The 288,358-nt window shown below is 39.5% G+C and overlaps 2 protein-coding genes and 1 pseudogene across 4 annotated transcripts in view; 1 reads left to right on the plus strand and 2 right to left on the minus strand.

Annotated features, from left to right (window-relative positions):
- Nucleotides 1–5,509: 5,509 nt before the first annotated feature.
- Nucleotides 5,510–5,928, plus strand: LOC150012936 (large ribosomal subunit protein uL14 pseudogene; annotated as a pseudogene).
- Nucleotides 5,929–37,291: 31,363 nt separating this feature from the next.
- Nucleotides 37,292–233,018, minus strand: SH3GL2 (SH3 domain containing GRB2 like 2, endophilin A1). Its single transcript, XM_090274076.1, has 9 exons — nucleotides 232,798–233,018; nucleotides 80,664–80,732; nucleotides 71,062–71,134; nucleotides 47,228–47,371; nucleotides 46,260–46,393; nucleotides 44,305–44,463; nucleotides 42,696–42,799; nucleotides 40,772–40,902; nucleotides 37,292–38,873 (listed from the first exon to the last, which is right to left on the minus strand). The coding sequence occupies exons 1-9, from the start codon at nucleotides 232,840–232,842 to the stop codon at nucleotides 38,674–38,676; spliced, it is 1,059 nt and encodes a 352-aa protein (XP_090130202.1). The 5' UTR covers nucleotides 232,843–233,018; the 3' UTR covers nucleotides 37,292–38,673.
- A 53,267-nt stretch (nucleotides 233,019–286,285) lies between these two features.
- CNTLN (centlein) overlaps nucleotides 286,286–288,358 on the minus strand; it is a 284,539-nt gene continuing 282,466 nt past the window's right edge. For all 3 annotated transcript variants that reach the window (XM_090274078.1, XM_090274077.1, XM_090274079.1), the window contains one exon: nucleotides 286,286–287,082. In XM_090274078.1, coding sequence (XP_090130204.1) covers nucleotides 286,981–287,082 — 102 coding nt within the window. In that variant the 3' untranslated portion in view covers nucleotides 286,286–286,980. The remainder of the gene's footprint in view (nucleotides 287,083–288,358) is intronic.

The following is a 288,358-nucleotide window of genomic DNA, read 5'->3' on the forward strand; positions in this document are numbered from 1 at the left end:
TCCAGCAATGCCTAGGTCATGAAAAAGACTGAGGGATTTAACAGAAACTATAGAGGCACGACAACAGAATGCATAATGTGAACCTAGATTGCAATCCACACCAGAGAAATATATTTCTCCTTTCTTATAAAGCACATTAGTGTGACAATTGATGAGATGTGACTGTCCATGGATTAGATAACAGCTGAATGAATGTTAATTTCCTGGTTTTGATAACTGCCCTGTGGTTATGTAAAAGAATGTCTGTCTGTTTTATGAAATACACCTTTAAGAATCTAGGCATAAAGAGGCATTGTATTGTTGTCAATGTACTTTCAAGTGACTCTGAAAGAGAGAATGATAAAGCAAATTGGTAAAATGTTAACATGTTGGGCATCTGGATGAAGGGTACATGGGAATATTTCACAATGATTTTGCAACTTTTCTGCATTTTTAAATTATTTCAAAATAGAAGTTTTTAAAAGATTAAAAATAAATAAACAAACATAAATATAGTTTTCCATGGAATTTGTACTGGGGGGAAATACACAGGATGGTCTGGAGTAAGGCTGAAGGCAGTAACAGATTTCTTCTACTTGTACCCAGTGTGGGTCCAAAGCCACATTTCCTATTTCACAATGGTTGCTGGTCTACTCACATAATGCATACAGCCAGGAAATACTGGCTCTCCACCCGCACACAGGCACCCACGCGTTCAACACCCAGGTAGCTCTTTAGATGGCACATCTGGAATCATCTCTGAGTGTCCCCTGAGATTAGACCACTTAAAGAGCAACACCTGCCTCTAACTAGAGGCTCTGATTATCTTGCTGACTGTGTCCCTACAATCTGCCAAGTAAAGTTTTCTCTCCATCTCGAAGAACCTAATCAAAGTTTTACAAGGTTTCAATTAGACAAATGCACAATCTTCTTAGTTTTAATCATATTTTATTTGTGTTCATGTTTAATCATAATCCAGAGGGAAAGAATCCTAAATCAAGAGAAACCACATGCTATGGTAGGAAAAGCACCCCACTGTGAGTCTGACCTCTACCACCAACTATATATGTGAGTTTGGGCAAATTACTTCAATAGCCCTCATCCATAAAATTGAGAATCTGAACTGAATCATAATAGTGGTCTCTTCCTCTCTTTAGAAAAGATGATTGTTATTAAAGTTTGCATACCCATGAGAATGAACTTTTCCCCCTGAATTAAAGAGATGAGAGCTTGCACTTGATTTTCAAGGTTGACCTTGGTTTGAGTTCATAGCACTGACATCGTTTCACCCAGGGAAAGGAATTCAGCTAAGAGCAGTATCCCCACACCCAAGTTCTATTTTATAACAACCTCTGTCAGCTCTGCTATGTTTAGCTTAAACTATTTTTGGATGTACAACAGTTAATCACCTCTCCCAGTGAAAAATTAAGGGAGAAAAATAACACACCCAAAAAGTCCTATAATCACTCCTAAGTACACCTAACTCTTCTGGATCCCCTTCCCTGTGCTCTTTATCTCTGAGATTTCTCTGTGTTCCCTCCAACAGCACGCAGGGGAGCTGTCCCCCCGGACTGGTATGCTCAGGTATCTGTTTCCTTCAGGCTTGGCTCAGATTCAGCAGCTCCACGCTGATGAGGAGCTGGGAGAGAGACTAGCTGTGTCAGTTTTGCATGAAAGCAGGCCTCAGGAACACACTTCTACAACCACTCTCCCAGCTCTGCCTTCCCCCTTGGGCTGCTCCCCTGCGCTCAAGTCTTTGCTAAAGGCATAGAGCACTTTCCCCTAAGTCCCAAACCTCCAGAACACTGTCTCTTCAGCACAATGCCACAGACTCTCAGATTTTGTTCTGATCTGATTGTTCCTTTTCTCAAAGGAAAGAAAAATAAATAAATAAGAGAGAAAAAGTTATGCTAAATTACCCTTGTGGGGCCAGACAAGGCAATACAATGGGAGTCTTATGTCCTGAAGGAATGCAAGGAATCCCGAAGATGGGCCCAGGCCACCTGAGCTGAGAGTTTTTATAATAGAAGACACAGGGCAATGAGAGAGTGGGCTCTGTCCACTGGTGTAGGCAGAATAAATTGAGATCTAGAGGGACCCCTGAAGTCATGGATTTTCTGTAAATCAGGGCAGGTGAAAACTATTGTAATTCTTTTTACCTGCCAATTTTGTCAAATTATAAAAATAGAATATGAAAAATGTCAAACACACAGAAAGTAAAAAAGTGTAATGAACATCCGTAACATTTTGCCATATTTGCTTTCTTATATTTTCTTATGTATTTCCATATACATGTATTTATATATGTGTGTGTATATATACATTTTACACACATACACACACACACACACACATACACACATAAATTGCCAAAACATTTTAAAGGAATTACAGACATCAGGTAATTTCACCTCTAAATATAAGCTTTTATATCCTCCAAATAAGGACATTTTGTGATTTAATAGCGATAACATTATTACTCTTAAAATAAACAGTAGCTTCATAATATCATGTAATACTGTGTCTCTAGTAAATTGCCCCAGTGCTACCAAAAATATATTTTATACTTATTTTCTTCAAAATAGAATTTAATCACACCAAGTCAATTATCTAGCTAACTTGAACATTTTGCATTTATCTAATAGTTTCCTTGCAATGTCACTTAAATTATTACTCTCTCTTCTGTTTTTCTTTACCCTCAAGGTTTGATTGAAATGTTTGATTAGTTTCAGGTTCAGGATGTTTGGTAGGAAGTCTCCCTAGGTGAACAGCTGTATAGTTCATATCCCAACATATCGGGAGGCACATTATCTGGTTATGCTATTAGGGACATTAAATTTACTTTACCCATTTAAGTACAGTCAATTTTGCTATAAGGCTACATTGGTAGCCTTAAAATCACAGCCTATGCAAAATTACATAGTAAAAATCACAAGGCTTATAGGAAAAATGGAGATAAGGGTCCTACAATATTCAAAATTTTTGATTTAAAAAATGGAACCTATTAAAAACAATAGCACGTGTGAAATGGTTAAAAATACATAAATACTACAACAAATAAGATACTTTACCTTGGGTTGGGGGAACCCTAACACTTGCTTGTAGAAGTGGGCATCAAAATCGTTGCTGCTTATAAATTATTATGAAGGTATGGAAGAAGATTATCTAAAATTGGACAGAGTTCCAACACCAGATGTGAATGAGTGTGGCTTATCACACACGTGGTGAAATCAGGTAGCTGGTAGATGTTTGAAATGTGCACATGTCCGCATGGTGTGTTTTCCTAGGCAGTTCGGTTCAGCTGGGATCATTTTTCCACATTCACCGTGGGTTTTTGTGGACAGAATTACACACAAATAAACATGAAAATGCATTACACTCAAAATGTTCCTTAGTATATTAATCGTGTTGGAAAGGAATCACAATTCAAAACAAGTATGTGTTAGAACTGACTGCATTGGTAATTTACTTCTGTCTCTTTTTCTTAGTTTACCTAGAGGTTCATCAATTTTATTAATTTCATCAAAGAGCGAGCTGTTGGTCTCAATACATTTTTTTATTCTTCTATTCTCTCCTTCATTCTCTGCTCTTAACTTTATTATTTCCTTCTTCTAGTTAAACTTTGAGTTTAATTTGTTCTTCTTTTTCTAGCTTTTTAAGGTGGAGGTTTAGATCATCAATTGTAGATCATTTTTATTTTCTAATATGTGTTTAGAGTTATATATTTCTCAATAAATACTATTTTAGCTGCATCTCACAAATTCTCATTTATTTTCATTGTCATTACAGAAATATTTTCTAAGATTTCCACATCTGTAGAGACAGAGTAGACATACTTTTTCCTATTCATTCTATTAAATACAGTTAAAAATCTTGGGCATCATATAAAAAAAATAAGAAGACTCTGAAAGGTAGAGAACAAATAGCAGACAGGTTAGGGACCCCAAAACTAGAGTAATGACAAGGTGCCATGGTGATAACCAAGGCTTACTGGGGGTTGTAAACTCCTAGACTTCGCCCATCAATAAAGAGAAGTCACCCCACCACCACCACTGAATGTCATTGGAGGCTACTTGGGTAACCTGGTCTTCCAATTAAGCCACGCTTTCGTTCTCTAAACAGAAAGAAATTATTAAAGTAAAAATGAAATCTTAGAACATAAAGATGGAAGACAGAACAATACAAAGAACAAATACAAGCTTGACTATTGAAGAAAAAATTTACAACTCTGATTTTATTCTCAAATGTATGGAGAGGAACTTTTGAAATTTAATATTAATTTAATATAATTATATTATAAATGGGAGAGGGCAAAAGAATGTAAAGTAAGATAAGGTTCCCATATTTCATTCTTACTAGTAAATGTTGACACCAGTAGACTATGTATAGTATGTACATACACATATATACAAGGTCTGTCCGGAAGGTATCAAGCCATGTAATATAAAAAATAGAGACATTTATTGATGATACAAGATACAAGAAACATTGTACATAGGACAATGGCACCTGACTCCCCTTCAAAGTAGGCACCTTGGGATCTCACATAGTTCTCCTAGCATCTCTTCCACTGTTCAAAACACTTTATAAAATCCTTTGTTGGAATTGCCATCAGCTGTCATGTCATATTTTCCTGAATTTTATCTGAAATTTCTTCCCTTTCAAAGCTGATTTTAGTTTTGGGAAAAGTCAGTAGTTGCAGGACACCAAATCTGGGCTGTGGCAGGGAGGAGGCAGCGTGAGACACCTGGGTGATTTGATGTGTCATCAAAAAACTATGCACATGATGCATAAGTGGGCATGTTGTTGTGATAAAATTGCCTATCACCAGTTGCCCATAGCTGTCACCCCTCTGAATCATCTGAATAGTTTCTGTGGAGGAATGTTCAAGCTTAACACAAAATTTGATGCAAATTCATTGCTCTACTTGATCAGTCATTTTAAATGTGATGGCCACACAGTACACATGCCCACTCAGTGGTGTCTACTGCCCCCACTGACTATTACAGTGAAGTCATCATTGTTCATGCATGCACACTCCAGTCCACCCTCCTTGGCTGCCAGGTTACATTGATGTTGCACAAACTGTTCTCATTATATTAACACTGGCTGTACTTATTCTGGACAGATCTCATATATAAATATGCATAATACCTGAAGTTGTCAATTAAGAAGTTGTAAATCCAGGTAACCCATATATATATACATATATATACATTAATGTATAAATACATTAATATATAGTAATGGTTTTTCTTCGTGAAAGCAAAAATTTTCTGGATTTCTTTCAGTTCACAAAAATGTACGAATGTAGGTCTTTTGTAGGCCAGGTGGCATAACACAAACTTTCAGAAAGTAGTAAATACTCTTTGCTTTATGCCATTTTGGCTTATGAAAGGTTTCAAAGGAATGCTCTACTTTTGAATAGTGGGGGTAACCTGTATAAAGTGATACACTCAAAAACACTAGAGACAATAAGTAAAAATAATAAACAAAAATGGGTTTTTTCTATCCCTTTATGATATTCAAGATGTCGAAGCAAGGATGTGGTATGTCCTCCGGTGTGAAATTCCAGATTTCCCTGGGTCTTCCAGTAGTAGCCATGATCAACTGTGCTGATAACACAGGAGCCCAAAAACGAGATCATCTTGTGAAGAGGAATAATGGACAACTTAACAGACTTCTCACTGCTGATGTGGGAGACAGGGTGATGGCCACAGTTGAAAAGGCAAGCAGACCTCAGAGAAAAGGTACATTCCATGGTGGTAATTTGACAATGAAAGTCTTACTGGAGAAAAGATGACGTGTTTCTTTATTTTGAAGACAATGAGGGGTCATACTATAAAAACAATAAAGGTGAGATGACAGGTCTGCCATCACAGGACCAGCCACAGAGGAGCATACAGACTGTGGCCCAGGGCTGCATTCAATGTCGGCAGCATTGCATGATTCTCCAGTATGTTTGTAAAGAAATAAACTCAATAAAAATTATTTTCTCCCCCACCCAGAAAACAAAAATGGAATTCAAAAAAATGTTAAAGTAACCTACAAAGAAGTAGGGAAAAAGAAAACTAAAATCAGAACAAATAGAAAACAAAAAATAAATAGCAGACTTCAGTCCTAACATTAGCTAATAAATTATATAGCTAGAGATACATCAATTGAAAGACAGAGATTGGCAGAGTGGATTTAAAAAATTGGGAAAATTTTGAAGATACTTTATATGCCATCTGGAAAAACAAAGCCAAAGCAACTTGACCTAATTGTTCCTCTCATAGCTAACTCTTTTGATGATTTGTCACCTAAACCACAGCCAGGTGCTCTTTGAATGAATTCAAATGCCATCGCTCCTATGAGCCTAATGGTGGCATGTTACAATGTTCAGAATAGACCAATGGGGTGGGGACTATTTATGACAGTTCTCAAGAATGTATATAAGATAATTCAAATTACTGAACCCAAACACAAAATATGCTCATAAAAATTTTCTAAAAATTTAGTTATTGTCTTATGTATTACCCGTAATGTTATTTATCTCTGATTGTAGTCAGAGAAGATACTGTGCAATATTTCAATCTTCTGAAATGTAATGTTCTAGTATATGGTGTATTTTGGTGGAAGTGCCATAGGCACTAGAAAAGAACTTATATTCTGTAGAAGCGTGGGTAGTGTCCTGGAAAAGTTAGGTCAAGTCTTGATCTGTACTAAATTTGACTAAAAATTCTACCAATTACTGAGAAAGAGATATCAAAATTTCTAATGATGATTGCTGATTTTACTATTTATCCCTTTATTCCATAAGTTTTTATTTGACATATTTTGAAATTGTTGAATATGTACACATTTATAAGTTTTGTCTTCTTGATGAATTAATCCTTTTTAATCATTATGAAGTGTCCCTCATCATCTCTGTATTTTTAATATCATGAAATATGTCTGAGAGTTCCTACAATATAAAATTCTTAGCCCGATTTCTGCACTCCACGGTATCTTCATCCTCTTTGTCAAAATTACTTCCCTTAACTTAGAGTCATAACTCACCTTTCCCAAGTTTCTCCAGCTGCATGTCTAGAATCACGCAAATAGCAGTAGTGTCAAGGTTTCCACAGTCAACAATTCTGTAACTCCATTTATTTTTTTCATTTAAATTATACTTTTAGGCTTATTCACTTTTTATTTCTTTGTTAGCCTTCCATCTTTTGGGCCAATTTCCTCTTCCAATAATCCACGTTTGTGAAATGTCACGTGGGTTTATGACGGGGAAACAAGACGGCAGCACAACTGCATGCTGTGCCGACGGTGCGAACTCAGACACAGGTGACTGACCAGTTACTGGTGGACTTAGAAATAAGTGACATGATTGGTTACTCATCTTGATGTGCATGTTATTTATATAGTGATTTGCAGCCTGAAGAGCTAGCAGCAGATTATATATTATGCACTTACAGTTCAAATGGTGATGACATTTAAACCATATTTTCAGGGGACTTGTGTTATTTAACTAAATTTTAGTAACTGGAATTCATGCCTATTGAAACCATACACAGGGACAACTGCCTGTATTGTACTACTTTGTGTAAAATGTAACAATCTTAATATGAAACTTTTCATTCAGCCCTTTAATTTATTTAACTATCCCAGAGATTGACTTACCTTTGAGATCTCTGCACAGAGCAAGCCTACAATGCCTGGGGTTTGGGACGGACTCTTTTATGAAAAGTCTGAATCCCCATTACTGCCACTTGGACCATCAGTTTCCCTGTATTTTCATGTTCTTCTTAGCAACAGACACATTTCTAAGTAGACTCATAGTTGAAGTATTTCACATTGATCAATTTAGGTTTGGAATTTTTTTTTAATTATCAGGTATATATTAAGCATCTGTTTGTGTGAGCATTAATCTCTTGGAGATCTTAAAGAGTTACACACTTGATTGCCCCCACATCTGAAGGAATCAAATTTATAGATATCAAAAGATGAGCATGTATATAAGGTGAGAAATAGATTCTCTAAGTATTCAGACAATAGAGTACTTTGCTTAATCAGGGATTCAGAGTAGGTCTCATCAAAGATAAGAGACACGAGCTGGGTCTAAACAACAGTTGGAATTTAGAAGAACACAGAGAAAGGCACTTAAATGACAGTTTAAACAAAACACCCATTTGGGCAAGCAGCAGCACATGGCACAGTGCAGTTCTCAGACCCGGCTGACCATGAGAAAGACCTGATAATTTTGAAAATTACAGATTCTAAGGACCAACCAGAAAGCTCCCCAGTGTTTCCAGTGATTAGCCAGGTTTGAGGCAGCTACAGTTAAAAACATGTAACATATGTTCACTGCTTCAATAACTGTGAAACAACATTTGGCTGTCTCTATATAACTATTTGTTTCCTATAGAGCAGTTTTAGTCCAGGCCTTACAAAGTCCATCATGAATATCACATTAATTTTGGAAGAATTACTTAGATGATATGAATCATTTCTCCACTTACAGGAAAGCAAGCCCAGCAACAACACCATGGTTATAACAAAGTCTTAAGTGAAAACACACTTCCACTTTTTGTTTGTTTGTTTGTTTGATTTGCTTGTTTGATTTCTGGTGGCAGCTTTGACTCCCTTTTTGGGTGCCATTAGCTCTCACAGCCCTGGCAGCCCTGTGGCCTTCCTAGACTGTGGAGTGACTCAGTGACTCAGCAGGCCTCCTCAGGTGAGTGAGGATCTCCTGCTTAGAAAGCTTCCTGCAGCCTTCAGCCTTTCTCTTTCTTACAATACTTTTCCTTGGGCTTGCCCTTCTTCTGCCTAAAAGTAAGCTTATGGACCTGAGATTTCAGTGTGGACTAGGGAAAAGAGAGCCCAGGAAATTTCCTTTTCTGCTCTGAAGCTGGACCTTAGGTCACTGCCCTCCAAGAGAGAGACCCTCTGAGTCCATGAGCTGGCCAGGCCCGACACCAGGCCAGGCCCCAGCAGACCCTTCGCCAGTCATCCCATTCTGCTTCAGGTTTCAGGGGAGTTACAGGACGAGGCAATAGGTTCTGAATTTCCTGGGTCACCTGACCACAAGATGCAAGTACCACAGTATCTTACAGAAACTTAAATGTTAGAGACTTGTAAACCTTACAGAAATCTTAATGACTATAATCAAATCATTCAAATCTAGTTACTTTGAAAGTAATTTAGCACAGTGGGGTAATTTTAAAGTGCCAAAAAAAAAGCTGTGGACCAAAACAATTCCACCCTAGCACATGTTAAAATAACTGTAGCATGATAAAATGTTCGCATCATTTGAGATTCACAAAGACTTGTCAATGAATTCATAATTATCCTAGAAACAAGACTGGGTTTTTTGTTTGTTTGTTTTACTAACAGAGGCCCTGTTCAGGGATCCTCCAGCACCCATTCATAAGGGTATGTTATCTCTAAGTTCCTCATGAAATACAAAGATGTTCATCATAAAAAGATGCATCTCCCAAACCCTCTTCATTTAGTGTCCATCCGCACAGAGACCACATCCAAGAGTATAAACTATTTCCACCAAATTTCTGTTCTTGAACACTCTTATGTGCTTGCTAGTATTTGTAGTTTGCTTATCTGAAACCTAAATTGCCCTCACAGGTTTTTTTCCTTTTTTTATCCTCATCTGAAAACATGCTTATTGATTTTAGAAAAAGAAGAAGGGAGAGAGAAGAGAGAAACATCGATGCAAGAGAGAAACATTGATCAGCTGCCTCTCACATGCGCCCAGACTGAAGACCAAACCCACAACCTAAGCACGTGCCCTGACCGTGAATTGAACCCATGACCTTTTGGTTTATGGGACGATGCGCCAACCAACTGAGCCACCTGGTCAGGGCCTCACAGGTGTTCTGATGATGATGATGATGATGATGATGATGACAGCAAGGACGATGATAACAAGCTTATAATAAAACAAAGCAAACAAAAAATACACTGGCAACTTACTACTTTGTACTTTCATATAGGTGCCCATGGTTTCACACAGGAAGTTGTTGTACATACCATCTCTGTCCATGCATTCCTTCACTGCTCCCTTTGTCCCACCTAGTCCCATAGCCTGAAAATCGTGTGAGCTATTGGATGGAAAAGTTGAATTAGAGGTGGGCGGTGCTTTGGTCCAATATCAGAGTTGTGGGATGCTGAGCTAAGTCTGCACAGAGCAGTTGGAGCCACAAGTCAGAAACAGTCTTTGTCTTGTGCACACTGAAAGGGACTGTTAATGAGGAATCAGTATTTCCAGCTCCATCTGCATAGATAAGCAACTGTTCTCACTTGTGCACCTTTAAAATACAAAGGTTTGAAAAAAAAACAATAATAAAATGCAAAGGTTTGTGCTAGTGGTAAACTTTTTAAAAAGCAGTACACAGAGTCAGGCTTCAGAGGCAGAGGAAGGACCAAACCCTATCCTCATCCATTCACCCACTGATTGATTCATACATTCATTCATTCATTCATTCATTCATCAGAATTTGTTGGTCAACCAGCAGTCTAGGTTTTGAGTTAGGCTCTAAAGATATAAGAATGAATAATGCTTGTTTCTTTCTCCCTAACAAACAACAAATCATAGTACAACATAGCAAGAACTACAAGGAAATGCTTCTAAAGTGCACTTCGTGCAATGCAGGTATACACATTAGTCAATATGAACTAAGCCTGGGCAGCACACCTGATAGGGAACTTTTTCAGTAGTTTGTGTTTTTCCACATTTCTTATGCTTCCTTAATCCTTAAATAAGAACCCTAATTCAGCTTCGCTGGGACACCAAGAAGGAGTGCAAATCTCAAGTCCTTCGAAGTGTCTCTCATCCCAGTTTAAGCACATGTTTCATGTCCCCTAAAGTGGCCATGCGACACGGACCATGCCCTCGTGGTAAGCAAGGTGCGCATAATGCCGAAGAGGTTGCACCACTCCAAGATGAAGGGTCGCCCACGCATCAACACCAGTTGTGCCAGCAACCCAGTTAAGACCCAGCAATTCATCAACAAGATGGAAGATGCACTCGGCGAGGGAGTGGCGGCAGATGACATTATCGAATCCAATTGGCCACGTCTCCGCGACGCCATATACAACTCCGCCATTATTGCTTACGGGAAGAAAGAGCGGAAGAACGCTGACTGGTACGAGGCTCACTGGGAAGAAATGGAACCCGTGATCGAGGCTAAGAGGAAGGCCCTACTGGCTTACAAGGTCACGCCCACTCCCAGTACACTTCAAGCTCTACGGGCTGCCAGGAACAAAGTCCAGAAGACCGCCCGCCACTGTGCCAACACCTATTGGCTAAACCTGTGCAGAAGCATTCAGGAAGCCGCCGATATAGGCAACGCACGAGGAATGTATGAGGGTATCAAGAAGGCAACAGGCCCAATCCCCTCCAAGATCGCCCCCCTTAAGTCCAAGACAGGTGAGGTCATCACTGACCAGGAACAGCAAATGCGGCGGTGGACCGAGCACTACCTCGAGCTGTACGCAACGAAGAACACCGTAACAGACACTGCTCTTAACGCCATCCCAGGCCTACCAGTCATGGAGGAGCTAGACACCCCACCTACTGCGGCAGAGCTCGGCAAAGCCATCGACCGCCTCGCTTGCGGGAAAGCACCAGGAAGCGACGGAATCCCTCCAGAAATCCTAAAGAGCGGGAAACCAGTCCTGCTACAGCCGCTCCACCATCTACTCTGTCTCTGCTGGAAGGAGGGTTACATCCCCCAGGATATGAGAGACGCCAACATTATCACCATGTACAAGAACAAAGGAGACCGCAGCGACTGCAACAACTACCGGGGCATCTCTCTCCTCAGCGTCGTCGGCAAAGTATTCGCCCGGGTCGCTCTTGCCCGCCTGCAGACCCTTGCTTCCCGCGTCTACCCAGAGTCCCAGTGTGGCTTCAGAGCTGGCCGATCAACAGTGGACATGATCTTCTCCCTACGCCAGCTGCAGGAGAAGTGTCACGAGCAGCATAAACCACTCTACCTCGCCTTTATTGACCTCACGAAGGCGTTTGATCTGGTCAGTTGAAGCGGACTCTTCAGCTTGCTACGGAAGATTGGCTGTCCACCACATCTGCTTGCTGTGGTCATGTCCTTTCACGACAACATGCACAGCACGGTGTCCTACAACGGCGCAACCTCTGAGGCCTTCCCAGTCAGCAGCGGAGTAAAGCAGGGCTGCGTCCTCGCGCCTACGCTGTTCGGAATCTTCTTCTCCATGCTCCTCCAATACGCCTTTAAGGACTGCAGCGAGGGTGTCTTCATTCACACCAGATTCGATGGCAAGCTCTACAACCTGGCCCGTCTACGAGCCAAGACCAAAGTCAAAGAGGTGCTCATCCGTGAGATGCTCTTCGCCGACGACGCAGCTTTGACATCACACTCCGAAGAGGGACTCCAGCAGCTAGTCACTTGCCTTTCCCACGCATGCAAGGAGTTCGGACTAGCCATCAGCCTGACGAAGACGAATGTTATGGCTCAAGGCACGGGGACTCCCCCATGCATCACCATCGACGGATACACCCTGGAGGTTGTCAACGACTTCACTTACCTCGGGTCCACCATCTCGAGCTCTCTGTCAGTCGACTTGGAGGTCAACCGGAGAATCACCAGGGCAGCCACAGTTATGGCCAGACTGAACCGGCGAGCGTGGAACAATTCCAGCCTCACTGAGAAAACCAGACTGCGCATCTACCAAGCCTGCGTACTCAGCACTCTCCTCTATGGCAGCGAGACGTGGACCACCTACGCAAGGCACGAAAGGAAACTCAACAGCTTCCACATGAGGTGCCTGCGACGCGTCCTGCATGTCGCCTGGCAGGATAAGGTCCCCAACACCGAGGTGCTGAAGCGAGCCAATATGAGCAGTTTGCATGCAGTTCTTAGCGAGAGACGCCTCAGGTGGCTCGGCCATGTCAAAAGAATGGATGCAGGCCGTATCCCCAAAGACCTCCTCTACGGCGAGCTAGCAGGAGGCAAGAGGATGACAGGGCGCCCAAAACTGCGGTTCAAAGACATCTGCAAAAAGGACATGACACAATGCTCCATCAATCTCAACACATGGGAAGTTCAAGCAGACGACCGCCTAGCCTGGAGGCTCGCGGTCAGGCAAGGTACGTCACGCGCGGAGGCTGCGCGCAACGAGGAGGCGGTCCAGAAAAGATCGAGGCGGAAGCAGCGTCAGCAGCAGCAACAACAGCCATCTGCCTTCACCTGTACCAAGTGCGGCAGGGATTGTCACTCCCGAGTCGGACTGCACAGCCATTCTCGGCGGTGCAGATAGACTCTCAGGAAGCTACACCATCGTCTCTCGAGACGGACGGCTGCCGACGACGAAAGTGGCCATTGAGGTTCTCCCACCACAATTAATGATACTCTCCTTGCTGACTGGGGCTTCCATTGGTAGCTGCTGCTGACTCTCTTCCGCCACTATTTCCTTTTCTGGAGTTGATTTGGAAGGCTTCACTTCACAAAAGTATTTGGAGCTCCTTTTTCAGCTACAGGACAGGAACAAGACTTGATGGTATTTTAGTCTCCTGTCTAGAGGAATTTAGGTCCAAGATTCCTGGGATTTGTTTTGAAGACATTTGAATGGTCCTACCTAGATTTACACTAACAATTACTTTTCCCCTCTGACCCTGAACTAGATCATACCTTGGTGGTTCTCAGCAGGACATCTCTGCATAGTCAAGGCACTCAGCCCCGAACCAGGCATTAATTTTGGTATCCCTACATTCTCTTAATCCAGGTATTGAAGGGTCTGACTACACATCTAACAATTAGTCTATCATCTAACTATCTCTGTACTTTTTTTGCCCTCTCTTTCTCTCTTGGAGAGACTACTCCTTCACACCCCGAAGTTTCCATGGTCAGCGTTAGATTCACCTCTTCCCTGTGCAGTTACAAGAGCGAGCAGGTATCTGCAGATGTTCCACCCTTCTGGCTCCGAAGATGCAGGAACAGAAAGCTGAATTCACATAATTTCCTGTATTTGTGATATTCGTAATTCCAACAAACTATAGAAACTCCTAGGGACCCTTGCAACGTTTCAGAGTGAAGAGAAAAATTTTTACTTGCTCTCTATGTTTATACCAGAACCCCCCAAACATCTAAAATTGCACAAGGAAGAGGGGAAGGGAAGACAATAACTGAGTTACTTATTTAGCACATGTGAGAATAGAAGCGCACACACATTGGGTAACTTAATTAATTTGTTCTTATTATCCAAAACAGGTTAAATCTACAATGAATGCCAGAAGGTAGGAAATGTTCTTAGTAGGAGAGAAGAGTGACTGGTTTTCCGTCTGAGGTAAATTGCCACACGGCCCATGATTTATAAAGTGAGGCACTCCCCAACCTCACCCCAGTCAAAGGGGCATGTTATAGTCTTTTCAGAATTTTTGCACCATACAGGAATTTTTTTCAGTCATCAATTGATGATTGGTTATGGTCAAAACCGAAATCTGTGGATCTTCACTCCGTGGACAAATTCATTAGCATTCACTATGCCTTTGGCAGAATGCAACCAAAACTTGACCCTCAAGTAGTCTGGTATGGGAAACACATACTCATATCACTGGAAAGAGAAAGGGCCTAAGGAGTCCCTGGCACACGGAAGACCCTAGCAAATGGTAGCTTTGGTTATTAGCTTTGAGCTATAATGCAGGCACGCGCGGTTTTAAAAACGGCCGTGGCCGCACTGCGTCCAGACGACCGACACAGGGAAGCTGCGTAGGATCGTACAGAGAAGGTGATCCCAGCATTGGAGGGTCAGTACAGGGCTTCCCGGGGAAAATGAAAGTGCATTCCAGTCAGAAGGAACGGCACAGAGAAAACAGAGTTGATTTACCTTTTGTAAAGGAACCCAAAGTGTAGCCACTGAGAAGGTGAGGTAGAAGGAGGTGCAAATGTAAAGGCAAATTGGGCCCAGATGACAGAGGACCTTATAGTTGAGAATTTATTCTATAGACAATGCGAGGGGGGATTTCTAAGGGAGAGAGTGATGTAATCAAACTTGCGATTTAGAAAAATCACTGTTGGTGAAAAGAAAAAAGAAAAAGACTGGGTGGGATTGCTGAGAGGCAGAAAATGCAAGCTTGTGTTAGGAGGCTGTGTTGTGGGAAGGAGGAGGTATGAGGGGGAGGGGACCTAAGACAGGCAGTGCCCTGCAGAGAAGGTGTGAGATGGGAATGTTTAAAAGATGGGCTTTTTCATTGTGAATTACTGTGCCATCATTCTTTCCAAGTTTGTGGGTTTAGTTTTCAGTGACATTCATCTCTATAAACAGCAAATTCTTTGGGAAAATTTTTAAAAGACAAGACTAGATTTTTGCCAGCTCTGTACCTTGCTTGCGGAAGACTAGCCTGTTAGACTTGCAGGTGCCACTTGGTGGCAGCTCTCTGAATTACCAGCCCCAGGAACCAAGGTGTTTTGCCAACCTGTCTTGAAGGAATGACAAATACCACACTGAGTTTCACTGTACTTTTTAAGAGAGATTAGGACATTTTCTTCCTTGGGTTATAGGGATGAACATTTAAAAGGTGGCTTGTTTCAGCTAACAAAATGAAATGCTGCATTCTAGAGAAAAGAGCAGGAAGAGGATGGGGAGAAACAGAGGCCACTAAGGGCAAGTCCCCTGGTGCTCCTGTTGCATCTTGCAGATCATCCAAACCTAACAAACAGTCTGTTGTTGGTCACAGAACAACGAAGACAGCACCCACGCTGTGGTCCCGCTATGTTATGTAAAAGCAGAGGTCCTCGTTGTTAACAGCAGCATAAACAACAGTTGTTTGGTGCTAGGTTTGATGTCTGATGGATGACTAGTTTGGCTTCAGTTTAAATCACATCCTCAGAAAATAAAGGGAAGAAAGAGACCCTGAATCTGGCAGTTCTCTCTCTTACACACCCTTCCTATAATCAGTCCATCCAAGTACCAGGAACTTTATCTGTAAATTCCTTCAGATATAGCCTAATTTGACCACTACATGCCGTTCTGCACTGCCTTCATGGGCCAGCCCTCAGCCCCACTTGCTGGATTCTATGTTAACATCTCTCTGTGTTCACTGTTGACTGTTCCCACCACAGGCAGCCAGCATTTTCCTTTTAAAGAGTAAATCAGATCAAGTCATCCCCCTGCTCAAGGCCCCCTCAGGGCTGCTCATCACCCCGAGAGTAAAACCCCCACCCTCACCATGCCCACCCAGCCCTTCCCTGCCCCAGCCCTGCTACTTCTCCAACCTCATCTCTCAGCACCTTCCCCTCATTCCCTGCTCCAGCTCCTCTGGTTTCCTTCAAATCCCTTGAACACATGAGGCACTCTCCTGCTTTCAGGCTCTGCACTTGCTGAACCCTCTGTCTAGAATGTTCTCTCTATGGCATGTACCCAGAACAGCCCTTCTCCCTCTCTCTCACCCCTTACCATGCTTTATTTTTTTCTCATAGGATTTTTCCTGACATTTTACCATACAATTGTTTATTTATCTCCCACTCTGGGATGTAATCTCCACAAGATCAAGGACTTGATATTTCATTAGCTGCTGTATTTCAGTGACTAGAATAATGTTAGGCACATAGTAGGTTCTCAAATATTTATTAAATACATGAAAGACTGACTGAATGAATAAATGATACACTAGCCTCACTTCCTAACCCAGACTTGAAATAAGTATTCACCTTTACTCTCACAACTAACTGATCAAAACTACCTGAAGCCAACCTGGCCTAAGTGATTTCCCACAAAATGAGAGGATGGAGCAGGCTTTGGAGCTGTGAAAGGTCGTACATTTTCAAGACACTAGATTAAGCTCTCAGAACACTTCAGCTACTGACAAGAACCCAAGAGCTGTGCCCACTCTGCCTAAGGAGGGGGATTTGGAGTGCGTATCATTTTAACAATAAACTTTGAACAATTAAATGAAGGTATGCCATAACTCTGAAGGATCTCAACATACTCCATAAATGCATTATACAAACAAAATATAACCTTAAATAACTCATACATGATTTCAGTCTTTTGATTAAAAATTCAATCAGTGCCTGTTTGGGAGAAAATAAAAATAAAAGCTAGCTTAATGCTACAAGAATCAAACTCCTTCAAAAGGGCACATTAGTCAAAGACCAGAGCGCCCTCTACTGGCCATTGGCAGCTAATAAAACCATGGCAGGGAATCACAAAGAGGAAGCAGCTTTACTTTCAAATCCATAAATGAGATTATTAAGAATACCTTAATTACTTCAAAGAAAATGAACTGTGGTTATTATAAAGGGAAAGACTCAGTCGCTGTTTTCAAGGGGGTTGAAGATTGCTATAAGGAACAGAAATTCGGAATTACAAGAGTAGGATAAATGATGCCGTCTAGACAGAACACACTGGAGGGTGCCTGAGATGAGGTTTGCAGAGAGAGTAGGAGTCATCCAGGTGGAGGGAGTAATGTGTAAGTGGGAAGCTACATCCAGGTGATGGGTCCATGGATGTGGAGGTGAGAGAGAACACATTCAAGGGCTCCAGGAGCTGAAAGCTGTGACAATTACCCTTGGTTGCCTACTCCCCAGCCATTTCCCAATTTGCTCCTCCTTGCTGGTCTGCTTTCATTTTGGTGGCAAAAACGATGCTGATTTTTCTAACTGCTCTTACGGCTAGAGATGGTTAGGTGACCCAATCCTGGCCCATGAGATACAAGGGACCATGTGCCTGAAGAATGGTTCAGACACCCATGAAGAAGGCCCAGTGTTCTCAATCTGCTTGTTGAAGTTGTGAAGATGGGATCTTTGGAGCTATCGTGGGGATCCGGTGGTTATGAATGGAGGCATCACCAGCACAGTGAGGGTGTGGTCTTTGATGACACTATAGAGCTGCTGAACCACTCCTGAGACGCAGCTCTGGACTTTCTTGTTATGAGGGAAAAATATAATCCTTATGGCATAAGCCACTCTTGGTTAAATATTCTGTTATTTATAGCCAACACGCACTCATTGGTAATGCTCTTATTCTATGACATGAGGAATGGTGGAAGGTTTTAAGAAGGGTTGTAATAATGAAACTCGCATTTCAGAAAATTCAGACTAATAAGAATGGAAGAGGTCAGCAGGATAGGTCAGAGGCCAATTAAAATACTTACAAAAGTTTAAATGTAGATAAAGGGAGTTATGTGGAGATTAGGGTCTGATTTCTGAACTGCTGGGAATGGAACAGAAGGGAGATATAAAAAATATATAAAAAGTAAAATAAACAGGACTGGGTCATTCATTGAAGGAGCTAGAAGATAAGATGAAGGGAGTGAATCCCAAGTTTGGAGCTTGGATAATCAGGAGGTGAACAGGTCACTGTTTGTTTTGATATGCAGTCTTTAGGAGAAGAAGCTGGTCAGAATGGATGCTACTCATGAATTCTGGTTTAAGGAGCCAAGTGGAGTCCAGTGAGCAGTTGAATTTTATATCAGGAGCTCAGAAAATCTGGACTTAAGATGAAGATGTTTGACATATCCACATGGTCATGGAAAGTGAAGCCATAGTAGATTCAGTCTTTTGGGGCGGGGGGGGGGGGGTTGCGGTGCATACATAGCACGAAGAAAACAGAGAAGAGGCTCCGGGAAAAGCCTTCACCATGACGAACACTCAGAGAGAGGCAGGAAGAAACGCCACGTTGAGTCTAAGAAACAACAAAGAGAGAAAACAAAGAGAATGAAGTGTTTACAGTGACAAAGAGACAGAAAGGCTCCAGGAAGAAATTCCCAACTTCGTAAGAAGTGAACGAAATAAGGACAGAAAAGGACACCCTCAATGACCTTAACCAGATTGGATCTGTGGAGTGCTGAGCGTTCCAGGAAGCAAGAGCTAGTGAAGTTGAAGAGATGAAATGGATATGACCCAAGTAGACTTTTCTTTCAAGAAGATGCCTATGAAAAGAAGGAGAGGGATGGAAGGATAGTTAGGGAAGGCATGGGGCCTGGGAAAGGGCAAATCTTTAAGATGTGGAGGTTGGAATGTGTTTACATATTGAGGGGAAAAGCAGCAGAGGAGGTGGGGCAGAGGTGTGAGAAGGAGGAGAGAGGTGATGATCCCAGGAATGAGGTTCCTGAGGTCTGGGGTATAGGGGAGGCATGAACCTTGCAAACAAAGTCAGATCAGACTTCCTTCTAAAATAAATGAACTATTTGGTGGAAAATTCGATCCCAGTCAAAACCAGGGACCTCCCACATCCCAACAATCATGCAAGAATCCCAGCACAATATCAAAACACCTGAATGGCCACTGGTTGTTAATCACAGTAGTTAGCACAGTGATGATCACTTTTCAAACCTGCAGGGCCCAGTCTGCTTTGAGTGAGACTGTGAGCTCAGAGGCCTGGGGGCAGCATTCTTAGATTTATCACAAGGATAACCCACATCCCCCAGGTCACCACCACAGAGTCCCCATTACTGGGGGGAATTTCCGTCTCCTCTCCACTTCCAGGCTCCTTCTGATGTGCCAGAAATTATTCTTTACTCGTCTTACCTTTATAGACATCCCTTTCATTACCTGCCCTCTTTTCAATAAGCCTGGGTATTTATACAGAACAGGACTTCCAGGAACCCGATTTTCACCTTGCCACAAACCATCTCTGTGGTGAAGGGTGACGGGGTTGAGGGTGGGTGAGGAACACAATGCAAGCACAAGTTAATGTTACAATAAATTATTCTGCCACGGGGGTAGAATCCAAAATTGAGGTGGAGAACTGAATCCTTGACAAGAGGAGAAAATCTCTTCTCCTGGATATAGCTAAGTTGTCAGTTGTCAGTAGGGGGAGGGCAGTAAGTTAATAATTTTCCAACTTGAGGGAAAGGTTGTCTGCTGAAATTGATAGAGATGGTATAATGGAAGAACAGATACCCCAGGAATTGTTGTTGTCAGAATGGGGGGGAGGGAATGCAGAAATATTGCTAGGCAATGGTAAGTCCTTGGCTGGAGTTTTAAAAACACACATCTTATGGCATGCATTTGCATCACTGTGTGATTTTCTCCAGCATGCTTGGCAGCCCTAGGGTGGGAAAGAAGAAAGCGCATAGTTGGTTGGCTGCCTCATGGAATGGGGTGGGGTGGGGTGGGGTGGGAGGGATGAGGTGGGGTGGGGTGGAGTATGATAGATGAGATGTTGCCAAATATATGGCAGAAAGGCAAATGGAAAAAGAGACCAGGGGACTGGCTAGAGACTAGTTAGAGCAGGGAACCACGTTGGCAGAGAGCAGACTGCTGCAGTTTAAGGTCTCTGAGGCAAAGCAGTTATGGGTGGTGGTTGCAGACTAGAAGTGAACATTATTGGAGGTGAAAATACTGAGGACCCAGAAGACCAGGCAGTTGAAGTGACCATTCATGCCGTGAAAGTAACAGGATGGCAATGAGATGGGGAAAGAAAGAAGTCTCTGCGCCACTGGAAGAAGTCGTCAGTGAATGTGGTGGGTGGTGGAGGCAGGAAGGAACAATACAGAAGGGTAGGGCCTCCCTCGCGGTAGGAGCGCTGGTTTGGAAGCGGCCGTAGAACTTGCATGGCGCTGCCCTCCCCACTCTCAGTAAGCAGTTCTCAACACGGCCTCTCACTCAGCCAGCATCGACAAAAGGTTTTAGGACCACACCCCAGGGATTCTGAATGGGACTCCAGTCCAGCCTAACCCATACTTTTAGATGAGAAAACCGAGATCCAAGAAAAAGAAAGTGTCTTATGCAAGGATTCATCTCCCCAGACCCCCATCCAGTGGTCTTTTCACTACACTTCCCTGGCGCTCAGTTTGGGCTCTCTTGCTTTATAGCTGCATTAACACTAAGCAGCAAAAAAAAAGAACATACCATTTATTTGAAAATGTTACTTGGGTATAAAATGTCAGAAGCCATGCAGGCTTTTGGGTTCCGTGGGATTTGAAAGGGATTGTTGAGGGGAAATTAATTGTCAGTGGAGCCTGAACATGGAAGTGGGTTTCCCACATGCCCCACCCCCACCCCCAGGCAACTGTAAGTGCGCTCTCTCAGCCACTGGGGACCTGAGGACTCTGTCTAGGCTGGAGGCAGACGCAAGAGAGGTGCTGAGTTTTGCTCTTTTTGCCCTGAAGCCCACTTCTGTTTTATATGGCCTTTTTAAAGATGATGCCCCTTCTTTTAAAACATAGTTTAAGTACTGTTACTGGAGATAAATTCTCAAAGGCTGAAACAAAGCCAAGAACAACAGGGCCCTTTAACAGAGCTGCACTAAGGTACAAATTTTAGCTGTTACTCACTGTTGTGTGATTGTAGGGAATTTATTAAGCCTCTGTGCCTCAGCTTCCTCATACTTCAAATCAGGATTTCTAATAGGTCTTACCTCAATGAGTCATTGTAAGGGATTATGTGAAATAATCCAAGAAAAATGCTCAGCACAACTTCTGGCACACAACATGTCCCCAACATAAATTAATCTCCCTGGGCCTCAGTTTTATCATCTGTCAAGTGGGGATTGTTCGAATTAAAAAAAAAAAATTATTGTATGCTTTCCATTACCATTTAGTGCCTTATACCCCTCCCCCCTCCCCTCCAATCACCACACCGTTGTCCATGTCCAGGAGTCCTTTTTCCTTTTTGCTCAGTCTCTCCACTTCCTACCCTCATCTGTCATCCTCCTCTCTATGTCTTTATTTTGCTTAGTTCAGTTTGTTCATTAGATTCCACTTAAGAATGAAATCATATACTTGTCTTCCTCTGACTGGCTTATCTCATTTAGCACAATGTTCTCCAGGTCCATCCATACAATCACAAAGGGTAAAATTTTCTTTTTTATGGCCAAATAGTATTCCATTGTGTAAATGTCCCATTGTTGTTTTATCTACTCATCTACTGATGGACACTTGGGCTGCTTCCATTTCGTGGCAATTCTAAATAACACTGCAGTGAAGATGGGGGTGTTTGTTTCTTTGAATTAGTGTTATGGGTTCCTTCAGATATAGTCCCAGAAGTGGGTTCACTGGGTCAAAAGGCAGATCCATGTTTAATTTTTTTAAGGTATCTTGATACTGCTTGCCACAGAGGCTACACCAGTCTGCATTCCAACCAACAGGGCAAAAGGGTTCCTCTTTCTCCACATCTTCACCAGCACTTGTTGTTTGGTGATTTATTGATAGAGATGGTATAATGGGGTTACAGGTGCCCTAAAGATTGTGCTGAAAGGTGTGAGATGATATTTCATTGTGGTTTTAATTTGCATTTCTCTGGTGATTAGTGACATTGAGCATCTTTTCATATGTCCTCTTTGGATAAGTGTCTATTCAGGTCATTCGCCCATTTTTTAAAGTTGGTTTTTTTAGTGTTGAGTGTTGTAAGTTCTTTATAATTTTTGGATATTAACCCCTTATCAGGTATATCAGCAAATATATTCTTCCATTCTGTGGGCTATATTTTTATTTTGTTGATGTTTTCCTTTGCTGTGAAAAAAGTTTTTAGTTTGGTGTAGTTGCATTTGTATATTTTTTCCTTTACTTCCCTTGCCTGAGGAGATACATCTGATAAAATATTGCTATGAGCAATGTCCAAGATTTTGCTACCTGTTTTTTTTTTTTTTCCATCCCTTTACTTTTAGTCTTTTTTTTTTTTTTTTTTAAATCTGAGGTGGGTCTCTTGGAGGCAGCATATATATGAGTCTTGTGTTCTTATCCATTCAGCTACCCTATGTCTTTCGGTTGGAGCGTTTAAACCATTTACATTTAAGGTGATTATTGATAGATAAGTACTTAGTGCCATTTTATTGTTAGACTATATACCTCTGGTTTTTTTGTTGTTGTTGTTGTTGTTCTCTCCCCCTCCTCCTTCCCCTCCTCCTCTCCTTCTTCTCCTTCAACTAAGCCCTTTCACATTTGCTGCAGTACTGGTTTAGTGTTAACTAACTCCTTTAGCTTTTTCTTATCTAGGAAGCTCCTTATTTCTCCTTTGATTTTAAATGATAGACTTGTTGGGTAAAGTAGCCTTAGTTGTAGGTCCTTGCTTTTCATCACCTTGAATATTTCATGCCACTCCCTTGTGGCCTAAAATGTTTCTGTTGAGAAATCAGATGACAGTCTAATTGGTGCTCCTATATAGCTATCTGCTCTTCTCTTATGGCTGTTAAGATTCTCTCCTTATCTTTAAGTCTTGCTGTTTTAATTATGATATATCTTGGTGTAGGCCTTTTTGCTGCTCTGCTTGGGTTTTTTGTTTGTTTGTTTTTTACCTAGTCTTTCAAATCACTGATTTGATCTGCTTCATCTAACCTACAGTTTATTCTTCCAGTGTATTATTTCTTTCTTTATTTCTGACTGGTCCTTTTTTTATGGTTTCTATGTCTTTTTTATTATTTTTTTTTATGCTGTTGAGTAACCTTATAATCATTACTCTAAACTCTATTTGATAAATTGCTTGCCTCCATTTCATCTTATTCTTCTAGAGAATTCTCCTGTTCTTTCACTTGTGGCCTGTTTCTTTTTCTTCCCATTTGGGCTGCCTCTTTGTGTTTGTTTCTATGTATTTGGTATGTCTGCAAAGGCTCTGGTTCAGACCGTTGTCAGATGCTGCTTGTGACTGGATCTGGGCAGCCTGTCTGGAGCTATCAATGACCCACAGCTTGTGGCTCCCTCTGCTGGGCCTGGGTGTGTGCAGAAAGAACCAGGCTGTACAAGGCCAGCTTTACCAGCACTGAGCCTGGGGGAGGTCAGCTAAAGTCTCAGAGCTCCCAGAGATCCACTTTAGTTGATAATCAGTTTTACAGCCTCAAGCTGTACTCAGCTGCCTGCTTGTGGGGCTATTGCTTCCCCTCAGGATGATGCCATTTGAGAAAGATGGCCTCTGCAGTATGTGGAATGACTCAGTACAGGGATCCTGGTGGCTGTTCCTTTAGTTCTCTTCCCTGATCTACCAGCCCCAGACTCTGATGCATTTCTAGTCCACTCTACCCTCCCTCTACCGGAGCCCAGGATAAATGACTGCAAACAGAATTCTGTGCATTGGCCCTTTAAGAGGCTCTTTGCATCTCCAGCTGTCTCTCCTTGGCAGACAGAAATCCCGATGCTTTTCACAGCTGGTTATTATCTGGGTTTCTTTCCCAGCTCTGGTGCTGTAGGCTGGGGAGCCAAGCTTGGGAATTAAACACCAACACTTCTCAGGGAAAATCCCCCCCAGCTACTGAAATTTCCCACCTGTGGGAGCCCAGCCAACCCTCTCACCCTTCCTCTGCACACCCTACCTGTCTTATAGTGGTGAAGTGGTTTCTTCTGTCTGTCCATGGTTATAAGACTTCTCTCCAGCTAGTGTTCAGTTGGTTATTCAGGATGATTTCTCTACAACTTAGTTGTAATTCCAGATTGGTCCTGGAAGAGGTTAGTGTAGCTTTCACTTACTCTTCCACCATCTTGGGTCTCTGATTGAATTTTTATGTTCCCAAAATTCATATGTCAAAATCCCAACTTTTAATGTGATGGTTTGCAGAGGTGAGGCCTTTGGAGAGTGATTAGGTCATAATGGTGGAATGCTCCTGAATGGATTAGTGCCTTTACAAAAGAGACTCCAAAGAGCTCTCTTGTCCCTTTTACCACGTGAGGACACAGTGAGAAGATGACTGCCTATTAACCATGAAGCAGGCCTCACCAGACACCAAATCTGCTGGCAACTTGATCTTGGACCCCAACCTCTAAAACTGTAATAAATAAATCTTTGTTGCTTAAGCCATCCAGTCTATGTTATCATTCTTATAACAGCCTGAATAAACTAAGATAGGGATCAATAACAGTTCTTAACTAATTGAGTTTTTATGAGGAACTGTGATAAACCATCCATGTAGAATGTTTAGCACTGTTCTTGGCACATATCATGTACTTAATTAATGCTATTTATATTTCATTTATTTCTGCCATTTGTTTTTGGGTTTTGTTTTTGTTTTTTTGTTTTTTTTTGATCCAAACATACTCCCTATTCTCCATCCACTGATGTTAAGTGAAGGTAAAAGGAAGATCTGTATTTCCCCAGAAGTAAAAGCATGTAGCCAACCTCGTTGATAAAAAATACTATAGGGATATTCTTTCTCATGGTGGTATTAGTTAGAGAGACTTTAAAAATGGCACAGCACCACTTAACAATTGCATTGCTTTACTATTAGCTGGAACACATGTTGCCACATGGTCTTAGGGTCTGAGCATCAATTGGATTTAATCACTGCCTTCTTTAGTCTGTTCTTGGTAATAGTCCCAAACAGGCAAATGGGATATGGCTTTCTCACCCAGCAGACAATCAGCTCTGTGAATTAGATGTTCCTTCTGAAGATTCCACTGTTCACTTTAAGGTCAGAAGAATGAAGTGAATCACGTTTGGAAAGAAAAGTCAATGACCCTCTTCAGATGCGTGGTAAGGGCCAAAGTATTCATGCACTTCAATAAATGCTAAAGGCAAGGCCTAGAATTCCCCCAGCTAATAATTCTAGAATTCTTTAGCTGACTGTATCAGAAAACACATTCAATGTCATATTTTTAAGGAAAAAGGGTGATGTTAATTCATTTATAGAAGAGAGTCTTGCATTTTACACGCCTTGAGCAGTCTCCAGCAATGTCCAGGGAAGGGGAACTTGACCAGTAAAAAGGTGCATTCCAGACCTCCTGTAGGAATGGCCCCATGGAGGAAATAATTGCATCAGGCTACTAGAGCATGGCAGAGCCAAACATTATGAGCAAGAATTAAGTGAACTCAGATTAAGCACAACTGAGATTAAATTTCAGCTTTGTGTACAGCTCACCGATGGGGCAGGGGCGGGGAACCATGTAGATTGGATGATATGGTCTTTTCAGCCTATGTGATAGTTTTCCCACCAGCTAGCATCCCACGTTGTTTGGGTGAATGTTTAACCATTGTTAAATAAATAACTCCTAGTCCTCCTGAGACCCATTACATAGGACTGCTCATGTGAGAAACAGTTTGCTCACACAAATCAGTGCTGGAAATTTGAAGCATCTGGTCCAGTGACTTCAATCTTAGGCTTACATCTGTAACCAGTTTGATTTCTCTGTTCACTGATAGCATGTCTCATCTGATCAGCAGTCCCACTGGTCTCTCATCACACCTCAGCTTCAGCCCCTCTGGAAGATACCAGCCTGTTTCTTTAAGAAGAGCATTAGAGAACATTCCCTAAAACCATACAAACATACCAGTATCGTCACTATAACCTCTGTGATGCTAATTCTATGGAACTTGACTGGGTCACAGGGCCACTTGAAACATCATTTCTGAGTGTGTCTGTGAAGGTGGTCCCAGATGAGATTAGCATTTGAATATGTGCATTTGTACAGTAGATAGCCCTCCCCAACATGGATGGGCATCATCCAATCCATGGTGGTCCTGAATAGAAGAAAAAGCAGAGGAAGGAGGATTCATTTCCTTCCTGCTTGCCTCCTTAAACTGGGACGTCACTCTTCTCCTGCCCTTAGACTTAAATTTACACCATCAGCCCCTCTGGTTCTCAGGACTTCAGACTTGGACTAGAATTACATCGCTGGGTTTCCTGGGTTTCCAGTGTGTGGATTCAGATTGTGGGACTTCTCGGCCTCCATAACTGCATGAGCCAATTCCTCATAAAATATCTCCTTTATATATAGGAATAGATAGATGATAGATAAATAGAAAATATAGATGAATAAATACAGACAGACACACAAACTATTACTTCTATTTCTCTGGAGAACCTTGATTAATATACCTTTCAAACTTTCTGAAAATCGATAGCATCTTTTCATGGAATTAGTAACTATCAGAGCCTATGTATTACTTTGTAAATTATAATTGAATAACTTAGAATTCTTAATTCAGAAGATGAAATAACTCCCTAGCACCTAGGCTGTGGTCTTGAGATTCTATTTCCTGCTACAGGAACCAGAGCTCCTTGAATAAATGGTTAATTTCAGTTTTGAGGCAAGAAACCTACCAGATGAGCCTCTATGCCAGCAGACAAGGCATCTAAGAGAGACTTTTATGGTTGTACCTAAACGACTCAGACAAACACAAACTCATAGACACATAAACCCTAAATATACCCTGATGTCACACAAGATCTCTGGTTCTGAGAAGCTCATGGAGATCAAAAAGATGAAACTGGTGCTAGTAGTTGGATGCCATAGGATCTTCCAAATAAGGAAATCTTAAATTAGTTGTCCAAAGTAGAAAGAGGGTAAGCTTGTCTGAGCCATCATTCTTGAGATGCAAACAAGAGTCAGGAGTCAGAGGGATCAAATGCAAACATTAAACCTAAGGGCAGGTGAGATTATAAAAGGTGAATAAAACCAAGAGCCAGAAACCTGTTGGGAACTAAACTGGAAGGGAAAGAGGAAGAGAATGACTGAGAGAGCCTGGGACTGGATATCAGGGGCAGGGCGAACACTGAATGATGTGTGTTTATCAAGCATTTCCCTTCCAGTTGGAGAACAGTATCTTCCCCAACCCAAAGCTTTGTGTCTCCTACTCTGCAAGGGAGGGAAGTGACCAAGGCTGGGACTCTCGTGGGACCCTACTCACCTAACCATAGTGATTAAACCACAGTGACTGGTCCAAGGATTGACACAGATCTCAGCAGGGCCAATTGGATTCCTCCCATGAGCTTTTTCTGTTTGGATATTGGAGAGAAGGGGCCTGTATTCCTGTGAGGATGAAGATGTGGATCTGTCAGCAATCACCTTCCTTGCTGTACTGCCAATACATTAATAATAGAAATAAGTAGAGCTGAGAAATTAAATTTTTAAAAGAGGGTTATAAGCCCCAATAACAATGCTTGAGCCCCTCAATCTAGTCTTTCCTGAAGTGCCATCCTTAAAATTACTAATTACATAGAAGTAATTACATATACCAATTCATCCTTTTTTTTTTCTTTTTTCTTTTTAGTGCATTCAGGTTCTTGTCACTTTCAACCAAGAGTTTCATTATTAGAATGCATAGAATAAGTATGAGCTATATCCATTCCAAAGACTCAGGGGGCATGGCTTGCCCTGCCTGCTCAGCCTCCACTTGGTCTCCCCAATCTGCCACCTTCATTCTTTAGAGACCCATGGGCTCCAACCTTTCAAGCACCTGCTCTCTCTTGGCATAAACAACAAATGGTCTCATAGTGAATGTATTTGAATTACAGTATTTCCTCACTTATCGTGGGTATTACATTCTAGACTCCCCTGCGAAGTAGGAACTTTACGTTTATTCTATACTCTTAAACCTACATAACTTTAACAACATACGGATACAGTACCACAAAATCCCACGATACAGCAAAAGATCCGCGATAAATAATAATATTTTTTAAAATTCCGTGATACAGTGAGGCTGCAATAAGTGAATCATGATATAGAGAGGGACTACTGTATTCTATATTGGATGCCATCTCCAAATGACCAAACTCATAATCTGTCACTGTTTAATGCTGTAACAATTCACTGAAAAGAGGCATGTACAACATTTGGAAAGTACAATTCATCTTCCCATTGACTTTACCATTTCAGAAATGTTTCATAGAGGGAGGCTTTGGAGCAGGAGTCAGAAATCTATTACTAGCCTCAGAATATGTAAACTTTGGTTTGGTTTGATTAACCTATATGGCATCCCACTCTGTCAACACTATTTTAAACACCACATATGTTAACTCATTTAATCCCCAACAATTTACTATAAAAATGAGGTAGGTGGCTTTATATCCCTATTTTACAAAGAAACGAAAGCACAGAGAGTTTAAGTAGTCTACCCAACATAACAAAGCTTGCGAAAAGGGGGGTGGGGGTGTGTCACATGCTTTGAATTTGGGAATTTGTGTTCTTCATCCACATAATCCAAGTTATTTGGAATGCTCTGTGCTATGACGCAAGGAGACAATGGGCTTTGTAGTCAGAAAAATTTGAGTTCAAATTCTGAGCCTTGGGTACTTCTTATATAAAACTGACTAACACCACCTTTCTCTTGGGTTTGTTGTGTGGACTAAATTAGAGAATACATGTCAGCAGCCATGGGGAACCCATGGGAAATCTTCCTGTGAAACAGAGACTTGAACATATTTTTAAACAAGACACTTGAAGCACCTGAGTCCTTTCCTAGGCAACAGGCCTTTCACGTGTAGCAATGGAAGAAAAAAATGTTAAAAAGTCCCCTTTGCTTAGAAATAAATCATGCTTGCTTGATTTTTATGTTTCTATAAAAGCCCAGGGAGTTATCTGCCACAAATGAGGTAAGAGAGCTGCAATTAGATATCATCATGGGCCTACAATTTCTACCCTGAGGAAAATGATTAAATGTGCTAGAACATGTACGCACTCCCCCAGGGAAGACTCACCTCGTGGCCTCCAGAGGCTTGGCTGTGTGTGCAGCCAAAACCCCTCTCCACCCAGCCATCACCAAGGGAGCCTTGCGGGCTCTGGGGCAGGACTGTGAAGACAGTTGAAACATCCTGCCTTCAGTAGGGACTGAAAACAATGTTAGTATCTGGATAGTGTTTGGCCCTGCAAGGACAGGAACGCAGGAGACATTGAGACCCTCTGACTTGTTTCTCACCCAGGAACCTGACATATCCATCACCTTGTGAATAAAAAAATCAGAGTAGAAATTTCAGTATAAACATGACAGTGAGAGACAGAAATTTCCCAGTTCTCCTGCAGGATGGTATACAAAGAAAAAATAGTGGAAACAATAGCAGTATGAATAATGCCATGTTCAACAAAGCTAGCAAATATATATAATTCTGAGCCTCAAAAAAAAAAAAAAAAAGAAAGAAAAAGTCTAACAAATGTGCAGAATAGCCACGCCAGGTGCAGGAGCTACTTAGGAAGAAGCTATGCAGCAGGGGATTGCTTAATGAGCTGGCCCAGGGGCTCAAAAAATGTCAGCAAGAACCTATTTCCTCTAGTTACTGGGCTTACACCAACGTGATAAATAAATATCCTGAGTATAAGAAGAGTTGTAAGATCTGGGGAGAGAAGGGCATAAATAGACTAAGCAGAAGACACATGGGGGGGGGGGGGTCTAGTGTGCACTACTTCAAAATTATCTTGGCCCCACTTCTTACTCCAGCCAAAGCTGCAGCACCCACCTCCAGAGAAGCTTTCACTGGTTTTGCACAGATGGGCGTGGACAGAGCCTTACCTTAAAGGCTGCCTACCTCACACTTGCTGGGAACTCTTGTATTCAGCCATGCAAAACCCACGGGTGGGGGTGGCTAGGAGCCAATAAATAAATGCTTCCCCCTTTCATTCCCCAAGTGAATATTTCTCCTTTGTAAATCCCAGTGGGATCAAATACTAGTTGCCAACGGAGGGACACCTCAATCATGCACCTTTACATGGGCCTTCTCTGACTCAATTTCCTGTTTCCTGGTACCTCCGTTCCCCGCAAATGCACTCACATGCAAGCCTTGGTCTCAGGCTCTGCCTGTTGGGTACCAAGCTAAGAACGTTAGTATCAGAAATTGCCTTAGGAAGCAAACTCGCAGAATGGAATTTTGAAGATGAAAATGCCCCCATCAGATGGCAAAGACCCCGTTTATGGTGGCTGTTGAGAAACAAGGTATCACGATGACCTCTGATGTGTGGGGAGCAGGTGCAGGGAGAAGGGGAAGCGCAGCACCTGAACAGTACAGGAAAATGGTAATTATGAGGACCGGTAGTCACTGGCTTTGGTAACTGTTTTGAGTATCCTGGAGAGAAAAAGACAGCTACAGGTCAGCCAACCACAAACTGTTAAAACTAGGGGGCCTCTAGAAAAGCATCCAGAGGACCCTTATCTCCTGCAGCTGTACGGCAGACCTGAAGTCAACCTCAAAGCTACAAAGAAAATTGAACACAGTCTCGACAGTTCCCTTACGTCACAGTGAGGAAGAGCGGGAACCCAGAGGTCTGGAAGGAGCAGTCTATCTGGACAGGCTCAGAATCCTGAACGCCCAGGCCCCCTAAATCATCCCATCTGAGAGAGGCCCGTCTTGCCTACATTTCACCAGAGGAGAGCAGCCTCCCTTTCTTGGAGACCCTGCAAAGACTTCACCTGAGGCTGCTGCTTCGCGAGCTCTGCTCTGCTGTCTTTTACTGACTCGGCTGATAGTGTCACCCAGAGCAGATAAATGCAGTTTCAGCTCCGTGAGAAAGTCCACGCATTGCGGGAGGACGCTAACGCCTACTGGCAGGAACTAGGGGAAGACATGGGGGAGTGTATTTCCAGAGTGTTGAACTGGGGGTGGGTGTGTGGAATATAAGGCCGGATGAGGGAGCAACTGTTAAGTATGGGAGGACTGTCCTATGACCCAGCCTTCAACATCTGGAGGACCCCTCCCCGCCAGTGTCACTGAAGCTTGGATAAGGTGATGGCCTACAGCGACTGAGGTGGAGCTGTTGGAACTGCTTTGTTTGCAGTTCATTAAGGAAGACATGCGCAGATTCATGGAAGTGAGTGTGTCAGATGGAATATTTTTCCAGATAGGTAGTCAGTTATGACAGTACCGATGATCACTTAAACCAGCAATTTTCAACTGGTGCGACACAAGAATTTTCAAAACATGCAATACCTGAATGACAAGAGTTAACACAATAATAGCTGTTCAGTGTGAATGAATTAAAATATTTTTTGTCAGATTCACAAAAAACAATTGTTTTTGGTGTGCTGAATTTTAGTAGTTTATGTGTGCCACGAGGTGAAAAAGGTTGAAAATCTCTGACTTAAACCACTATCCTTTTCACTTAACTAAATTAATTAAATTAAATAATTTTTATACTTTTAAACAACACTACCCACAGATTAGGGAAAACTTAAGATCTGCTTATACACATCAATGATATAAAACAGCCAGGGAAATGTGTCAGATATTGAACAGATTACAATTCTTTATTTATTTTGGGTTTTGTTTTGTTTTTTCCAGCAGAGGGCAACCGAAGTCACATTAAACTACTTTGAAGGGGGAAAAGAACAGAAAAGGAAAAAGAGCCTAAAAAACAGTAAGGGGAGGGCAAAAGTAGGTTTATAGTTGCGAGTACATGAAACACAGTTTATTCTTGTATTATTATTGTATGATTTAGCTGTTTTACAATATAATAATGTATAATAATACCTTATTATATCCACATAATAATCAGATAGCACAATAATTGTGGTGACTGGATGTGTTAAGTCAGTCAGAAACCATTTTCCTCCTTCCCATTTGCCATCCTCCTACTCCCATCTTGATTTTCTACATAATACATTCCAATCCTTTGATGTTTCTCAAATAAAACCAAGGCAAGGGAAAGACTGTGTTACTGCTAATGTCAGGGACTGACTCTTGCACTGTGCAATACTTGCAACGGTCTCTCTTCATGGGAAGCAGTGGCCTTACAAGAGGAGAGGAAGCTGGTTCCTCCTTTCCCCTTCTAGTTGCCCACCCACATCTATTAACTAATCCACTCCCAGAGTCTGCACAAATCTAAGCATTCCCGAGTCTGACGCAGGGTTTCTCAGAGTGTGGCCTGCAGACTGCTGACCTAGAACTACAGGGTCAGGCAGGATGGCTGTTAACCCTGTGGATACTGGGCCCCATTCCAGACAACTGCATCAGAATTTCTGGCATCAGAACCCAGGAATCTACATCTCTTACTTTTTTTTTTTTTTTAATCTATATCTTAGCATGCATCCCCTTGTGACTCTGATAGAACCAGAAGTGTGTGATCCACTGACCCAAGTAAGAAAAGCAAGAGACCTGACACTAGCCCCATCTGAGGCACCCAAGTCTAACTTTAGACACACCACTCTGGTTCCTTCACATGATGTGAAGTGGACGGCAAAGCACGAAGGAACAGCCAGGAAGAAGTGGGGGACTCTAAGTCAACACACACTCAGACCCAGCATCATCAGTATATCAGATCTAGTCACCAACATATACGAAAACACACTCAGGTGCTGTGGGTTTGTAAGATCACTCTGAGTGATGGTAGAAATGCATGAATAAAATGTTAAAAAATGTGAATGTCTTTTATAAAAAATCAAACCAAAATGGAAAATAAGAAAAGTCCGCCAACAGCGAGCTGCTTATCTAAAACGTTCGTACAGAGACTAGAGCTTTCCAAACGTGCCTGAATCTGAGCATCTCGTGGGCAGCCTGCTGAGACACTGACAGACTCTCTGGGGCATGGTTAAGCAGCCTCCATGACATAGCTGAGGAGGGACTCCGCAGTCATGCAAGACCAAACAGAAAAACAAACAGCAAAAACACACCAAAGCTTGGAATCCTATTCAGTGTATGAGCACAAAGAACAATTGGAAAAATAAGATAAATGCATCTCTGTGTTGTGATTATTCTCAAACCAAAGGCAGTGCCTAAGTATCAGGAAGCAGCTGGCTCTTCCCTGAGAAGTTTGCCTAATGGAGCACCACTCCCCCAAGTGTAGTCCAGGGGTCAGCAAATACATCACTGTGGGACTTAGGAGACACACAGACTCTCGGGCTCCACCTCAGACCTACTGAATCAGGATCTCTGGGAGTGGGGCTCTGGGTGATTTTGATGCATCTTAGTTTTAGAAACACTTAGTAAATTGTTTCCAAAACCTTTCTAATGGGAAATATACCTTCCTAGTCCCTCAGTGGGTAATTCTGATTCTGAGAAGCTGAAATGAGAACCTGAAAATCCAGCTTGTGCATGTGCCCACAGAAGACCCTTAACAATCGGTAGGTTTAGGGGACTTGAGACACCTCCCAGTTTTCTTCACGAGTCCTAATGGTGGAAGTGCTTTGACAAGAGATGCAAGTAAGAATCATTAATGGACCTTTTTTAAAAAGATTCTCTGGCATTTTTCCAAACTCTAACCAATCACTGTCTAGAATCAGTGGTAGAGCAATAATGGGTCTTGTTCTCCTGCAATAAGTGACTTAAACGAAGAAGGGGTACTTTTTCAATGGGGATGGCTCTGTGCCTAGGGATGCTGGGTGCTGCTGGTGCTACAGCTTGAGATCCCCAGCAAAGGACCAGCACCGAGCTTGGGCACAGACGGCTGGAGCAGTGCCTTCTGCTAGACTGCAAGCACCTGGGAGAGAAAACCTGGCAGCAAGGTGGCTCAGAACCAGAGACCCTTCCCCACAGACAGAACCAAGAGAGAATTGCCTGCCGATCCTAGTGGAAGTGGAAGAGCAGCCATACTTCATCTGGTTTGGAAAAATAAAGAAACGTGACATTTCTTTTATCAGTCACACATGGAAAGATTTTAAGGAAACCAAAATACTAGGAAGGAAATAAAGTGTGAAAAATGTTGCTTTTAAAACTCATCTCCTACATCTGAAATTCTATAAAGTCAGCCTTGTATAAAAACTTATTGTCTCTTTATTTCACCACCAAGAAGCTCACCATTTCTTTGTCTTGCTACTAAGATATTTCATAATGTTGGTGAATTCCCTCTAAATCAACATCAGACACTACACTGGGTAATCAACCCTTGTATAAAGCTTTCTTTTCTTCCAGTATATCAACCCCAGAAAGCTGAGTGTTTAAGATTTAACACTTTAGTCTTCAATCAAAATCACAAAGCTTAACAAAGTGCTTGATACACGGTGATAAATAATGCTGATTCTCATTTTTTCTCCCTTCAATTATAAGTATCATCTTATAAAACTGCTGGATGTATCTGACTCCTAGGCATGAAAAAAAAAATCATACAGGAAACTCAAACACAGCTGTAACATACATCTATTTTTATTGCTTACAGGCCACTAAAAGCCTGTAACCAGGCTACACCCTGCCAGGTGAAGAAATCTACATTTTGCCTGCCTGGAATTATAGAGAAAACTCCTGATGTAGTGAATGCTGGGCCTAGAAATTGCTGGTGTGGCCCATAAAGTCTTCACCACCATCACCCAGAATTTCAAATGCAGGCTTCAGGCTGCCTCGTTTCTTCACATTAACTCCTTCCTATAACACCATTCCCATCCCTAAGGGAAGAAAGGCTGTTCTTAACCTGGATGTGAGCCTTAAAAGTAGCCACATGGTTACATCCAGAACATTGGAGGCTGTCTTAAAAATAGAGTCTTGGAATAAATCTGATTTACTTGCCAAGTATATGGAGAACAGGACTTGGCACAGTCCAGGATATGTGCTATATACTGTACAGAGTCTTAGGAAATTTTCAATTCTTAGTCACATCATTCTTACTGCCTTACTTACTCATAGCAAAGAGAAACTAAAGGAAAATAATTATTTTTCATTCTGTGACCAGTCTTAGAAGAACAAGTGTTTGGGGGTAGGTTCAATTTTCCCAGTGGTGGTCCCCTGTTCCCTCCTCTTTTCCATAAAATTCTGTAAAAAGAAATGTATTGTACTTCAATAAAAATAAGGAACTCAGTTCTGAATCTGGTGAGTGTATTATTAATTATCTCCAAGACTCCCTTAAATAAATATTAAAATATTAAGTTCTTGCTGGAAAGTGTGGCTATGGCATTTTTTATTTCATTTGATGTTGACTCATAATGAGATTCCTCCCTTTCATGCAACGGAACGCTTTGCTAGTTCAAATGTGGCTGAATACATATATGTCTCTTTCTGGGCTTACACTTCTGTACAGATTTTCTTTTTTGCTACCATTGCATCAATGCCAAGCTCTATCTTAATTACTGTAACTTTATTGTTCAAGAAGAAACATCCTTTTGCATTTCCACATACATTTTATAATATACTTGTTTATTTTCCCACACCGAAAAACTTCCTGATAGTTTGATTGAAACTGTGCTACATCTGTAAGTCAATTTGTGGAGGAATAACATCTTTAAAATGCCATGTTTTCCAGTCCATAAACACAGACTATCTCTTTCCTTATTAAAACCTTCATTTTTCTCAAACATGTTTCATAATTTTCTATGTAGAAATCATATATGATGGGGGACCCCCTCCAAAAAAACAGAATTATCTTCTGGAGGGCAGGCCTGTTGCAGTACAAGCTTCCCCCACTAGGTGAGTGTTCTAGGAATCCATCTGTATCAGGGTACCAGCTGGCATTGTTATGAGAGGCTGTGTTTGGCTGCAGAGAATTTTTTTTTGAAGACTCTTTCAATGAGTTTGCTCATTTCATGATGGGTGATTTATGAGTGCACCTGCCCACACCACTCTGAGTGTTCAGCAGTTTTTGACCAAAAATGGCCTGACCCCCATACCCCACCCTCCTTATTCACCCAATCTCATCCCAAGTGATTTTTTTTCTGTTTGTTTCCCCAGATAAAAAAAAAGTCCTCAAAGGGAAATATTTTGCCAATGTGGAAGAGGTGAAACAAAAAATGGCAGAAGCACTAAAAGGCATCAAACCTGACAAGTTCAGAAACTGTTTGAGCAGGAGGAAAAAATCTCAGTAGGTGTATTGCCTCAAATGGAGAGTACTTCGAAGGTGACTAAAGTTTAAACATGTAAGAATAAGTAAACAATTTTTTAATAAATAAATTCCAGTTTTGTGGGGTTCCCCCTCATATAATCATTAGATTTAGATCTATGAGTTTGATTTTTGATACCTCTGTAAATGATGTTTTTTAAGTTCCAATTTTCTAATTGATTGTTATTGGCCTACAGAATATTTTTGGACATTGATTTTAAATCCAATAATCCTATTAAATTCACTTATTGATTCGAATAGTTTGTGATTCTTCTGGATTTTCTTCATTCATGATAATGCCATTGGTAATGCCTTTTTAAAATTGGTTTAGAATTGATTTGTGATACTATAACTCATGTAGCTAGAAAAAATATTATTTTCATGTTAGAGTAGTTCACATATAGAATTTAATATATGAGATTAAAATTACACATCTGGACTATTGGCCTCAGCATGGAAGAATACAAAGGGCACTCAATATATAAAGAACATCTTTATTTTCTTAGGAACTCTGGAAATACATATTCTGTGTGTACTGCTTCCCTATCCCCATCCACACACATACACCCCCACTCCCACGTATACACAAAGAGGAAAAAATGTCAATTTGCGTTTCCATGTGTATTTCTTTCTCTTTAAGCATTAAAAACACACACACACAAAATACTGGTTGAAATGATATATTTTATTTGCCCCTCTGAATATTATGTTTTTCTGTTATTACGACTGATGATAACTCACTTCTAAAAGAACTCCTGCTCCCACTTTCACATCCTCTCTGCAAAATCTCCTGCTTCTTGGGCTTCCCAAGAAGTTACAAGTGTCTAGGCTAACTCGCTCCTTGATGACGGAACTTTCCCCGCTCCCCCAGAAGTAGATTGAGGCTGGAACCAGGTCTGGTTTGCTTGTATCAGAAAGCACTGGAGAGTGAAGTGAGCCTGAGTCCACCCACTGTCGGACCCAAGGAACTGACACAAAATAAAGGGCTGAGCCTTTGGTTTTGTCTTCAGCAATATTTATTGGAAACAGCGATGCTTCCCATGGTAGGATTTTATACATTAAGCAGTAAGAGTTGCCTTTCACTCCACATGATCCACTACCGCAGGTGGCACATCCGAAGCAGCACATTAAACCTCTGAAAGAATCTGTACAGCTAGATAAATAGAACTCTGTATAGAACTTAACAGGACTTTAATGGCTGATACAAAAGAAAACACTCATAAACTTACACACAGCACTGTACACACAGATGAGGATGAGATAGAAGGAACAGATGAAAGTAATGGCTGAACTGGGAAAGAGTTTTGCATTTGCAGCCAGGTACTCTTAAACTGCTAAGCACAAAAATCATCTTTATTTGGTCCTCATTGAGGGCAGCATATGCACAAATGATGTTCAAAGAACACAAGGTGAAAGTGGAAAGACAAGGTATTTACTGTTTCTTGGTCTATGAACTAGTGGAAAAATGGTTTCTAGTGTTTTTCTCCTTATGTCTCTGTGCCAAATGGATTCATGAAACACATAAGTCATAAATAAAACTGAAACGAAAGCATTTGTTCCCCTTCTCTTACCTTCAGAAATGCCCTAAATACACACATTGTTTCTTTACAGCAGGAGCTGTAAGCTTGGAAACCAGATCTTTTCCCAATCCCTCATAATGAAGAATCTCCTCTTGTCTGCCCCTCTCACAATATGCTGATTGCTCACTGTCTTAGAAATAAAAGGAGGTCCCCTCTGGCTTTAATGGCAGGGAGGGAGGAAAACTGGCTGTACCTTAGAAATGGACAGAAGTGGGAGGAACAATGGTAAATATTTTCAGAAAAGGGTTTGAATCCACACTCAACACTTTTCTACTAATAGCATCAAAGGACTCTTTCAGACCAGAAGACAATTGCTGGTGAGGGAGGCTTTCTTCAACAAGTTTGTGGCTCACATATTTGGGAGGGGCAATATGAAAGCAAAAACTTTCTCCTGTTTAAATGGAGAACCTGAGACCTGGAGAAGGCCCCAGGTGACAGATAATATCTTCAGAAGATGGTTTTTTTTTTGTGATGTGGTTCGTGGTCCTTACTTTAAGAAGCCACAGCCTCCTGCGAACTGTATGAACAGCAGTTCTCTGACTACTGGCTGGCCTCAGATGGTATTTATAAAGCACATGCCATGCCCACCAGGCTGAGAAGATATCATCCATCACCATGACTCTTGTGGGATCACACAAGTCAACCAAAGTTACTCCGTGGGGTTTGATGACCTGGACCACTGCGGCCTGCATCTGGGATGTGTTGTAAGCAGCATTACCAAAGCAGTGGTTAAACGTAACTATCTGGGTCAAGAGGAGGCGCACCAGCCAGCATGACATACTAATGGGGCAGAGCAACCAGAATTTCCACATAATTGATAGGGAAGAAGCCTGACTGACCATGAAGCATCCCCTCATACCAGTTCTCATCAATCTGGTTAGTGAGTGTGATGATATCACCCTCTTTAAAACCCAACTCCCCTTCATTTTCAGGTTCAAAGTCGTACAGAGCTCGGCAGCAGGGCTGGTCCATTGGGGCACCTGGGAGTCGGAGCAGGAGAGAAGAACACAGAAAGACAAGGGGAATTTAACGCACGGATCTACTGCCTGCTGCCCCTGCCTGCTGTTCCCCTTGGCTCCTTCCTCACTCCTCTTCCTGCTGAAGCAGCACCTTTTCTACAGTCTTCAGAAGCGTTTCCAGATTCCTGGAAGTTGTCAGGTTCCTGTTTCTGTTCCCAGTATGAAAAATGATCATATCTAACTCTTGAGATGTGTAAAACAGAATTTATCAAGGCTTTCCTTTAACAATGCTCAGGGAGAGGAGACCCAATGATTTAAGGAGCTTAATGAGATTTAGGTTCATAATACAGCATGGCCAGAATTCTTTCCACATTAGCACTTTAAAATCTTTGCATGTGTAAAACAGTACAGTTAATTGCATGAATGATGTCTTGCAATCTCAAAATAACAGTGCAGTTCTCAGTTTTTAAAAGGAAAGACTCCAACCTCTGGAAAACTAAAATGTGGTGAAAACACAACCACATAAAACACTGGGTTCAAGTTCTAACTCTGTGTGATCTTGCACAAGGCACTCCACTCTGTTTTCTTTCTTTCTTTCTTTTTTTGTATAAAAACTCACTTCATAGTATTAGTATGTCTATTAAATGAGATTATGTAAAAATTATATAATTTAAACTTTGTAAACTATTGTATATATAAATATGAGGAGTGTATCAGAACTATGGCATATCAAAATGTACTATATCTTGAGTAAAATAATAAAGGATGGAGTCAGATCTTACAAAGGACTTATGCTAAATGACCAAATACGATTTTTCACCTAAACCCACATATACTTCTATAAGAGTGTGGCTTTTAATGAAGAGTTGAAGGAAAAAAATGACCAACTATATTAATATAGCACACATATACATATGCATATAAACTCAGACAAGTGCATACAGCACCCATGCCACCCACATGGCTTTGAAGGGAAACAATGTAATATATTGTCTTACTTAAAGAAAGCAGAAAATTAACAAGTCTCTGAAAGAAGAGTAAAATATGTGGTTGGTTTCTGAGAAGCAAGAAGCAAGTTGGTTTCTGAGCAGGAAGAAGCAAGATACACATAACATATATGACGAGTCCTTGTAGCCAGCTAACTTCTAAGAGTCACTGCTGTTTATACCCCACCCTGGGCTCTGAGTGGTGGAAGGGACTCAAGTCACAGAGCTCCACTGTCACCCCAGACCTCACTTCTTCCTTCACAGTCTCCCAAAAGCATCACATAACAAGTGTCTTACTATAAAACATCAAGCACTAGAGATAAAGGGAAAATAGGAGAAAGCTACATAACTTTAAAATCCACATCCAGTGTAAGATAGTTTCCTCTTCTTCAACCAAATAAATGTTAAGGTTGAAAATATCTCAAGCACTATGTTCACCCATAAGCTCCTGGGACTCAAGAAATCCAACTCGGCATGTTCCTGGAGCTGCTGCCTGCGGGTTTATGTGCGCGTACAGGGCGCACGCTGCCCGGGGCATCGCTGTCACGCGTGCTGGGCCACAGAAGGGCAGAAACAGAAAAGAAGATGCAGTCCCAGCATAACACTCACATGTTAAGCTGGTTTTACAACCACAAGGGAAGTAAAAATCAAATGTGATCATTACCAGTAGGTTAAGAACTAATGATGGAGAGTAAAAGAAGATGCAAAAGTTTTATAGAGGAGAGAAGAGGGGAAGAAGGAAAAGAAATGATCAATGAGAGGAGGATGAGTCCTTTTAAAAGAGTTTCTACTGGACAAAAGCATCCTGTAAGAAACATAGTACCATCTACTTCTAATGCAGTGAGGTTAGATTGTTCCTAGAATTTCTGGAAAAGTGTCAACAGGATATGCCCAAGGCCTTTATAAGCGGGCCTGTAGGTTCCAGCCCCTTACCTGCAGGTTTGGGAGTGCCCGTGTGGGAGAGGCCTCCATTTGGCTGTGTACTGTCTCCAGTTGCAAACTCCAGGCTCATCCGCGGTTTAGGCTGATATTCCCTTCTCGGCTGAGATGAAGCTTGTCTTATTCTGCGTTGAAAAAGGACAGAGAAGAGAGAGTATGTAGCCAATTAAGAAGCAAAAAGAAAAGCAACAAAATGTAGGAAATGCTCACGCACCAATCTGCCATTGTGGAGCTGGGGAAATCTGAAAGGGGCCCTCAGTTTTCTTATGTGTGCATGTCTCTGCTTTTGGTGATGTCCCTCTGTGGTCACACCCTCCCTTGTCTTCATCCTCTCTCCCCATCCCGCACATCCTCTCTCACTTATTCAGAGCTCACTCTGCACTGTGCTAGGTGCCAAAATCAAAGGTGAATAAGGCACAGTTTCTGCCCTCAAGTGACTTCTGGTCTGTAGGGGAGACATAAAGAGTAGGAAGTGCTGCTACGAAGACGTGCAAAATGCTACAGTAACACGGGACTGGGTGGCCCGTCTACTGTCCATGGGGAAGCTGGAGAAGGTTTAAGGGAGAAGCTAAAAGATAAGTAGCAGTCGTTTCCAGATGAAGAGTTGTTTGCAGAAGAAAGTTATTCCATGCAGAGCTGGAGAAGGTTAGAAGGGAGGAAAGGAGGAACCATGTGCATTAAGAGCGGTAGAAGAAGGGGGAAAGAAATGCAGGAAAACAGGAGGATGGGGAAAAGGTAGAGCCATTAAATGCATTCTGCACACCCTCACGTTTTTCCCCCAGGTTCAGTTATTCACTGAGAAAAGTATAGAACAGATCTGCAGAGGTGGGGAGAGTTTCGGGTATGGTGAGAGCAGAAGGATAGAGACTTTGTACATATTTCAGAGGAAAAAAAGAGAACCCCATGCTCAACAGATGTCACAAAGACATATATTTCTTTAGTGTGTTGAAGTACACAGTTTTAAATCTTTCTGGAGGCTTCAGACTGCTCCCCACATTTCCACCAGGGTGCACTGTGGGAAGACGCACAGTCAAAGCACTGGTCAGGGAGGACACTGAGGACAGGAAGAGGCAGCCAGAAGGCAACAACGGGAACAGGTGAGGAGGTTTCCCACAGTGCAGCACAATGCTTGGAGGCGTCATTGTGTATTTAGCCGTCTCAGCAGCTATGAGTGTCTAATCTGGCCACGAGCTGAGAATAAAGGCTGCTGAGGTGACTCTTTGACGTACACACATTTAGCAAAATCATCCTGCTTAATCTACCTAAATAAAGTAACACATTTTAAAGTGCAGGGCTGTGCAGGCTGCCCTCTGACTCCAGGAAGCCCTGTTCTCAAAGGAAACCACCAGAGCTCTGCTGTGCATGCATCAGAGGAGGTGGAACAGGCGTAAGAAAGCAGCCCTCTGCTGGACTTTGTCACCATTCAGAGAAACACAAGGTGTGAAAAGATACAAGCTCTCCAATAGGTTATGCTTGATCATGAATCCCCTTTGGACCACTGTGTGACCCAGGGTTAGTGACTCCAGCTCCCTGAACCTCTGTTTGCTCATCTGTTAGACAAGGCTAACAATCCTTGGCCTACAGGGCTGTATGATTGATGGCAATATGCCTTCAGTACCCAAACAGTAAGTTGTACCCGTTATCACCGGTGGATGCTCCTGTCCCATCTGGGCAGCCAAAATATAGTCCAAGTATTGACCTCTCGTAAGCATGAGATCAGAGTCAATGCAACAAAGTAAAACAAAGCATAAGATTAAATAAAATCAAAACAAAGGATCCACATGGTGCCTATATAGGATCAGCAGGAATTTTGGTAGACATTTTCCTTTAAATGTATTCTTGCTATCACTTCCATTTCTTTACACACCATTTTATAGCAAGAAAATGGAAGTGTAAAATGCAGGGAGCTGTAAAATACCTTTCTTCCAGTCTGACGGTGACTTGCTGCAGGATCTGGACTGCCTGCTTATGGTACTCCAGCTGGGCTTGGACGAGTGCAGAGAGTTGGCTCACCTGTTCAATCTGCAGATGGAGGGGGGATCAGGCCTTAGTCACCAGGTTACTGTCTGTAAGCAGCCACCACTGCACTGCACATGTGACAGAGCTGTCCCTGACATGCAGCCCAGTGCTCGATGATGCCCATGACCATGTGGTGAGCCAGGCTATGACACACAGTCTCGCAGGTTCCAAAATGATGAAGGACAAGAAAGCATCCTTACGCTTGGGAACTCTAGTACTAGAGAGAAGCGACATTATTCAGAATCCTCCTGAAGAATACATAACTCTCATTAAACAGTCTCATGCTTAGCTATAACCTTATGAGTAGGGTTTGGCTTATTTTATTGATATCCTGTAAGAAAAAATAAATATGTACTGACCAAAGGATTTGTTGCTTTTTACTTTTCATGCTAAGTCAATATTAGTGCTGTTAATAAATATGTGAATACTGATATCTCACACAAGGCACCATAGGAGGCAGTGTGGTATGATGAAAAATCTTTTATTCTGCCTGAGCCTCATCTGTAACGTAAAGGGATTGAGTCAAGTGACATCTGGTTTCATTCCAGCTCTAATATTCTAGCATACCTGATTACTCTTCATTTTGCGTCTCATGTTGGGATCCAGCTGAACAGTGGCAAAGCTGCTGCATGCGTTTGAGGGTGGGGTACAGCCCTGGGTGCAGGGAAGGAGCACTGTGATTCAGGTCATCCCCTTCCCCATGCCTACAGCACTCCTCTTTAGTAGGCAGGTGGGCACAAGTTGTTTTACATAAACACAAACCTAGACCTTCTCTGGGTGATGGGAAAGCCTGGGCATGGTCCTCATGTCACCCCTGTCACCAGTCAGGGTGAAGCAATTAGGTAGTAATTACATAAAGCTTCTGTAAAATCTTGGCAGAAGTTAGTGAGCAAGTGATTGGACCAGAGGTAGGGGTGAGCAAGGAGAGGAAAGCTGGTTAACAGGTTTCATGACATGAGTGGTTGGAATGCAACTTCTAAAGCCATGAATAATAGTTTAGTACTCTGGAAATGTGTAAGCAGCTTTTAAACTACCTCCTCTATGGCCCAGATGTAGAATCTATACTACAGTCATCTTGTCAATTGAAATTACCTATTTGAAAGAAAACGTCAGCTTTACTTCAAAATACAGAACATCTTAACCAATATTCCACACTCTCTTCTGAATGTGTTTTAGCTGATACTTATATAATCTGAAGTCAATCGGCTCCATATTTCAACAGAGTATTTTTGAGCTATTGAACTAATGCATGCATCATCAGAAACATTGTTTATCTCCTCGCTATCGGTAAGATCATCAGTAGAAAAAAATGTAGTTAAATCAAACTATAGAAATACAAGAAAAAATCTCTACCATTTCTAATCTACTTCCTAATTTCATATTATTTAAAGAAATAGCCATCTACTAAAGTTCTCACCACATGGTGTAATCAGATATTAATGTTTTAGCACATTAATCCTGTGCCTCCACAGCAAGATTAAACTGAAAACCACAGGAGATTAACTCACATCCATTTCTAACAGATTGAACATGCTTGACTCAGCAATTTCTTTAGACTCATCAAATTTCTCCAGAGCTTGACGGAGCTCTTCATCTGGAATCTTGCCTTGTCGTTTCTTCTTATAATCAAAGTCCAGACGTCGACCCTCCAACTTCTTTAGGTGATGCTAAAAAATCAAGGGCAGGAATACGCTTTGAAAGGACGCACGGAAAAGGCCAGTTTAGAGCTCACTTCCCCATCATGCCTGTTAGCTTCCAAAGGGAGACAGGTTAATTTCTAAAGTATCATGTCACCAGTTCTAAAATTTCATGCATCAGTGGGGCAAACAGTTCCAAAGGCTAAATGTGGGGAAACAGCTTTAAAAATAATTAAGAGCAAGAAAGAAACTGTGGGAAATACCAGTGCTATTTATTTATTTAAGCTGGACCATGCCCTTCCCTTCCACAAGAGAAGGTGGGAATGTGAGTACCTGCTCTACATGTGGAAAGCACAGGGTCCACAAATCCCCATCTTCAGAAGAAATGGTATCTCATGAGAAGGCAGAAAAAAACCCACTTGCCTTGAAATGAAGTAAGAAAGAATGGAATTCTTGAATTTCAAATCATAGAGCATTAGCAATAGAAAGGACTTATCCATGAGGTAATCTACTCGGTTAGAATAAACTTATTGATTATTAATTGCTTATTTCAAATTTGGATTCTTAATCACATGAATTAGAATATCCAGGGTTGGCCCTAGGAATCTGTATCTTAACACTTATCCTAGTTGACTGAAGCAGCTTTCAGGGAACCATTGATTAGTTTAAGCCGCAAACCCTGACTTAGATGAGACCTAACGCCCCACAGTGCACTTCAGTCCCTCCTTGCATCACCCCGCCACGTGTCTGTGCAGCCTCCGCCAGCACCTTTAGTGACCAAGTGAAAAAACAGTTTCCCAAAGCTACAGAGTATATTTTTCCTAAGAGCTGTGGTGTCCCACTACTAATAGGTAGGAGAAAGTGCTGGAATTCCCTGGATCTCGGGTGTGTCTAGAAAGACAGAGAAGCAGATTAAAACACAGTAGGGAATGGCAAAGAAATGAGAAGGAAAGAAAGAACATCCTAGATCTTCCCTCCCACTGCATACCTTGCCTCCAATCCACACTGTGATCCAAAGCTAAATGTTTGTTCCTTTGGGAGGAAAATTATTTTAAGACATTAAAATTTGTTGTCAGCCACAGGGCAGTGTGCTGGAGTCAGTGTACATTCTAGGTTTAGAGTGAGTCTGCCCCTTACTAACTGTGCAACCTTGAGTGAGTGCTAGGGCTAAAGGAGACTTAAGCTGGAATAATAAAATCTAGGAGACTTCAAGTTACAGCAGTCCATTCCACAATAAAGAAAATTAGATATCAGACAGCTCAACAAATATTTGTTGAAGGAATGAATGAACAAACATTACACACCTAGTCAGAGGTAAAGCTGGTTGAACTTTGTTTGGAATAGCTCAACTGTTCTACCTCTTTTAGGAAGGGAACAGTTATATATTCTTTCTCAATCCTAACAACTGTTATGAAAACATAAAAACATGTCTTTATAGAGTGATAGAATAACTAAGTATTTAAGCTAACAACTAGTGCAACTAGCATTTGAGAGGGTGAAATCAGCCCAGAAAAAGCATACAATAAATAACAAAATTGTGTATTATCAGAGAAAAAATATCCTTCTTAAAAAAAGCTTAAGAAATCTTGAAAACTGAATGTGGAGAAGTCAAATGTAATATTCATGAGTGGCACAATCATAATAGTGAGTCAAAAGTATTGCATTTCTGGTTTCTTTCTATTTATTTTGCTGGACTGTTTTGCAATTCATGTGGCCAGTGATGACAATGTGCACAGTAAGCTTAAGAAACTGTTTTCTAAAGGAAAGGGGTGCCTGCATCTGTACAATTTGAACTGCCTCCTTCCCAAAGGACTAGTTGCAGGTACCTGAATTTCCCTCAGGTCTTTGTCATGAAGGTTCTGAAGGGGGTCAATGAAGTTCTGCTTCACTTCCATGTCCAAAGAGTCTTTCACCTCTGAGAGCTCCCGCATGGCCTCACCCACCTCACCGAGCGCTGGACCTGGAAGGGGAGAAGGAAGCTTTTGTGTGGTTAAGAACAGAGGTAAACTGCTTTTGCATCGATAGGGCCCATCGCAGACAAAACCTATGGATTACCACCTGTCTCCTGAAGACAACCGGGATGAGAGACAGTATGTAACGCCCTCCAGAGACCAGTGTACTTTCTACCTAAGACAGTTCATACCAGCAACACACAATGCCCCCTAAGGGGGTAGTATTTGTTATTACATTCTGCTCTTCCTTTAATAAGCAATTTGGGAAGCTCTCTGCCCTCTGTTTTCCTGCTTAAGGCCAATACATTTATCAGGAGCAACTATCAGGACAGAGAACAGGGCACATCCAAAAAGGGCTTTCTTTTGCTAAGACCTCAGAATACAAGGGAATGAAAATGGAAGGTGTTTAGCTGAGGGTCAGAGGATAAAGTGGTGAAGGAATAAACCATGTGCTAGAATTTGGTACCACATACAAAAGGGCAGAGATCCAAGAGAAAGCTCATGGGGCAGTGTGCAAAATCATGCTCATCGTGACTCTTTGCTCTGCCTCAATATCCAATGCCAGGCACAGTCAATAGTGTGTCCAGGCATCTGGATATGTCAATCAGCTGCTGTAAACATTGGGATCTTATCAGGGAAAAAGAAAATAAATAAAACTCCTACAACAAATCACGCTAAAAATGGTGAAACTACTCTGAAAACCAATTTTTGTCCGCTGTGTACAGACCTAGAACTGAGAATCAAAATAGCAAATGGTTGAATAATTTCCTACACAGTTTCTTGCTGGCATGCAAGTCCCATGGTCAAAGGAAAGAATGTAAGTGTGAGAAAGCACTCGTTACCAAAGTTGCAATCATCTCCAAGCTCTCTTCCAAACTTGAGCATGGCCTCCGCAAGCAGCGCTTCCGCCTGAGGGTAGCCTGGCCCTTTATCCTGGCCGCGGATTTTTGACATGGTGTTGATCATGCTGAGTTTAGCTCTGGAGGCTGAAGGCAAAGAGGTAGCAGACTTTCAAAGTAGGCAATGTAACAAAGGAGAAACAGGGTTGAAGAATCAGGTTTTAAATGGTCCACAAACCAGTTCAGTTACTGAAAACTGTATCTTCACCTTCCTAGCTTCTGTGCTTCATTGGTAATACACAGAGCCTGATCCAAGGTAAATGCAGAGGGACGTAGACACAGACTTTTTAAATTATTAAACTCTCCCTTTCTCTCAAAACCTTAAGAGGAATGAGAAAAGGTGAAGCTCTCCTGGTAAACCTCCCTCCTCTTCCTATCTTCCCATGCTCCTGGGCCCCTTCCCACCCTTTCTTCAGTGTGGTGGTCCGGGCAGTGCCTCTGTGGAGCGGGGTGGCCCCTTGGAAAGTGTCTGAAACCTGTTGGATTAATGTGACCTCTAAGTATTAGCATTCTAATTTTGGATTTCAAGCCTAGGAGTCCATGGACTAAAGTAGAGAATTAATTAATTCTAGCAGTGTGGGCCTTATGCCATGTTTTGCTTACACCATGTATAAAACAGAACTATTTTCAAAATCACTTCTCAACTAAAATTCTGACAATAAACAGACCCACAAAGAACAGAAATACTGTGTTCATTAAAAATACATAATCACTTCTCTAGCACATAACCGCATTGGAAAATTAGTTCTGTGCCACGAAGACAGCATTTCAATTTCTTTTCTGCTTTGATTTTTATAAAAGGAGATGCCTAGAAAGCAATTACAGTTTTAGTGGAAGAAACTTTTATTAATACACTGTTAGAGCCAATGACTTACTTGATGCTAGGATACTAGGTTCCTCAGGTTATTTATTAGAGATGAGATGGTACACTAACCTAGGACTGTGCCCAGGATCCCATCAGCATAGAAACCCCTGAGAAACATGACAGCTGAAGGCAATTCCAGCAACCAGTGGCTGACACTGAATCTTGAATGTCAGTTTCAAATAGGCTTTCATTTCAACTTTAGGCTTCAAAGGTTGAGACAGGTGATGAGGAGATTTATCACAAGAAGGCCCTGTCCCAACCCTGCACCAGGCACATTACAATAAACAAAACAGCTATAGTCCCAGCCTTTGCAAAGTTTATAGTGAACTGAGGGTAGTGTCTATTTCAAAAGGAATTAAGAGTGACATGCATGTACTAAGTGTCATTCAGGGGGATCAGAGTGAGTTACAGAAGTATAGCATCACCCTAGTCTATAAAGGTGCACATTGCAAAGAAAAATTCTAGAGGGAAGTATCTTTAAGCTTAGCATCACATGCTGACTAGACATTAATCAGGCTATAATATGCAATTTTTTTAAAAAAATTATTTATTTATTTATTTTTAGAGAGAGGGGAAAGGAGAAAGAGAGGGAGAGAAACACCACTTTGTGGTTGCCTCTCACTCGCACCCCCAACTGGGGACCTGATGTGCAGTCTAGTCACGTGCCTTGACTGGGAATCGAACCAGCAACATTTGGCTCACAGGCCAACACTCAATCCACTGAGCCACAGCAGCTAGGGTGCAATATGCAATTTTTAAGTGGTGGTAACTGGAAAACATAAAATTCACATTTTCTGAGACTTCTGGCCAAGATGGAGGCGTAGACAGACACACTGCATCTCCCTCCACAACTAAGAAGGAATACAACTACCTCAAAACTAGAAACAACCAGAAGTTCCAGAAAATCAAACTACATGGAAGTCCAGCAAACAAAGATATAAAGAAGAAATACTCATCCAGACAAGTAGGAGGGGTGGAGAGGACGCGGTGCGGTGGCGGCAGCAGTGATGGCAGCAGTGGTGGCAGCAGCAGGCCGGCAGAAAGCACAGTCACACATTTTAAAGTCAGGATGAACACCTGGGAAGTGCTCCCAGCTCTGCACGGGACCTCACAGCCCATGGTCCCAGCACAGGGGAAAATCAAGCCTCATTGCTTCTGACTATGCAGACCAGTGGGGGGCTGGAGGCAGAAACTGCCAGTCTCAGCAGAGTCTGCTTGTTTAAAGGGCCCCCATGGTCCTAGAACATCCGCAGACCCACCCACTCTGGGAACAATGGCCAGGGCAGCAGCTAGAGGGGCGCCAGTCCAGTGCGGAAGTGGGAGAGGTGCCTGGAAAAAAGGTGAGTGCTGGGCAGGCAGCATTGTTCCATCTCGGACCCCTCCCCCACATACAGCACCACAACGTGGTGAAACAGGTCGCCCTGTACTGACAAATCCCTAAGGCTCCACCTCTCACAATGTAACAGGAGCAACAGCTCTACCTGGGACCCAGAGGCAAACAAAGACTGGAGTCTGTCAGAATGAGAAGATAGAGAAGTATGGCCCAAAGGGGAAACAAATCAAGGTTCCAGTGGGAGAACTAAGCGACAAGGAGATAGCCAACTTAACAGATGAGGAGATAGACAACCTAACAGATGCAGAATTCAAAACACTGGTGATAAAGATGCTCACAGGCTTGACAGATATGCTTGAGTACAACAAATGCATAAAAGAAGAAGTGAAGGCTATGCTAAGTGAAACGAAGGAAAATCCACACAAAACCAATGGTGAAGGGAAGGAAACCGGGGTTCAAATCAATGATTTGGAACTTAAGGAAAAAAAAAAAAAAACAGTCAACCAGTGCAGAATGAGGAAGCAAGAATTGAAAAGAATGAGGAAAACTTCCCAAATTTTACAAAGGAGATGGACATACAAGTTCGGGAAGCACGGACAGTCCCGGGCAAGCTGGACCCAGAGGGGACCACACCAGGACGCATCATGACTGAGATGTCAAAGGTGAAAGATAAAGAGAGAGTCCTGGGGGCAGCAAGAGAGAGGCGGAGAGTTGCCTACAGGGAGGTGCCTATAGGACTATCAGCTGATTTCTCAGTGGACACTTTGCAGGCAAGAAGGGACTGGCAAGCAGTATTCAATGTGATGAAAGGCAACCTGCAACCAGAATTTCTCTACTCAGCAAGGTTATCATTTGGAATGGGAGGGCAGATGAAGTGCTTCCCAGACAAGGTGAAGCTAAAGGAGCTCATCATCACCAAGCCATTATTATATGAAATGTCAAAAGGACTTACTTAAAAAAAAAAAAAAGGATCAAAACTATGAACACTAAAATGGATCAAAACTATGAACACTAAAATGACAACAAACTTACAACCACCAACAACAATCTAAAAACTAAAAACAAAATCCAACTAAGCAAACCAGAATAGGAACAGAATCATAGGTATGGAGATCATTTGGAGGGGTATCAGCTGGGAGGGGGGAGGGGGAGAAATGGGGATATGGTGCGGGGACTAAGAAGCATAAGTGGTTGGTACAAAATAGACAGGGGGAAGTTAACAATAATATAGGAAAGGGTGAAGCCAAAGAACTTGTATGCACGACCCATGGGCATGAAACTAAGGGGGGTGAGATTGCTGGAGGGAAGGGTGGTACTGGGCAGAGAAGAGCAAATGGGAAAAAAAACTGGAACTACTGTAACAACATAATCAATAAAATATGCTTTAAAAAATTCACATTTTCTTCATTCTGCTTTTCATGGAAAAGTGCATCATACATGTTAAACTTCAAAAATTGAAAATGCCACATGATCACACATTTTTGAGAGGACAATATTACTAGAGTGTACATTCAAGGCCTTTTCTACAATAAGCCATATCTGAGATCCAAGAAAGACACAGTCCCTGCCCTTACGGTGCTCACAGTATAGTGAAGCATCAGATAAATAAAGTGGCAACAACATGTAAACACAATGATGGGGTAACAAACACAGAGAAAGAGTAACAGCAGCGCAGATCAAAGTGAAATAAACAAATAGTAGACAATAAGAAGTGTCAAATGAACAGAAGGAAAAGAGATAAGCAGAAATCAAAGAAAGAACAATGAAATCAGACATGACGGTTAATCCCTCCAGTTCTTGCGTTGACCATTTTACACTTGATAGATTTATTCCTTTTACGAAAGCTGGTTGTTGGTCTGTGCTTATATCTTGGTTCTGTTAAGAGTTGTCTTCTAGAGTAATTACCAGACGTAATTATAATGGTTTTAACATACTGTAGCTGATTTTTTAATTCATCATTTTGAATGTTGTTCAATTATGGAGAGCCTTATTACTTCTACTAATTAAGAACATCTTGAATATATTCTACAGTGTAAAAAGAAGGGGGAAGAAAACCATACTCTGTTACTTATTTCTGCAAATTATCTAAAATACCAAATAATCCACATAGTTGAAGAGATTGCTTTTAAATTCATTCGCAAACTCATTAATATCTATTAAGAATCTTGGATTAGTCAAAATTCTGTGTTCCTGAAAAAAGAAATTATCAGACCTGAGAATTAACCATTTTTAAGTGTTAACATAATCATTTTAAAATGATTTTTAAAGGCAGTACTTTAAAGAAGCAGAGTAAGCCTGAAAAAATACAAATTTAACACACTAGAATTCCTATAATATGGTCTCAGCCTGGATTGCTTCACCAAGTTGGATGTGCCCCTTGGGATCCTCCTCTTCTCTTCTGAAGGGAACTGACTTCTATCTTTCCCTTTACCCCCACTGCTTTCCTCTTCCTTACAAATTGTTATAAGCTCTCTGACTATGCACCCACCTTCACGAGCCTAATTCAAGTCCCCCAACCCACCCATGGGTTTACTGTACTAACAGCTTCCTGACAGCAGTCCCCCCTGGTCTATGAAGGCAGGATGCTGGTGTGTTGCTCTGACTGTCTCCCAGAGAGGGTTAGCATAAAGCCATGCACACAGATGTTTAACACACATCTGCTGAAGAAAATAAGAAATGAACAAATGGGTGTCTTGGAAACTTATACTATCATGGCAGTGGTTTGCATAAGAGACTGTTCATATCCTTTGGCTCACATGGCTGAGAGCTTTTTGAAGCTAAGAACTAGAAAAGTTGTTCCTTGTGTTGAATAAAAGGTGTGCCCATCAAATAGAATTTTTTAAGAGAGAAGAGAAGTCCCCTGACCCTGCTGAGTGTCAGATTCCATACTGAAAACAGGTCATTTGGGCCAATCTACATAGCAACCTGCAAAACTTGTCAGTCCGCTTCCTCCACTTACCCCCCAGAGAACTGACAGCCAGGTTTATACCCTCTGGGCAGGGAACTAGAAGATTGTTTTCAATACAACCAATCCAAGAGAAGAGACCTGAAGACACAGCTTCAAGTACCCAATGCAACAATCCCAGGAAGATCACCCTAGAATGACGCCATTACAGTTAATAAGCTCCATCACCACCCCCCTGCCACACACACACACACACACACACACACACACACACACACACACAGGTTTGCTGACCTACACCTAAGTGGTAAATGACAGCCACTGTTACCAGAGTTTGAAGAAAGCTCCTAACATGAGAGAACTAAAACAAACAAGGGAATTATAGGAAACAAACAATTTAGGGAAGATAAAAATAACTATCAATATTCTCAGCTGTCAACATACTTTTATCCATAAAACAAAGAAAGAGACACTGAAGACCACTTAAAAATTAAAATATAATTTAAGTCTAAATATGGATTTAAGTAAAATATAAGATTTAACAATTAATGGAAGCATAGATGATAAAGTTGAACAAATCCCTTCAAAAGTAGAATTTTTTTAAAAAGGTAAAAAAAAAAAAAAATCAGAAAGCAAGCATAACATCAGATTAGTCCAGGTCTAGAGTCTGAATAATGAGGGTTTTTTGGTTTTTTTGTTTGTTTTTTTTTTTAAGGAAGAAAACAGAAATAAAAGGAGAAGTTCTTTGTAAAAGTTTAGGAAAATTTCCCAGAACTAATGAATGTGTGTTGGCAGACTGAAAGGATCTACTGAATCTCTGGCACTATGGATAAAAGGGTCTATACTAAGAACCATTAATATGAAATTTCATAAAACTGTGGACAAAGAGAAATTCCTGAAATTTACAGAGAGGAAAAAAATAGGTTACATATAAAATATCAAGAATCAGAAGAGCACTGAACATAAGAAAATGATTAACATGAGAAATTTTCTCAGAAAACAATGGAGCAATGTTTCTTAGAGAAAATCACCTACAATCTATATTCAAATTATTAATGAAGTATAAAAATAGAACAGTGATATTTTCAAATGCACAGAAAGGTCTTAATTTATTTTTCTTTTCAAGCTAATGAAAGAGGCATTCTACCAAAATGAAGGTGTAAATCAAGAAAAGGGACAGGTATGAAATCTATAAAAAGGGATCCAATGTAAGGGAAGAGAAAAATGTTGAAAAAGGGAGATCTCCAGATTGTCATTGTGCATCAGGCACTGAGGCCAGCTGTAGCTGATACTACAGGTAACCAGGTATGTGCAGCTCAGAGAACCATGGCAGTCAGGGAGCTATAAACTCCTCACATGCCCCAGTGGGATCAAGCTACAGTTGTCCCTCACTGTGCCTTGCTTTATACTATCTTATTTATTGCCTCCTCTCCTTCCCAACTTCTCCAACACGGTTTCATGGAATCACTTCCCAAATCAACCACTTATGCTCAAATCCTTGCTTTACGGTTTGATTCTGGAAGAACCCAAATTAAGATAGCAACCAATCCAGAATGCAGCATTAGGTATCTCAGGTGACGTAGGTGATGAACACCTGACAATCTTCAGTGTACTGACAGAAAATGCATATATGTGGCAGAGGATTTGGAAAAGAATTAGCAAAATATACACAAGAAATTAAAAATGAAAAATAAAATAATTATTGGAAAAAGCTTTGTAAAACTATATGACTTTTAATAAAATGCATGTATTGTTTCTATTGTTAAAACTAAATTTAAAATATTTCCATTTTCTTTTCCCCCAGTATACCTAACTTAGTGTCTGAACTAGATAAACAATACTCATAGTGCCTTGACAATTGTGGGCACTGCTCTTTCAGCCAAAAAGCTCTACTAAAAATATGTTCACTGGTATAAAGAGAATTAGCTGGGAAGAGAGAAGTTAATAAGGATTAACAGGTAAAATCCCATCAGAAAATGCTGTCAAAGGAAAGGGCTTGATGAGCCCCCATCTAGTTAATTTCTGGAAGGAAAAGTATCAGGTAATTTAAAGAGCAGAAAGTAAAATTAATATGACCATAAAAGGCTAATCTATTCTTAAAAAGGGCTCCCAATGTTTTTTCTTCTGCTAAAAGTGGTAGTTTCTTTTCTGGCCTCAAAGTCAATGCTATCTTTTAAGGGAGACAAACAGGGGCAGCCAAGGCTTAAAGTGAAACCATCCTCCAACTCTAAAACAGAATTCCTGACGAGCTTTCCAATTCTGGGCCCAGCCTAAGGGAATCCAAGCTCTGCTGAAAGTAAAGCAGAAGTTCCGTGTGCCCTGCCCACGCAGCTCGTTTCCTCTGACCTAGAAGCGGTGTCTGTGTGAGTCACTGCTCTGTTTCTCCTAAGGCTGCTTATCTAATGTGCTATTGAGCTGGGAATGCTGAAAACGCAGCACTTCTGCTAACTAAATCTTAGTTTTTTAAATTTTTATTTCTGAATTCAAATGAACAAACAAGAAAACTGGTCTTGTCGTTCTTGGAAAGCAGCATAGTGTATTAAAATAAATGTTAACTTTGGGCTTATACAAAACATAGGTAAAAAATCCACGCTCTAAATCTTTTAAGCTGTATATCTTTTTTAAAAAATCTCATTCACAAGTTTGTTATCGGTATTCAATGATAAAGAGCAAAAAGAGTTACTAGCACACACACACACACTAGGCACTGGATATAAGAGAAAGCACTCCTTTCTCCCCCTTCCATGTTCTCTTTTCTATACGTCTCCGTCTGTACGAAATCCTCCTTTGTCAACTACATTTACCAGAATCCCTTCCTTGTATGTTCCTTCCCCAGTTAGAATTGGTCCAAAGTAAGGCTGTGCAAGATTTGGGAGGTAAAGATGAAGCAGCAGCCTTAACACTGGTTAGAAGAGGTGAGAGAGATGGAGAAATACGGATGGATTTCATCTGCCCTTGCTTATCCTACCTACTCTGTGTCCAGCTCTTTTTCTCAACTGCTGATTCTGCCGACCAACAGTGATCCCAGGCCCGCCACAGACCTTTGGCTACAAACTTTCAAAGGTAGTAATGTAACGAGGTACAGAGCATGGGTCCCTTGAAAATACGGGAAACTCCCAAATCCTGAATAAAAGGCACAGGGGGGCAGGGGAAAGAATGCCCAAAGCAGAAAGTACAGTGTTTAAGGCACATTGCATAACAAAGACAGATTAACAGCCCGGGAGGAGCTGTAGAAGCTGCAAAGGGTGTCCCTGACAGTGAGAATGCAGAGTAACTCCTGACATGGGGGGGGGGGGGGGGGGGGTTGGGAGGGAGAGTGGAGGGGCAGGCCGGGCAGCGCATCCAGGGCCTGCATGAGCTGCAGCTGCAGAGGCCCATCCCAGATGCCCATGCGTGGCTGGGAACTCTTGCCCTGACTAGAGATGGCAACCGAAAGAGAGTCAAAGGCACTGGGGAGCTGACAAAAATGGCAGCAGACACTAATACACAGCAAAAGCAGATGTTTGGCCAGGCAGGTAGTTCTGAGCCGAGCATTTAAATTAGAGCGGACCAAGTGACATTGGGTCTGAAGGGGCTGCCACAAGGTATGGAGGTCTGCCTGGAGATGGGGAGAAGGCAGCGACAGAGTTGGTTGAGCTGTGAGGACCTGCCTGTCCAAGCACACAGACATGCAAGAGATGCTTGGAGCTGAACTGGGATCAGGAATGCTGAGCTGCAGACTTGTTTGTCTGCAATATGGTACTTCTGAGTGGCATACTCTGAAACTGGCCTGGCAAGGCAGAGGAAGGCAGGGCTGTTTGTTTTGGGGTGTTTCTTAAAGGGACCAGAACTTTACAGCAAAAATCTGCCATTATTCTAAATTTGTATAACCTTTAAATAAACAACCCCTTTCCTTTTTCACCAAACGCTTGCCTTGGGAGTCACACTTCTTGGTGGCAGGCAATAGAACCCCAGAGCTGTTCCAGAACAGCATTGGCTGGTTCTGTAACAGTAACCTTGAAGAGCCAACAACTTTTCATACCCTTCCACACCAGTGCCCTTTGCAGTCCCATTCCAGCAGTGGAAACGGTCTACTTTCTAGGTTTCTAAATTCATTTACCTGGGTCAGGGCTGGTCAGCAACCTGTCTCTGGTTTTTCAGCTCGTCTTTTTTTTTTTTGTTGTTGTTGTTGTTTTGCCTTTGCATTCCCAGAGCTTCTTACAATTGTACAAACTCTAATTCCTACAATAAAGCTCATTTCATAATACGCACATGGCTTTGATGCCCTGATTAAACCCTGACTGATACAAAGCTTGATGGTCTAATACTTTAACTGACAAAAAATTAAGATCTATCCTTGACAGAGCCCTGAAGGTGAGTCAATAAAATGTAAATATTTCAATTCTGCAAATCTATGCTTTCAGGGTATGCATAAAAGAGAATAACTGTAGATAGGAGTTAGCTGCTCATTGTAGAAAGAACTCCAGAAAGGAGAACCGGTTTAACAAAATGGAATTAAGACAGACTCTGGAGTCAGTCTGTCTGAGTCCAAATCCTGGCTCTGCTCCTTGCTGGGTGATTTTGGAGCTCAGTTACCTCATCTGTAAAATGGTACCTCCCTCTCACTGGGTAAGGTTGATGTAAGGATTAAATGGCATAACATATGCCACAATGCTGGCATGTGATAAATATTCAATAAATGTTAGTTATTTCTATGAGTGCCAGGCATGCTAGCAAGTTCACTGCGTGATTTTCTGTAAGTTAAGTAACTCTGAGTATCAGGTTCTCCATATATAAAAAGTTGAGGAAAAAAGAGACAGTTGGATTATTCTTCAAACTCTTCCAAGTTCCCTTATTTAGGGTGGTTATTCTTAGATTAAAGACTACTCAAAGAAAGCATACCCTGGCCTTCAGCCACAGGAAACTTTTGGCAGCTTGTGAAGTTGCTAGAACTGTCCCTCTTCCAGGAACAGCCTTCCCTCTGTCTGCCTGCCCCACACACTGCCAGGCGCACCTCTTCTACAAAGTCTTTCCCAATTTCCCTTCACCTATACGGCATTTAAGGGTAAGTGACCCCTTCCCTCATGTTATGTCTCCACTGTACCCAGTACAAACATTGATCATATCTCACACAATAACTTACAGTATTTCTCTCTTTTCTGCATGTCTGTTTCTCTCTACAAATTGAGAAACTGCATTCTATTGAATTTCTAGCATGGGGTCGAGTGTATAGCAGGTACTTAATTGTTAATTGTGTGTTGAACAATTTCATTTAAAAGTTTAAATTTTTTATAAAATTCATCGTTTTTCAAATCCTTGTAAAAAGGCGTCCCTGTCTAAAAGCACAATGACCTCCTCTTGTGCTCTGAAATGGAGCTTGAGGCTGCTGATAAAATCTAATTACACACTAACTCTGTGATCTGACAGGATGATTTGGGACAACAGGGCATGCTGATGGCAATCTGGCCTGCTCGCAGCCCTTACACAGACTTGATTTTAAGAAGTCTAAGGCTGCTGGGCCTTTTCATTTCTTCTGAATCCGTTTCTTTTCTCCTTTTTTAAAAAAGATTTTATTTACTTATTTTTAGGTAGAGAAGAAGGGAGAAAGAGAGGGAGAGAAACATTGGCGTGAGGTTGGTTGCCTCTCACATACCCCCCAACTGGGGACCTGGTCTGCAACCCAGGCATGTGCCCTGACTGGGAATCGAACCAGTGATTGTTTGATTCACAGGCCAGCACTCAGTCTGATGAGACACATCAGCCAGGACTGAATCATATCTTAAAGTGCAGAAGGGTGGAATCCCACTTCCTATTCACTGTCATTAATACTGACTCTAGAAGCAATCACTCCAAATCATGTCATGAGAAACTGCTTTATGTGAAAACAGTAAGAAACTTATCATACAATCTCCCAAAATCAGGAAATAGGCTTTTATTTCCCCCAACAAAAGATGGTTCTTAAGCTAAATTATGAGCCCTAAAGGGATATAAAAAGATCAAATTAATAAGAATCAATAAATAAGTTACAATGAAAACAATAAGGTAACCCTCTCATATAGAAATATTCTGAATTTGTACTGTCTGATCAAACTGGTTTCTATCAAATATCTGCTTTTTAAATTTTTTAGGTGATAAAATGAACATAACAAGTACAGTAGTCCCTTTCTACATCGCAGTTCACTTATTGCAGCCTCACTGTATCACGGGATTTTTAAAAATATTATATTTAATTATTTATTGTAGATTTTTTCACTATATCGCAGGATTTTGTGGCATTGTATATGTATGTTGTTAAAGTTACGTAGGTTTAAGAGTGTAGAATATGTTTTAAGAACATAAGTGGTGTTTATAAATGTGTGGAAAAGGTTAATAAGGGAGTGGGAAATGTTAATAAGGGACTGGGAACAGTTTATAAGTGTGTGGGAAGGGTTTATAAAGATATATATATATATATATACTAAAATAAATGTAAGGTTCCTACTTCGTGGATTTTCACCTATCACGGGGGCATCTAAAATGTAATACCCACGTTAACTGAGGGAATACTGTATTTATTAAGCAACCACTATGTGAAAGGGACTACTAGGGAGGTTCTGAGGGAAGCAAGGGCCAGCCTCTGTTCTCACTGAGCTTCTCTCTAGTCAAAGAGTCGGAAAGCACTCTACTCACTCTGATTGGGAGGCACACATGGGGCACACTGTGGACAAGGTTATAATGTATCCGCATCACAGAAGAGCAATGCATTCTGCCTAGAAGAGTAAGGCTGGCCAGGCTCTTGACACAGGTGACAGGGGAGCTGTGCTCAAGAGTGAGCGGTAAAGGCAGGGCAATGGGAAAGGACATTCTAGGCAACTGGAGACAAAGAGAAAGGCACATGCAAGTGCCTGGTGTACTTGGAAATTTCAGAATGTCTGTGGCTTAGGTGAAGAGATCACAGGGTTGGAACCAGGTTGTGAAGGGCCTTCAATGTCATGCTAAGCAGCTTAGATTCTATTTTGTAGACAATTCCCATCAAAGGTTTCTGACAGAGATATTTAAGATCTAGACTTTTAAAAGAGTTTTAAATCAAATGAAATCACATTTAGGTTTGGGGAAAAATATTCCTATTATCAATTCAGGGAAAATGGGAAGAGGTATTCACAAAGTATGAAGGCACCGGAGGCAAGCAGACCAGTTATGAGAATACTGCAATAGATAAGTCCTAAAAAAATGAAAGAAAGAAAAGTATATGAATTGTGGGTTTTGGGGAGGGCAGAATTAACAGGACTAGATGACAAGAGAAAGAAGAGAGGCATCTGGGCTCACATTTAGACAATGGTGAGCTGCTCATCAGAATCACCTGAGGAGCTTTTAAAATCACTGATTCCTTCAAAATTAGTACTATGTCATCTAGAGTCCATAAGGAAAAATACTGACTCTAACTCATCACTATATTTCACCCTCATAGTGAAGAGTCAATTCCAGGTGGACTACCGCTCTAACTATGGGAGGAAATACAGTACACCTTTCAGAAAATGATATAGGAGAACATATTCATGACCGGTAGAGTATGCAAAGATTTCTGAAAATAGGTTAAAAAAATAGGCACCATCCCCAAATAAAGTATGAGGGAGCACCCTCAAAAAAACAGAATGTATTTATAAAACACTGTATATTTATTCTTACATGTTTAAACTTCAGTCACCTTCACAGTACTCTCCATTTGATGCAAGACACCTGCTCTAAACAGTTTTAGAAGTTAAGTTTTGATGCCTTTTAGTGCTTCTACCATTTTTTGTTTCACCTCTTCCATACCAGCAAAACATTTCTTTTTGAACTTTCACTCATCCAGGTAAACAAACAAACACAAAAAGTTGCTAGGGGCAAAATCAGGCAAATAGGGAGGGTGGGGCACTGGGATCATGCCGTTTTTGGTCAAAAACTGAACACTCAGTGTAGTGTGGGTAGCTGTGCTTATAAATCACCCATTATGAAGTGGGCAAATGCATTGAAAAAGTCTTCAAAAAATTTTTTTTCACACCAATGCCAGAGGATAACTGATACAGATGGGTACCTAGAACACTCACCTGGTGGGGGAAGCTTGTACTACAAGGGGCCTGCCCTCCAGAAGATAATTCCAGTTTTAGGGGTTCCTGCTCATATAGTGGAATATTACTCAGCCACAATAAAGAAGGAAACATCTGCAATCTTGAAGGCTAGGTCATTAGATAACCAGAAGAAGAGGATGAAAATCCCCCCTCCCAAATCAAGATGAAACAAAATTCTACAAAAGTTTTCTTTTTCTTCTGGTCGTTTTACATTTGGTGGTGGGAATTAATCTTTAATTAGTGTCGAGGATAAGCCAGAAGCTTTATATAAACAATTTAAACTTAATCTTCACAACAGCCACCACGCAGTGGGTCTGGTTGTCTTATCCCCTTTTGTAGAGAGAGGGATGGGCTACATGAGTGTATTGAGGACATGAAGGTTGAGGGAGACTGGAAAAGCTGTCCAAGTTCTTATAAGTTAAGGACCCTGTCACCATCTTAAAGGCTTCAGGTCCTATTTTCCATGACATGGGGACACATTAAAGGGTTTTGAGGGAAAAAGTGACATGATGGGACTTATAATGAAAAGGACTCGCATACAGACTAGATTACGGGAGTAAGAACGGTTTGCATGACATTGATGTAACCTGGCAGCCAATCAGAGAGGACTGGAATGTGCATGTGTGAGCAATGATGACTTCACTGTACTAGATGGTGGGAGCAGTAGACACTGTTGAGTGAGCATGTGTACTGTGTAGCCCTTGCATTCAAAATGACTGAGTGAGTAGAGCAATGAATCCGCAACAAATTTTGTGTGGAGCTTGAACATTCCTTTGTGGAAACTATTGCAATGATTCAGAAGGCCACAGCTATGGGCAACTGGTCACTGGCAGCTTCGTCACGACAACACACCCACTCATGCATCACATCTCGTGTAGAGTTTTTTGGCAAAACATCGAATCACCCAGGTGACTCAGTCCCCCTATAGCCCCAATTTGGCACCCTGCATCTGCTGCCTTTTCCCAAAAGTAAAATCACCTTTGAAAGGGAAGAGATTTCAGAATGTCAATGTGATTCAGGGAAATACGATGGGGCAACTGAAGACACCTGGGAGAACTGTGTGAGGTATCAAGGTGCCTACTTTGAAGGAGACTGAGGCATCATTGTTTTATGTACAGTGTTTCTTGTATCTTCTTCAATAAATGTCTCTCTGCTTTTCATATTACACAGCTGGATACTTTCTGGACAGACCTTGATGTGCAGCCCACCCTTCTCTCTTCCACACCGCTGTTCAACTTTGAGCAGCATACCACTGGTTAAACCCTAGCTTGTAAGGCATTTTATTGCACTCAACTTCTCATCTGCAGTGGCTAATATTATACTTCTTCAACTAAAAAAAGAAGAAAATATTTCAAACATATGCAGAAATATAGAAAATAACAGAGTGTAGTCATATATACACCACTCAGATACATCACTGTTAGAGTGCCCTGACACATGTCAGTCACAACATGGCAAATCGCTTCTCCTAGGCCAGTAGGAGACTCTCTCACTCCAGTCTACTAAGACAGTGGTACGTATATAGTGTAATATGACCATGAGAGCGACACCCCACCAACTTTGCCATATAATACAACCTAATCAAGGGAGTGGTGAGTGTTCAATCCCATCACCTTTGCCAATTCTATTGATTAAAAGCAATTCACAAATTCCACCAACATTTAAAGGGAATGGATTATATAAAGGTGTTAACAACAGAGGTCACTCGAGGGTATATTCATCACACATACTGTGACTGAGGTGTCTTTATATTTTGTAGCACAAGGTAGTGAAAACAAAATAGACTGGAAACAGTCATATCTGAATATGAATTCTTATTCTTTTGTTACATGATTTTGAGCAAATTATTTAATCTCTCTTGAAGCTTCAGTTTCTATTTTGAAAACAGGAACAACTATTATCTACATGTGTAAATATGAATGTTCTTTTAATAGTTTCAGCCCAGTGATCTTGAACTGGAGAGTATGCATTTCCACACTTTTCCCAAAGCAACCATGAAATGTGTTAATTGTGCGTGACACCAAGTAGATATAATATATAGAGAGAAATGACAGCTCTGGTTCTGGCCAGTTCAAGTCTGCAGACCATGACTTGACCTGAAAGGTTAGTTACTCCTATAAGGTGGAACTTAAATATGCTTAACATGATTTGATTCATTTATTTACTGAATTAAGCACCTACTAAGTACCTAACACCACTAGGTACCAGGTATATAGAAGTGAGAAAACAGACATTGTCCTTCATTCAATGAGTTTATGATATAGGGAGAGAGATAAACAGCTTTCATTCAATAAGTATTTACTGAGGACACTATTTGTATATCAAGGATAGTTAGCAGGACAAAGTCCCTACCTTTGTGGATATTACATTCTATACGGAAAATAAGGGTGATGAGCAAATGATAAGTTAAAAAAAAAAAAAACATAAAGGATAATCTCAAATGGTAACAGAATAATAAGAGGGGATATGGGAGTAGTGCAGAGGCTCTTTCAGGTAGGGTGGCCAGGGAAGGAGTGGGTAGGGAGGTGGAATGAAGTGGGGAGAAAGAGAAGCCATGATGGGATCAGGGAGAAGAATGTTCCAGGCATAGGAACTTCCTGTGCAAAGACCTCAAAGCAGGAACAAGCTGAGCTTGACTAAGGATCAGAGAAGAAGCCAGTGAGAGTGGACAGAAAACAACATGGTCTCGAGGGAAGATCAAGAGCCAAATCATGCAGAGCCCTGTAGCCAGGAAGCCTATGCTGACCTCAGTGGGAAGCACTGGAGAGGAACAAGCAGAGGAGTGACGAGATACGATTTCCATCTTTCATGGAATGAACTGGCTACTATATGGAGAATGTAAAATGGGAGTAAGAATGGAGGAAAAGAGTATTGAACAAACAAAAATGACACATGGAAGTAAATATTGTGATAAGCACAATAAAAGATAAGAACAGGGTTCTCTGACTGTAGTGTGCAAACAATAATCCGACACTCAGGTCACTTACCTTAAGGTGACAGAGACAAGCCACACCTTAAAAAGTAAAATACAATGAAAATGTCAATAGTGATAAGTGCCATGAAGAAAAATAAAATGGAGAAAGGGCTAAGAGAGTGGTGAGAGGTAATGTTTTAAATAAGATGATCAGGAAAGCTGCAGAAATACAATGACATTTGAGCGGAGACGTCAAAGAAGACTTTGAGAAGACCTGGAGATGAAGTGATTCAGGCAGAAGGACCTGTGTGGTCCTGACACGTGGGGGTACTTCTGGGTTTGAAGTCCGATCATCTGACCTTGTAACTCATGACGAGAACTTTCCATTGTATGGTGAATGAGGAAGGACTGGAGAGATCTGTGGAGGAGAGTGCAACACTGCAGTAGGCCTGACTCAGACAGGGGCTCATGGAATGCTTCTCAGAGGAGGTGATACCTAAGCTGAGACAGGCAGGATGAGTAAGAAGACAGGTGTCAAACAAGGGACCGGTGGAGCATTCCAGGAAGCGTGCTCAGCCAGTGCATACTCCTGAGGCAGGAAAGAATGTGAAGCACTGGGACAATGGGAAGCTTGAGGCTGCAGTAGGAATAAGAGGAAGAAAGGATGTGCAGAGACAGAGCGCACAGGGACCGCCACATGCAGGTAGTGTAGAGGTAGCTTGGAACTATTAAAGTGGGACTGCACTAACTTAACTTTTCGTATCTGTGCATAACTTTAAATGCACAATGTCTCTGTTATGATTAATTACATTTTAAGTAGGGTCTGGCTTTAGCTGTCTTTAGAAACAGAGTGAATGAATTTTATTAATTCACCGATTCCAGCCAACTAAAAACTGGAGTTACTTAAGGTGTCTCAAATATATTGGGAATTTACTAACTTTCAGTATTTCCCCACAAAGATGTAGTAAAAATAGAAAAACCCTCCAGCCCTTCTACTACTTTTAGCAGTGATTTTCATGCCACAAGGATTTTTAAAACATGCAATACCCAACTCCTTAGTCAGGGGCGCTGACCTCTTTTCCCTTAGGTGGTCCAACTTTTAAAAAAATGACAGCAGCCAACACAACAATAGCCATATGGTGTAAATGAATAAATATTATACCTATTTTTTGTTATATCAGTAAAAAATATATTTTTGAGGTGCCACAGAATTTTAGTAATTAGTTTATATGCATCATGAGATTAAAAAGGCTGAAAATTGCTGACTTACATTGTATATGGCTTATACCACGTATCACCTGACTTCCAATTTCGTCTTTAAAATGCTCTTCCATGAAAGACAGTATACCTCTAAGATATCAACATTTTCTTCAAAATTACTTTTGTAAATCTGTCCTTTTTGCATTTTGATTATTTTCCAGTATCAGGATTTGGAAAAGCTCTGGTAACTAGGCTCAGTACATACCCCTTGTTCTTTAAGTGAAGTATGGTCACTTCATTTATGTGCCTACAGTGCGGGAAACAATGTACAAGCACAAGGCTAAGAGCCGTGAGAGGCAGGAGGATGAATACAACTCAGAGCCTGCCCTCAAGGAAACAGCAATGTGCTGTGCAGCCAAGGGTTTGAATACATGAATGCCAAGTAAGATATGTATTGATTTCCAATTCTAACACCACCCAATATCACTATATTTATTCACCTTTGGAATGAAATAACTAAGAGGGAAGCCCGTGGCAAAGTATAATAATTTTGATATAATATCTTCTCAAGGATTAATAAGATATTTTAAAATTAATACAGCAAACTTTTGCTCCCACAGGTAATATTCCACAAATAAGATTTGAATTTATTATTGAAAAATTCTGAATAGACATCTAATGATCCCGATTTACTATTCCAGTCACAGGCACGCTGGGAAAGCTAGACCATGTAGGCATTCGAGGGGAGAGCATTTCTGTAGAGAACCAGACCCCCCACTACACACAGTGTTTTTCATGGTCAAACTGCTGTTTATCTTCACATCTTGGAAATCAGTATTGGATTATGACATAAAGGTCAGAATAACTTTTCAGTACGAACTGAGAACGCCTCTGTTATAACCAGTATGCTACAGCTGGGAAGGAAACAGCCAAGTCTGGCCATGTCTATTATTCTATTTACAGGAAAGATTTTCACTGCAGTGCTAGGAAACAGATTTGCAGGAAGATAAAAAAGACAAACAAAATTAAACTTAAAAAATATCCTGATTCAAAATCAAGAGTCCATTTCTCTATTGGAAAAACAACCACTAATATACAAAAACCAAGCAGCTAAACATCAAGCACACATCAAATATAATAAATAGGTTAAAGAGATGATATTACAGGGTGGGGGTATCCAAAATTCCCCAGAGTCTGCGGGTTGGGGGATGGGGAAAGGAAACAGTTTTTAAGATGCTTTCACATGCCTGTGGCTAGTGGCTAGTGTCTTTGTTATGCAAATGGATTTGATACTTCCAAGGCCCCAAGAAGATAGGAGGGGTTTTTGGACCATGGACTGGTATGGAGAGCACACAGAGCCTGTGCAAGGTGCTGTGAATGGTCAGACCTGGTTACCACACCCACTGCGTCAGACAGAGAACGCAGTCAGGGGTTTAAAAATAAGCAGCAGACATTTTAGCTAGGTTCTCCATGCGGTTTTGAGAAGGGAGAACACCATGCGGCTTTGAAAGGACAAAGGGAGAATCATGCGTGATCCAGTGCAACACGGCACATGTTTTCCTGGACTGTTATATGGAGACTGATGACATCGTACCCCAGATCCTGAAGGAGACAGCTGACAGATAAGGGATGGGAAACTTCTGGGCATGTTTTTGGCTTCTAGCCTTTTGGGGAGCAAGGGAAGTGCTGGGTCCAGTGGGAGAACAGGGCTCTGAGCTGAAGTGCTCACTGTCCTCCCCAGGTTGGAATATTGTAAATAAAGACCTGTTTTCCTCAACACTAGTTGTTGGGTTTTACACCAAGGCGCCACGTGAAAGAACCCCCTTTTGCTCTACAACAACAATAGCCTCATGCCGTATTTTATGGGAACCATAGGCCTCATGGGGCTATCGAGCATTTAAATTGTGGCCAGTCCACACCAAGATGGGCTGTAAGTGTAAAACATACATGAACTTTCAAAACTTAGGACAAGAAAAAAATTTTCTCAATAATTTTTAATGTTGGCTAATATTTTGAATATATTAGGTTAAATAAAATATATTATTAAAATAAATTTTAACTTTCTTTTTACTTTTTTAATGTGGCTACTAGTAAATTCAAAATCACACACATGGCTTACATCATATTTCTGCTGGAGAATGTTGATTTAATACATTTCCCCCTGCAAGGTAGCAGATAGTCAAATAAGAAAACTGATTTGTATCTTCTGTGTTGATTTTTATTCTTAGATACCATGAGAACTGGAGCTCACAATCAACAGGATGGAATTTGTGTACAATGCTTTTCATATTCAAATTCTTTATCTAAGAAGTTTGGAAATTTCTACTGGTTTATGATGTTCCTGTAAGAATAATTTCACAGTCCAAAGGGAAATATTTTCCAGCTCTCTGTTCTATGTTCTCAAAGGCCCTGCTTCACAGTACACACATGTAGATCTGTGGCCCCATTCACCCCCTCACCTCATCAGTTAGCTGGAATTTCCAGGAGGAATTGGCTGTGAAGCACTCTGGGCTACTCTCTTCAGTGCATATGTACCTTATGCTGTTAAGACTGTGAGGTCCCAGAGAGCAGGGGCTCAATCTCAGTCCTGTTTCCACCTGCACTGCATCTAGAATTGTCTTCACATAAAGGTGAATGCATTTGATAAGTGTTGGTTACATGGGTAGAGCTGATGGTTTAGGGATAATGAAGAGCTTCCCTTCCTGTCTTTTGTATTAGAGCAATTTTGTTACATTAGGCACTGACTGTCAACTGTGCTTCATAATCCATTTATTCAAATACCCAAGTGCCACTGGCCGACAGACCTGAGCGGGGGGGCTGGGCATGCAGTGGTGGCAGAACAGGCACAGTCCTGTCCTTACTGGGAAAGACAAACAAGCACACACATCACGTAATTACAGTAACTGGCATGTACCACCAGGAAATCACGAGAGGGATGTTGACTGGGGAACTTAGTGTTGCCAGGGGTCAAGGAAGACTTCCACGTAACCTTTACACTGGACCTGAGGGAACTGTTTGCCTGGCAGGGTGGGGGAGAAAGGGCAGGCTGACCATGAAGGGAGGGCCTTTTAAGTCATGTTAACGATTTTCAACCTAATCCTAAAAGCGATGAAAAGCCATTGAAGGGTTTTATGCACGGTAATGCTATTATCAGATTTGCCTTTTAAAAATGTTGCTCTGTAAAAAACAAATATCAAATAATTTAAAAAATAAAAATATCACTCTGGAGGTGGGTAGGAGTGGATATGAGACCTACACAGAGCATATCAACAGATCCATGAAAATTAATCAATCAGACTCTCTTTGGTCATCACTTCAACAGACACTAAGTTTCAAGAATAAAAAAGATATGTCTGATCCATGACCACAAGATCAGAAAACCAGAAAGCATCCTAGAGTATTAATCTAGTACGGGTTACTCTCAAAGTACCCTCAAAGCAATCCTCTCCACTGATTCTACTGGCTGGCCATGTATGTCGTTACTTGAAATCATCCTCTGTCCTGACCCAAGACAGATTTACTCCGGACAAGCACCCAGCAATCCATATGGATTGACCAGCTCCTGGAGTCAGAGAGACTGAGTCATCCAGGTATTCAGCAAACTATGAGTTTGGGAACATTCTTTGTGCTCTTCTGTTCCCTCAAACTGGGTGCCTCTCTATTTGCTAGATTCTTATGTCCCCTTCTCAAGGCCACTTGGCTTCTAAACAAGTGTACTTGACCAGCAGTGTCTTTCAAGAGCGCCAAAACCAGTGTCTGCTCTCAAGGCAAGAAATTCATGGAGGAACTAAATCATATCTATGCTAAACCAATGAAATACAGATTATACAAATTCTGTAGAATGACTATATGAACTTCTGTTTTGTTCTAGACTTTCTGGGTGACTTATTTGCATATGTATGTGGGCTGCTCATATACAATATAACTGCTTTTCTGAAATGAACCTAGGATTGCTTAGTGATGGCTTTTACTGTTCTCCTTGTCAGCAGATTTCTACTTAATTTCAATTAGCTGTAAAACTAACATGATGGTAGCTACACAGCATATTCAGCACTCTATTAAAAATGTATGATTTCTAAAAATTCAAATCTTCCCCAATTACCTCTTCCTGCAATCCTTTTTATTAAAATAAAAATAATTCTCGACGCCACAATTTGATTACTTTCTGAATTTCTGTTGTACCACTCTGAAAGCAAATGACCCTTTGTACCTGAATAAAGTTGAATCCATGCTTCTCAGAGGCAGTATCATCAACCTAAGGTACATAGGCTTAGGAAGCAGTCAGACTGGGGTTCTGATCCTGGTTCCATCCCATCCTAGATGAATGATGTATAACTTTGGGAAAGTTTTTTAAAACCTCTGGCTCTTGTGTTTTCCTGTATAAAATGAGGCTAACCTCCTATATTAGTTTTCTAGTGTTTCCATAACAAATTACCACAGATTAGTTAAAGCAAGAGAAATTTACTCGTTCATAGTTCATAACCCTGAAATCAAGGTGTCAGCAGGGTTGATTCTTTCCTTCCTTGCCTCATCTGCCTTCTGGTAGTGCCTGGCTTTACTCGGCTTGGGGCCAAGCTCTGCCTCCACCTTCATTCACACAGCTTCCTTCCCCAGGTCTGTCTTTGCATCTCATAAGGACACCAGTCCTTGGATTTAGGGCTTACACTAACTCCAGGATGACTTAATCCCAAGATCATTAAGTATATCTGAAAAATAAAAAATAAAAAAATAACAACCTATTTCCAAATAAAGTCACATTCTGAGGTTCTGGGTGGTCATGATTTTTGGGGGATATCCTAGTCAACGCACTATACCTACCTACGGCAGAATACCATTTCATTATACACTGGAACATGGATGGGTCCCCACTGAGATTCTGTACTACAGGAGACATTTAATCCCTTTTCTATGCTACGAGTTGTTCAACTGTGTTTTATTTTTGCAATCATATAAAATGGTTACTTTCAGGGATGACATCATGTGTATAACTAACACTGTACTGAAAACGCATAGGGCTCAACAAGTACTCTATTTTTCTTTCCCTCTCCTATGTTTATCATAGCCCTGCAATGAGTTACTAGCACAATTCATGTGCAAATCTCAAGAAAACAAAGAGCACTGCAAAGTTCTTCATAAAGATAGACAAATATTTCTTGCCCCTGTATAATGATTTCTTATGGTGAGGCAAGTGAGCAGTCCCCTTTTCAAAACTTGACTTATTACAGTTGTTTAAATACTAAGGAATACATACACAGTTAAGAGATCCTTGAACTTCTGTGGATTATAAAGGTCATGAAGAAGGCTCTGGGTAAAAATTAGAAACTTGACTTTTGCCATTTTTCACCTAATTTCCTAACCATTTGGTCCATTGTCAGTTAAATGCCCAGTTCCTATAGCTTACCACCACGTTTATTTTTAGATTTTCCTTCCTCACATAATCCCATCTCTGATGTAGTTTAAGAAGAAAAACAAAAATAGAAACATTATTCCCACATAGTTTGGTCATCTTCAAAACCGCAGTTGTGCTGTCCTAGGTAAACAAAAGGTTGAATGAAAATTCAGCCAACAGCAGGAGGCAGTAGAGAGCTAGTCAGCACAGCCTTACCCTTCACTGCTTCCTCTTACCCAACACCTTCCCTTTTCTTATCTCCTGGCCACTAATGCTCATTATCCAAGCACACTGTGGTTGGCGCAGTGCCTGGACCATCTTCCCTAGGACCGCCAAAGACACCAAGATCCCAACTTGAAACTCGCAAAGAAACGAATCTCAAGAGTAAGCAGTTTTCCAAATATTAATGCATTTCACTTACAGACATTCAGCCTTACTTCAAGTTTCTATACTCTAAGTCATGAACTGCTATACAGGAAGAGTGGGGAGGAGGATGTTACTATGCTGGCTGCTTTGCTCTGTCACACCTCATGCCTACAGAGCTTGTTCCAGTTCTGCCTGGTTCTCTTTTCAAGGTAGATCTCTGTTATCTCTACTGTAACTTCCTTCTCTTAGGGTCTAACACGCTAGCAGGAACAAATGCTGATCTTCGGTGTGCATGGAGAGGGCTCAGAATTAAAAACATCCCCCCAAAGACTTTGGTGATGCTGTATAAGAAAAACCCCCTGTATTTCAGAGCAATTATTCAACCTCCTATCTTTTCAAACTTTCTAGGAATTATTATTTCTTATCTTAATATTATTCTATTTCTTTGTTACCATCCTTTCAAAATTAAAGTACCATTACTAACATCTTGCAGCTATTCTGACATGATGTGCCACCCAAGCCATCCATACAATGTTGCTCAATAGATTCACCAGTCAGATGAAATATTACTGAGTCTTTCAGTCACTTCTATGGGAGCCTTAATAAGTACCCCCGCATCCCAAGTGAAAGTGCATACTTGAAGTCACTGAGGAAGCAGAAGTACACCAAACCTAAAATATCTCTCAGAAAAAAAAAAAAGTTATGTGAAGGAATACCCTGAATATGAGTGACCTCTTACCTGGATTGGGTTGAAGGTATTCAATCGTTTTAGTCATTATTTCCATCACAGCCCTGCTGGTGACATCCACTTTCTGAAAAGAGAAAATTAATATTCTAAATGACCAAAATCATTAGTTTTCAAAACTTAGTTTTTACTTGAGTAGATATACAACTACCAGCAATGCAACAGTCACAGCAAGTCCCGAGTGGAAGGTGAGGGGCCGCGGGGCTGGGAGAAGCAATGGTGGCTGTGCATCCACTGCACTCCATCCTGCTTGGAAAGCCTACTTCTCTGAAGAGGAAACTGGCCATTTCCTAAAAATTGTTTCAAAGTATATCTCATTGTCTTTCGGCAAAATAAGGTGGAGATGGTTTCCCTTTCCCATAAGACGCCTGAGATGATCTCTGAAAATGGTTCAGTTTTCAACTGACCCAGAAAAACCCACAAAATAACACAAATCAAGAATTTCAAATCTTCACGTTTAATTTAAGGACACCCATGAAAGTATGCATATCCAAAAACCCACTAAGTCTATGAAAGATGTCACTTCACAGAAGAAATTACATTATATGACAATGCTCTGTCATTACAAACGTGGAGTTAGTAGGTGTGCCCAGGCGAGACAGTGGGGCTGGGCGTAGGTTCTATGACCCAATGAGAGTGCTGAACTTTTTATGTAGACTTTCTGGTCATTGAGCTTATCCAGGTAAACAAAACCCCAGGCAGGCCCTGGATTTACAGAGCTCTCAGTGAGACTAACATGAGCTCTCCGTGCCACACTGAGATGATGCTTATCCGAACAGAGCAAATTGTTTCTAAGCCAGAAGAGATTGCACAGAAGAAAAGACACCCTAGAAGAAACAAAATTTATGGCCCAGGAATAAATTCAGCATAAAATAAATGTAAATCAAAGTTTAAAAAGTGGAGCTAATAAATCATATTTTGCCCCAGAGGCATTTACTAAATGTCTGCAGTGGGCCAGCTCTGGTGACAAGTTCCAATGCCCTAAAGAAAGAAAAATGCAGCATCAACTCTGCTTACTCAAGGAAGAGACAAAGTTTTTATTTAACTTTCAAGAACATTGTAAGTGTATAAAAATCTTGCTCAAACACTTCTAATCCATCTTTGAACTTTTGGTTAATTCTAAATAAAAGTCTTAGTGCTACAGTCCATCCCTGCACAACTGTGAATGGTCCATATTTGCATCCAATAGGTCACCATGTCCTCTCTGTGCTGAAGGGGCTGTTCACTGCGGTTATGTCCTCCCTACATTTCCCCATGAAGTTCCTTTTTTACCAACCTGTCTGTCCATTCTTTCACTCTAAAGGGTAAAGGACTAGTGAAAATAAGTGCATCCTCCTCTCCAAGATATGTGCATATAATATATGACATATGTATGAGTGAGAGGAATTCATTTTGAAGGTAGAATTTCAGGTATCAAGTTCATGGAGAATTTTTGTTTTGTTTTAACTGGAGCTCAAGGGCTCTTCCCTCAATTGCAGAAAAGTTTTTCAATAGCCTACTGCACTTACTTATAAAATCATCCTTTGATGGATGTGGTAAGTCTCCTTCTCTTTCACAATCAGGAACCAAGCTATAATCCATCAGAAGATTTTATCTTTTAGTTTGGTTTTTCAATACTTAATGATTTCCCACTCAATGGCAGTCATATAACTGTGTAAGAAGTTTGCTATTACCATCACTGATAGAGGAAAACACTTCTTCCTGTGAGGTCATCATGGCAGGAAATTACATTAAAAACACTCCTACTTAAAAAAAAAAAACTCCTACTTAAAAGATGCCTACCTTCATATGAACCCTGTACCATGTCCTCTTGGTATAGCTGAGTTTGTAAGATGTCTTAGATTTGAATATGTACTAAATAGTATTTAGTTCTGAAAGTGAATAGTGATCCCCTAGAGTTGTGTAATGCAGGACTCACACATCATACACGGAGGTCCCAGAAATATCAGCACAAAGCCAACTAAACTCTATATGTTCAATGTTATGGAAATGAATTCAAAGTTGGTATATGAAACAAATGTGCTCAAAGTCCAGGTTACATGTGTGATGGGAGGAAAATGCATAATCCTACAGACTATATGACAAGGGTTAAGGAATTAGATGTCAAATGTATCCAAAGGTCCTGTGCAGTATGACGGGAAGAAAGTAATTTTCAAGGTCAAGGTTTCTAAGAGAGTGCCAGAACTGTTCAATGACCATTCTGATATTCTGAACTTACCTAATGTTAGAAGGCTAACCAATTTCTAATTTTCCCTTATCACTGTACTCAAAAACAATTATAATCACCACCATCACAAAATGTTCTCTATTTGTCATAAATTGTTCCAAAGGCTTTAAATATCTTTACACATTTAATCCTCAAAAGCCCTATGAAATAGATACAGAGAGGATAAGAAGCCCTATGAAATAGATACAGAGAGGATAAGAAACTTGCCCAGTTCTGGCTCTCGAGCCTATGTTCTTAATCACTACTTCTTGAAAGCATATGTTCCTCATAAAAAGACAGGCAACAGGAATATCTCCCAACCTGAAGACAACAGGTCAGAGCCAGGAGGCTCTTGGTATCACCCTCCAGGTGAGGTGTGGGGACCCGGCAGTGGCCAACCACATAGCACAAGGAGGAAAACACTTGTCACCCCATCTGCTGCTTTTGTTTTAAAAATCCTCAAAGTCTGGAAACTTCATCTACAAGAACTATTCACCCCCAAGCCTCTGTGCAAGGGAGGCTCTCCCACACACACTCAGTTACACAGGCTTCTCTACAGAAGCTGATGCCAGCGACTGAATCCTCAATGGTTCACAAAGAGGTTACCAAGGAAGGCATGAAAAGTGGTTCTCATTTTGGCTATGGAATCCCCTCTCTCCTCTGGGCTCTGTAAATAGACAGCCGAATTACTCAGGCTCCATAAAGAAAAGCTACTACCTTGGCTAAAGCCAGTGGCCTCAGGGGAGGCACAGACACACTGGAGATACCAATAATGAGCATTAAGTTTGGTCCCCAGAGTAGAATTCAGCAGATGGAAGTAGGAATTAAAACAACTTCAGCATCCCCAGTGATTTGCTGGAAATCTCCCAGGAAGGAGCCCACACCAACCCAGATCTTTACAGACTCTGTGCCCAATGAGGCAGACTCCTAGTTATCTATTCTAGACATCGCTATAGTACAAGCTCCAGCTTAAGCTTTTTTGATCAGAGCGTAAAATAACCTTCACTTGAAATTTACATCTGAAAACAAGTGTATCCAATATAATTAGTTGTATACAGTATTATCACGACATACCCCAAACAGGGAACAGCTCTCAGAAAATTCATTTACCAGGATCTTGCTTTTGATTTTTCTCTAAGAGATAAGCACTTGACAGAGTTAATAAACACAGCAGGAAAAGGACTCATGGACACGGACAACAGTGTGGTGAATGCTGGGGGAGGGAGTATAAGGGGACTAAATGGTAATGGGAAAATACATACAATAAAGATTAAACCTAAAAAGGAAGTTGAAAACGATGGAGCAGCAAGCATGGCTACAAAGTTCTAAGCAGACTAACAACCTGGAAGTTTGACATCAAAAAGTAAAGTAAGTAAAGGGAGCCCAATATATGGTGACAGAAGATGATTTTTTTTTAAAGTAAACTAAAAACCATTTACCACACACACACACACACACACACACACACACACCCAGAAGGAGACCAGAACAGAATCTACTCCAAAGCCTTAATTTGTTAAATATGCAAGTCAAGTCTGAACCTAGAGAGGGAAAATGAACTTCCTGAGGTCACAGGACTAGTGTGGCTATGATGGGAAGAAAAGGCACTCTAAAGGTCAGGGATCAGAGGGTTTCTAAGAAAGAGTGCTAGAGGAACTGAACTGTCCCATGACCATCTGCGGTAGGATGCTGGCCAATTTCTAACTTTTCATCTCTGGGACTTTTTTTGCTAAACTAACCTACACTGTGTCAGTCAGTGTCAGGCGGAGGGCCAATACCCTAGGAGAACGTTCAATATGCCTTGTTAGGCACTTACTAGAAAAGCTATTTATAAACTCAATCTGGCAATGTCCACCACATATTCTTTTATTAACAGCCTTGGTATAATTCACATGAACTAAGATTTCCACTTAAATAATTTATTATAACTGGCAAGAGATTTTTTTCCCCATTTGAGAGTAGCACAGTTTAACTCTGAACTTAACAACACATAGCTAATGCTTTCCTCAATGCCCAACGTTTCCTACTACTTGAAAATAGGTTTTGATGTGTCTTAAATTACAACTTCTATTCCATGAACTCCTGAGCCTCAATTTCTTTAACTAATCTTGTCTGGATAGGGGTAGAAAACCATAAAAGAAGGCTGTTTAAAGGAAGTAAACCTTTAAATATATACAAATGTGTGCATGTTTCCAGGAAATAAAAACTCTACATTGAATAATTTTCTCCTTGAAGGTAAAAGGGTAGGCATCTATTCTTCTGGTCTGTTTTTATTCAATTTTCTCAATACTAACATTTTAGCAGCTGTCAATACAGTTGACCCTTGAGCAACATAGGGGTTAGGGCTGCCGACCCCCTACACAGTCAAAAACCACGTATAACTTTTGACTTCTTAAGACTTAACTTGTCCCTCAGTAGCCATGAAGAATTAGTTTGGATAGAAGGATCTAACCCCTCTCCACCCAATGGCAAATGAAGTGTATGAAGATAAGGACAACAGATATTCTGTCAGCCTTCCCCACACCCCACTCTACAAACAATCCCTCTTTCTCAGTCTCATACAGATGGGCATTCTTTCTATTCCTTCTCAACATCCTGATTTTCTTAAACATCGAAGCTACCCCTTAAGGAGAATTCCTTCCTTATTAAAATGGCCTATAATCACATTTCCAACCTTAAAACCCCTCTGGTTTCAGCAGACAGGATTTCCCAGGATACTTTTCAGGCTGTAAAAAGAGATATTATACCCCTTGGCTTGGACTTCTGCATTACCCATAAATGCCAAGATAAAACTTCAGGGTTTAGCTCAGGTGCACTCTCCTCTAAGACGCTTCCCCTGATCTACCTGTCCTGAGCTAGTTCTTGCATGGAAATCAGACCCAGGACACCAAGCACTACGTCCTACAAGCCACTGATTTACACGATGACTCTTCCATTAGAATTGGAAGCTCCTTGAAGGTAGGAACTGTGCCTTAACCATCTTTGTATTCTTGGTTTCCAGCATAATGCCTGGCATGTGGAGGCATTTACAGATATTCCACATGAATTAATGAACATAACTACACACATAAAAACACAGAATCACTGTGGCAGCTGATGGAAATTTGAGAAAGTACAAGAGGTCCCTCCAATTCTAGAATTTCCTCTACAAAAAACCTGTAGCTTTTCAAGGAACAAATCCACACAATGTCTGTGCCATGATAAAAATTGTCTGCGTTTAATGAACCTTGTAAGCAACAGATACCATTAAGAATGAACACAGGAACAATCCCAGGCAAGGCACGGAAGAGGAGAAGAAGGTTGTGGGGAGGGTTCCTGCAGAGACAGCGCGGCAGCAGGCATTCCGCCCGATCAGCTCTGGCAGGTGACGGCTGCAAGGACTGACAGACACCCAGTAAATTCACTGCACCTTATTAGCAAGGGAGTGGCTGGGGTGGCTGATTAGAGAAACAGCCTCTAGGAATACCCACTTCTCTGTCCTGGGTAGTGCTGCTTGGTGCAAACCTCTAATTTATTTCATTTTGTTGTCTAATTGCACCTCTGAGAATATAGATGAACAAAGGTCTCTCTACTCCAAATCCCTGATGATCAGAAAACTGACTGTGGAAGGGTGATTCTTCTCTGGCTTGGGAATATTGAGCTAAAATACTTCAGTGAGTAATAAACATGTTAACAGAGGAGAAACTGTTACAGAATGTGGGTCCTCAAAAATCCCCAGAGCCTGCGGGCTTGGGGATGAAGAAAAGGGAACAACTTTTAAGATACCTTTGCATGACTATGGCTAGTAGCTAGGGTCTTAGTTATGCAAATTATTTTGGTTCTTCCAAAGCCCCAAGGAGATGGGAGGGGTTTTGACCATGGAATGGTGCAGAAAGAGCACTGAGCCTGTGCAAGGTTCTGTGAATGGTCAGAACTGGTTACCACACCCACTGTGTCACAGGACTCAGTCAGGGGTTTAAAAGCAGGCGGCAGGCATTTTGGCTAATACAGTGGTTCTCAACCTTCCTAATACCGCGACCCTTTAATACAGTTCCTCATGTTGTGGTGACCCCCAACCATAAAATTATTTTCGTTGCTACTTCATAACTGTAATTTTGCTACTGTTATGAATGTAAATATCTGATATGCAGGATGTATTTTCATTGTCACAAATTGAACATAATTAAAACATAGTGATTAATCGCAAAAACAATATGTAATTATATATGTGTTTTCCGATGGTCTTAGGCGACCCACAGGTTGAGAAACACTGGACTAACAGGAGGAAAGAAGGAGGGCAGAAAAGGATACCATGCGATTTTGAAAGGGCAAAGAGAGAATCATGTGTGATCCAGTGCAACACGGCACGTGTTTTCCTGGACTGTTATATGGAGGCTGATGACATCGTACCCCAGATCCTAAAAGACAGGATCTGACAGATCAGACATCGTCGTCGTCGGCAGCCGTCCGTCTCGAGAGAGGATGGTGTAGCTTCTTAAGAGTCTATCTGCACCTCCGAGAATGGCTGTGCAGTCCGACTCGGGAGTGACATGGTATCTGTCTCCTCCCGTGTTGAATCGACATCTTGCGATGACACTGAAGCTACAGAGCCTGGGCAGGCAGAGCTGACAGATAAGGGATGGGGGAACTTCTGGGAATGTTTTTGGCTTCTAGGCTTTTGGGGAGCAAGGGAAGTGCTGGGTCCCGTGGGAGAACAGGGCTCTGAGCTGAAGTGCTCACTGTCCTCCCCAGGTTGGAATATTGTAAATAAAGACCTGTTTTCCTCAACACTAGTTGTTGGGTTTTACACCAAGGCGCCACGTGAAAGAACCCCCTTTCTCTCTGTAACAAAAATACTTGCTATTCTAAACCCAAAGTATGTGCTTTCTAATTGCCACAGAAATCTTTACCTTCATGGCAAATTTAGCATGGGTAAAAAGTACAAACTTTCCAATAGAGCCACAGATAAAACAAAGGATGTGTGAATAAAATAGAATAAAATGAATTTCCACACTGCAATGAAATCTAAATCTCTCAATTTACCTAGGCATAAACCCAAATACAAAACCACAGTTGTGTTCTTTAAAGAATAACCAAGAGTTTACCTTATTGCAGAAATATCTTGATGTTGAAATAAATTCTCCAGAAACTTACTATTTTTCTAGGAAATAGGAGAAATAAATCTTACTTCAGACTAAGAGGGATGTCTCTGGGTCTTTACCTGAAGTAAAATATTTTCAAGATTCTCTTTTATTTCAATGAGTTGGCAACATGGGAATGGATTCAAAACCTTAGTTAGTTGTTCAGATATAAACTTTACTCTGTTCTCCAAATTTCTTACTCTTTTTTAGTCTCATTTAAGGCACAAAAAATTAGTCTTAGCTTAGGCAGTGAGTTCACTATCTAGTTTATTACCTTCATCCTGGCAGAGGAAGAAAGCAGAACTCAGATTCTGACTCCTTAGTTCTAAATTCCTAAATACCTTCCCCATCTGTCATTAATGACACGGCCCTGGCCAAGTGGCATACTTTAAATTCCCTCCAGGGTGGGGGCGGAGGGAGACATCAAAGGATGAGGGAGGATTAAGGAAGATCCAATGTAGAAAGAGGTTGGTGCAAATTAACAGACCTACAGGGTTGCTCATAATGAGTGTGGAGCTCCAACACTGCAAGGAGTGAAGTCAAATGCAAGTCATTCTGCACTTACATGTCTGGAGACTCTAGAAGAATGGGTAGAATACTGTTTCCTGGTCTATGAATAGCCATGGCTACCAGCTTCGGTTGATGATCAGGTGGTAATTAGAGCTGCTCAGGGATGAGAAATAGGGACCAACGCAGAGACTGCAGCCCAGTGGGGGCAAGTGCCTGCCAGGCTTTCGATGTAAGAGCGTGGCTTCCCAGATTTCTGGTTGGGACTGAAGACTCTCATTAAATCTCCTCTCCCTTGGGAACCTATCCTATCAGTGACGTCCATCTCAAGAATTCAGAATGATCAGCTAGGTAAGCACTACAGTGTCATTTTATGAGACTACTGTCTCTTGGCAACTCATCCTTTTATTTTAGGAACTCCAATGGGTCCTGTTCTCTTGTGTGCTGTTTCCTGCACCAGAAATGCATGAGGCCCTGCTGACTCTCACTCATCCTCCACGTCTTCATGTAGCTACCAGGGAAGTCTTCCCTGACTCCCCTTTGTGGGTGTGTTTCCTCTCTCCTAAACTTCTCCAGTGCCATGATTCACCCCCCTTGCCACGACAGTTGGTGATTGTCCAAACTCTTCCTTCCCCACTAGACTAAGAACGTCATGCAGTCAGGAACCTTGTCTATCCTGTTCACTGCCATGTACTCCATGCCTGGCTCACAGGAAGCATGAAACAAGAATCTGTTGAATACACCAATGAACTCATAAGAAGAAAAACTGAAAAAATACATGGCAGAGTATATCCAGAAATTTTTTTTGGTTTGACTCGTCCAACAAAGAGTAAAAACATCAAAACTGAGGCTGCCCACTGGAACTAATATGGACTAACTAAAAATATGATTTCTAGGTATTATAAGTTTTTGGCATCCTTTCTGTTCAAGTACGGGGTTTGTATTCCCAGATCCTTTACCCACCTCCAATTTAACACCTAAAATAATTCTTTGCACAACGCAATACACACTTTTCACCATAAGCCTAAGTATGACTTGCTAAAAATAATATCAAAGTGAAAGAAAAGAGAAAAAATGGCACATGTCACAAGAAAAACGAAATGAGATATTAGTTCACCACCTCCAGGTTCACTTATTAAGAACCTACTGTTAGGCAGAATAGTAGAGTATTGATACTACTTTTAATCATTAATAAAAGTCCCCTAAGAAGGGATTAATATTCTTACATTTATAAAAACCTGGAGGCTCCAAGCAATAAACTGACTTGTACAAGAAGCAGGGGGATAGGAACTGGAGCAAAGGTCAGGAAGGCCCCACACCTGCTATCTCTCTGTGACACCCTGCTGCCTCTGGCTGGCACGGTCCTATAAGGAAAGTCTTCTAAAGCCAGAAAGTGCTCAAACTCTCCCCAAAACATGTAAGACATAACTTCCCCACATTCTCTTTTCTTTCTACTTCACCACAACTCAGTGCCAGCTCCACATTGTCCCAGTCTGGAAAAGTGATGATAAATCCACAAGGAAAAGCACATGATGGCATTTCACCTTCACTGACGTTTTGTTCTTGGGATAGTACAAAGGGAAGACAGGATGCTTTACATGTTGTGTTTAAAAACAGACACTTAAAAAAAGAGCACTTTTAAGAATAACAAAATGTATTCTCAAGGTACCAGAGGAAAAGATTTTTCCTTTTCCTTTCTCCCCTTTCCTCTTAGTATACAGGGCAATTTACAACAAAGGGAACTCTATCTGGTGAAGACTTACCCTCTCCATCTCCTTGAAGTCATCGTCTAACTTGGTTCCTTCAGCTCCTCCAACCTTCTCACTCACTTTCTGTGAAAAATAACAAAAAATATTATTATGAAGTTTCCTTTAAAATATGTCACAAGTTTTAAGCACTTTCGCAAACACCGTCTGACACAGGTGGGCAGCCCCGCTTTCACTGTGGCTCAGAGGGTTTAAATAATTACCTGGTAGATTTTGAAAAAAGAATTCAAATACTCTTGCATCTTCTGATTTTAACCCCACTGCTCTTTCCATTATATAAATCATTATATAACCAGTCACTACCATTTTCCTTTAGAAAGTGCTGAGGGCCAACAGCATCATCTCTGATAATGGATCTAAAATGCTACCTAGATAGAAAATTGCCACTCCTAACTATTCCCCAAGGGCTATTGAAGAGATAATCACAAACACCTATCAAACTGGTAAGAAAAAAAAATCAGCTCAGTTGATCTTCACATAAAAAGACTTGAACAGTAGTCTTATAAAGCTCCCTGTAGCTGTCTACATTCTTACATACATAAGATAAACTATACGGAAAGATGTTGAGGGTATTTCTGTACTCCCAATGTGAATTCCCATTATCATACATTTTATATTCATCAATTTATACATGCAAATGGTCATTTTCCACATGTAGAATTCATGTTCATAAAAAATTTGATACTGTGTTATGTTCTGAAATAAAGATTCAAATTAAGTCTAATAAAAGTTTATGAAGAAATCAAAAGAAAAATACTTTGGTTTCATCAAAGACAGGGATATTAAGTGCTAATGACACAAGAATTCCCTTCTTCTTAAAATACTCTCATTGAAAAGGTATTTAGATGCTTTTCAATAAGACATTACTATACGAGAGGAGTTACCATCCACAGATATCAAAGTATGACTTTCCATTTCCTTTAATAACCACTGAGCTGAGGGTTTTGCAAAGATTCCCACCATAACTAGACCTGTAGCTACCTCAGTAACCACCTGTGTATTCCCCTAAGTTTGGTTTGCCTTCTTCACAAAGGGCCCCTGGATGCATGGCTCTGTCTCCTGGCCATGGAAATTCTGATATGCCCTTGTTGGGGGCTGAGGTGTATTCCTTTCCCTCCCTTTTTCTGTCCTTAGCTCCAGCTTTCTGCCATCAGGAAAACCTTTAGAAGAGATCATTCCTGGAGAAACCAAGAGTCTGAATTCTATCACCACTCTGGCCCTGTATACAAGAGACCATTCATTTCATCCCAGCAGCAATAAATAGGAAGAATATGCTATGATGAAAGGCCACAGCATGGACTGATTTCTCTACTCTTTGCTAAGTACACCGAGTAATTATGAAAATTAAATGGCATAATAAATGTAAGAACCTGTGTCTAAATCTATAGAATATGCAGTATACCCTACTTCCTGTCTCTCGCCAACCAAATGTATAGCTGCTTGCAGTATCCTGGTCTCTGTCAGCCATTTATTTAACTCTGATTTCATACCTTGAGAAAAATCTAGCAATTTCATTAACATAAGACACTCTTAAATAGATAAAGGCCAACAATTAAAAGTAAAAGTTTAATATAAACAATGTTAAGTACTTTAATTTGTGTAACTGACACATACTTTCACTTTCAACTTACCATCTATGTCCCACAAGTACTTTGAAAAACAGGTATTACTATGTTTCAGCCGATTAAACTGAGAGTTACATAAATTAGATTGTCTATCCATGGTAAAGACCTTTAGCTAGGAAGAGGGGGAAGCATCACCTGAATGCAATTTTCCCAAACCAAACCCTGGGCTTCACAGCCACACCACCACTTTAAGAGCTGTCCATGGTACTGGTCATCTCTGTCTGAAGTTCCATTAGGTTCAGATGGTCAGAGGTAGATTTACCTAGTGTTAACACTTGGTCCTTGACATTGGCTCTCTCAGTTAACCTGTATCCTGGGTGATGCTATTGATTATTTCAACAGGATGCACAGATTCAGGCTTCTTTTGGCATTACTGCCGTCTAGTCGAAGGCCTGCACCAGCTGTGATCTGGCCGACAGTCAGCTTCTTTGCCTGATTTCTTAAAGATGTTTACCAAAATGGAATTGGGCTTGGGAGGCCATATAACCCAGTTAAAAACCTCCCAGTGGGAGTCTGTGTGCCAGTCATTTGACCTGCATTCTCAGGTTTTAGTTACAGAAAATCAGGAATCAAAGGGGCCTTAAAAATTATCAAATTTTCTCTATTAACAAACAAATTTTTACTGTGATCGTTCACATTGATCTTTTACATTGATTCCCTTCCTTTCACTTTGCTCAGTGATGACTGTTTTAGCTCACACTGCCACCTCTCTTGTGTTTTAACCTTGGAGTATATAGTTTTTTAGTTAAATTTGGGCTCAGAAACTAATCTGGCCAAACTCCTACACCATAAAGAAATACATGTTACACAACCCCAAATTAACTGTCTCTCAGATCTATCTGACTGATTCCAGTGTCAGGGAACTCAGTATACTTCAAGGTCTCATTTTGGTTAGAGGATCATTATCAACAGATTCCTCCTATGACTTATGAATGAGATTTAATTTTTATTTGCAAAATTGTCACAAAAATACATAGCTGAAAATGTCTCCATTTGTAGTAACATTAGAGAATCTTGTTAACCTTGAGTTAATCACATTTTGACCATTTCTAGGGAATAAAGTATGGCCTTCAGCAAAACCACAAGGGCTAAATCAGTTTCAATCCCATACTGCTCAACTGAGAGTGATTTCAATTTCCCCACTTTTTTTTTTTCCATCAGCAGGTTAGAACCATGGTTGCTGGTTCTCTGTATCAAACAGGATAGGAAATGGGATTACTTTGCCCATTAATAATTTAGAACTAGTGCCGGGAACTCACACTCAGGCCAATCCATCCGTCTATTGGCTTGAACTATTTGGCTTAAGTAGTGTGTGTGTGTGTCAGAGAGAGTGAGAGAGTGAGTGAGGGAGAGAGAATGAGAACATAAATCTCTTTCTCTTCTTAATAAAAGCTGACATTTGAGCTGCTCTCAGAGAAACAGTTCAGCAAACATATGAATGAGGTTCCTAGATACAGGTATACTAACTTGATTGATTGACGGATACAAAAATTTCTTATCTAATTAGAGTCTTGTGAAAATAAAGAGTATTCAACATGACATTGACACTGTTCTCTGGACTACTGTTTTTTCAAGTCACAAAGGACCTAACTATATCAACGTATCTAATTAAACAATGGGTTAAAAAACAACTGACTGATTCCTTAGGAGTATGCCACATATTTTTTCCTCCTGTTTTTTAAATAGCATTACTAAAACTTCTATGTATAAAAGTCACGGTAAGGAATACAGGCTCCCCAAGCCCATCTGGCCAAAATAAGTTTTGTTTTCCCTACCCAGTACTATTTATTTAAGAATAGTTTTGCCCTATTTTCCAGTGAGGTGATTCCTGAAACCAAGATTTCATAGTATTGAATATTTTATGTTGCTGTGCAGTATATTGGGCTAATATGCTTTTATCACTTGAGAAACTGAGTCCCTTTTTTAAAACAAAAATAAGCAAGTTATTTGAATTTTAAAAGTACAAATGAATTAATATGCCCCCATACCCTCCAAAAAAAGTTCTATTTTCAAATTCTTTGATTTTACTCATTTAGCACAACACTGACAGCTTATGCTTCTAATCTTCTCTTCTCTTACATTCTACATGTAATCTGCATTCCAACCAAACCCAAAATCTCATCTTCCTCTAACTTATTCTTCACTGTATTCCCCACAGCAGGTACTCAGTAAAGATTTGTGGAACTGGACCACAGGGTACTTCTGTAAATATTAATGCTAAGATGACTGAGAGGAGGCATTAAGTGAGACTGATCACCTCACTCTGGGATGGTCTTTCAAAAAGGTACAACTTTTCAAAAACATAAATAACATAGTCAATTCATGTTTCAAGTTAAAAGTCTTAATTCTGAGTCTGCAGTAGTGTTGCATCATGCTGACTACTTTTCTTTATACACCAAATGAGAAGGGGAACCAGTAGCAAAAGACAGCTTAAATAAATGACCGCTGTTCCCAGCCCAAAGGATGCTGCGCTGCTCTCCCACAATGACTCATCCTCCCCTCAGTAACTGTCACCTCTCAGCAAGAGACACTCCATCCTCTAGGTACAGCTCTGATTCTTCTCTGCACTGCATTTCAATTATTAAACACTGACTTTCATAAAGGTCTTCCTGAAAAATCACATTATCAGTAAACTTCAACAGATGAGAACAAATTCATTCAGACCCTACACACCTGTAAAGTTATGTACCCCCTACCATCCCTGTTTTTGTTCAGCTTTATCTCTATAAACAGTCGGGTTTCCTCAGCATCCACCAAAAGTGTTTATTTCCTCTGCCCTGGACCTGGACCTCCTTCCCTTTTTTATTTTTCAAATCCTACCAATTATCTAAAATGCTCACCAAGAGTTCACCTTTCCCATTACTTGAACACCCACCCTAGATGGCTATCAGACTCCCTTTGCGCTCTCAACAAAACACGTGATCTTTTGGACTACTTGGAACTTGCCATCTGAGTAAATTGCTGGGGACCTTTGTTCATATGAATGATCATATGTTAATAGAGGCAATCATATCACAAGCTCTTTGAAAACTTCTGAGACTGAATTACTGAACATTATGCTTGCAGAGCAGATACTTAATTCAGTTGAAAATGAATTATCTCTTTCTTTTCACCCTTGCTTCCATGCCTCTGTATCTATTTTGCTCATTTGTTTGCTTTGTTCATTAGGTTCCTCTTATAGGTGAAGATCATATGGTATTTGTCTTTTACCCCCTGGCTTATTTCACTTAACATAAGGAACATGTATGAATGACCCATGGGCATGGACTACGGGGTGGGGATTGACTGTGGGAGTGGGGGTGGGCGTGGCAGTGGAGAGCAATGAGGAAAAAATTGGGACAACTGTAAGAGAACAACAATAAAATATTTTTTTTAAAGAATCATCTCAGTGAATTATCTAAAACCAAAAAATTACACTGGTTTTATGTCTCCTCAGAGTTTAATATCCACTCTAAAGTGTAATATCTCTTCCTCCATCAGCAATAGGCAAAACATTAAAAAATTCAATAAACTATATCTAATATTTTATTTGTAGCCAAAGTTAATGAAAATTCTCTTAACTGTAATCATTCTATATTCATACACACAATTACTTTTAGTACAATTAAGAGTAATGATATACATTCTTCCCATTAATCATGGTTCTAAATATGTATGTTTTAGTTTGCATGTATATACACATATGTGTATCATGCACATGGGTAAACATGTCTGTGGGTATATATACCCACACACATATGATAGTATGATAATTTTTCCAAAGTGCTTTTTATTTTTTTTATCATAACTGTGCAATATAAAATAACCATGAGTTATGTCTTAAGTTGATAAAAATAAATTAAGACTAAACATTATAGAAGGAATAAAGCAATATGAATAAAATTATTTGTAATGTGCAATCCTCTTAATCAACAATTCTATATTTTGAAATTTATATTAGATATAGGTATTTTATTGCAGTGATTCACATATGTACACAATATGCATTATGCAATGTATATTCATTTGACACACGATAATCTTTTTATTAAATATATAAATATGTTTAGATAGACTTTAGTTTTGAGGGAAGTTTTAGGTTCATAACAATATTGAGTGAAAAGTGCAGAGAATCCCCATATACTCCCTGTCCTACACATGAACTTCTCCACTATCAATGTCCTCAGTGGTACATTTGTTACAATAGATGAGCCTACATTGACCCTGTCAACCAAAGTGCTTTTTAAAAGTCATCAAAAATAATTTTATTAAGTACTGTACTATGTATTTATTCATATTAAAATAGTTACTTTAATTAACACTCCATAAGTTAAACATAGCTAATCTTTAAGAGCAGAAAGTAGAATTCATACATTATCCTGCCCATGTGCACCATAGAACAATCCACAAGGTTATATTCATTTATAATGAAACCTCACTGACAAGTCAATGAGAAACATCCACCGTAAGATTTTTATGTTTGTCTGTTTTAATTGGATTTAAAGTCGAGAGACCTAAATTCTAGCTCTGACAATGACACCAAATAGTTGTATGAAAAAGAAAATGCAAAACCTGTTAGTGCCTCAGTTTCTTCACCCAAGAAATGAAAACCTACATCATCTAACACTGGATTTTTGAAAATTAAATTAGATATACAAATAAGAGCACTTTGGAAACTATCAAAAATCATTGTTATAATCAGGGATTTATTATGTCTTAACAAATGGTCTTACTTACATGAAAGGTAGAATTTTAAGTTAGTTTCTTACATTAGGCCAACCCCCCCCCCCAAAAAAAACTAAGTGTAAGTTAATTAAATAACAACATTACTTAATAAAGAAGCTCTTTAGAAAGAAGTTATAATAACTACCCCTTTGGGGCACTGTACTGTTTTCTTAATATTTGTAGACAGGCATCACCTATGATAATAAGTTAAAGAAGCCCGTATTATGACTCTTCATCAAGGTTCTTTAATTATTACTCATCAGTAAGGCACTAAAAATAAAATTTACAATGAAAATACTTGATGACATATCAGATATACAGAAAGAAACAGGAGAATCAAAATTACAGCCATATTTTCTTGGTATCTGGGTAAATACAAGTATGTCTTGTTTTTCCAGATGGTGATATTCCCATGTATGAAAGGCAGGGTGAATTCACTTCATGGGTTGTAAGTTTCACACTAGTTTTTTTCAGATGTTGTTAAATTGGAATGCTTAAATGCCATGATGTTTTGAAAGTGAATTTCAAATATATATATTCCTCATCCAGAAACTTCAGATTTTCTTAGAAAATTAGCAAAGGTATTTTTCTCTATCTAAATTGAGCTAATTCTGGCCATTTCTTACTACCTAGTAGAATTTGTATATTGAAGAGAAGATGAAGGGTTCCTCTTACGTAATATAAAAAAACAAGGATTTGATAGGATTGAGACAGATTTTCTTTGAATGGCTGGAGCTAAAAACCTTAAAATGAGTTTGGGTGAGCTAAGCACTTGGCCCTTTTCCCAGCTTCCAGGCCTATCCTTTTATGGTCAACTACTATATAGAAAATGCAGAAATTGATTTACATGATGTTCTAATTGTTTCTGGTATGGTTCACTGGGGTTGGAAGTAAAAACTTCCTAAGCTCCATTTTCCCAGAGTGAGAATTTCCCAAAGACCATGTAGCTACTTATATCTCCCCCATAATGGGAGGTGGTAGGATTTATTATGGAGTTATCATGCAGCCTTTCAGTCCCTGCCTGGAAAGATAGCTGATACTATCACCTATAGTTTCATTTACACATTATCCTCTCTTTATCTTCTAGGGGAAAAAATTTAAGTATAAAAAATGTGCAGAATAAAAGAAATCAGCATTTCTCTATTTTTTGACTCCCCAAATAATCTAGTTCTTCATCAGATAAGAGCTAATTTAGGAGCAGGGGTTCAACTGAAGGGGAGAATATTTCCATAAAGTTTCCCATCCGTGGCAACAAGAAAAATTTTATACGTTTTCATAGTCCACTGTAATAAGCCACTGCAATTGAACAAAATATAAAAAGACAGTGTCTTCCAAAAATAGACCCTTAAGACTTGGGGCTAGAATTACATCATTCAGTATTTCTTAAATTCTATTTAAGGCTCAGTCATAAATTCCCTTGAGGGGGGAAAAAAAACCAGAACTCACGAAGAGAAAAAAAAAAACGGTACCAGTAATTCATTTGAGATTTCAGTCCTGGTTAATGAATGACCTAAAAATGCCTAATGACTCAGTTGATAAGGCAAAGAGGGAGCAGCCCTGGGCATTCATTTGTTAAGATAAGCGCTGGGAAGTTCTTTTCTGTTTTGTGAACTGAAACCAGAAACTTCCTTGAGCCTCTGTTTCTTTCTTAATTCACAAATGGGGCAAAAGGTGGGGGTGAGGTAAGGTCACCAGAAGCTGTCCAAGATCACTTGCAATTAAAATTTGGTGTCTATTTTGGTGATGGTTAATTTGATGTATCAATTTGGCGAGGCAAGAATATCCAGTTGTTCCATCAAACACTAATCTAGTTGTATTGTGAGGATATTCAGCAAATGTGGGCAACATCCATAATCAGTTGACTATATAAGCAAAGGTTATCTTTGATAATGGGAGTGGGCCTCATCTGGTTAACTAAATTCAATTAAGAACAAAATTGAGGTTACTTTGAGGAATAAATACTGTCTTCATATCCTATTGCTTCTGTTTCCCTGGCGAACCCTAACTGATACAATTTCTACTTAACGGAGTACCAACGATAGTACATCAAAGGAGGATAATAAATTAAGAAAGGGAGGAAAAAAGAAAATACTGTGAAAAAAAAAATGCTATGGTACCTTCCCCCCCAGATTAGGGTTATGTTTATGCAAATCTCATTCTAAAAAAAAAAAAGGACAACAAATCATTTTTAGATTAAATTCACCAAGTAGAATGAATACAACAGAACTCAACTTGCGTGCCTATTATGTACCAGGAACTTTGCCAGCACTGGAGGTCTCATATGCAAAGAGGACATGGCACATGCTCTCTGGGAACTTAAGAGTCCGGTGGGATATATGGGTAAACAAACCATTTCAATATACATCAGGGCCTCGAATTGTGGGAGACCGGTCTGTATGGTATTGGAAACTGTTGAGCCGGGACCAATATATGGGCCCATTAGTCTTAAGGAAAAGCTGGTTAGCATGCTCCAATTCCTGCACAACCATTCCTACTCTCCAAAGGGCCTTAGGAAAAAAGATAAGAATGCAATGGCCTCCTCGACACTAGTAATGCCTGCTCTGCCTGCTCTGCTTTGTATAACTCCAAATCTACATCAACAGAATGTCTAACTCTGGGAGTGTAGTCTAAACTTTTGCAATGTACTCTGGCCCTAAAAGTTGGAACCACTAATTCCTACATGTTGGTTCATATTTCTCTTTGTCCTTACTACTGATAGTTAAGAGGGTGGCTGCCTCCCTCAAGTCATGCATTTCTGCACATAGCCAACCTAGTAAAGACTCGGACCCAGGGAAGGTCCGGCAGTGTCCTCCACCGAGAGGCACTCCCTTCCTCTTTTTCTCAGACATTTTGCCTCTGAGTCAGTCATTTCATCCACATCGGGGATCTACGGGACAACTACCCCACATCGAATAACATAACATGATTTTTGTTCAATGTCATTTCTTTATAATGTTGACGGGGTGCTGTTGGAAACATCAAAAAGCCTATAGCAAAAGTGACTGTTAAACATCATTTTGCTTTAAAGTCACCAGACCTATTGACTACATTAAGAAAGGACTTACTATAACGGGATAACTACCTAAAAAATAGGTAGACAACCATCACATCCTAGGATATGACACAGAGGAATCTGATGAAGATCACTGGAGGGGCTGTAGGAGGAGCGTGCCGAGGCAATGGAAAGCAGTCCAGGATGGGATTGGCTGAGAAGCTGATGCCTCCAGAGTCCATGGAAATAAAAGAGGGCTGGCTCTCTGGCTCGCCAGCTTTTCTGGCTCCTGAGCTTGCTCTCTCTCTCAGGCTCTGGTTCAGGCTCTCGGGCTCTTCTTCTTCAAGGATACCTGGATGACCATGCTGCAGCTATCTGCATTTCCCAATTGATGGTACTTTATATGGGGAGAACCTCTGGCACAGCCTAGAAGAGGGGTGGACTGGCAGAGGATGGCAGGTTTATTCACTGGGTGTTGTAGAGGGATCAGGTTCTTCCAAAATTGTGTAGCTTTTGTGTATTATCTTGTTTTAGTTTGTTAACTAACCCTATAGAAATAAGATAATTAAAGACTAACAGGGGAATGATAAGAGAGCTCAGGTGTTAAGAGTTTAGCCTTAATTGCTAGGCTTAAGTAATTAAAGCTGTGACTTGATAGGCTTAAGTAACTGCTTTTGAATAGGCTCTTCCTTTATCACCAAACCTTTGCCTCTGGAATTCTGCCCAGAGAGTGACGGTGGGCAGCAGGGCCCCAATTGCTGTTCACTAACACATGGACAATTTTACCCAAGGTTGGGGAAAGCTTCTTGGAGCCTGGCTGATTCTCAAATGAGTATAAGTAAACCAGAAGGATAGACATGAGATACAGAAAAATTTTTCTCAGATAGAAGCTACTACATGACATAAAGCAAATGCAGCAAAAAATCAGTACATGCAGGAAGGTACATTTATTTCAGTGCTGCCAGAGCTCAAAACATAAAGCAGGGAATTATGAGAACTGAGGCTGCAGAAGGATGGAGAGATCAAGTGGTAATGAGCCTTCTATGCTCATTTTTAGTGTTTTGTTTTGAGTTTTAATTAATTCAGATAATTGTGTAATTATTAGTAAAATACAGTTTTAAACCTCCCATCACCCTAAGAAGTTTCCCTGAACCCATTTTAGTCAATGGCAACCAATGATCTGCTTTCTGTCTCTATAGTTTCACCTTCTCTAGATGTTATATAAGTAGAATCATACAATAAGTTGTTTTAAATATTTGGGTTCCTTCACTTAGCATAAAACAGCTGAGATTCATCCATGTTGTTCAGTTCCCTCTTACAGCTGAATAACAGTCCTTTGCATGGTTATACCAAATTTTATTTATCCATTCATCAGTTGATGGACATCTGGATTGCTTCCAGTTTGGGGGTATCTTGAATAATGCTTCCAAGAATATTTACATACAAGTCTGTGGGTACATGTGTTTTCATTTCTTTTGGGTCAAAACCTAGAAGTGGAATTGCTGGGTCTATGGTAAGTGTATATTTAACTTTTAAAGAAATTTTCAAAATATTTCCAAAGTGGCTTACCATAAAATCATAGACTGTATTGTGTGACTGATGGGGAGCCATTAACAAGTTTAAAATGGGGACTATTACAGCTAAATTAATTCTTAAATCATCTGATTACACAACGAAGACTGACTTGAAAAAAGCAAGATTAGAGATAAAGATACCAGTTAGAATATTACTGCAATCATCCAGGTGGAAGATAAAATGCTTGAACCAAAAAACTCTGAGAGGAAGGATGGACTCGGTAAATATTTAGGTCATAAAATAAACAGGGATTTGTGACTTATTTGATATGTAGGAGTGAAGCAGGGAATTCTAAGATGACTCCTAGGCCTCAGGCTTTAGCAGATGGATGAATACTAATAAACAGAACTCAGGTACAGAGCCACTACGAGGTTTGAATCCAAGTAAACATGTCTAACAGGGAACTGAATATGTATATATGAGTCTAAATCTCTAGGGAGAGGATAAGGCAAGAGACAGATATATGGAATCAGCACCATGTATCTGACTTGTAAAATTGGAAAAGCAGATGAGATTGCTCAGGGAGAACAAATATCTGGAAAAGTTATGGGTCAAAGAGGGAACCCCAAGCATCACCAATAAATAAGGTCTAGACAGAGAGGAAAAGTAAAAAAAAAAAAAAAAAAAAAAAAGTCAGAGAGTAGAGGAGAATTAAGAAAGAAAAGGATTGAGGAAGCCAAAGAAATTGTTTCTCAAATGAGTGTAAACAAGCCCAGAGGAGAAAGAAGGAGGTGGTGGTGGGTGGTAATTAGAACAATCATTCCAAGAGTCTGACAGCTCTGTGACCATGCAAACTGCTATGTATGTGATGCTGGTGAGTACAATGGGCCAAAGGCAAAGCACCTGCGATCTACAGGATACTAAGAATCTGACAACGGGAACTACATCACCATACTTTTTTTGTACATAATATTTTTTTTCAGTTCACTTTCTGCAATAGAAATACCATTCAGAACTGCATGAAATACCAATAAGAAGTAGAGTATCTGCCAGTTGTTGGGTCCCAGCTGCAGGGCAGGCAGCTCAGAATATGCTCAATTTCCATCACTAATGCTTGGACAGCCTCCTTCCATCCATTCAAGGTACCTACTTGTACTTCAGCTTTCAGAAAGCAAACACCTGGGACAAACTGCGAGCCAATGGGTATGAAGACAGCTGAGAGACTTCTCGTAAGTATTTCACACATCAGTAGGTTCAGCTCTCCACATAGCATTATATCACCAAATGTGGCAGCCATGCTCTATCCTAAGGTATATATGCTCTTCTCTTCCTAAACTAGAGAAAACTAGCACCATGCTTATAGCTACAATATAAGTCACAAACTTTACCTCAAATAGCAATAAGAGATAGGAGAGATTTCAGAGAGAGTCATGAAAGTGGATGGACAACCAGTTGGCATCCAATGAAGAAATCCCAGACCCACCATTTAATACTGACCCACTGACAGAGGAATTAAATTAAGAACAAAGAATAACCTAACAAAACTCAGAAAGCCCTGACTGGTGTGGCTCACTGGGATGGGCATCGTACAGCAAACTGAGAGATCATCCATCAATTCAATTCCCGGTCAGGGCACAGGCCTGGGTTGCAGGCCAGATCCCCAGTTGGGGGCGTGAGAGGCAACTGATGGATGTTTCTCTCACACATTAATGTTTCTCTCCCTCTCTCCCTCCTTCCATTCCTCTTGTTCTACAAATAAATAAAATCTTTTTAAAAAACTCAGAAAGATGGATCTTTGAGATCTCAAGTTTGATAACTCATACCTGCAGAAATTCCATTATCCAAACCAAAAATTTAAAAGCAACTTAGTGCTTTTATATATTTTATTTATAATCCTAAGCAGAATTTCCTGAATGCTAAGCAGCCCATCACTGCAAAGAAGGCCAGGCACTGACAGGTGCACCATTCTGCGCTTCCACTGCAAGCTGCGAGGTCTGCTGCCTGCACTGCAGCGAGTCTCCCCAGAGACTCAGACCTTGCAGGCTCATGCTGAGAGGGAGAGAAGGTGAAGGCACCCCCCTCAGCATACAAATTCCTCATTTGCTTTTTTACTCACAATCGCTGGTATTAAAGCTTTAGGACCCCTCTGCCCCTGCAGGATATATGTAACAGGAAAGTCTGCTGCAATAGCTGGGGCATGTATGTAAGTCATGTCACTGCATCCCACGCCATCCAAGAACTAACTTGATTCCTCCTTTCCCAGGATCCTTTCAGGGTACAGAAAGCCACTTCTGCCTTTATCATTCCATTTCCTACTGCCTCAATCAACTATGTAACAATAGCTATATTTCCCACTTCAATACTGCTATATATAGCATTTGACAGAGAACAGGTACAGTTTTGGCTTTTCTACAGGCTTAAAGTTGCTCAAAGTTGTGCATCAAATTGGGGACAGGCTCTAAATACAATTCCCGCATTCCAAATGGCCACTATGGCTTCCTTTGCTTTCAAGTTTCTGCCAAGCACTTTTCAACCATGTGGAAGACTCGTTCTTGAATAAGTTGACTGCTTGTAAAACTCTAGTGAAACTAAGCCAAAAAATAGAATATGAAAAGGGCAAAGGAAATATTCTCTTTTTAATTCTGCACAGGCTTTATTAGTGTGCTAATGTCAGCACCTGCTCATGAGTAGTAGGTGGTGAATACAGGGATTCTCAGAGGTTGTCCTCTTGTTTCTTCAAGTTGGACAAGAGAGGAAGAGAGGGCAAATACTTAGAAGAGAGAGACTTTTAAGAAGAGGGAGGTACCTTTTCTTATGATGGGAAAAGTGAAACCAAATATGTACCAAGACAGGGGCCCAGTGACCATTATTTCGAAGTCACTTGTCCTCAAGCTCTGGGATATAGGGAAGAGAAGAATGAATTAACAGTTTTAACAATTTTATTGAGATATAGCTAACATGCCACAAAGTTCACTCACTTAAATATACAATTCAACTACTTCTAGTATATTCACAGAGCTGTGTGATCATAACCATAATGTAATTTTTGGACAGTTTCATCGTATCAAAAAAACTGTGCACATTACCATTCCCTTCCTCCAACTCCATGCAATGCTCAACCCGTGACAAACACTAATCTTTCTGTCTCTCTGGATTTATCTACTTTGGATGTTTCATATAAATGGAATCCTGTAATTATGTGATCTTTTCTTTCTGGCTTCTTAGCATATTATTTTCAAGATTCATCTATGTTGTAGTACATATCAGTTACTTCATTCATTTTTATAGTTGCATGAGATTTTATGGTATGGATAGAGCATATTTTGTTTATCCATTCATGAATTGATGGATATTTTGTTATTTTCTAGGCTCGGTAGCCTTGGCACATCATTTTACCTCTCTTAAGTTTTCTGACTTAAGAGGTTGATAAAAGCTACCTCACAGGGAAGTTATGAAAATTATATAAGATAACTAAGTGCTTTGCCAACTACGAAGTACTTCACCAGCACAAAGCCAGAGTCATTACTCTACAAGCACTAACACATGACCCTTTAAGAGTAACAAGGTGACACGGAAATTCAAGAACATGGTGACTGTAAGGTGGAGGCTTCCAAAATGCTTGTACCCAGAACTGACATGTGGTAAAAAAAGGAAACCGAAACATTTTCTAATCCAGGCTGGTTAAAGATTGAGACCTATTAATAAATAAGACATCATTACAGATAAGGATCTTTAAAATCAAAATAATGTATCTGTGGATACTTGATACTAAAGATTAATTCAAAATTTACATTCCAAAAAGCAATGCTATACTGAGAATGCATTTTTTTCAGAAGTGACCTCTTAGGTTTTCTTATCAAATCAATTCATGTTATCAGAATTCTGTGGTGTATTAGTTCACTGAGTTAGCAACAGTAAGCAAGAAAAGGTAATGCATTCATGAGTCCATGCGGTGTAGTTTTTTGTTTGCCTGTTTGATTTCTGCAAAATGAGGGATTCCAATTCACGTTTTGGTTAGGGATTGTAAGAAAGGAACTCTGGTCACCCATCAGTAGAGAATCACTACAAGGGTGAATTTGTATTTCTGATGAGAATACACTATCCCATGGGTACCTGAGTATGCTGGAAAGTAAGGAGAGGATCAGTGACGGGAACTGCTGAGGAAGCGGGGCAAGATGAACATGTGTGTTATGGTTACAAAGTAAGGTCATACCAGAGACAGGACTGAAACCCAGGACCCCTAATTCTCATGCTCAATACATCTCCTTTTCCCCAGGGAAGGGTCTACTTGCGCTGGCTGTAATCAACAGATATCAGTCAGCAGCACTGGAGAATACTTTGATGTCCAAACATTCTTTAGAATTTTTAATTTGCTTTCTGTAACTGTTCCTATTGCTAAGAATTGTTGCTAAACATGTTCTCAGTAAATAACAAGAACTGACTGAAATCAATTAGGCTTTACTGTCCTTCAATAATAAATCCATTACTTCCTTCTTTGCCTGTACATCTACTGAATCGTAGTTTCTCTAGGTCAGTTGACCATCCTCTGTGAAGGTGTCCAAACCCCTCTGTGCTCCCACAGGCCCTGGGTCTAACTCTAGCCAGCACTTGTTAGACTGTATTTTGTACTACCGTTTTCCATTTGAATGCTTCTCCAACTTTTTAAAGTTCCCGAAAGGCAGTGATTTTGATCTTGTTCGCCGCTGTTCCCCGGTACCTAGCTCAACGTATAGGCAGAGGAACAGCACCCCAACCTCTGCACTACTTTGGTCTCTATCTTTTCCTTTAACTATTTTTTCAATTTAATTCTTTTTGATTCCCTTCCCCTGAACCATCACTGCATTTTCTTTTTCTTACTTCTCACAAAACACTCCTCTGCCAGTGGCAAAGCTTAAAGACAAAAGGTGGATATAGAAAACAGGAAAATTAGCACCAGCTCTGAGCACTTTATGCAATAGTAGTTATCTTTTTTTAATCCTCACATAAAAATATGTTTTTAACTGATTCTAGAGAGATAGGAAGGGAGAAAGAGAAACATTCATTGGTTGCCTCCCAAATGCATCCTTGCCAGGGATCAAACCCGCAACCTTTCGGTGCTTGGGACGATGCTTCAACCAATGAGACACCCAGCCAGGGTTGCAACGGCAGTACCTTAAACAAGTTTTTTAATTAAGGTAATGTGCTGGCATGGCTGTTGTAAGAAAATGATTTTTTAAAAAGAAGCTGGAAAAGGTAGGGTGGAAGTAAGAATTGGCCTATTTACACCCACTTAAAACACTAGCGAGAAGACAAGGCAGTCAAAGGTGGTGCATTTTGTGTACGCTTGTTTCCCACCACATCTCCGTCACCGTCACCACCGTGTTGGAACCTAGCCACCATCTAATCTCTGCCATCAATCATTTGGAAAATATTTATTGGACACCTTTTATGTGGCAGGCACTGAGGACACCCTGAGGAGGACAGGCAAAGGCCCTGGCGTATATGGCATAAGTATGGCTCCTCCAAGTGGCCAGCATAAAAAAGATTAGAAGGGGAAGGAGAAAGCACCCAAGATGAAGCTGGAGATGCCAATGGAACCAGACCCTTCAGCCTCTTTTGGACTAAGCCTTCAAACTAAGACAATGAAGGAGAAACATGAGAGGATTTATAATTTTAAAATATCATGCTAGATATACTTAGTACAAAGCCACTCAGCCACATGAGAGCTTGGCCCCAGGAAAGAATGCTGCCTTAGGAAGAGGCTTCATTCCTGTGGTAAGGGCTGCACAACATATTGCTTCTATTTGCAGGACCACAGATTCATGATTGCCACAAATCTGGAACGTGCAAGAGAACATATGGCTTCTCTCTGGAAGAAGGCTTGCATGTACCAAGTCCCAAATTTACTAATAAAAACATCCTGCTCCCTAAGCAGGCTTAGAGATCACAATGTATTTTCTTTATTGCTGTTGCCTTTTTGTTTTGGTTTTCTCTTCTCTGTGCAGTACATGGAGCCCCACAGTGGGATTTAATTTTCTGGAACCTAATAGAAATTTTCCCAGTGGATTATTTTATGGCTTCCTACAAACTATGTTTCTCTTTAGTGAATTACCATCTATTCTTATATAATATTTCCTAACTTAAGAGTATGCTGAACCTGTCATTTAAAGCTCAGAAGAATATCTTTAGTAAATCAGATGGTTTTAGATGCCACACTAGTTGGAAGAGAAAGTAATACTGTGAAATACAAAGAAAATCCATGAAAGTCTCTTAAATTTAATGACTGTGGTGCATCTTCTCCTCAACTAGCTAAATACAGGCACCTTTCATTTTGCTTATGATAAATTAATTTACTCCCATTGGACGATGAACATGCCAAGGAAGAAACTTGATTTAAGTACCACAAGAAACAGATTCCTAAAAAAGAGAGAAAAGTCAAAGAGGAAGACTAGTTTCACAAAGAAACCTGGCACATTAATCCAAACTCTGAAATGTGAACACCCATCTAGGCACCACTCAGCTTCTAAAAAGCTAACATTTTGCACTACTTGTCATGGATACTTTTAAAAATAAAATGTAAAAAATAATTCAGGTTCTTTGTGTGTGTGTGGTTGCCTCTCACTCGTGCCCACAACTGGGGACCTGACATGCAACCTACTAATGTGCCCTGACTGGGAATCGAACCAGCGACCCTTGGCTCGCAGGCCGATGCTCAATCCACTGAGCCACACCAGCCAGGTTAACTCAGGTTCTTTTACTGCCCCTTTGTCTGTCTTAGTTTGGAGTTCGTCTTAGTTCAGAGTTCCCCAAAGCAGAGCCTAGGGCATGGAAGAAGTGGCAGCAGTTTAATGTGGGTAGTAGTCCCAGCAGGCAGAGCGAGGGAATGGAAAGCATGGGGCAGAGAAAGGCAAGACCAGGACAAATGTATTCAGGAGCTGGTTACTGCATTAGACAGCATGGCTCCATTCTGTTGGGGTCCCTGTGAAGAACCATGCAGAACACACCTCAGCATTGTTCCTTAGATGAAAAAGAAGCTCAGCTAATGATCTGATCTGGGCTCCCATTGGTTGAAGGCTGCCTCCAGGAGCTTTAACTCCTGATATGTCAGCCAACACCCAGGAAAAGGTGAAATTCCAACATGTAGGAGAAATTCCAGCATCAATTAGGCTGGAGGCAGGATGCTGGAGATGAGGGAATGGGACTGGACACACAGGTATCTGTAGAGCAGAAGCCAGCACACTTTTATATTACAGTGGAAAGGAGAAATAGGTTAGCTCTTGAGGGTCAATGCTATACACTAAAAGTTGTGTTTCCCCCAAATTCACATATTGAATCCAATCCCCCAACGTGATGGTGTTAAGAGAGGGGGGCCTTTGGGAGGTGATTACATCATGAGGGTGGAACCCTCATAAATAGGATTAATGCCCTTATTAAAAAAGACCTGAGAGAGATCTCTTTCCTTTCTGCCATGTGAGGACACAGTGAGAAGGTGAAACAGGAAGAGGACTCATTTCAGAGACCAAATCTTGGGCTTCCAGCCTCTAGAATTGTTGTGAAATAAGTTTGTTGTTTATAAGCCACCTAGTCAATGGTATTTTGTTATAGCAGCCGGAATGGACTAAGATGATGAGACACATTCTATGTTACATAGTTTTTCCATTCTGTAAAAAAAATTAAAGCACTATCCTTTTTATAAAGTAAATTTTCCTTCAAAGTTTCCCTTGAAGTGTCTATCTGACATGCTATAAAGAAAAGCCATAGATTGCTCACTTGCTTTTTTTGTTTTTACAATACTTTGAAATGTAAACATTATTTTTAGCTGTGCGTTGTTCACAGGCCATGGTTCCCACAGACCACAGTTTGCTGACATCTGTAATATAGTATCCACAAACAACAAAGATTTATTTTCTGTTTTTAACATACATAAATGGTATCAATACTATGCATATAACTTGTTACACATCAAACTTCTACATGTTGCTATATGTAAAGGCAGACTATTCATTTTAACTTCCATATAGTGTTTCACTGTAGGAATATTTCTTTTTTTTTTTTAATGTGTTTTATTGATTATAATATTACATTTGTGCCCATTTCCCTTCCCTCTGCTCCCCTCCACCCGGTGGCCCCCCTCCCTGCAGTTGTCCCCCCCTTTTAGATCATGTCCATTAGTTGTGCATACAGATCTTCTCAACCTCTCTCTGTCTATTCCATTCCCTCCTACCATGATCCTTAATTCCTATATCATCTCCCTCCCTCTCCCCATTCCCCCTCCCTGTTGACCTCCCCCCAATATGTTCCCCGTACCTAAAGTTCTTTTTCCACTCTTGTTGCCTGTTTAGTTTGCCTTTGTTTCAATTCCCTAGCTTCTGTTGTTTCTTGTGATGCAGTTTTCATTTTAGATTTCATTGTCTTGATCCTCCTTTTTCTAAACCAGTCCCTTTAACATCTCATATAACAGTGGTTTGGATCTAATAAACTCTTTCAGTTTTATTTTGTCCTGGAAACACTTTCTCTGTCCTTCTATTCTGAATGACAATTTCGCTGGATAGAGTATTCGTGGTTGTAGGTTTTGGATTTTCATTACTTTGAATATTTCTTGCCAGTCCCTTCTTGCCTGCAGGGTCTCCCTTGAGAAGTCAGCTGATAGTCTAATTGGGACCCCTTTGTACATAATTCTTTTCTTCTCTCTTGCTGCTTTTAAGATTCTCTCTTTATCTTTAATTTTTGACATTTTGATTATAATGTGTCTTGGAGTGGTTCTCCCTGGGTCCAGTTTTTTTGGAACTCTCTGTGCTTCCTGGACCTGAAAGTCTATTTCCTTCCCCAAGTCTGGGAAGTTCTCCTTTATTATATTTTCACTCAATTTTTCAAGTTCTAGTTCATCTTCCTCGCTCTCTGGCAAACCAATGATTCTGATGTTGGGCCTTTTATAGCTGTCCCAGAGGTTTCTGATCCTCTCATCGTTGCTTCCCATTTCCTCTCACTGCATTGGTTGACTGCTTGTTCCTTCTCCATATTCCGGTTTGTTGAAATGAACTCTGGATTTTATTTCCTCACCATCTGTCTCGTATGTGGTTTTGTTCCTTTCGTTATGAGTGTTTTTCGCTTCTTTCTCATCTTTTTCCAGCTCTTTTGTGAATTCTGTAAGCCACCTGATAACAATGGCCCAGAACTGAGCCTCTGACAGGTTTCTTATTTGTTCATCTGTTAGGTTCTCTATCTGTTGCCTGGTGAGCTGTGCCACCGGGATTTCTATAGTTGTCTGCCACATTTTGACAGATGCGTTTTGTTTTCTTGGGCCGGCTGTAAGGGGCAGTGCCTGTGTACGCGTCACAATTCAGCGACTGGCGCCTGTCCGCGACCTATTTCACAGCCCTGTGGCACTTCCTTTGGGGGCGGGGGTCCAAGATGGATTCACACAGTTATTCCGCTAGGAGACCGGGATCCGTCCTCCCGCCCCCCTGGGCCTCACCGTTCAAGGCGATGTGGTGGCTGCTTTCCCCAGCGTTGGGGTCGCGAGCTGCCGGGGGTTCTACTGCACCCGGGGTTGTTCTCCCCGCCGCTGTCCCAGGTGCGACCGCAAACAGCTCCGCCCCCTTTCTCTCGTCCTACCTGCCCAAAGGGCGCCGCTGGTTTATAACTTCATATGTTGGAACTTCTAGTTATCCTTTGTTTTGAAGTAGTTGTATTCCTCTCTAGTTGTAGAGGGAGACCTAGCGCGTCCGTCTAAGCCTCCATCTTGGCCGGAAGTCAGAATATTTCAAAAGTTGTTAATCCAGTTCCTTAGTGATAGAGAGATATGTAGATTTTTTTACATTTTTTTCACTACTACAAGCAGTGCAGCAATTAAGAATTACTCTGTGCCTCCTGCTGCATGAGTAAGAATTTTCTATAGGATATATGCCTTGAAGTGAAATTATTGTGCATAAGGTGTGTGAGTACATCAATCTTTAACTCATTAGTTATTGCCATATTACTCTCCAAAATAGTTATACCAATATACAGCTCCACCTGTAGGGTACCAAAATTCCCATTTCTCCATTTCTTCCTCAATATTTAGTGTTTGTATGTCTGAAGGTTATGAATTTATATTACAACATTGTTTTAATTCCCATGTTGCTTATTACTAGAGAAGCTGAACATCTTTTCTCACTAACTAACCTTCTGTGATTCTTATTCTTTGGCTGCCTATGCATATCATGTGCCTATTTTTGTTATTGTTACTGATGTTCCCTCTACTATTGGGTTGTCTCTTCTTAAACATGTGCTGTGTAGTAGTTCTTCATACCCCTTTATTTTTAGAAGTTCTGGCTGGCTATGATTGGGCTGGGCCAGCAGAGTCTAGATGTACTTCCGCACCCAGCATAGCTCCCACATAACCAAAATCCCCACTGTATAGATCAACCCCTTTTGGGAAAAATCAACACATCACTTGAAAAAGATGCTACGTCCATTCCTTCATCCACTCATTCATTCACACACATGTACTGCATACTTACTGTGAGGTGGCATTCATAGTACAGCAATGGAACATAAAAATATAGAAAGTCATAACCCAATGAGCACATTCTACAAGGAAAGATCAGTCTCCAAATGAGGCAAATGTCATTTAGATTAAAGCAAAGCCTTAAAAAATAGGAAAAGAGAGCACGATGGAAACTCTATATTGAGTAGATATGGCCGAGAACATGGGGACTCCCACTCATCCCAGCTCCTAGTCTAGGGCTACAGTTTTACCCAAGAGGGGCTGGCTGCCTGTGCCTCTCACTGCTCTACCCCTGACCCTGCATTGCAGAAGCACAATCCTGGGCTGGTTTCAACTCGCTGGGCAGGGCTCTGCTCCAAAAGCTAAACAATGGAAATACTGGGGCTCCTCCCACCACCCCAATCCTAACTCACTCGTAGGACAAGGATTTCACATTGAGAGAAGCCAACAAAGAAGACTAGGGGTCACTCAGTACCAGAAGGGTTGTCACTCTGGGAGAAATGTGCTACTGTCCCTGACCAAAGTTTCAGAGCAATAGCAGAGAAATTCTGCCCAAAAAATGAGGCAGGTCCTAATGGCAGAGAGCTTCACCATGCCAGCTGAGGAGACTGACTGACTTTGGCATAGAGTAGGGAGAAGATCATGCCTAAAGACGGTGTCAAAATCTGGAGATTATGGTGGCAAGCGATTAACTACATGGGGGCTGGTAGTTTCACGATATTAGTAAGCAAGAGGTGAAATGATGGGCCAGCCATACATTTAGCAAAGAAAACATCCAAGTGTGACAGATATGCAAGAAGAGTTCTCCTGATCACATTTAGCCCCAGGGTCCAGAAGGTCGAGAACACACCCTCGGCTGCACTCATGCAGGAGTAACCAGACATGGGGCAGAGATGAAAAAATTCCCAAGTCATACACAGATATATCAGCAAAATGCAGAAGCCTTACTGATTCAGAGGGCTTACACACAACCTTTGACCAAATACCTGCTAAACAATAAGTCACTCTAACATAGGAGGAAGTCCAGAAGTCAAGCTAAAAATAAAATCAGATTCATCCCTCATGGTCTAGAAGGCTACGTGCATGGCCAGAGCTGCACCCTCTCAGGAGAGACTGGAGAGAGGACCACTGAATCTCTAGATCCTGGCTAAAAGTGGGATGGCAGATTGTAAATCCTCTAAATTGTGAGGGCAGTGTACAAGCCATACACATGCACCTAGTAAAGGTGGCTCAAACACAAACTTTGATCAATAAATGGTTTCCTTAGACCCAGGGAAAAACCCTATGAAGCCGGCCTAAAAGATAAAAATAAGAAAAAAAATCTGAGAACATAATACAGGTAAAACAGACTTCATAGAATTAGTCCAGCCAAGTCACTAAACAGGTAAACAAGAGACCAAACAACTTCAGGAAACATCCTCCAAAAAGAGGGAAGTGTTACAGTATTTTACCCCAAATGTGCTTTCTTTTTTAAAAAAAATAATAATAATAATTATGAGCCATGCAGAAAACAAAACACAAAAATCAGAAAAGTATAAACCATGCAAAAGAAAAAACAAAATGGCGGGCGGGGTGGGGCATCAGAAACTTACAGGTGCCCAGAAGTTGGATTTAACAAAAACTTGAAAGCAGCCATTATAAATATACTTAAAGAACTAAAGGCAATAATGCTTACAGAAATAAAGAAAGGTATGATGACAATGTCCCATCAAAAAGAGAATATCGATAAAAAGACAGAAATTGCAATAGAACCACATGGAAATTCTGGAGTTAAAAACTACAGTAACTAAAATGAAGAATTCATGACAGTGGCTCAGCAACATATTTGAATTGGCAGAAGGAAGAATCAGCAACCTTGATAACAGATGAACAGAGACTATGCAATACAAAGAACAGAAAGAAAAAAAAAAACGACAACAATGCCTCAGAAAGGTGAGACATCATTAAATGTCCAATATACACATAATGAAAGTAACAGAAGGAGAGGTGAGAGAAAGGAACAGAAATATATTAAAAGAAATAAGGGCTGAAAATGTCCCAAGTTTGATGAAGGATACTAATCCTTCTAAGAAGTTCAATGACTCCAAGTAGGATAAATTCACACCCGGAGTCATTGAAATGTTGAGAGCCAAAGATAAAGATAAAATTGCTGAAATCAGTGAGAGAAAAACAAGTTGTTCCATTGTAGTACAGCTGACTTCTCATCAAAAACAACGGAGGCCAGAGAACCAAGAAAAACAGAAAGAAAAAACAAAAAAGGACAAGTTTTGATTGGGGAAGAGAGAAAATCCAGAAAACATATTTGAGAAGGGCCTCTATAGGCAATAGGAATCCTCAGGGGCAAATAGAGGTAGAACGGAGAATTACCTCAGCAAGGTAATGCTAAGAGAAAATATGAAGAAAAATACATATCTTAGTTGTTAAAAGACTTCATCTAAAATCTGCTTTTTCATTAAAGTTAAACAGAGAAAATCTCTCATGTACATGCCTTGAAAGTCTATGAGAAGTCAACACAGCTTTCATGTCAACAGATTGTCGAGATATATTTCCCAACCAGACCTGTCAGTGAGCTGATCTGTATTTAAGTTGATGCATGAAAGGTGTATAGAATCATTTGCTAGTTTCAAAAAGAAGTTACTAAATTATTATTCATTGCTTGTAGATATGTACTGCATGGGTGATGCTGAAGGCAAAGTAATATGAAATTAATTACATGAGGCAACCAGAGAATGTACTCGTTTATTTTTTAATTGAAAATACAGCATTCCACAATTTGTAAAAACAGTAGGCACATTCAGGAGAAATGATAGAAAGTTCCTTGAATACTGATTATTAGTGCTACAAAAGAAGATTAAAAAAATAAATAAGGTGAGAATTTAAGGCTACATTATGAAAACTCTGGTATAGAAATAATGCAAATGAAATCCACGAAGACCGTTCATTTATACCACTGCAATAAGCTTGCTTTGGCTCTCAGAAAAGGCTGGGTTTTCTGTGTATTGTAGATGTGCTTTTACTGTAGAGTACTATTTATCTTTTACAATCAAAACAAATTTACCAATCAGGTATCAGTGACTTAGATAGAAGACCTGTGTGAGAGAAAGCGCCCCAGTGCAGCTGAGATAATGAGCTAACTCAAAGAACCCGCTAATTATATTGAGAATGCCCTGGATACGCATCTCTCACCCACATCTACCACTTCCTACTGAAAGCCTATAATCAGCTATGGACATAAATTACTGACAGAAGAAAATGGCTAATTTAGAAAGAAAGTAAGTGGGTATAAATAGCCTTATCAGACAGTGAAGGGAAGTGACCCAGAGGTATATAATTCCTGATGAGCCATTGGAAACAGAAGGAATTGTTGTAAACCAGCATTTCACTACACGCTCAAAGGCAAACAGTTAAATTACAAATATAAAACAAAATGAAATATTTCCAAAAGGAAATGAATGTTCATGATAGCACAGAGAGGTTTTTTTTCTCTTGAATATTGCATATTAACAATATTCAATAAGCTGTTGTCTAGCATAGAGAGATAACAGACACATACATGTGAGAATCTAAAAACTGTCATTTGCTCTAAAGGGGGAGATGAAGGAAGCTCACTAAATAAAGGACTTTCATATAAACAGCTGCCTTCTTGGCAGTTACAGATCAGGTCTGAGGTTCACTTACAGCCTGAAAGGGCACACTTCCTGGGTTCCAATGCTCCCATTTCCCAGCTATGTCATCTTGCGCAGGTGTTTCACTTCCTCAGCACCCTCAGGTTCCACATCTAAAAACAGTCTGCAAACTGTACTTCCAAGGAGATATGAAAACAGGGAAGAGTGAGCCCTTGGCTGTTATTCTGAATATTCTACATGCACGTGGGCTGCATGTTATTGACCAGAGGTGAGAGTGTCACTGACTAAGTGCTCACGCAGACCATCAGTTCATAAGAACTTTGTTTTTTTTTCCCTTTTGAAAGGGTCAGAAAATCTGGCCCATCTAAAGCAGAGCATTTAAAAATAACCACTAATGAAGTATTTATATTTTCCAGTGCTCTTTCTGCTTGCTGCCTCTACTGCTTTCCTCCTCTGACGGGTTCCTTGCAGCAGCAATTAGTGCATCCAAGATGCACCAATGCTGAAAGGTCTGCCAACTGCTGGAGTGCTGTTCACCCTCCCTCTTTAAGAGACCCTCAATGTTCACACTGCAGACTTTTAAAGGAAATAAAAATTTGTCTTGCCTATTCTCTGGGTAAGTTTGAGTAATGTTTAGAAATTTGGAATATCCTTTCTATTTCTGTGCTTGAGGGTACATGCTGAAGGCAAAGTAATATGAGATTAATTACATAAAGCAACCAGAGAATGTACTCATTTATTTTTCAATTGAAAATACAGCATTCCACAATTTGTAAAAACAGTAGACACATTCAGAAGAAATGACAGAAAATTCCTTGAACACTGATTAGTGCTACAAAAGAAGATTAAAAAATAAGTAAGGTGAGAATTTAAGGCTACATTATGAAAACTTTGGTATAGAAATAATGCAAATGAAATCCACGAAGACTGTTCATTTATACCACTGCAATAAGCTTCCTTCAGCTCTCAGAAAAGCTTGGGTTTTCTGTGTATTGTAAATGTGCTTTTACTGTAGAGTTGTAAAGATTAACTAAAAAAGATTAAGCTAATGTATGTGAAGGTGCTTTGAACAGTACCTGGCACTCAGTGAGTGCTCTAAATGTTGGCTATCATCGTAATGATATTATTTTATTATTATTGTAATCATATCACCATTTTATTAGTAACGCAGACAGGCAGAGTGAAGAGTCTCTGGCTTTTATTCAGCCTCCAGAGTTGATTATCTCCCTGGTAAGAGATTATCTGGGATCACACAGGCAGGAGGCCTAAGCCTTACTGCTGTCTGGGTTCTGTGGAGCTACCTCTACCTATTTCACTGGCTAACTTTCCAATTAATAGTCAAAGCCACAAATACACACTGAGAAACATGTATAGAAGTACACACATGTGTTATCAAACATTAAAACATTCTTTTTTCTTTACTTCAGCTAGATTACTACTGAGAACTGTAAAAAAAATCTTTCCTAAGAAACTGAGGCACAAATAACAGACTTCTTAAGTAAAAGGTGATATCGTCATTTAATGGAACACACAACAACCATTTAAAATGATGGAAAAGATATTCATTATGTGTTTAAAGTGAAAATGAGTCAGGCATAAAATAGCATGATCCTAACTCCTAAAAATACACATATAGAAAAGGACTGGAGGAGAAGATTAAGTCGTCAAAGTATCAAAACTATGTCTGGTGAGAGAATTATAAATTGTTTAAATTTTTCTTATTTTGTTTGTTTATAGTGTTCATAATGAATATATATTATTTTTGTAATCCTAAATGAAACTGTAAAATAGTCAAGTTTCAGGGAAACCACTGCATTTGGCCATTTGAATGCTAATTTCCTAAGTCAGATAAGGGGTGGGGTGGGTCTGTATCTAGGCCAAAACCAGAAGTCATACAGTCAGTCTAACCAAACTGCCAATCTCAGGCTGCTGGACAGGAGTGCAGAACCCAAGCAAGTTTGCGAGAAAGAAAAGAGCTAGAGAGTTAAGAAAAGAGTAGTCATGGTACTAAGGAGCCAGAGGTACAGACCTCTACAGACTCGTTTTGTTACCAGTCTGACCTTCCAGCAGAGCCCCCGACCTCTCACTTGCCACAGTTGTACCCTGCTCAACAACACGCTGCCACTCAACCTCATGAAAATGTTTCTTCTAGGAGCAATTACTGTAGCAAACACTGGCCACATTTTGGTGGCTCCCCTATGAAGGTGTCCTGGTACGAATGGGCACCACAGCTCCTAAAATAGGAACTACCTATTTAGATATCTGTACATCTTGACTCCCCCAGACTATCAGACTTCTGCAGAGTTAAATTTAGAAAACTGGGTATTAAGTCCTTTACTTTTATTTCTCATATTTTCTCATATGTCATTTCAACTCAAATATCAAAATAAAATGCTAGAAAGTCAATCTTTTGTTTCTTTTGTCCTCTCCCTACTACAAAGAGGCAGAAGATCATGTAGTTAATTCATTTTCAGATTAATCTCTTTGTTGCATCATGTCTTGCTACCAAGTTAATATCTTTGTAAGAATAGAAGTTGCTAAAATTAGAGTTTGATAAACTACAAATTTGTATCTACTTGTCAATGATAATTTGGCTTGTTTTGAACAACTACAACTTACAAACAGGATACTCAACATATTTAACATATACGGAAGTTTTTGTCAATAACTAACAGAAATAAAAAAGGAAGTTCTGCTTAACAAAAAAATCAGCTTTACAGTTTATTATATGCAGCTGGAACAAAAAGTGTAGAAAACATTCTTTACATAATACTATACTTTAAATATTGATAAGCACAGGACATTGAAACATTCAAACGTACTCAGAAAGACATGTGTACGATTTCAAAAGCTTAACTTAATATTCCATGTAAGATCTTGTTCTTTTTTTCATATTTATAATTTGCCCTAAATTTGGCAGATCACGAAAGCAGTGATTGGAAACAGGCATGGAAGAAGTTCCTACAGTGTAGAAATAGTTAATACACATATACAATGCTTTAAGTTTGAGAGTTTAGAATCTTAGCTTAGCCACTTTGGAAAGGAAATAACATTCTGTACATTTAATGCTAAGACAAAGTGAAGTAACACTTGTTCTGACATTAGAAAGGCACTTGATTTTCATTTAGTTTCCCCAGCACCCCTGAAGAACAGGTAGATTGTATTACCCAGATTATACTCAGTAAGCTTAGAAGTAACCCACTTCAAGTCATATAGCTACCCTGACTGAACCAGGGTATACAGGTATCTTAAGGCTAGACTGAAGAGTCTTTGATAACAGAAACCAACTCATCTTTCTGATTCCTCACAATATAAATTCCTGATTAATAAAAAATGGTAGACTCAGAAGTTAATGGCGGCAAGAACAAATACAGGGTCAGAGGCAGGGCAAGATTTTCTGCCCTCACATCACTGTCTCACTTCCCCACCCATGTTTCTCAAAGTGGGATGAACCACCTGTGCTAGCATTACTCAGAAATAAATATCAAGTGCACTGCAGGTCCCCTGCCTCCAATACCCACTAAATGGCTAAATCAGAATATATGGAGTTGGGGCCTAAAAATCTGCATTTTTAACACACTCCTCAAGTGTAAGAAAATGTGACACATTGCGTCCTCTCCCAAGCTCAGCGTCCTCTCCGAAGCTCAGCAGCACATCATGTCTATATAGAGTTCTTCCTCTTAATTTCATTTATTATAATGTTGGCAATGTAATTAAATGCTTGGAAATTACAATGAGAAGCCCTAACACTTGTGATGGGGATGACCTAGTGTCATGATTTGTGACACAAACACACTTATTAATAGTCCTTTTAAGTGTATAAACTACACTTCAGATACCTTAATTAATTTGATCTTCTCTAAAATCCTGTGTGGAGCCTACCACACTTTGCACACTTCTATTAATAGGCATTTTTCTCTCTCTGCTGCATCATCTGATGTCTCTTCCCCAGTGAATTTCTGGGAGGCAGAGACAGCATTTTATTTTATTTTATGCATCCAGCATTAAAGAAGGCACTCAGAGATACAGTAATTCTTTTAAAAATACCACATTCTAGAAATGAGACTGAGGCTCGGAGAGATCAGGAGATGCTTATCCTGGAGCAATGACTTGGGAAGGCAGCAGGCAAGCAGCCCTCAAATAAGAGTGGGGCTTCTGTGCAGAAAAGGAGTTAGACTAATTTCACATGACTTCACTAGACAAATTTAGATGGAAGTTAGTAGAAGAGAGATTTTAGCTCATACAAGAAAAAACTTTCTAAGCATGACAAATATCTAAAATAGGAAATGTGCTTTTAAAAAGGAAATTTTCCCAATGTGTGAAAGTACAAGAAAAACTATGCAGAGAAAGTTTTAGTCATCAGTTGCAGAACAGACCACATGACCTAAAAAGTTTCATCCAACTAGAAGACTCCACAAGGCTGTCCCTTGAAACAGCTTACACAGCTGGTAATTGGTAGAAAGAGGATGAGACTCTCAGCCTTATATCACTGTTCCCACTGGACCACAATGCATGCCTTTGAAAGAACTAACAAGTTCTGACAATTCAGAAAGCATTGCACCAGGCTTCATTCGGTTCCAGGGCAAGGTGGAGTAAGAAGGATTGATTTATCCTCCTGCCTGAAACCAACCAACCAACCATATGACACATATGTGTGCATGTGCACTTGTGTGTGTGTGTGAGAAAAAAGTTTTCAACAGTTTCATAAGGGAATGAAAGATAGTGATCCTTTATTGGCAGGAAACAAATGAGCTGAGCCTACAACTGTCCCAACTTTGAGAGGTTCTCCAGCCCACATTGCAAGCAGGAAAAGCACAGGCAAAGCCTCAGAGCTCAGAGTCTGACAACAGCATGGCAGCCAGTCTGTAAGGCAGAGAACCAGAGTGGAGAGCACTACACATGCACACAGAACTGTGGAGGTCCGCAGAGAGCCCCTTGCCTATTCAGTGGAGTACTGATTAGCACAAGCCTGTGAAGAAACTGAGACTACAGAAAGACCCACCCAAGATTAGAGGGAATGGTGCCCAACACTAACATGGAGCCAGGAATAGTGCCTATTCCCACCAGACATATCACAAAACCAAAGCTGACCAAGCACAGAGTAGAGAACTCAGAGACTTTGTGCCTCAGTCATAGTGAGGGGCTTTGGCTACAAAGTAAACATTGCTGTGATCCTCCCCAGAAAATCTTAAAAGCAAGACCCAAAAGAATAAAACCATTTCCAAGTAATTTAGCTGTATCCCAGAAGTTAGTTCAAGAATTTTTAAAGAAACATAAAAATACTCAATAAGGTGAAATTCATAAGGAGAAAAACTAACCAATTAAACCTAGCCTAAAACTGACACAGGTGACAGACTGTTAACAAGGACATTGAAAGAATCATACAAAGTGCTTCTCAACTTATCATAAAATGAGGATATATCCTAATAAAGCCACAAATTGAAAATGCATTTAAAACACCTAACTACTGAACATAGCTTAGCATGTCTACTTTAAGCATGTTCAGAAAACAATATCCATAAAAACGCTGGTAACACAGTACAACTGTAGAGTATCAGCTGTTTACTCTCACGATCACATGGCTGACTGGGATCTGCGGCTCACTGCCCAGCATCATGAGACTATGGTACTGTACATCACTAGCCCAAGAAAAAGTCAAAATTCAAAATTCAAAGAGTGATTTCTTCTGAATATTTATCACTTTCACACCATCATAAAGTCAAAAAATTCGTTAAGTCAAACCATCATACGAGGGAGGACCCCCCAAAAACTGGAATTATCTTCTGGAGGGCGGGCCCCTTCTAGTACAGGCTTTCCCGCTAGGTGAGTGTTCTAGGAACCCATCTGTATCAGTGTACCAGCAGGCGCTGTGAGAGGCTGTGTTCAGCTTCAGTGAATTTTTATTTTGAAGACTCAATGCATTTGCCTATTTCATGATGGGTGATTTACAAGTGCATCTGCTCACACCATGCTGAGTGTTCAGTTTTTGACCAAAAACACCCTGATCCCCATGCCCCACTCCCCCTATTTACTCAATCTCATGTCAGGAGACTTTTTTGTTTCCCTAGATGAAATGTTTCCAAAGAGAAATGTTTTGCCAATGTGGAAGAGGTGATAGAAGAAACAGCAGAAGCACTAACAGACATAAAAATCGATGAGTTCAAAAACTGTTTTGAGAAGTGAAAAAAAAGTCTTGATAGGTGTGTTGCATAAAATGGAGAGTACTTTCAAGGTGATTGAAGTTTAAACATGTAAAAATACACACACAACTTTTTATAAATAAATTCCATTTTTGGTAGGTCCTCCCAGTTAAAGGGCATCTGTATGTTCAAGAAGTTAAATATAGACATAGAAGATATATATACAGCTTACTCTTGAACAACATGGGTTTGAACTATGCGGTTCCACTTATACATAGATGTTTTTTCAATAAATATATAAAATGCTGGGCTTCACATCGAGGATTGAACCATCCACAGAAGCAGAGGGCTGACTGCAGGCACCGTTCTACATCATTTTATGTAAGGGACTTGAACATCCATGGATCTTCTTATCCTTGTTGGCGGGGGGGGGGGGGGGGGGGGCATGTCCTGGGATGAATCTGTAGATACTGAGGGATGACTGTAGTTAAGATTTTGGGTCGTCAAAGTTATATGTGGGTTAACCCCCACATTGTTCAAAGATCCATTGTATATAGAAAAGATGCAAATCAAACTCCTAGAGATGAAAACTACAATGTCTGAGATGAAAAATACACCAGACGTCATTAACAACACAAAATAGTGAAGAAAAAAAAAAGATTATTGAAATTGAAAATGTAGCAATAGAAACTATCCAAAGATCAAACACAGAGAAAACTGTATCTAAAAATAAAAATAAATGAGCATCAATGAGCTGGGTGACAACTTCCAGTGAGCTAATATGAGGCTATTTGGAGTGCACGAAGAGGAGGAGACTTGGTGGGAGAGCAGGAAAAAGATTTAAAGAATGGTTAAAAATTTTCTAAACATGAGGAAATCTGTAAAGTCATAAGAAGTTTGATAAACCCTAAGAATAAACTATGAAGAAAATTGTACCAATGCAAATCACAATCACATTGCTCAAAGCTAGTGATAAAGGGAAAAATATCTTAAAAGCATTCCTGAGGAAAAAAGACATGTTACACACAACTTGAAGGAATAAAAATTCTGGTTGACAGCATAAATAATACAAGACAAAAAAGATGATGGATCAAGACTTTAAAATACTAAAAAACACTGCCAACCCAAAATTCTATTGGGTTAGCTAAAAAAGCACTTTTCATTTTCACCAATAACTTTATTGATTTGGATATTTTGAGTATGTTGGCTACCTCAGCATGGTATCATGTTGATTGTTTTCAATTAACATCTCAATTTTATCACTATCAACTTCAACTGATTTACCCAACCATGGGGAGCATCATCCAGTGAGAAATCTCCAGCAGGAAACTTCACAAACCACTTTGACATGTTTGATCAGTCACAGCACCTTCTCCACACACTGCACAAATCTTTTCTCTTTTGTTTGCATTTCAGTTGCATTTTTACCTTTCTTGAAATAATAAAGCATAATATACTGAAAATGTTCCATATTTTTTCCATCTTCAATATTAAAATGGGTAAACAAAAATTCACCAATTTTGATAAGGTTTTTTTTAATGCATGCTGATATGACAGCTGTCACAACACAATCTAACAAAAAAAATTTTGAATAAAGTTAAATACAACTAACTATGTGCTACTAGAGCCATCTTATGGAAAAAACCAAGTGAACTTTTTGGCCAACTCAATATAGCCAGTACATAACATTTCAAAAGCAAAGGCAATATAATGATACTTTCAGACATACAAAAACCGATATGATTCACCACCACAAGAATCACACTAGAAGAAATGTTAAAGGAAGTTCTTCAGGGAAAACAAAAATGATACCAGAAGGAAATCTGGATCTATACAAAAATAAAGAGCATAGAAAATACTCCGTCGTCGTCGTCGTTGGCAGCCGTCCGTCTCGAGAGAGGATGGTGTAGCTTCTTAAGAGTCTATCTGCACCGCCGAGAATGGTTGTGCAGTCCAACTCGGGAGTGACACGGTATCTGTCTCCTCCCGTGTTGAATCGACATCTTGCGATGACGCTGGAGTGTCCTCTCCAGTGAAGCTGAAGCTACAGAGCCTGGGCAGGGTGATATGGAGGGTCTGCTGTTGCCCATGCAGCAGACCCCCCCTCTCTTCGCAGCTGAAGGGTCCAAGGGAAAGACGGAGTCAATACAGCTTGGCTTCAGGTGCGCCGCAGGAGTTGCCGGTATTGACTACAACGTCAAACCGCCTTAGGGACTCCGGCTCCGGATTTTCTGTCGGGGTTTACTCCCTTAGCCTTTCCCCTGAAGAGGTATGCCGCAAGGCAGCTGAGGTTTTTTGGAATCAGAGTTTTCCTTCTCTGATGTGCCCTGACTGGAAGATCGAACCAGCGACACTTAGCTCGCAGGCCGACGCTCAATCCACTGAGCCAAACCAGCCAGGGGAATAGAAAATACTACATGGTTGAATACATGACATTTTTGTCTTATTGTTAAATTTAAAAGATAATTGACTCTTTAAACAAAAATAATAACTATGTACTGTGGGATTTATAACATAGATAAAAGTAAAACATATAACAATAACATAAAGGCCAAGAGGTGGAGAAATCAAAGTATACTGTTATAAAGATTTTATGCAATATGCAAAACAGTAAATATCAGTTGAACGTAGACTGTGGTAAGTTACAGATGAACACTGTACTCCACTTAAATAAAGCAGTCACTAAAATTACAAAACAAAGCAAACTATGGCCAATAAAACAAAAAAGATAAAATGATAAAAACTCAAGAAAAATAACAGTAAAAGGATCAAAAAGGATGCACATTGTAACATAAGTCAAGAAGATACATAATGGTAATACAAAATTATATTATTATATTACTATAAGAGAATACAGATTTCAGGACAAAGAATGTTACCAGGGATGAAGAAGGTCATTTCATAACAATAAATCAAGATGATATAAAAATCCTAAGTATAATACGTATGCCCCAATAATAGCTCTTCCAATGCATGAAGCAAAAATAGAAAAACAAGTAGAAACAGACAAACCCAAAATTTAAGCCAGAGATTTCAGTATACCTTTTAAAATAATTACCAGTATCCCTTTTTAAGTAATTACCAGTTGTTAATCATGTTGGCAGAAGATCACCAGACATACAGTGTAGCTTATCCTATCAACCAACTTGGCCTGATTAACATTTACAGAACACCTCTCTTCCTTACATGTAATGTGTAGCCATTCAAACATTGGTTTCCATTTTCAGTATAAGTTCCTACCATGCAGTCTGGAGGCCCTGCTAAGACTGTGGAGGAAAAGAGGTCAATTATACACAGCCTAACTGCATGTCAGACACAGTACCGGAAGAGGCTAATTTTGGCACCTCTGCTGAGGAGTACTATGCATCTGTACATGGACTGGGCCTTTGATTTTATGAACACGCCACACAAGAAATTATGTTCTTGCATCTGGGACTAGGAATCTATGACTTCTTGATTAAAAGTTTAATAAGTTTCTGTTTTATAATCATACACCAGACCAAAAGTAATAATCATATATTAGTAATAATCACTGTCTAATAATAAGATATTAGAAGTGTACTTCATCATGCAGCTAAACCTGATGAAAGATTATTGGTAATGGCTTACTTGAAGCAACAATTCAAACTAAAATAAATGGCAGTTTCTATCTGTGCACACTATGCGACGGCTGGATTTTTTTTAACTCTATCGATCTTTCCTGGTAATGGAAAACGTCATGTTTTCCAAAAAGATTCTGACTCCCTGACTGCAATGCTGCAGGAAAGGAAATGTCAGAACACATTACTGGGCTTTCTATTCATGAGCTGGTACTAAAAGAAGTGATGCCCTCAGTCCAGGCCAGGTAACTATAAGGAGTGACCTCTCTTGTAAGTAAGATGCAGGTAAACAAAGCAAGCTTCTTCCAGGCCAAATACCTTCTTCACTGGCCCTAAATGAGCAAGCCCAGGGTAACATTTCAACCTGCACAATCAGGAACATTAGCAATCAGAAGGACCTCTGGGCTAAACACTACCTATATTACAAATAAATAAAGTGTTTTGATAGGGGTAAGAATCATGACAGCAGGAAATAAGCTGATAGATAAAAAGTATATCAGGGCTACAGAATCAATTTCTGAATATGGAAAAATTATAGCCTGGTCACTGAGGACTCAGAATTAAAGAAACTATATTGATGCCAGAATGAAATTCTTCTTACATAAACCTTTGAAAGGCTAAATTTCAGTTCTTTAGTTCCAGAAAAATCTAAGATTTGTGGTAGCCACAAATCTCCAATGCACTTCTAAATTCTTTAAACCTGAATCTTGTATTTAGGTTGGATCTGTATAGCCTAATTTCTTAAATGGGGCCATGCAAGACAGTCTTTAAATAGCACCTTTTAAAAAAATCCTCATCCAAGGATATGTTTACTGATTTTAGAGAGAAGAAGGGAGGGGCAGAGAGAAACATCTATGTGAAAGAGAAGCACTGATTGGTGGCCTCCCATACACGTCCCAACCAGGGGTCAAACCTGCAACCTCGGCAAATGCCCTGACCCAGAACCAAACGCATGATGTTTTTCTGTCTACAGGATGATGCTCCAACCAACCGAGCTCCACAGGCCAGGGCTAAACACAATTTTAAAACTTACTGGAGAATTAGAATTGGATCTCCTTCACAGAGGAAATTTGAAGGACAATAAAAGGCATTCATTATCTGAGCTACATGAGGGTAAGTGATGTTTTAAAGCCACTAGAGAGACCTGACCATGTGCTCATCATTAAAAAATGTTTAAATTATAAGTAGAATGTAATAAAATCATATATATATGCTAACTATATACTTATTGAAAAAATTCTAATATCAAGACCAAATGGTTCCATCTTCTAATTTTACCTGTTTAAAAGCCAAAGTTAGAATATTTTCAAACTGGACTTGTTCTACTCTAGAATTGCTAAATTACTAAGCTAGAGTTTCTCTAGAAAGAAATAGCTGACATGAAATAGGGCCAAGAAGAGTCGAACTCAAAAAATGGAATGTATAAAATGTGACAATCAGTGAAGCTGAAGCAAAATTCAACATCACTATGAAACCAAACTCAAGTACGGGTCTAACTGTAGAAACTGAGAAAAAAAGAAGAAGTAAAGATGGTGATAAGAATTTCAAGAAGCAGAGCCCTGGCTGCGTGGCTTAGTGGATTGAGCATCGGCCTGCGAGCCAAGTGTCGCTGGTTCGATTCCCAGTCAGGGCACATTACTAGGTTGCACGTCAGGTCCCCAGTTAGGGGCACAAGAGGCAAGCACACAGTAAAAAAAAAAAAAAAAGAATGTCAAGAAGCAGGCACAGCAACTCAGGAGAGCAAAAATGACTTTGAGAAGAAAAAAGAAAACAATATAACAAGAACAGTCCTCCAGACTGCAGGGTAGACAATTCCCTACCCATCTCAGAGGCCCTGAGGGCACCACTCAGCCACAGAGCATTCTTAATGGAGATGCCCAAAGAAAAAGATTTGCTGAATTATCTTGCTACACTCTATTTAATATACATTTGACCTTTGAACAGCATGGGCGTTAGAGGCACCAACTTCCCATGCCGTCGAAAATCCAAATACAACTTTCGACTCTTCCAAAACTTAAGCTGTCCTTTGGTATCCACAGGGAATTGATTCATGAACCCCTTTGGTAGCAATATCCATGGATGCTCAAGTCCCCTGTATAAATGGTACAGATCAATGCATACAATTGGCCCTCCATATCTGTATACTCCCAACCATGGATTAAAAAATGTGTTTACAGAAAAAAGTTCACATATAAGTGGATCTGCCCAGTTCAAACCTGTTGTTTAAGGACCAACTGTAATGCAGATATCATGCATAAAACCCATACGTTTGCAAGAGAACAAGTGTGAAAATATTTCTCTCCAGGTCTCACCTTGTATTGGAGGAGGGGAGGGAGAATGTGAAGGGTAAATACATGTGATGAATATGAGAGAGATAGGGGTTATTTTATTGCTTGTTTGTGTCAGGACGGGGGTTATATATATAGTCTGTGCTTTGTATCTTTGGCAAGGATTTAGGAGTAAGCTATAAAAACCGTAAAGTAAATATTTGGTGTCAATGATAACTCTCACTTTCTTCTGCTATAACATATGTGTATGATTTATCCAGAAAGTAAAGAATTTTTCACATTCAGGAATGATTAATATTAAACATTTAAATTTAACTTGAGGCTGTTCATAAACACACCAAATTAACAAATGAGACTATGTAACATATGCTCAGGAAAACACAGTAAAATATAGGTAGATTGCAGAGAATTCCATAAGGTACCTCCAGCTAACTCACCACTGTTTTAACTGCATTTGTCCTTTGATTACACAAGTTCCAAATAAACAAAGGACAACAAACAGCCCTAGAGAAAGAGTTGAGATCTGAAGTTACATGTCCCTGGAGGACAGCTACTGACATCACAAACACAGTCTATGTAGCCTCAAGAGGTACACTCAAAACCAAAAGATGAAAACTAGAAGATACGAGTGGGGACCTCAAAAATCCTGGAATTTATTTATTTAAAAAATTGTATATTTATTCTTACACGTTAAACTTCAGTCACCTTCAAAGTACTCTCCATTTGATGCAAGACACCTATTGAGATGTTTTTTTCACTGCTCAAAACAGGTTTGAACTTGTCGATTTTGATGCCTTCTAGTTCTTCAGCTGTTTTGTGTTTCACCTCTTCCACATTGGCAAATGTTTGCCTTTGAGGGCATTTTACATCCAGGGAAACAGCAATAAGTTGTTCAGGGCAAGATCAGGTGAATAGGGAGGATGGGGAATGGGGGTCGGGCCATTTTTGGTCAAAAACTGCTTAACATTCAGGGATGTGTGGGCAGGTACACATGTAAATCATCCATCACGAAATGGGCAAACACGTTGAAAAAGTCTTCAAAAAAATTCACTGAAGCTGAGTGCAGCCTCTCATAGCAATGCCAGCTGGTACACTGATATACATGGGTGCCTAGAACACCCACCTAGCAAGAAAGGCCTGTACTACAAGGGGCCTGCCCTCCAGAAGATAATTCTGCCTTGTATTGGGTCCCCAAAACAAGGTCACTTCAGAGTTGAGTAATGTGATGAACTGGCGAAGAATAATAGTTACTGCTAGCTCATTTAATTCTCAGAACACCCTGATAGATTATGGTAAGGAAATTGAGGATCAGAGGAGTTAGAGCCTTGCCCAAGATAAAAGGTCATATGTGTTGCAGTCAGAATGCAGAGGTCTGCCAGATTCAAAAGTTGGGGTGCTTTCTGTTACTCTGGCAGTCCTCATACATTAAGGTCTTCGGGGGGGGAGGGGGTCTAGTAGGGGTGGGCTGACCACTGGTTAACAGTGTAGCTTTATACACTGTTATACAGACGTTGCCTAAAAATGTCTTTTTACCCTGAGATGCCACAATTCTCTTAGCAAAGCACACTGTTTGCACTTCCTTTCCATGCCTTCTATTTTGTTGAAGCAAAACCCTACAGCAGCTTTCTCTAGTCTTCACCAGTTCTTAATTAAGGCTCTCCTATGTGAAAAGCAGGATTCTATTTATGTCATATTCACTTTAATGGTTGAGATTAGCCTTAGACATCAGGAAGGGAGGGACAAACAAAAAAGACTGAAGGAAAATGAGCTGCCCACCTGTGAGACATCTGAAGCTGGGAGGAAGAAGAATAAGATGGAAATTTCCTTCATAAACAAGACTTTCCATTCACCCAAAAAGAAACTTGAATGAAGACATAAACAATGTATGCCATATAATCTAACCCAGGAAAGATTAAAGGCACTGCATTCATTCATTTTTATGCCAGAGGTAAATGATCATAGAAGGTTGCCAGAGTAAGAAAAGATAACTGGACAATTAAGTGAACTAGAGATTTCTGCTCCTGCTGCATCTGGCAGAACCAAAATGTTGGTGCAGCTCGGAAGATATGAAATCCATGAAAAGACTAGAACCACAAGCAATGAGGAGAAAAAATGTAAACCGAGGGCATAAAAATACATTCATGTGTATCATGCCCTAGTGAAAACTTCACACCATTCTAACAGAATGAAGGTAACTGATTTAAAGGTACAGAAATAAATGTGCTCCTATGGAAAGGACACAGCCCAGGGACTGGGAGACCTGGCACCCAGGCCCCACTGAGTGGCTTTGAGCGAGTCCCTTACCTGCTCCAGCTAAAAGAGATAAACTCTCAAATAACATAATTCTAAGTTTTACTTAAATTCTGAAATCTATTACTTTGATCAGTCTTCAGCTATAGGTCTCAGAAAAATGTTTTGATTAAATTATTCTTAATTTAAATATTAGAGGAACCTGGCACATGTTATTCTAAACAGTCACATTCATTTTTTGAAGTCAAATTTATGATTAGGACATTAAAATTTGACCTTAATCAACCTCACAATTAGTTGGTTTCATAAGCATTTTAAATATCTTCATGGAAAGAGGTCACAAAGTCTATGTGTGAAAAAAAGTTTTCATGTTTTGTTTTTTTCTGGAACCACAAAATCCTTAAAATATTTGCCTTCCCATAGAACAGAGCTGATTTTCGTTGGGTGAAGGGCTGCAAATTCTGGAGATGCCTACATATTCCATCTGCACTGAGTCTTCTTTCAAGAGCTTGAGGTTCCTGCCTATACTTGATGTAAACAACCTGGAAAAATGTATTAGAGACTGCTGGGTTGTCGTCTCTCACAGTTTTAAGTGATTTCTAAGGGCAGGATAAAACAACAGCTTCATTCAGGTCAGAGCAAGATCCAGGATTAACATAAAATAATCAAGTGACATAACCAGCTGACGGCAAGACATTAACAGATTCAGAGCATTTGGAACAAACACTACAGGAGGGAAGTATCTAAATTTAATTTAATATGAATTTCCATAGCATATTCACTCTCTTTATAATCGATTTTTTCTAACATTTTTAAAGTCACATAATGTGTTTTTAAAGATATTTATGTGGATATTACTTACCAGGTTAATTTTCCTGTGCCTTAACATAACCATGAATATTAAGAAATCATTAATATTTAGTTATGATAATAGTATTTTAATGTGTTTTAAGAAAGGTGTTTTACACACACACACACACACACACATGGCTATTTTTTGGATGTTATGATAGCAAAGATAAGCTTCAAAATAAATAAATTAGCCATGAGTTGAAGGGGATGAGCAAATGAGTGTTCACTGACTTTGTCCTTCCTTTTCCATTTGTTTAAATTTTTCTGTGACCCTGATTATGTTGTTTTTTGCCACGCAGCATAATTTCTTTTTATGTAGATGTATGTTGGTTCTTTTTTTATAGCTTCTGGGTTTGACGTCATAATTCAAAAGGCTTTTATCAAACCAATATTATGTTTGAAATTCTTCCATTGCTTCCTCTAGTGCTTTTATGATTTCATTTATAAGTACTTAACCCTTAAGTGCCAACGTCGCTGTGAGCGATGCTGACAAATTTTTCAAAGGGGCCGGTGTCACTCCCAGTGACTCTTTTTTCGATGGCTATAAATGTAAATAACAATGGAATAATTTGTATTTTATGTTTTGTTCTCTTTTTTTGTACCTCGGGTTATATTTTGATATAATTTTTTTCTCATGTTGATCAAAATTTCGAATTACGCATGGCACTCAAAGGGTTAAATCTTTATTTCATTTTGAATTTTTCCTGGTACAAAATATGAGAAATGGGTCCAATATTTTTCCAGGACGACTACCCATTTGTCCTAATAACATCTTCTGAATGAAATATCCTGTCTTCACTAATTTGAAATGCCACCGGTATCTTATATTAAATCCCCATATGCATGGGCAACAGCAGACCCTCCATATCACCCTGCCCAGGCTCTGTAGCTTCAGCTTCACTGGAGAGGACACTCGAGCGTCATCGTAAGATGTCGATTCAACACGGGAGGAGACAGATACCGTGTCACTCCCGAGTCGGACTGCACAGCCATTCTCGGCGGTGCAGATAGACTCTTAAGAAGCTACACCATCGTCTCTCGAGACGGACGACTGCCGACGATATGCACTGAATCTATGGACTCATTATTCCAGCCTACTGATCTGTTTCTTAATGAACCACTGTTTTAAATAGTGAAGATTTTTAAATGTTTTAATATCTTTCAGGGTTAGTTCTTCCTTCGGATGCTTCTTTATATTTTCCCTGGCTATACTTGATTATTTCTCCATATAATTTATGATGTTTTTGTTTAAAATAGTATTTTTTATAAGTATCACACTACATTTATAGTTTAATTTAGGTAAAATTGATGCCTTTATGATTCAGAGTCTTCTCATCAAAAAAAACAAAAAAACAAAACATGGTATGCCTTTCTATTTCTTATGTCTTCTTGTATGAAGAATTTTACCTTTTTTAGCTTTTAAAATAAGAAATCTTATTCTTAATCATTTTATCTTTTATTGATGCTACTGCAAATGAGGTGTCCCACTATATCTTCTATCTGGTCGTTGTTTGCATCTATGTAAGTGATCTCTGTGTGTTAAAATGAAAGTAGCTACTGTTTGTCATGTTTTTTCATTTGATCCCATAAAGTTTTCTACATATAAAATCATGTCATCTGATAACAGTGATGATTTTACTGTCTCTTCCAACTCTTGAACTGTATCAGTGACAAAGTACCTCCAGAACAAAGTTAAGTGATAGTCTTGTTTCTGACTCTAATGGGAATATTTTAATGTTTTGGCATGGTGCTGGTCTGTGGTACTGAGGCAGATTAAAGAAGCATTAATCTGTTCCTAACTATTTAAAAATGACTGTAATTAACGAATATTGAATTGTGTCAAATACCTTTTTCACTTATGGAGATATTTGTACCTGTATCCTAAGACCTAATATGGTAAAATATATCAGCATTTTCCCAAACATTAAGCCATTATTGCAAGTTTATGAAAATAAGCCCAGGTTGATTTTTCCTCCAACATTTTGTTACTTATCTTATATCGTTATAGAGCTTATATTATCATGTATACTTTTGTCTTATATGTCTTATATGTTTAAATTTAAAAAATTAAGTTTTGCATATTAGCTTTATATGTGTATATAGATATTACACATATATGTACATATATGTATGTGTAAATATATATGTACACACATACACATGTATGTGTGGGTGGTGGGTGTGTATATGTATTTGTATATATATATTTAACAAGGTGAAAACAATTGACTTCATGACATTTCATCTCCAAATATTTCAATAAGCAACTCCTAACAATAAGTACATTGTCCCAAATAACCACATACTAACACTACACTTTAAAAAAATATTAATTTCTTAATATTATCCAATATCTCATCCATATGTGATTTATTTATTTTCAAAATATCTTTTAAATTCATTTTTCTAGAATCTAATTATGGCTTATGCATGACAATTGGTTGTTACATCTTTACAAAGTCTTTTAATTCTGAAATATTTCCTCCACCCCTTCTTTTTTTCCTTCACAACACTGATTTTTTAAAAAACAATAGGTCACTTCAATTGTTTTGGAGAATGTCCTACAGTACAGAATAATCTAATTGTTTTCTTTTGCTGCCATTTAACTTGTTTCTCTATCTCTGTACGTCCTACAATCTCAAAGCTAGATGCACAGGCTTGCTGAGATTCAGGTTAACTATTTTTCTGAAGATTTCCTAGGTGATGACATGTGCTTCATAGTATATCACATCTGGAGGTGTACCATGTCAGGCTGTCCCACTATTACTGCTGCTCAGTTTGAATACCTGGTTAAAGCTGTAACATGCCTATTCTCTATTGTAAAGATAAATTTCTAACATTTCAATTAGAAAGAGTTTTGTGGGGTTACAGCCTCATACCATGCAAATATATTAATGGTTCTAGTATTGTCTAGTAGCTCTTATCAGAATCTATTTTTTTCCTTTGTGGGCTACAGAGTTGTGATTTTGGAACTTTCTCATTCTTTACACATTCACAAGTCATTCTTCTGTATAAAACAAACCATTCTTTGCTTCGTCCAGTGCTTTTTGCCTTCAGTTTAATATTGTCTAATGCGAGGTTCAAAACCCTGCTCTTTTTTTTCTTGGTCTGCCTTTACTTGGTATACCACTGCAGATATAATCAAGGTAAGATAAAATCATCCTGGCTTAGAGTGGGCCCTTAATCCAATATGGCTGACGTTCTTATAAAGAAAAAGAGACAAGGAAACAGACAATGGGGAAAACACATGTGCTGACACAGGTGCAGACTGGAGTGGTGTGTCTACAAAGGCAAGGTACAGGACATCCAGGATGGCCAGCAACACCCGGAGCTAGGAGAGCATGGAACGGATTCTCTCCTAGGGCCTCAGACAGAGCATGGCACTGCTGACACCTTACTGCTGGCCTTCTAGCCTCCAGAATTATGGGAGCATAAACTTTTGTTGTTTTAAGCCACCTAGTACATGGTTATTTGTTATAGCAGCTCCAGGATACACTTGAGTTTGGTCTTAATTCTGTCACATTTTAGGAAATATTTTGTTTTTAAACTTCAAAACTTTTTTCATCACTTGGCTATTTTACTTTACATTGTCAGGACTTGTACATGTGCAATTTATAAAGTTACTATTTGAGCATGCTGAGTTTAAAAAAAGGTGACTCGCTTTCAATTTTTCTCTTCAAAGAAGATATAAAACTCAAACCCTACTCCTTTTTTTGCTTTCTCTTTATTTTGATTTAATTTTTATTGTATTTTTTCCATTACCATTTAGTCCCCTTATACCCTCTACCCCTTCGGAAATCACCACACTGTTATCCGTGCCCATGAGTTTTTTTTTTCCTTTTGCTCAATCCCTCCATCCCCTCAGCCCCTGCCACGAGCTGCCATCCTGCTCTCCGTCTATGAGTCTGCCCCCACTTTCCTAATTCAGTTTGTTCATTGGATTCCACATATGAGCGAGATCATATGGTATCTGTTTTTCTCTGACTGGCTTATCAACTCCCCTCCCTTCCCACCACTTCTTCCAGGGTAGCACAAGTCTCGGTTTCTCTTCATTTTTGTCCTTGATATTTCCTTTACTTCTTGATTAGCTCTGCTATTCATTGAAACATGTAATTGCTATATTTTATCCAGCATTTCTAGGTGTTTTGCAGCAAGAATTTTTTTCAAGTTTTCTAGGATAATTCCTCTGGGAAAATTCTGTTTAAGATTCTCCTGTGTATAGATTGTGTTCATTCAGACCCCAGAGGGACTACTCTTTGCTGGATTGGTGACTCCATTTTTCCTGTCTCCCTCTCTACTTCTGCGGACCCACTTCAAGGGGAGGTGCTATGGAATGGTGGGAGGTTACAGTTTACTGTACCCATGAGGGACCAAGGCCCGATATGAAAAGACTTGCCTAGGACAGGTACACTCCATATGAGCGTGACAAGACGTGGCTGAAAGCTCCATCCAGCTTTGCAGGCAGGCCTTTGAGAGGAGTTCATCTGCCACTCTGCTTGATGTGGTTCTAATATTGAAAACTATTTGCCTGCCATCATTAAGTCATATATTTAAGCCCTCAGAGTTTGATTTAGAATATCAGAATAAGTGTTTTCTTTAGCCTGCAGAACATGTTAGAAACCATATGGTCTTACTGCTGACAAGATATTAACATGGGCCACTGTAATATTTAGGAGACACTTCAATTAATAAAAAGCACAGAATATAGAAAATTTTTCAAAAAGGAAGGGTAAAATAAAGGGAAAACATAAAAATACTTAAATGGCACGTGAACTTGGCTACAGAACAAAAGGTAGACAGTAATTGGTTATCTTCATAAAAGCAACAGAGGCTCAGAAATGAGCACTGGCCACCCTAAGCTAACCTAGCCTCACCCTCAGGGAACCACGGGGACAGGGCCAAGGGAGGGGCTCCAGCAGCTGCAGCGTTCTTTTAAGCTTTCTATACCCAAGCGGGGTTTGGAAAAATTGCTTTAAGAAATTTTACTTTGGAGTTTCTGAATTTAAATATTTCCTACTAGGTAAATTACATGTATATGGAAAAAACAATAAAAGATCATAGATACTCAGCAGACTGAGAGAAATCTGGCCACTTCAAATATGGTGGGAGAACACGAAATACATACCCCGTCCCCTAAGTCCAAGTGGGTTGACACAACCATTTCAAACTTATTTAAACAACACACACACACACACAAAATCCATAGCAGATGGATCCTGAACACACAGAGGAACTGGAGTTCTCTAAAGATAATGTTTCCTGTGTGTGTGGCCATATGTCCCCTTCAAATACTGTAGCCAGACTATTTTTCTTCTTTCACAAAGATCACCAGCAAGAGTGACAATGCAGGGCACTCTCATGCAGACCCATTGGGAATTTAGATTGGCGCATCTATTTTAGAATGCAAAGTTGCTATATAGGTCAATTTTAATAGGGGGTATCTTTTGACCTAGCAACATGACTCCTGGGTATTAAGTCTAAAGAAATAATTAAAAAGAGTGTTCAGCATGATAAAATGATAACAAATGCTGAGAAAAACCTAAATGTCCAACATCAGATTACAGGCTAAATACACAATGGCACATGTCATTAACGAAATTCTATGCAACACACACACACACACACACACACACACACACACACACACACACACACACACACACACACACACAATGGGTGAAGCACTGAACCAGCAGAGCTGCCCTTGTTCAAAGAGCCCATAATCTTTGCTGGGAACTTAAGCTCAGGAGGCAATACAATTACACAGGCAAGCACTGCTGGACAGTGGACAGCCACATGAAGCCAGTTTTCAGCATGGCAGGAAGGCTAAAGGGCAGGGGAAGCAGCAGGGGGCAGATAAATACTGAGGCTCTTCCTGCTTGAAAGGTGATCGCAGTGACTCTCCTCTTTGACTGTGCGAACTGGGGCTGAGGGAGACAGGTGAGAATGTCCCTGGAGGGTGATACTAAAATTCCTGTCAATCTGGCAAGAATGTATTGAATTCATTTGGTTTTCATTTAGTTTGGAATAATATAAGATGTGACCACTTGTTTCCTTCACCTTGAATGTTATAAAACAGTTCATGCTGGTTGCAGAGAAGTTAATATTTTCACCAAATGATTGACAGTGAATCAATCATGGTTATATATATGGAAATATTTCAGGTAATTTTGGCTTTTTCCCCCATGCCATTCTGTATTGATTTTTTTTCCTACAACTTGCATATATCATACCTTTAGGAAAAGAATAAAAACTAGAAGAAAAAAAATGACAAAACATCTAACATCCCTTCAAGGTCAAAAATATGTTTCACTGTACTTGTGTCCTACACAGAACAGGAGCTTAAAGTATAACTTAGTTCAACTCCAAAGACTTTGCTAAATGACTTGCCCAGCATCATTTTATCCATCTAGTTTAATATTTTATTTCCTTTTGTCTTCTCTCATTTATTACTTATCAACTTTAAAATAAAACTTTATCTGTTCATACTATGTCCTATTTCCTTTATCTAAAGTCTGGGATTCAAAATCATTCCAATATAAACATATTGGTACAGATTAAAAAACAAAAAAACTTCCAAAGACTTTCTGCTGATTCTTTCCCATCCAACAGGACTTTCCAGATACAGGTAACCCTCATATAACACGGTTTTTAAGTTCCTAACAAATGCCATGTTATGCAAATCCATGTTACACAAAACAATGAACCAGTACAAAAAGGGGGGTTAGGTTCCAAAAATTTTTAAAACATACTATTATATTTTTATAATTGAGAAATATCTTTACTAAAGCAATTTTCATCAAAAGTATTACATATTAATATGAACTAAGTAATGTTTTCTTCATCATCACTACTAAGCTCCATTAACCAAATGCACTTTCTTTTTGACAAGATACCCTCATCCTCTGAACTTTCTTCAGCATTATCTTGATTTCTATGCTCTACTTTCTGCAAAAAATCTGTTATTTTAGATTGCTTGCTTTTAGCTGAGAGATCTTTATAAATTTCATTATATGGTGCTAAGCACTTTTGAAGTTCTCTCTTAAACTTTGTGCTCCTTTCAGTGCAAGGATCTTCATTTAAGAAATATGACTAACTGTTCGGCTGAGTCTAGACCTCTCTAAGGTTTTTAGAGTAAATTGTTTAACTTCTTCATTTTCATCATTGTTATCATCCCCTAAGTTATCTTGGCACATTCCAGATGTCATTTCCACCAAAATGGCTTCATCAGTTTCTTCTTCTACCAGCAATTCTTGGATATCCTCTACAAACATATCCTGTTAGAGTGAAACCATGTTACAGAAGTACCATGTTATATGGGGGGTTTCCCCAAATCTCTAACCATGTTAGAGCAAAACCATGATATAGAAGTACCATGTTATATGGGGAATATCTGTATTTATCTTTCTTTTCTTTTTTACTGTATTCAATTCTATTCTATTCCATTCTATTCTCTCTCTCTCTCTCTCTCTCTCTCTCCTATCTCTCTCTCTCTCTCTCTCTCTCTCTCTCTCTCTCTCTCTCTCTCTCCCTCTCTCTCTCTCTCTCTCTCATATACACACACACACACATACTCACATCTATGAGCCTGAGAGCCTTCCCTTTTTTAATACTCCTAGAACTACAAACCATAAAGGCTCTTCAACAACCACACTGCTTTTCCCATGTAAATTCCTCCATGATACCCTATAAACAGTGTCAACTGTTCCAAATTAAGAGTTAATAACCACAAGGCCTTTGCTTCTCTGTCCAGCATAAATGGTAAAAGGGGGGTATAGAGCACAGGGATGAGGCTGCCTTTCCATCCGACTCCATTTCTACATGGACAAAAACAGAGGCTGCTTCAAATAAAGTTAAAATGCTGCCAGCTACATTTTACTTTCCTGGGGCCACCAAAAACAGAGCTGCTCATGTGTTTGTATATTCCTGAACTTAGAGCAGGTCTGGAAAGCTCTCTGCCTCTAAAGCTGATGTTAAGAGCAATTATCATTGACAATATGGCTTAGATCATTTTTATAAGTCAGAAATTTAGTCAGAAGGCAGCATGTTTGTTTGTTTGTTTTTATCCTCACCCGAGGACATTTTTTTCATTGCTTTTAGAGACAGAGATAGAGCAAGGGAGAGAGAGAAACATCAATGTGAGAGAGAAGCATAGACTGGTTGTCTCCTGTACCTGTCTAAACTGGGGACTGTATGCGCCTGAATAGGGGATCAACCCTGCAACCTAGGTATGTGCCCTGACTGCAAATCAAAACCCACAACCTTTTGGCTACAGGGTGGTGCTCCAACGAACTGAGCCACACCAGCCAGGGCAGAAGGCAGCGTGGTTTAGACAAGACAACAGAAACCCAGAGAGGTTAAGGTGTTGACCAAAGCCTGAAGTGAGTAGCTATCTTTAGAGTTAAGTCCAGATTTCCAAGTCCTCCTATACAGGAGTATATTTAAGCACACAATATTCATCTTTAAGATATTCCAGGATCCTCTAAGAAGTAGCTGGTCCACTTTAATTAAAGCTGACAATGCAATCCTACAAGGCCATCTATTGGACAAAATTAGGGGTTAACAAGTGTAAACACACAGACAGAACACAGAGAGTGGATATGCCTTCCACCTCCTAAGAGCCCATTTCCAAACCCTGGAGAATGGAGGCCAACCTGGTATTCCTTCTTCCTTTCAAGCAACATTATGGCAGTAGAGCAAATGAGAAGTCAAGAAGAATGTCAAAGAAGGAATCCCGGCTACATAGTCAGGGGACCTGAGTTACACTCCCAGTAGTTTCTATATCTACAACATTGTGGGATATTTTAAATGTCCTTGGCCCATTCCAAGCTCAGTAGTCTAAAAGGCTATTTGGAAGACAATGATGGGGTTTCCTTGATGAAGTCACTAACAAAAATAATGCACTAAGGGATTTCTTATAAAGTTGCTAATAGGGGAATTGTTCACACAAGAGGACTAACAATGTTGCTTTAAATTCTTCCAGTTATATTACGAACACAAGAGCAGTGGCTGGCTATTACTCTGATTGCTTATATGGAAATTTATTTGAAGATGAGCCCAAGGTGAAAGTATAAAGTCAGCTATGCAAATGGAAGAGAGCAAGTTGTATAGCTCTTAGCCATAAATCTGCCCACCCGAGTGTCCACATCCCAGTTTCCATATCCCACGTGACCTCTCTAGTACCTTTTTGGGGTAGCTGACCCCTAAACAAGAGGAACTAGCAGCCTATGATGGCATCAAAGTTTCAACACCGAACTTAATCCATTCCCCAAACAGTGTATCTCCTCTTTAATATAAATACAAGGTCTGTCCAGAAGGTATTCAGTCATGTAATATAAAAGACAGAGACATTTATTGAAAAAGATACAAGAAACATTGTACATAGGACTATGACACCTTAGTCCCCTTCAAAGTAGGCACCTTGGGACCTCACACAGTTCTCCCAATCACCATCACTGCTCTGTTTTATTTTCTTCAATCTCATCGAATGTCTGAAATTTCTTCCCTTTCAAAGGTGATTTTAGTTTTGGGAAACGCCAGAAGTTGCAGAGTGCCGAATCTTAGATACGGGGGGACTGAGTCACCTGAGTGATTTGATGTTTTGCCAAAAACTCTGTACCAGACATGATGGATGAACAGACACATTTTCATGATGAAGGTGTCAGTCACCAGTTGCCCATAGCTGCGACCTTCTGAATCATATGAATAGTTTCCCCAGAGGAATGTTCAAGCTTCATGCAAAATTTGACGCAGATTTATTGCTCTACTCGCTCAGTAATTTTGAAGTGACAGCCACACAGTACACATGCTCACTCGGTGGCGTCTACTGCCCCCACCAACTAGTACAGTGAAGAAGTCATTGTTCACGCATATATATTCTAGTCCACTCTCCTTGGCTGCCAGGTCACATCAATGCCACACAAACCATTTTCGTTACATTAACAACGGTTGGCCTTTTTCTGGACAGACCTCATATATATTTTTAAATCAACTGTTTCATCTGTAAGAGACACCAAAGCTTCTGTGTGTTTAGTCTCAAAATTACCCTAAAATGAGTACAAGTTAAGAAAGTAAAGAAAGGTAAGATACTGTACAAAGATACGTGGAGGTCAATTTTGTTTTAGCATCTACATAAAAGATGTATATGTGTGTGGGTGTAAGAATCAAAAGAAAAAGAAAAAAAAAAAAAAAACAGGGAGGACCCACATCCTTTTAAAATGACCAGTTTTCTGCCATAATCCTTGTATGCATATGTTCTCTTTGGTTTTGTTTAAATAAACTGTTTTCTTCTTAGTTAATTTCAGGGCACAAACATAAATGTGAAATCATCACAATATTATACAAATATGGCAGGAATTTGTAGTTAAAATATTCCTCTTTGTTATAAATCCAGCTTTAAAAGATGTCCTCTGTTAAAAAAAAAAAAAAAACAAGAAGTGTCTTTGTAATTTCAGAATATGGGCTTCCCCAAATCCTCATGCTGCCTCTAATCAGAACAAGCTTCAGAAATGAAAGGGACCTGAGGACTACAGAGGGACGTCAGTGAAGAGGTGAGACAGGAAAGGCAGGAAGAAGTCACGTGGCTTGCATCAGATTGCTGAACAACTGAGACAACATGGCCGGGGCCAGGACCAGGGGCCTGCCTGCTCCTCTGCTCTTCTGTTTTTCTTCCCAATGTCAAGATGCCTTTTAAAAATGCAACGTCAACACAGAAAGGCCTAACTAAAGTCAAATCTAAGCAATGACCCTGATACTCTCTTACCAATTCCTTCAGATAAAATACCATTCTCCAGTTTCAGATCCATCGAGGTTTTCTTTTTCACATTTCCATTTAAAAAAATCTGAAGAGTTTTTTCTTTGCTTATTTCTGCCAAAAAGAAATCCACTCCCAGCTCACCGCATAAAAGCCAACCAGATTGAAATAGAGACTGTGGTTATGTAACTGCCATTCGACCCACCATCACTGGTGAGCATCAGTACAGAAAGGGTTTTTCACTGAGAAGGTCAGAGGGCTCCGTGAGCACCCGGGGAGTTCGGACCCCTCCCAGTCACAGAAAGTTTCCATCTGCAGGAGTATATTGAGACCCACGCGCTCGCATTTGTTTCACTGAGGTTATGTGACACCAAAAACCTTATTGACTCAGTGAAAATAATCCAATTCCTCCTTATGTATGAGGAGGAGAGGAGCTAGGTAAAGTTTCCAACCTTTTAGAAATAAAAATCTCCAATATTTGCTGGCACTTCAGGCACCTAATCTATTGTGTATCAAGCAGAAACAAGTTCATGAAATCCCCGAATTCCTCTCCTATTCTTTATCACGAGCTGTCATCCTAAGAAGGCAGGGATTGCATTTCATTTTGAGAAAATAAAAAGGACTGAGTAAGATGCTGAGCTAAGATATACTATTGAACATTCCAGAATTTTCACCCACTGAATAAAGTCATTAAAAACAGCCAGCACAGACAATACAATGCCATTTCTTGTTAACTTCCCACTTTCTAATCTTTTTTTCTCTGTATTCCCTTTAGTAGCCTTTGCAGAGTCTCTTTCCCCTTTATCAATCTCTGGCTATTTTTCTATTTTTTACTAATTATTAACTTTATAGCATTTTATAGATTGTATTATATTTTCTTAAAATTCAGCATCAGGACTGTTGTGAAAGGTATCAGTGAAGTGCTGCCTTCCCTACTCTGTTCCCTTAAAATAAAAAAATAGTGCAATCTATAAGCCCTTATTTGCAAAAATTTTAGTAGGCTCAGTAAGTATGAAGCTTGGTGTTTAACACAATTATTTTAATACCTCAGAGGAACTCCTTAGGGAAATCATAACCCCCATTTTACTGGCACACATAAATCTAGAAAGGATACTCCCACTTTATCTAGAGGTGGATATTTTTCATTTCCACCGATCACGCACATAATATTTACACCCTCAAATATTTGCTTTAGCCTCTCCTGGCTTCAGTTCTACTATCTCAGTTGAAAGAAAAAAGTGATACTTTATAATATAAGTTGAATTCTGAAGGCTAAATGATAGTCAATACTGTTAAGCTAGTAGAGACATAACATGCCTACTATATAGCAAATACAGAATTATGGTATAAAAATAATAGTTGCTTTTAGAAAAAAACAGAGAAATTCTCCAGAGAAAAAGAACTAAGGTTTTCTTATTAGCATTAAAAAAAATGGGGTGTCAACAACAGACTCTTAGTACATTCCAAGATCTGTTTTTGTCTCCAATTTTCTTACCAGGAATTTTCCTTTCTGAATAATATGAAAGTTTCCAACTAGCAAAAAGACACATACCAATGAAAATCTTAAAAAAGGTCAGATACAGAAGAAAGTAGTAAAATAAAATCTAGCATATACTTCACATAAACTCAGATAATTGGTCATCTTCATAAATTTCCATTATATACTGAATAATAAACTCTTCTATCAACATAAATGAAGTGATTAATGTAAAAATTCCTACCAATATACAGGTAGTTAATATTTTTCCAAATATACTGATGTTCAGTGCCTCTCTTTAGAGCAAAGTAAGACCCTCCACCCCAGTTGATGATTCATTCCATTCAGTGCTTCCTTGTTTCACCAAGTTCTTAGCAACATCAATTCAATTCTGGCAAAACAATACCATCTAGTGATTAAATTATTAGTTTTCAGTTGGTAATTCTGCTGTCCTTTTTATACAAGTGTGAAAAGACTCTTGTATAAAATTATACAATGAAAAGATATCTTTCTTAGTATTTGTGTTTTTTTGGAGAACCTTTATACCATTCAATTGTGCCAAACAGAATAAAAACAAAAATATTTCCTCTAATGCTATTTCAAACAGAAGCAATGCAAACTCCTAGATAGTAGAAATATAGCCACATAAATATAGTAATTATCTTTGACAAAGGAGCAAAGACAATAAATGGAGGGAAAAATACAGTCCTTTCAACAAATGATGAAAAGAAAACTGGACATCCATATGCAGGAAAAAAGAAAAAAGAAAAAAAGAATCTAGATAGAGACCTTACACCCTTCATGAAAACTAACTCAAAAAGAATAAGAGACCTGAATGTAAAATGCAAATCCATAAAACTGGAAGATAACATAGGAGAAAATCTAGATGGCCCTGCGCATTGTGGTGATGTTTTAGATATAACACCAAAGGCAGGACTGATGAGAGAAATAATTGATACATTGAACTTCATTAAAATTAAAACTTTCTTCTCTGTGAGTGACACTGTCAAGAAAATGAGAAGACAAGTCACAAACTGGGTGAAAATGTTTGCAAAAGATGCATTAATAAATGTTACCCAAAATATACAAGAAACTCTTAAAACTCATCAATAAGAAAACAAAGAACCTGATTAAAAACTAGGCAGAAGACTTCACCAAAGAAGGTATCCTGATGCCACACAAGCATATGAAAAGATGTTCTACATTATATGTCATCAGGGAAACGCAAATTAAAACAATGGGACCCCACCACACAGCTGTTAAAACAGCCAAAATCCAACACACTGACACCACCAAATGCTGGAAAGGGTGAGAGCCACAGGAATGTCATTCACTGGAGAAAGCAAAATGGCACAGCCACTGTAGATGACAGTTAGGCCATTCCTGATAACACTAATGCCATATTCCTACCACACAATCCAGCAACCACACTTCTCAGTATTTACCCAAAGGAGTTCATAACATGTGCACACAAAGACCTGCACTTGAATGCTTACAGCAGCTTTATTCATCATTTCTCAAACTTGGAAGCAACCAAGATGTCCTTTACATCCAGACTACAGAATATTATTCAGTGCTAAAAAGGAATTGAGTTATCAGTCCATAAAAACACATTGTGGAAACTTAAATGCATATTACTAAGTGACAGAAGCCAACTGGAAAAGGCTACATACTGTGTGATTTCAACTATATGACATTCTAGAAAAAGCAAAACTATGGAGACAATAAAAAGATCAGTGGTTGTGAGGAGTTGGGGTGGGGGAGGAGGGATGAATATGCAGAGCACAGATGATTTTTAGGGCAGTGGAAACACTCTAGGATACCATAATTATGGAATGCAGTATGTTATTATACATCTGTCTAAACCCATAGAATGTACAGCACCAGGAGTGAACATAAACTATGGACTTTGGCTCATTATGATGTGTCAATATAGATTCATCAATTATAACAAATTACCACTTTGGGGGGAGATGGTGATGGAGGAGAGGCTGTGAGTAGGTGGGGACACGGGGTACATGGGAACTATCTCTACTTTTTGCTCAAACATTTTGTGAACCTCAGACTGCTCATAAAAATGTCCATATAAAAGGAAAAAAATATACAAAATATGCAGTAAAAAATGTTTCCTATCCATCTCTATCTCCGACTGTCATCTTTCCCCCAACTAATAGTTGTAGGCAATCACATTTGTTAGTTTCTTGGATATACTCCCAGGGTTTCTTTAGGCAAAACAAGCTAATAAGGGTATGAGTATACACCACTCCCTCTTCTTATATAAGAACGATCATAATATGAGTGTTTCATACCTGGCTTTCCTCTGTATTAAAACAGAGCAATTTACTTCTGCTTTTTTTTGAAACTCCCTGTCCAGGATTCCATTATAGCTGTACCACCATTAATCTATCCCCTATTAGTATACTCTTACATGGTATATTTTAAATAGTTTGCCATTTCAAAAATGTAACTTCATACAACTTATTTCACATATAAGTATATCTCAGAAATAGTTCTCAGAAATTGACTGTACTTGTAATTTTAATAGATATTTCAAAGGGCTACTTCTTCTGGTAGCTGAAATAAGCAACTCTTTAGGACACACTCTCAAAGAGTATCAAGCAGCATACATGGAATATTTAGTACTTTAAAATAACTCTCAAAAACATTTACAATCATTAATTTTTAAAGCCAAAATCAAATACTGACAAGATAAAGAACAACGCTCCAGAATTTTTAAAAAGTCTAACAGTCTAAAGAACGAGAAAATCTTGATTGTTATTTAGAAATCTTGACTGTTATTGTTACTAGAATAGCACAAATTTAAATAAAACACCAACTATGTTAGTATAAAATCTTCTGCAATTGCAAATTTCATCCACTTTTGTCAAAAGAAGAGCAAATTAAGGAGAAAGAAACTCGGTTTTCTTGAAAATTTTTAAAAATCCAGTCATGTTTTATATAGTCAATAAGCAACGTGCTTTTGGTTTCACATGTAGGAATCATATGTGAACAAAATAAAAAACAGGCTTAAAGTGTTGTGAACTCCAACAAAAAACAATTATATAGAGACTCATTTATAGGTTAATACCCCCCACCCCCCAAAAGTTATCAAGATATGTACTAAGTCCTCACATTTTTCTAATCAGTGTATTAATAAAAACTTTTATATTTTCTGTCCAAAAATTTTAAGAGGTAAATAAAACATATTTCTAATGTTTTTACAATAATGGTGATACTGTTTCTGATTGGCAAGGTAAAATTCAAGTGGACTAATGGTAAGGAAGGGATTAAAAGGGCAATGTAGGTCTCAAAGGGAAGGGTCAAAACTGTGGCAAAAATCTATAAAACAACAATTAGAATAGAGAATAAAGAATGAAGAAATACTGAGATATGATCCCACTGGCAAAGAGAGTAACAGTCCATAGCTCTATTCAATGGAGTGTGTATAGGACAATTGATATCATGGTGCAAAACTACAGGGGAAGGAAGCAGAATGGCAAGAATCTTAAGCTACATCATAAAGAATTTTAAGGCATTTTTCTGAAACTATCTTCTTCTCAAAATAACCTCTTCTAGTGTGTAAGTTCTGTGAGGCCTAGAGACTCTGTCTTCTTCACTGCATGTGCTCAGCATCCAGAACGTTATGTGGCACACAGTAAGTGTTCAAGACATAATTGCTGAATGAATAATTGAACCTTCTTAGGACATTCAGGATGTGCACTAATGCACCCTCACAAACCTTTGTTCCTAAGGGTTATTCCACAGCCCGAGTCATTCTTTTGTATTCCTCGTCATCAGAACTGCACCATATCAGTGCCCAGTCAACACACACAATAAATCTGAATAATTCATACTAAAATACTAATGACTACCAGCATTTTAAAGTCTTGTCCCTATGTACTCAAATAAGGATTCATAACTCCTAGAAAATCACATTCAACAGCTGATATTCCAGGTACCTGAAAGAAAACTGTGGGACTGTGGGAATAAAAAAAAAAAAATGCCTATTTTGACTTGCCTGCCCAAACAGTCTACAAATAGACTCTTTAATCTCTAGATCTATGTCAGCATAAGTTGCTAGAAGAAAGTAGTTTTGCTGTTAATTAAATGAAAGTAGAAGAGCCCTGACTGGTACTGTTCCACTGGGTGGGCGTCATCCCACAAAGCAGTTGCTGGTTTGATTCCTGCTCAGGGCACATGCCCAGGTTGCAGGTTCAGTCCCCAGTTGGGGCACATGCGAGAAACAATTGATTGATATTTCTCTCTCAGATGGATGTTTCTCTACCTCTCTTTCTCCCTCCCTTCCCCTCTCTCTAAAATAAATAAATAAAATCTTTTTAAAAATGAGAACAGAAGAAATTAGAATGTGACAGAAGGAAATGGAGTTTTATTTCTTTGCTAAAGATACAAGAGGAAAAATTCTCTTTTAAAGGGCAAATTTGCCATCTCCATACTTTGTATAAAGAATCTGAGACCACAAGAAACTAAGAACTGAGACCCTAAATGGGTAATAAGTAATTATTCTGACAAAGAAATCACCTAGGAAAGCAATTAGCTGAACAGAATCCAGGGCCTGGCCACAGCATATCACAATTGAACATGAACCAGCTTTTCATAATTGCAAAATTATTTTGAACCAACCTTAACACTGAACAGTCATAAAAAGTCTTAAAACACAGGAATACACTATATGAAAAGACTCTATTAGTTCACAGGATCACGCAAGGAACCGTTCTCTAAAAGTACTAGGTTCTAAGATAACAAAAGCACAGTGTTTAAGATAACTGTTAACTCTGGAGTGAGGCTCCTTAGGGAAATTCTTTCTAAAGTAGAGAAGATAAATGCATTGAAATCTTAGTCATTTGGTCACATTTCCTCAAAAAACCTAAAAAAGAACAAGTCACTTCTTGGCAGAGTAAAGTGAAAACAAAAATACAAATGTCACACATATAAATGGCAGAAAATCTAGCAAGTGGCACCTGCAGGGACAGATGTGTCATTAACTGTAACTCGTATGCTAAGGCTCTAGTTATGAACTACTGCAAAAGTCGCCACTCTGCAAAACATGCCCCTTCCTTCACAGGAGAAGCTTATTTAACAGTATAATACTTGCCACCACTTTGAAGCAAGTTTGGGGAGGGTACAATGCAGAAATCGGTTTACTTCTACAGTATTTAATCCCTATGCCTACCATTTTCTTACACAATAAGTTTTCCAAAGTCCTTTTGTTTTATTCATCTACCTGGCACTTTGCTTGTCATTCTTAATAAATGTGAAGTGCTAGAAAAGGAGAGGGGAGGGAGGCAATCTCCCATGAGACAGGTTACCTCACTCAAGCCACATTATACATTCGCATTGTTGAAATTCCTCCCCAGATAGGTGTCCTAACATCTGCATTGGGATTCAGCTGTGTGCCTCAAAACCAGTTGCTGGGCAAGGTGAGATACACCTACAGAATTTCTGTGCTAGGGCCTTGGTAAAAATAAAATACGAGTAATATCTCCAATTCTAAAGAGGACATATGATGCAAGGGAAACCAAGGCCAAAGTCAAAAAGGCCCAACTTAAGGTAGCAGAAGCACTGGAGAAGTTTGGAACAGTGGCAGAAAGATAAGGCCTGGAGGAGTCCCTAAGCAAGGCAGGTGTATCCAACTTTTCAGGCAGTGCCTGGGGCATCCCATCAGGCTATGCTGGAAGCAGGTATATAACAGATGTAAAGCAGCCACAAATATTTACCCCATAAATGGTTACTGAGCAGTAACTTCCTGTCAGGCATGTGAGCTTAATACTGTGGGGGGTACACAGACAAATCACAGATACTTAACTGCTGTAGTGTAGCCATCTGGAAGGGAACAACATCTCAAGACAAACCAAAAAACGCACAGCAGAGAACAATTTTTATGGGGGTCACAGAGAATGTGGTGTATGCGTTAAGTGAAAAGGAAGGAGGCAGAATTTGAGAATTATTCTGTCATTTACCTGGTGTGTACTCAGTGCCAACCTACTAGGTACCAAGGACTGGCCTAGTTGTTACAGGTGGAAACTAAACATGCTCTACAATGTTCCTGACATTATGTGACCTAAGTTCTACTGGGGTGGATATAAAAATTTAATAAATAAACAATTTCAGGAAAGGCTCCGGTTTGGGGGTTTTAGCGCAGGAGATACATTTTTACGTAGGATGGTCAGGAAAGGTCTTTCTAACGTGGGGATGTTTGCCAAAGACCCAAATAAAATGCCCAGCACATGTTAACATCCAGGAAGAAAAAACTCCAGGCAGAGAAAATGACCAGCGTAAGAGTCTATTACAACAATTCTGACATGTTCAGGAAAAGCAACAAGCTCATTGTAGCTGAAGCAGCACAAGGAGGGAAATGATGATTAGACACAACCGAAGAGAGAAGGGACCAGGTCATGAGGGGCCTCATAGGCCACAGTGAGGCCATTGGAAAGGAAGGTCATGTGCTCAGGGCTTCACAGTATTTGTTTCTTTTGTTATTATCACCTGACACCAGTGTGGTGCATTTGTTACAATTAATGAACCGATATTGGTACATTATTATTAACTAAAAGTACAGAGTTTATTCAGATGGCCTTCCTTTTTTCAACTTATTGTCCTTTTTCTCTGCCCCAGAACCCCACTTTACCACTTCACTTTTTACGTCCCCTCAGGATCTTCTTGGCTGTGGTAGTTTTTCAGGCTTTTCTTTGGTTTTGATGATCTTGACAGTTTTGAGAATTACTATGTTTTAGAATGGGTCTCTACTGACATTTGTCTGGTGTCTTTCTCATGATTTGATTGAGTGCCTGTCTGGGTTTACACAGAAGTAAAGCACCATTTTCATCATATTATATCAAGGATACATACTACCATTATGACTTATTACTGTTGATGTGAACCTTGATCACCTGGCTCAAATGCTGTTTGTCAGGTTTCTTCACAGTGAAGTCACCCTTTTGCCTGCATCCCCTTTCCATGCTGTAAGTTTTAGAAGAAAGTTTCTGAGCAGTTACACTTGAGGAGTGAGGATTTATGCTCCCTCTTCTTTCGAGCAGAGTACATAAATCGTTTAATATTCTTTTGCATGAAGTATTTGTCTCTTCTCTCCAACTTATTAATTTATTCAATCATTTATTTCTATCAGTATGGACTCATGAATACTTATTTGATTCAAGCTATGATCCAACACTAATTTTTTTGTTCACATTATTCCATCTTTGGCAACTTGGAGCTTTTGAATTGACTCCTGAGCTGCTCTGACATATTGCTATCAATGTGTGTGTTTGTTTGTTGGGGTGGAGGTATCAGAATATGACCTTAACTTTCTAGCACCACAAAACTCTCCAGCCTCAGCTGATATGTTTCATGCCCTAGTCCTAGAATCAGCTGTTTCTGCAATGCATCCTGGTTCCTCTCACTGAAGAATGGTATTAGAAATCAGACCTGGACACTAGAGGTATTCATGATCTCTGCAACATTGTAACACTGGATTTTATTCTCCTTTTTCTCTGCTTATAAATAATTTACCTTTCATTTGTTGAGGAATATGCTTTTCTTTTGTCCAGTACTCTCCGTTCATCCAATTTCTATCCGAAACTGCAGTTTTTAAACTGCTGACCAAAGTAAGCTATATCAAATACAACATATTGTACAACAGAAAAATACTTTCCAAAGACAATTCTACTGGTTGTAAAATTAGGTTAAAATGCTGCCATGTTGTGTTGCTGAGTATCCTCATAAAACTGAGCTCAATGGACAGAACTGGAAATCTTAGTACCACTTTGCATTAGGCAGATGGACATTTTATTAGCATAACAAATCCAAACAAGTTCAGAGGTATTTGAGTCAAGTAAATTGAGACTGGAACAAATGAATTTAGGTGACTACAGGTACCAGAAGGCTAACTTTCATACATTAAAAAATCTGTTACTACCACGCTGAACTTGGCAATGAAATATCTGTTCCTACCTTTTAAATACCATAGTTATAGAAATATATTATCAGCCATCTCTTTTTTTTGAAGATTTTATTTATTTATTTTTAGAGAGGGGAAGGAGTGAGAAAGAGAGGGAGAGAAACATAAATGTGTGGTTGCCTCTTGTGAGCCACCAACTGGGGACCTGGCCCACAACCCAGGCATGTGCCCTGACTGGGAATCAAACTAGCGACCTTTCGGTTCACAGGCCAGCACTCAGTCCACTGAGCCACACCAGCCAGGGCTTATCAGCCATCTCTTAAATAAAATTTCTTACATAACAGAATTTGGTTTAGGCAGGCATCTTCCTTTATTCCAATTTAATTGCCATAGTCTCTAATAGGAAAGTTAATTTCTAAATTATCGTCGTCGTCGGCAGCCGTCCGTCTCGAGAGACGATGGTGTAGCTTCTTAAGAGTCTATCTGCACCGCCGAGAATGGTTGTGCAGTCCGACTCGGGAGTGACACGGTATCTGTCTCCTCCCGTGTTGAATCGACATCTTGCGATGACGCTGGAGTGTCCTCTCCAGTGAAGCTGAAGCTACAGAGCCTGGGCAGGGTGATATGGAGGGTCTGCTGTTGCCCATGCAGCAGACCCCCCCTCTCTTCGCAGCTGAAGGGTCCAAGGGAAAGACGGAGTCAATACAGCTTGGCTTCAGGTGCGCCGCAGGAGTTGCCGGTGTTGACTACAACGTCAAACCGCCTTAGGGACTCCGGCTCCGGATTTTCTGTCGGGGTTTACTCCCTTAGCCTTTCCCCTGAAGAGGTATGCCGCAAGGCAGCGGAGGTTTTTTGGAGTCAGAGTTTTCCTTCTCTGATTTCTAAATTATAGACCCCAGATAACAAGTAATGTTTAAGACCTTTTCCTCATAAATCATTCTCTCTAGTTTAATAAGTGTAATTATATGAAATATTCAGCATAATAATGGTTTCTGGGTCATATACACACACTGTAATATATTTCTGATTTTTTTGTAGAGAACCCTAACTGATACAAATACCAAATACAGTACTCTTATAATCCATCAAAACTTCAACCATGTACTAGAATCAAACAAAACTCAAAAGTCATAGGCAAACTCAGGAATGAAGACACACAGTTGATTGCCACAATTGTTAGTTCACTTCAGTGTGGCTGATACCAGATCCTTATCTTCATTTCCCTAGTCATCTAAATGTTGGCAGTGAAAGAAGGAGTAATAAGATCACTGATAGATTTTCTTATCTTCTAAGTTCAAAGATATTTTTGCTGGATATAAAATTGTGGGTTGGCAGGTCTTTCTTTTAGCACTTCTGTCTCACGTAATTTTGATTACAGTCTGCTTTCATTCTTATGTTTCTTCTTCTGTATAAAATGCCTTTATTTTTCCCTCTGGCTACTTCTGAGGTTCTCTTTTTGGTTTTGGCAGTTTAAATGCAATGTTTTTGGTGTATGTGTGTATTATATTCATCCTGTTTGCTACTGATGTTTGGATGTTTTCTCTGGTATTTATCATTGATTTCAGGAAATTCTTTGCTATTATCTTTTGAAATATTTTTTCTGTCCTTTTTACTCTCTTCTCATTCTGGGATTCTAATTACACATATGTCAGAACGTTTGATATTGTCACAAAGCTCTTAAGAGGCTCGAAGTTTTTTGTTTTTGTTTTATCTAACCTTTTTATCTTCATGTTTCAGTTTGGAAAATTTCTTCTGACTTATCTTCAAGTGTACTGGTTATTTCTTTGGCTGCATTGATTCTATCAATGAGCCATCCAAGGCACTTTTTAAAATCTCTGTTACTGTTTTTCACTTTTAGTGTTTTCATTTTATTCTTTTTTATAATTTCTACCTCTCCACTGAAATTTCTCATCTATTTATACATATTGCCTACTTTTCCACTGGAACCTTTATCATATTGATGATAGGTATTTAAAATCCTCTAATAGTTCAAACATCTGACTCTGGTTCTATTGACTGATTTGTTTCTTGTGTGTGTTGTTTTTCCTGGCTTCTTTGTGTGTCTTGGTAATTTCTGGCTGAAATCTAGACATCTTGTATAGAACAGAATACTAGAGACTGGGGTAAATTTAAGCCTGGAAATGAACATGTCTCTTCCTTTGCCATCCTTAAGTGTGGGGATTTGATTCAGTCTACTCAGGCGTTGAGACTGGGTTTGAATTTTATTGTTGCTATGGTTATCCTCTGCACATTACAGGCTTCATATGGCTTTAGTGTGACTTTGTACTTAAGAAGTCAAGCTGGTTTGCCAGAGAGTTCATCTCAATGTCTGCTCTGCCCTCAGCTTTAAGTATTCCACTTGTATCTACAGCTCAGAGAAGCAAGACCTTCCTCAGATTTTCTGCTAGTTGATTGTTCTGCAACTTCAATTCTCTAGTGAAATCAAGAAAAGTTGTGATCTTTGTAGATTATCTGGCTTTTTACTGTTGTAAGCACAAGGGCAATATTCTTTCCAACTTTCATATCCTAGCAGAAGCCTGTTCTTACGAGTTTCTGTTTGTTTTTATTAACATAAAGGATTCCGAAGCTTGAACTACAAAAGTGCACATATGTCATGTCAACTTGCTAACTAGAAGTATGTCAAAAGGTGCTTGGGACTCAAGCTAAAATGCTATCTCTTACAATTTATCCAAACCAAATTGATTTTGCAAAGAAGAAACATATTTCCCTTTTGACACCATGTTTCCTTAATTCGGAGGCAGCTGACTTCCTGGTGACACATGCGTGTGTCACAGGAAAGCCTTTAGTGAGTTTAGAAAGGTGCTTGTATTTTTTCAGGTACGTTGGGAGAGAACAACACAATGGGAACAAAGGAAAGAAAACAGAAAAAGACAAGCATTAATTGGTAATATTACAAGGGTATCTGTCACTCATTGTTCCCTTATCATAGGCTTCTAATCCTCTAGTGATTATGATAAGACATTTTTCCTAGTTTTCTCTTCTTCTTCAGTTGTATGCGTAAGAATAAAACAACATTTCCTAAAAGTTATTTGTGGTACTTTCCATCATAGGCTCCTTCCTATTTTCCCCTCATTTGATAGTCACTTTTAGATTCCTCAGAACCTTATAGAAGCACAGGTAGCTAAAAGATTTGGTGTGAGTTCTGTGAAATAAGAACACATTTAACACATTAAGGGAACCATTGCAGACTCCAAAAGAATTGCTTAGTGGAATGTTATAAATTGCTAAAAATCTTCTAGTTGATACTATTTCTAAGTATTCACCAGGAAAAAAAATCAATATTAAAATATCACCTTTGCAATTTCAGAGCTCTGCATCACTGGAAAACTATCAAATCATGTAGTATGTAAAAAGGTCAAGTATATACCAAAACCAAGATTATTCAGTGAATAATCTCAGTGGGAATGGATAAAAAGGAGAAAACAATTAATAGATCCCAGTGTTTGCACAAATGGGCACAGGTGTATGTTTTCAGAAAATAAGAAGAAGATATTTAGAATTTTTACAAAGAACAAGTTAGAATACAGACATGGGTTATGTAAGCACAATCGATCATGCTCACCCTAGCAGAAATCCCTACGTCCTCAGGAATGACTGAAGGCAGGGAGTGAGGAAGGAGGGAGGAGGAGGCCCTCCCTGAATGCTTCACCTTGGGGACTGGCCTGTGACCTGAGTGGCCCTGGAGTTGCACTGGCTTCCAATTGTCTCTTGGGAAGGAAGCCAGACAGAGAAGTTAAGATATTTCACAGTAGAGTAAAAGTGTCAATAAGAGGACCCAGGGGAGAAATGGGGAGGTAGAAATACTGAAAAGACAAAAAGAACTGGGGGAGAAAAGACAAAAGGAAATTAGAGAACGACGGAAAGCAAGTTGTGAAGCACCCGTTATGTGTCAGACCGTCTTAGCCACAGCCTCATTCACTCAAGGGAGGTATCGCTGGTTGCACTTTAAGATGACAAATTGAGTTATGAAAACTGTATTTGACACTGTGTAGGTAAACACCACTTTCAGAGATGCGTAATATACTGAAAATGAAAATAATGAGGTCTGTGATCTACTTTTCAAGGTTTTTTTGCAAAAACAATACCTCCCTTCTAGATGCATAAGTATTTTTATAGTAAAGTTGTGGGGAAAGAAAAAAGAGCGAGATACCAGACACTAAAATCAGGAATTAAGATTAACAGCAAGGATTTGTGTTTTTCTGATATAACACAAAACGAAATGAACTGAACAGTGTGCACAGACTCTAAACCAGATGTAATATCTGTCCCTTCTTCTAACCACACCTTTTCCCTCTCACTCTCCAGCTGCCTTTGCTATACACATGGCTTCTAAGCACCCTGGAGAAAGCCAACTGCGAAACAAATCCAATATGCAAGTAAAAACTTCAGGATTTTTACTCAGATTTACTGGTCATCTATGAAACAAATCCAACAGGCAAGACAAAGCCTTAGGATTTTTAGCAGGGTATTATTGAAAACGAGTAACAGTCCTGGACAGAGAAGGTCTACAACCTTAAAGTACCTTTATTTACAGTTCCCTCTCTCCTAGCAAAGCATTTTGAAGTTTTAAGCAAAAAAAGTAACCTCTATACAACCTGAACTCTGTAATTAGCTCATTATTTTTCAGACAGATACTGACATTACCCAGATGCTTGTAATATTCACATGCAGGGGTATTTCCTTGGCTTTAAAAGTGGTCCTAAAGTTATAACTCAGCTAAGTTTTCAAGGCAGAGTGCTTGAAATTTAGAATTTATTCTCCCTTTGAAACAAGGTCATGAATGGTTGTTAAAAGTTCAAGTCAGCCAACATCAGCTTATTATATAACTCACAATGTAACTGAACAGGCAATGCTATTTTAGCTATCAGTTCACAACACTATTTCTATCTCAGAAAAGAAATACAGAATGGTAGGTAGATACCTATTTATTATATTATTATCTTACTTTTATGCACACCTGAAATAGTTCTTAATTAAAAAAGGTAATTCACTGCCAAATTTAAAAATCTGCTATGCACTATGGGGAACACAATTGTTTATTATGCTCTTCCTAAATGCAAGAAAAAAAAATGACCTACTAAAGAAGGAAGTCAGACATACAAAATAAAGCACGTAAGATGATTATCACAGACATAATACAAACAAGGAGCAAAAAGAACTCAAAGTAGAGGTCAATCGGTTTTAATGAGAAATATTAGGCTGAAAAAGTCATAAATTCCTCCCATCACTGTATGGACATTCCTTTCTTTTTAAAAATATATATTATGTTATGTATATATGTATGTATTTTCTATTACAATTGGCATTCAATATAATATTAGTTTCAGGTATAAGCATAGTGGTTATATAATTATATAACTTACAAAGTGATCCCCCAATATGCCTGCTTCTCTCATCAAGAGTGGAAACTATTTCCCTCCACCCCGAATCTGGGCTGGCCTGCTGACTTGCTCTGACCTAAAAAAGTAACAGAATTGTCACCATGCGGCTTCTGGGCCTACATTTTCTGCCCTTGTTTTCTTGCAGCCCTGAGATGGCCATGTAAAGAAGTCTGAGTCAGCTCCTTTGAGGATGCGAGAGAAGCAGAGCTCACAGTCAACAACAACGTGCTAGACCTGTGAGTGAGGACATTCAATACCACTGAGTCCCAGTTAAGCCACCAGATAAATGAAGACAGATGAAGGACCCCAGACAAGACCAAAAGAAGAAATATCCAGTTCGGTCCAGCCCAATTATGAGTCCACAATTTTCTAACAAGAGCAACAAAATGTTATTTTAAGCCATGAAGTTTCAGGGTGTTTTTTGGTATGAAACAATAGCTCCCCAAGATAAATACAAATAAATACATCACCAGTTCTCACTGACACTAAAAAGAAAAGGCAAAGATATTCCTTGGAACCACTATGCAGTTAATTTTGCATATCTTCATAAGCAAATGCATGGATCAATTGAAATGATTTCAGGAACCATACTATGCCAGATGGACACAAAGAGAAATAAGACAGAGACCCTCCAGTCAAGGAACTTAAAAATGAATTCAATAAAGTGGGCAAGATTCTGTAATAGAAATACATACAGGGTGCCCTATGGAGACCTTAGAGAAACTTCCACAGACATAACCTGGAATGGTAGTGGGTGTATGGTCACAAGAAATGAAGGCATCCTACAGGAGCCAGAGCGAAGTGTTGAAAACAAAGGAATTAAAATGGGCACAAAGGTCAATAAGGAGAACTAAAGGCAGTTCTGAATTGTTGCATGCTAAAGTGTGTGTAGAGAATAAGAAGGTATCAAGCTGGAGGAGACAAGGGATTACGGTGGACTTTTAGGTTAAGCCAAGGAGTTTGGATTTTATCCTGTTGGTAAGCAGGCATCATGCAAGTGTTTAAAGGGGAGAGACGTGGTCAGAACTGAGTTTATAAAAGGTTATGCTTGCAGTATAGAAGATGGACTTGAGAGGGTGTGGACCCAGGGACAGGTGAACCAGTCAATGTCTAAGTGAGAGAACATAAGAGAAGAGAGGGTAGACCTATCAGAGAGGTCTATTAAGGCAGGACCAGAAGGTCATGCAAATGCTGCATGTAAGAGTAATAGGGAGAAATCAAAAAGCCAAATAATACTCCCAGGTATCACCCCCAGGTAGGAGAGAGCAGAGCAGGCAGACTGGTGTTCTCTGGAGGAGAGATAGGTAAGAGAGAAATTTCTTATAGGACATTTTGAGTTTCACTTACAAATGGAGCAGTTACCATGCCAAGTATGTATTAAAAACACAAGCCTGAATTCTCAAGAAAGACAATAAAGCTAGAGACATAAACTTACAATTCTTCTGTGTAAATGCAAGAATTAAAACTATGACCATTGATGAAATCAACCAGGGAAAGCTTCTAGAATGAAAAGAGAGATATCATAGGGAGAATTAGAAATGAAAGTCATTATAGGGTTTGATAAATATAAGGCTTATTACTCTTTGCATCTTTTAGAAAAACAATCCCTCCATAGGTCCTTTGTTTTGGCGGTAGGTGAAGGGAAAGAGTTCAAGGCTCTGTTGTAGCTCATTCACCTCCCGATGGGCTGTAGCTCAGGTTTCCCACATTCACAAAATCAAAATTCTACAACTGAATGTTTATTTAAGTCCAATCAATTTTCCAATTCCATGTACATGCCAGGGACTGTATCTGGACTCCTTTTCTTGGAGAAATGGCCATCCTATTCACTAACCTGACTATAATGAGCTCAGTCCAAGGAGCTTAGAATTCAGCTGACTATAATGTCTATTTTAGTTTCTGCTCAATCAATTATTTACAATTCAGGCATCCTAACATTAAGCAAGTGGTACATGAATCTGATATTGTGCATTCAGTTGCTTGGAAACCAAGATTTCTCAAATTTTCCTTTTCTGCTCCCAATTTTAACTATTGCCAAACCAGAAACTTGTATGTATAACCTTAAATAAGCAATTAAATGTCTACATTTTAAACATTTTTAACTAACTATTTATTTTACATGCCAGAGTAGATTTAGGTCAAAATAGAACATCAAGTTGCAGAGGTCAGTTTCCTATTAGGTCTCTTGTGAAATACCAGGCTCTCTGACATTAGTTAGTAGGTACCCCTGGTCAATTCTGCACTGACTTAAATGGGATTGATTGACTGATGTAATTTCATTTCAGTCAAGGTCTGAGTACAATCTTTGTTGAGGTGACACAGTTGTTATGAGGCAGGATAAATCCCTCAAGAACTGGTGTTTCAACCAAAGGCCTTATCTCAAGACAACTGAGATGCCATTATCAGTTATAATGGCCATTATTAAGTTTTTAAAATTAAATTTTGGCTTTAATTCAGCTCGAGCACAATAAGTCAATTATGTGCAAAAAGAGGCACAAAATTGCCAAGATTATTCAAAGGAAGCAGAAGTCAAGGGCTTTTATTTTTTAAATATTGGATCTTAGAAAATATATTTAACTTTCCATAAATAAAATTCCTCAGTATGTAAAATAAAAGCCCTTGTACTGCCTGGAGAATATAGTTGGAAGCCAAGAAATCTGATGAATAAATGAATGATTGAAAAATGAATGACAACAATGGACTATTCTATCTCCTTTCAGTACTAAGATTTAAAGGTCTGTTAGCTATCTTGTCTCTTCATTAGTACAGGCTCATGACATCTGTCCTATACAATCACTCAAATATAGTGTCAATCATAAGATCTAACAACTTACCTGAGATACTCCATAAGCCATCCCATTAATATAACTAGTGGTTCCCAAAGTGTGGTCACCAAACCAGCAGCATCAGCATCTCCTGGGGTTGCAGAAATGCAAATAATCTAGTCCCTGCCAAGATCTCCTGAATCAGAATCTCCAGGGGTGGGACCCACCAGTCTGTGTTTTAACAAGTCCCCTGGGTGATTCTATACGCACTGAAGTTTGAGAACCTCCGATGTTTATAGAAATTCATTGTTTTGAATAATGAGAGAAATAAAACCTGATTCTGTACCTTTAATTTCCAAGCTCAATTAGACCAAAGATAGAGTTAAAGTTGGGAAAACAGAGGAAGTGCTACTCAGTAAACAGGATAAATTTGACAATAATTGTTTCTCCTCATCCCAACTAGTAAAACACTGAAAAAGAAAAGTTAAGAAGGGGTATTAGCCAAGGCTGTGAAAAAGGCTCTTTCATATCTTTGTGGTAGTAATAAAAACTGGCATAGCCCTTATGAAGGGGAATTTGACAATATCTAACATAATTACTTATTTGTTTACCTTTTGACCCAGCAATCTTACTTCTAGGAATCTACCTTAAATATGACCTCCAACAATATGAATATATATATATGCACATGGTTATCCACTGCAACTTTGTTTCTGACCAAAAAATACTGGAAACAACCCAAATGCTGACATTCAGAAAACTGGCTGAATAAACTATGTGATATCCATACAAAGGATACTATGCAGCTGTAAATAAAAATGAGAACAATCTATGAGCTTATATGTAATGACATCCAGAATATACTATACTGTTAAATGAAAAAAGAAAAATTAAAAAACGTGCAATAGCTTACCTTTTGTGTCTGAGAAAATGAGAAAAGAAAATATGCATGTATCTGTATATGTTTACAAAAAAATAAAAGAAGGATAAACCAGAAACTAATGACACTAATTATCTATAGGTACTAGAAACTAAGATGGGAACAGGGTGGGAAGAATTGGAGTCATGACATTTCTGGGTACATCTTTTATTTTTAAAACATATTAATATTTTACATATTCAAATAAATAAAATGAACTACCATGGGCAAAGGGATCCTAAAATGAAAAACAAAAAAAAAAAAAAAAAAAAAAAAAGAAAAAGAAAAAAAGAAACATAAACCAACTGTATTTCACAACAATAACACTGAAGAAAGGAAAAAAGGAACTAACCCAAGTCACTTCTGAAATCAGGACTTGGACTACATACCCTCAGTCTAAACGTTAGGTGGCAGCTAAGGATGAGCAGCTGGAGCATAAATAAAGCAGGGCACCAACCATTACAATCTGACAAAGAACTTAAAACAGGAGGCTAGAAACAAAAAGGAGACATGTCTCACGAATTAACTCAGCAGTCCTGAGCCTGATCTGATAAGATTGCTAGGTGTTCTGAACATCACAAGCAGAACTAAGACGGCCAAAACTATGATAATGCAAAAAGCCCTTGAAATTCTGTATGTACCATCTCCACTAGCTGGGAAAGAAAAAACTTTAAAACTGTAACTGATCCCAAGATCTAGAAGTGGAAGAGGAGGGGAAACCTAGAACCCAAAAGTCAGGGGACTCAGATTAGCTAGGTGCCCACTTGCAGCTTTTTGCTCAAGTGTTATCACAAATTTGCACTTTCATTTTCCAATATACATGTAGGCAGGTGCTCAAGTGTATAGAATAAACTTACTAACAAACTTACTAACAACTTTTATTTCCTCTATACAGGGCATTCAGACTAGCTGGGTGCCTGCCTGTAATTTCATGCTCAAATGTATTCCATAAATAAGCTTGTTATCTCACTCCCACTATACTTACTATCTCTTACCTGAATTCTTCTCTTGTGAGCAAGGCAAGATCTGAGGACCGGAGCCCCCTGACTCGGGTCTCCCTGGTACCATAATGACAAAAGGAACCATAAACAAATATTGAAGTCTAGTGATTAGGTTTCTTTTTCAGAGTAGCACAGGTTAGAAATTCTAAAAATACATTTGTCTATGTTTTTATGATTGAGCAAATAAGTAGGTATACTAAGAATAATGAAAGCCAAGTCTTTCACAGATGGTGAAGTGAATTACAGATACAGAAAGGAGGAATGCAAGCATGAACTCTGTGGTACTCGATTGAAATTTCAGGCATCCATATGAATTCATGTTTTTTAATAGATAAATAGACAGACATGGATGCACACATGTGTATTATGTATATATGCATACAAACATGTTATTATGTATTTTTCTTCTTTCTAGCTTTGAGGGCCTAAATGTTATGACGTCCTAGTAACAATGAGCACACCTAGCTCCAATATTTAATATCATTCTCCACTAAAAGGAACAAGGAAGAGTTCCTTGGTGAATTGGCTGATTCCAGGACTGAAGCAAAGAAAATAAAAAATGAGTTTGGAAGATCATGTTGTGTCTGAAAGTAAGGAAATACTCAAGAAATACTCAAATTATGATGGGGATGTGTCAAAAGTCTATGGCGTCAGCTTGAAGGAGCTCCCACTGGACAAATTTGAGACAATCTGAGCATCAAAATAAATACACCAATAGTAATAGTTTATAATTCACTGAATAAGAACCCATGAGTCCATAACAAATGTAAATGAAGAAGTAAATAAATAAACAAGGAAACAAATACCTGAATACAATATGAAGAAACATCAGACAAATCTAGTTTAAGGTACATGCTACAAAATTATTTGCCTGAACTCTTCAAAAACATCAAGGTCATGCAAGAACAAGTAAGGATGAGAAATGGTTCCAAATGAGAAGAAACTAAAGAGAGAACAAATACAATCCATATAAATGGATTCTGAACCCAGTGTAGGGGGAAATGCTACAATATCATTATTGGGACAACTGAGTAAATTAAAATTGGACAGTGGACTAGATATAAAACACACTGATTTTTATCACTACACTAAGGTTAAGTAAGAAAATGTCATTGTTTTAGGAGATAGGCGTTGAAATATTTAAGGGTTAGTCTACAGTTAACTCTCAAATAGTTCAGAAAAAATTGTATATGTAAAAGAAGGAGAGAGCTAATGATAAAGCCAATGGAGCAAGTAGTCATCCTTGGTGAATCTGGGTCAAGTGTACGAAAGTTTTTCATGCTAACCATGGAATTTTCTGTAAGTTTGACATTAATTCAAAATAAAAAGTTACTCAAAAAGCATCAGTTTCTTTAAAATATAAAAAAGCAAAGAAATACAAACTTTTTTCAAGCAAAGAAATTTTTAAGTCTTCTCCTGTGTTTTGAATGACTTTCCTCCCTGAAATGCCACTGTTCTGTAAGACAGCTATGAGAGTTAAAGGGAAAAGAAGCGCTAGGAAAGAAAGATTATGCATGGAGGTAGTTGGAAAATGTTTCCTTCCTGACTCTTTTCAAAGGTATTTCTAAATTTTCTTGCAATCAGAGTCAATGTCACTTTCCCTTTCTTTGCCAAATAAGTTTGTTTCTCATAAATTGATATTCATATATTATCATATACAATGTATTTAAATGTGAAACTTTGCCTTTTTCAAAACTCTTGACTGTTTTACAACCATGTGAAGTTCAAGCTCATTATAATTTTCATTTTTAAAGAACAAAGTAAAGCTAGACATAGAGCTGTGCACGTGTCTGAGAGTTAACACAAAGCAAGCCAAGAACTGAAAGTTCCAGAAGCCTGACCCAATTTCCACATCACAATTGACTTGATTTGATTTTTGCTTTGCTTCAACACATTTCCGGATACTAAAAGTGGTAAGAGAAAGAGTAATAGGAAGCCCACTTTGCTAATATATTTACAGGAATTCATTTTTACCCAAATGAGATTAGAAAAACAATTTCAATGTTTTAATCAGAAATTTAAACCTCATAGCACTCCCAACAGCTGTTCCATGAGCTGCTAGCAATTTCATTTAGTCAAACTCAATGAAAGCTTTTGAATATAAGTACAATAAGCTAAAACTAAAGACCATTTATTTCCATAGGACAAATAGTTGGGTTTTTGTTAAATGACAACAACATTTCTCTCTTTGATTATTTTCTCCCCCTTAGCATTCTTTCATTTGAAACTGCTACTGGTGTGACAACAACCCAGGCACAGAGACTGAAGAAGGAGTACCTCTCTCCATACCTGGAAAAGAAAGTTCATTTCACTAAGGAATCTTTAATCCATGTTATTCCAGTAGATATTTTTTAGTTTTGACTTTTTTTTTTTTTCTGTTATTTGATTTTTGAACTCCAGCTCAGCCACTGGCAGCAAACTTACTGTAATTACAGATCCATTAACAATCCGTCTGCAGAGCTGAGGCAGAGAGTAAATTATCCCACAGTAGATTTATACCAGTCTTCACATCTCTATGGTAGATCATTCTCTAGAACCACTAATAAGAATATAATTAGCAAATAACTATGAAATGCCAGACTACTGTCACAGAACAACCATAACAAATCCATTATTTCAGAACCCTAAGTGATCATGTTTGTTGATACCAGAATAAATTCCTACTTCTTTGATTCAGAAACTTTGCTAAATGCCAGATTCATCTTTTGTAAAAATAAATCAAAGAATATATGCTAACACTTAAGTCTAAAAGAAATAGAATGAACAATGTTCTAACCAGTGGAGGGTTAATAATGGAAAAGAAAATGTAATCCACATAATAAGTAGGGGGAAAATAGAAAAAAAGAAAAAGCTTTAGCACATAATGAAATAGCAAAAGTAAACTGAAAATGGAAAAAAAAATCTATGGAGGAAACAAAACTAAATGTAACCATCATCACAGTTGACATTACTATTCTATACTAAAATCACCAGCTAAAAGATCATTTCTCAGTTGAATTTTTTAAATTCCAGCAATGTTATTTAAGAGACTCATCTAAAATACAGTGAGTGGTGCTGCCCTGCTATTAATAAATACTGATGTTTCAAAGAGTGACATTTATATATCTTTTTTGACAACAATAGTTGCTTAGCCATTTTAGTTGCTGTTAATCCCAGAAAAAAAAGAGCCCCAATAAATTGACAATTTTCTTCGGAAAATGAGGCAGAGAGAAATAAAATGTAATTTTCAAGAATGGCTGCTTTGTTAAGGTACAAAGCCTGAAGCTATTTTTTGTCACTTAACAGGTAACTTCTTTCTTTTTGCATTAGAATAGACCCTCCCTAAGAGGTTTATTAAGAAAGGATTTGGACAAAGAACAGAAAGCATAATTTTTCACGCACCACTGTGAAATGTGAAAATATGTTAATTTTATGTGCCAACATGCAAAAAGAGAAAGCATAATATTGAATCTGTGTCTGAATGAAAGTCACTTAAAACAAGAAGCCTAACCAATCCAACTTATTTTATAAAGAAGGAATTGAAGGCTCCAGTACTTTGGCTGTCTTAATAACCGTGAGGGGGTAAACAGCATGACAGTGTTTCTGTAAGCTCCAGAGAACTAATAGTCACAGACTCCTATATTGACTTCATGGAAAGCCATGGGGTAAAAGCACTTCCCTTGTACAGAGCCAGATATTCTCCCCATACAACATCTTTGCATTTTGTTTGATATTCTGATGTGAAGAGGAGCAATCAACACTATTCAATTAAGCAGCCCCGCAAATATCTGAAAACCTAAAATCACATATACATTAATTCTTCTGTTCTGCACTTTTCTGTTCTCTTATCTTCTCCTCTCTTCTCTTCTCTATGCTATACCATGCTCACTACTCTGGACACATCAGGCCAGAGTGGTAAAAAATCATCTCATCATGGGAACTACAACATCCCCCTCTCACCAAGTGATAGGTCTACTGGATAGATAATTAGCAGGGCCCCGGCTGTTGTGGCTCAGTGGGTTGAGCACCAGCCTGCAAACCGAAAGGCTGCTGGTTTGATTCCCACTCAGGGTGCATGCCTGGGTTGCAGGCCAGGTCCCCCAGGGGCTTGTGAGAGGCAACCAACTGATATTTCTCTCACATATTGATGTTTCTCTCACATGTTGATGTTTCTCTCCCTCCCTCCCTCCCTTCCCCTTTAGAAAAGAATAAATAAAAGCTTTTTTCAAAATCAGAAAATTAGCAGAGATACAGAAGAACTGAACAACACAATCAACCAACAGGATCTAACTGACATTTATAGAATGCACCACCCAACAACACACTATGTGCATTCTTATCAAGTGCCAATCAAATATTCATCAAGATACATCACATTTGGGGTCATAAAACAAACCTCAACAAATTTAGAAGAACTGGAATTATACAAAGTATATTCTCTGCCCATAATGGTATTAAACAGACAATAGAAAAATCATGTTGTAACCATCCCAACATACTTTTGAGAGAAGAATTATAACACATTTTACACATTAAGAAAATAAGACTCAAAGAAGCTATGGTACGTCTACAATGAGGTCATAAGCAGTAAGTGTTAAAGTCAAAAATTTTATTCAGGAATATCTGATTCCAAAATCTATAGTTTCCACCATACTGTGCTGCCTTTCAACAAACAGAGTTTCCAATTTAGTTTCTAAACTTTTGATCAAAACTTCATTAGTTCTTTTTTTAAAGAAAGCACTATTTTTTTTGTTTTACTTATTTATTTATTTTTAGAGAGAGGGGAAAGGAGAAAGAGAGGGAGAGAAACATCAACATGTGAGAGAAACATCAATATCTGAGAGAAATATCAGTTCGTTGCCTCTCACACACCCCCAAATGGGGACCTGACGTGCAACCTAATTATGTACCCTGACTGGGAATCGAACCAGCGACACTTGGTTCACAGGCCGACGTTCAATCCACTGAACCACAGCAGCCAGGGCTTCCTTCATTAGTTTTTTTTTTAAAGCCTGTACAGTGGTTTCTCAAATACCACAGTTTCATTCAATGTCACTTTATTTATAACATCAATGATACCATAGGAACTTAACTCTTGTTTATACCAATTAGCCAGCGGTAAAATTGGTTCCATCATAGGTAGTTTCCCTTAAAGTCACAGAACCTTTTGATGCCATCAAACCATTAATTGAGGACTTACTGTACCCCAAATGCATACATTTAATTTTTATTCATGTTATTTTTTGTCTATGTAAATCAACATACAAAAACAGAGATTCAGAAAAGATGCTTGTCTAAATAAATATGAATAGACATCCTAATGTTTTCTTTATGTAACACAGTGATGGCCATGGATTATCACTGGGGTTGAGCATTCTAAAACTCTAGCTCTTTTTATCTGCTCTTGAAGTATTTCTTTCCTCATCTCTGCTTGTGCAGTTCATTTTTCAAACCCAAGTTACAGCACTGCACATTTATCCTTGTTCAAATATGGGCCACTGCTCTATTCTATAAAGATACCTTTCCACCATGAGCCTGTCATCTATCATGCAACTGTCGTCGGCGGCGGCAGCCGCCCGTCTCGAGAGACGATGGTGTAGCTTCTTAAGAGTCTATCTGCACTGCCGAGAATGGCTGTGCAGTCCGACTCGGGAGTGACACGGTATCTGTCTCCTCCCGTGTTGAATCGACATCTTGCGATGACGCTGGAGTGTCCTCTCCAGTGAAGCTGAAGCTACAGAGCCTGGGCAGGGTGATATGGAGGGTCTGCTGTTGCCCATGCAGCAGACCCCCCCTCTCTTCGCAGCTGAAGGGTCCAAGGGAAAGACGGAGTCGATACAGCTTGGCTTCAGGTGCGCTGCAGGAGTTGCCGGTGTTGACTACAACGTCAAACCGCCTTAGGGACTCCGGCTCCGGATTTTCTGTCAGGGTTTACTCCCTTAGCCTTTCCCCTGAAGAGGTATGCCGCAAGGCAGCTGAGGTTTTTTGGAATCAGAGTTTTCCTTCTCTGCATGCAACTGTCACTCCAAGCTTTATAGAAGCTGTCACGCTGATGCACCTTCCCTAGATAGCTTTATCCAAATAAAAATGTCAACAGTACAGGACTAAAAGACTTAATTATTCAGTTAACCAGACTGGTAATCCAACAACTTAAAATATTATTTTCAGCCACTCTGTAATCACCTAATTGTTCTTACAATCCATATCTCACCATTCTATAATATACAAGATTTTTTAAAAAACACCCTGCGGTAGCTTAAAGTGTGGCATACTGTATACCACTTTTCAGACTACTTCACTACTGGAAGATACCTGGAGAATCAGCTAGTCCAATCCTTCCAGTTTCCCTGGGAGAACACTGAGACTCAGAGTAGTGGTTCTCTCAGGGCACCCAGTCAGCTGAGACAGAACCACGTTCAGGACTGCAATGACCTCAATTAAACCTGGGTTCTCCTCACTGTCAGTGGCCAAATAGAGAAAAAAAGAAACATTTACTGAGTGTCTGTTGTATCTCAACTATTATACCAAGTGCTACACACTTTCTAAGCAAAACCTCCTTTTATTGACACAACAAAAAATAGCTACAGGGTCAGCTAGACAGCATGAGTGAATGAGCAGGCAAGGTCAAGGACAATAGAGTTCCCACCCAGAGAGGCCCTTAGGGACATCACCTGAGGAGCTCAAACAGCCAGGGATACAGATGCAAGGCTGCCAGATCATCTCATTTCTGAAACCCAGATTTCTTCTGACACTTAAATGTTGGCAACTATATTCAATATGTCCAATGTAAGTGTGCTGGCCAAAATATTACATCCAAATGGCAAGCCCACTTAATGCACACCAAGCATTTTGCATATATCCTTTCATTAACTTATTACTATAACTAGGGTTTTAATGAATGAGGCACTTACAACTCAGAGAAACTAACTAAAGTTGCCCACAGAGCTAACAAGTGGTAGAGTTGTGATTCAAGCCTGTTTACTTAATACCTCCACTCTCCTGCCTCATTTAGTCCTTACAGTCACCCTCAGAGGCAGTTATCATTATCCACAATTTACAGATTGCAGAGTGAGTCACAGAGACTAGTAGATTCTGACCAAAGTCATATCAAGTTTTATGAAAATCAGAATGTTTTTGTCTTACTGTCTTAATGGGGATGAAGTATATCAAGCTGTCTTAAATTAGAAGAACATATATCTATTGACTTCCCAATTGCTTGGAGGTCATCACGGAGATTTCTATGCCTCTAAAGTGAGCCAATTTCAACTTTTATCAAACAAATAACACTAGTTTTGAACTATATCTGATGAAATAATCAGTAAACCCCAAGAATTAACTCATTTCTGTGTCTTACCAACAGTTTCTAACTTGGATTCCAGAGAAAATGTACATACAATATTCTGTTACAAGGCCTAAAAGTTTTCTCCCTGAATCTAAATGATACAATCAAGAGAGAAACCATTGTATTTTCTTAACCTCCACTCATTCATGAACACCTCTCCAGCCCAGGGATATAAGGGAATATGTAGGTGTGAAAACATATACACACCCCACACACATCAAGGGCTGGCATTCCAGGGAGAACTTCTATGTCCCTGCCCCCCACACCTACGGGGCAGCTCAGGAAGAGCTTTGCTGGCCCCAGTCCTAGAGCTGCTTGCTGTGTCTATGGCTCAGCCTATGCACAGCGCTGAGGCATTTTCCCAGGAAATGGCATTGTCTAAGGGAGGGATCAGACTCACGCAAAGACTTTTCTTCATAATTTGGGATTTCAGTGACAATAGCAGCTCACCTCCATCTCCCCTTTCCCAGTCTTCCTCCCTTCTCTATAATTCTCGCCCTGGGTCCCCAGGTCCACCTCCAGTTAACTCCCTGGGAAGTACCACTGGTAAGAAAACTTCCATCACCTTTTTTTCCTTTTCCCATTAAAGTCATTTGAGCCTTTGTTCAACTCCATGTTTGCTCAGAGGAGGCTCATTTCATAACTGGGTTCCTATTTAATCAGTGACTACTCCAGGGACAATTACATTTTAAGCAGAATCTCCCAAAGATGGGAAGACTTAATCAAAATGACTCATTTCTCATGGTAGGTTTTGGTACCTTGGAAATCTTGAGGGAGGTGTGGTCATCTTCAAGGAGAACTTGGAGGACTTTGACTACTTTTCTCCCCATAATTTCCAGTGGCCGCCTCCCAACAAATACACTACGGACGGAGTTCTCACTGTGCAAAAGCACCTTCAAGCCACCTTCGAATAAACAAAGTTTAAGTAAAAAATTGCTATATGGGTACCTCGCAATGTTCTTGAATGATTTAAATGAGATTATATATTAAAATGCCTGGCAATCTACAAAGCAATGGCATGGAATTTATTTTTCTAAATTATGGAATTCTTGATATCTGGATTCAGTTAAAAAAATTCAACTTTCAACAAACTTTATTTTATAAAGTCAATCACATTACTAATTTTATTATATATTGATCAGTTAGCTAATTCTTTGAAAAAAATAGTACAAATTAAAAAATATTTAAACTTCCTCTATCTACCTATGGGTAACTTTCTTAGTGAAAATATGTCCATAAAAATAATTGAAATTAAAACACTCCAATATAAATGTTTAATGAGACAATTTTGTGTACAGGTCCACAAACACAATTTATGTAAAAAATAAATTTGGTGTTGCCTAAGTAACAAATAGGTAAATAACTATTAGAAAACCAATCTAAGAACTGAATTCAAAATCAGTCTAGCTCTTTTAATCCAGAAAAATGAAACCCCTTTCTCAGTAGCCACTTGATCACTTTGCTTACGGGGCCGAGGGAGGAAAAGGATGATTGGCTCTCTTCCTCACATGCCTTCTCCAACCCTGCATCCCGCTTTTCCACTGGAACTCCGCCAATTTTCTCTTTCAAATATCATCAGTTTGAGGTTGGGTTGTATCACGTATTCTATTTTTGAACAAAGAAAAATCCCAGTAACTTTAAGATCAGTTGGCATGGTATTACCAGCAGGTACCAACATTTCTTAAAAGCAAACTAGGTTAATGACCATAAAAGTCATGTGACTGAAGATTCTGGGTGAATCACAAGCACTGTTCAGCCAAAGAACATAAGTAAAGTTTATCTTTGAGATATTTTCAACTTTTTTATCTGAAGCTAGAATGTGGTCACAAATTTTCTCTAATCTACTTTCTCTCATTAAGACACAAATAAGCATACTTCATGTAGGAAACAAATCTCTATAAAATTAGCACTAGAATTGGTTTGCTTTGTACTGAGCAGTTCATTTGCCAGTGAAATTAAGGCTAATGTTATTTCAAAGCTACTGCTGAAGTTTAAAGTATAGCTGTTAATATTTTTACTGCTTCTGAAATTAAGCTGAGCTTACAATTAACTATACATATATCTGCATACTCCAAACCAATTTAATGTTTTATATGTTGAATATGGATGCCTTTAGTTCTGGTCAAAGTATGCTTATATTTCTTATGTGACATCTAAACCAAAACTGTATCAAAGGATTTTACTAGAAACAGCACATAGAGATGGTAAAGAGATCACTTATACATGTCCATAACTCATTTCATAGATTTCAGGGCACTAAAACAAAGATGTGCCAACCTCAAATCAATCCTGACTTAAAATGTACCAGATTAAGCTGTTTTTTAATAGCCTAAATATAGGTTTTTATTTAGCTCGTGATTCTTTTTTTCTTTTTTTATTATTGTTCTATTACAGTTGTCCTATTTTTCCCCCACTGCTCCTCCCTGCCCCGCCCATGTCCTTGCACCCACAATCACAACCCTGTTGTTCATGTCCATGGGTCATTTATACACGTTCCCTGACTAGCTCTTTCCCCTTCTTTCCTCTGTTATCCCTCTCCCTTGCTCCCCTCTACTCACTGATAGACTAACAGTGACCAGATTAAGCTTTAACAGTACTTTTCCTCAGTCAAAAAAAACAGATATCTGTTCAAGGACAACTTAAACACACCATACACATACATACATACACACACACACACACACACACTCTCTCTCTCTCTCTCTCTCTCTCTCTCTCTCTCTCTCTCTCTCTCTCTCTCTTCTTGGGACACAGCAGGCTGCGAATGACATCAGGAGGAGGTGGCTCTGGCTGAAGGTAAATGCTCAAGGATGACATGGTGACCCTCAGAGATCACTAGGCTCTGACCACTGGGATCGGATAGTTCAATGTACTCAAAAACTGTGTGGAGGCCAGAAGACCAGAGAAGACAGATTTAGAATAGGATGAAGGAACTACGTCAGCTGATGAGAAAAGCAATGGAAAAGTGCTTCAATCACCATTTCAAAACATTTAATTTTAAGCGATGTTCAACTAAGTACTATTCTGGGTTTTTTAAATGGCTTTAGGTAATAACTAAGGAGCAACGTAAAGTGATTTCTCCTTAAGTCACTTCTGAAAATTAACTATTCAGATTCGACTTAGAAAGGTACATAAATCAATCCATTGTATAAAACAGAATGTGAAACATTAAGTCGTTCTGTCATGTGTTTTATCAGAATAGATTGGGTTCATATCACCACTTCTGAAGCTGTGTGATCGGGGGGCAGAGACAGAAAATGCAGGAAAACCCCCACTTCCTCTCTTACAGAACTGGATGTGGGCAAAGGAGGGGGGCAGTCTGCATGTGTTCTCCCTGTGCTAATCCTGATGCAGATGTGTCAGAACGGAAGTCCTACGCAAATTCAGGAAGAGGAGAGAATGAAACATCATCCAGCTACTGATTTGATAATAAATTACCGGCTCCTGACCAGTTGGATTGTGATGTTTCTTTTTCCCTTTGCTGCTTCCCACTCATGGTCCTGGCTTACCACCTGGGAAGGGCCCAAAACCTTACCAGAATAAAAGGAAAATGCATGCTGATTCAGTTCCTCTCTTCATCACCTACCTCTGCTGAGAGATTTTTCACAGAATGACAAAAAAAAAAAAAAAAAAAAAAAAACTGTTTGATCTACAAGCATGTGCAGAACACTGAACCATGGTTTCATTTGGGTCCTCTTCCATCTCACTGGAGAGCGCCTTTCACTTCCTCCCAGAGCACCCTGTCTTTGACATTAAAAGTAACAATTTAGACAGAAAATATCCACATGTTACCACAACTATTTTTCTTTTTTTTTACTCATATCATTTTCTATACTCATTATACTCTTAGAGTGCTGTCACAACAGGGTATTTTACTTTTGTCACAAAACAATGTGTCTCACACTCGGCAGCATATTAGCAAACTATTTTTTGTTCATACTAGCTTCTAGTGAATACAGTCCATGACAATGAAACTCATTTTTATCTACGACTCTACTTTTATAAATTTTTCTTTTAAATGGTTTCTTATTTTCTCCTACAAAATTGGTTGACATGATATACCTCATTTTTATCATTAAATTCTATTCATTCTGAGCCCTCATCTACACTTTCAGACTAGATGGGAATGCTGGTTCAGGGACGCAGCTCTCCTACAAGTGAAATCAGAACCCTCCGCTGCCTGGCCAAAAGCCAGGTTCACATCTACTTCTGCATTATCAGTGACTGCTTATCCATTCATCGAGATAACAAGCTGCACTGAACAGAGGAAAAAACACAACAGTCCCCTTCTCTCTTGCAGTGCAGTTATTCAAGAGAAACATCACAGGAAACCCATAAGAGGAATAATCACCATCGTAGAGAGAGAGACAGAGAAAGGACAACTGATTCTTTAGCAGGGCAGCAGGGGTCAGAGGGTGGCAGAAGGAAGTAGCCAGGGAAGGGCTGATTTCCCAGCCTGGTTCTCTTCCCCTGACTGGAAAGAGGGTTCCCCTGTGACTCTCCATTTCTCACCCTCCCGCAGCCTGCCAGCTCTCTCCTTGCTTCACATCTAGCAGCTAGTAGTCACTAGAGTCAAGGAAAAGTCAAAGCTTAAAATCTGGAATAAATAATGACAGAAGCCAAGCTATGTAAATAATTACACTACTTTTCTTGGGGTTAAAAATATCTTTCTGGTCATTTCTTTTGCGGTGAATTTGATGTTTTCTACCTACGTGAAGCTAGGTTATTACACACCCTCCACACCAGCCTCTTGTGAAGGTCGCCATAAAGGTTTACCAAGGGGTATCTGTCCTCTTCTCTTCCAGGACCAGCCCAATTCACCTGCTCTCCTCTCAAATTCAACTGCTCCCGCCCTTCGGGCTTCTATGAAGAGTTCAGTTACTCTGAGCAACCGTTCATTCCCACAACACTTTGGTCTTCCCTTGCTCCCTCCCACACACCATATGCCCTGTATGCATCATCTCAAGCACTATGACTTCTTCATGCTCCTTTTCTCTTCACGACTGTGTCATCCCAGGGATTCTAATGCGGTGACACTTCTCAGACTCTGCTCCTACCTTTGCTGTTTGCTGCCTTCAGGCAGTTCTCCTCTCTAGGCGTACTTGTAGAATGGGAATTGTGGCTACTTTTTCCACAGAAGACTTGTGTTTCAAATTAAATGAGACTACTGTGGGATAGTACCTAGCATAGAGAACTCAATTAGTAAGAATTCATTTTCATATTCACTGATTCTCATTTTCTCTCCCTCCATCCCTCCCTCTCTCCTCCTCCCTTACCCTCTCCCCCTCCCCACCACTGTCCCCCTTTCCCCCTCCCCACCACTCTCCCCCTTCTTTCTCCCTCCTTCTCTTTCTCCCTTTCCCTCTCCCTCCCTCCTGGACAAACCTTACACCACACAACTCTTGCTTCAGAGAGGGTCTTGATTTCTCACTTAGAGAAAGGTAAGTGGTTCTCAGTACGTCATCAGTAAAAAAATTTAGTAAGAAAACACCATGTAGCAGCATACCCTGAGACACTACATTGTCAGGATATATTTGTATTTTTAACTATTCATAACCCAATGGGATTGTGTTAGCTAATACATTGTGTAGGTCTTTTACACCTCTGTTCATTGGCTTATAATTATCTTTTCTTCTATTTTCCTTCCCCACCCCCTTTTTTCCATCAAAGGTTTCTAGTCTCAGGTAGACATCATTATTAAGGCAGGTGATAAGTCCAGGAAAATTAAAAATGAGTCCAAACAAAATTTTAAGAGAGCTGAGGAAATCTATATCATACCTGAGAAAACCAAATCAACAAACTCTCCAGAATGAGATACAAAAAGAGAGATTTGGAGGCTACAAGTAGAAGCATCAGGAGTCTCAGAAAAATAAAGAAAAGTAAACAGATGGGAGAAAAATGGCTGAAAAATACCAGTCAAGAATTTCCAAGAATTAGGGATTGGGGGAGAATATAAGACATTTAGTTGAAAGACTTGCCTCTGGAAGGTAAAAAAAAAAAAGGGAAAAGAAAAAGAAAAGCAATACAAGAAAACAAGCAACAAAGAAAGCAGGCATGGCAAAGAGAAAAGACAAAGTAAGATAGCAAAAATAAGCCTGAGAGAACAGTAATGATAATAAAGGAATGAAACTTCAGCCAAAAAACAGACTCTTAGAATGGATTTTTTTTAAAAGTATGACTCAAACAGTTAGCAGTAAAGCATGGAAAATATATGTCAGAGAAGCATAAAATCTAAGAAAGGGAGTGTAGCAATTTTACTCTCAGATAGAACAGAATTTGAAGCCAAAACATCATTAAGGACAAAGATAGAATCTGCCTACTTATAAAAGAAATGATGCAGAACAAAAACACAACAATCACAGAAGTATTATGGACCTAAAAATGTGTTCAAAAAATACATAAGTAAACAAGTGACAAATCCACGGAGACATATAAATCAACTACTTTCATTGGCTAATTTAATAGGCTCCCCATAGGAACTGACAGATGATTTAAATAAGTGATTAATATTATATTACATATAATATTAAGACAGCCCTCTCAGAAATAAGAAGAGAAAATGCAAACATACTAATCAACAGTAATATATAGAACATTAGAAACACAGACTATCTGTTCCTCTTAAACACTAGGGAATATTCAGATCTTGATCATTTCATAGCCACAATGGAATCCTCAAAAAAATGCCAAAAAGTTCATCAAATCATATACTTACCTCGATATAATAAAGGTAGAAACAAATAATAAAAGAATAAGTAGAAAGGACATGATGTATTTGATATATATATATGTAAAAATAATACTAAAAAATAAAAGTATTCTTTAAAGAATAAGGAATGAGAACTAAAAATCCTTAAAACTTAAAGACAAAAAAAGAAGTCACGCCAAAATTAATGTAATATATCTAAAATAGTAATAGTGAAAAATTAAATGAGCTTTAAATACATCTAATAAAAAATAATAAAGATTTAAAAAGAAGCCACTAATTTAATTCATTAAGGAGGACAAAACCAAGAGAAAAAAGCAAGATAGAGAATAAAAATATGGGCAGAAATCAATGAAATGGAAGAAGACAAAAACAACAGAACTGATTAATAAACCACCAAATGGTGTTTTTAAAGGCAAATGATTTAGAATAGCCTCAGGCAAGACTGTTGAGAGAGAAGCAAAGAAATGACAAAGATCCCACTCTCACACCGTAAGAAAAAGTAAAATCCAAGGAGCTTAGAAATAGAATAAAAATGGAGGAAAAATTACTGAAATGAGTGAAGGAACAGAGAGAATAAGAATTTAAAACAAGTAATAGCAACATTAAAGATGAAAAAATACTGGAAATAGGAAAGTGACAACTTTAAAATACTGAAAGAAAATACCATCTCCTTTACCCAGCAAAAAATATCTTGTAAATACTTTTTATTCAATTATAGTTTACTTACAGTATTATTTTGTATTTGTTTTAGGTGTAAGCATAGTGGTTAGACAGCCACATACTTTACAAAGTGGTCCCCCTGATATTTCCAGTACCCATCTGGCACCATACATAGTTATCACAATATTATTAACCCATATACTTTACTTTCTTTACACCTGTACTTACATCCCCATGACTATTTTGTAACTACCAATTCGTACTTCATTTTAAGAGAGACAAAGCCAAAAGATTTTATCATCCACAGATCACTAAAAATAAAGCAAGGAAGTATAATAAAGTAATGAAGAACTAATAGAAGAGTTCTGCAAAATTGTCAGGTACAAAACCATTATAAATAATATTCCTCTGTACTGTAAAAAACAAATTGAAAATAGGAAAACAATCCACTAATTATAAAAATAATATGGGGTGAGGCAAAAGTAGGTTTACAGCTGTCAGTACACAAAATACGAAATTTATTTTTTTTATACGCACCTGAGGACATTTTCTTTCACTGCTTTTAGAGACAGAGGACAGGAGAGAGGAAGAGAGAGAAACATCGATGTGAGAGAGAAACATCAATTGGTTGCCTCTTGTACGTGCCTGAACTGGGGACCATACATGCCCAGACCAGGGATGGAACCTGCAACCTAGGTACGTGCCCTGATCAGAATTGAGCCCACAAGCCTTTGGTTATGCGGCAGATGCTCCAACCAAGCAAGCCACACCAGCCAGGGCCACGGAGTTTATTCTTGTATTATTATATATTAATTCCTGCATTATTTTCTATATGAACAACCATAAACCTACTTTTGCCCCAACCTGTGAATCTATGCATTAACCTAACAAAAATTACACAAGATGCTCAAGGAGAAAATGTTAAAACCTTAAAGATTTTTAAATCTCTGAATAAATGGAGAAAGAAGATGCTCAATGACAGAATATGTTAGCATTTTAAAAATGTCAAGTTTCTCTAACATTAATTTTTAATTATATTTTATTGATTATGATATTACAGTTGTTCCAGTTTTTTCCCCTTTGCTCCCACCTACCCAGACCTGCCACTCCCTCAGGCAATCCCCACATCATTGTTCATGTTCATGGGCCACGCATATAGGCTCTTTGGTGAATCCATTTCCTATACTGCGCTTTACACTCCCATGGCTATTCTGCTACAAGTTATTTGTACTTCTTAATCCCCTTACCTCTTCACCCATTCCCCCACCCAACCCCCATCTGGCAACCATCAAAATGCTCTTTGTATCCATAATTCTGTCTCTGTTCTTGTTTGCTTGGTTTGTTTATAAATTCAATTGTTGATATATATTTATTGCCATTTTATTGTTCATAGTTTAATCATCTTTTTCTTAACTAAGTACCTTAAACATTTCATATAATAATGGTTTGGTAATGATGAACTTCTTTAGTTTAGTTTTGTTTTTGTCTGAGAAGCTCTTTATCTGACCTTTGATTCTAATCTTTAATGGGTAGAGCAACCCTGGATGTAGGTCCTTGTTTTTCATGATTTTGAATACTTCTTGCCAATCCCTTCCAGCCTGCAAAGTTTCTTTTGAGAAATCAGCTGACAGTCTTATGGGAACTCCCCTGTAGGTAACAAATTCTTTTCTCTTGCTGCTTTTAAGATTCTCTCGTTGTCTTTAACCTTTGGCATTTTAACTATGATGTGTCTTGGAGTGGGTCTCTTTGTATCCATCTTGTTTGAGACTCTCTGTGCTTCCTGGACTTGCAAGTCTATTTCCTTCAACAAATTAGGGAAGTTTTCTTTCATTATTTTTTCAAATCGAATTCCAATTTCTTGCTCTTTCTCTTCTCCTTCTGATACCCCTATGATATAAATGCTGGACCTCTTGAAGTTGTCCCAGTGGCTCTTATACTATGCTCATTTGGGGGGGGGGGGATTCTTTTTTCTTGTTCTTGTTCTGATTGGTTGTTTTTTGTTTTCTTATGTTCCAAACCATTGATTTCTCAGTTTCATCCACTCTATTGTTAATTCCCTGTAAATTGTTGTTTGTTTCAATTAGTGTACCCTTCGTTTCTGACTGGATCTTTTTTTCTGCTGTTGAGGTCCTCACTAAGTTCCTGGAGTATCCTTCTAATCAGTGTTTTGAACTCTGCATCTGATGAGATTGCTTATCTCCATTTCGTTTAGTTCTTTTCTTGGAATTTTGGTCTGTTCTTTCACTTGGGCCATATTCTTTGTCTCCTCATTTTGGCAGCCTCCCTGTGTTAGTTTCTATGTATTAGGTAGAGCTGCTATGACTCCCTGTCTTTGTAGCATAGCCTAATATAGTAGGTGTCCTGTAGAGTCCAGTGGCACAGCCTCCACATCACCGAAGCTGGGTACTCAAGTTGTGCCCTTTGTGTGGGCTGAGGAAGCCCTCCTTTTGTAGTTGAGCTCTGGTTGCTGCTGGCAGGTCAATGGGAGGGATTTACCCAGGCCAGTCAGCTGCAAGGACTGGCTGTTATCACTGACCATGAACCTCTGCCCTCCATGGAGGATCAGCTGAGCAGGGGCAGGAGGGTGGTGCTTTGACATGGTCTATAGCTGTCCACTGGGTACACAGGCCCTAAGGTTTCCCAGGTGGTTCGTGCCAAGGTCAGCCCCCACCTGTGTTCTGCCCAGAACCACCCTGCCTGAGCTATAAAGGAATCTGAGATGGCTGCTACCTGTGCTGGGATTGGAAATTCCCAGGCAAAGCCAAGCTGTGAATCTAGGCTGACTGCTGCTAGTGCCAGGCCTAGGGCCACTTAGCAAGAGGTACAGGGGCTGGGGGCTCACTGAGGTTGGCTATTGCTTATTCAAGAGGATTTAAGAAGTTGTGAAGCAGGAGCCAAGACTAGCCATTCATATGAAAAAGCAGCTTGGGTGGGCCCATTTGGTGGGTGGGACAGAGCCTCAGGGGATCTCTAGGGTGGCACAAACAGTGTTAGCCAAGTCTCAGCTATAGCACCAGCCTGTGGGTTCTGTGGCTCTGTCAGGGGGAGGGCTCAAAAAAGGACAATGGGCTCTGCCCACCTTCTGTCTGGGAGAAAGCTGTCCCCCAGCTCTCATCTTGATTTCAGAGACTTCAGTCTCTCCCTATATGTCACTGATGCTTTTCAAGCTGCTACTCTGCTGCTGGAGCTCTAATGGAGTTAGTCATTAAGTGTGCATGGGTTATTTAACAGGAACTGCTTGGGACTCCAGAAGTTTCTTCCACAGATTCGAAGTTATGGGGACTCAGCTTCCTGGCACTGGAACCCTAGGCTGGGGGGGGGGGGGGTGAGGGCTGGTGTGAGGCTGCCATTCCATACTCCCGAGATATCTCTCCAGAATTTTTATTCCCCAAACATGAATGGGGGACAAGTCCATTCCATGACTCCGCCCCTCCTACCAGTCTGGATGAATGAGGTTTCTTTAATTTCATAGTTGTCAGACTTCCATTCAACTTGATTTCTGACAGTTCTGAATGATGGTTGTTCTATATTTTAGTTGTAATTTTGTGTGGTTGTGCGAGGAGGCAAGCTGTGTTTACCTATGCTGCTATCTTGACCAGAAGTCTAAAATTAATTTATAATATCAATGCATTTCTTAGAAAACATCATCAAGAATTGGCAGGAGCTTGACAAACTAATTCTAAAAACATATATGAAAGAAAAAAGAAAATAAATAGCTAAGACTTTTCTTTTTCTGCTTTAAATTTTATTTTATTTTTAAGTATATTTTATTGATTATGTTGTTACAGTAGTCCCAGTTTTTTTCCCCTTTGCTCCTCTCTGCCCAGTAACCCCCTTCCTTCCAGCAATCCCATCCCCCTTAGTTCATGTCCATGGGTTGTGCATATAAGTTCTTTGGCTTCACCCTTTCCTATATTATTCTTAACATCCCCCCATCTATTTCATACCAATCAATTATGCTTCTTAGTCCCTGAACCATTTCCCCATTTCTCCCCCTTCCCCTTCCAGCTGATAACCCTCCAAATGATCCCCATACCTATGATTCTGTTTCTATTCTGGTTTGCTTAGTTGGATTTTGTTTTTATTATTTAGATTCAGTTGATGATAGTTGTGAGTTTGTTGTCATTTTAGTGTTCATAGTTTTGATCTTCTTTTTCTTAAGTAAGTCCCTTTGACATTTCATATAATAATGGCTTGATGATGATGAACTCCTTTAGCTTCACCTTGTCTGGGAAGCACTTCATCTGCCCTCCCATTCCAAATGATAGCTCTGCTGGATAGAGTAATCCTGGTTGTAGGTTGCCTTTCATCACATTGAATACTGCTTACCAGTCCCTTCCTGCCTGCAAGGTGTCCTTCGAGAAATCAGCTGATAGCCCTATAGGCACCTCTCTGTAGGCAACTCTCTGCCTCTCTCTTGCTGCCCCCAGGACTCTGTCTTTATCTTTTACCTTTGGCATCTCAGTCATGAGGCGTCCTGGTGTGGTCCCCTCTGGGTCCAGCTCGCCAAGGACCCTTGGTGCTTCCTGGACCTGTATGTCCATCTCCTTTGCAAAATTTGAGAATTTTTCCTCATTTTTTTCAATTTTTGTTTCCTCATTCTGCACTGGTTGACTTTTTTTTCTTCCTTATGTTCCAAATCATTGATTTGAACCCTGGTTTCCTTCCCTTCACCATTGGTTTTGTGTGGATTTTCTTTCATTTCACTTAGCATAGTCTTCACTTCTTCTCTTATGCATTTGCTGTACTCGAGCATATCTGTCAAGCCTGTGAGCATCTTTATCATCAGTGTTTTGAATTCTGCATCTGTTAGGTTGTCTATCTCCTCATCAGTGAGGCTGGCTACCTCCTTGTCACTTAGTTCTCCCACTGGAACCTTGATCCGTTTCCCCTTTGGGCCATACTTCTCTGTCTCCTCATTCTGATAGGCTCCTGTGTTTGCCTCCACCTCCCAGGTAGAGCTGTCGTTCCTGTTACATTGTAAGGGGCAGAGCCTTAGGGATTAATCAGTATAGGGCAACCTGTTTCACCACGTTGTGTCGCTGTATATGGGAGAGGAGTCCGAGAGGGAACAATGCCGCCTTCCCAGCACTTGTCCCTTTTCCAGGCACCTCTCCCACTTCCACACTGAACTGGCGCCCCTCTAGCTGCTGCCCTGGCAATCGTTCCCAGAGTGGGTGGGTCTGTGGATGTTCTAGGACTGTGGGGTTCCTTTAAACAAGTGGACTCTGCTGAGACCAGCAGTTTCTGCATCTACCCCAACCCCCACTGGTCTGCACAGTCAGAAGCAATGAGCCTTGATTTTCCCCAGTGCTGGGACCATGAGCTGTGAGGTCCCGTGAGGAGCTGGAAATGCTCCCCAGGTATCCCTACTGACTTTTTAAAATGTGTGACTGCGCTTTCCGCCAGCCAGCTGCTGCCGCCGCCGCTGCTGCCACCACACCGCGTCCTCTCTGCCCCGGCTCCGCCCCTCCTACCTGTCTGGATGAGTATTTCTTCTTTATATCTTTGTTTGCTGGACTTCCATGTAGTTTAATTTTCTGGAACTTCTGGCTGTTTCTAGTTTTGAGGTAGTTTTACCCCTTCTTAGTTGTGGAGGGAGACACAGTATGTCTGTCTATGCCTCCATCTTGGCCGGAAGTCTCTGTTTTTAATAGCTAAGACTTTTTTGGAAGAAAATAAAACAAAAGCTGAAGGTGCTTATCCCTCCAGATGATAAAATTAATTATAGGTACTGAGGACAGCAAAAGTCTTATTAAAAAATGAATCAAGAGCCCTGGCTGCTGTGGCTCAGTGGATTGAGCGTCAGCCTGCGAGCCAAGTGTCGCTGCTTCGATTCCCAGTCAGGGCACATGACTAGGTTGCACGTCAGGTCCCCAGTTGGGGGCACGAGTGAGAGGCAACCACACAGTGATGTTTCTCTCCCTCTCTCCTTTCCCTCTCTCTAAAAAATAAAATAAAATAAACAAATAAATTATTTTAAAAAAATGAATCAAGAAACAAAGTCCAAAAACAGAACAATGTTGGTCTTTCTTCATTCCTCCTTTTTTTTCTCCCTCCTCTCCCCACCACATCCATACAAATACAGGAAAAGTGGACAATCAAAGAAAAGGTCTGGAATCAGTTATAAGGTGTCAGAATTCAAGTTTTGGGAAATTATCATGGTGTTATAATTAGGACAAAAGGGTGACTGGTAAAGCAGAGGGAACCCTGTTACATATTCCCCATAATAAGAAACACACCTATGCAGTAGAGGAAAGACTCAAGATATTCTAAAACAAAGAATTATGATGAGCAATCTCATATGTTTACATATAAAGTTCGTACTAAGTCCTTCCTTAATGTCACTGATAGATTCTTGGAGACTGTGATTTTAAGCAAAATGAGGTAGGATAAAACTAATTATACAATAGGCTAATTGATATTAACAAGAGAAAAGTTCCAGAGCACATATCTGGTCCAAAAAACATCACCAAACTTTTAAATAAAGACCCAAAACACTTCTAATATTAAACACTGAGCTATATATACATTCAATAATGATTATTAAAAATAAGTGAGATAATTGTTTTCCAACCCACTTATTCCAGTTCAGGGTCATGGGGGCTGGAGCCTGTCCCTGCAGTTCAGGGCACCAGACGGGAACCCACCTTGGACAGGATGACCTTCCTTCACAAGGCACGTCACTCTAATACTCACTCAGACTGGGACAATGAGATATGCCACTTCACCAGCACATCTCTCAGATGTGCGAGGAAACCAGAGTCCCTGCAGAAAACCAATGCAGACATGAGGGAAATGAACCAACTCCAAACAGACAGTGGACCTGGGAGGGAATCCATTTTTCTTCTCATCAACATGATAACGAAAGGACATTATTCAAGGAGGACCTGCTACATTACAAGTAGGACCAGATTCTATAATGTAATAATATCTTCTTTATCCTTTATATTAATATTTGCCTATGATTTTACAAAAAATGCTTCAGTCAGTTGATCATGCAAAAAAACTGGGGGCATCTGTAATAGTGTCAACAATAAGAAACTAAAAAAAAAAAAAAGAAAGAAAAATATCACATGGGTATCACCTCAAATACCTACAATCATTCTGTAAGAGTAAAGTGATTATTAAAGTTTGAGAAGCATGCAGGCTAGATTTTATGTTCTTTTGTGTACCTCAAATTGTTACAAGGATATAACTTATTTCTAGTTTAATTAACATGCTGGCTGTAATCACACTTTATTTCATATCAATACACATATACAATATTTTATTACATAACTGAGTTGACAGTCTGAATGAGAATTAATCATCTCAACTATTGTTTTTAGTTAAAATTCTAATCAGAGCTGGTATGAAGTCAAGTTTACTCTCTCTAGGGAAGATGCCACTGTCAGTCTAACAGAAATGAGTGGCACACTAAATAAAAACTGGTGGTTAGCAAGGTTTTTCTTTTAGATTAACTTAAAGTGTAAATCACTCTACATTTTTCCAGGTAGAACATCTAGATTTATTAAATACTATTTTGGTACAAACCTGTCAACACTGTTAACTGTTATTTTTTCTCCCCATTTCTCTCATATGTATAACAAATTGGTTTGAAATATTTATCTGTTCAAAATTTTGGCTTAGTAGAAAAAATATCTAAACTTCTTTGAGAAAGAGTATTATCCATTTTTATGCAAAACAACTGAAAACATTCATTATTTTCCTCCTGCCTGAAATGAACCTTATATATCTTTTTTGATAAAGGAAAACTTTAGCCTCATTTAAGCTAAGTCTAATTATGCAAACTCACTTGTGTAAGTAAAATAGGTACATACAGTAATTTATTTTTCATTTGAAGTAGAAAAAGTAAGTTTTATGGCACTGCCCACTGCCCTTTCAAATATCATACATTTGGTAACTTAAATTTATCTTTGTCATGCCATTAGTATTTTTTCATTTACATCATAGTAAAATCAGAACCTTTTGACCAAATCAGAATGCAGTATTTGTGATGCAGTTAAAGTGAGCTGTTAAACTCAAAATATGGTTGTTATTCTGCCGTAAAAAATGTATACTGTAGAACCCTATGATGAAAGTTTGAACTGAGGGAAAAAGGCACAAGAGCCCATACTGCCAGATTTATTTGAATATACATACTCACACAGGAAATACAATTACACTCAGGGTAATTGTGCTTTTTGTATCTAGAGATCATTGTAATAACTTGAAAAACACTGACTGATGATGTGATGCATAGTCCACAGTACTCTGCTCCTGGGTTCTCATTTGTAACTGAGAAGGTCAACTCTTTAGCAGTTGCTTTTATCATTTCAACCTGAATCAATGAAACTATCATAGGAAACTTTTGAAAACACAGAAGAGAGACAGTAGTTGAGATCAGTTGTCACGTGATTTAGAACCCTAAATAGCTACTTAAATGAAGCCAATGGCGCATTTTCTGAGCAGCTTTGATTCTATCAAGATATTATCTCAGTACATTTTAGAAAATAAATGTAATAATGGCAATGAGGAAATATTCCAGGGAACTCTCCATCGCAAGTGTCTAAATAATTAATTTACCAATGTAAGAAATACTGCATATTTTTTACCATATTAAATTGGCATGCTGGCTTTGCAAAAAAAGGATAAAGTCTAACTTCTTTGCCTGGCATTCATCTTTAATGATTTGGCCCCAAATTACCTTTGCAATCAGCTTCTTACCCTTGTTGGATACCTCAGTGTAGCTACACAACTTAACAGTCCTGAATCTCATCTCAATACCATTGTGTTCCCATAACCTTGATCATGTTCTTTCCCTCAAGCACTGATCTCCATGTGCTATATAAATCCCGCTGATGTTCCAGGTCCAATTTAAAGGATGCCTCTGACCTTGTGAGTACTTACTATGCCACACTTTGTGCTAAGTGCTTGATATATAGTTTTTATTTTAAACTTTACAATAACTTCCCAATGGTAGCCGCAGTAGCTACTACCACTAAATACTTACTACATAGTACCAAGTGTCTTTTAGCATAATTTATTTAATCCTCACAACAAGCTAGTTTGCTTCCCACATGCTACAGATGAGGGAGGGTGAGGCTCTGGAAGTTAACTGTGGGAATTAGGAACCCCAGCTCACTGGTCTAAATCTGCATCCCAGCTCCACCACCTGATCTTCCTAAGCAGTTTCCTCAAATGTTACAGAAAGAGAGAGAGAGAGAGAGAGAGAGAGAGAGAGAGAGAGAGAGAGAGAGAGAGAGAGAGAGAGAATCTCTAAGAAGAGATCTTTCATAGAACTGTTGTAGCACTAAATGAAATCACCCCTATAAAACATTCAGCATAACATCTGGCATACAGCATAAACTTGTTGGGCATTAGCTATTCATTTTAGTCTTTCCTTACAATATCTAGCATAGTGTTTTGCACATTGGAGAAACAAAAAATGTATTAATAATTAGAGAATGCTCCATCTTTTCTTAAAATGAATTTCTATTACAAGTCAATTTAGCAAAGCAGTTTGTGCCCTGTTAATTTCAGATCATTAGAAAACAAAAATGTAAATTCAAAATGTTTATGGATTGAGCTCACTGATGCACTTTCCTCTCATTTGCTACTAAAAGCAGCACACACTCCAGCAGTGTGGAAATAGTGCTCGAGCTTAACTTAAGAGGGACTGGAAAGCTATTTGCTTGGAAATACTCCTGGGTGTTAGAAGGCAAAAATGCTATATTCTACTCAAGCACAGATCTATAATATTAGAATATTTATAAAATAGTCAGCATCTACTCCCCCAAGTCTCCTTTAAAAAGCTTAATACTTAAAAAATAAATAAATACATCCAGGTAAAAACCAAATACAAATTTTCAACTTTGTTATTAAAAGGACAATATACCATATTTTTCGCACTGTAAGATGCACCTGACCATAAGACACACCAAGGTTTAGAGGAGGAAAACAAGAAAAAAAATATTCTGAAGCAAATGGTGTACTAAAATATTTAATAAAATATAAGAGAATAATATCTCAACCATGGAAAGTGAACAGCAGTCAACAGCAGTATTAAGAACCATCATCACTGTCATTAACAAATGACGAGAGACTTTAAGTTTCAAGTACTGTTCTAGTTTTCTGGGAACCCCAAGAACTCATCATTGCTAGTGTCAGAATTTATGAGAGCCTTTAAGAACAGTCACTGAGTGAGTTAAGAGGTACCACTAGTTGTAACAGTCAGTGAGAGTATCACCATATGCTGTGCTAGAGTGAGCATTACTTCTAAAAATATTAAAGCATCTCTGATGGAATTGGATCCGAGATTGATTCTTAGCTGGCAACCTATACAAAGCCTTGTTTCACATGGAAGATCTAGAAAAGCGTAGTTGGCAAGATTTCATCCATTAATAGTTAGTGCCCGATATGCAATTCTCCCTTTATCTGCATAAAACCTACCGAGAACTTTTCACTGGAAATTAAAGCTACCATTAAAAAAAAAAAAAATCCTCCAAAAAGCTGCTGAGGTTTCTACCTTCAAATATATGTTGTTACTCTATCTTCTCTCACCTTAAGATCATCATCAAATCAGAATCAAAAGGTTTGAAGTCACCAAGTCAAGCTGTATCTCATTAGGTGGGACCCAGACTTATGCGTACTTACATAAGGTAATACACACATACAGAGATTAAGTTACCTGTCCATCTCCAGAACTAGAGGTGTGCTGTTATGCATGGGATTGTATTTGAAAAATAGACTAATGCGTCCACTCCACTCACAGCCAGTCAGAAGGTTCTATTTGGGTTGGGGATATTTAGGGAGGTGAAGGGGCAGAGAGAAGAGCCACATACTTCTTGAATGCCCATGTGCCAGTGACAGTGCTAACTGCTTGATCTACTTCGGTTCCCTTAAACTACAACCCATAACTTTGAATGATGTAAAAGAGGAAACTGAGACACAGGAGAGATTAAGTAAGGTTCCCAGGGTCACAAAATCATGTCTCAGATCTTCAGTGACTGTGCTTTGTACTGCAGAAACTCATCCTCAGAAGAATAGCACTCCTCTGACCCGGGAGAACTCAGAGCTCTTGTACCTTCTGCACACACCCATCTTCACAATCAGCCTGTGCCATGGCTGGAAAAAAGTTAAGAAATGTGAGGTATAAAAAGGTGAAAATACAGAAAAGGAGAGGCTAAAACCACACCTTCCCAGACCACTGTGGTATCACCGAGTCACTAGAGCAGCAAAAAGAAATAGTTCGTGTATGAATAGCCACAGAGCCACTCTGGACGCCAGGTGTCCTTTCAGCTGAGGCCATCTGGCACCTCTCTGTCAGGAGGTTTCCCTGGGTTTTATCCTTTGTTTATAAGGTTATCACAGAAGGATGAAGGGTTATGGTAGGATAATAAATACCTTTAGCATCTCAAATTGCTGTCAGAGCACAGCCACAGCAGTTTATTTTTTTAATTGATAATATTCATAGCATTACATACAAATTTTGCCCCTGGCTGGTTTGGCTCAGTGGATTGAGCGTTGGCCTGCGAGCTAAGTGTCGCTGGTTCGATCTTCCAGTCAGGGCACATCAGAGAAGGAAAACTCTGACTCCAAAAAACCTCCGCTGCCTTGCGGCATACCTCTTCAGGGGAAAGGCTAAGGGAGTAAACCCCGACAGAAAATCCGGAGCCGGAGTCCCTAAGGCGGTTTGACGTTGTAGTCAACACCGGCAACTCCTGCGGCGCACCTGAAGCCAAGCTGTATTGACTCCGTCTTTCCCTTGGGCCCTTCAGCTGCGAAGAGAGGGGGGGTCTGCTGCATGGGCAACAGCAGACCCTCCATATTACCCTGCCCAGGCTCCGTAGCTTCAGCTTCACTGGAGAGGACACTCCAGCGTCATCACAAGATGTCGATTCAACACGGGAGGAGACAGATACCGTGTCACTCCCGAGTCGGACTGCACAACCATTCTCGGCAGTGCAGATAGACTCTTAAGAAGCTACACCATCGTCTCTCGAGACGGACCGCTGCCGACGACATACAAATTATACTGCCAGAATTAAAAATCCCTGAGCTTTAGGTTTATATTTTTCCTGCCAATGTGGCCACATTAAAAATACTGTGTAATTAAGATTACTTAATTACTATTTCTAATTTTAAAAGTCAGATAACAGATGAGGTCTACTTGCTAACACTTCACTCTGCTACTTTTCTTTCTCTAGCTGAGTCAATGGAGCCAAGAAGGTCAGTTTCTGGCCTTCACTTTAGAACAGCTCTCGGCTGGGTTAGAAATGAAGAATCCAGCAGAGTGGCTGGAGATCAAGCACGTTCTGAGAGCTCTGGTGTTATTCCCCAAAGAGCAAGCTAGTTCTCTCTCAGAAGATAAACTGAAGGTGGCCCCTGGGCACCACTAAGCTTTCGGTGGCTTCTGACACTGCAAGGCGAACAAGGAGCAGAGCTGGAGGATGTCTTGTTGGTGGGTGCTAGTAAGAAAACCACAGTTGGTGTTTTTGTTCCTTGAGTGTATTGAAAGAACACTGGCTTTGGAATCTGGCAGATTTTCCTTGCAGTCCCAGTTCCTCTATTTAATAGCTGGAACATGTTATTTAATGTTTACCACCTACCTTACAGGATGCTCACGAGACTCAAATGAAAAGAGGTGAACGCAGCACACCGGCCTGAGGCTGATGCAGACTTGAGGAGAAAGAAGCTCGGGCTGGCTCAGAGCTCTGCTCAGGAAACCAGGCGGGGAGCAAGTGAGAAGGGAAGACAAGACCACCACGTTGCAGCAAGGAGAGGCCGTTTTCAAGGCCTACTCTCCTTGGACTCTTCCATACATTTAAGACTTAGGAACCTATGACAGGCAAAGCCAGTCCTCCCACAGAAGGTGGAAAAGACATATCGGAGGCTGTGATTCGGAGAAGAGCCGTCAAATACTACAAGAATCTGAAGAATGCTATTGAAGCTTCTCCTTAAAAATTTATTTATACATACAGATAAGTTTGCCTTTAATTTCAGGTGGTCCACAGATTCCCTATGGCCTTCAATACACTGGTGATGCTTAGCTGGTATGTGCCTTGATGTAGCTGCATAGATTGCCATTGTTTTACTTAAACAAACAAACAAACAAACGAAAAACCCACAATTGTTTGAAAAAACCCAATCACATGAAGCCTTTAACAAAATAACAAAAACAAATGTGGAGCAGGGAATACGAGAGAAGTGAACATAGCTCAACTACAGCCTTTCTGAAGCCACGCTTCAGGGTCATTGAAGCTTCTAGAAGGGGCCCCTGTGTGGTTCAATATCACTGCTGGAGTTTCCAAATCTGGCCTTGGGCCAGAGTAAATCTGGAAATATTCATACGAGATGAGATCCAACATAAAGAGGCAATAAAAGGAACAGGTAGTTGCCAGGTAGAGGTCAGAACACATCCCAGACCTGCACCTGCTAAGGCACATAAATATGGGCTCCCACAGAATCCATCTGCTGTGTCCTAGGGCCAGAGCCTCCCTCTGTGAACCATAACCAGTGATAACTCTCTCTCCACCCCCTCCCCCTGTAAGACAGCCTATCAGCTCAGATAAGGGACATCAGGTGAGGAAGTCCAAAATAAAGACAAGGAAAAAAGAACATCCTTTCTTCTCTGCTTCATCAACCACAGTGAGACTGATTTGAACAGTTTTCCCTAATTGCCTTGGGGATAATAACCCTGGGGTTGGGACATACTTCCTGGGTCTGCTTCTCCAGGAGGACACAGAGTGACCTCAGCCTTGCTTTCACATTGAAAAAGTATACTCCCAATAAGTGATGCCCATACAGGATGCTAATCAGAAAAAAGAAATCTACTTCAACTCCTACCCCTAGCATTTTCCTGAACCACTTCTAAAGGGCTCACTTGCCATCTTCAGTCTTTGAATTTCCAAGACCATGGTGAATGAGTATGGAATTGTGGGACAGAAAAGCTGAGTTCAAATCCTCCTTCTGCCACTTACTAGCTATTTCCCCTTTGGTAAGTTACTCTCTTTGCCCACTCTCCTCACCTGTAAAATGGAATTAATCTTTCCCAGATTACCACACAAGGCTACCGTTGAGAGGATTTCATGATGAGACACATAGGAATACTTTTAAAATAGCCCCAAACAATAAGAAAATGTCAGAAACCATCAGGTGAATTGGGGGGACAATAAGAGAAGAGGGCCCTTGGTTGGTGTGGCTCAGTGGATTGAGTTCCGGCTTGCAAACCAAAGGGTCGCTGGTTCAATTCACAGTCAGGGCACATGCCTGGGTTGCAGGCCAGGTCCCCAGTTGGGGGTGCACAAGAGGCAAGCACACATCGATGCGTCTCTCTCACTTTCTCCCCCTCTTCCCCTCTCTCTAAAACTAAATAAATAAAATCTTCTAAAAAAAAAATAGAGAGAAGAGGGGTTGTTCAAAGCTGTGCAATTATGATTCCGCTCATTCATACAGCAATACGAGGTGGGGCACCCAGACCAGGATCCATATAACAACAGGCATGAACTAAATGGCATCCACAGGCTGCTCCCGCCCCGGGAGCTGGGATTATCTTTCCCTCACTTTCTCCACCCACGTATTCACACACGATGACCCAATGTTAAAGCGGAGCCTAAAAAGCTTAGTGAGAAAGCATGATAACTAAAAGTACAGGCATGTGAGAGGACCAGGACATGCATGTTCATTAAAATGCAGGCCAGACCCCTCCCAAAAAGATGGCCAGAGGGAAAGGAACACCATCTGTCTAGCTAATGCTAGCCAAGACATAAATAAATGGACTAACTACAAAAACAATCTTTATCTCAGATGTACTCAGAATATACTCGTATATTATTCATTTAACAATTGCAAATCAAAACTCCCCTTCTTCATTACCCCAATATTTCTACTTGATCCAAAATTTCAGAAAAAGCAACTGGCAATTTCTAAAACCTTGGCCCAACGTGTCACACAGCCTAGAGAACCACTGAAAACATGTGCCTGAAAGCCCTGTACCCTTTCTCCACTAAAAGGAGCATAGGCTCCTCAAAGGATTGGGTAAAACAGGTACAATAGAAGCCTGAAACATCTCATTGTGCCAGAAAGCAAAAAAGGTTCTCAAACAATGTTGGGGAAACAATACATGGACAAAAGAGTCAGCTTGAAGGGGCTTCCACTGGCTGACTCGGGGACAATTTGAGCACCAAAAAAACTGAATTCAGTAGTGACTCGTAAACCATTGGAAACCAGGAATTCATGAGTCCATACCAATAACAGATGAGAGACAGATGTATAGACAGACAGAGGGGCAGATACTGAGGAAGGGTTCCTGCTTACAGTTGAATGCATGGAGGGGATACTGTGCTGAAAGACTGATTTTGTACCTATTATAGGAAATATTGGACCCAGTAAAAATCATCAATGAACACTAAATATTGAATTGATTTTGATGAGAAGCAGGAACTGCATGATCTTAACATGTTTCCTTAAATATCTGGAGGAAAAAGAAGACAGTAATTATACAGTCAAGAAACTGGGCAACACCTTGACAGAGTGATGAAATTAATCACCACCAATGGGCATTATCGACTTCCAGATATGATGTCATGAGAAGGCCACAACATCACCTATTAAATATTCTAACCAAGACTGTATAACCAGAATCTAATCATGAGAAAACATAAAAAAATAAAACAAAATATAATAACATAAAACCACTTAGGACCACTCTACCTTTTTTTTTAGGGGTAAGAGATGTATATCTTAAAAACTGTCAATGTCAAAAAAGATAAGACTGTTGAAGTGTTCAGCTTAAGAAGGCTAATGAATGAAATGAAAAGAAATATTTCACTCTAGATTAGATTCTGTATTGGGCAGCAAAATATTACAAAAGACATCATTGAGTTAATTAGCCAAGTTAGAATATAAACATTAGATTTATTTTAGAAAAACAAATATCAAAGCTAAATGTACTGAAGTTGATAACTATACTGAGATTATATGACAGTCTATCCCAATTCTTAGAAAAAAAAATTTAGATATTTGGAGGTGAAGCTATGATGTATGTAACATATCCTCAAAATGGGTCAGAAGAACAGATATGTGTATATGTAGGTTTGTAAAGCAGTAAATGGGGTTAAATTTTAATAGGTGATTCTGGATAAATGGTATACAGGTATTCTTTGTACTTTCTGTAAGTTTAAAATTATTCCCAAAGAAAAAGAAAATACAAAATACACATGTGCTCTCATTCTATGATTACATTGTTCTTAAAACATTATAATGTCTTATCACCCAAAATATCATTCTCTTCTGGATTTCCTACTTCTTCTATGACTTCTTTGTGGGCAAGTATTCCCCAGAATCAGTGGGTTTCTTGTTCTCAGGCTACATACTAGCCTATACAGTCTCTCATTCACATCTGAGATTGAACTACATATGAACACACCACCACTTAAATCCTTATTTCCAACCACTCCCCTTACTTGACTTCTCCACCTAGATTCCTACAAGCTCCTCAAAGCTCCTACAAGCTCAGCACTGCCAGGACACAGCTTCTAGATCTGGCGAACATTCAGCCATAGCTTAGGACCTGATAAAAGTAATATCACAAGACCCCAACCCCGTGTTCCTCGCCCTGACTTCCCACTGGGGGCCCCTACAGATGGGAGGGAAAGGAGAAAGATCAAAGTCACTGCTTTATTTCACTCTTCCAAACAACTGCAAGCTAAAGGAGAATGATTACCAAAAACCTCAAGAGAAATGGAAGACTGAGAAAAGAGCGGGTATAATTTCAATCTGCAATACAAGAGTCAGCAGAGCCTTCAGTCTCACAACCACAGCAGGAGGTATCACAATTTCAGGTTTTTGCTCTCATGTCCCAACCACATACCCTGCAAAATACAAGCAGGCAAGGCTTGAGAATCATCAATCTTTACCTACTGCTGCCTCTAACTTTCCTCATTTTGAAAATCAGAAATCAAGGGCACCCCCTTTCTCAGGAAGGAAAACAGGCCCGGAGCTGCATCAGAAAACTACAAGTATTATTCGATCTCAGTTAACACTCATTTACATTTTTAGTTGGTATCATTTTTTTTTTAATCTTTGTAGAGGGAACACAGGCCATCCTACAGGTGGAGGCTGAATCTGGAAACAGGAGATTTGTCGCTACAAGTGGCCTGAGCACCCAATTCCAAAAGTCCCTGTCACTATGGAAACATTTTTAATCAGGCTATTTCTTTAGAAATCCTTCCCCTCTTAAGAAAGCTATTGACATTACTCCCCAGCCCCTGGCAGATCTCTGACTAAGAGCTGGAAGCCATCCTCCCATTTGGACATTGCAGATGGCTTATTTGCATATTACCATTCTCCTCATTGATGATTATTTGGGGATACAGGGGAAGAAGCAGATGGGTAAACAAACTTTTTTTTTTAATGTGTCACTCTGGGAGTAACCAGACTAATAAGTAATCCATAAATAATAAATTTTCATAACTCATAATGAAAATTCATTAAAAAGTCACAAACAAAAGATCAGTCAGCTTATGAATAGTGAAAATTTCAAAATGACAAACAGAGAAATAGCCTTATTCTAGTTTTTCCCAAAATTTACATTGGGAATAATCCAAAAAAGCCAGATCTCATGGCTCTAGAGGCAGGAATTAGTAACTTCAATAAAATTACACAAAATAGGGACAGTGGCTATGGAAAATCAAGGTGAAAAATTATAGAAGTTAAATGTTGCACAGTAAAATTTTTTTATTGGATAAATTAGAAAACAAAGTAGAAAACTACGATACTTATGAAAATAATTTTAGTCAAAAGTCATTGTAATTTTGCTCAAAACAACCAGATATTTTCAAGTAAAATTTGATTTTGTCCTGAATTATTTGCATAATGGCTTTAATTCTATACTACTTATCACATAGAGACAGGCAAAATGTACATTGGAAAACAGTCATCTTATAGTCAGTCCCAGTTGTCCCTCACAGCGCCAAGACTTTGGCAGACTTAATCTCAAATATCATCCTAGCATCACTACTTTGACGAAGTTAAAGAACAATGATCATCATCTCCATGCTCTTATCTCATTAGATTTGTAAAGATTGTTGGCAATATTCTGTGTGAATCACGTATTGATCGTAATGAAATAAAGACACAGTATGCAAAGTCATCATATGATTGTGATTATGGAATTTGTTATACAAAGTAGGAGGTAAATAATGGTGTCACAGAGATCATCAGGACAACATTCCACACACAGGCCGACTTAGAGGTAAACCTTGCATATAGTTGGTGGACATTAAGTTAGCACAAAAAAAGTAGTTTCACAATATGTACTAAGATCCAGTAATTTTAGTTCTGATCTAGCTTCAAGGAAATAATCATTGCTCAATGCTTAAAGTGTTTTATGCACAAAGACATTAACTGTAAAATTATCTATCTATAATAAAGAAAAAATGTCAATATCAATTCACAGATTATTGATTATGCAAATAATGGTACAATCACATTATAAAGTTCTCTACAGGCATTAAAATGAGTTTTATTTTTTTCAACATCTTTAAAAGATAAAAAGTTTTCTCATAAAGTGTGCATTGTAAATATTTACATTATTTTTTGATCAATAACTACCATGGCAAATTTGGTGAGCTTCATAGCTCACCAAATTTTTCCTCAGTAATTTGGAGATAATAACCTTCAGAACATCTCCATCTTTCAGATATCTCCAATCGACCCAATCCAAAACTAAAATGACCTCCACCTACCCTCTTTCTCTCCTGGTCTTCCCCAACCAATTTAAGCTACCACCATCTAGCGTGTCACTCAAGGCTAAAAACCTAGGCTAGCCACTCTTCCTTGACATTCAGTCACCAAGCCTGACAAATTTCCTCTTGATAAACCTTATGATCTTTTCCATTTCTCTCCAACCCTATTGCTGGATTGTCAGCTAAAGCCACTACTTTCTCATACCCAGAGCACTGCACTAACCCTGTAGGGCTGCCCCTCAAAGAGGCAGAATCAGGCTTTGCCTGGGTTCAGAATCCTGATTCAGCCGGTCAGTAGCTATGTGTCTATGATCAGGTTACTTACATTCTCCGTGCTGCTTATCAAGTTAACTGAAGATAATAACAGTATGTACTTTACAGGGTTGCTGTGAGGGTTAAATGAGTTAATATATGTAAGCAGTTAGAAGTACCTGACATCTAAGCACTACCAGGGTTCGCTATTATTGTTACCATAACTATGTTCCTTGCTGCATCCCCAACACAAAGCGCAGTGTGTGGCACACAGTAGATGCCCCATAAACATTTACTAACGGGCTAATTTAGGCATACACACTGATCATATACTACTACTATTCTGACCTGAATATCCCCTTAATGCAGGATATACTTATTTCCTCCAACACTTTTGTTAATAATGGAAAATGAAGCCAAAATTTAACATCATGAATCAACCTGAAAAGAAAATGGCTATAAATTTAATTGTTTGAAATATAAAGTTTTAAAAATCATTGTTCCAACTACTTAATTTGGGTGATTTTTCCTGTGAAATTTATTTATTTTTATTTCTAGTTTCCTGACAAATAAAAAATTCATATTAAATGTCCAGCCATGTGTCCATCTTCTCAGAATCAGAAATAGAGAAGGAATATGTTAACAACATAGGCGAACAATTTTTAACATTATTTCCATTGAGTTTGATTTTTCAACTGTTTTAGACTTAAATAGGCATGCTGATTTCAAAACTACAGTTAGTTTTCTTTTATCACATCAAATTTTTTCTGTACAGCTTATCTTAATGCAACCACTCTAGGCTGGATAGAGCCTGGATCAAGGGAAGCACCAGTGCTCTCCTATTGGCTGAGAGCAAATCTCCCTCGAGTGGGAAGTGGGGGGGGGGGGGAATAACCTTGGAGGCCAGCGACAGGTTCATACTTGTCTAGGCTATTCAGTTACACATGAGACAGTGTGGTGAGAGTTTGTGTGCCACTCTATATAGTGAATCGTATTCCGAAGTGTAGTCCGAGTTCTTGTCTGTATGCAAGGAGTTAGCAGAATTTATTTTTTTATTTACATACATACTTATTTCCTTTCCTTCGGATCATGTCTGCATCTGCTATTTCTCGTCGGAAGTACCTAAACAACCCTGATTCATTTTGTTATATCTGTGGCAGTTTCACCATTCCCAAAGGACAAACATCAGTGCATTTGTCAGGCAAGCCTACTTTGCATATTTGAAAGTAAAACTTGGTGATCGAGATAAGTCTTGGGCCCCTCACAAGGTGTGCAAGCAGTGTGTGGAGAGTTTACAGATGTGGATGAAGGGGACACATGATAAATTGCCATCTGGTATACCTATGGTTTGGCGAGAGCCCAGAGATCATTCAAGTGACTGTTACTTTTGGATAGTGAAAATGTCAGGATAGAACAAGAAAAATAAATGTAAAATAGAGTATCCTAGTCTACCATCAGCTATACACCCAGGGCCTCATTCAGCTAAAATCCCAGTGCCAGTTTTCATTGAGCTACCACCCTCTTTCAAAAAACAGGAGTATGATGAAGAACTAAGTGATAGCAACAATGAAGATTTTGAAATTGAAGATGACTCAGTTCGTAAGGGATTTGATCAGCATGAGTTGAATGATTTGGCATGAGATTTGGGACTCTACAAAAAGCCTTCAGAAATACTAGCATCAAGACTGCATGAGAAAAACTTGCTTGAAAAAGGAGTGAAGGCATCCTACTTTCGATCAAGAGAAAGTGCATTTCTGCAGTACTTTTGAAGTAATGGTGGCTTTGTGTATCGCCATAATATACATGGTTTAATGGAGGAATTGGGAATTTCAATGGCAACTGTTCATTGATAGCTCAAAGTGGAGCTTGAAGTGTGTCCTCCTTCCTAATGGCAATTTATTTGGTGTGGTCCCAATTGGCCATTCAGTTTGTTTTCGTGAAGAATATGAAGACAAAAAGAGAGTCACTGATCTGTTGCAATATCACAAGCACAATTGGATCATCTGTGCTGACCTTAAAATGATCTGCTTCCTTCTTGGTCAGCAATGCGGATACACCAAGTATCCCTGTTTTCTGTGTATGTGGGACAGCAGAGCTGGTGAGAAGCATTGGGTGGATTCAAATTGGCCTCCAAGATCTGACCTCAAACCTGGCAATCCAAACATTCTACATGAGCCACTTGTTGACAGAAAGAACATTATATTCCCACCTCTGCACATAAAACTGGGTCTCATGAAGCAATTCGTTAAAGCTTTGCCAACTGAAGGAGACGGTTTCAAGTATCTCATTTTGGCATTTCCTAGCCAGTTGTCTGAAAACATAAAATACCTTAATATGTATGTTTGGTAGCAGAACTTTACTACTTGTACACAATTTGACTTGCAGTAACAATATATAGCCTTTATGTGAATAAAATAACTATAAATAAAGTATATTCTGGTAATTTTTTCTTTATTTTCCTTTGTATGTACATTTTGTATGATTTTGGGACCAGGGAGGGTATCCTGTACCTTAAAAAGTTGATGTGATAGAGAAGAACGGGGGTAATTTTGGGATTCAGATGCCAAAAGCTGGTCAAAAACAAGTGTCAGATCTAACTCAACGAAGATTGTGTTCCCCAGTGAATTAATGCTGATGAGGGAGAAGGGGTAGTAGGAATATAAGCTGGTATATTTTGCAGAATATATGAAAAGTCTATAACAAGTTACACACACTAATGATTCCCTTTAAAAACATTCCCTAAAGAAATAATCAGAGATGTGGACAAATATTTTGAAATAAACATGTTCATGCCAATGTTCTATTATGAAAAACTGAAAACATCTTAAATGCCAACAACAGAAGACTGTTTAAATAAATTACGGTTCACTCAACTATTCTCTTAACTGTTTAAGCAGCCATTTAACCAGCAGAATTTTGAAAAACATTTAACATAAATATTTATGCTAAGCCACAGAGAGTGGGGCAAAGGGGCGGGGAGAGGTAGGCTGTAAGGAAACACAAACAGCGGCCTCGTGTGGCTGCTGAGGTTATGGACAATTTCCCTCTTTGTGCCAGAGTTCTAAGCCCAGCTCTGCCATTTACTAGGCATAGAGTGCTGGGTATGTTACTATGCCAGTTCCCTCACTTGTAAACAACAAAATCCTGAAGAATAGTTAATACATGTAATGTTGAGAACAGTCCCTGGCAAACAGTAAGCACTGCAGAGATGAAATTCTTCTCAACGATCTTAAGTCACTTTGGGAATTCAAGAAAATCAATAAAAATTACAAACAGTTGCTGATTTCTTAACAGAAACCAAATTTGACAAAAATGTAGATCAATATATAAATTTACAACCCCTCTTCAGAAACGTTTGGGGTTAAATATTTCAGATACAACATTTTTCAGATTTTTAGAAAGATGATACAGTGCAGTAAGCATTCCATATAAAACCAGAAGACAGGTCTACAATCAAACACACTGACCAGAAGTCAGTGCAGATGAGATATTACTGTTAAATAAATTAAGAAGGACCTTTACATTTTCAGAGCTTTTTAAATTGCAGAAATGTAAGTAAAGGGTCCTGAATCTATACTATCAAACGCTAGCATCATGAAAGCACCAGCAGTCCAAAATGGCACATAGCTAGTTTATGTCACTTCAGATGCTTGGACAAAGAAATAATGACAATTTACTAAGTCCCTGACCCTGGCAGGGCCCCACTAGAGCAGATTTATCAATGGGGTACTACTGACATTTTGGACTGGATAATTCTGTGTTGTGTTTTGTCCAGTGCCTCGTAGGATATTTAGCAGCATCCCTTGCCTCTACCAAAATGTTGACAGCACCTTCCCAGTTGTGAATAACAAAGATGTCTCCAGACATGGCCAAATATCTCTGGGGGGGGGGGGTGCGGATCATCCTCCATTGAAATCAGAGCACTAGAGAAAAAAAAAAATCTACCACTTTCCTCTCCATATTCCACAACAGAACTCCAAACTGAAACTTCTCCTGAAATGCTGCTTATTTTAGTCTCACCACTCTCCTTTACCCACTACTATACCGCAAACCCTAGCCAAAATGAACTTCTTGCCTTTGTTCCCAAGTACAATAGGATTTCACAAGCCCAGGCTTCAGTTCACACTGGGCTCCACCTAGAATAACTGCTCTCACCTACTTTCATGGCCCCCAACAAAAGATGGTTCAGCTCTCCAAACAAGGTGTGTCCCATAGTAAGTATAGGGACCAGAAAAGTGACCAAGCTACCAGGGTCCAGAAACATGACTAAAGGCAAGCAATCTGCTGAAAAAACAAATGTCTGGCTAGTTCCCAGTATCTATGGACCTGGGGAGATGGAAGAATCACCCAGGTCATCATTTCCCTGTTTTTGTTTTGTTTTGTTTTTTGGTTCGTTTATGAAAACTATCTTGACAGAATTTAATAGGCATCTTCAAATATGTAATCCTCAACTAAGTCTGAAAAATGATCTTTGGCAGTTTGTTGTTGTTAAATGTTAAAACCACATGCGTGAGTGCTTTAAGTCTTTAATATGCTAATTCTTTTATGAAGTTCCAAGAGAAAACAGAGAATACTGCATTTTCCAAGCTTATTTGGCCATTAAATCCCGTTTCCTTCTCCAGTAACATCTACTTCCATGATGAGGACTCCAAGGAGCACTAGTCTTGGTATTGATGACAGAACCCTACCTTCCACGGAGAATCCTAAAACCATCTTTCAGCTACTGGTTTCCACTTCTTTCTAAACAAATCTAACTATATGCGTAATTTTATAAATTGTAGCATTGTTCAAGTGAGCAAACTAAAAACATCCTAAATGTCTACCAATAGCACATTGGTTAAGTAAGTTATAGCATAACAATACAACAGAACATTACCCAACATGAATCAACAAGAACACTCTCAGTGTACAGATACGTAATAATTTACAAAATACATAAAGTGAAAACAACCAGACAGAGACAGACTAGCATATTTTGTATGCCTCTATTTATGCAAGAAAGGAATGCAGGAAAATGAAAAAAAAAATACAAATTTGCCAACATATGCATATTGTGGGGAAACACAGTAACACAGTTGCCTCTGGGAAGGGGAGTAGCTGGGGGAGGAGTAGAATCGAGACATCAGTGTCTAACCTTCTGTGCTATGCTGACTGTATTATCTATTCAGAAAGAAAATTAAAGTTAAAATTAAGTATATAAATTAATTTTACCAGTCTCTTTAGAATAGAAATTAGAGTTAAGGTACAATAACCTACAAAAACTGCAGGCTATATTAGTGAAGAGGCAAAGAAATGAACTTACTAAATCAATGATATGATGCAGAAGGCTGATTAATACCTTCTTGTTTTTAAATGACAAAGGAGAAAATACTTTTTGATAAAGCAGTAACAATATTTTATTTCTCTTCATCATGTCATAAAGATTCGTAATCTAGCGATTCACTTTCCTCTCTCATTTGTAGCCTCCTCCAACTCCCAGGCCTTCAACCTCTTTTCTCCCTCCTCCACCACTTCAGAGATAAATAATGAAGATTAAAAACACCACCTTCACAAAAATTACAACAGCTTCTTTTATGAGTTTAATGCATATGGAATTCATTTTGGCAGATTTCTCCTTGTTGGTTCCAGTTTTTAAAAATTATTACTACAACCAATCAGCTAGAGTTGAAGTTGTACCCATACATTATGTTTTCCCCCATTGGAACAAAAATGCAGCTGCCACTTTCCAGAAAAATGGGTCATTGCTTCACAGTGTATATTGTAGAAAGTCATCATGCGTCTTGGCTAGCACTGCATTTCTTTTTTAAAAACTGAAGTTTCTAATTTATCTTTTTCCCAGGAACCAAAGTGCTTTATCCTCAGTGTGATAGAGGTATATATAAAATAGCTTAGCAAATAAATTTTTCTCAGTAAATTAAGGCTGATGTATGATAAATAAAATGGTGGGTAAGTAACTCTCTGCTACAGAACAAAGACCTCATCAATTAGGGAGACCTGAAGAAAGCAGGATGCTGACTGCCTCAGAATCTCCATTCCCATAAACACCTCTCTGGGTCCTACCACTGAGCACTTTTTTAGCTTCTCATCCAGAGAAGAGACATGCAGAAGAGACAGCAAAATGGTGCAGAACTACCAGAGCAAACTATCAACTGATTAAAATGATTATATAATTTGACTGAGTTCTACAAGGATAGTGTTCAAAAATTTCTGTAGAAAAGAAACAATTATTTTCTATTTCACAATGATCATATATTAATAGAGGGAAAAAATATGACATTATACAAGGAAAATTCAAAGATGGAAAGATTATGCATTTTAATGCAAAACTTATTCATAGAAAACAAAGATGGTCAATTATATGGTTTTATTTGAGAATTACTAAAAAGTCCCAGAAAACAGTTCTAGTAAAGTAGACTTTAGGCAAATGCATAGCCTTGACCTCTCAGTGCTCACCAGAAAGCCAACCTTTGAGTCAACAAATTGTGCAAGAAACACAATGGGGTACTTGCTACCAGTCACTTAGCACCTGTGAGTGAGCAACACACAGCCAAAGTGTCCAGCGTAGTTCGGACGGGCCACAAAAACAGAGGACCCTCAGAACTGGGAGGGTAGGGCATTCTCAGATGAACCAGATGGGGTGTTCACCCTAATGAAGAGGTTTCGTTGGCATCTGAGTCTTTCTGAAGGTCCATGGAGGCCAGGGAAGCTTGCCACTGTACCTGGAAATAATGCTTTATAGCCAACAGGATACAGGGAAATTTGAATCTTAACCTTTCTGGGCCTCAGATTCTCCACTTATCAAGTAGCAGTGGTAGTAAGAATAGTATAATATGTAGTTCACAAAGTTGTTAGATGTACATAGTGTTTAAATAACACTCCTTGACACATAAGGGGTTCTCAGTGAATGTTGGTTGCCTGCTCTTTTTCCTCAGAATTTGACCTATTATAAAAAGTAGCTGTCCTGTTCCAATTCCAGGGCCACCCAAGATACTGACATAGATCTTAAGAGGCCAGCCCATCCTGCCCCTGAAATCCAGCCAACTCAATTTCCTTGACATAAGGGTTTAATCCAGTCTTTCCTATTTCTTCCAACAGAGGGATCTGGCTAACCCAGTCATGTTGATTTCCAAGTCGGAAAGGGCAAGCATTTTTATGTTTTGTTCTCTTTTTGGAAACCATGCATCTTCAGCATTACGAACATAAAAGCACATATATACAACAGTAACTTTGACAGGGCATTGAGACATTTTCTGAGAATGATCAGCAGTTTACAGCACTTAGAAAAGTAGTAGCCAGGATAAAGAAAGAACCTTGCATCCCAAACAAATCTGTTAAGAAAGCATGTCCCCAAAAGTTGAAAAGATAGATAAATGGCATTTTGCCCAGAGCCTTCTCAAACAGAGCCAGATAATTGAGTCTACCCACCAAAGAGAGGGAGGGAGACAAGAGTATAAAAGAAATACAAAACCCTTTAGAAAGTGACCACACAAGGTCTCCAGTATTGTCGTCAGTCATTCGATACACCAGGCAGCCAGCCAAGTAAGGCACTGGTAATTTAGGGGCATTAAGATGAGCTTGGGGAGGAGAGAAGAGGAAAAGGAAAAGCTTTTTACATAGCTGAAACAAAAATAGAAATTTCCAAATGACTGTATAACACCCTAAGAACAGGGAAATGCTAAAATGACTTCTATTCTGGCATAAAAACATCCTCTTGCCATCCTTGTCCTGGGCACAACACAGTACATGTAAATGATCACTGAAAAACCCAAGAACCAATCAAAGATTTTCCCAATCGGTCGGGTATTCTGTGTAACATATTTCTTAAAACGTCTGTAAATACCTAGAGGAAAACAAATTCGTCCTTTATTTGACAAATAAAAATTTCAGAGCATAGCACAGACAACAAAGGAATGGACGCTGTCTTCTGCTAGGAAGCTCAAAATGACCGAACTTCCCCGCACACAGGGAACAGACTGCTTGGAGGAGGGACAGTAGTTGTGGTTTCCTACCAAAAATATAGCCATTGTTGTTATTTATCCAAACACAATATTTTGTCATTTTAATTTTCACCAACATCAGCTGGATATTTTGTAATGACAGCCACAGCTTTCAGCAGAGCATGGATAGCATACCACTGCTTTTGTGGCAAAAAATAAAAAGTTAAAAATTAAGGAATGAAAACTTCATTTGAAAAGTAAGTGGAAAATACTAACATTTTATTTCTTCAATTGAAAGTATGTAACAATGCTCCTAGTATTTTACAGTCACACAGATCTCAGATCCTAGAGCTTAGTAGCATTAGAAAAGCAACAGTTGCACTAAGAAATTTCTCTTGTTCACTTTTAATGTACAAGGAAAAGACTGTCTCAACCTTAGCAAAGAAAAGAGGCAACATCCCCTTACTCCTGCTCAAAATAAACTTAAGTAAAATGACAGTTTTTTTTTAAAAAGGGAATTAAGTATTGATGCATGTTACAACATGGATGAAGCCTGAAAAACATTAAATGAGGAAATTCAGAAACAAAGGACCACATATTGTACTTCTTTCACATGTGAAATGTACAGAATAGGCAAATCCAATCCATAACGGCAGAAGTACATTAGTAATTGTCAGGGGCTTCCAAGAAGGAGCTTGGCATTGGAGGGAAGTGGCGAGTGTGTGCTAAGGAGTTTGAGGTTTCTTTCCAGGACAATAAAAAAGTTTAAAATTGATTGTGATGATGGTTGCACAAGTCTGAATATATTAAAAACCACTTAACTGTAAATGAGTGAAATATATGGTCAATGAGTTATATCTCATTCAATCTGTTATTTATAAAAAAAATTTAATTAGAGAAATGCACTCTCACATTTACAAACATACACAAAATGAAAAAGCATCCTCTCAGTCTCTGGCACACATAGACACACACCCCTCAACTTAATTTCAACTGTATGATTTCTTGTCCTCTGAATTCTAGAACTAGTACTTCACAAGCTTAATGAACATAAGAATCACCTGTACATCTAGTTAAAGAGCAGGTTATGATTCCTTAGATCTGGGATGAAGCCTGAGATTCTGCACTTGCTAACAAGCTCAGGAATGACGAGGTTAAGGCATGTCCTTCCCACACTACAGATGCTGTAGCGCATCTGTGGACTCAACATATCCTGAAGCAGTAAGCATTGACAGGAGCTGTGGCCACAAGCCACACCCAGGAGTATCCCAGGAAGAGCTTTTTCTCCATGTGCCTCCATGTACAGTCCTACAGAGAGAAGATGAGAGGAAATAGCACCACTGAACACCTGGACTTCCAACTCACAGGCCTACCTTCTATACCAGCCCTGCTGCTGGGAGACCTTCCTCCAGGCACCGCTTTCTCTGAGCTAGTTCCCTTGTATGTACAAGTAGAGCCAATACTACTAGCTACTCACAGCATCATGCCCAGGGTGAAATAGCAAAATGCATGCAAACTACTTAAAGAACCAGAAAGTATTGAGATGGGCAAGTTGTCATTCTGATTTCCCTGGTGGATACAAAAGACAAGAGAACTTGACGGGCGGGGATGGGGGGGTGGGCAGCAATTCCTGACTCCTCCTCCTGTGAGCACTGAAGACTGAGGCCAAGGCAATGCGGCCCTCATATTCCCTTCCTAGAGGCATTAGTGTGGGAAGACCAGTTCAGAGAAGGAAGAGTTCAGCAGTCCAAGTTAACCAGACATGTTCTGAGAGATGGCAAAAGCTTTAGTCCTTGCTTAGGGAATCATCAGCTCCTTGTGAGAATATCAGTGTGAACTCATGAACTTAATAATAAGGAGCTCAGTTATCAGTCATGGAGTCTCAGATATGAGGTCCTGTACTCAATTCACACAAATCTCAAGAACACTACTGCAATAACATGAAAATTCAAGGTCTGATTGTGCTGTGGCCAGAAAGAACTAAAGCTTTCCTTTCTATTAAGTTGTAGCACCTGAGAGAAAGAGAAAACTTATTTCACTGCAGAATCTATTTCAATTTTCATGTACAATTTCAACCAAAAGCAAAAATGAAAAAAAAAAGTACTATATGTCTATTGTTGACCCATACTTTATCCCATAAAAATCAATATCAGGAAGGATGCAAGATGGGGTGGAGTAGCTGGAAGGTACACTCACCTCCTCCCAAAAGCCACACTGGAATTACAACTAAAGTATAGAATAATCAACCTGAATAAAGAACTGAAGACTAGCTGAACAGAAGTCTTATAACCAAGGATTTACAGAAGCCACATAAAGACTAATAGGAAGGGCAGAGATGTGAAAAGGGCTGACCCCACTCCCATTGGTGGCAGCTAAATTTCCAGAGGAATATCTCACCTGAAGAGGCGCCCTCTGAGGAGCGTGGGGTCTCAACCCAATGCAGGGTTTCCTAGCCCAGAGCACCAGAACCAGGAAGCACATATCCGACATGACATATGACATATGGCTGTGAAAACCAGCAGGGGTTCTGTCCACCAGGGAGAGACTGGAGTCTGCTAGACAAAGGCACCCTCTTAAAGGGCCAACACACAAAATCTTGTTTGCAGCCACTCACTGTGGGCTCTGGTGAAGGGAGGGTGGAGTGGACTAGAATTCTGAGGAAAGATTGGGGTTTGTGGCCCTGGGGAGAGAGCTGAAGATTTAGCCACCAAAATCCCTGTACTGAGTCCGTCTCCCACACTGTAGTCACCATCTTTCTTGGGTGGAGCACTGCCCTCCAAATGGCATCAGCCTGAGGGGATGCAACAGCCCCACCTTCTTGTCACCCAGTGGAACCACACTATGGACTTCATGCCCTGCTAAGGAGTCAGCTGCCTGGGCTGGGGTGCAGAAGTCCAGACAAACTCAGGGGCTGTCAGTGACCGAGTTGTGTGGCTTTAGACAGAAGGTTCCCTTGCACTTTCCTATGAACCTGACCAGCACCTTGCCCTCACAGAGGATATGCCAGTGCTAGCCCCACCCTCCCAACTCCAGGTGGCCCTACCGTGCCACATGCAGGCTCCCCAGGAGGTCTGGGAAGAATCCTGGACAGACTGAGCTAGGTGGCTCTGGGGTGAGGACCACTAGCCCCTACTGTCCACTAAGCCTGAGTGGTGCCTCCCCCTCATAGGAGATCCACTAGCCCCACCTTCCCAAGTCCTGTCAACCCTGCCCTGCTGAGCTCAGGCTCCTGGCAGAAACTGGACAGACTGAGTTGTGTGGATCTAGGGCGGGGGCCGTTTATCCCTTAGATACCTGAACTGGTGCCAAGCCTTCCCCTCACACAGCCCAAATCTTGGTCTGTTTGAGCCTGAAAACTCTTCTGGCCTCACTCTGATGACTCCCTGAGAACCCAGCACACCACAAAAATGTGCAAAAAACCCAGCAGGTGGCAGCGGGACTTGGTATATTCTGGGATATTTGCTGAGTGGCCTCAGACCCAGCAGTGGCACCAAATTTGAACCTGTACCCATCTGGTGAATATAACTCACCCCTACCTGGAACCTACGTCATGCAACGCAAGTACTGCCAGAGGCTCTTTCAGTGACTGAGCCTAACAGTAGTAAGCAGGTGGAGAAAGGTGGAGCAGACCTCAGAGTGCCTTGGGACATTAGCTGACCAGCCCTCAGGTCCAGTGCTGGTAAAAACCAGCTTTGGTGTGTAGCTTGGTCCTTCCTGGGTACACCCAGAACCAGCATATCCAAAGGGAGATCTCAGCAGGCACCAGACTCTGCTGAGGTGAATTCCACTTTGTGTGATCAGCCTGTAGAGCAGCTTGTACATTGGTCAGGGTCGATCCTCACAGTCAGCCAGTGTGAGGATCAACCCCAAAAAGAATAGGCCAAAAGCAATAAAAAATCAATTACAACAGAAGGATTCACATAACCCATGGAAGGGACATTCCTGGAGCATCCAGTTCAGGTGATCAAGGAGACTGTGCCACTAAGTCCTACAGGACACCTACCACATAAGGCCACCATACCAAGACTGGGAGACATAGCAGACCTACCTAATACCTAGAAACAAACACAAAGAGGCAGCCAAAATGGAGCAAAGAAGCATACCCCAAATGAGAAAACAAGAGAAATATCCAGAAAAAAGAGCTAAGTGAAATAGGGGTAAGCAATTTATCAGATACGATGTTCAAAATAAAATGATTATAAGGATCCTCAAGGAACTTAGTGAAAACTTCAAGGAAATGAGAACATCAACAGCATTTTAAAACGGACATACAAACCATGAAAAATAACCAATCAAAAATGAAGAATACAATACTGAAATAAAGAATACACCAGAAGCAGTAAACAGTAGGTTGGATGAAGCAGAGAATCAAATCAGCAATTTGGAAGACAAGGTAGCAGGAAATACTCAATCAGAGCAGGAAAAGAAAAAAAATTGAAATGAAGATAGTTTAAGGGACTTCTGGGACAATATCAAGTGTAATAACATCCACATTATTAAGGTACCACAAAGAAAAGAGCAAATGACTGAAGAAATAAAGGCTGAAAACTTCCCTAACCTAGTGAAGAAAAGTGATATACAAGTCCAGAAAGTGTAGAGAATCCCAAACAAGATGAACCCAAAGAAGCCCACACCAAGCCCACACCATGATTAAAATGGCAAAAGTTAAAGACAAAGACAGGCTCTTAAAAGCAGCAAGAGAAAGTTACCTACAACGAATTCCTATAAGACTGTCAGCTGATTTCTCAATAGGAACATTTAAGGCCAGATAGGACTGGCATAAAATATTCAAAGTGATGAAAAGTGCGGATCTACAACCAAGACTCTTCTAACCAGCAAAGCTATCATTTAAAATTGGAGAAATAAAGAGCTTCCCAGATAAAGAAAAGCTAAAGTAGTTTATTACCTAATAACCAGTATTGCAAGAAATGTGAATGGGCCTCTTTAAAGAAAAAGAAGAAAAAATAATAAAGGAATATAGGTACAAAGAATAAAAAATGGAAATACATGTTTATCACTAGTCACTTTAAATGAAATTGCTTAAATGTTCCAATCAAAAGACGCAGGCTGGCTGAATGGGTAAGAAAACAAGACCTGTATATATTATGTCTACAAGAAACCCACCTCATAATGAAAGATACACAAAGACTAAAAGTAAAGAGATGGAAAAATATATTTCATGCAAATGGAAATGAAAAAAGCTAGGGTAGCAATATTTATATCAGACGAAATAGACTTTAAAAAAATAAGAGACAAAGAAGAACACTACATAATGCTAAAGGGAACAATCCAACAAGAGGATATAGCCTTAGTAAACATTTATGCACTCAACATAGGAGTATCTAAATATGTAAAGCAAATCTAGATGGACATACATGGAGAGACCGACAATAATATTGTCCTAGTAGGGGATTTCAACACCTCATTGAAATCAATGGATCAATCTTTCAGATGAAAAATCAACAAGGAAACAGTACACTTAAATGACACACTAGATCAGATGGATTTAATTGATATCTTCAGAGTATTTCACCCCAAAGAAGCAATGGAACATTTTCTAGGATAGCACATTAGGACATAAAACAAGTCCAAATTTTTTTTTTAAAGATTGAAATCATATTAAGCATCTTCTCTGACCACAATGCTATAAAACTGGAAATCGATCACAAGAAGAACACTGAAAAACACACAAAGACATGGAAGTTAAACAACATGTTATTAAACAATGAATGGATCAACGAGATCAAGGAAGAAATCAAAAGATACCTTGAAACAAATGAAAATGAGAACACAATAACCCAAAATCTATGGGACACTGTGAAAGCAATCCTAAGAGGAAAATTCATAACATTACAGGCCTACCCCCCAAAAACAAGAAAAAGCTCAAAAGAAATAATCTAAGTTTACACTTAAAGGAACTTGGAAAAGAGCAATAAACAAATCCTAAAGTGAACAGGAGAAAGAAAATAATAAAGATAAGAGCAGAAAAAAAATGATATAGAGTCTTAAAAATACAAAAGATCAATGAAACCAAAAGTTGGTTCTTTGAAAAGATAAACAAAAATGACAAACCTTTAACAGGACTTATCAAGAAAAACCAAGAGAGAACCCAAATAAATAAAATCAGAAATGAAAGAGAAGTAACAACTGACACCAAAGAAATACAATGATTGTAAGAAAATATTATGAACAAAAATATACCCAAAAGTTTGACAATCTGGACAAAATGGATAAATTTCTACAAACATACAATCTTCCAAAATTGAATCAGGAAGAATCAGAAAATATGAATACCATAACAACTAATGAAATCAAAGCAAAAATTTTAAAAAAAATTCCCAGCAAACAAAAGTCCTGGACCAAATGGCTTCACAGGCTAATTTTATCAAACTTTCAAAGAAGAACTAACACCTATGCTTCTCAAACTATTCCAAAAAAATTCAAAGGAGAGAAGACTGCCAAGCTCATTTAGTAAGGCGAGCATTATCCTAATTCCAAAACCATATAAAGACACTACCAAAATATATATAGGCCAATATCCCTAATAAAAATTAATGCTAAAATCCTCAACAAAATATTAGCAAACTGGATCCAACAATACATTAAAAATCATACACCATGACCAAGTGGGATTTATTCCAGGGATGCAAGGTTGGTACAATATCCACAAATCAATAAATGTGATATACCACACAAACACAATGAAGGATAAAAATCACATAATGATATCAACAGATGCAGATAAAGCATTTGAAAAAAATATTCCAGCATCCATTTATAATACAAACTCTCAGCAAAGTGGAAAGAGAGGGAACATTTTTCAACATAATAAAGGCCATATATGACAAATCCACTGCCAACATCATACTCAATGGGAAAAAAAAACTAAAATCATTTCCCTTAAGATCAGAAACAAGACAGGGATGTCCACTTTTTTATTCAACATAGTACTTACTGTAAGACCTAGCCACAGCAATCAGACAAGAAGAACTAAAGGAATCCAACTTGGAAAGGAATAAGTAAACTGTCACTATTCACAGATGACATGAGAGCATATGCAGAAAACCCTTAAGACTACCAAAAAACTACTAGAACTGATAAATGAATTCGGTAAAGTAGTAGGATACAAAATATATATCCAGGGATCCGATGTATTTTTATACACCATTACTTAACTATCAGAAAGGGAAACTAAGAAAACAATTCCATTTACAGTTGCATAAGAAAAAGAAAAGTAAAATACCTAGGAATAAAATTAACCAAGAATGTAAAAGACCTGTACTCAGAAAATTATAAGACACTGAAGAAAGAAACTGGACTTGTGGCCAAGATGGAGGCCTAGATAGCCACCCTGTGTCTCCCTCCACAACTAAGAAGGACTACAACTACCTCAAAACTAGAGACAACCAGAAGTTCCAGAAAACTGATCTGCATGGAAGTCCAACAAAGATATAAAGAAGAAATACTCATCCAGACAGGTAGAAGGGGCAGAGCCAGGGCGGAGAGGACGCGGTGTGGCGGGGACAGCAGTGGTAGCAGTGGCAGGCCAGCAGAAAGAGCAATCACATGTTTTAAAAAGTACAGAGGGACACCTGGGGAGCGCTTCCAGCCCCAGACCAGACTGAGCAGCTCATAATTCCAGCGCCAAAGAAAATAAAGCCTCATTGTATCTGATTGTGAAAACTAGTGGGGGTTGGGGTGGAGGAAGAAACTGCCAATCTCTCAGCAGAGTCTGCTTGTTTAAAGGGCCCCCACGGTACTAGAACATCTACAGACCCATCCACTCTGGGACAAACGGCCAGGGCAACAGCTAGAGAGGCACCAGTCCCATATAGAAGTGGGAGAAGTGCCTGGAAAAAGGGTGAGTGCTGAGCAAACGACATTGTTTCCTCTCAGACCCCTCCCCCACATATAGCAACACAATGTGGTGAAACCGGTCACCCCGTACTGATGAATACCTAAGGCTCTGCCCCTTACAACATAACAGGTATGACAGCTCTACCTAAGACACAGAGGCAAACAAACACAAGAGCCTGTCAAGATGAGGAGACAGAGAAGTATGGCCCAAAAGAGGGAATGGATCAAGGTTCCAGTGGGAGAACTAAGCGACAAGGAGATAGCCAACCTAACAGATGTAAAGTTCAAAACACTGGTAATAAAGATGCTCATAGACTTGACAGATATGCTTAAGTATGGCAAATGCAGAAAGGAAAACGTGAAGGCTATGCTAAATGAAACAAAGAAAAATTCACACAAAACCAATGGTGAAGGGAAGAAAACCAGAGTTCAAATCAATGATTTGGAACATAAGAAAGAAAAAAATAGCCAGTACAGAATGCAGAAACAAGAATTGAAAAAAAATGAGGAAAGGCTTAGGAACCTCTGAGACAACTTTAAACATGCCAAAATCCAAATCATAGTGGTACCAGAAGGAGAAGAGGAACAGCAAGAAACTGAAAGCTTATGTGAAAAAATAATGAAGGAAAACTTCCCAAATTTGGCAAAGGAAATAGACATACAAGTCCAGGAAGCACAGAGAGTCTCAAACAGCCTAGACCCAAGGAAGACCACACCAAGACACATCATAATTGAAATGCCAAAGGTTCCAGGTAAAGAGAGAATCCTAAAAGCAGCAAGAGAAAAGAAGAGAGCTACCTACAAAGGGGTACCGATAAGACTATCAGCTGATTTCTCAAAGAAACTTTGCAGGCAAGAAGGAACTGGCAAGAAGTATTCAATGTGATTAAAAACAAGGACCTACAACCAAGATTACTCTATTCAGCAAAGCTATCATATAGAAGGGAAGGGCAGATAAAGTGTTTCCCAGACAAGGTGAAGCTAAAGGAGTTCATCATCACCAAGCCATTATTATATGAAATGTTAAAGGAACTTATTAAGAAAAAGAAGATCAAAACTATGAACATTAAAATGACAACAAATGCACAACTATCAACAACTGAATCTAAAAAATAAAAACAAATCCAACTAAGCAAACCAGAATAGAAACAGAATCATAGGTATGAGGATTATTTGGAGGGTTATCGGGTGGGAGGGGGAAGGGGGAGAAATGGGGAAATGGTACAAGGATTAAGAACCATAACTGGTAGGTAGAAAATAGGGGGGAATTAAGAATAATACAGGAAAGGGTGAAGCCAAAGAATGTATATGCATGACCCATGGAGGTGGGACTACTAGAGGTAAGGGGGGTACTGGGCAGAGGGGAACAAAAGGAAAAGAAATTGGGGGAACTATAACAACATGATGAATAAAATATACTTTAAAAAAAAAGAAAAACTGAAGAAGATACAAATAAGCAGAAGCATATCTGTGTTCATGGACTGGAAGAATTATCATTACAATGTCCATACATTTTGTTGAAGCAATCTATAGATTCAACACAATTTTTATCAAGATACCAATGGCATATTTTATAGAACTAGAACAAATATTCCAAAAATTTATATGGAACCATAAAGACCCTGAATAGCCACAGCAATCTTGAGAAAAAAGAACAAAGTTGGAGAAATCAAGCTACCTGATATCAAATTATACTACAAGGCCACAGTCACCAAAACAGCATGGTCTGGCATAAGAACATGAAAACTGATCAATGGAACAGAATAGAGCCCAGAAATAAACCAACACCTTTATGGTCAATTAATATTTAGCAAAGAAGGCAAGGACATACAATGGGGTAAAGACAGTCTATTTAATAAATGATGTTGGGAGTATTGGACAGACATGCAAAAAAGAAAAAGATACTAGACCACTTCTTTCACCATACACAAGAATAAATGCAAAATGAATTAAAACTTAAATGTTAAGAGTTTAAGCCATAAAAATCCTAGAAGAAAAGATAGGCAGTAAAATCTCAGACATTTCTCGTAGCAGTATTTTTTTCTGATATATCTCCTTGGGCCAGGGAAACAAAAGAAAAAATAAGCAAGTGGAACTACATCAAACTAAAAACTTTTTGCATAGCAAAAGAAACCATCAACAAAATGAAAAGACTGCTACTGAATAGGAGAACATATTCACCAATGATACATCTGATAAGGGATTAATAGCAAAATATATAAAGGTCTTATACACCTCAACACCAAAAAACACAAACAAACAATCTAATTAAAATGTGGGCAAAGGACCTGAACAGATACTTCTCCAAAGAGGACATACAGAGGACCCATAGACATATGAAAAGATGCTCAATGTCACTAATCATCAGAAAAATGCAAATTAAAACCACAATGACATATCACCTCACACCTGTCAGAATGGTTATCATCAATAAATTAATAAACATCAAGTGTTGGCGAGAATATGGAAAATAGGGAAACCCTGTGCACTCTTGGTAAGAATGCGACTTCTGTGCAGCCACAGTAGAAAAACAGCATGAAGTTTCCTCAAAATATTAAAAATGGAGCTGCTTTATGACCCAGTGTTTCTATTCTGGAAATATATCCAAAGAAACCCCCACACACTGATTTAAAAGAATATATGCAGCCCTATGTTCATTGCAGCATTATATTTATAACAGCCAAGACTTAGAAGCATTCCAAGTGCCCATCAGCAGATGAGTGAATAAAACAGCAACAGTGCATTTGCACAGTGGATAGCACACGGCCATAAAAAAAGAATGAAATCTTACCCTTTGTGACAGCATGGGTGAACCTCGGGAGTATTATGCTAGGTGAACTAACCCAGTCAGAGAAAAACAAATACCATATGATTTCACTTATATGTGGAATCTAATGAACAATATAAACTAACAAATAAAGAGAAACAGACTCATAGATGCAGAGAAGAGACTGACAGTTGTCTGAGAGGAGGGGTGTTGGGGGGCTTGTTGAAAAAGGTGAAGGAATTAAACAAAAAACTCATAGACACAGACAACAGTACGGTGATTACCAGAGGAAAAGGGGGTCGGGGGATGCAGAAGAGGGTAAAGTAGGGGTAACAGTGACAGAAGGAGACTTGGCTTTGGGTCGTGAACACAATACAATATAAATATGACCTATTATACAATTGTGTACTTGAAACCTACATAATTTTATTACTCACCCTAATAAATAAAATTTAAAAATTTTAAAATATTAATATCATGTTACTTTCATAATTAATGAAAATATTAAAGACATATAGACCTTATTAGATATGTCTCTAAAAACTGCTTCAAAAGAATTTAGACCAGTTGGACAAAGCTAGTCATCCATTTACATTTTATAAGGCACTTAAAACTGAGGAAGTTCTGGCCCGGTGGCTCAGTTAGTTGGAGCATCATCTCCTACACCAAAGAGGTTTCAGATTTGATTCCCAGTCAGGGCACATTCCTAAGTTTCAGGTTTGATCCTCTGTCTGGGCACATGGCAACTGACTGATGTTTCTCTCTCTTTCCCTTCCTCTCTCTAAAAAAAAAAAATCAATAAAAACATATCCTTAGGTGAAGATTAAAAAAACTCAGAGGAAGTTACTCTGTGTATTTCCTTTTGGCAAAATAATTGTTGAAGTTTCTGAAATAACTGACTGATGAAGCATATCTTTTTATTTGCAAGGTTACATTTAAAATATAACATCTACACTATTAATACCAGGAAATAATTAAAGACGTTACTTACATTTTTCATGAAATAAAATGTCATAACGATTAAGTAGTCTTATAGAGAAACAGGGAAAAAAAGAGTTGGTAACCAATTTACAAAAAAGAACCTTTCCTGAAAAGAAATGAGAGCCTTATTTAATATGCTGGCACTATTAACATCTTCTTTTTATTCAGACAGTAATTTTTTAAGTGTATTAACTTTAGGGTAATGAGCCTACAACCTAAAGAAAGAGCGAACTAATTATAATGTATTCACTTGAATATTCTACCTGTGAGTCAACAGGTAGAACTGTAATATAAATAAAAAGAAAAAATAGACAAACTTTAGAAAATTTTAGAATGGCTTTGCTTACAAAATTTGTGTGACACTGCTGGTCCTCACAACCTCCTTCAGCCCCAACCAAAAAAAAAAAAAAAGAAGGCAAAAAAAACCTAGACATTATTCAACCACCAAAATGCTTACACTCTGCTTTTTTGAAAATATGTTTTAACAGTGCACAGGTTTCCCCAGGTTCTCAGTTCTCACTGTAGTGTGCATTCACCACCATGAAACAGTCATCGTAGCTATTCCAAATATATTAACCATTTATACCAACCCAACTGTCAAAAATCAACTTTTATGTGTCTCTCATCCTAAATTGTAAACTGTGAGAACAGAAACAGGCTTTTAACTCCCAACTCTAATTCCCCTAACGCCCTTGCAGGAGACTGTAAGCCAACACACAATCAAAATAGAATCAGAGCCCTGTGCTCACACACGGCCTTGATCTTCAGAAAGCTCCTTCATTATCACTTCCACAAATCAAGTGATCAATTAAAAGGATACAAAGAAAGGAAACTATCATTTGCTGTATCCCAGACCTTTACGTGCACTTCGATATTTATTCATTTCCAATATTCCAAGGAAGCTGGATTTTGAGAAGATGGAACTTAACTTACCCACAGTTGCAAAGCTAGAAGAAGGTGGGGTCTCAAATCAAATCCAAATCCACAATTAAAATTCTATACAGGTGATACAATAACACCAATTTAGGAAAAATTTAATTTAGTGATACCAAGGGCTCTACCCTAACTTATCAAATAAATACTCGAGCAGTGCACTTGCATCAATAAAGTACCTTGGCAGCAAAATCACTCTGTGAGAATCACAGGAGTGGTGTGCATCCTGCTGTGGCTTCCAAGACTCTCCCACCCACCAGTGACAGACAGCCCAGGCAGGAATGCACTGGGAAGCCTGCCCTTCTCAAGAAGCAACCTTACAGAGCACACCTGTAGCTCCGTAATGTGATCTGTAACTTTCTTTTAGAGAACAAAGTGTTTTCCCCACATTCTCAGTCCTTCTCCCCAAACATCTTTCAAGTGCGTGTCCAGGATAGCACATTAGAGACTCACACTTGATATGGTCCCAAGATCGATGTTTTTCAAACATTTAATTGTTGCTCTTCTAAAGATCAGCCATACTGGGCTCACCTTCCCACAGCTACAGCTGCACAGAGGCTTTCAAGCTCCCACTGCCCCAGGCAGATGTCACTCCTCTACTCCACCTGCCAGGCTTCTGGAGGCACTTGATTTGCAACCCTGTACTTGTCAGTTTTATAGGTAGAGGCTGTGACCCAAGAAGTGTTCAATGCACCTGCTTAAACAAAAGGTTGAGCATCTTCGCTCCTTCTTTTCAGTCCCATGCTCCTTCATTAAATCCCAGACAAATTTTATCTAAACTGCCTTCTTGGTGTGGGGGTTGTATGGCCCTGCCTAACTGGATTCAAACTCTAATTCTTCTTCCTATAAACTGGGTTCTTGAGCAAGCTGTTACATCTGTGCCCTTCTACTGCCGCATCTATAAGCAGAGATGCCATTAGTAACTACTGCTCAATAATGTTGGTCTCCAACATTGTCACCACTGGACTGAAGCCCACTGAGTGCAAAGACCATGCCTTCATCAGCCATGCATCCCCACAGTGCCCCACATCCTGTTAAAGGTAACAGACACTGGGACAGGTTTACCATTACAGATAAGGATAGTGAAAGAACAGATCAACTTCGTGTGTCAGTTGGTCCCTTGGATCTCCATCCACCAACACAGAGATGCTTTACGAATAATGTTATTTTTTAAATTATTATGAATTAAGTGCAATGTAGCCACCTATGTGAAATTTTAAGTGTCTTATATCCACTTGAAACTAAAAGGTTTGGTTAAATTGCATTTCTGCTTGAATGTTACTGAAAGTAATTCATGTTTTTCACCAAACCTAACGACAAGTTTAAATCCAGCTGACAATTCCTTTGCTTTGAGCCTTGAATAATTTTACAGTAGTCCCTCTCTATATTGTGGTTCACTTATCGCTGCCTCGCTGTATCACAGGTTTTAAAAAAATATTATATTTAATTATTTATCGCAGATTTTTCACTATATTGCGGGATTTTGCGGTACTGTATACGTGTGTTGTTAAAGTTATGTAGGTTTAAGAGTATAGAATATGTTTAGGAACTTAAGTAGTGTTTATAAAAATGTGGAAAAGGTTAATAAGGGAGTGGGAAAGGTTAATAAGGGACTGGGAACGGTTTATAAGTGTGTGGGAAGGGTTTATAAGGCCTTAAAATATATGTAAATACTAAAATAAATGTAGGTTCCTACTTCACAGATTTTCACCTTTTGCGGGGGTGGGGGGAGTCTAGAACATAATACCCATGGTAAGTGAGGGAATACTGTATTTGCTTTCTTGAAATGTCTATGTAAAGAGAGACAAGAGACAAATCATGAAAGCATGTGCAACTCTTTCAGACTTCAGGGCTCTGTTCCTGAAAATACTTTGCATAGGAAATGTCAGAGCCACTCAAAATATCACTGTGCTTCATCCATCAACAAACTGTCACTTCACTTGAGAAAGTATGAGTCACAATGAAAATACTTGTTCCTTCCAACCTATGAGTGAGAGAGAACCAAACACACTTATCAAAGTTTCATTTAACAGGTTTCAAAAATAAGGTTTAACCATAAAGAAAGCTGCTTACAAATTCCAAATTCAAACAAGATTGATTTCTAAATAACTAACTTCCTCAGTTGTTTATATACAAGTGCATGTCATCCTCCCAAACACAGGATTCCATTTAAATTTCAACAGATGAGCTAAAGGGAAAGAAAAATCATGAATTTCTTCAGGGTAAGAAACATTTCATGTTATCATATATCTAGCACCGAGCTCAAGTATTTGGGACAGAAAGTATTCAATAAATCATGACATGAACTGTATTTAAGCACATCAGAATGATCAGTTTGTGACAGCACCAAGTTTCACACAATTGTTTTCACGGAATTTCAACAGAGGCAATTCTGCTATGGACTGAAACAAACATCACAACAGACAAGTTCTCAGAGACTGCTGGATGTCAGCCATTCAAATTATGAAGAAACAAGTCAAATATACAATTGTATACCCTATAATACAATGTAAATATATACAGACCCTGAATAGGGGCCTGTAAAAAAATACTTTGAACAGGCCTCAATGTAATGTATTTGATTTAATCGTTGAACTGTTCCATTATTATAAACAACTCTCCTCTCTATCAGCCCCTTTAATAAGACAGGAAAGACACGTGTCAGCTGGTGACATGGGGTACTTCCATCTTTCTCATAAATTCTTGGGAAACCACAGTGAGGCCTCATTTCAATTCTGTTTCTAAATCACCATTTTGCTGTATAAAAGAGCTGCCTAGACAAGAACTGAGACTAGTCAAGACAGCTTAAATTTCATAATATTATTTATCTGTTGTGGCAGTTTTTAGCATCATGGTACAGAGAACTTCAAACACTCAATTCTTTTTTTTTTTTTTTTCAGTCACCTAATGAAGACAAAGGAAAATGTCAAACAGAAAATGCTAGGCAGCTCAGACTTTGGGAGACTGTCAAGCTTTCACGTCACCAGAGAGCATCAGTTAAATCTGATGTAAACTTTTAAAACTGATTTTAGCTTTTTTTGCCCCCTGGACCAAACCTCTCAGGATGGCTAAGAAGAAGAAACCCAACTGGTCCAGCCATGGGCCATTAAAGCAGGCAGACCAGCATAGTTCACATCAATTAAAAGGAGAAGTAGGTGGCATTCAAGCAAAGGATACACTCATGATTCTCAACACAGGCTGCATGTTAGTATTACTTGGGAAACTTCTGGTTTAACTGGTCTGAGGAGGAGTGGGGTCTGAGCACTTTTTTTAAAGCTCACCCATGTGCTGCTAACCCAGCAATGAGGGTTGCGAATTACTGGATTAAAATGGGTGAAAAAAAAAAAAAAAACATTAGTGAGTTACAGTCAAGTGCAGACATTTAAGGGCAGACAATGAGTCAGTAATGGAGGATGTTTATTATCTGGGGTCAGAAACAAAAGTACTCAGGAGATAACACTAACATCATTGTCCCCGCCTCACACTAAGCCAGGCTTCACTGCAGGGGACATAGAAAAGTCAGTAACCCCTTCCTCAGGAGACTGTGGGAAGTAGGATCAAGAGAAGACACCTTCACCCTCAGCCCCAAATCAGAGTTGGGCATGTCCGCTCTCAGCACAGCTCTTGAAGACCAGCACTTTATAGATGTGAGGCCTCCTGCCTGCAGTGACATTCCCTTCACCACTAAAACTGACTGAGCTTGTTACCATTAGCCAAGTGCTCCATCAGGTACTCCTTCCTTTACACCACCACGCCAAAGCAAGCAATCCATCCACCCGATTTCACACAGTGGTTTACAAGGAGAAAGAGCTAACAAGTGGTTACCACCAAGCCTCAAGCCCCAAACCTGTCTCCAAATCCTGCTTGCAGCAGAAGCTGGGGCGGGAACAATAATGATAACAAACAGCTAACATTCATTTGTTCCTGTGTATCAAAACATCATGCTAAGTGCCTAAAATGAATCGGCTCAATTAATCCCCACAACAACCTCATGGGATACTGACAGGACTCCCATTTCATAGATCTGGAAACACGTTTAGAGAATTTAACCATCTGTGTGAACTTGGGTAAACTAGCAGAGCCAGAGTGATGCCCCAACACTATGCCTCCACAGCCCACCTCCTAATAATCTCTGAGCTTGCTGCCTCCACAGAAAACTGGGTGAACCAGAACCTGGAGGACCATGCCCAGCCACAAAGAGGGTAAATAACTCCTCACTTGAGACCCAGCTTTTCTCACCTATAAGTGTCAGAGCAGATAATGACTACGGTCCCTTCCAGCCAACAGCTTTGCTCACTGTATCATCCCAGCACCAATCACAGAACCACACTACACTGACCAGAGAAAAATCAGAATGATTCACTGAGGTTTATTTTTAATTATGACAAAACGTACATAACATAAAATTTACCACACTAAACATTATTAAGTGTATACTTCAGCAGCATCAAGTATATTACACTGTTGTACAACCATGATTACCATCCATCGCTAGAACACTTTTCTTCTTTCCCAACTGAAACTCTCTAACCATTAAACACTAACTCCCTATTCCTCATCCCCAGTTGCTGGCAACCACCATTTTACTTCCTGTCTCAATGCATGTAACTCCTCTAGGTGTCTCATATAAGTGGGATCATATAGTATTTGTGCTTTTGTGACTGGCTTATTTCACTTAGCATAATTTCCTCAAGGTGCATCATTATAGCATGTGACAGAAATTCCTTTCATTTTAAGGCTGAATATTATTCTACTGTATGGATATACTAATTTTGTTTATTCATTTGTCATGGACACTTAATTTGCTTCCACCTTTTGGCTATTGTGGTTAATGCTACTATGAACATGGGTATACAGGTAACTGGGTTTTTGATGAGGCAAAATGAATTCAATTTATGTTCAAAATTTTTTTATCATATCAGGAGACTTCTCATAAATAAATCAGAACTCTTTGCCCTTCCTGAATTGAGCCAAGCCCTGTAATCTCAGGCCCAGATGCTTTGTACCATTCATGGGAATCAGAGTCACACACACCACTGATCGATCACAGGGTCCAGGCTCCCATTGCTAATATGGCTCTTTGCCTATAGCCGGAGAGTAATGAACACATGCTACCTAAAGAAAATACTCTACCAAAATGTATCATAATGAGGAAAAGTTGAATGCACTTTACAAGGGATTTAAGGTTGAGTTTTCTTGTTAGCACATCAATTTCTAGAACGGCTGTAGGACTTCTTTTAACCACCCTGCAGTTAGTTCAAACCAAAAAAGTCATTAATAGAAGTCTCTGTTATTCCTACATGAAATATTTCATTCTGGCTCAGGTGTTTCCTACATGTCCCTGCTCTGTTTCCTTCCCCCCACTCCCCCCCCCAAAAAAAATGGAAGAAAGAAGAAAATATGACAGTCAACTCTCTTGTTACCATTGTTTATAGTAATCCTTCCTTGCAAATCAGTATGTTTAAGTTATTTTTATCCTCTTGGTCTATATGGGACCAGGGCACACCCTCATTGAGGGTTCAAATCTCCCCTGGAAGGCAAGATCCACCATTTTGAGTCATCAGACCTGCCAATCTCCTAGAGACAAAGATGAAAGAGATAAGGTGGCTGACAGCCTCTACAGCAGAATATACTACAGAACACTTGGAAAGAGAGATGCTAAAGTTGTAAAAAAAAAAAAAAAATAGAAAGAAAGAAAAACTTTTGGTCAAAATGTACCAAATCAGAGGAAGTTTTTTATGCTTCCTTATAACGTAGCCATAAAATTGATTTCTACTGTGACCTACCACAAACTCCCTCAGTCGTCGGCAGCCGTCCGTCTCGAGAGACGATGGTGTAGCTTCTTAAGAGTCTATCTGCACCGCCGAGAATGGCTGTGCAGTCCAACTCGGGAGTGACACGGTATCTGTCTCCTCCCGTGTTGAATCGACATCTTGTGATGACGCTGGAGTGTCCTCTCCAGTGAAGCTGAAGCTACAGAGCCTGGGCGGGTGATATGGAGGGTCAATACAGCTTGGCTTCAGGTGCGCTGCAGGAGTTGCCGGTGTTGACTACAACATCGAACCGCCTTAGGGACTCCGGCTCCGGATTTTCTGTCGGGGTTTACTCCCTTAGCCTTTCCCCTGAAGAGGTATGCCGCAAGGCAGCGGAGGTTTTTTGGAGTCAGAGTTTTCCTTCTCTGATGTGCCCTGACTGGAAGATCGAACCAGCGACACTTAGCTCGCAGGCCGACGCTCAATCCACTGAGCCAAACCAGCCAGGGTCAAACTCCCTCAGTAAAACAAAAAAAATCAGATAATAACAATCAAATTGACACTCCACTGACCAGGTTCTTGAGGTAAATAAGCTAAAGAAAAGAGATGTCAAGAGATGTCCCTGCATGTGACGCAGCATCTTGTGGGAGGCAGGACCAGAGAGATGTAGGAATGCTTCTAAAAACTGAGTGGGTTGAAGTAGTGTGGAAAAAGCCAAGCCTCAGAGCAGGAAAGATGCAGGACAGACCTGCTTTGCTTGTACTGAGAACAAATTCAAAGGTTATTGGAAGCAACTTAAAAAAATGGGAGCCCAGCAGCCCCATTTCAAGTCATAGTCCCATGATTAAGATAATTTCTATCTCTACCTTTCCTGATCCTAAGGAAGGCTGCCAGGGTGCCAAGAGCATTCTGCCTTGAATCCAGAGAATATCAAGGATGTCTGATTGCTATTCTTCTGTCTTTTCCTCTTTTAAGTCATAACATACAATAAACAGAGCTCTTCATTTTTAGCACTCTACATAAATAATGCCAATTCAGTGTTCAAAAGGTGTGCGAGACAGCCTGGGAAGGAAGAGTTAGGTTTCCTTAAGTTAAACGAGAAGCTCTTTCTGCAATGTCCTTACAATGGTGATGTCTCAGCTTCCCTTACGTAAAATGAACTATAAGATCCCCAGACAAAAAAATAGAACTCATGACTTCAAAGCTTGGCCATTTCACTTTTATAACTACTAGAACTAGAAATACTTATAACTATTTGATGGAATCAAATCCACTACAGACAGATGAAGACTTTCCCACAATGAGACTCTCTCCCCCAATGACTACTATATCCCAAGTTTGTGGCTGGGGGCAGGGAGAGAATTCAACAAGTCACCAAATAAACTGCACCACTCAAAACAATCTAAAAAATGTACTCCTAGTTCTACTGAAGCATTCCAGAAGACCTCAAAAAGAACACTGTCATTTTCCATTCACTGGCTTCCTCCTCTAATTCTAACATAATTTTAAATTTAAATTACTGCCATGATTATTTTAATACATAACTTCACCTTTTCTGAAGCTTACATAGAAAAAAGATTTGATTTCTACAATGACTAAAAATGGTACTTTACAAGAGATTAAAGAAACTACTATCCATATAGCCATTAGACAAAATAATCACACTCTCATAAATCTAGAGAACCAAACTCTCTCTCTCTCTCCCTCTCTCAGTTAAAACCAGCATTTCATTCTTTAAACAAAAACCACCAAAAATGGGAACATGAATCAATAATTACACCCAACTATTTCACAGAAAGTGGTGAGCAGTTTTTAAATCTAAAAATATCCTCTTAATATTAGGCCCTGTGTTTATTTTTTTCCACCTTTCACATATTTTCTTAAATATCCTTTGGTAACAGATTGGTTCAGATTAAAGAATACAATATCACATAAGACAATAAGCGTTTCAACAACCAAAAAGAAACAAACCTGTGCATGACAGGCACACCCATGCCCAACAGGACCTGAGCTACTGGCTGGAAAGGTCAAGAGCTGCAGTAAAACTGGAGAAACAACATGCATGAGGCATCCAAGGAAAGCCTGGGTGGTGCCTGCATGCAAAATACTGAGGGACACAATAATTAGGGAAAAAGAAATCACAATGGATATCACAGAGCTAATGGGAAAAAATGCAGAAAACAAATTACAGGGGGCAGGGGCAAAGTGGAATAAATGGGACAACTGTAACGGAAAAACAATAAATGAAGAAAAAAAGAAAAAGAAACAAATTCTAGCCATCCATTACCTGTGGTAGCTCCAACAACACAATACAACCTCCAGTCCCTAAAACCTGAACTCTCGATTCATGGGGCATTTTTCACCCACACAGACAAGTTATTTCTCTCTTCCCTCAGCCCTCTCTTCCAACGATTTCTCATCTAATCCACATTGTGGATTATCAAGGAACCAATCTTTAAAGTCCATTCCCTACAAAATCCAAAATAGTGTTACAAATTTATCAAACCACACAGTGTTGAATATCAAATGCTGCTTAGTTGTGAAATCAACATAGCCCTAGTAACTAAAGAACAGATACCTTACAGTAGGATAGAAACAGCATTCTTTGGATATATCATTAGCAAAATTATGCAGCTAGATTATTCCCGTTTACAGTGTGTGGAGGGCTGCTACATAATTAATGTTTTATGAAACTCTGCTCTGAAGATCTGAGAAAAGATCAGAATCTGAACCAGCTGTGCTGTTTCTAAGGGAGGTGTGTGTGTAGGTGGTTCATTTGAAATTCTCCTTTCAACATTATACTCCCATCTTTGACACCTTGGGGGTGGTGGTGTTTTTCCTCCTTTGTCTTACTCTGTCGTTTAAGGCAAAGAATACAGGTTGTTTAATTAAAAACAGAAGAGTTTAAGAACAGTGATGCTTAAAAAGCTGCATTTCTATGAAACACTGCTCTGGTTCAAGCAGGCAGGCTTTGTGCTGTAGAATAAACTCCTGGATGCATACAATTTTAATGAAAATTCTTCTGAACCCCATTTCCTTCTTTGTGTCTGACCTTCTTCTGTTCAATCCCCAGAATAATTCAAATGTCCCAGTCCTGTGGCTGTGAAGACCAAAAGTGGGAGTAGCATTTACAAGAGACAGAAATAAGTGTTACAAGAATTTAAATAGTACCGTACTTACAAAAGGATAACAAATATCTTAATTTTTTTATTCATGAACTAGAAAACTGTTCAGATTTGAAAAAAAAAAGATACACAACGTAACCCATTTACTGTAATTTCCTGGACAGTTTTCTTTAATCAAAAGGTATATGTTCACTGTTGTATTTTTTTAAAGAAACAAGATCTTTAAAAATAAAGGAAAAAGAGTCAAGATCAGAGCAGAATTAAATGACATAGAGACTAAAAAAAGACAATTCAAAGGATCAATGAATCCAAAGGCTGGTTCTTTGAAAAGATAAACAAAACTGACAAACGTTTAACCAGACTCATCAAGAAAAAAAAAACAGAGAGGACCCCAGTAAATAATATCAGAAACAAAAGAGAAGTAATAACCGACAGCACAGAAATATAAACCAGCATTGCAAGAGATGCTAAAGGGCCAGCTTTAAGAAGATGAAGAAACAGAGAGAGACAGAGAGGAACACAGGTACGGAAGGGAAAAATGACAATGAAAAAGTACCTATCGGTAATAACCTTAAATGTAAATGGATTAAATGTACCAATCAAAAAACATAGGGTAGCAGAATGGATAAGAAAACATGACCCACATATATGCTATCTACAAGAGACCCACCTTAGAACAAAAGATATACATAGAATGAAAGTGAAGGGATGGAAAAAAAGATTTCAAGAAAACAGACATGAAAAACAAAGTTGGGGTAGCAATATTTGTATCAGACAAAACAGATTTCACAACAAAGGCCATAAAAAGAGACAAAGAAGGACATTTCATAATACTTAAGGAAACAATCCATCAAGAAGATATAACCCTCGTAAACATATATGCACCCTACACAGGAGCACCCAAATATATAAGGAAAATCTTAGAGGAGTTCAAGAAGGATATCGACAGCAACACACTCATAGTAGAGGACTTTAACACCCCATTGTCAACAATGGACAGATCTTCCAAACAAAGAATAAACAAAGATATTGTGGCATTGAACAACACTCTAGATCAAATGAATTTAATTTTTATATATACAATCTTTCAGCCCAAAGAAGCAAAATATACATTCTTTTAAAATACACATGAAACATTTTCAAAGATAGACCACATGGTAGGACACAAAACAAGCCTCAACAAATTCAAGAAAATTGAAATTATATCAAGCATCTTCTCAGGTCATAATGGCTTGAAACTAGAAACAAACCTCAAGGATAAAACTCAAAAACATTCAAACTCATGGAGAATGAATAATGTACTATTAAATAACAAATGGGTTAAAAATGACATCAAGGAAGAAATCAAAAAGTTTCTGGAAACAAATGAAAATGAACACACAACAGCCCAAAACCTATGGGACAGAGCAAAGGCACTTCTGAGAGGAAAGTTCATAGCAATACGGGCCTACCCAAAAAGGATAGAAGAATCTCAAATAAACAACCTAATCCTACATCTACAAGAACTATAGGAAGAACAAACAAAGCCCAGAGTGGTAGAAAGAAGGAAATAATCAAGATCAGAACAGAATTAAATGACATAGAGACTAAAAGAACAATTCAAAGGATCAATAAAACCAGGAGCTGGTTCTTTGAAAAGATAAACAAAATCAACAAACCTTTAACCATACTAATCAAGAAAAAAAGAGAGAAAACTCAAATAAATAAAACCAGAAACGAAACTGGAGAAATTACAACCAATACCACAGAAATACAAAGGATTGTAAGAAATTACTACAAACAACTATATGACAAAAAATTGGACAACCTGGGTGAAATGAACAAATTTCTAGAAACATACAATCTTCCAAAACTCAATCAAGATGAAGCAGGAATTATGGATAGACTGAAAACAACTAGCAATATAGAAGCAGTAATCAAAAACTCCTGGCACACAAAAGCCTTGGACCAGATGGCTTCACAGGTGAATTTTACCAAACATTCAAAAAAGAACTAACTCCTATTCTTCTCAAACTAGTCCAAAAAATCCAGGAAAAGAGAATACTCCCAAACTCCATTTATGAGACTAGTATTATCGTAATTCCAATACCAGGTAAAGACACAACAAAGAAAGAAAATTACAGGCCAATATCTCTGATGAATATAGATGCTAAAATCCTCAACAAAATATTGGCAATCCAGATCCAGCAATACATTACAAAGATCATACACCACGGTCAAGTGGGATTTATCCCAAGGGCGCCTGGATGGTACAATATTTGCAAATCACTAAACCTAGTACACCGCATAAACAAAGTGAAGAACAAAAGCCACATGATCATATCCATTGATGCTGAAAAAGCATCTGATAAAATCTAGCAGCCATTTACGATAAAAACTCAGCAAAATGGGAATAGAGGGAGCATACCTCAATGTAATAAAGGCCATATATAAGAAACCTACTACCAACATCATACTTGATGGGCCAAAACTAAAAGCTTTTCTCTTAATATCAGGAACAAGACAAGGGTACCCACTTTCATCACTCTTATTTAACATAATACTGGAAGTTCTAGCCACAGCAATCAAACAAGAAAAAGAAATAAAAGGCATCCAAATTGGAAAGAAGGAGGTAAAACTATCATTGTTTGCAGATGACATGATAATGTACTGAGAAAACCCTATAGGCTCCACCAAAAAGGTACTCGACCTAATAGATGAATTTGGCAAAGTAGTGGGATACAGAATCAGTATTCAGAAATCAATAGCATTTTTGTACACCAATAATGAAATATCAGAGAGAAACTGGGAAAAAATCCCGTTTACTATAGCAACAAGAAAAATAAAGTACCTAGGAATAAATTTAACCAAGAAGGTAAAATGTCTATACTCAGAAAACTACAGAACGCTGAAGAAAGAAATTAAGGAAGATACAAATAAATGGAAGCATATACCATGTTCATGGATTGGAAGAATAAATATCATTAAAATGTCCATACTATCCAAAGTAATCTACAGATTCAACACAATTCCTATTAAAATACCAATAGCATATTTCACAAATCTAGAACAAATGCTCCAAAAATTTACATGGAACCAAAAAGGACCCCAAATATCCTCAGCAAATCTTGAGAAAGAAGAATAAAGTTGGAAGGATCACAATACCTGATATAAAACTATTCTACAAGGTCACTGTAATCAAAACAGTCTGGTACTGGCATAAGAACAGACACATAGATCAATGGAACAGAATAGAGAAGCCAGAAATAAATCTATGTCTCTAAGGACAATTAATATTTGACACAGGGGGCACAAGCATATAATGGAATATAACAGTCTCTTCAATAAATGGTGTTGGGAGAACTGGTCTGGTACATGCAAAAAAAAAAAAAAATGAAACTAGATCACCAACTTACACCATACACCAGAATAAACTTAAAATGATAAAAAGATTTAAATATAAATTATGATACCATAAAAGTCCTAGTGGAAAACATAGGCAACAAAATTTCAGATATCCCATGTGGCAGTATTCTTGCCGATATATTTCCTAGGGCAAGGGAAATAAAGGAAAAAATAAACAAATGGAACTACGTCAAATTAAAGAGCTTTTGCATGGCAAAAGAAACCAACATCAAAATGAAAAGGGAACCAACTGTATCAGAGAACATATTTGCCAATGATACATCAGACAAGGGTTTAACCTCCTAAACACATAAAGAACTCGTACGACTCAGTACCAGGAAGACAAAAAATCCAATTAAAAAATGGGCAAAGGACCTAAATAGACACTTCTCCAAGGAAGACATACAGATGGCCCATATGTGTATGAAAGGATGCTCAAATCACTAGCCATCAAAGAGATGCAAATTAAAACCACAGTGAGATATCACCTCACACCAGTCAGAATGGCCATCATCAACAAACCAACAAACAACAAGTGCTGGCGAGGATGTGGAGAAAAGGGAACCCTAATGCACTGTTGGTGGGAATGCAGACTGGTGCAGTCACTGGAAAACAGTATGGAATTTCTTTAAAAATTTTTAAATGGAACTGCCTTTTGACCCAGTGATTCCACTGCTGGGAATATAATCTAAGAATCCTAAAACACCAATTCAAAACAACATAGGGGTGTATAACACCCCTATGTTCATAGCAACACTATTTACCATAGCCAAGTGCTGGAAACGGCCTAAGTGTCCATCAGTAGATGAGTGGACCAAAAAACTGTGGTACATTTACACAATGGAATACAGTAGTCCCTCTCTATATCGCAGTTCACTTATCGTGGTGGCCTCACTGTATCATGGGTTTTTTTAAAATATATTTAATTATTTATTGCAGATTTTTTGCTATATCATGGGATTTTGCAGTACTGTATACGTATGTTGTTAAAGTTATGTAGGTTTAAGAGTTCCTACTTCGTGGATTTTCACCTATTGCAGGGGGGTGGTGGTCTAAAATGTCACACCTGTGATAAGTGAGGGAATACTGTACTATACAGCACTAAGAAAGAAGGAACTCCTACCTTTTGCAACAGTGGATTGAACTGGAGAATATTATGCTAAGTGAAATAATCCAGCTGGTGAAAGATAAATAGCATGTGATCTCACTTATAAGAGGAATCTAATGAACAAAATAAACTAACAAGCAAAATAGAACCAGAGACATGGAAACAAGGAACATACTGACAACCACCAGAGGGGACGGGGAAGGAGAATAACAGAGGAAAGAAGGGGAAAGGATGAGTCAAAGAACCCATGGACGTGGACAATGGTGTGGGGATTGACTGTGGGAGCAGGGCGTGGCTGGGCAGAAAAGCAAAAGGGGGGAAATTGGGACCACTGTAACAGAATAACAATAAAAATATATATAAGAAAAAGAAAACTTTCAAAAGCCCACATTTAGAAATAATTATTAACATTGTGTACCTTGTTTCAAACCGCTATGCAGCCACACGTTGGGACACAGGCCACACCCACATTTCACACGCAGTTTTATGCTGCGCTTGCCTTGCTAAAATCTGTGCTCTGCCCCAAGTAGATCAAGGAAAGGTTTCCATGTGAACAGATAGAGATGACCTCATTTTTTTTTAGTAGGTTTTTAATTTCTTTCTTTTTCTTCTAATTTTTTTTTTCAATTACAGTTTATATTCAACATTATTTTGTATTAGTTTCAGGTGTACAGCATAGTGGTTAAACAATCACTTACTTTACAAAAATTTTCCCCTCGTATTTCCAGTACCCAACCAGCACCATGCATAGTTATTACAATATTATTAACTATATTTCCTATTTTCTATGCTGTACTTTACACCCTGATTACTATTTTGTAACTATCAATCTAAACTTCTCAATCCTTTCACCTTTTATTTACTTAGTTCTCCAACTCCCTTTCCCAATTGGTAACCATCAGTCTGTTCTCTGCATTTATGAGACTGTTTCTGTTTTGTTTGTTCATTGATTTCATTTCTTTGATTCCACATACAAGTGAAATTGTGTAGTATCTGTCTTTGATTCATTAGCATAATACCCTCTAGATTCATCTATGCTGTTTCTAATGTTAAAATTTTATTCTTTTTTTTATTGATTGTTTTTCTATTACAGTTGTCCCACTTTTTCTCCCATTGCTCCCTGCCCCCAGCCCACCCCTTGTCTCACAGTGAATCCCCACCCACTGTCCATGTCCATGGGTCATGTATACTAGTCCCTTGACTAGACTCTTCCCTTACTTACCCCGCTTCTCTCCCTCCCCTCCTCCCCGCTAGTCACTGTTAGTCTGCTTCCACTGCATGATTATACCTTATTTCGCTTCCATTAATACAGTGATAAATTCTGAACACATGTCTTTGCATACATCTTCAATTTTCCAGCCCTACCTGTGATAAAATTTAGGAAATACCTTAATCAAAGGGAGACTACACATCGATCTGCTGCCTAACTGGCTCCTGGAAAGGAATAACATGAAAGAGACCCTTCACTCCACACTTTCGCCAAAACTGGATTTTGCCCATTTGGTTTTTAGTTGTATGCTGCATAGCTCAATCCCATTAGTCATTCAGATATTTGGGATGCTTTTGTTACTTAGTTCTTCATTTTTATATAGCAAAAATCCTTTCTTCTCCAGTTTCCTAACTTTATCAATCATGTTTGGAAAGTACAATATTTCTGCAGCTCAAGAGAACCCATATTTTTCTTTTACTACTTTGAACTCCTTAACCTTCATATTTTCCAGCCACCTAGAATTTATTTTAGTATAACATGTGATAAAAGGGTCCAGTTTTATTTTGTTTTCCATATTGTTAGATAACTATCCAAACAAGATTTACTGAATATTCCATTCTTTTCTTCACTGGTTTGAAATGCTGCCTTTATCATTACCAAATACCACAATATACTTGTACTACTTATTTCTGGACTTCCTATTCTGTTCCAATGACTAAATAAATGAATTATTAAGTGATCAATTTAAAGTCTATTCTAGCATCCAAAGGATGGATTGCCAGCATCACATTTTGCCTCTACATTTCATGAATGGCTGTGTTACTTTGGGTAGAGCCCTGAACCTCTCTGTTCCTTAGTTTCCTCATCAGTAAAATGTGTATAATGGTACCAGACTCTTAAGGTTTTTATGGGATTAAGCTAAATGGTAAGCAGTGCATACATGTTACTTACCCTTATCATCAACACCAAAAGAAAGCAAAAGGACTTTATCTCTGCCTTTAGGAATTTAGAGAACGATGAAGGAGACAGACATTTCATCAAATGGACACAAAATGAATGCACAATGACAAACCACAGTAAATGAATTATTAAGGGAAGACTTATCCAATCTAGCAGATTAGAGGAGGTACTTCCAAAAAGTAACACTTGAATTGAGGGTTAACGGATGGGTAGGAAGTAACCCCAGGATGATGGGAGGATGGGTTGTCATCCAGGCACAGGGCCTGACAGCAGGGCCCCACCTCTGCCTGTTCTGGGGACGCTCCTGCCTGCTGTCCACTTCACAAAGAGCTGGTTTTGCCTCACCTTCAACTTCTCAGTTTAAATTCACATTCTCAGAGTGAGACTGAATGACCACTGACTTCTGAAAAGCCAGAGATATCTTATCTCTGATAAGAAAGATAATTATGTAAATCATATCATACAATCTTATTCATTCAACAGCAACTATTCCAGTGGAGATATGTCAAGATCTTAGCATCAGTAAAACACAAGGCATAGTTCTTTATCCTCAAGGCTATCCTTTCTGAATGAAACTAGGCGTCTGTGAAATCATCATCTGTTCTTTTTTTATGCGCAAATAATAGTATGTTTCTCACATCTGGGATTATCTCTGCTGTAAGAATTTTCCTGGCTATGCCTGATAAACAACCCTCAACCTTTCCACATGCTGAAGAGAACGTAGTCTCTCTCCACAACACAATGTCGGGTATGACCTTCACATCACAGCACCCTAGTATTCCTTTGCTATACTTGCGACAGTTTCTAATTATATACATATTTGCATGATTACTGGTCTGTCTTCTACACTACATTGCCAATTCTGTGATGGCAGGGAATGAGTATTTTATTCACTTCTTTATATCCAGAACTTAGAAGACAGCTTGCTAGGTAATCGACTTAACTCTTGCTGTTTGTAAGAGAGATGGATGACCAGAGCCCAACGTGAGGGGAAACTAGCACTAAGTCAGGGTGCAGAGGCAAGGGGTAGGTCACGCAGGCCCTTGCAGCTCACTATTTAGAATTTTGGTCTTTGCAACCAGAAGTAGCAAGGGCATATTTAGGTTTTGAAAAGATCACACTGACCAAAATGTGACCTGACTAGAGGTAGGAGGGAACACTGGGAGACCAGTCAGGAGGCTGCGGAGGTTCTGTGCTTCAGACATGGTCACGGGTTGAACTAGATGGGGTGGGGGAGTTACTGAGCAGTGGACTGTAAGCATTTCAAAAACTGACACAGTGCCAAGTGTCAATATTTCACAGGGACAGATCTGGCATCGGAAAAGAAAATTCTACCTGACTAGTAACTTTGATACAAAACGTGAGACCATACAATGTAGAAAGAAGTGATTATAATCAGAGAACCTAAAAAGTCAATGGGAGAGTAAACTGAAATAAAGTCTATTCCCCACATAGGAGTCCCAGTTCTGAGCAATTTCACTCATCCAAGCAATATTATTATATGAAAAGGCATCCTCTGTGTATTTAATATATTGAATATATAATCAATATTAAATCAAGAGCACAAAGGGTAGTGCTGCTGCCCTATTTGTAACTCAACAGCACCACATTTCACAGCTCTGTGATTCTTGAGACAGAATTTCCAACTCTGTTTCTTAACTTATAAGTTAATATTGGCTCCAGAAATTTGAAGAGATTCTACAGAGGCCTAGAAAACAAGTTCTACTCCAGAAAATGACTCCACAACCTATTTGTCTCAGAGCTTGAAGCACTTTTCACTGAAGCCATTAAAGATCGCCAGGCCCCAGAGAAAGCCAGGCCACCCATAAAGGCACACTGGTGCCCACGCGCAGCACCCTCAGAGCTCCAGCCGACACTGCCAGATGTGTCCTCCCCGGAGGGAAGCTGAAAGCGCCTGCCCATCCCATTCTTGAAGCTGTGTCCCATGGTAGTGGTTCCTCCATTTTGTCCTATTTTGTTTGGGGTGGAGAGCAGGGGGTATTCTTCTTCCATCCATGGCTTCCTAAATTTCACATTTTCTGTCCTCAAAATAGAATCCCACCAGAGGCTACTGAGTGTTCTGCATTCATGTTCAAAGGACACCACCGGGATGTCTCCTGTCTTCTCGGAGTCCTTCCACCTCACTCATTCTTCTTTGCTGGGGTGGCAGTGCCTCCCAGCCTTTTGTGGAAAAGCGAAGAAGAGACAGGAACCCCGGAGATGTTTGGTATAAGGGTTAAGAATGAAGCTGAACACTCAGCGCCAGATTACCAAGAACATCTAGCAGAAGTGCTCCTCTATGCTGTACATATCCTAGTCACCGCCTTTCTCTTTATGCAAAATAAAGAATCCAAAGAGTAAGACTAGGAATATGGGGGAAAAAACTCATTTAAAAGAAATGCCAGCAAAAGTCATTAGCAGTGTTCTTATTTATGATGCTTCTACACTTCTTAGAGAAATAAGAAAAGCAGCAATGCATTCAGAAGAAACCCAAGCAACAGTTTAATTCAGGGTTTCATGGAGGGTGAGGCAGATGTTCTAAATACTCTGAGGCTAAATGCCTAATATTGCAAAGTTAAGTTTGCTCCCAATCCCAGTGATGGCTTGAAGTATTCTTCTATTCCTTGTTTTCAATTTAACCCAGGAAAGGTGGACATGGGAATAAGAAGATGACAGAGTGGAAAGAAAACTCCTCATCCATAAGCTTACTGATCAGGAAAAAAAAATCACTTTAAATGTTAATTTTTAAAATAATCTTATAGCAATACAGCACAGTGCCTGGCATATAAATTCTCAGTGTATTTTAGCTACTAGGATAGCTCTTTTTTCCCAATATTAGGCCCATTGTATATCTGTTTTATGGCCTGCTTTTTCACTTAGCAATAATCATGAATATTTCCCTGCACAAATAATGCTCTATGGATAAAATGGCTTATATATAACCTATAGTATAGACATATCCCTGGCTGGTTTGGCTCAGTGGATTGAGCGTCGGCCTGGGAGCTAAGTGTCGCTGGTTCGATCTTCCAGTCAGGGCACATCAGAGAAGGAAAACTCTGACTCCAAAAAACCTCCGCTGCCTTGCGGCATACCTCTTCAGGGGAAAGGCTAAGGGAGTAAACCCCGACAGAAAATCCGGAGCCGGAGTCCCTAAGGCGGTTTGACGTTGTAGTCAACACCGGCAACTCCTGTGGCGCACCTGAAGCCAAGCTGTATTGACTCCGTCTTTCCCTTGGACCCTTCAGCTGCGAAGAGAGGGGGGGTCTGCTGCATGGGCAACAGCAGACCCTCCATATCACCCTGCCCAGGCTCTGTAGCTTCAGCTTCACTGGAGAGGACACTCCAGCGTCATCGCAAGATGTCGATTCAACACGGGAGGAGACAGATACCGTGTCACTCCCGAGTCGGACTGCACAACCATTCTCGGCGGTGCAGATAGACTCTTAAGAAGCTACACCATCGTCTCTCGAGACGGACGGCTGCCGACGAGTATAGACATATCATGATTTACCTCCTTGTCCCCTATCATTCTGACCTTTAGGTTGTTTACAATTTTTCACTACAATCCCTACTAAAATGAACAACCATGTGCACAAGTTTCACATGCTTATATATTTTCTTTGGAAAGATTCCTGAAAACATAATTACACAGAAGAGAATTGCTGATTTCCAGAGGTGTCACACAGTTCACACTCTTAACATCGAATGAGAACCACATTCCTAAACCCTCATTAACTCGGAAAGTTCTCATCCTTTCATCCATGCTTAACTAAACAATGAAAAAGGTCACGTACTGCTGCCTGAGTTCCATGATCTGTGTTATTTGTATGCTGGCCACTTGCAGTTCTTTCATATATTGCCTTTCCATATTCTTTTCTAATTGTTCTATTAACATGTTCATCTTTATCTTACTGATTACTACATGCTTTAAGATATTTTTTGGTTTGACATTTAAGGCTGGAATAGAACTCAAAGTTGAGAACTACTAGCAGTTATTAGCTCTGAAACAGATGGTCTAAAGTAAAATCCTGGCTCTGCTCCTGAAGCTGTGTAATCTTGGGCTACTTACTTAACCTCTCTGTGCCGCACTGTCCTCTTCTGTAAAGAGTAAGAATGCCTTTATATGGTTGTGATGGGTAGTTAATGGGTTAAAATAATGCCTAGCCATGTAGCCATTTTTAAAATTAAGGAATTCTATTTTAAATTTACAAATTCACAATCTTATGTTTTAATTTAACTTCTAAATTAACTCTTAAAATACCTCATGTATTTTTAAGCAGAAATAAACAAATTAAAAATATATACACCGGACAACTCCACAGATAAACAATAAAAAAGAAACATGAAGGATGTATCCATCCAACAAACACCTACCACCATGGGACAGGCATTAGGGACACAAGGGAAGACAGACCAGAATCCCTTCTTTTAAAACACACCCTGTGGGATGCCAACAAGGAAACTGATACTTGCAGGGCAGTGAGTCAAGCCCTACATTCAAAAGAAATACTCTGGGCAATTTTCACTGCACATGGAAGGGCATCTGACCCTCACCTAATGAGGGAAGGTTAAATTGCCATAAGAAATTATGAAGCTGAGACCTTAAAGAGATGTAATGATTACTCAACTATCAAGTAGAAGAGAGAGAAGGGGAATTTCCACAAAAAGGACAGCATTGTGCAAAGGCTCAAAAGCAGGTTCAGTTGTGTGACACAAAGGGAAGATGTAAAAGATCATCAGTATGGATGTAGAAGATAATCACACATATAAAGAACTGTGAGAGATGAGACTAGATCTGTAAACACAGGTCAGGTCATGCTCCCAACTCCTTTATGGGATTTAAAGGGGCTTTATTCTAGGAGCCATAAGGAACCACAGAAGAGTTTCAAGCAGAGGAGCAACATGAGGTATGCTACTTAGAATGATAACTATAGGTACACTTAGATATGAATCAGAGGGGAACAAGACCAGATCCATAAAATGTCAGAACTTAAACTCATGCATAAGACCATATTACCTCTGCTTTGAAAGTTAGGATTTTGCAGGGAAAGGGGGTGTTTATACCAAGTGAGCAGTGACTTGTCTGGGGTCTCAGTTCTCAGAATGAGAAACTACCAGGACATCTGAAATCTCTGGGCTTCTTCTCCTGGAATCCTATTGATCATGTTCTACATAGATTGATAATGGGTAGTCTTTCACCATTTTCTAAATGATTTCAAGAGCTTCTCTTGAAGTATACCTGTGCTTCTTTTCCAAACATTAGGCTCAGAACAGAAGACTCAGCAAATGGCCCCTTTTATTATACATAATCAAATCCTTTTGTTCTAAGCAGAAAATCCCTTGATGGTCAGAAAATGGTCAACCATTTATATAGTTAAACTGTGAGATGGGCAAGCTCTGAACAATCAGTTGGTGCAGATTTGTATTCTCAATGAGGATAACATTCACTTTATTCTTTCAATCATTCTGATTTAATGAAGGAAAAAGTCTCACTTAGGATTATCTACTGTTGTTAATCCTATTTTAGCAAAAGCAGAATAATCACAGCTTTACTCAAACAAGGGTATCTAGAACTTAACTTTTTTTGCATGGTAACTTCCTATCCCCCTATGATAAGTTGATAGTGGTTTTCCCATTTATGAAAGTGACATAATCCATTTTTCAATTAAAGTCAAACCATAAATACAAATGCCAAAAGTCATGAAGATAAAACTGAATGACAAATTTGGGGAACAGTCATATTATTCCACCATAACCATATGGGAAGAATCTAAGAAGTTGACTGCCTAAATTCACTTGAATCCTTCATGGCAGCAACCAGCAGACAGTGACATCAGACATGAAGAATTTAGATCCTATAAAAGGAAAGCCGATATATATCACATGATATCAGCATAATTCATTGCCTCATAAAAGTAGAGGGAGACACCAAATTTAGACAAATGCACTAACAAAGAGGTTTTATGATAATCTTTGTGGTTAGGACTCATCCTTTCATATAAAATGGGTTACAGCAAAAAAATGGATCAAAATGCTTTAAATGTGTACATCCGGAGACATTAAAAAGTAGTGGAAAGAGCTTGTATAACATGAAATAAATGTATTTTAATGATTAAAAAATACTTCTTGGACAATTTAAATTTTGAAACAAAGATCTTTCCCATATTCTCTTGGACACAGGAAAAAGAAGTTTTCCATGTCTATATCAAGAAATTTAGAGATGAGATAAATGATAAGCATTATATGTATCTCTATTAAAAAACCAGGACCGAGTTCAAGGTGAAGGTAATGACCAAAAAATGTGGAAAAATCTAAAGATTCTGAATTTGTGAGCTTCAAAGTAACCAGAGGCAGAGAGAGTAGTGGATGAGATGAACACAAAAGAGCTTAATGGAAAACAATTTTATGTTTGTTAAACTTAATTAAAACGTATAACAGGAGACAAAACTAAGTGCAAGGTTGAACACAGAAGCAGAATAGAATCTCGGGATAACAGGGCATTAACATTCATGAGTAAAATCTTGCTAATGGTATTGATGAGGAACACCTCCAGAAAGCACTTCCTTCAGTCTACAAACATTCTGCAGCAGAGTTACAGCAAAGGGTTTAGGTTTACAGGTACCTCTTGCCCAGAAGTAACCACTTAAGCGCTTTCACGAATAATATAAATATGGCCAGCAAGCCACTGTACACAGCATTTAGTCAACATGGAGAAGCACATCAGTCACTTCAGTGAGCAGTAAATGCCAAGAATGAGAAGGGTGAAAGTTGTATCCACTCTGTACTCAGTGCCTACAGGACACCTCCCCTTTGGGTTATTTTATTACTCAGATACAGAACCACGTCTATTTTCTCCCCAGCCAAACTGCCCAACTGACAAGTCCTTACAGGACATCTCAGGGTGTCAGAGTTCATCCTTTCCAAAATGTCACTGTTCACCAGGTGCATCCAGAAAACCATTCAGGGCTTTGGATCCATGAATCACGTCAAAGGTCATAGAGCTAACATCACAAACACACACCACAGTGTGTGCTACGTTCATATACAATCCTCTAAAACAACTTAATAAACAACTTCAAATTACCATATAGCTGTCTGATATGCCCATACTAGATAAGGGCATTTCGTTGTGTCTATTTGGCGTTGGCCTTCCCCATGCAGAGAAACAGATGTAGCATGAAGAGTCAGTCGCTCTACTCTCACTGGTAAAAATCCCTGATGCCTTGTTAGAGACTAATAATTCAAAAACCTCTTTGGATTTCTGCTGATTCTACATTCCAAGGTTAATGAAGTTATCACTGTACTACCAGCTCACCAACTTAAAAGTTAAGAGGCTGTTCAGAAAGTAGTTAACAACCTCACTGTTAAAAACTGATCAAGAACAAAAAGAGTGTTTCACCAAAGAAAAATATCTAAATATCAAAAAGTCCCAACATAGTGAGAAAAAAACTGTAAAATATAAAATGTATTTTTATAAAAATGCATATGGAACATTGACCCTTATATATAATAAGAAAACATTAATTCAGAAAAGTAGACTTACAATTTATACATATGTATTTATGTTGGACTGATGTGTGTATATATACACACACTCATAAGCATACATATAAACTAATGTGTTATAGACACAGGGATAGCTTCTTACCAACACCGACTTCTACATTCTGGGTCCATCATTAGACTACAGTTCCCAGCCTCCTCCTTTCTTCTATTGCACTTAGGGCTACTATGTTACGAGTTTCAGTCAACTGAACACAAACAGAACACAAACTGAACACAAACAGAAAACCATTCTGAACACAAACAGAACACAAACAGAAGTGATTGTTCCCTTTATTAGTTTTCTGTTGTTGCATTAACAGATTATCAGTAATTTAGCAGTTTAAAACAACAGTCATTTATTAGCTCACACTTCTACAAGTCAGAAGTCTGGGGCAGCTTGACTGGGTTCTCTGTTCAGAATCTCACAAGGCAAAAATCAAGGTATGAGCTAGAGCGGGCTCCAGGCTGCAGGCCCTGGGGAAGAATTCCTTTCCATTCAGGTTGTTGGCAGAATCCAGTTCTTTCAGGCTGCTGGTCTGGGATCTCTGTTTCCTCGCTGGCTGTCATCCAAGAGCTATTCTCTGCTCCTAGAGGCTGAGTGCATCCCTTCCCATATGGACCCTCCATCTTACACAGCTACAGCGTGTCCTGTCCTTCTCATACGTTCAATCTCTTTGACTTGCCCTTCTGCTACAGCCAGAGAAAACGCTCTGCTTCTCAGGCATTAACATGATTAGAGTAAGCCCAACCACAAAATTCTCCCTTTTGCCATAAAAAGTAACAATCTTGGGAGTGACATTTTTTCATAGTGACAGGCTGACCCACATTCAAAAAGGAGGGGACTACACACGAGGGAGGGTCACTGAGGGTCTTAGCATTGTACCCACCACAATCCTCTTTCAGGCCTGGCCCATGAAAATCTCCCCTTCTTATTTCAACATTCTCGTTCCCTTTGGCAACCTTAAAAATCATGTGTAAGAGATGGTGGAACTCTAGTCATCCTGGATACCTGAAGCAGATAGGAAATAAGAATGAGATGAGCTTTGAGCAACAAAGAGCCATTAAGACTTTTTGGTTAAACCAAAGCATTAGGCCCTCTTTCAAAGTTCATATTAATGCAACCAAATGAACTGGTTGAAAATCAGATCTAAAAAAAGAACTTCCATTGTAGTAATTGGAAAATGGAACTGACAAGAAGAAAACATACCAAAAGTGTTCTAAGTTTTTAAAGGAATTTTATTGCCTAAATCATCCATATTCTGGAACATCATATTCTGAATTTAGAAGTTGTACTAAATGTAAAATCTTCATAAATAGTAGTTATTCCTTAAGTATCAGACTTAGCTGATGCTTGTATCCTTTAAACATACTTTGTTGGCAGTCTGCAAAAGCATGGGAAAGGGACTCACAATCATGACATTTCAATAAGTATAGCTATTGCACTCTTCTTAGTCTTCACTATCGGTTATAGACCATATAAATCACTCAGACATTTGTGCTTCAATGTGATTAGGAAAATAAAGAAAATTTAAGCTCCCAAACTGAGAAAAATTGAACTGTAGAATTTTAAGACTTCCTATTTTGTCTTCTGCTGCATTAAAATGCCCTCACACAAGCTGTGAGCACCCCCCAGGTGGACAAGTACACTAGTGTGATAAGGTGTATCCAACCCCTCAATCCCCGCCCCGACCATGACCTAATAGTAACATTCAAATGCACCAAAGAAATTCTGCTCTCACCTTCTCTTGTGTACTCCACCCTGCCCTCCAATAAAGGCGCTCCGTACTATCTCTTGGCTTCCCACCTGCTTGGTTAAGCCTGCTCCCTTGGCCCTCCTCCCATGGGGCCCCCCCTCTCAGTGTTAAGTGACCATCTCTCTAGCACCTGTGAGAATAATAAACTATTTTCTTGCATCTTTCTGGGCAAATTACATCTTCATGAGCACTAAAGTAATGCAGTTTATTAAAGGAAAAGATGATCAATTTTTGCTATTTTAATATCTTCTTCCGCTCTGGTAAAATTTATTTGGCAAAACTGTTCACCTCCAAATAGCTGAGATATTGAAAATAATTGTCAGCAACAAGGCAGAAATAGTTGTAAACCAAGAGAATAGCTGTGACACATCTAATCAGAGATTTCAAATCAATGGGCAAACACTTACAGTACGCTGCTTTATTCATACAGGTATCATCCCTGCCTCATATAAGCAAAAACTCAATTTCATAAAAACAGGAGAAACATTTGCCTGAAGCAGGATTTTCCACTTCAAAACATAGACTACATAATCCAGCATATGTTTTAAAAGGGAAATAATTCTAGGCCTAAAGCTTCCTCTATAGATAAGATCAGGTTCATGAGTTGTGTGGGGGAAATGGAGAATATGGTTATTTCCCCTAATATCTCCGACATGTGCAAACGTTAGTACTGGCTTTACCCACCCTTCAAAATACATATACTTGCACAGGAAGAATAACCTTTGCCTTGGGCTTTCTAAGATTGTGCTACCTTAAGCAATGGATAAGAGATTGCGTGTTGCTTCACTTTTAAAATAGAAGGCTTTTTATAAAAGAAGTAAATGATGCAGTGATTCTGCATGTGAATTCAGTGTGACAAATACTGAGCTCATCACAAGCAGACCCACTCCAAGAATCTAAGAGGTCTTTGATACCACAATTTCAACCTTGTACTCACAACATTCAGAGCTACACACAACTAACTTCAGTATAGCTGAAATCCAGACTTCCGATTATTTTTGTTAAGGTAGAATAGCTAAAAATTCTAGCTTCTATATCATGCTCGGGACAGTATTTTATCCTAATAAAATTATCCTTAATGTTGACAGCACTTACTGAACACTTTTTGTGTGTTTTACAAACTCATTTATGTTCACATCAATTCTAAGAAACGGATATTATCTTTACTTAGCAAAGACAAATTCAGAAGTCCAATAACTTGCTCAAGGACACACAGACAGCAGAGGAGGGGGTCAAGCCTTAGCCTTTTCCACTCTGAAGCCACGTTCCTAATTGCCTTGTAGGGCTCCAAGACTTGCAAAGGAAGTCTTTTACCCAGATTCAAGGTAAAAAAACAGCATGATGTTGGTAAATTTGGTGCTGAGGTCTGCTTTAGAGAAGTGATAAGTAGCTGAAATAAAAGAGGTTAGTGACATCAAAGACGACCTGCCTGAGAACTTACGGGCAGCACATATGCTGGTTCTGTACACCTGAAGGAATTTACGGTATAGTTATGAGAAGCCTTCCAAATTACACCAACAATACACTTATATTTACAAATATTTCCGGCAGAAACCTCAGAAAGATCCAATTTGAAAAGCAAAACTGATTACACTGAAGGGCATTTTTACTAAAATGGTCTTAGTTTCTTTGACCTCCCAAATTGACTGGAATAATCAGTTCTATAAAGGCAAGTGTGTTGTGACAGAGATGGCACATGCATACACACAAGATGAATTTCATCCTGCATCTGTCAACCTTAACTTCACCAAGATTCTGTAAAACACAACCCTCATCTTTTCTGGATGTGGTTTTCAACAGGACTGTTACTGTGGCAGCCTGGAGAAAACAAACCTCATCCCTTCTGAGGAACTGTTAGAAAGCTCATTATTAATTAAGGGTAATCTATGAAAAAATATTTAAGGCTAAATTGTGAGAACTATTTAAAGAAATCAACAAAACCGTTAGCTAAAGATCCCATAAACTAGAACTGTTTCAGAAGGATTTAAAAAAGAGTACTCATACTCATTATATAAGATATAGGTCACATTTTAAGTATTTGCTTATTTTTCCCTATATAAAATCCTTCAATACCCCCACTGAGATTTAAACTATTAGAACCTGAATATGTTTTATTATCACAGCTTATTAACCTCAGAGAGAAAGATAGCCACATCCAAGATGTAAAAGGCTCAGTAAAAATAAATTTTTAAATATATGATGATTTGGTTATGTTAAACCTGCAAACACCCTTGGGAAATTTTTAAAGACGTGGTGACTACAGGTCAAGCCTTAGCCTCAAAGGAGTTTGATGACCAAGTTCCCCAAGGAAAAGTTAATGCATGAGCTTCCCAGAAAGACGCCCCATCGTCCAATTCCTCTGGGTCTGCAGGTGACCTGAAAGGAGTGATTCAGAGACTACAGGGAAACAGACCGCGGACATCTCCGCAGCCACCCTCAGTGCGGGCCACTGTTCGTGCCAGCACATCCCGGGACAGCCGGGCGCACCGACACTGCAAGGTCACAGGGGAAAGGGGCGGCTTTACATAATCTCCCACCGCGCGGCCGGGCACCTGTGAGCCTCGGCAACTGTGCAGCCGCGGTCCCCTCCCTGTCGCGCCCGCACCAGGCGGAGCGGGGGCGGTGAGGCAGGACACTGGGCGCCCACTGGCGCCTGGAGCGCCGCACTGAGCCCGGGTGGAGAACGGAGGGCGGGCTCCCAGTCCAGAGATGCCGCGGCGGGCGGAGCGGGCGAGGCGGCACGCGACCAGGACGGGTCGGGGTCCCCAAGCTCCCGGCCGCCTGCAAGCTCGGAGCGCGCCCCTCGCAGCTCCGCCCCGGACCGCCCCGTGGCGCACCTGTCACGCGCCTTACCTGAGTGGCTTTATGGAATTGCTTCTTTAGCCCGGCCACCGACATGGTGCTGGAATACGTGCGAGCGCAGGCGCCGACCGGTGCGGAAAGGAGGCGGCAGCGGAGCTGAGGAGGAAGGCCGAGCCGGGTGGCGCGCTCGCCCGGCCGCTGCTAGTTGTGCGGCCGCCGGTGCTGTGGGCGCTGGGGCGCAGAGCAGCAGGGAACGCGGGCTCGTGCGGATAGACACCCTGACGTCAAAGCTGCGTGATGCGGCCTCTTAAAGGGGACGCGGGAAGCCCCGCCCCGCCCCGCCCCGCCCCGGGCGCAGCGCTGGCGAACAGGTGCTGCGGCACGAGCTACCTGGGCGCGGGCATCCCACACGGGGACCTGGCTCTGCGGCACCCGCGGGCCTGCTGCCTGGTTAGAGAGGGCACAGGGCGTTCTCCCGCCCTGGGAGCGTCGTTCGTACCCCGCGAACTGCCGACCCGGACCAGTCCCTGCAGCTTGATAGCCCAGGCGCCAGGCACGACTCAGGGGACTTGTTTGGCTTCCAGGTCGCCGCAGCGGCGCTGCTTGCCCTTTGAGCCTGGTCTCTCTGCAGCCTGGGAAGGAGTGGCGTTCTATCTGGGGCAATGAATAAGTTATTGCTCCTTCTCTGTCTTGCCCCTGCTTGGCTGGGCACAGAAAACATTTCTCTGCCCTGGTTTCAATATCCCTTAAACCTTCATGACGTTAGGAAAAAACACCAACCCTTTATTATTATTTATTTATTTTGGTTTGATGCAACTTAATGACTTAAAAAGAACCAAAATTTTTTCAATCCATAAAACTAGATAATAAATACAATAAAATTGCAGTAGGTTATTACTACAGTAAGAGTATTTAATCCTCTTTACAGATATGAAAAAGCCTGAAATGTAAACTTGGTTTCACTTATGATAGTGAATTTCAGATTTTCAATCTAAAATAAGGATTATATAATATGAGAAAGCATGATACTAAGTTATACAAACATTTCATATGTAACAATGCATATATGACAGCTAAAGCGAAACTGGTAGAATTAGATCAACTGGTAACAGAACAGCACTATGTGTCTTCTAATTTCTGGTAATTAGCCACTTCCTATGGTTTTTCCAGGACTAAGGAGCACATAGGAAAGAACTTGAATGCTGTCCCCGCCTAGGGACCAAAGTTATAAGGAGAAGACAGAGTGACAGAAGCCAAGATGAGAGACATTGCCAAGAGTCAACAGGAACAGCATGGCAGAATGGAGTATTAAAAATCCCTTTCATTACCTCTGCAGCCCTTGCTGCTGGGACGGAACCATAGACCTCACCTCCACCCTCTGCCAGGCTGCTTAGGCACAGGGTGAACATTTGATACCAGGGGGGCCAGTCCATAAGCTGGGTTACCAGTAATATCCTTGATAATGTGAACTGAAACACAAAAGCAGTCAAGCAGATAGTGGTGGATAACGAAGCAGTAAGAGCACATGGACTTGCGACCCAGTCTACAGGGAGAATCAGACAAAAGGAGTAAACCTCTTATGTGCCTTCTTCATGTACACACAGTAGAACAGCACTTTCCAAACACCTTGTGGTTAAGTGGGGGCACTGTGACAATCTTTTACTAGTGGATTAAGAAGAGAAGTGATTGTCACTTCTTGGCAGAGAATTTAACTGCTGTTATGAGAATCTACAAAGCTCCCTTTTTCCTCTGGGACAGTATTCTAATAGTTGTGCTCTATCACCCAGAATCCAGAATGAGGAATAAGCAGGGCAAAGTCACCAGCTGGTGTTCAACAGACATTTAGCATGAGTGAGAAATAAACCTGAGGAATTTTTACTGTGGCAAAACTAGTCTATCCTGACTGCTGCACAGAGAGAACATGCTTGCTTATTTCCCGGAAGATGAAGGGACATTTTCCAGTTCCTGCCAGGCCCACATGGTTTCTTATTTTTCTTGTTTTCCTTTTTTCTCTCTCATTTTTCTCCCCCCCCCCTTTTTTTTTGTCATTAGATGGAGTTGCCTGTTTTATTCTTACAAAAAGTCTTACTGAAGTTGGAGGACGTTTTTCTCTTTTTTGCAGCCTCCCTGAAGCAGTGGACAGACTCAGCCCCTGAGCCTGAGGATCAGAGAGAATGGTGGCTCCATGCATTAACCATACCCTGAACTTTTGCCCTGCATTTTCCTTACCAGACAGAGAGGGTGAAGAGTAAGCTCTGGTGATCCATTCTAAAGGAATGTCAGGGCAAGGGGCAACCTGTGTCTCAGAGAAGTATCAGACAGGGAAAAACGAAAGTCCTGCCAATAGCAGGTGGGTCTACTATCCTATTTGAATCTAGGACAAACCATTAAAGTCACCTGACCAAGGGTGCATGAGGTGGTATGCCCAAAGCACACTTACTCACCTATAAGGCCCACCATAGTGATTCCCAGATTCCTGACATTAGGAATCTCTGCAAGTTTGGACTCACTGCATGAACAGGTAGGGCTCCAGGCTAAAGGGATTTGGGAGTTAGTGTTATAGTGACTGACTGCTTTTGTACTCCAGTGGTTTGATGAAGCCTGTGTGTACACACAGACACACACACACTCACACAAGACTACTGTAAAATGCTAATAATGGCTGTGCTGCTGGAGCAGTTCTCACACTTCAGTGTATCAGAACCCCCTAGAGGGCTTGTTAAAGCACCAATTGCTGGGCCACATCCCCAGTTTCTGATTCCCTAGGTCTGGGTGAGGACTGAGAATGTGCATTTCAAACAAGGCCCTAGGCAATACTAACACTCGGATCTGGGGACCACCCTGAAAAACCACTGGGCTAGTGTAGAGCTATCAGGAGTGAACTTCTTTCCTGATTCTCCAAAACTTTTAAATGTTGTTCTGTTTTTCCATTTCTTGTATAATAGAAAAAATGTTTTATAATTAATTTTTTCTACCTGATCCCTGATCTGAACAATGGAACGTTCTCATAGAAGAACAGGCTTTGGTTAAAGCTGCTAAAAGAGCGACTAGTCTGGGACTCACACACTCTGGCCTTTAACTGAAAGGTGTAAAACTGGGGGCCTGAAGAGTCCTCTCCGGTCTTTGAATACTTAGCTGAACCCTAAGTTAAATAAAAACAAGTCTCTATTTACCCCTGGTAGTTCATCCACTAACTTAGAAGGCTTATCCGGCTACCCTTCAAAGGAACTACCTTGAGAGGAAAAACTACTTCAGGACTTCAAATCCTTTTGCCACCATGACTAATTCTCCCAGGTATCCTCTGGATCTCATGTACATCCACTATTTCTATTGGAACCACAATTTATACCATAAAGACCTTTGAGATGTTACCTTTGAAAGAGGTTGAGCTCCTTTTGATCCAGCAGCAAGGAGGCCTCAACCCAATACCAGGATCCAGGTTCTTGTCGGGAAGGAGCAAAGTACAGCAAATTTATTAAAACGATAGAACATCCTCAAGCAGTGAAAGCAAGCAACCTTGGAGAAGGAGACGCCCCGATAGGGTCTTTGTGGAAGATTTTTATTAAACATAGTCAAAAAGGGGCTAGGGTGACCTTAGGCTTCTTACACTGGTGGGGTGACTGCTGGCAGGCTTGTCCTTGTCCCTCCTCTCCAAAGAGTGATTTCTTTTTTGGTATTCCCAGAACTGTCATGGTGTTTCGGGTAGGGGCACAGTGATCCCAAAACCATAAGGCAAATGTATTATAAAATGTTATAATGACCTTTTGGCTATCTTTTGGTATGGCTCTTGAATCTGATTGAGACTGTTTTTTGTTGTTGTTGTTTGGGTTTATTTTTTTGTTTGTTTGTTTGTTTTTTGTTTTTGTCTCAACTACAGGAAGTTGGGGAGGAGAAAGTGTGGGAACAGGTGGTCAGTGGTAGTGGGGTCTGTGATATTCCAGCCAAAACAGAAAAGGGTTGGGGGAGAGTTTGAGGCCTTTGTTCTCTATCCTAACTTTCCTGCCTCCCTTTTGCTAGCAGGCATCATGGTAGGAGGGTTAGGGGAACGGGAAGATGAGCTACCAGGACCTTTAAGCTCAAGGAGTTTCTAGGCCAGCAATTCAGAAAGTATTTCTTATAGACAGTTACTGTGACTTAATACAGAGGGATGAGGGATGAGGGATGAATGCACCAGGCACTAAAATATTATTTTCAAACACGTGTGCTCTCTTTGGTTGCACAGAAGCTATGACAGAGGCCCTGTGGAGACATGCAGAAGCATAATGTAGGAAAAGGAGGATCCAGGGTCAATGAGAAAGAATCGTATTTGATAAGAGATGGTTGTAATTTAACATGCTGTCCTCTTCTCTCCTGAGATCAAGTTAATGTAAAATGGTAAACAAACATAGATCTGCTTCAAAAAGTTCCAATTATATGAAACCCCTACACAGTACCACCTCACTAATTGGGCAGGGAAATTCGTGGTCAGCAGTAATTCTATCACATTGTTCAGGCACTGTTTCTCCCTGCATTGTGACAAAGCTTCTGGCAAACACCAGACCCCAGGTTTTCTCAGTATCCTGGCATCCCTGGCACCTTTCAGACGCCCCTGTTCCAAAGATGCAGAAGACAAGCAGCAGCTCTCATCTTTTTGCTCTTCAGCCTCTGACACCTCGCCTCTGGCCCACAGAAGAGCAACCTGCTCCTGACTCCATGTGTAAGCTTATTTAGCACAAGAAACGCAGCAAAGCAAAGGCATTAAACCCCAACTTCTTGTTTTACAGATAAGAAAACAGAAGCAATGAATTGAAGTGACTTACTCATTGTTGCTTTTTCTACTCCTGCCTCTAGCTTCAAATCAGGGAAGAACCTCCAGTCAGTGTTAATAAATACAGATGGGAATGAATGAATGAATGAATGAATGAATGGAAAATTAAACAATTTATCACTGACATTGATGCCACATTCTTGCCACATTGGGTCTAGTGTTCAACAGCCTTCCCTTGAGAGCCAGGACTCAGTTGTTGTGGTGTGACTAGCACTTAACATAAGATTTTGTGCCTTTGAATACTGCCAGTAGCCTTGGGGCCCCACCCAGCACAGACAGGGTTCACGAGCCCTTTCCTGGAGATGGGACATCAAGGGAAAGATCATCCTCTTTTCTTGCTCCCAGATTTATCACCTACCACAGCACCCGACAACAGGTACAGAGAGAAACACACTTTTTTGTCTCCTAGAGGTGGAAATGTGTGAGTCTTTCTCTCTGCCCCGCACCTACATTTACTTCTCTCCCCCACAGCACCCCCACCTCCAAAGGACAGAGGCCTCTTCCTGCTAAAACTTCTTCCTTTAGCTTAACTCTATTAACCCAATCCTAGGAGGAGGAGGCGGAGGAGGACGGACAGGACTTACTCAAGTGGGTGACTCACATTAGAGTCTTACATCTGGGCCCTTTCATTATTTACATTCCAGTGTGACATGCTTGCAGCTTCCCTGGAACAACCCTGCTGTTTCCAAAGCCCATCTCCAGGGCCTCTCCTCTGAAGTCTCTCTGCAACTTCTAACCCCTTGTTTTATCTTCATCTGTGGAATCCTGAAGCTCTGGTTGTGCCGCTCTGCCACGACCTTGGTCTAACATGGATTGTTGATATTGATATATAGTGTTAGATTCTTAGCTCTTTAGTGTAGGGTCTTATGTTTACTTTTACAATTCCTAGCAGATAGTATAAACTCCCACTAGATGTAGAGACTAACTGAAATTTTTTAATCCTGATTATATTTTAAAAGCTATGGCCCCAGTAGGGGCCAGAAAGCCTGGAAGGAGTAGAACATTTCCCCACCTGAGCAGAGCAGACCTTTCAAGGGTCATTGTTGCTGCTCCCTTACCATGTCTGAGCCTAGATCTCCAGGCTTCTGTCAATTCGGAGTTCCCAATGACCTTCCCATAAACTTCCCTTTGTTCATTCAGCTAGAATTGCTTTCTGTTACTTGCAATCAACAAACTCTAAATGATATATTCCCTCCACCCCAATCCCTGCAATAATATTCTCACCTCAGTTCCATTTCTTGTTCAGATCTAGTAACTCATAAACAGCAATTTAGGCAACTACACTCCTGCTAAGCACTGCATTAGGCTTCCTTCTCAGACAAGGGTGGACAGCCTGAGTGACAAGGAATGTAGTCCTTTAGCAACTGTCAATTCTGCCTGTAAGATATTGACATTCTGATTTACAAATCAAACCTTTTGTTTATTTGATTAGTATATGTAAAGCTGCCAGGGCCAGAACCTCCCAAGCTCCTCAGGATTGGCAACTGAACGAATAAATAAAGGTCAAGCAACTGGACTCTGAGAAGCAGTATCCACTGCTGAAAAGAGAACCACCTTAATTAAGTGTAATTGTTAGGGCACCTTTACCATTGGCTTACTTATTCTATTCCTGGATGGATATTATCATTAGAGATTCTGAAGGCATGTTGTTAACCCTGAACATAAGATCTGGCTAGTCAGACTGTTAAAGTGTGTGTTAAAGAGGCCAAGTGCTATTTTAGTAGCTAGTTAGCCATGCAGAGAAAAGCTATTCCTTAGTCAAGTATGCATTCTACTCTGTCATATCAACGGTGCATTCTTTTAATTACAGAAAAGTCTAAGAAAGGAATAATTGAGTAAAAAAAAATTTGTCAACAACACTAAGAATGCAGAATACAACCTTCCAATATTCTATCAACATCAGCTTTATATAGGAAAAATGTATTATACTTTACTAGTTTTTATTTTATTTATGATTTTAAAGATTTTATTTTTATTTATTTTTAGAGAGAGAGAAAGGGAGGGAGAAAGAGAGGGAGATAAACATCAATGTGTGGTTGCCTCTCGTGCGCCCCCAGTTGGGGACCTGGCCTGCAACCCAGGCATGTACCCTGACTGGGAGTCAAACCCACGACCTTCAGTTCACAGGCTGGTGCTCAATCCACTAAGCTACACCAGCCAGGGCACTTTACTACTTTTTAATAAGACAAAATACACTTAAAAAGGATAAAAGAATAAATACTATATATCTCTTTAAATGGATTACTTATCTTTGATTGCTTGGGGCCTCTTTTTCTTTGCCATTTAAGAAATTACTGGTGGTTTTATTAAATATGCAGAACTTGTATTTTCTCTGGCCCATATATGTAAAGTTGACTTCATTGACAAGTCACATATAAAGCACTATTTTCAAACAGCACTTCAAACATTTAAATTAACACTAAAACACCACTGTCTCAAGAACACAAATTTTCTCTCAAGATTTAGTCACAGGAAGTTTGCCATGTAAGGAATTCCACCCTTTCAGGCTGACTTGGTTACTTTTCCCCACAAATCTTCCCCAAGTGCCTACTGATCAGTGGTGCTCACACTGTGGTCCACAGACCAGCAAAATCAGCTCACCTGGGAACTCATTGAATTAGTAAATTATAGAGGCTTGGCCCCTGACTAATTGGATGAGCCACTCTGGGGTGCAGCCATGCCATCTGTGATTTAACAAGCCCTCCAGGTGATTCTGATGCACTTTCTAAGTTCAAAAGCCACTGGTCTCCAAGTTACAGTGGTAGTGCTGGGGCAAGACAGGGTGGAAGTCTTGGAAATTTCCCTCAGGCCAGAAGACTCAGGCAGCCAACATAAAACCTTTCCCTTATAGAAGCCCATTGCATCATTATAATGGATAGGCATTATTTTTTTATTCTACAAGAAAAAAATTGAAACAAGATTGTTAAGCAGTTTAGCTAGTGATTTGGGGCCTGTATCAGTTTGCTAGGGCTTCTGTAACAAATTACCACTGCCTGGTAATTTGAAACAACAGAAATTCATTCTTTCACAGTTCTGGAGGTGAGAAGTCCAGATTCCAGGTGTCTGCAGGATTTGTTCCTTCTGAGGGCTGGGAGGGAAAATCTGTTCTGCGCCCCCCACTAAGCTTCTGGTGACAGCCAGCAATCCATGGTGTTCTTGGCTTCTAGATGCTGCAGTCCAGTTTCTGCCTCTGTTGGTTCATGGTGTTCTACAGTCTGTGTGTATCTGTGCCTAAATTTTGCTTTTATTAAGGCACCAGTCATATTGGATTAAGGGCCCACTCTATTCCAGTATGACCTCATCTAAATTAGGCTAATTATATCTGCAAAGAACCCATTTCCAAATAAAGTCACATTCTGAGGTACTGGAAGGTTAGGATTTCCCAAAATCTATTTGGAGGAACAAAATTCAACCCATATCAGGGCCCTAACTCAGGAGTCCTGTTGAAAACACAGGACTCCCTGACATCAGGAACACCAGAACACTTGACAGGTTTCCTCACTGAATGCCACTTGCAGAGAAAAAGTCACAAAGAGGGATCCGTCACTTACTCCCTTCATACAGTGCATGTCCCCAAACCAGTGATGTTCATGTACATGAAGTTAGGATCTTTTCTGGGACCCTTCTTCCCCATTCCATGGCTGGTATATTTAAACATAAATATTTTCTTGTATTTCTTGGATCTATAGCTAACTATTAAAGACAGTTTAAAGAAAAGAACATACTATCCATCACCCACCCCACATGGCTCTGTGCTCCCTCTGGCTTAAGTCATATTAAACAGCCAGCTCCGGGCAGTAGGAGAGACTCATTGGGCCTGGAAAAAGAGAACTTAAGTTCAGAAGACAATAAATTCAGAACTACTCTATAGTTTTGGCTGAGCCCTTTTGGGCCCACATATTTCCCTAAAGAAAAACTGGAGATGTTTATAATTCACTTATGTTATGAGTGATCGTGGCCTTTAAGCATTAAACAGTCAGGGGAAGATTTGGAGCTGGTGACTGAGAGTCCACCAGCTCATGTCTCACACTCCACCTTCTGGAAGCACTGTTAGCCTGGGGTGCACCTCACACTTCAGCGATTTCTGTTTAAGAATTTTGCTAGCCAAAATTCACTATTGAGCACTCAGACCTAGATTTTATCGTGAAATTTCTTTAAGTACAAATTAAACACTGAGAAAGCTACACTGGGCTATATGAAAGAAGAAAGAAAGAAAGAAAGAAAGAAAGAAAGAAAGAAAGAAAGAAAGAAAGAAAGAAAGAAGAAAGAAAGAAAGAAAGAAAGAAAGAAAGAAAGAAAGAAAGAAAGAAAGAAAGAAAGAAAGAAAGAAAGGAAGGAAGGAAGGAAGGAAGGAAGGAAGGAAGAAAGAAGAAAGAAAGAAAGAAAGAAAGAAAGAAAGAAAGAAAGAAAGAAAGAAAGAAAGAAAGAAAGAAAGAAAGAAAGAAAGAAAGAAAGAAAGAAAGGAAGGAAGGAAGGAAGGAAGGAAGGAAGGAAGGAAGAAAGAAAGAAAGAAAGAAAGAAAGAAAGAAAGAAAGAAAGGGCTCCAGTTATTACCATGAACACAATTAGAGTACCTAAGAAGCTAAATGACAGGATCAACCCCAAAATAATTACCACTTCTAATTTTCTCCATTTCATTAAACATAAAGTAACATCAAATTTTCAATTAGATTCATTGAAACATTGATGTCTCATGTAATTAGAGCATTATCTCCTATTTTGTTTCCATTTGTATAATATTTAGCATTATGTAAACAACCAAATACAGACTTTTAAATTTTCTAAATCTATTTTAATTCTTTGGAAATGATTATTTTGTTTGGTTGTTGCAAGGACTCTGAAATATTAATTTTTCTAAAAATATTTTATAGTGATAATTTACTCAAAAACCATCCTTTTCTATCAAACTATTCAATATGAATTTTAGCTATTTTAACAATTTCCAAAGCAAAAACTAAGACTCAACAGGAAAATGTACAAAGAATGTGACCTCACTGAAGTTATATAAATAATTATGTATTGAAAAACTCTAGGATCACTAGAAATGGGGTTAAATAAGTAATTCTAATTTTATTAAATTGGCAAAGGCTTTAAATATAATACTTATTTTGATGAACATATTATGAAATAAGCTTTCTGTATACTTCCAGGAAGAGCAGAATTGGTACAATTAATAAAAAGCAGTTTGGCACAACACATGAGCTTTAAAAATGTGCCCTTAATTTGGTAATTTTATATCCAAAAAGTACCATCATTAAATAGAAATTCAGTCAATTAGCCATCAGGGAAATGCAGATCAAAGTTATAATGAGATAACAGTTCATACCCACTAGGATGGCTGTAACAGAAAAGGTAGTTAATAAGGGGCTGATGACTAAGGAGAGTGGGGTTTCACTGTGGGGGATGGAAAAGTTGCAAACAGACTGTGGTGTGAGCTGCACAGCTGGCTCTAACCACTGGATTTGCCATCTCGTGGTTCAACAATTACCTCTGCCACTTAGGAAAATGTTCTCTGAAATCATCACTTGCTTCCCCAAAATCCTTCCTTCCATTCTCAACTCCAAGTAAAACTTTCCTGCCACCCAGCCTGCTGTTGGCCTTCACTGTTCTCTTCCTTCTGCCCCTATTCTTTTGCCTTCCCCAGAATCCAGTTTGTGTTGCCATGCACATTGTCTGATTCTCCAAAACAGACACCTGGGAACTGAACAGGGACACAAGTGCCCTTTAAGAGGGTGGGGAAAGAGGCAGCAATGAAAATCCCCTCTGGCTAGTCCAGTACAGGAAGGCTACAAACAGGCACAGAATAGTAATTCCTGTTCCCACCGTCACAGTCCAGTGAGTCTAGAGAGTCATCTTGTTCTGCTGCCTGGATCTCCTCCCTGTCCTCTTCTTTCCTCCCTTCCTCTTCAGCCTTCATTTGAGTGAAATCGGTCTGCCCGTGAGTGATACAAATGCTTTCCCTGATCAGCTCAGCTGGGGATGAGCCCAACTTCACTGGTCCAGGAAGGCTTGATCTGAAACACTAAAGTCACTCTTGGGGTTCTTAACATAGTCAGTGGGGGAGAGAAGACAATGTCTGAGTCAAGGTCAAAACACACATTCTAAAAGAGAAGCTAGTTAAAAATCCATCAATGTGAAATACTAAGAGCTACCATTTGAGCATTTTCTTGTGCATGACATTTTGTAGACATGACCCCATTCAACTTCCTTACACTGTGTGGATTCTTATGTCCATAGATGGATGGCAACCCTGCAATTTGTATAAACCAAGTAATTTTGCCCACAGTTCCAATTTGGTAAGAAGTGGAACAGGAGTTCAAACCCAGCTGTGTCTCTATGGACCCTTCTCCCACCAGCTCTGGTTCTCCTGCCCCAGAACAATGTGCTGGGACATAGGCTTGTCTTCCTGGAGAAGACCAGTAAATGCAACTTGGAAAAGAAAATTCTTTCAGGAGCTAAACTGAAGTATAAGAATGAAAGTTTCTGGTGGTCCTGCATAATGAAGATTAGACTTCAAGGTAGAGCAAGTTGGGGAAAATCCTATGTCCTTTAAGGGATTTTCACTAGATGACAATTCTAAAGATAGACGTGGGGGGAGGGGGTTGGAGAGAGGGAGGGAGGGAGAGGGAGAGGGAGAGAGAGAGGGAGAGAGAGAGAGAGAGAGAGAGAGAGAGAGAGAGAGAGAGAGAGAGAGAGGGAGAGAGAATTGCAAACAGTTGCTGATGTGGAGTAATTCGCCCTCCCCGTGTTGATGTGATTTCCCCCCAGCTAAGCTTGCTTATACCAGACGATGAACTGCGTTCAGACTTGTTCTTTTACCAGCCCAGGTTCCCCAGCCCCTGTTATTATAGAGAACTCTCCTGCAGGAATATAATTTTCTTTTCTCCTATTGATGAACATTTGGGCTGCTTTCATTTGGGAACCATTATGAATAAGGCTGCTGAGACCATTCTTGAATGTGGCATTTGTGACACACACAGGCAAGCATACCTGTTGAGTCTTTACCCAGGAACAGAATAGAACTGTTTAGTCACAGAGGAGTCTATGTTCAATTTTATTATATAATGCCAAATAGGATCACAAATGGTTGCACCAATATACACTTTCACCAGCAATATTTGACAGTTCTTTCCACATCCTCATTGGAACTGGATATTGTCAGTCTTTTAGATTAGCCATTCTGTAACAGTATCTAAGGATTATAATTTGCATTTCCCTAATTATTAATGAAGTAGAGAGCATATATTCATATTACCATTGGCCATTGAATATTCTCTTTTGTGAAATACCCATTTAGATATATTGTCTTTTCCTTACCGATTTGTAGACAACCTCAATATATCGTAGGATCAATCTCTTTGTCCGTTATCTGGGATAGGTACTTTTTCTCCATTCCATTAGTCTGTTTGTCTTTGTTCAGGAATGAGACTGGCCTGTAATTTTCCTTTTTCATACTGTCCTTGTCAGGTTGAGGTATTAAGGTTACACTGGTTTATTAAATCATGTTGGGTGTGTTTCCTTTTCACTTATTCTCGGAAAGAGTTTATGTTAATATTTTATTTCTTCCTTAAGTGGTAAAATTCATTACTAAGGCCACCAAACCCCAAGTGTTCTTTTTGAGGGATTTTCAATTATAGATATAATGTTTGCAAAACAATTTCTTTTTGTATCATATTTATTATGTTTTCTAAGGAATTTGTAGATTTTATATAAACATCTTAAATATATTAGCACTAAGTTGTTCATTATACTCTCATATATTTAATTTCTATAAGTTCTGTAATACTGTTGCTTTCTTCCTTTCTTATGTTGGTTATTTTTGCCTTCTTTCTTTTTCTTAATCTGTCTCAGAGGGGTTTATCAGTTTTATTAGTTCCTTCAAAGAAGCAATATTGGGTTTATTTATTTTTTATATTTTATATTTGCTTCCTATTTTATTAATTTCTGTTATTATTATTCTTTCCTTCCTTTTAGTCAAATATGATAGTTTTCCAGCTTCTTGAAGTGAATGGTGAGCTCATTGATTTTTTGGTATCCCTCAATGCATACAAAGTTACAAGTTTCCCTTTAAGCATGGTTTTAGTTATAGCCCACAGATTTTAATGTGCAATAATTTCATTATTCTGTTCAAAGTATCTTCTAATTTTTATTTTAATTTTGGCCTTCACCTATGAGTTACTTAGGAGTATATTGCTTAATTTTCAAATATGTGAAAATTTTATAAATATGTCTTCATAATTGATTTTTACTTAATTCCATGGTGTACAGAGGACATAGTCTGTTTGGACTTCTGGCCAAGATGAAGGCCTAGACAGACATACTGCATCTCCCTCCACAACTAAGAAGGAATACAACTACCTCAAAACTAGAGACAACTAGAAGTTCCAGAAAATCTAGCTGCATGAAAGTTAAACAAACAAAGACATAAAGAAGAAATACTCATCCAAACAGGTAGGAGGGGCAGAGCCAGGGCGGAGAAGACACGGTGTGGTGCTGCTTGTGGCAGTAGCAGCAGCAGCATCAGGCTGGTGGAAAGTGCAGTCACATGTTTTAAAAAGTCAGGAGGGACACCTGGGGAGTGCTCCCAGCACCAGACCAGACTGCAGAGCTCACAATCCCAGCACCTGGTAAAATCAAGCCTCATTGCTTCTGACTGTGCAAACCAGTGGGGGTTAGGGTGGAGAAGAAACTGCCGGTCTCTCAGCAGAGTCCACTTGTTTAAAGGGCCCCCATGGTTCTAGAACATCCGCAGACCCACCCACTCTTGGAACAAGGGCCAGGGCAAAGCTAGAGAGGTGCCAGTCCCATACGGAAGTGGGAGAAGTGCCTGGAAAAGAGGTGATTGCTGAGCAAGCAGCACTATTCCCTTTCAGACCCCTCCCCCATACACAGCGTCACAACGTGGTGAAACAGGTCACCCTGTACTGATGAATCCCTAAGGCTTTGCCCCTTACAATGTAACAGGAGTGACAGCTCTACCTGGGAGGTGGAGGCAAGCAAACACAGGAACCTGTCAGAATGAGGAGACAGAGAAGTATGGCCCAAAAGGGGAAACAGATCAAGGTTCCAGTGGGAGAACTAAGTGACAAGGAGGTAGCCAGCCTCATGATGAGGAGATAGACAACCTAACAGATGCAGAATTCAAAACACTGATGATAAAGATGCTCACAGGCTTGACAGATATGCTTGAGTACAGCAAATGCATAAGAGAAGAAGTGAAGGCTATGCTAAGTGAAATGAAGGAAAATCCACACAAAACCAATGGTGAAGGGAAGGAAACCAGGGTTCAAATCAATGATTTGGAACATAAGGAAGAAATAAACCATCAACCAGTGCAGAATGAGGAAACAAGAATTGAAAAATAATGATGAGAGGCTTAGAAATCTCTGGGACAACTTTAAATGTGCCAACATCCGAACCATAGGGGTGCCAGAAGAAGAGGAAGAGCAAGAAATTGAAAACTTATGTGAGAAAATAAGTGAAGGAAAACACCTCAAATTTGGCAAAGGAAATAGACATAGAAGTCCAGGAAGCACAGAGAGTCCCAAACAAGCTCTACACAAAGAGGATCAAACCAAGACACATCATAATTAGAATGCCAAAGGTTAAAGATAAAGAGAGAATCTTAAAAGCAGCAAGAGAAAAGCAGAGAGTTACCAACAAAGGGGCGCCTATAAGACTTCCAGTTGATTTCTCAAAAGAAATTTTGCAGGCAAGAAGGGACTGCCAAGAAGTACTTAAGGTGATAAAAAGCAAGGACTTACAACCAAGATTACTCTATCCAACAAAGCTATCATTTAGAATGGAAGGGTAGATGAAGTGCTTTCCAGACAAGGTAAAGCTTAAGGAACTCATCATCACCAAACTATTGTTATATTAAATGTCAAAGGGACTTACATAAGAAAAAGAAGACCAAAATTATGAACATTAAATGACAACAAACTCACAACTATCAACAACTGAGTCTAAAAAATAAAAAACAAAATCCTACTAAGCAAACCAGAATAGGAACAGAATCATAGGTATGGGAATCATTTGGAGGGTTATCAGCTGGAAGGGGGAGGGGGAGAAATGGGGAAATAAAGCAGGAATTAAGAAGCATAATTGTTTGGTACAAAATAGACAGGGAAAAGTTATGAATAATATAAGAAAGGGTGAAGCCAAAGAACTTATATGCACGACCCACGGACATGAACTAAGGGGTGTGGGATTGCTGGGGGCAAGGGGTTAATCGGCAAAGGGGATCAATGGGGAAAATATTGCGATACTGTAACAACATAAGCAATAAAATATACTTTAAAAAAAAGAACATAGTCTGTTTGATTTGAATATTTTGAAATGTGTTGAGATTTGTCTCAGATCCTAGCATCTAGTCAGTTTTTATAAATGTCTTATGTGTTTTTGAAAATAATGCACATTTTGCTGTAGCTGTGTACAGTACTCTAAGTATGATGACCAGTTGTTTGATAATTATGTTGTGAAATCTTCTGTTATTGATTTTGTTCATATATTTTATCAATCACTGAAAATAGTCTGTTAAAATGACCCACTATGAATGTGAATGGTTCTATTTATTCTTGTATTTCTGTTGAATGTCACTTTATTTACTTCAAAGTTATATTATTAGCTGGAATCAACTTAGGTTCATTATTTATTTCTGGCAAGTAAAACCCTTTATTCTATTAGACATGTTCTTTACTTCAAATGCTTTTTTAATGAAAAATATTTTATCTGATATTAATATTGATAAACAATGACTATTATACAGTAGCTTTCTTTTGGTTAGTCTTTTTATTTTAATCTTTTCTGTATCCTCAGGTTTTAGGTCTATCTTTTATAAACCTTATATACTATTTTCAGTCTAGTCTGAAATTTTTCCTTTAATTTGATCATTTTATCAACTTACATTTAATTTCATTTCTGATGTATTTGGTATGATAAGTGAGAGAAGCCAGAGAAAGACAAATACCATATGATTTCACTCATATGTGGAATCTAATGAACAAACTGAACTAACAAGCAAAATGAGAACAGACTCATAGATGGAGAGAAGTTGGCAGCTCCAGGGGCATTAGGGGGGTGAAGGGATGGAGCAAAAAAAGAAAGAACTCATGGACACAGACAACAGTGTGGTGATTGCGAGGCGGGGGATGGGTAAAGATGGAGGCGGGTATATGGGGGATAAATGGTGATGAAAAAATGTAATAAAAATACTGTAAATGAATAAAGTTAAAAAACTATAATATTATTGTGTTCTCTATTTATTCTACCTGCTTTAACTTCCTCATTCCTGATCTTCTTAACTTGTTTGAATAGGCACTATGTTTGTCATTCCATTTTTTGCTACTATTTGGTTCAAAGTTATTAATATAAGCCCTTTTTAGTGGTAACATGTGAGTTTGCTTATACGCTCCTGACTTATTATAAGGTAATGATGACGAGTACTCTTGCTCTTGTCTTGGACAACACAAGGATTCTAGAATATCTTTACTCCACCTACCTACCTGCTGACTTAGGTCTGTAAGACATTTTTACTACCATGTTATACAGCTAAAATTCATTCCAGTTTACTCATAAATATCCCTTTCTACTGCGCTTCCTTTCTTCCTGCTTCTCCCACCTTCCATCTGTGAACGCTTCTATTCTGCCTGAAAAATATCCCGTGGTATTTTCCTAAGGATAGGTGTGCTGCTAGTGAATCCTTTAAATTTATGTTCATCAGAAAATGTTTTCATTGCAGTTACATTCTTTAAGGATGAAAATAAAAATTTAGGTCCACAGTTAGTTTTCTTTCATGTGTATATATTTTCATTTTCTTCTGCTTCCATTATTTCTCATACAAAGTCAGCCTGTCTAATTTTTGTCATGTGAGGGTAACATGTCTTCACGCCTCCCCACCTCTGGCTGCTATTAAGACTTCCTCTTGGTCATTTGTTTTTAGCAGTTTAACTGTGATGTGCATAGGTGTGGATTTCTTTTTATCTATCCTGTTTATAGTTTGCAGGACTTCTTACTCTGTGCATTGTCGTTTTTCATCACTTCCATAAACTTATTGCCATTATTTATTCAATTATCTTCTTCTTTGTGCTTTTGCCCTTTTGTCTTTGTGCTTCCTTCTTATTTATCTTTTGTTAGCTATGTTCCTAAATGTGTTCAAATTTTCATTCTTTAGTGAGTATATACATGTATAATTGAATTTTTCTATAATGAGCTTTTATTTAATGACCTCAAGGAATTCCTTTATTCATTATAGTAGTTTATTGAGAGATTCTTTCACATTTTTCTATGAATGCAAATATGTACTGTGTGAATGGACTTACTTCTCCCTTTCCAATGTTTACTTTTTTTCCTTGACTTAACTGTCCTGACGAGAACCTTCAGTGAAATGTTGAATAGCTATTTCTTCCTAATTATTGTATTTGTTTACTCTATTTTTATAGTCACCTTTCATTCTATTTAAGGAATTCCCATGTGTTACTAAGTTTGCTAAGAGTTTATTATAAACATGGTTAAAGTCTGTCAGATATTTTGGCTGCATTTATGAAATAATAATTTCTTCTTTATTCTATGGTGAATTACATCGACTGATTTTCAAATATGTGAATAACCTTGCATTCCTGGAAAACAAACAACTTGTTCATATTGTATATGTACATTTGTATATTGATGGATTAAATTTGCTAATATTTAATTTAGGATTTTTTGCCTCTACATTAATAAGAGTAATTGACCCTTTGCGTTCCTTTCTTGTAATACTGTTTTCAGGATTTTTGTTCGATTCTTTCAGACATCTGAAGGCACAAACATTCTAGAATCATTTAATCAATTTCAGGCCTAAAGATGATTCTAGGATGGCTGTGGTTCCTAAGGGCACCAGGCTAGTCCCTGCCTGCCCTTTTCCCTTGTAGAGACCTTCTGGATGTCAACCCAAACATGGATTTACCCAGCACCACTGAAGTTTTACCTTCCTCAACTTTGGAAACTTTAAAAGTGTTACTTAGTTACTGACTCTTCTAGAATTTGCAAATCTTCCCAAGGAAAAGCAGCTCCCAAAATCATGTTCACTTCTAGATTCCCATCTTTTCCCAGGATTATGGTCTGGTAACTTTTCATTGCCTTATGTCTTCAATGTTTTGAAGCAGATTTTGAAAACTATTTTGCCCAGTGTTACTAGCTGGCCTTAGCAAAAGATTGGCCCAGTTTCTTTGTACACTGTCACTGGAATAAGATGCTTTTAACTAACTCATTGATTGCATAAAATGAGGTCCTGAGAGTCACTGGTGGTCGCCAAAACGTTCACTTCATGAGAGCTGCCTCTCTCTAGCATGATGCTAGGAGCTGCAGAGTCAAAGGAATGTTTGAAAAACTATAATATGCCACTGATGATATGAATGAATAAGAATTTAAGTCATCTATTGAATAATTTTATTTAGAATAAAACAATTCTCTTACCAGAGAAATCAGTTTCTTCACTGCTGAAGAGGAATCAGCAAGTGTGTTTATGGTGCTTAGCTACAGTATTGAAGATTTAGAAATTTTTTAAATAGGAAAAAAGCATTAGGTTGCCACTTATGTAGGCAAAATATAAATAAAATGGGCAACTATTCAAAAATTATGCTAGTACTATTAATAATATCATGAAAATAATCAACTCCTTAACTAATTCCACAGTCATGAGCCTCAAATGTCCACATTGGCCTGGTGAGTATTGGCTCTCGACCCCATTGTTTTGTAGAAAAAACAGTTAATGGCTCAGATTCAGAGTAATAAGTCCCATCCCCCACCTTACCCTCAGCCAGGAGAAATTAAAAAGTAGATATGGCAAATGATCATGTGCAACACAATGCCCTTTTGTTCATATCGTCTTATGTTTACATCTTAAACAGGTGCTTCCTTTTAAGAAGATGTTATCTTAGGGGGAAAAAGAGGCCTAACAGTCAGTGCAAATGGAGAGTGTTAAAATAAGCTTCAAATAAACAGCTTGGGAAGACTTCCCACCCGATGATCTATAATGCGCGGGGCTCCTCCTCCATCCCGCTGAGGGCAGAGACAGGCTCTTGCTGAGTAATAAATATATTCACAGATAACATCACCAAATCCTTCACAGTCTCAAGAGTGAAAAATGAGGCTTTAAACCAACCTTGTGAACAACACAAGAAATATTGAAGTAAAGCAAATAGCATCTTGGAAGGGGAAAATGCAATGACCGAATTCCCAGTACAGCAGCATGTTGTTACAACAAAAATATTTGAATTTCCACTGAGCTCTAATGCTGTAGGATAAAAGGATCTGTTCCAAGCAGTGACCAATATAGAAAAATCGTGTCTTAGAAGGTAACTGAAGAACATGTGCTTTAATCTATACTACACATGTCTTATCAGTGTCAGTGAATATTTATTGAGTTCTTAGCATTTAGCCATGCCTACAAACACTTGCACTAAAAACACCCCCTTTTCCCCTAGGATGTGTCACTCAGGATGACAAAGATGTGCAGCTCATTCTCTTTCCATCGCTTTTTATTTTCTTTCTCCAATGTGGGATTCTTCATCCTCCAAATGAAGATTAAATTGAGGGGATTTAAATGTGCCTTTGAAGACTTGGAGAAGAAAGCAAGCTTTATGACTATGTTCAAAAATGTTGTTCCAATTGTAGGGAATTTAAGGAATTACAGATTGTAGAATGGAGCTAGATGCAGGTACAGGTTATGAAATCAAGCGCCAGGGACACAGGCCAGAACATGAATGAAAAGGTACGCTCTTTTAGTGTCCGGAGTACATAGAGCACAGTGGCACAGGAGATCCAGGTTCCACGGAGTCTAAAACATATACAATTGTGTAAGATACAGAATTACAAATACAATATTAGGCCAAGGGCCTTGAATCAGCTGCAGAGCCCTGACACTTGAGCTTCCTGTCTTTCCCACATGTGCTCAGTGTCTTAAGGAAGCAGCCTCTCCTCAGCTCCAGCTGTCACCCTTAGGGAAACTGACCAGAGTGGTCAGATCTTCTGATACTTTAAAAATAGCCAGATAGCTGGATTTTTATGGAAATTTCCCCTATTTTAAATGCTAACAAAAAATTCAAATTAAAAAATGAAACACTTTGTAAGACTCAGCCTTTGGTTATCACTTCAGCACCTCTGACACATTAAGTTATTCAGTAATTGAAGTCAAAGAAAGATTGCTGCCAAAATCACTCAGTGCCCCTCTCAGCTGTAGACCCTGGTCGGGGCTAACTCATGGAGGCAGTGACCCAGGTGTGAAATACCTTGAGCTTAATAATGATTTGGGGTGAGAAGCTTGAGAAGAAGGTACAAACAAAGAAAATGTTAGAACAGGGTGGCAGAAGGAGATGACAGATTGAATGTGGGAGGAGAAAGAAAAACTACTTCCAGACCCCTTTGGAAATAGATTGAATTATGGCCCCTCACAGTGATTTGACAGCTGGGGTGCATGGGAAACTTTCAGCCAGCATTTCTGAAAATGTGGTCCACAGACCACCTGATTCTGGAATACCTGGTGTGCTTGTGAGAATGCAGATGGCTGGGCCTAACCCCAGAAGTCCTGTGTGAATCTCTGTGCATGGGGCCCAGCAATGCACTTTAATAAGGACCAGGTGATTCTTAGACAAAATGGCATTTGAGAAACACTGAAGAGAACCTTTGAAAAAAAAAAAAAAAAATCTAGCCAACATATGTTCATGGGAATAAATACATTTGGAAGCTCCCAGACTTCCAGTTACCAGAATTGGTACTTTTGTAAGGTGTTAGTCAGTTGGTCTTCAGCCATTCACCGCCTTCTTCATGGCCTACACACTTCTAGTTCTAAACCTGAATGGCTCTCCAAAGTGCCAACAGAATGAGCCACTGCCCTTGAAGAACACCATGTAAGTGAAACAGCCAAGTCCCAAAGATCTGACCCTCTGGCTTCCTCCTTGACATCCTTGCTAACACAACACAACCTCAGCTGTATTTTGTTGACACTTAGCAGCTGAAGTGTCTGGCCCACCCAAGGTGTGCTTTATGTGAGCAGCAAAGTGCTTACCAAGAACAATGTCAATACTAGAGCCTTCTTATTAACACACTACTGATTACAGTAACTTCGTTTCCAAGTCTTTTGAAAAAAACATTTTCAGGTGTTTTTGTGCTGCAGGAAGGGTGTGGGACCCTCTCCAAGAAAACCCTCTTCTCCAAAGAATCTCAGCTGCCCTGCCCTTGGTGGCCTGAATTTTGAGCCTTTGGTCTAGACTTTCCTAATTTGTGTGAAAAGTTTGACATCATTTACGTATATATTTTCCTGTCAGAATTTTAACTCCTTAAGAATAGAGACCCCATGTTATTTAATAAGAAGTCAATATCAACCAACTGGGAAAAAAGGCAAGTTTTTTTTTTTTTTTAATTGTCAAGAGAACTTTATTACTAAAAATAAAGCAGGTGAAATTTTTCTCAGGGACTGGAAGAAGAGAAGGTCCTGTGAGATACTGGGGAACTGAAAAGCCAGGTCACCACCTGACAAAGGCAGACCCTGGGGGAGGACTGTCTGACTCACTAGGGCTCTTTAAATACTGTGAGCCTGAGACAAGACCAAGCCCACATACAAAGGTGATTGATATCACACACCTGTCTTTTTCAGTCCCAGTCTTTGGTGCAAGCAAAGGTTGTCACTCCACAGAGGACCAACATGGGAACTCCTGTCCCTGCGATACTGTTCAGCTTCTTTATTTGGGTAACTTTTATAGGCTAGATTGTGCCCCCTAATTTACACGGAATCTCTAGTTCCAGGGCTCTTAATGTGACTGTACTTGAGATAGAACCTTAAAAGAGGTAACTAAGTTAAAATGAAACCATTAGGGTGGACCTTCATCCAATATGACTAGTGTTCTTTTAAGAAGAGGAAATTTTAACACAGAAAGAGACACAGGCTCGCAGAAGGCAACCAAATGAAGAGGCAGCAAGGGGCAGCCACCTGCCAGCCAAGGAGCGAGGCCTCGGCAAAAACCAACCCCAATGACACCTTGATCTTGGGCTTCTAGCCTCCAGAAGTGTGAGAAATTAAATTTCTGTTGTTTAAGCCCCCAATCTGTTATGGCAGCCCTAGAAAACTAATATAGTCACATTAATGAGCTCTTCAAATGTGGAGGGCTACAACCCCAAATGGCTCCTGGCCCCTTACTTCATTGGGGGTCTCAGTTTGTGATCTAATAGTAGGCAACCAGGCTACAACAGCATGCAGGGAAGCTTGAGATGGCTGTTGACTACAGTACTGCCGGCCTCGGCCTCGCAGGGCCTGGCAGGGATTCAGGAATTAAGATAACCAGTGAATAGTTGGTACAGTTTGGTATAGTTTTTCTCAAGCCTAACTACACATCAGGTTCAACTGGAGAGCTTTAAAAACTACCCATGACGCCTCCGTGTACCCCCACACCTATGAAAGAAATTGAATCAGAATCTCTGAGGGTGAGACCTGGGTAGCTGTATTTTTTTAATTCTCCAGATTACTATAATATGCAGCCAAGTCTAAGAAGCATTAGGTTAGGTGATAAATTTCATTTTATTCTTTATCTTTTATGGAGAATCTCTCTGATACTGAGAATTAGGGCATTTTTCTGGTTACAAAGGCCCATTTGCTAGGTTATAAGACTTGAAAAACACAGCATCCTAGACATTTAAAAATGGCAAAAGCCATGTGTGTGTGTGTGGCCACACACACACACACATGCACAAATACAGGCACAGCTTGCAGATATTGCCGTTCGGTTCCAGATCACCACAATAAAGCAGGTATCACAATAAAGTGAGTTGAAATTTTTTTGCTGATGTAGGTCTTGCCTTTTTGTAAAACATGTAACATCTGTGAAACATAATGAAATGAAGAGGGGAAAAAAAAAAAACAAGGACAAAGTAGGCCTGTATTTATCATTGTTATCCTGTGGTGGTCCTTTCTGGTTTATAAAGCACTTTCACCAACTGGGTCTCACCCAATCATCATGGATACTTAGTAGCGAAGTCTCATTATTATGTTGTCCCCATTTTACAGATGAGGAAAGTAAGCTTCATGGAAGGTTAATGGGGTCAGCCTGTACAGCTTTGTGGGTTGGGCCCCACACAGGAGCTCCCAAGCAGAACACAGTGGCACAGAAGTCTAGACTACGTGTTGCTTTCAAGCCCTGGCACAGGGTTTTACCCACCCTGAAGAATGTTGAGCTTTTGAAATTCACACAAAGGCATTGTCTATGCCAGCAGCAGGCCCCCAAAGTGGAGGAGTTGGTAAGAAAGTCTGAAACTCCTCCCCCCCACCTGTGCTGTAACGTCAGCCGCTGAGCCCCGTCAGGCTGCTCAGCATGGAGGACGGGCCTGTGTGCACTCTGGCCAGCAGGCTCTTCTTGCTGCCCCCCATCCACAGTCAGAGTCCTGGGGCTGGAGCAGCCTGAGGCAGTGTGACACATGTGGAAACACTGGTCTCAGAGTCAAAGGCTTTGGGCCATGGCTCTCTGGGAGACTGTGAGCATATGGTTAATTTCTCTAGCTTCAACTGCCCTAGCCAATCCCATTCTAACATTTTGTGTTTTAACTTATTATTCCTGGCTTCCCAAAACAGTGTTCATTAAATTGCAATTCTTTGTAGGAAGGAACAGTTAGGAAGTGACTGGTCATACTGTTTGAAGGAGACATTCAGATCTTTTAGAGAAACACTTCATCTCCTCTGTTAAAATAAGAAATTCATCTAATTTCATATCCCTAGAGGTAAGATATATAGAGGCTAAAGAAAGGTTAAGCTCAGACTTCTGGCCACGATGGAGGCCTAGACTGACAAGCCCTTCTCCCTCCACAACTAAGAAGGGCTACAGCTACCGTAAAACCAGAAATAACCAGAAGTTCCAGAAAATAAAGCTACGTGGAAGTCCAATGTATGAAGTTATAAAGAAGTGGTGCTCATCCGGACAGGTAGGAGGGGCGAAGCCAGGGTGTAGAGGTCAAGCTGTGCTGGTGGTGGCAGCTGCGGCAACAGGCGGCAAGACAGCGGTAAGCACAGACACCCATATTTAAGGGGAGGCGAGAAGTGCCTAGGGAGCACCCCTGGCTGCAGACCAAACCCATCAGCTCATGATTTCAATGCTGGGGAAGGCAGACCCCCGTTGCCTCAGACTGTGAGGCCCAGAGGACATGGGGACAGAGGAGGAGGCTCCCAGTCCTTCAGCGGAGAGTGAACAGCAGAAATCCATCTTGGACCCCTGCCCCACACAAAGCGCCACAGTGTGGTGAGAAGGGTCGCCTGGTAGTGATGAGTGCACGGGGCTCCGCCCCCTATAGCGTAGGAGGTGTGACAGGCCCCCCCCCTCCCCGAAGAAGGAAAGGTAAACAAAAACTGTCAGGATGGGAGGGATCATGATAGAGATCCCAATCACGCAGCTGACCAGACAGCAAATACATGATTTATCAGACAAGTAGATAGATAATCTTTCTGAGGCTCAGTTCAGAGCTATAGTTATAAGACAGCTTACAGAACTAACAATGGACCTTAAATAAGACAGGGAAGGAATGAAGGCTAGTCCTGCTGAAATGAATGAAAACACATACAAAACAAGTGGTGAGGGAAGGAAAACCAGGGATCAAATCAACAAATCGGAACGTAGGGAAGGAACAAACAGCCAGCCAGTGCAGAGAGAGGAAACAAAAAGTGAGGAAAATGAGGAGAGGCCCAGAAACCTATGGGACAGCTATAAGCAGGCCAACATCTGAATCATAGGGTTGCCAGAAAATGAAGAAGAACTAGAAATTGAAAAATTATGTGAAAAAATAATGAAGCAGAACTTCCCTAACTTGGGGAAGGAAATAGACTTACAGGTCCAGGAAGCACAGAGAGTTCCAGAAAAACTGGACCCAGGGAGAACCACTCCAAGACACATTATAAACAAATTGTCAAAAATTAAGGATAAAGAGAGAATCTTTTTTTTTTTCCCAGATTTAATGTGTTTTATTGATTAAAATATTACATTTGTGCCAATTTCCCTTCCCTCTGCTCCCCTCCACCCGGTGGCCCCCCTCCCTCCAGTTGTCCCCCCCTTTTAGATTATGTCCATTAGTTGTGCATACAGTTCCTCCCAACCTCTCTCCGTCTATTCCATTCCCTCCTACCTTGATCCCCAATTCCTATATCATCTCCCTCCCTTTCCCCATTCCCCCTCCCTGTTGACCTCCCCCCAATATGCTTCCCGTACCCACAGTTCCTTTTCCACTCTCGTTGCCTGTTTAGTTTGCCTTTGTTTCATCTCCTTAGCTTCTGTTTTTTAAACCAGTCCCTTTAACATCTCATATAACAGTGGTTTGGATCTAATGAACTCTTTCAGTTTTATTTTGTCCTGGAAACACTTTCTCTGTCCTTCTATTCTGAATGACAATTTCGCTGGATAGAGTATTCGTGGTTGTAGGTTTTGGATTTTCATTACTTTGAATATTTCTTGCCAGTCCCTTCTTGCCTGTAGGGTTTCCCTTGAGAAGTCTGCTGATAGTCTAATTGGGACCCCTTTGTACATAATTCTTTTCTTCTCTCTTGCTGCTTTTAAGATTCTCTCTTTATCTTTAATTTTTGACATTTTGATTATAATGTGTCTTGGAGTGGTTCTCCCTGGGTCCAGTCTCTTGGGAACTCTCCTTGCTTCCTGGACCTGCAAGTCTATTCCCTTCCCCAAGTCTGGGAAGTTCTCCTTTATTATATTTTCACTCAATTTTTCAAGTTCTAGTTCATCTTCCTCATTCTCTGGCAAACCAATGATTCTTATGTTGGGCCTTTTATAGCTGTCCCAGAGGTTTCTGATCCTCTCATTGTTGCTTCCCATTTCCTCTCGCTGCATTGGTTGACTGCTTGTTCCTTCTCCATATTCCAGTTTGTTGAAATGAACTCTGGATTTTTTTTCCTCACCATCTGTCTCGTATGCGGTTTTGTTCCTTTCGTTATGAAAGTTTTTCGCTTCTTTCTTATCTTTTTCCTGCTCTTTTGTGAATTCTGTAAGCCACCTGATAACAATGGCCCAGAACTGAGCCTCTGACAGGTTTCTTATCTGTTCATCTGTCAGGTTCTCTATCTGCTGCCTGGTGAGCTGTGTCACCGGTATTTCTATAGTTGTCTGCCACATTTTGACAGATGCGTTTTGTTTTCTTGGGCCGGCTGTAGGGGGCAGTGCCTGTGTACTCGTAATGACCCAGCGACCGGCGCCGTTTGGCGTCACAAGTCAGCGACCGGCGCCTGTCTGCGACCTATTTCGCAGCCCTGTGGTGCTTTCTTTCTTTGGGGGCGGGGGTCCAAACTGGATTCACACAGTTATTCAGCTAGGAGACCGGGATCCGTCCTCCCGCCCCCCCTGGGCCTCACTGTTCAAGGCGATGCGGTGGCCGCTCTCCCCAGCGCTGGGGTCGCGCACTGCCAGGGGCTTGACTGCCGCCGGGATTTTTCGCCGCCCTGCCGCTCCGCAAACAGCGCTGCCCTCTTTAACTCTTACCTGCCCGAATGGCACCGCTGGTTTATAACTTCATATGTTGGGCTTCCGTGTAGTTTTATTTTCTGGAATTTCTAGTTATCCTTTGTTTTGAAGTAGTTGTATTCCTCTTTAGTTGTAGAGGGAGACCTAGTGTGTCCGTCTAAGCCTCCATCTTGGCCGGAAGTCCTAAAGAGAGAATCTTAAAAGCAGCAAGAGAGAAGAAGAGAATTATGTACAAAGGGGTCCCAATTAGACTATCAGCTGATTTCTCAAAGAAGACTCCGCAGGCAAGAAGGGACTGGCAAGAAATATTCAAAGTAATGAAAAGCAAAAACCTACAACCACGATTACTCTATCCAGCGGAGCTGTCATTCAGAATAGAAGGGCAGAGGAAGTGCTTCCAGGACAAAGTAAAACTGAAGGAGTTCATCAGATCCAAACCACTATTATATGAGATGTTAAAGGGACTGGTTTAGAAGAAGGAGGATCAAAACTATGAACATTAAAATGAAAACTGTATCACAACAACCAACAACAGAAAGTAGGAAACTGAAACAAAGGCAAACTAAGTAGATAATGAGAGTGGGAAAAGAATTATGGGTATGGGGAACATATTGTGGGGAGGTCAGCGGGAAGGGGGAAGCGGGGAAAGGGAGGGAGATGGTGCAGGAATTAAGAAGCATAGTAGGAGGGAGTGGAGTAGACAGGAAGATGTTGAGAAGAACTACATGCACAACCAATGGGCATGGACTAAGGGGCAGGGGGACGACTGAGGGAGGGGGGTCCCTGGGTGGAGGGGAACAAAGGGAAAAGAAATTGGGACAACTGTAACAGCATAATCAACAAAACATATATTTTTAAATTAATTAATTAAATTTTTTATAAAAAGAAAGGTTAAGCTCAAATGTACAGCAATAGTGATGCCTTCTTCTTTTCTTTTTTCCCATTCCTTTTTCAATTTTAAAAGTAAGCCAACATCATTAAACCCAGACTATGGCATTTATTGTTTAATTAATATGTTATGTAGCCTATAGTTTATGTATAGAGTTAGTTATGGAACATACAACTTAAAATCTTAAAGTTATAAAACTGGATTTTTCTTCTCCTCCCACCTTAACCACTTTAGGGGTAATGCCCTGTTTCCAACATAGTACAGCTTGCTCTCTCTCTCTCCGTCTCTCTCTCCTTCTCTCTCTCTGTCTCTCTCTCTGTCTCTCTCTCTCTCTCTCATTCTGTGGAGAGGTCACGATGTTGTCTCTGTGATATAATTTTCTTCCAAAGCCACCTACTGTGGAAAAACCCATGAGCAAAAGATTGTGCTGAGCCCTGGCTCCAGGGCCAGAATAATATAGAAGGACTGAGGCCGGTGGTCCCTGGGCCTCCTAACAAGGAGTACGTGGTTGGGGAGGGCAGGTGCAGAGAACAGTGCTGGCTCCACACCGCATGCTGCTGAAGGTCACTTTCAATGCAAGGATATTCAACCAGGCAGCTTGCCTCTCCTCGTGAACAAGCTAGACAGCATGATACAGTCCTGTCTCCTGGAAGGGTTTCTGATAGTGACTGAGACACAAATTATAAATGCACAGAAGCACAGTAGTTAAAATTAAAACAAATTGTGTTTCTTTTGACATGCCTAAATCTTAATTAAGTCTCTCAGCACCCTCACTTTAAATGTTCACCTCTATCATGATGCCCATAATGACTCTACAATGGCACATATGCTTTGGAAAACAGTCTGACAGTTCATCAAAAGGTTAAACATAGAATTATCATATGATGCAGGAATTCTATGCTTAGTTATCTATACAAGAGAAATTAAAACATAAAACTTAACATGAATGGTCATAGTAGCATTATTTATAATGGCCAAAAATAGAAGAAAAAAAACTGTCAGATATCTCCCAAATGATGAATGGATAAATAAAATGTGATATGTCCCTACAATGGAATATTATTCAGCAATAAAATGGAATAAGTTATTAATACATGCTGCAACATGGATGAGCCTTGAAAACATTATGCCAAGTAAAACAAGCCAGTCAGAAAAGACCATGCTCTATGATTCCATTTCAATGCCATAATAAATAAAGCCTAGGGCTGGGTGAGGAGAGAGAAGAGGGAGAAAAAGGCAATGACTGCTAACAGGTAGGATTATTTTTTAGGGGGGTAATTAAAATTGGTTGTGGTGATGGTTGCATAATTCCATGAATATACTAACAGCCACTGAATTGTACATTTTAAATGGGTGAATTGAATGATATGTGAATTTCATCTTAAAATGTTATTTTAAAAGTAATTACAGCTGCAAACTGCTGGTGGGAGGAAAAGGAATCTCTAGTCCAACTTGAGTGCCTATTTTTTGGTGCTTTATTTGAACACACCCTAACACTATCTTATGTCCACATATGTCCACTAGCTCTTTAGTTCAGAAAATATAAACTCTCAAGTCTGCTGCTGGCAGTGATGCTTGGTTGTAAAACATCGAAGCCCCAGGGGCAGCTAAGATGGGGAGGAATTATTTAAGAACACCGAGCCACACCTCTGCCTCAGAGCAAGATCCAGACTAAACTCTCTATCTGAGCCCATGGCTAATACTCTGTGAAAGCAGATTACATCTCAGAATCAAAAGCAGCTCCTTGCAAAACTGGGTGGGGAGGTGGGTACTAAGGTTTACATCATGCGTTAGTATCATAGAAGTAGATCACAAGGCTTTCAAATGATAGCATGTTGAGAAAGAAAGGAAATGCAAAAATAAACCTGGAATTGCATGCCAAGGGCTAGAGGAGAGAGATACTATTAGCAGGAATAGGACATGCCCATTGTTCTGTGAAGAAGATAAGGGCTACCACACCTTAGAGGTACAATTGCTCTTGGGGTGCTTTGGGGTACCCAGGAAGTGGCCTCCAGCAATCAGACATGCAAAGTGAAGGCAGAGATAAAGGCTAGAATTCAATTATAGAATCATCCTTTGTCCACTATTCTACTCATCTAGTCATTCAGCCACTCAGCCACTCACTGAATGGACACTTACTGAGGTCCTACTAAGTGCAATATTGTGCTGGTTCTGGGGAGAGAGACAAGGACACCACAGCTCTGCCCTCTGGGCTCTCTCTTAGAGCCTCGTGGTTGAAGACTGTCAGAGTAGTCCTTGCATCCAGGGGGCCCCTCAGCTCCTAGTAAGAGTAATAGCTGCTTATTTTATATTAGACCTGAGAAATTCCAGAAGCGCTCACTGGTACAAACTGCAATCTTGACAAATAGGCAAGAAAATTATCACCATTCTGGACAGATGGAAAAATAAAGGTTTAAGGGATTTATTCCAGGTCTCTCAGTGGCAGTAAAGCTAGAATATAATCCAAGTCTTCTGACTTCTTGCCTGATGTTCTTTCTATGGCCATTTGAAAATCCATCATCAGAAGGAAAAACCCAGTGCCCACAGTCCTACAGCACTATGCCCAGACAGGGAACTTGTGAGGACGCACAGGAATGTGGCCACAGCGTCTTCCAGCACATCCTTTTTGTGACACCTGGACAGGGCTGTCTCGGCAGGAGCAAGGGCAACCAGTAGCCTGATGCACTTAACAACTCCATTTTTCTGACTCAGCACATTCCCTGGAGATGAGCTTGGAGAAGCAGCTCTTTGCTCGTTTAACTCCCACGACTCTACAGAGACAGCTGGATGCGAATCTACTATCCAATAACACCACCTGATTGTGTAGACACCATGCACTGGCTTGTCCAACCCCTTACAATCCTCCTCCCTAGTTCTGTTTTCGTCAATGGAATGTAAATGAAAGTTGGGGCTTCTAGAAAAGCTTTGGGATTTGGGGGTGCAAGTGCTACGCATTTTCCCCCTTCTTCCTTCCCTCTTTGAATCTTTCAGCCATGAGGGAAAGGCCGGGGGAGTCACAGCATTGCTGTCCCTGACACCACAGAGCCACAGGACGGAGCCAGCAGCCACTTGCCTTCACACGTTATGTGTGAGCAAATAACCCCACTGTCTCACACCACCACAGACAAATCCCGTTACTGTGAGAATGCATTCTTGATTAATACAATGTGTGCTGTTTGAAACCAGACTTATTCAAATTCTGACAAGTTGGAAAATAAGTTACCTGACTTTCTTAACCCTTAGTTTTCTCATCTGTAAAACAGGAATAATAAAATAGCTTCTTAGAGTTTTTAGAAGGTTAAAATAAGGTAATTATGAAGGTACCTAGAATGTTGCCTGGCACATAGTATTAGCCTCCTTCCCTTAAGAATCCTGAATTTGTTATTTTGATAATTGTATTACTTCTTCTTTTTCTTTTAAGTACATTATCCAAGAAACTGTCAATGATTTTTTAAAAATACATTAATAATTAAGATATATTTTAGCTTTTAGGGTTCCCTTTTCTCTACATCCTTGCCAGCACTCGTTTGTTGATTTGTTGATGATGGCCATTCTGACTGATGTGAGGTGGTTTCTCATTGTGGTTTTTATTTGCATCTCTCTGATTTCTAGTGATGTTGAGTATCCTTTCATGTGTCTATGGACCCTCTGAATGTCCTCTTTGGAGAAGTGTTTGTTCAGGTCCTTTGCTCATTTTTTAATTGGGTTGTCTGTCTTCTTGGTGTTGAGTCCTATAAGTTCTTTATATATCTTGGGGATCAATCCCTTGTCTGAAGTATCATTGGCAAATATGTTTTCCCATGTGGTTGGTTCTCTTTTCATCTTGCTGATGGTTTCTTTTGCTGAGCAGAAACTCTTTAGTTTGATGTAGTCCCATTTGTTTATTTTTTTCTTTATTTCCTTTGCTCTAGGAGATATATCTGAGAAAATATTGCTACATGGGATATCCAAGATTTTCCTGCCTATGTTTTCCTCCAGGACTTTTATGGTGTCACAGCTTACATTTAAGGTTTTGATCCATCTTGAGTTTATTCTGGTGTGTGGTGTAAGTTGATGGTCCAGTTTCACTTTTTGCACGTCCCTGTACAGTTCTCCCAGCACCATTTGTTGAAGAGGCTATTTTATCTCCATTTTATGCTCCTTCCACCTTTATCAAATATTAGTTGTCCATATAGTCCTGGGTTTGTTTCTGGGCTCTCTATTCTGTTCCACTGATCTATATGTCTGTTCTTATGCCAGTACCAGACTTTTGATTACAGTAGCATTGTAGTGCACTGTTGATGGGAATGCAGAATGGTGCAGCCACTATAATAAACAGTATGGAATTTCCTCAAAAAACTAAAAATGGAACTGCCTCTTGATCCAGCAATCCCATTGCTAAGATTATACCTGAACAATCCTGAAACACCAATTCAAAAGAACCTTTGCACCCCTATGTTCATAGCAGTACTATTTACAATAGCCAAGTGCTGGAAACAACCTAAGTGCCCATCTGTAGATGAGTGGATTAAAAAACTGTGGTCCATTTACACAATGGAGTACTATGCAGCAGAAAGAAAGAAGGAACTCCTACCATTTGGGGCAACATGGAAGGAACTGGAGAGAATTATGCTTAGTGAAATAAGCCACGCAGCAAAAGACAAATACAATATGATCTCACCTAACACAAGAAACTAATGAACTGCACAAACAAATGAGCAAAATTGAACCAGAGGCATGTAAACAAGGAGCAGACTGGCAGTGACAGGGGGAAGGGGGTGGGGAGGAGGGGGGAGGGGAGAAGGGGAAAAAGAAGGGGAAGGGTCTAGTCAAGGAACACTAAATGACCCATGGACATGGACAATGGGGTAACAGGATGGAGATTGACTGTGGGAGAAGGGGTGGGTGGGTGGGGAGCAATTGGGGAAAAAGTGAGACAACTGTAATAGAAAAAAACAATAAATAAATTTTAAAAGATATATTTTAGCTTTTAAATTTTTCCACATTTTAGGAAGTTCATAAAATTCATTTTCCAATTATGACATATAGTACAAGTATTTCTGAGAGAATTACCTTTCACCCATAATGAATATTTACTGAGGCAAGGTAATCCCAAATAACATTAAAGCAGCTAACAAGCATTTCTTGGACATTGGTCTAGATCCCTTGCTAAATATTCCATATGCTAAAAAGATAATTAAAAAAACGTGATTCTTCTCTGCTGATGCTTGCTTTCTAGTAGAGGTATATAAAAGTTTATTTGAAAGTCTCTGTAAGCAGGGAATGAAATTAAAACAGTTCAAGGTAAAAATCCCATTATAAATTTCAAATGAGAGTTAAGCAGTTCACTGTAAAACAGCATTTTTATTCTGATAACAATATATGCATTCAAATGATTTATTACAGAAATTGAAAGTAAGAGTTTTCTTTCAGTCACAGAGGAAGCTGCAGTTTTCATTTTCAGAGCATTAGAGCACAGTCCCTGGTACCGGCCCACCTGGATTCACATTCCGATACTTAATAGCTAATCTACTGGGCTGAGTTATTTAACATTTCTATACCGCAGGTCCCCAGCAAGAAAATGGAGATAATTATGGTATTTTACCCCATAGGGTTATTCTAAAGGTGAAATGAGTTTTGAACAGTGTCTGACCCCTGTAACCACTAGACACAGTCAACTAAACAATAACTATTTTCCAGGACTAAACTGTAGTTTGTACTTATTTCCAAACAGTATTTTAGCTACCTGAAGATTTCTTTTCCTTCTGCACTCTGTAAAAGTTTGGCAAAGCTTTCCAAAGGTTTGAGGCTCTGGCATTCTCCTGTTTCTGGTTGGTCTATAGTGGTCTTCCCTGCACCGGGTCCCTAGAAGCAACAGAACTAAGCCAGGAGCAGGTGGCTGAGTCATGAAGGTGGCCATGGCACCTGAGACTTTGCAATGACCGGAAAGCCAAAGCATGGGCGCCATTGTCTGTCCTGCCACGGCCGCTCCGCACAGAGTTCAGTCGGAGGGCCACCTGTCCAAGCCCCGAGGGAGGTAAGCTCTAGGTTTGTCCGGCTTTCCCTCTGTTCACAAACCAGGGGTGGCTCCAAGCCTCCTCACCCTTCCTCCCCACACTGCCTTTGTCACGCGGGCCTCAAGGTGAGCACAGCCATAAAGCAGCTGTCAAACGGAAGCCCTTCTAAGTCCTGTGTAGCCGCGCCCGTCACCCCACCTGCTGGAGGAGAAACTTGAGAACACGCCCCCCCCCCTCCGCCCCCAGCCTTTCAGTCTATCTCCTCTAGCTCAGGAACATAGACAGATATAAGCAGAGACAGGTTTGGGTGATTCTACCATGAAGTGGGACAACATGGTGAAAGCCAATTTTAAAAAATAGTTTGTACTCATTTTGAGTCTAAGAAGTAAAAAGGCAAACAATCTAATTAGCAAAGTCCTATCGGTTGTCAAATTAATCAAATTCACACTGAATCAGATCATCTGATTAACGCAAGGTCCAAATGAACAACTGTACGTCATCTCTTGAACAACAGGAACTATTGGAAAAATTCATTTTCAAAGTGGAGACGAAGAAAACCAACATTTAATTAATTGGATTTAATCAATACCAGCCTGAAGACAGAAGTTGCATATGCTGTGCGTTACTGCTCTCTAGTGGCCAGAGACACTATTGACGCGTGTATTTGACTTGGAAAGAACAGCACTCTCTGGTGGGAACTTGCTAACTTTAATTTTGATAAAGGTGTTTTGGTTTGTTCGATGTTCAGTGAAGTCTCACCATCTCCTTAGGTTGAATTTAGTAATCAGAATAGTGAGGCTACAGATAGAACAAAAACAGAACAAAGCAAGCCTAGAAATGAGGATGGGGTAACTCAGGGGGCTGCTTTGAATAGTATCTGGAAAAGAGAAAATGCCCCTAATTCCGAGTGAAAACTACCCAGGCAACTTTCTGTAACAAAGGACTAACTGTCCTCCTCCCTTGGCTCCATGGCTCTTGGCTATTTCTCAGCATTTTCTGCTCTGAGGGTTGACAGAGCCAGCCCATCAGTTAGTCACCATTTAGCAGATGGCAGGTTGCATTCACCAGCTGCACCTACTTCAAATAAAAATAACAGGGGACACTAATGAACAACACAAGCAAATGAGCAAAACTGAACCAGAGGTGTGTAAACAAGGAGCAGACTAACAGAGACCAGGGGGGAGGGGGGCCAGGGTGAAGCAGGGTAAGAAGGGGAAGGGTCTAATCAAGGAGCTAGTATAAATGACCCATGGACATGGAAAACGGGGTGGGGATTGACTGTGGGAGAAGGGGTGGGCGGGGTGGGGAGGAGCAATGGGGGAAAAATGGGACAACTGTAATAGAAAAACAATAAATAAATCAAAAGGAGGAGGTTAGGGTGGAGGCACTGAGCAAAAAGGAAAAAGGACTCATGGACATGGACCACAGTGTGGTGATTGCAGGGGGGAGGGGGTATAAGAGGGATTAAATGGTAATGGGAAAAAATACAATAAAAACTTCTTAAAAACAAAATAAAATGGATTTTTTACATTAAAAAGAAAAAAACAACAACAACAACAAATGGATCTAAACAAGATCTGGGTATTTCCTTCGATTCCCATGAATCTTATGTCAACTTTTTGTTACCAGGCTCTGCTCAAGGTTGAGCTTAGGTTTAGAATATGCACACATCCCCATCTGCTATGCTGACTCACCAAATACACCAAACAAGTCTACGTTCTTCTGAACGCCTTCAAAAGGAGCCCAGAAGGCTGTCGAAGAAGATAAAATAAATCTGCCAGCATGCATGGATCAATGGGAATTTCTAATCATTACACATATAGAAATTATATTTGTTCTAAATTTAATTTAATTTTTTATGTGCTCCTATTCATGTAGGCTGCTGGGGATTTTAGTAAAGCTTATTACCTGGGTTTCCTATAATCCTACCCCCATCCTAGCCCCAGAAATGTCTGAGGTTCTGAGGAGTCTTACGCAGAACAGAACATTCAGTAAATGTCTACAGATCTTTGATCCACATTTGTGGTCACACATATGCTGTGGGATTGGGTGGGAAACTGAGTCATAAAGTCATTAGAAAATTTGCTTCAAATTTCACAGCAAATCTTCAGGAGAATCATTGCTAAAAGTTGAGTTTTTTGACCACTCATGAAAGCTCAAATACCTTTTTAAAAATGTCATTACATTTTTATTCATCTTTTTGGAGTTGTAACTCATAGTTCACAGTATGTTTTGTGACTTTATTCACTTCACCTTTACCTGCTTCCCTCAAAATAATAATAATGCCTGTCACTGAGCTGTGCTAAGTGCTTTCCATTTATTATTTGATTTGACTCATATCAATACTGTGAGTGCTTTTATTATCTCTATTTTACAGACAAGGTTAAGAGAAGTTAAGTAACATGCCCTTGGTCACACTGCCAGTAAGAGGCAGAATTAGATCTAAACTAGATCAGATCTCAATTAGTTCTTGAGTTCGTCTGGCTCTAAAACCTATGTACTTAACTACCATGCTATGTTGCCTTTGCTAGTAAAATTAGGAGAAGGGATGAAATCGTATATTTTTTAAAGATTAAATTGAACCAAAACATTAGTTTTTTTTTTTTCTCTTGGAAGAATTTTAGATATTGTCTTATAAAACCAGTGGTTGGAGTTTCTATGTTGCTCTTACATTTTTAGTGGCATACTAGCACAGTGGATAAATTCATCTCCAAAATGCAAGTGTAAAATTATTGCAGATGTATGATAGTAACTTAGAACTAATAATCTAAGGTTTCTTGCAAGAAAAATATTACCAATAATAATTTAGCATTCATATAAGGAGTGTCAGGTATGTATCTTAGATCCTATCTTAGTATGGTGACTGCCTACATGTGCCTCTTTTTCCTTTTATCTCTATTTTAAGAGGCTTCTAGAATCTCATGACTGACTTTCATAACCTAAGAAAAACTAGAGTAAAATCTCACAGCCTTTGAAGAAGCATGAAGAAAATAAAGATCAAAGAAACATAGGCACAGTTTTTAAAAAGCCAATAGAGTGACAAAGACCACTTATAAGTTTACCTTCAAAGAGAACTTCTGAGAAGCTCAGAATTGAAAAATGGAAATATCTTTTATTCAAGCCTGCCATCTTGAGGTCAATTTGAGAAATACTTAGCCTTTGAGGAGGAATCCATTCCATATCAAAAGAGCAGACATGAATTACTCTCAGGAAACAGATGTGTCACTATGGGCACATTAACAGTCATTATTGTTTGTCTGAGTCATGGTTTTGCCCATGATCTCCAACCAGAGACCTCCAGAAGCACACGTGGAGCTGCACAAGGTGGCAGCGAGGGGCAGCACACGTGACAGGGGACTCAGGGTGTCAGAAAAGACTTATAGAATTTATAGTTTAGGAAAACGGGTTTGGCCCTGGATTCAATGCTTGCATTTGTATAGTGCATTTGTAAATAAACTGATATGGGTGAATTTTTATTAAGTCACATCCACAGTTGATTCCTAGTTCCTTAGCTTTTACCTATTTTTCGCAGGCTCCCACCCAGGCATCACATTACACTCAGCTGGCGTGTCTCCTCCAGCCACTCCTGGGTGTGACAGGTCTCAGACTTCCTTAGTCTCTGATGGCCGTGCCAGTTTTGAGGAGTACTGGCTGAGGAGGGTGCCGTTGGCATCTGTCTAATGTTTAATTCATGATTCAATGGGAATAATGGGTTTGGGGAAGGAAAGCAGCAGAGATAAAATGCCATTTCTGTAACATCCGGTCAAGGGCGCATACTATCAATATGGTTTATTGCTCTTGATATTGACCTTGATCCCTGTGTTGTGATTGTTAGGCTTCTCCACTAGACAATTATGATTTCCCCCACTTCATACGGTTCTCTTTGGAAAGAAGTCGCTATGCATAACCCACACACAGGGTCGGGGATTTACATCCCCCCTCCCTGACGGCACATTATATACATAAAGTATAATATGACATTTAGAATTCTCTTCCATGGGCAATTTGTCAATTCTCCCCCATTTATTTATTCAATTACTTGTTTATGTCAGTACGGACTCACAGATATTTAGTTTATACTTTGGGCTATGATCCAATACTACTCTATTTATTTTGTTGATCAAATTGTCCCAACTTTGGCCTTCAGAAATTCTTCTATTTGGGTCCTGAGTCCCTCTGACAAACTCCATCCTCGTAAGGTTGTTTCGTTTGTTTTTTTCCTTTGAGCACTTTTTTACTTTCTGGCACTACAAGATGCTCCAGGCTCATCTTGTGAATTCCCTGCCCCACTTCTAGAATCAGCTGTTTCTCCATGGAGCCCAGACTTTTTCAAAGTACAAACCAAGATCTGGGTGCCAGGTGTGCTGATTGCTGCTAGGATGACATTGTTTCTGGGCTGTCTCAGCTAACAGAGCAAGGAAATATATGTGTGTATACTAACCACATACATACGCTCATCTATTAATATTCTCTATGTAACCATCTGTATCTATATTAAGCTGAGCATAGTTCATATTGATGTCTCCAACTCTGATTCATTACCACATGGACCATTCTAACCTCCTCCCATTGGCTGCCTGTAAATCCCCACTCCAACAGGAGGAAACCTGGCTTTCACCATCTGCTATCCATTTTCTTCATTCTTTAGTTCCAGCGTACATATAGAGCAGTATCAGAATTGTAAACATGTACCCCTATGGGAAACAACTGTATCAGCTAGAGTACAATAAGGGCTTCTATTTTAAGGATACATTTAAGTCTTTGAGAGCATAGCCTGCTTGAAAATTTTTAGCTTTTCTTTTAAGTATGAACTGTTAACACACATATTTAAGTCTAGGTTACTTAAGGGGATGTATAGGCTCTGGAAGAAGTGCTCTTTTAGACTGAGAAGAGTCCATGAGAACTAAGTGGTCTGGTTCATAAAGATGATGCTGTGTAACTGTGTATCGCTGGGACCCAGGCAAAGGCCAGCATTTCCTACTTGGGATTTAACAAAGCCTCCTGATAACAGGCAGATGAAACTATACAAGGCCTTTCTCAAGATCACAAGACCCATAAAAAAGCCCTTATTAGGTTTGATTTGGCGAGTCAAGGCAAAGTTTGTCCATAAAATACAGGTCATAGGAGTCCCTTCTGAACTCCTCAGTCCCTAGGGCTGGCTTGGGGAGAGAGCTGAGATAACAGAGAACTCTGTCCATCCTGTAAGTAATGGACTTTCTCTTGCAGATAACACTCAAGACACCCCAAACAAGTAGAGAGACATTCAAGACATGCAGACAGGTAATATTGGAAAATAATTGCATTAAGAAACAATAAAAATCCAACCAGACAACCACAAAAGATAGCCCAAGGAGCTTTATAATCAGGAATACAAAATAAGCCTAATGCTGAAAGGTTTTAATGAAATATTAGAGCTTATTCAGTATGAGTATCTCTTTCAGGAAAGGTCAAGAAGAGAACAGGTAGAGAAGAGGGGTCTCAAGTGTGCACACTATTACTGATTTGAGGGTCCTAGTGCAAGGCAGGGACAGTTTCAGCTGAATCTCAGCCAAGTTCCTTGTTTGTTAATGCCCTTCAGTTGAGGACCAGCCAGAGCAGTGAGGGAGAATGCACAACATGAGAACCTTGGGGCAACTTAGAAGGGTCAGAAAGAACTTATTATAGTGCTTGGAGAAAGTTTAAGGAAGTGGGGCTTTATCTGGATTGAATGCTGTCTGGAAATGGGAGTAATTCTATGGCTGGGTATCTGAATAAATCATATAGAGAGTGGGAAGACCAGAGTGAGACTTAATTTATAATTGGTAAATAAAGCAGAAGTTACTAATATTAGCCAAGATGAAGGAGATTTTGGTCATTTTTATGGTTTAGACTGTATTCATGTTTTTGTCTATGTTCAAACATAACTAGAGGGTGGTCTTGTTTTTTCTTGACCCATGATGGTTATCAAGTGGTCTTGTTTGATTTTGATATTCTGTGAAATTGTTTATGTTCAATAGTAAAATAGCAAGGCTGGTTCCAAACTGGCAACAGCAAGGCCTGGCTGACAGTGTCAAGCTAGCTCCCAGATGTCAAGAGTGGCTTTTCTGTCTCTTTTAAATGTCTCAGACCAAAACCTTGAAAACACTCACACACACAGGCACACACAAACATGTCTGTATGCACACCAATTTTTTATTCTTTTTTAAAAATTTTATTTTAGTGAGGGGGGAGAGGGAGAGAGAGAGAGAGAGAGAGAGAGAGAGAGAGAGAGAGAGAGAGAGAGAGAGAAAGAGAGAGAGAGAGGTGGTGTATGGGGACAGTGCTTCAACCAACCAAGCTACTCAGCCAGACCTCAAAGTTTTGTTCTTAAAAGCACACAGCCAAGGCTCTTTTTGAGAGAGCTACTGAATCATAATCAACAAAGAGCAAGGTTTTAAAATTTAAAACAAATAGCTCTGTTCATAAGAACCTTAATAGAAACTGAGGATGGAAATTTAATCTGATTAAATATTACCCATAACAGAATATCGTAATGGTTAATTTTGTCAACTTGACTGGTCCATAGGGTGCCCAGACATCTAGTGCCACATTATTCTGAGTGTGTCTGTGAGGATGATTCTGGGTGAGATTAATATTTGAATCAGTCACTGAGTAAAGCGATTGCCCTCCCCAATGCGGGTGGGACTCAGGCAGTCAACGGCAGACCTGAATAACACAAAAGGCTGAGTAAGAGACAATTCCTCCTGCCTGTGCCCAGAGCGGGAACAGGAGTCTCCTCCCGCCTTCAGCCTTATCAGCTTGCCTGGGTCTCCAGCTGCTGACTGCAGACCTTAGGACTTCTCAGCTTCCAAAACCATGTGACCCAGTTACTTATAATCCATCCCTCTATCTCTTATAATAAATCATATACTTATATGTGATTATATGTAAATCATGTGTGTATACATATGTGTATATATAGGCAAACACACACATAGTCTATTGGTTCTGTTTCTCTGGAAAATACTAATACAAATATCAAGTTGGTATTAATTGGTATGAGTCATATACAGAAAGTCTATTTACAAATGACCACTTTTTGAACCTTTCCCATTTTAAGAAACATTTCATGTACTTAAAATAGGAGTAAAGGAGAAAAGCAAAGGACTTTTTAGTTAAAACTGTTCTTAATGTTCTTTGGCTAAAAATGTTTCTACAGATCCACAGGGGTCAACACTGTAATGGAGGAATACGTTCAGTTATGAGTGCTCCTTAACTCAAGCTTTAGCTGATTCCTCTAACTTTCATAGACCCTAACTTCTTTACGGGCCTCTCTTAGATCAAAATGACACCAGATAGTCCAGTTCCTGCGATATAAGGGCAAAAGTTCTGAAAGTTTCGTAGATACTAAGCAAATAAAAAAAGAAAAAAAATTGTATGAGGCCAAAAATTCAGAACTCAGATTGCACACTCTATTGCTAAATAAAGAAAACAAAGCAGCCCTGGTTGGGTGGCTCAGCTGATAGCATCATTCTATAAACCGAAAGGTTGTGAGTTCGATTCCTGATCTGAGCACATAGGGGTGCAACCAACTGATATTTCTTTCTCACATCGATGTTTCTCTCTCTCTCTCTCTATCTCTCATCCCTTTTCTGTCTCTAAAATCATTAACTATAGCCTTGGGAAGGATTTTTTAAAAAGCAAACAATCCATAAGATAATCTACAAATTCATTTTTCCATTGTTAAAAATCAAGGTAGAATGATATTAAAATTGATTTTTATGTATGAAAATTCTAAAGAAATTCATGTGTTTGAGTCCATCAGAAGTCATCTAAAAGCCTTTTCAAGTTTTAGACACAATCTTATGGTTTTAAAGTTTATTAGACAAAGCAGTCTCTACATATCAGAGTTTCTAGATTGGTCATAAGGGTATTCTTGGAGTGATAAAGTTGGAGCCTTTTTAAGAGATTCTAGGCATCTGCATTCTAAAGATTTCCAATTCATCTACACATCCAGGGCTGTATTAGTACATTTTACTCAATGATTTTGGAAACTGAGCTACCAGAATATAAGCAGCAATTTAGAAGAAAGTGCCTGTTGAAAAGAGATAAGACTCTGGCAGATGGGGCCAGAATTTATTAGGACTTAGAGAAATGGATCAACAGGATTTTGTCAGCATGCCATGCAGATGAAAGGAAAAACAAGGTGGACGAGAGCAAGTTAGATGTGAGTTTGTACATCAGTCTTAGAATAAGAGTATTTAAAAACACCAACATATTTTTTGTGTTTGTTTATTCTCATGTGTGTTGTACAAAAGCCTCAATGGCCTCAATGTCCCCGTGCCTCAGGAGAAAGGCAGGCTCACCTCAGTTGGGTGCCGGCCAAAGCTGCCTTTCTGAGTCAGTCTGAATCTCTAGCACTTGGCAGGGTTGTATGGTAGTTTCAAAAACTAAGTGTGGTAAAACCACAAGAATTCTTCTCCCCCAGGAGTCCAGCCCTCCAAGTGATCCAAAGTCTGCATGAGTTATAGTGGGATTTTGTATTGGTTTGAAGAATCAAAATCAGGATAATATGCTGGTAAAAGTTTTGAAAGTCCGGAGGTTAAATATCCAGCTCACCCATGTAGTGGCTGTGAGATCGTGGGCAAGTTAGTTATTTGAGCCTCATTATCTTTATAGACTGTTTTAGGGATGAAACCAATTAGCACAGTGCGTAGTCCATAGCTCAACAAATGACCAGGCTATCCCTATTATTATTACCTAAGTTGAATGTATGGAGGGATATAAGTTGACCTTTAAATGGCATCTACTATGGGGCAGGAAGCATACTAGTTATTCTCATACATTAGTTCCTTCAATCTTACAAAGCCCCCGGGGGATAGATATTCTTCTATGTCATAGAAGACTGGAACTGAGATTGTATCACAGCAAAGTATAGTAGAAAATGCACTGAATGGAGAGGGTGTCTTATTAGATAGTTGCTAAGCCCTTTTTCAGCTAGCAGCTCACAATTCTATGACCTAATATGATAAAGTTAATATGGATGGACTTATAGTTAGGTTTCTCAATATTGACAGGAATTCTAAAGGAAAAAGTAACTTTGAGAAGCTGTAGTTACACAAATCAACACTTGCAGTTTTTTAGAGCAATACTTGGAAGAAATTCTCAGTAATTATTATTAGTCCAAAATCTGAAATACATTTTGTCCTGGAAGCTATGGCTTATGGTGTCAAAGACAGTCATAATTACAGTGCTATTCGGTGCCTGAAAGGAACAGAGTTTCTTCTACTCTTCCTCTTACCTGCAAAGTTGTGAGCTGCCACCTGGTGATAGCAGAGTTCCACGCCATCCGAGAGGAAAGGGTGCTCCTAAATATGAAATAAGCCACAAAGATGCTGACTGGTTTTTGTTCAAGGAATAGGCTTCTCTATTTTTTTATTTTAATGGCTAAAAGTTATGCTATTAATTAAACAAGTATTACCCACCCAGACATACTCAGGGTGAATTTGGGGAAAAGTCATGCAATTGAGCAAGTCTCTTGCTAGTCCTTCTTGCAAGAACCAGCTAAATCGTTTTCCTGTTCCGCTTAGTTACAGAACCCACTCACAGGGTTGTTCTCCTGGCTCACGCACAGCCTCCCTCCACCAGCGCAGCCTCCCCTGCTGTGCTCCATGCCCCATTTCCCTCTCCTTACCTATCATCCTCACCCCTGCCCCTCCTTCTGTATGGTTTTTCTAAACCATAGGGACCTCTTTTCTGTCTTCTGGGAACTCTCAAATCCAAAATACTGTAGAATCTTTCATCAAAGCTTACAGTCTTCATTCTTTTTTAAAAGAAGTTATTTTGACAATTATCTCATGGTCTCTCTAGCTAGATTACTTGCAAATAAACAGTTTGAAAGCGTATATGTCTATTTTATAAATTTTTATTGCAATGTAGTATTCAATTCTAGCACAAATAATAGTCCATGCAAAGTTTCATGCTTCAGACCTGAATATGTCTTAGAATCAGAAGAAGAGGGCAGCTTTCATTAGTTTCTTTATTATACAATCAATCACTCAAAAGATTGCCATTATCTAACCTTGATCATGAAGGGCTCCCCTGACCATTAAAATAGGGATTTTCTTTATTACAAACACATCTAAGATCTAGTGGCAATAATTATGGAAAAAATTAAAATGCATCAGCTGATATTTTGCTCTTAACAAAAGCGAAATGCACTAAATTTAATTCGCGATTTTACCCTACCACTACCCTGCACCCCAGTTATGAGTTAAAATAAACAAACTCTGTTTTCAATAATATAGAGTTCTCTTTTCACTGTGCCTGATTATCTGGCCATCTCAAAAAGACCACCTCTCATTCCAAGGTATGTTTCCCAGAATGCCCTTCTGTATGGTTTGTGGTTTGGTTTTTGTCACCAGAGGAACTGGCATGGCTAAGCCATCCTTCTCAGAAGGTCATGGTAGCCAGGTGTGATGACTTCTTGAACTTTTTGCTAACTCCAGATTTCCTTCAGCCTCCAGTTCTTCAGGCTGAAACCTTCAGTTTGGTGAACTACCTCTCTGATTGTGCCCCTGTGTAAAGATCCTCTCCACCAGCTCTGCCACATACTGTAAGCCCTTAGTCCTATACTAAACCCTAAATCCTGTTATACTTGCAGTGGCCGTTTCCTGGACTGGATCCATTTCCATGATTAAAAATTGTACTAATGGTTATTACAGAAGATCAGGCAAAGGAGATAGTTCACACAGTCCTGCAAAAGTTTGTCTAGTTACAAAGACAGACTTATTGATGGAGTAAATGGGAAAAACAAGTGTTCTATTATTAGATGGCTGAATTCATACAAGCAAAAGTAATATTTGAATGCAAGTAAGGGTCCTGTGTTAGGTGTCTTTACTGATTTACTGATACAAATCCTAGATTTTTACTTTTGAAAGCATTGCTTTTCACTGCTTGCTCTCCTGCCCTCTCTGAGGTGGGCTGCACCGTCAGCTTCCCAGGGGTTATTTAACATATTCCCCAGCATGCCTCTTGCCTCACCTCAGCTGTACCTTAGCTTGGTTTCCTGTTTATTGATACCTGAAATAGAAACTCTACTGACACTTAATGAATTCCACTGACATTGCCTAGCAGACTTTTTGTAATTGTCTGACCTTCTCATCCTCTCTGCATGTTAAAATTACTTAAGGAATGCATGTGCTAAAAGTTCGGTGCCCTACGATCGTTGGAGGAAAAGGTCACACAAATCCAATAAACACATAATTTTATTTTTCACAGGTGATGAAGTCCATGATTCAGGACCATATGCCTTGGAAAGAAAGTGTAGAAAATCATTTAGCCTTCAGAGAGTGCTGGTAGGTCTCCCTAAACCCCACGCCTTCACTCACATGTCAATCTATGTTTGAATTCAGTTTCTATCTTAGAGTTCTAGAGAAGTGAACCTTTGTTTTATGTATGTTTTAAATTTTAATGTGCAGTAACATGGGGAAGAAGTTAACTATTAAACACTAAACTCAGAAAAGTTATATTCTAGTTATGTTTTAAACCTTAATTGAACTTTTTCCTTGTAAGGACTAGGTTAAATTAAAATTAAAATGAGAAGAGTGAATTTTATGCATCTGACTTTCCCCCCACCATGCAGTATGTATTAGTCAGAATGGGATAGGTTTCTCCATAGTAAAAAACAGTGTTCAGATCTCAGTGGCTTTTCACCGCAGATTGACTTCTTACCCATAACATGGTTCACTGTGAGCCAGGAGGGAGGCTCTGTCTCTCACTCTCTCAGGCCTCCTGGTCACTGGACACCCCATTGCACCCCATGTTTTCAGAATTACGGAGCAGGAGGAGGCGAGGTGGGAACTCATATACTTGCTCTCAAAGCTTCTGCTTGCAGGTGACACATGGAACTTCCATTCACACACCTGTGCCTAAAGGAAGTCACGTAGCCACAATTAACTTCACAGTGGGGGAGAATTATAGTCTTATCATAGGCCAGAGGGAGAACTGCAATATGTATTCATGAGCCATAATTTAAGTTCTTTTTCAGATTCCAGAGACATACGTATTTTGTTTGTTGTCATTGTCAGATTTCATTATGATCTAGTGAGTGTACATTGTCGATAGGGCTACATTCTCCCAGGGGGCTGAAGACTGGTTCTTTGGAGGGAGGGGGTCAACAAAACTTAGATATTACAATGGTCTGTGGCTGACCAAAGGGCCACATTATATAAACAGATATACCCTATGTTAAATTTTTCTTGGTGAGGGGAGTGATTGGGGGAAAAGCCTCCTTACAAAGTTAATGAAAATAAAATTGAGAAGTCCTGGTATTGGCAAAAGCATACTGAATTGGAGAATCAGGAAGTATGAATGTGCTTATTCTGGCATTTAGGTAATTAACTGGTCACTCAACTTGGAAACTTAGTTTTTGTCATCCTTGTATTAGTTTCATAGGGTTTTGGTAACAGACTACCACAAACTGGGTGACATAAAACAATAGATTCATCCTCTCACAGCTCTAGAAGCTAGAGGTCTAAAATCAAGAGGCCAACAGAGCTATGCTCAGAAGGTCCTGGCGAAAGCCTTCCCATGTGTGTGTCCTAGCTTCTGCTGGCAGCTGACAAGCCTTGTCATTTCTGGGGTTGTGGTGACATAACTGCGATCTCTGCCTCTGTCATCACGTGGTCTTCTTCTCTCAGTGTGTGCATATCTCCCACTCTTCTGCCCCTTATAAGGACACTGTGCACTGGAATCTGGCCCACCCTACTCCAGTATAATCTCATCAGAACTTGATGGCATCTGCAAAGACCCTATTTCCAAATAAGGTAACATTCACAGGTACTGGGGGTTAGGACTTTAACATATCTTTTTGGGGGACACAATTAGATTCTCAATACTCTTTGATTCCTTAACTCTATGTATGTGACTTTTTTTTTTTTTTTTTTTTTTTGCAGTGCCCACTGTGTTCCAGGCTCTGTGTTTGAGGAAGAAAGATTCTTTTACTCCAGGCCTATTTATTTAGTCCCTACTGTGTGCCAGGCATTGTTCTAGGCACTAGGGTTACAGGCATACAGTAAAACAAACAAAAAACAGATGAACAGTTTAACAAACTGTGGTATATCTGTACCATGGAACACAATTTGCAATACAAACAACAAATAATTGATGCATACAAGTTGCATGCATTTACAGGGAATTATGCTGAGTAAAAAAAGTTATAAATTCTAACTCCAAAGGTTACATACTGAAATTCCTCTGATAAAACACTTCGAAATGAGAATTTTAGAACAGAAGACAGTTAATAGTTGCAAGGGTTTGGGCAGGGGAGTCAAAGGAAAGGCAGTGTGGTCATAAAAGGGCAACACGAGGGATCATTGTAAGGATGGGGTGACCCACTATCTTGAGTGTGATTGTGGTTACCTGAATCTAAGCACGTGATAAAATTGTATACAGCCAAACACACATTGACACACAATGCATACAAGTAAAACTGGGGGAACTGACTAAGAGTGATGGACTGAATCACTATTGATATCCCAGTTTGAATATCATACATATTACACATTTCCAATGTTATTTGGGAGAAACTGGGTAAAGTGTACATGAGTTCCTCTCTGTGTTGTTTCTTACAACTGCATATGAATCTACAATTATTGCAATAAAAATTTTAATTAAAATTTTATCCAAAAAAAAAAACTGCTCACTAAGAGGCTTCCAAAAATAAAATACAAACAAAACATCACTGATATCTTACTAGATATCAATAAATAATATAACAAGAATCAAACAGAGTGCTATTAGCACAGGGGGTCAATCGCACATAACAGAGAATCCATAAACAGAACCATGTGCACTTGAGAAAGTATATTATGAAGGCAACGCTTCAAATCATTGGGGGAAGGAAAGCTTAAGTGATGGAAAAGTTTATTATTAATCTGGAAAAAATAGATCTTTATGTCACACAACACATAAAGTAAATTCAAGATAAATTAAAATTAATGCATAAAAGGCAAAGCTATCTAGCTGATCCTAGATGGAATACAGGAGGATTTTTTAAAATACAGAACTTTAAGGTAGGAAAGAGGTTTTGGAGGAAGCAAAAACAGAGAGAGAGAAAGAAAAAAAGAAAATGGACAAACTATTTTTTAAAAATTATTTGTATACAATTAATATATGAAAACACTTTTGTTCATTAAATTAAATGTGATAGGACAGTTTGTTAAAACTTCATTGGCACTTAATTTGCTATTTTGCAACACCTAGAAACAATAAACCTGCCCAGGTAAACTAATGAATTTGCCTTCATAGACAAGTGACTCTATTGTAAAAAATGATACCACCCTAACATATGACCTGGTGGGTCTTCTGATACCCAGGTCATGAGGGACAGCTGAGTTCTGGTCCATTATACTTTGCTAATATAATTATGGCATCTCTATTTAGTTTGCAATATGCTATCACTTTTTTCCAAGTTTCAAGGAGTCATTTTTACAGCACATTAAGACTAGTCTTGGCAAAATGTTAAATTATGAGGCACCAGAGTGTCAGATATCAACAAACTCTTCCATATATGGATTTATATTCTGTCCAGTACCCTCAAGATCCATTTCAGATATGTTCTCCCAGTTCTTCCTGGTATTGTTTCAGCTAGATTCTGTAGCTCTTCTGTGAAATATCTCTTTACTTCTCAAGCCTGGGCAGCACTTCCACAGCTGAGCCATGCTACAGCTTGACAGTAATTACTGATCTCGGGGCAATGGTGGGGAAGGGAAAAGACCATAAGGCATCAGTCCGAGAGGCATTTGTCTCTAGGAAGAAGAGAGCTGCCATCCTTCAGCAGAGGAGGACAGGACGGGCTCTTTTGTCACACCAGAGGATTCAGGGGAACCCGAGAGTTCAAAATTCTCAACTGCATTTACTGCTGTCTCCTGCCTAGTTCTCAGCACCCCACTCCTCCTTTCACTACATGCAGGGGACTACATATAGGAGACTTGCTGGGGCATCAGATTTTTCAATGCAATGAGTTGCCTGGACTATGTATTCACACACTCACACACACTCTCTCTCTCTCTCTCTCTCTCTCACTCTCTCTCTCTCTCTCTCCTATTCTCTCTCTCTCTCTCACACTCTCTCGCTCTCTCTCACACACACACACACACACTTTTTTTTTTTTTTTTGGCCAATTGTTACAAAAAGATCCTGGACCTAATTTTCAGTCCCATTCTGTCCTGTTGCTGCAGGAGACGAAGTCTCTTTAAATGCTCCAAATACGTTTTTCTGGCTTATTGAGAAAGTCTGGCATTTTCTTCCTTCAATGCAGCAGCAGCATTTAATAGTAGCCACCCAATTTTAGTGTCCTTATAGTTATTATATCTCCATACCTTTCAAATACTAGACATATTATGGAAGTGCATCCTTTACTACTCATATCCCCTGCCAACTCACCACAGCCTTAGTAATTGTGATACTACAGCATGTGGGGTTCTCATCCCCAATCACTGCCAATAATGGGGTCTCTGCTGTCATCTGGACAGTGAATGATACAATTCCAGAACTCCATCCTGAAATCTGCTTCCTATTACCATTTCTGATATGCCTTCTTAGTTGGGTTCTTGCAGAAGTAGACCTCAAGACAAAAATTTGAATGCAGGGAGTTTACTGGAGAGATGATCCCAGTAAACAGCGGTAAGGAAAACATACAGAAAGTCAAAGACAAGGCCCTAGCTGGGTAGCTCAGTTGGTTAGATCATTGTCCTGATACGCCAAGGTTGCAGGTTTGATCCCTGGTCAAGGCACATACAATAGCCAATGAAGACACTAATAAGTCCAACAGTTGGTCAATGTCTTGATGTCGATGTCTCTGTCTCCTCCCACCATTCTTCTCTCCCTAAAATCAATCAATAAAAATTTCTTTAAAAAGTCAAAGATAACCAATAGAGTGTGCCTTACCATAGAAGGTAACATTGTGAAAAATTCAAGTTTAATACTGAAGGGGTTAGGGGAAGGAGTATTTATAGACCGCCCTCTGCCAGGGTTAGTTGAGGGTTGCTCTTGAGTGTTAGTTCTCTAGCATTTTGACTGCTAATGGACAGAGTTTTTTGGGGGCGGGGGGGGGGGGGATGAAAATATTCCCAAAGTGGATGGTTGCACAAACTTGTGAATATACTAAAAACCACTGAATTTTATACTTTCAAAGGGTTAGTTTCTTATAGGCGAATTAAATTTCATATAATATATGCAAATGGTCACTCCACTAGATAAAATATATGTAGATTTAATGCATTCTATTTAATAGTTACCATAGACAAGGATGTTCCACAACTTATTCAACCATTTATTGATAGGCAGTGAAATTTTTTATTGCTTTTTGTCTCTACAAAGTACTTTTAAATATTTATTCCTGTTTGTTTATGCTTTTATTCTATAAAGCAGATTCCCAAAAAGGCCATTTCTGGCCAATTTTTAGAAGATACCTTAAGTTATTTTGCAAAAATTTAACAACTCACATTTTTACCAGTCATATATGAGAGAGTGTACTTACATATACTCTCATCAGCACTGGATCTTTTTCACTATGAGAGGTAAAAATTTTTTTAATTCCATTTGCGATTCAGTATCTTTATATATGTCTATTGGCCTTTTTAAATTTCTACGTTGCTTATCATTTGTCTGTACAATTTACTTTATAAAATCTGTTAAATTTTATCATATGCCACATCAAGTATTTTTCTCCTTTATTCTGTTGGTATAATGAATTATATTCCTAATTATTATATTGGGATTGAAAATAATTTGGTCTGATAGGCTGTTATTTAAATAACTAGAATTTCTATTATTTACTTAAAATATTTATATTTCTACTAGTAAATAATATTGATGTATAGTTTTCTTTTTCAGTTATATTTATCTGGTTTGGTCGGTTAGCCTATCTTTGCTTCATAAACATGGCTTATGGGATCTTCTCATCTTTTCTGTGAATAGTTAAAATAATAGGAGTCATCTGTTCTGTGAGGCTAGATAGGTTTCAACGATAAAATCATCAAGGCCTGCAGCGTTAGCCGTGTTTCTAACTAGTTATATGTGATGGTTTATTTCACTACTTAAGTGAACCTGGTTTATTTATATTTTGTCAGAAAGTCATACATTTCCTTAAGATTGACATATAAGTTGTATATATTCTTTTATAATTTTTAAAATCTTTCATATCTTTTACAGTTCCTAATGTAGCATGTTTTCATCTTCCTCTTTTATCCTTAATTAGGTTTGCCAGGGTTAACTAAATTATAAGTAACAGGTTTGTTTTTATGTCTTTTTAAGTTAATTTCACTTTCATGAATTCTTTTTTCCTACTTTTTTTACAAAAAAACAATGTTATTTACTTTTAGAGACAAGGGAGGGAAGGACAGAGAGGGAGAGAAACATCAATATGAGGGAGAAGCACTTATCGGTTGCTTCTCATATGCACCCAGCCTAAGCATGTACCCGGACCAGGGATCGAACCAGCAACCTTTCACCTTGGGGGAAGACACCCAAACAACTGACCCACACCAGTGAGGGCCCTCCTACTTTCTTTAGGTTTATTTCATTTCTCTCTTTTATATGTTAAGTTGCATATTTAGCTTATTTTCAGTTCATATTTTAAATAAACATTTTTGAGTTATTCACTTTCTTTTAAATACAGCTTCAGCTGTGTCTCACAAGTTTTTTGATTAAAAATGTTTTCATTTTTATTACTTTCTAGATAATTTGCCATTTCCATTTTATTTATCTTTACTTCAGGGGTGGTTTAAAAGAGTTTATAAAAATTGTCTTTAAATTGAAAGAGAAATACATATCCCTGGGAACATATTGAAACAGTATAAAAGGATGTACTATAGCAAGAGAAAACCTAACTTAATCAGATTCTGGTGTTTCTCTAGTAATATGAACATACTGAACAAATATATTTTGTGAAACGTATTCCTTAACTTTTACTTTATTTTGTTAGAAGGCTCCCCAAGGTTGTTGGTAAGGTATGGTAGATTTGAGAAGCCAAAGGCCTGTTCTACCATGGTCTTGAATCTCTAATCCCTCTACAGTTCAAATGAGAAAGGATCATAGAATGGACTCAGATGGTTTTCTAATTTTGTGGATTTCTGATACCAGTTTTATTTTGTTTGCTGTGTAAATTTAGAGATGAGACTTAACTACCTCCTTAAGTTCATCTGTTAAGCATCTTTAAGAAATGGATCCCACTCTTGGTGGAGCAGGTTCCTTCTGTTTATATCCTATGATGGTGGCACCACGAGGCATTTGCAATTTTGCAAGCGACTGAACTCTTGTCTTCCTTCTCCAAACAACCACAAATAAAAAATCATTCTATCTGTGCTTACCTTGCAAAGATGGTTTCGAGGCAAATTCTCCAGCAGCCCCCGCTTCATCTAGATTGCCTCAACACTCGCAGTTCCTGAAATGATTCCCAATGATCTCCACGTCCTGTTACTCACATTCTTTTGAAATCTCCATGCGTGTGAGATGAAGCAGATTGCCATGGGAAGAAACCCGTGGCGCAAAGAACGAGGGCAGCCTGTAGCCAATAACTAGCCAGGAACTGAAGCCCAAAGCCAAACAGGCTGTAAAGAACTGAATCCTGCCAATTACCTGAGTGAGCCAGGAAGTGGGTCCCTTTGAGTTAAACCTTGATATGACTGCAGTCTCCTGAGAAACCTAATGTCAGAGAACCCATTTAAGCTGCACTCATATCCGTTACCCAAAGAAACTGGTACTATAAATGTCTTCAGCCACTAAGTTTTAGGGTTATTTGTTATACAGCAATAGGTAATGAATACTCCTGTGCTTTAGAAATTCCTTGTAAAACCTGCCATTACTGGGAGTTCTTTTCTCAGGTAATTGGTTTGGAGAAAAGAGTCATGTACCTCACGCAACCTCGATCACCTGTTCCCATTGACCCATACTTTCTGAAAAGACTACAAATGCAGGTTTTGGAGATTAAAAACAAAACAAAACAAAAATACAAAAAATGATAAATGTGATCATGGGGAGAACAAAACTTAAAAAGAGAAATATTACCACTGTATGCCTCTAAGAATGGCTAAAATTAAAAACTTCCAATACCAATCCCCAAAGAGGATGAAGACCACCTTGACCTCTCAGACTTCTCTAGTGAGACTGTGAAAGGGTACTGTTTAGACATTCTAGAAAAGAGCTTTGCAGTTTCTTATCAAGTTAAAATCACACTTACCACATGACCAAGCAATCACACTCATGAGCATTTATTCTAGAGAAAGGAAAACTTTGTTCATACAAAAACGAATGTTTTTGCAATAGCCCAAACCTGGCGTATTAGCCAGGATTCTTCAGAGAAATAACCAATAGGGGTCTCTGTGTGTGTCTGTGTGTGTGCGCGTGTGTGTATTCTTTGTGCTGATGGAAAAACTCTGCGATGGTCATATAATCTACACAGGCGAAAAAATTTCCTAAAACTATACTCCCCAAAAAGTGAGTGTAAAAGCTTGTGAAATTAATATAATTTAGTTAACAATATTGTACCAGTGTCAGTCTTCTGATTTTAACAATGTACTATGGTTATGTAATACTGACATATATTGAATTCTTTTTAGCACAGGTATAGTGTCACTGTATAATAAACACAATGCTTTGCCATCTAACTCAATAGTAAAATAATCCACATCCCACTGCAATTGTGACATTTGACAGCCATTTTTTCTCTTTTCTTGTTTTGACATGATGGGTATACACTGGTATTTTAAAAACTGCAGTATGTTGGTATTTGTGGCACTTGAAATGATCTGTCACAGTAATTTGCAGTGTGCCACATGCTAGTGCAAAGTGATGAGTGCACCATACACAGTCTCTGCCATAACTACTCACCTCCATTACTGCAGTGTGAAAGCAGCCATAGACCACACATAAATGAATGAGCATCACTGTGTTCCAATAAAACTTTATTGATGGACACTAAAATTTGAATTTCATAAAACTTTCACATGCTACAAAACATTATTCTCCTTTAAAAATTTTTGATAATATAAAAACCATTCTTAGCTTGTAGGTCACACAAAAACAGGTAGCAGGCCAGATTTGCCAACCTCTGCCTTAATTTCATGGGACTTGTTCTGAGGGTGGGGGAGAATAACAAGAAAATAAGTGAACAGATAAAATAGATAATTCTGTGTTGAAAGAAAATTAAATAGTTAAATGGGCAGGGATTGTGTCTCTGAATGAATATATAAAATGAACCTGAATGGTGAGAAGGACCCAGTCATGAGAGAAGTTGAGTACAGAGTATTCTAGAAAGAGAGAATAACAAGGGTAGACTGGAGGCAGGCACAAGTTTGGTGAGTTAAAGGAACCAAACACGGATGGCATCATTGTTAAGACTTTAACTCTAACTAGTTGACTACAGTAGGATTTAGCCTAACTTTATACACTGGCTTTGTGGCCCCTTGCTAATTTATATGACCACACAAAGAATTACAAATTTTAAACAAGAGAGAAGGATAAATATTTTTATCTTTTCAAAGAGATCTCGGAAGATACAGTATCTCCTATATGACCCAGAATATCCAAAACAAATATAGTTGGACCACACAAGTTATTTCATTAAATGCTCATCCTTAAGTTATACTGCTTCATTTTATATTTGCTTACAATACAAATGTTTTGCTCACTGGATGATTTAAGGCCATTCACAGCAGTTTTATTTAAAAGGTCCTTTCTTTATAAAACTTAAAAGAGTAAATCTTCAGTTTACATTTTTTCTTTTTATATTCAGACCAATTTGTGTGTGCCAAGCTTGTTCTAATTTCTTCTAGTGCACTGGAAGAAAAATCATTTTTAAGTTTGCATTGATTTGTGGCAATATTTGCATTCCACAATCAAATGCTACACTATTTCCTTTTACATGGCTATCACTTAATTAGTTTCACTTGTTCAGCAATTAATTAGTTTCAGAGACTTCTTATTTTGGTATTGAACCTGAATATTGATAGTTGGAGCAGATACTGTATCGGGATTGCAATGCACTTATTCCAATCACACCACATAAAAAGTTTTCACATTTGGAAAAAGTTCTTCATTGTAATATCATCTAATATCTTTCATAATTGTGAAATACACTTCAACTAGTTTCTTTTTTTCATTTATTTTTTCCAGTATTGCTTCTAGTAAATATGAGGCAAAAGGAAGCTGTAAGAGAAACACAGAAAAAAGAGATTATTAAAACTCTATATTTTCTTCAGTTCAAGAAATATACTAAATATCATTAAACCATTAGAACTCAGCTGTCTGCAACTTTGCAACCATAGTGGTACCCTACTGGGTCTCTTTTCAACTGATCCTGCTGGTTAGTGTGGGTAATTTTGTCTTTTATAATAAAAATGATAAAAGAGCTGAAGTAAAATGAAAAAAGATAAACGCCTTATTGAACAATTCATGGTTTACTGACCATGTTAATGATGTAATCTGCAATACAAGCAGCTAAGCCATTTATCTTCAATCAGCTGATCAATAGCAGGTTGCAGCCCTCTCCAGGGCCCACGGGCCCACTGAAGTAGTGCTGTGTGTTCATCACTCATAAGAGAATGAGAGAGCTCTATCAATATCCTTGTCTGTGTTAGAGCTGAACATCTCAAGTTGTAGGGTAAAATTTCAGAGGAAAAAAATGGCAAAAGTATACTCATTGATTAAGCTGTTATAGAAAAGTTTGTTTGGCATATCAAAGTGTAATACACATGTTGCAAACTGCTGAGTTTATGAAATGTAGAGTATTTTTTTTTAATTTCATAATTCATATAACTTTCCTAGTAAAGTTTTATTGTTACCTCTGCTTCACTGGGTTGCCTGTAGAACTCCAACTCATACAATTTGAAATGTTCCCCAAGCACTTACCATAGCTCTATTAACTTCTTTTTATCCTTCTTCCCATTTACCTAGTCTCATGTAAGAGGTTCATAATAATTAATAAGTTCATTAAGTCATTTCTTGGAGTTGTCCTTTTGATTAACCAGGGAAAGGCTACTTTTGTTTTTCTGAATATATTAATGAGAATGCCTGTCATGCCCAGACCTTTTCCCTACAGAGAAGTAGCACTAGGTCCTTTTTTGTGCTAAGATGACCGCCGACTGTATCGCTGGTCAGCACCTGACTGAAGATGCCTCTGTATGAGTTGTTTGGCTGTGCTCAGCTGCGCTATGCTCAGCTAAGATGATTACAATTAGCTAAACCAACCAGAATTGTTCTTTTCTAACTTTGAACTGGAGAAGAAAGAAAAGATAGGCCAGTAGCAATTAAAGCAGTACAGAAAGACGTGCACACACACACACACAGGAGGAATAGAGACCAATGCTGGTCCACAGAATTGCATCAGATCCTAAATAACTTTCTAGTTTAACTGCCTTCTTATCTTTAAAATAAACAGCCTTCTCCTTAAGGAAGTCTGAGTCTATGTCAAGACAGACTATAT

This window comes from Furipterus horrens, unplaced genomic scaffold (assembly GCF_987537825.1).
Source record: "Furipterus horrens unplaced genomic scaffold, mFurHor1.1.pri manual_scaffold_4, whole genome shotgun sequence".
Lineage (NCBI taxonomy): Eukaryota > Metazoa > Chordata > Mammalia > Chiroptera > Furipteridae > Furipterus > Furipterus horrens.

What these genes read in the sequence shown, in the direction of transcription:
- SH3GL2 (XM_090274076.1), bottom strand. Translation starts at nt 232,842, where the DNA reads ATGTCGGTGGCCGGGCTAAAGAAGCAATTCCATAAAGCCACTCAG. An exon ending in AAGACCTGAGGGAAATTCAG is followed by an intron (nt 44,464 to 46,259) that starts GTACCTGCAACT and finishes TTGATTTTTTAG; the next exon opens with CATCACCTAAAGAAGTTGGA. An exon ending in ACCGTCAGACTGGAAGAAAG is followed by an intron (nt 40,903 to 42,695) that starts GTATTTTACAGC and finishes TTTTCAACGCAG; the next exon opens with AATAAGACAAGCTTCATCTC.